This window comes from Cynocephalus volans, chromosome 11, assembly GCF_027409185.1.
Source record: "Cynocephalus volans isolate mCynVol1 chromosome 11, mCynVol1.pri, whole genome shotgun sequence".
Classification (NCBI taxonomy): Eukaryota; Metazoa; Chordata; class Mammalia; order Dermoptera; family Cynocephalidae; genus Cynocephalus; species Cynocephalus volans.
In genome coordinates this window covers 34,102,456-34,390,813 of record NC_084470.1, presented here as the reverse complement: position 1 = coordinate 34,390,813, position 288,358 = coordinate 34,102,456, and the positions used below count along the sequence as shown (strand labels likewise).

The 288,358-nt window shown below is 36.3% G+C and overlaps 1 protein-coding gene and 1 pseudogene across 2 annotated transcripts; both read left to right on the top strand.

Annotated features, from left to right (window-relative positions):
• The first annotated feature begins 56,916 nt into the window (after positions 1-56,916).
• Positions 56,917-240,879, top strand: ZNF385D (zinc finger protein 385D). 2 transcript variants are annotated; one of them, XM_063113817.1, is made up of 7 exons: positions 56,917-57,006; positions 111,942-112,052; positions 152,258-152,420; positions 226,721-226,954; positions 237,171-237,349; positions 238,458-238,559; positions 240,498-240,879. In XM_063113817.1, exons 2-7 carry the CDS (start codon positions 111,942-111,944, stop codon positions 240,729-240,731), a joined length of 1,023 nt encoding a protein of 340 aa, XP_062969887.1. In that variant the 5' UTR covers positions 56,917-57,006; the 3' UTR covers positions 240,732-240,879. The 2 variants fall into 2 exon arrangements, with proteins under 2 accessions (XP_062969887.1, XP_062969886.1); XM_063113816.1 differs by lacking the exon at positions 56,917-57,006 and adding an exon at positions 65,996-66,501.
• A 26,270-nt stretch (positions 240,880-267,149) lies between these two features.
• LOC134390051 (tigger transposable element-derived protein 1-like) lies at positions 267,150-268,888 on the top strand (annotated as a pseudogene).
• Positions 268,889-288,358: the final 19,470 nt, after the last annotated feature.

Here is a 288,358-nt window from a genome sequence, read left to right as displayed (position 1 = left end):
TGAATTAGAAAGAGAGTGGTATCGTGGATTCTGATCCTTGACTTATGGGAACAATGGAGAGATTTTTGTATGATTTTTACAAAGGGCAGGAGTATTGAAATCAGACAACCTGTGTTTGCATCCATACTTTTAATTAGCTGCTACAAAGTTCTTAATCTCATAGATCCTCAGTTTCCATAATTAAAAAATAATGAAATTATTAAGAGCTAACAGAATTGTTGTGAAAATTAAAATTGTGTGTATATGTGTGTATCAAAAATTGACAGTGGTTATTATTATTACTTTACTGGTTATCATTATTATTTGAAATTGGGGCTTCTTTGAATAATTCAGTCTATATGGTTCACCACACAGGAGCAGAGTGCAATTTAATTACTGGAGTATTTTACTCTCATTGCTAAATTAAGTATATCTCTTGGAAATTTATTTAGGTCTGTGCTGTTCTGGACATCCAAATTCTAAGATCATGAGCTTCTAATAAATTTGCTGTTGAAGAAGAATCAGAGGCAGTTTCTGTGGCATCCTATATCAGTCAGTTAATTCTGGCTTAGTCTGAGCTGAATAAAACGGATAGGAATTAGATGTACAAGTCAAGATGTGTCTATGCCTCATGCCAAGTCAATGATCTGTGTGTTTTAGGCTGCAATTCACAAGAGGGTGAGAACATGATGATGTCAACCAGAAAAACCTGTGTTCTCTCATTAACCTTGGCCTCTGATCTTGGACTTCTGCTCAGTGTTGGGATTCTCAGAGCTCAGGGCCTCTTCAAAAGGCCTTCTCTGATTTAGCCTTTAATGCCCATCATCTCCACTGTCATGGCTTCCAGCAACTACAGTTCCCTCTGATCATTCTCTTCCTTTTCATTTAGTTTAGCTTTAATCTTTGTATTTAACTGAATTCTTTTATAATGTCTTTTATTTTATCACAGTATAGACATCCATTTGCATTATTTGTTGCATTTTGGTGATGGTTCCATAACCTCGGTATGAAGACTTTTTCTCTTTGCAATTATAAAAATTTTCTCTTTTTCTCTGCATTTATAAACCCTTGTTTATATGTAAATGTAAATATAAATTTAAACCCTTGTTTAAATGTATCTGCTGCCTTCTGGCTATTTGAATGTCAAAATTTAGGTCTTTTCCCCAGACACAATTTCTGCCCCCATCAGTTGCTCTCAATTTGGTGAGAATCAGAACTTGGTAGGCATTTGAGAGAGAGAGAGAGAGAGAGAGAGAGAGAGAGGTGTAATATAGGCAAAAAAAATATGGACTTTAAAATCAGACCTGTCTGGTTTCTAATTCTTCTTGGCTCTGTCATTTAACAAGGTTGTTTATCTTGAGTGAAATAATCTCCACTAAGTCTCCGTTTCTTCACCTGTAAAATGAGAACAGGGATATTTTTATTGTTTACATAAATAATGTATGTAAAGCAATGGAGCACAGAGGCTAGACTATAATTGGGGCTCATAATGACAGGACTTCTTATGAAAATAAAATGTGGTTATGTGTATCTTCTTCCTTGCAATCACTTAATAAGCATTTTATTTCTCTTCCACTTAAAGTAAATCATTTTCAGGATTCTACAATTAATATAATTCCATTAGTAACTGACTTTACATCTTTTCCGAGGACTAAATGTTTCAGAATTAAAAGAAAATATAAAGTGAGGGTTGTTTTAAGCAAGATCTGCCAGAAGAAACAATCACATTTAGGCCGAGACTAAACAGAGCACATGTCAGCTCCACAGGGAATGTTCCAGAGAAAATTGAAATCAGAATTTCTTTTTTCTGTTACAGAGTTGTAAGAATGTTGACCAAAGCATTAGAAACCAGAGTTCACAGTTCCTAAACCTTGGAAGCTAATGAACACTACAAATGCTAGGGGTGTGCTAAGTATAGGTCCCTTTGCATAGCAGGAATGTGGTCTTTATGGTTCTTAATATGTTTCATTTAATTTGCTGATGGTAATAGTGACATAGTCTCTTCTTCCATGGTTATTTCTAAATGTCTCCTAATGCCAACAGTGGGATTTCCTAGGAAATTTGTGCCATGATTATTATGAAAGAAAAGTCAATTTGAAATGTGAAAAAAAAAAAATCACAATGAAACATTGAATGAAAACATTCACAATCATGTGAATGATCTGGGAGGTATTACTATTAATTTCAATAGAATTAATTATGATGGCTGTAAATTCAGTTTCCACTTTGCTTTTCTGGACTATGCAGACAAAGCAAAAGGGAGACCTGAACTAATAACAAGTTAATTCAAATAGAATAAAAATCTGATATTTTGGGTGCATGCATGGTATCTGGTAGACTCAATATATACATAATCTAAAATACACTGGATTTTAAAATCAAGTGAAGGCAAGAAACATGTGAAATTACTTCTTGAATAATCCAGTGCCTAACAAAGAGTGCCTTTTAGTATACATTGATTTGATTTGCTTTGGCAAAGTTTAACTGAAACCAGCTTTTTGTTTATTCAATATTTTTATTTACCTCCGTTCATCAAAAAAAGTCAATCTCTGAATAAAATATATATATATATATATATATGAGGTTAGACTCTGGAAGCAGCATGTTTGGTGTCAAATCCTGGCTCTACCGCTTACTAACTACATGAACTTAAGCAATTGTTTTAACTTCGGTATTGCTCCATTTCTTTATTCATGAGTCTATTAAAGGATCAAACTAGCTATCCTACATAGAATACCTAACACAGTGCCCAGTGCACAGGAGTAGAAATGTTATTGTTTTTATGCCTGTGAAAGCTTTTATTCCTGTTTTATTTATGAGACAGAATAAATTCACACCTAAAAGTGCAATCCATGTTTAAGAAACTTATATAGAGGAAAAAAAGGTTAATAAAAATATAATATAAAAAGACTAGGACTTTTTATGTTTGAACCATTTGTTAACTTTTTAAAAGAAAAAACAATAATAGAAGCTTAATAGAATTAAAAATCTGTGATAAAATGTTTCTCACCTTTTGTCAGTGCACTCCAGTAAACTCTCTGATTATTTAGTCCCCTTTTCTTTTCTAGTTCTTCAAGTAAGTTGCTGGTTTGGAAACAAATACCACTGTTAATGTGAGCACAATAGAACAGGGGCACAACTTCTCAGCAGGCTGCGATTCAATTTAATCATTCATTGGTTTGTTTATCCATCTGTCCATCCATACATCTATTCCTAAAACAGAAATACAAATCACCAAATAGGTATCAGGAACTCCCTAATACACAGAAGACAAGGAAGAACAAAATAGACATTCTTCTTAAGAACCAGCATCCTCATATGTGGAGGCAGTCACAGAAGCAAGTCGGTCTAGTAACGTATGCTCGACGGAAGTCCGTGCAGGGTGGAGCAGGGCACCAGGGAGTGATCTTTCTACAGAGATGTCCAGGAAATGCTTAATAGAGGAAGTCATACTTGAGCTGCATTCTGAACCAGGAACAAATGATTGGTTGTTTGCCATACGTTGATGCAAGTTTCGAGGGTATGTGGGGTGGGATCTAACCCAGATAAACACAAATTAAATGCTTAATATGCTGTCGTGGGTTATGACTCACATTTTCTGGGCTGAACTGCTAGTTGAACTGTGACATTCCAGAAGTGAGATATATCAGATATATTCTATATCAAATCAGTTTTTTTCTATACCTATAAAACCAAGCTTTTCAAAATAATTGTCTCCTCTAGTTTCTATTATGAGACCTTCGTTCATCCCTTACCCTCCTTGAAAGTGACTTCTCTTTGATGTGACCCACATAAATGACTGCCCTGAAATGACTCAGAAAGGTCACCAAAAATCTGCATGACATTAATCTCCATATGACATTGTGATCTTACTTGATCCCTCCACAGCCCTAGACAATGTTGATTATTCCTTCTTTTTCTAAACAGTCTCCCTTTTGCCCAGATCCATTGGCAAAAAGATGTTCATGCAGACACATCCTAATTAAGAGGTACAAATTGTGGAAAAACAAGACCATGTAACAAGATTTTAGCATCATTTTTTTCTTTTTAAAGAGTGAGACAAACAAAGCATAGATATCAGGACTGAAATTAATCTGAGAGACAGATGTAGTAAAGCAGGTTTAACCACCTACATTAGCTTGTTTTAAACACTTGACTGGCTAGATTTTGACACAGTTTGTTGGGTGAAATAAAACCTTTGTGATAGCACTCTCAAGAGTTATCAGATATTCATAAACATCCATCTTCCCCAGGACAGGTGCCTTTTTACATCTTTGGTTTGAAGATATGGTATCACTTTTATCCAACACACTCATTATTCATTCATATTTATTTCAGCATAATTTTTTTTTTTAAATTTAGGTTGCCCTTTGAGTATTATCATCATTGATCACACATGAATATTCATAGATTGCCTTTGTCATCTCTAGGAATGAATGACTAATCCTTCTTGGCATGATTCCAACAGTTGTCTGGCTTCTGACTCTGGCCATGTTGGGCTCTGAAAAAGCTCCCCTTCTCAGTCCCTGAAGGAAAATGACCCAGGAGAAATCAAGAGTTCCTCCCCTCTCAGCAATGCTTTCTGAAACAGACTGCATAAGGCACTTATCTGTAAATTGTTCATTGCTTGAGAATGTTGGTTTTTGTACTATAGCTTCAATGTTTAATAGAATCTTCTGTGATGATGATAAATGTTTTTTATCTGAAATGCATAATATGGCAGCCTCTGGTGACATGTGGCTATTGAACATTCAAAATGTGGCTAGTGTGACTGAGTAGCTGCATTTTTAATTTTGTTTAATTTAACTTAAATTTAAAATAGCCACATGTGTCTAATGGCTACCATATTGGATATCTCAGCACTAGAGTACCTCTTTTATTATTATAATTGATTTGTAAAATTCAATCTTGGGAAATTCCTCTTGAGGAAAATTTTACATTTTAATTCTCTATATCACTAGCTTCTGACTTGAGAGGAATTTTCCAGGCAAAAGCTTTTGATTTCCTATGAGGCAGGTACCTGTCCAGAGTTATGCACTATCTGACAGAGGGGCTGAAGTAAAGAGGGATATTGGGTTAAATATTTAAAACTCCTCTCCCTGGCACAGAATCTTTCCTAGTGTTTCCCAGGCACCAGAAATTGTTGTGAAAGTTAGTTAAATAAGGGAGAGATTACATTTTTCTTCTAGTGAAAACATGACTCAGGCTATTGGCAACTGGATGATATCAGTACTTTGATTTTGGTCATAGCATTCAATGACAGTGACCGACAAAAGTTAGTGCTTCTTTCCTAGTTTCCTTCCAAAATGAGTTGTGAGGTGACATGCTGGAATTTTTAAATACTGCAACTTAAAATGAATAGGTAAAAAATTTGGGCAAGGGGAAAATGCAGATCTCTCACATATGTTTTCTTTCATGAGTGAAGATGGAATCACTGACCATTGAACTGGGCACATGTTTTTGAATCAATGTTTCCAGAATGGGGCTCCAGTTGCCCTGACTCATACTTTCGTTCTCACATTTCTTTCTGTGATAAGACCAGGATGCGCAAGACAGCACTCACCTTCCTGGGTGAGTTAGTGCTGCCAGCATGACCTCCTGGGATCAGACTTTCTTCTATTGTTTGAATTGACCTGCCAAGGGCAGCTTGCTTTATGCCAATGAGGAGCTTCATCCTGAGGTGGAAATTGCTGGATCAGCTTTCCAGAGCCTGGTAGGTGAATCAACTATCCAAAACAGAGGGAAACAATTAAAGCGATAGAAGAAAAATGATGACGAAATCACATGGAATTCAAATTTTATCTCAAAATCAGTTTCCAGTTGTATCATTTAGTTGGGAACAATGTGTACACAAAGATAGAAATTGGATTTTCCTAGGCAAGGAGTAAAAAGTAATCTCAACAACAAAATTGCCCATTGTAATGTTACAGCACGGTCTCGACAGAGAAGTGGTCAGCACTCAGATGGTTGGAGAGTCAGGTATTTTTATTACACCGGAGGGCCCAGAAGAGCTAGCGCTCCAAGACCTGAGCCCGAAGTTTAGGTCTTACAGGGCTTATATAGGCAGACTCTTCCAGGTTCAAGTTTCGTTTTCTCAGCATTCGTGTGGCTAGTGCAGTAGCTATTGCAACGTGTTTACAAAAGCGGGAGTGCAAGCAGTTGATTAACAGTAAGGCTGATGCAATAAGTAGGTACTATTTTAAAGGCAAAGCAAGCTACTGAAAGAATTAATTTTGAATTTTTCCAACAGTAATCCCTAACCAACAACCTTGAGTATTTGAGAAGCACCCACACAAGGGAAGATGACAAACACATATTTATTTTTCTGATTTGTGAAGTAGATGTTAAAGACTGTAAACTTGAGGGCTTTTGAAACACACTTGATAGGATATGCACATCTTTCTTCATTCTTCAAGTATAGGACAGTGCCAGCATGTTCCCATGGTAGATAAATAGCAGTGATAAATAGTGAAGATTCCTGTCTCATCTCCTTTTCAGGAAATGTATCTATTCTTTCTTTCTTTCTTTTTTTTTTTTTTTTTTTTTTTGAGCATTAATGAAAACCTCTCATAAGATTGCTGGTTTTAACATGTTATGTTCTAGCTGCAAGGGAACTGGCTTGCCTCATTTGACTGACCGACTAAAACTGACTTCATAGCATGTTCTTTTTGTAGGTATTTAGTTTTGTTGTTGTTATTGTTGTTTTAACTCAAATGCTATTTACATCAGTGCATTGAAAATTGTTAAGGTTGCTCAGGTTCTTTTGAGTAAGATACTTTGCTTTTTAGAACGTTGGGTTTTGAATTTGTAAACTGGATGTTGTAATAGATACCTAGAAGAATTGTGTGCTTTAGAAGAATTAAGGGGATAGTAGGCTAATCCATGCTAATTACTCAATGGGTTTATCAAATTTAACTACATTCTCTACCTTCACTTTCACCCTGGCCCGCCAGTTCCACAAACTGCAACACACACTCCATAGCCAATGTTTTGGCCAAATCGAGTTTTGCCTTTATGCCTTAAATCCATTATTCCTTTTCTGCTTCCTATGAGTAGTATCACATCTAAATTTTTTATGCCCACTGTAACATAGACCTTTGAATTCTGTAGTGATCCCCTCTCTCCCAGTAGACATGGCAAATTCTAATTAAAATATTTAGAAATGGATATGAATAGTTTTCGATATGTATCAAATTAGTTGCTTATTAAGTAACTGATTAGGATCCAATACTGTATTATACAAAATGCTCTAGATATTTGCCTGCTATATGTGAATAGCCTAAGCAGTTTAGTAGTTTAATCATAGCTTGCTATTGAAATATATAAATATATATATATAAGTATACATATTTATATACTGATGAGTATGGTTATGTGCCAATAACAATGTTTTGGTCAATGATGGCCCACATATGTGACTGTGGTCCCATAAGATTTCAATGGAGCTGGAGGTGTGTAGCAGGCTATACCATCTAGGTTGGTGTAAGTACATCAGTAGGTGATGCATGACTTTATATATTTCAATGTGGATAAGTACATATATATATATTAATATAAATAAATATATATATTCCAGTATAGACAAATTGATGGTGAAAAAAAAAGATATTAAAGATACTATAGAAATTATTTCTCCCATCAGGAAAGCAGGGATTTCTGCTGCTTTCTATAAATAAAATTTAAATATACATGTACACACACACACACACACACACACACACACACACACACACACACACATATTAATGATTCACAGTTTCAAATCATACGCGGGCATGAATATTCAACAGGGGCATCCCCTGATCATTTTGAATTTCTGTTTTGTCATCTGGGGAAATGAAGGATTAAGTAGTAGATTAAGGTTAAGATTATGATTAAGGATAAATTGTCAGACAGGATGTCTGTGACTGTTTGATGAATGCTGAATGGATCAAGTGTAGAAGTTCAAGGTTAAAAGTGTCATGTTTTGGAAAGAATAGCACTGGCAAGGAGTATTTCAAAACATTGATTTACACGGTAACCTCTTAGTGTGACCACTCTGTGAGAGTCTAAACAAACAAATGGAAGAACACGAAGGTCCCTTTAAAATTATCTGGACTGATTGCTTTCAGAAGGCCTGAACATCTGCTTTGAAATTTACCACATTTATTGAAAGATATATGCTTCTTGTAGTGAGGACCATTTGGCCAGGCACAGTGCTAGGCACTTAATATGCATTTTCTCTAATACAATAAGCTTCAACTGACAACCACTGATTTAGAATTCCCATTTATCTGTATAAATTATTAAAGCAAACAATTTTAAATTTATATTTTAATTTTCTTTTTGAAAATGCATATTTCTGGATTTAAGGTGTCATACTTTCTCAGTCTTTATTAACAGATACTTAGGAATTGGTTACTCCAGTATTTTTTTCAAATTCACAGATTAGTACTTTTGTGAATACACAGCCGCCTTGTGAATAGACCAAAGAAATATTTAATACCTTTGCTCTATAGTTCATTATTTGCAGCTTCTGTTCTAAATTTAATTGATTCAAACTGTGTGTAAATTAAAGGTGCATACACAATGAAATATGTGGTACTAGATATAGACAGAATTGCAAATACAAAGGACATGAATTCATATCTTTTTCAGTCTCCGACTCCATAGAGGCTTTAAAATGCCTTCCTCAAAATAAGAATATTAATATTTCCAGAAGTGTGACATTCCAATGAATGGTGACACACTGTAGATAAACATTAACAACAAAATAATTCTTTCGCCTATAGAAATTTCTACAAATTTATTATATATTTTTATGTTTATTATTGTCAAGATAATTTTATACAATAAAAATAATAATGAGCACATACTCATGTTTTAGATGCATTCGTTTCTATTTTAAAAAATGAAGAAATTAAATAGCTGTTTTCTCAAGGAAAATATTTTAATTTGCTTAACAAATGAAACATATTATATTTGCCAGTTTTGATTTTTGCACTATTTGCAAATAGTACTCTTGTTGCTGAGCATGTACAGATTGCTACAAGTAAAATATTTCAGGACTAATCCAGATTTTAAAAGCAGAAATATTAGTCACAGATACTTTTTAAGAGGTAGCTTCAATTTTGTGTCTCAATGTCAGTGCTAGATTTGGAGGCAAGCATCTATTTTAAAATAAAGCAATTCAGCATTTCACTTAGACTCATGAATTGTTATACCCTTGTGTCATGGATCAAGTTCTTCTGGAAGTGAACTCTGAGACATTATTGGGGGGTGGTTCTTGGGAACATCACTTGTGAGGAGTGAAGGATTCAGGATTGGGAAGAAGAAGTTGGACTGCGACGTAGCCATAACAGATGCCTCAGTCTCTCCTAGATCCTACGAGGAGCTTTAGAGGTGAAATAGAGCTTCAGAGTTTTCCTGCCTTGAGGCAAGGGGGTGAAGCCATAAAACCCCTGCATTAATCAGTCACTGCATGGGGCTACCAACCCCTCAGCTGGGGAGTGTCACCTTAAGTGAGGAAGCTCCCTTTGACCGAGGGAAATTTGTAATGAGGATCTCAGGTGACAGGGGCTGTCAGCCACCAGTACTCCAAGTAGCTGAAAGAATGAGTGCTTCAGTCCTGAAGGGGACTCTGAGAATTGCACCACAGTGTACACCACACCGTATTTGCATAGCAAGTGGGCAAGGAATATGTCTTCTTCTTTTCTATAATCTTTAGGTTTCTTTCTTCAAACAGGTGAAAATGGATGAGCTCAAATATTTTCCACAACTTTTGAAAGTTTTACGAATCTTCTTTGATTTATTTTTATTTTTTAATTTCTTTTTTTATTACTTTTATTTTTTTTCTTTTTTAACCCCTAAGAAGGAAATTTCAGTTGCTGTATTGAGAGAGGGCCTGGAATTGTATGTATACATATAAATGAAATTCATATCCTGGAGGAGAAAAAGGGGGAATTAAATTTATCTAGCATTCAAAGCAACATATTTTAATTCTTTGTGCCTCCCATTGTGGTAGGTAAAAAAAATAAGCTTGAGCTATTCCTTAGCTTCTTTGGATATCCTGAACCAGAGGAGGGCTTAAATAATTACAGAATACATTCCTGCTAAATTGCATTCTTATAATTATAAGCATAGAATGTTTCTGTGGAAGTGACATAAACAGCTAGAGTTTATCAATTTATTTTTTCTCTACATGATGTCATACTAGCCCTTACCTATCTTCTGAGATCTGAAGATCAAAAGGTAATGAATGTATATGAATATCCTTTGTGAAGGACGACATGTGACACAAGTGAAAATAATTTAAAATTATTTATTGAAGCTCACTACTTTTTGTGGACGTGTTAAACCACAATACTGATTTCAACCAAAATTTATTTTACTTCTGAGTTTTCTAAAGAGGCACCAACCAAAAATTTATTTTAGTTCTTTAAGTTTTTATTAAAAGAGAAACTTTTAACAGTCCTAAAATCACGACAGGTTTATCACCAAAGTTTTATGGATGCCCTTTTGAGAAATGGTTACACACCCATACTCAACACACTACCAGCTGGACAATAAAATAAGTTTATGGTGTGCTCTGGTGAACATAGACTTGTTATATTTTGCTTTTATCTCTATTAGTTTAAACATCTGCCCTCTAGTTTCTGCCTTGTACTGTTTTTTTTAGTAGGTTTGCTGATTCAAACTTCACTTGGCCTTTTTCAAGAAGGAAGTTAAAACAGTGGGAAAAGTACTGTTTTTGTTAATTTGGCTCCAGCTGATTTTATAACTGGAAGCAGGAGAGCTGATGATTCTTGTGTATGGTTAATTAAATCCTGTGCTGATGGTTTCTGTTGCAGGTATTAAGTCATCTACCTTGTTAGATCCTCTGGCCCAAAAGGATTGGATTTATCATTGGGGAGTTATTTGCAGAATGTTTAATTTGTGCTCAGGTAACTGATTGAGGCAGGATGAAGGTCTGTGTGATGCTGGCCAGAAATTTGTAATGTAATTCATATGTGGCCACTCCGCTTTGTTTTAAAAACAAGATGGCGGGCACGTAAGTGGAATAGACATGAACCTCTCCTTCCTTCCATCTCCTAGAAATCTTTTCTGTGAGAAAGGAGAAATCCTGCTGCATTTTGTTTTCCTAATGCTTCTTGGATTCTCACCAGCAGGTTTTTACAGTCTGCTGCTTGCCTCTCAGATTAGAAGAATGCTGGCATATTTTAACAGTTTCCTAGGATTCAAACAGCCTTTAATTAACAGCAAATTGATGCTTTGGGATATGATCAAAATATGGGAGACTGAACTCTGAGGATGGGCATCCATCCTTTCAGCTTCTGAGCGGAGTGGAGTCCTGTGACGGGCGTGAAAGTGTGTGCTCCTTTGCAAATGCAAAGGGGGTGTCTTTGTTGGCTACTGTTCCCACAACCTGCTCATCGGTGGTGTCTAAATTCCACATACTCATGACTGGAAAGAGTCAGGTAGTTGTTGAATACTCACAGCTCCAGGGGAGCTGAACAGTTCAGGGATTGTAGCACTGGATTTGCTGGTTCTTAATCCCCCAGTTGCCAGGGCAGTAAGGTACGGCTGCTTGTGTTTGCAGTTAAGTTTCTTTTCTATGCCAGGTTTGTGTCATCTTGTTGCCAGAGTTTTGAATGTGGTGGAAAAGAGCAGTTCTGTAAAAGAATCACTCAGACTTGATGCATATTCCGAGCAGGTTAATTTTCAACGAGGGATAGGCAAGCAGTGATGAGGTTTTCCTTTTGAATCCGGAAATCTTGGTTACAGATTTGTTGCTGACCCAGTGTAGAGCTCCAGGCAGGAAAAGAAAGACAGGTTGGGAGGTGTGAAAGGTTAACTATTACATAACCAGATAGTTGTAATCCAAGGATAAGGGGATGCTCAACTAGCTGTCTCTGCTTAATGGCATATCTTCTCATTGGCCAGTTCCCAGTTGAGGTCAGTAGACTCCATGTCTTGTTTTTTCCAGTGATCCACAAAGCTGGCCTTTTTGTCTCAAAAGAGAACTTGCTGTTTTTTCCATGCATGGTGTCCCTGATTGCTTCCTTTGCTCTTGTCTCTGCAGGTGGTACATGCCAGAGTCCTGCTCTCCCAGCCCTGGTCCGGCCACCAGCCCCTCCTTTGCAACCATCGCTAGATATTAAACCATTTCTTCCCTTTCCTCTGGACACTGCGGCCGCAGTCAACCTCTTCCCCAATTTTAATGCGGTAAGTGCCACAGCCAAATTTGTGTCTTCCAGAGTGGTAGTTATTGGAAAACCTCAAATACCAGGGGTGATTGGGTCACTGCCTCCATTTTGCTGTACTGGTTTTCCCATGGCTTGTCTGAAAGCCACAATAAAGTTAGTTGTCTATCTGCCTATGTAAAGTCCCCAGAGCTAGGCTCCTTTGAGGGAGAATGAAAAGAGATTTGATCAGATCATGAGTTGATGTCTCTCCAGTGTTTTCTGGATAACACCAGTAATTCTGTTATTTTGCTGGAATACATCTAAATTGAAATTGAATGTATTTGTTAGAACATCAGAATTCAAGCAGATTTGTAAAAAAGTTAAAGGTGTATTTCTTCTTTCTGGGCCTTATACTTTAATTTTCAAATCTGTTACTTCTTTTCTAATTTAATAAAGAAGACTCTGATAGTGACAATGGTGATATGTCTCATGTATACAGCCCTTTTTTCCTCCTTAACTTAAAACAATTCAGGGCTCTTGTAGCAAGAGTTTTAGTAGTTTTTTTCTTCCTTACCAGACATAGTTGCTCGAATGAAGTCTTTCTTAAATCAGTTTGTTTTTTTGGGATTTGTCAACAGACTTCTTAGCACAGGTTCAATTACTTTTATGTCTCTATTTTCACTTTTAAGATGTCTTTATAAATTGGCAGTCTTATCATGTTCATAGTCATCTTTTTTTGTGTGCAAGCGATGGAAATTGCAATAAGGGTTGAAACGGTTACAAATAAATAAGTGACATTTTTTCTGAATATCATTTGATGCCGCTTTCAGCAGTTATAGTGGAGATCTGAGCTTATCAATGACAGGGCATGTCAACACCAGGAAAGCAAAGAGGATTAAGATGAGAGGTCTCTGAATGCCCAGTGATCTAAATAATACAGCTTTCTTGTTGCAAAATCTTGCCCCCATGATGGATTTTTTTAAAAAAAATTCTACTACATTAAGTCATTCTCCTTCAGAAGAAAGAAGTGGGTCTTATTCTCCTTAATAGTACTTTGTCACAGGAGCTTTATACATGCCAGTGACATGGTACAGTTATGTGCCATTCCTCACTAAAAGGCAAGGGAGAATCAAATGACTCCTTTGTGTTTTTTAGGGGGGAGAGGAATTTTCCATAGGAAACTTGTTTTGAAATTGATAGAGCATAATTAAAGCAGCATAAAGATCACATTCATAAGATATAGATTTCTAATCCTAGGTGTTTCAATAAGAGCAGAGAAAAACTTGCTTAGCATCAAATTCCCTTCTTCTTAAATGACTGTACTAAAGTCCCCCAGGTTCTCTTTCCCCAAGCTCCTTGTCTGCTCTTCTGTTCTGTTAAGTTGCTTCCTGGCACAGCCTTGCTTCCCAGACACCTGGAAAATGATCCATCAACGTGCTTTACCTGGCTTCTGAGACCACGTGGCATCGTGCCACGTAGGTCCCATGTTAGCTTTAGAAAGTTTAGGTAAAATTCCTGGAAGGTTGTAAAAGGCTGGGTTTAAAACTTTTGATTTTTTCCTTTGGGAAACATTAAAAGCAAAATGATTAATTTGATTGACAATGAGTATTGTTTGTTATAGAACAGAGATGAGTGATGTGCTGAGCGATGTGACACTGAGCAAATCTCTTTATCTTCTTTGTTGCTGTTTCTTCCTCTTTAGAAAAAAAGGAGTAGACCTGATTATCTCTTCCTTTGGGGTGTTATACCATTTAAAGATTTAAACTTTTTTGGTTTTTTCTGGGCACAGGCAGCATTGTGTGGTGGTCAAGCTGGACTCTGTAGCTAGACTGACTAAGTAAATCCCAGAATGGCCTCTTATCACTGATTCGGCCTTCAGTGGGTCACATAACCCCATGTACCTCAATATCTTTATCTGTACAATGGGAGTAATAATCTAACCTACTACATAGGCCTGTGATAATGATTATATACGTTAAATAATTTAGAACAGGGCCTGGCATATAACAAGCACTATATGAGTGATAGGTATCATGTTCAGAAATAGCTTATAAACCCTTCTGATTTTGGATGTGGCAGTTGATTGGCTAACTGCTAAAGTTTGACTTGGTTCTTTTTCATCTATAATGGATTTTGACTTGTGTTGATATTTGTTCCACTTGAACCAAGAAGCGTTCTGTTGCTACACCCAGCCAGCCAAGAATTAAGTCATTCTTTGCTTCCAACTGAGGGGAATCATTGGAAAGCTCATAATCAGGTGACTTTAGACTCAGAAATAGGGCATAACAAATCTTTCTGTGTAACAGCCTGTGTTTTTGATTTTACAGCAGGTGTAAATCAAAATCCACATATTCTGGATGTATGAAATGTATTTTTTATTGCTTTAAATTGATTTTATTTCTGTTTCAGGAGAGCCCATTCCATCAGGCTGGAGGGAAATACAATCTAATTTTGTTTCAGGGTGTGCTAAGTTTCTGTGCTCGAACATATTATCCATTCAGCTTTTGGTGGAAGACTTCCTCTGGTCAACAAGTTATTTATCCACACAGGCATTCATGAGATGGTCTGCACCTGGTTAGCATGGCCCTGTAGGCTCCTGGCTGTCAGCTTTTTCTGTGCCATGCTTAGGACACAGAAACTTAGCAAGGCTGTCAGTGTGGTCCCTCCTGTCTAGATTACTTAATTGCCAAGAAAACGGTGAATTGTTTGTTTGTTCACACAGCATTTATTTATTTGCCAAGAAAGTGATGAACCACTCTGCTACCAACAGCTTTCACCCATCTGACCTTTTTGAAACAATATCCATGATGATAGACACTGTCTGCCTGTTACATTTCTCTTTTTAGGATATGAATATGGAATCATCTATATATTTGCTGCAGGATGTGGCAGAAGGTGAAGGAATATTTTAAAAATATATACTTGTTAGATAAAATACATAAAAAATGTAAGTGGATATGTCTGATTATTATCCTTCCACAAGAGCATAAACCATTCAACTTTGGTGTGCATCAGAAAAAATAAGGAAAGGTCTGTGAAAATAAGCACAGTTAGGAGAGAAAGGAAACAGATGTAGAATCAAAGTCAAGGTATAAATATAAAAGAAGACATTAATGACACTCTCAGGATCCCTAATTAGTCTCCTCAAAGCCAACTTTTAAGGGCTGGCAACAGAAGCTGCTCCCTTGACCTAGGAATGCTGTATCCCTGGATATTCCAGTAGTTTTCAGACAAGGGAAAGCTTTCCTTAAACTCTGCATACATCCCATAACCGGCAGCTTCCTAATACATTAGCATTTCAATGCTTAAAAACCTTCTGATCCCAGCGATCCATTCTGAGTCTGCATTTCTTGAATGGAACCAATGCTGGTAGTAGGTAAATGACGTTTAAGATGTTTAAGAAAAGAAATATGGGAAGTGGCATGAACTTAGTCCATTCAGTCAGTTTCTACTTATTAAGCATCTACTATGTTCCAAGAATAGTGATAACAAAGATTATATTATGACCCCTGCCCTGAAAATGATTTTGCTTCTAAAGGGGAAGTTGACAAAGAAAGAAATATTTGTACATATGGGAGTTTTTATAGAGAGAGATATACAGGATAGGATGTCAGCTTGGGGACAGGAGTGGATGACTGTATGGTTGTCTTAATGAAGATTTGATGAGAAAAATAGAAACTTCTAGGCATTCAGACAGGAAAGAATTTAATATAAGAATTTAAGTGTTTACAAAACCATTGGGGGTACTAGACAAATAAAGATCAGAGAAGCCTATTGCTGGCTCTTGGTTTTTCTGCTTGCTTTTATTGAGTCAGTGAGTTGTAGAAAAAATATTTATTGAGGAACTACTATATGCTGGGCCGTGAGGATTCAGTAGTAAAACTAACAGGCTGAGTTCCTGTTACTTTCTGGTGTTTGTGTGGTGGGGTGTTGGGAAGAGAACAAATGGGGAAATTTTAAGTATTTGGGGGTGCAGCTGAACCTCAAGCATGTCCTTTCTGTGATTGTATTTTAGTTTCTGGACATACTATGAGCCTCACTTGTAGGGTGACATTGTTTGGGACTTTGATAACAGCTGCCATTTATTGAATGCTTACTACATGGCAGGTATCTGGCATTATCACTTGCATTCCAACTGGTTAAAGGCCAAAATTTTTCTATGATATTTTAAAAAGTTTTTATGCATGTCATGATATCATAAGTTTGGCTGAGAAAAATACATGAATGAGTTTTTCATTTATTTATTCAATAATTTCTTTGTTCTACAAAATTTTAAGTCCCACTGAATAATTCTATATATTGAAAAACATGCCTACTGAAAATAACTCCATTCAAAAGCAGTTGTAAGCATAGCATTAATAAATATAATGGAGAGTATGTGAAGGGAAGTGAGGTAATTCATCTCTTACTGATTTATTTACTGAGCATTTGTTAAGGACCACCTATATAACTATAGTAGAAACTAAAGTTAAAACAATACTAATAGCAAAAAGAAGGAAGAGAAGGAGGAAGAGGACAAGGAGGTGGAGGAAGAGGAGGAAAAAGAGGAAGTAAAGCAGAAAAAGGAGGAAGATGAATGGTCCTTTTGTCTGTGGAGCTGACATGATTGAATAGTCACTCCTTAAGACACTCTGTTCTATCAGGTACTGGAAAAACATCTAGATGTTAATATACTAGATTAGACAGTAAACTCTATGCAAGCAGAAACCCTCTGTAAATAGTTTGCTTATTTGCTGAAAAAATGTGGTGGAATAGTTTAATCATTCTATAAAGAACTATAAGTAAGTGCTTAAATAAAGTCCTTTGAAAGTAAGTGCTACCTGAGTTCATTTGGAGACCAAGAGAAGCTATATGGTAAAGGTGAAGGTTTGATTTGAGATCTGAGATCAGTTCCATATTTACCTTGTTTGTTAAGGTAATCATAGTACAGAACCTGGAATGCAGCAAATACTCAGCACACATTTCTTGAATGGATGATGGATAGATAGATATAGGTAAATAGACAGACAGGAAAATTGCATGACAGATAATTAACAGAAGAGCAATAGCTATAACAGCTGTACCATAAGAAACATAATTGATGGAAGTGTCTCAGTAAGAAAAAAATTCTAAGCCCTCTCTTTTTCATGCATTAGGTTACTTCCATTTAACTGAAATTATTAATTTTAGCAATTATTAGGAAACATGAGCAAGCATAGCATCAAGCTATTCCCTTAATTTGCAGCCATAATTTTATGTTGGCTCATGTGTTTGTTTAGTCTGGGTTTATAAAAGGGCAGTGATGTAAAAATCCCCATGGTTGCCCATAGATAGTACTCTAAAATCTGTCCATTCTAGTATTCCTCACCTATTTCACACCAGTCCTGAAGGACTGTCATAATGATAAAATATTAGTGAGTCACTTTAGGACTCTGAAAGAACAGCATTAAATGTGCTTAACATTATAGAGATTAGTCTAGAGCTGTAGCTTAAATGTACATTTATAATATTATAGATAAAAATACAGAACCCCAAATAGGAAATGTCAAATTCAAATTTTCATTATCCTTGTGTATATAGGATCCCTTTAGGATCTCTGTTTTCTCTATTTTAAAAATGGAACTACTACCATATTTTTTGGCATGGTTTGCTTCTTAAAAATTAGCTTTATTCTTGAGTATTGTTCTCCCCTGTGGCTCTGCATTTTGTTACCTGTCCCAGCTATGGTGACACCTCCCATCCCTCAGCCAGTGACTGGAGTTATATAGAACAGTGGTTAAGCACACCTCCATTTGTTTTGTTCAAAGAGATATTAATTAAACTCAGTTTACACATTAATAACTGCTCTTACCAAGTTTTTACAACTGCTTCTGTCACTAAAATAGGTATGCAGCAAGGGTGAAATTATGAGTAGAAAAATTAAGCCTGTCTAAGTCACAACTGGTAGAAGGGTGGAAACTTTTCAGGTGAAAAATTCCATAGTAAATACAGTATTGATTGCTAAGTTTCTTAGCCTTTGAAGACAGATGTAGCAGATTGCTACTTAGTTCTGTGCATTAACTTTGTCATATTTGTATAACAGAAGCCTCTTAGGAAACATCTGCTTATGAAATCGTCTTTCATTATACATTTCACACTGACACAGATATCTAAGCATGTTTGTTGAGCCCTGAAGCTTCCTGTGAAAGCAAAAGTTAGTAAACATCAAGCGTACTTATTACAATGACCCCCAGAGCACAAAATGACTTAAATGTGGAATACCCAGACTTGGAAATGAAAGCCTAAACAAACATATGATATGTGAATATTTTTCTTTTTTAATACTTGTTTACACTTTAAATAGGTAACACATTTTCCTGTGATTCAATATTTAAAGAGAACAAAAATTTCCTTACTGCTCTTATCCTGCCACTCAGTTCTCCTCTCTTAAGTGGTAATCATTGTGGTAAACTGCTTGTGTATATATCCTTCCAGAGACATTTTGATGTATGAACGTATTAATTGTTCTTCCTTCTAAAGATTGAGGCATACTACACATTATCTCTCTCTCTCTCTCTCTCTCTATATATATATATATATATTTCCTTTATGTGATTAATCTAATCATAATGAGATGAAGCTTTGCAAAGAATATATTTGACCTATTTCCTCCCTGACTTTCTTACTAACTGGTTCTGGGAAAATAAGGGGACTCAAATGAGAGAATATCTAAGCTCACACATGATTTTGTGATCCACCAGCTCTTCTGGAAATCCTTACTTCACACTTAGATATAGACGTTTTAGAAATAAAAGAACCTCTTAATTTGTTTCTACTCCAACAAACTTATTTTACAGATAAGTCTAGATTGACTGAGCGATTTCTAGTTTCCTGGCTAGGAAGTGACAAGGCTAAGAGAAAACTCCTACTTCCCATGAGGATACTAGTCATTGAATCATAGTGCTATGGGTTGAATTGTGTCCCTCAAAAATTTGTATGTTGAAGTCCCAACTCCCAGCGAATTAGAATGTGACCTTATTTGGAAATAGGGTCATTGAAGACGTAATTAGTTAAGATGAGGTCATTGGGGTGAGCCCTAATCTGTAATGACTGGTGTCCTTATGAAAAGGAAAAATTCAGATGGAGAGACATGCATAAAGGGAAGACAATATGAGGAAACACGGGGAGAGCACCACCTACAAGATGAGAGGAGAGGTCTGGAGCCGATCCTGCCCTCACAGCCTCAGAAGGAACCAACCTGCTGACACCTTGATTTGGGACTTCCAGTCTCCAGAAGTGCGAGACAATACATTTCTGTTGTTTAAGCCACCCCATTTGTGGTATTGTTATAATACTAATAAGAAAAGAATTTTTAGAGTCTGATCTACATATCCACATTTGCTGGAATCTCTTCTACAATATTGCTGACAACTGGTAATCCAGCTTTTTACCTGACTCTATCCAGTGATAGTAAATAAGCCTCCTCCTAGGGGTGAGAGACTGTGCATCATTGGTCACCTGCACTGTAAGGAAGTTAATCTATTTGGAGCTAGTTCAGGCCCCCTGTAACTCCTATAAACCAAAGAATTTAATACACAATATATTGCCTTTTAATGAAAAATATTTATTGATCACCAATTAAGGGACACGAGCTGAAAGGAAAATAGTTTTACACCCATTATTTTTTGAAACTAATTTCACAGGAGCCTTGCATGGTATAAGCATTATGTGAATGATACAGGTAAGGAAACTGCATTCTAAGAGATAATATGATTTGCCCAAAATCCCACACATAGTGACTCACCAAATCATGGTTAGGTTTCAGTTTTGGTGATCCCTGTTCAGTTCAATTTTGTTTGCAACATAGGTAATGACTGCTCGCCTGCAAACAGTTGTGCTTTCTTTAATCAGCTGTCCGAGCCTTGGTACACTATAATAGCTAATTAATTAAATCATCTATAATGCCTTAGAAGACTTAACTCTGGAAGGCAAGCTATTTTCTGAAAAAGATCCCGGCTGTGATTGGACAATTGTGAAAAAATCATCTAGTGCATCAGTGGACTGTGTGTTATATCACCTGCACGAGCATTTCTATTGTATTTGGGCCATCGTCATCAGGGGAATAAATAACTTGAAGTGGTAATAAATAAAAAATGCGTTCCTGTTCCAGTAACAGTTTAGGCTTTTTAAGACTTAAGACCCATTTGCACTAGAACACATAAGGAAATAAAAACAAAAAAAATACTAAACTTAGAATCTAAAAGATTTGAGTTCTGTGTTTAATGCTTTATCTATGGCCTAAGGCAAAACTCTGAATCTGCATTTTCTCATCTGTGAAACTGGAATAATTATACTGACTGTGCAGGAGTATCTAAAGGTGTGAAAGACTGACAGTGCTACAGAAATAATAGGCAGTGAGGAAGTCTATTGAATAAGAGTTTCTGAAGGAGACCCTAATAAGCATTTTTTGTAATCTCCCCAAGGTGATTTATTTGCCCTTTAAATGTTGATAGTTGCTGTGTTGCTCTCTGTGGTCAAAATTGGTGGGAAAATCCATTTTCTTTTCTTTTTTTTTTTTTCCCTATACAAGTCTTTTTTTTAAACTTAGTTTTATAAATAAAATTGAAACCCCATTGTTACACTATGTACTTATGGCAAGGGATTAATATCTGGTAAACCATATATCAGTTAAAATTATAGTATCATTCTATGCCCTCTCAACCAGAGTGACCTTCCTAATGAACCATACATTCCAAGTGCCTGGGGTGGTGACATGAGGTTGTTGTTCAATACTTATAATCCAGTCTGTTATGCGGACATAACCATATCTCAGATATCTATCACAGTACCAGTTTTTACGAACATTAGCCTTCAGATGTCCTTAGGTACTATTGTCCACCTACACTCCAGAGGGTTCAAACAGTGTTGGTTTTTTATTTGCACCATGACAAAGACAGCTCTTCCCCACTTTTAATCCTTTTTTATTCCTAGAATATTAGAGAACAATTAGATTCCCACTCTCCAATGAGATTGTCATAATTTAAGCTTATTATAGTTTTCCCCAAAATGCACCCTAACCCAACCTCTGACCTTTAAAGACATTAGATTTCAGAGTGATTAGAATATCCAGTAATCCTTTCAGAGGAGGAAGAATGTTCTCCTCCAGAGTGAAGTTGGTTCTAGTTTTCCATTAGAGTAATTATCTGATTGGTCTGCTCATTTATAAGTTTCATTTTCCTCCAAGACTGGAAATCCATTTTCACAGCTAAGTACAGATGAAAGAATAACCTTCTCAGATGATCATTTGAAGAAAGTTGTCTCTTCCGCACCCCCTCTCTTGTCAACACAAATGAGAACAATGTAAATGCTATTTCTCATTACTCTTAGCCAAAGGAATGAGAACATTTTGCCAGCAAGAATATTTGTTTCATGACTCAGTGCTTCTCAAAGTGTGGTCCACAGGCCCTTACTGGTTTGAGGACTGTTTACAGGTCTGTGATGACATAAGTACAGAAGTGGAAGGTGAGCATTTAGAAGTTTTTATAGCAGCTTAAGAGAGAAAATTTTTATGGCTACATTTTGTGTGTCACTTGCATTTTTTTTTTTTTTTGGCAATTCATTTTTATTGTATTTTATAAAAGTATTGGTCTATGACTGATGGGGGGTGGTGCTGGTCCTTCAGCAGAGACAATAGACAATAGTTAAGAGGGGCCACTCTGTTATATATAGGTTAAGGATCTCAGGGTTTCATCTATATGTAGACAGTGAAGGGTGTTTGAGTAGGATGGGCTCTATGAGGAAACTGGCCTATTTACCCCCAAATAATCCTTTTATTTTTATGTAAAAAAGTCTCATAAAACACTAATTTGATTTTCAAAATCAACTTAATTAGCTCCTATACAATCTGTAAGGTTCTACTGACATATTCTGGTTTTAAGATCCTTGTTTGGAATGAGGCAGAGGAATAAATAATGATTATAAGCTTAGAGTTTGTTTTTATTCTACATACCTAAAATTGTGGTAAACATTTTAGAATTTTGAAGGGAGAAAAATATATATATACATACACATGTATGTGGATACATGTGTATGTATTTATGCATGTTTCTTACTATGGATCATGGTCTAAAATACTGAACCCAAGTATGGAGAAAAAAATCTTGCATATGAATATTAAGAGACTTGATTAAAAAAATGCTCATTTTTGGATAAGGAAAATGTGGTATATCTACACAATGGAATACTACTCAGCCATAAAAAAGAATGGAATACTTCATCCACAGCAACATGGATGAATTTAGAGAAAATGATGTTAAGTGAAATAAGCCAGGCACAGAAAGAGAAATACCACATGTTCTCACTTATACATGGGAGCTAATATAACTAAATAAATAACTAAATAACTAACTAAACAAACAAACAAACAAACAAACAAGCAAGCAAATAGGACAAAAAAGGTTCATTTTTCTATTAGCCAAAAAAAAAAAAGTAAAAATAACAAACAGTATAACTATCAATGAAAAATGCATATGCTATGTGTGTATACATATGCGGGTAATTCAAAAAGTTTATGGAATAATGGAATTAAAAGATAATATGAGTCTTTCCATGAACTTTTTGAAGATCCCTTTTACACACACACACACACACACACACACACACATACACACACACATCTTACAATTTAATTATAAAATGGACGTTAAGAGACATTTGAAATAAAATAATTGTTTTTATATGCAGATATCACAAAAGCATAATGTTGAATGGGGAAGAAAACACAAGTTGCAAAATGTGTAAGGAATTACAGACTATATGTGTATTTTTCAATCACATGGCAATAAGACAGAGGGAGAGAAATGGGGGAGAGAGAGAGAGATTGAAATTGATTCACAATATATAACAATATGAACTGGAAGACCACCCATCAAGTCCTTGTCTGCAGGTGGTTCCAAAGCATGAGTGAGAGACAGTGGGGTGGTTAGGAGAAAAAAAGGAACTTAAACATTTCTACAATGTTTGTTTTGTCATTTTAAGAGAGAAATACCTGAAACAAAATGAAGAGATGTTAATATGTAGGTGATCAGTATATTCTATATATTTTTTTGTATGAAAAAAGCTTTTCAAATTTTATTTTGCAAATATCTTCAGCAAAATACTTAGTCGCAACATTTGCCACCAATAATATATTATTAGTTAGAGACTCACCTGATATACTTAGATGTCACAGACACTAGTTTGTGTTTTTTGATCAGCATGCCCCAGCTCTGAGGTGTCTTTGTCGCAGTTATGATTTGGCTTGCTCAAAGGCTTTATAGTAGAACTTTATAGATTAATATCCTCGTGGGAAGATTAATGCACTGATTCTTATAACCTTCTACTATTTAGAAGTGATTGAAAAGTCAGAAAATGTGTTGACCAAGCTTGGCAATGTACTCCTAAAATCCAATTTAAATTTACTCAATAAAGACATTACCATTTACTTTAAACACTTGTACATTCAGCGAATATAAAAAAGGTTAGTAAAATTTCTGTTTTTTATTAATTTCTGATTATATTAATATCAATTTAAGTGGAACCTGATTGAGATGGTACTCTAGCTTGCATTGTTTCATAATATAGTAGGGATGGTATTGTATTGTATTACTCTGCTATATTATTAGTTCTTTTTTAAAACTTTAGCATATACTTGTACATATTTGTGGGGTACATTGTATTGTTTCAATATATGCTTATATTGCACAATGATTCACTTAGGGTAGATTGCATAGTTTTGACATATTAATCCACCACTTCTCCTCCCCATATTCCCCTTCCCCTCCCAGCCTCTAGTAACCATTATTCTACTCTATACTTCTATGAGAATCACTTTAAAAATTTTTTTTAGATTCTACATATGAGTGAGATTATGCAGTATTTGTCTTCTGAGCATGACTTTCTTCACTTAACATAATGGTATCCAGTTCCATTCATGTTGCTGCAAATGATAGGTTATTATTTTTTAATAGCTGAATAGCCATTGTGTATGTATACCACAGTTTTTTAATCCATTCATCCACTGACAGGCATTTAGGTAGATTCCATCTCTTAGCTATTTTGAATGGTGTTGTAATGAACATGCGAGTGCAGGTGTCTTTCTAATGTATTGATTTCATTTCCTTTGAGTGTGTACCCAATAGTGGGGTAGCTGGACAGTAAGATACGTCTATTTTTAATTCTCTTAGGAACCTCCATACTGTTTTCTACAGTGGCTATACAAACTTACATTCCCACCAACAATTTAGGAGAGACCCTTTTCTCTGCATCTTTGCTAGCATTTTTTATTTTCTGTCTTGTTAATAGCCATTCTAGCTGGAGTGAAGTGATATCTCAATATGGTTTTAATTAGCATTTCTTTGATGATTATTATTTTTCCTGGTAATTAGTGTTGTTGGGCATCTTTTCATGTGCCTCTTGGCCATTTGTATGTCTTCTTTTGAAAATGTCTGCTCAGGTTCTTTGCCCATTTTTAAATTGGGCTATTTGTGCTTTTGCCGTTGAGTTGTTTGAGTTTCTTATATATTCTGTATATCAGCCCCTTGTCTGATGTGTAATTTGCAAACACCTTCTCCCATTCTGTAGGTTGTCTCTTCACTTTGCTGGTAGTGTCCCTTGCTGCGCAGAAGATTTTTAGTTTGATGTAGTCCCATTTGTGTATTTCTGCTTTAGTTTCCTGTGCCTTTGTAGTCTCACTCAAAAAAGTGCTGCCCATTCTCATTTTGTGTAGCATTTCCCCTAGGCGTTATTTTAGTAGTTTCATAGTTTCAGGTCTTAAATTTAGATCTTTAATCAGTTTTGTGTATGGTGAAAATAGAGGTCTAGTCTCACTCTTCTCTATGTGGAATATAGAGTTTTCCCAGCACCATTTATTGAAAAGGCTATCATTTCCCCACTGTATGTTCTTGCACCTTTGTCAAAAATTAGTTGACTGAAGGTGCATGGATTATTATTTATTTCTGGGCTCTCTATTCTGTTCTGTTGGTCTGTCTATTTTTATGCCAGTACTATGCTGTTTGGGTTACTATAGTTTGTACAATATTATGAAGTCAGGTAGTGTGATGCCCCCAACTTGGTTATTTTTGTTCAAGATTGCTTCAGCTCTACAGGGTCTATTGTGGCTCCATACAAATTTTAAGATCCTTTAAAAAAATTTTTGGGAAGAATGTCATTAATATTTTGATAGAGATTACATTGAATGTGTATTGGGTAATATGGACATTTTGATGATGTTAATTCTTCCAGCCCATAAACATGAGATATCTTTCCATTTATTTGTGTGCTCTTCAGTTTTTTTCCACCAATGTTTTATAGTTTTTATTGTAGTGGTCTTTCACCTCTTTGGTTAAATTTATTCCTAGATATTTTATTTTTTGGTAGTCATTGTGAACGTGAATACTTTCCTGATTTCTTCTTCAGCTGTTTTGTTATTGGTGTATGGAAAGGCTATTTAATTTTGTGTATTGATTTTGTATCCTGCCACTATATGGAATTCACTTATTTAGTTCTAGTAATTTTTTGGTGGAGTCATTAGAGTTTTCTATCTACATGATCATGTCATCTGCAAATAGGGATAGTCTGACTTCCTCCTTTTCAATTTGGAAGTCCTTTATTTCTTTCTCTTGCTTTATTGTGCTAGCTAGAACTTCTAGTACTATGTTGAACAAGAGTGAAGAAAGAGGACATCCTTGACTTGTTCCAAATATTAGAGGAAAAGCCTCCAATTTTTGTCCATTCAGTATGATATTAGCTGTGAGTTTGTCATATATGGCCTCTACTGTGTTGAGATACATTCCTTCTATATCTAATCTGTTGACTTTTTAATCATGAAATGATGTTGGATTTTTTTCTGCCTCTATTGATGGGATCATATTTTTCCCCCTTCATTCTGTTGATGTGATGTATCATGTTTATTTGATTTGCATATGTTGAGCCATCCTTACATCCCTAGCATGAATCCCACTTGATCCTTCTGGATGATCTTTTCAATGTATTGTTGGATTCTGTTTGCTAGTATTTTGTTGAGGATCTTCATTCACATCTGTGTTCATTAGGGATATTGGTCTGTAGTTTTCTTTTTTATTGTGATTTTTTCCGGTTTTGGTATGAAGGTAATGATGGTCTCATAGAAAGAGTTTGGAAGTATTTCTTCCTCTTCAGTTTTTTGTAGGAATTTGAGAAGAATTGGTACTCTTCTTTAAATGTTTGGTAGAATTCAGCAGTAAAGCCATGTGGTCCTGGGGTTTTCTTTGTTGGGAGGCTTTTTATTACTGCTTCAATTTCATTATTCGTTATTGGTCTGTTTAGGTTTTCTAGTTCTTCATGATTCAAGCTTGGTAAATTTTATGTGTCCAGGAATTTATCCATTTTTTTCTAGGTTTTCTAGTTCATCTGCATGTAGTTGTTCTAATAATCTCTTAACAATCCTTTGTATTTCTGTGGTATCAGTTGTAATGTCTCCTTTTTTATTTTTGATTTTATTTATTTGAGTCTTCTCTTTTTTCTTTGTTAGTCTAGCTAAAGGTTTATTGATTTTGTTATCTTTTGAAAAAACCAACTCTATTTCATTGATCTTTTGTATTAGTTTTTAATCTCTAATTCATTTATTTCTGCTCTGAACTTTGTTATCTGTCTCCTTCTACTGATTTTGGGTTTGGTTTGTTCTTGTTATTCTAGTTCCTTGAGGTATAACATTAGGTTGTTTATTGGAAGTCTTTCTCTTTTTTGATGTAGGCATTTATAGCTATAAACATCCCTCTTAGAACTGCTTTCACTATATCCCATAGGCTCTGGTATATTATGTTTTCATTTTCATTTGTCTCTAGGAATTTTGTAATTTCCTTTTTGATTTCTTCTTTGACCCATTCATTGTTTAGAAGTGTATTGTTTAATTTCTATGTGTTTGCATGGTTTCTAATGTTCCTTTTGTGTTGATTTTGTTTTATTGCATCTTGTTGGGACAAGGTAGTTGATATGATTTCAATTTTTTAAAATTTGTTGAGACTTATTTTGTGACTCAAGATGTTTTAGTCCATTTCTGTTTCTTATAACAGAAATACCTGAATCTGGGTAATTTGTAAAGAAACAATATTTATTGCTTATAGTTTCAGAGGCTGGGAAGCCCAAAGTCCAGGAACACAACTGGTGGTATCCTTGTTAATGGGTAGTGACACTTTACAGCAAAGTGGAGTGTCACATGATGGATGGCAGAAACAGAGAGATATATAATTCCTCACTCCTCCTTTCAAAGCCCTCGGAACCACACCCATGGCTAGCATAAACCATCAGTGGATTTATCCATTTACTTGGGCATGATCCTCACAATGTAATTACCTCTTCCAGACCTCACCTTTTAATTTCTGTAATAGGATTTCCCACCGTCTTAACACTGGGGATTAAGTTTTGGGAAGACAGTCAGTCCACAGTATAAGTATGGTTTATTCTATAGAATGTTTCATATGCTGTGGAGGAGAATGTATGTTCCACAGCTGGTGGATGGAATGTTCTATAAAAGTCTCTTAGATCCAATAGGCTTAGAGATTAATTCAGATATTTCTTGGTTAATTTTCTTTCTGGATGATCTGTCTTTTGCTGAAAGTGGTGTGTTAAAGTCCCTGATTATTATAGTGATGGAGCTTATCTCTCCCATTAGGTCTAATTATAATTCCTTTGTGTATCTGGGTGCTCTGGAGCTGGGTGTGTATATGTTTAGAATTGTTATATCATCTTTGTTGAATTGATCCCTCCATCATTGTATAATGACCATCCTTATCTATTTTTCTTTCCTTGGCTTGAAATCTATTTTATATAAGTATAGGTACTCCCGTTCTTTTTTATTTCCATGTGCATGAAATAACTTTTCCCATCCCTTTATTTTCAATTGATGTGTGTCTTTATAGGTGAAGTGAGATTCTTATAGGCAGCATATTATTGGCTTTTGTTTTATAATCCATTCAGCCATTCTGTTTCTTTTAATTGGGGCATTTAATCCATTTATATTTAGAGTTATTATTGATATATTATATCAACATATAAGGGACTTGTTCCTGTCATATTATTTTTTTTTTCTGTTTTTAGTTTTTATTTTTTCCCAATCTTATTATTTTCCTTTGTGCCTTTGTGGTTGAGTGGTTTTTCTCTAGCAGTATATATTTTGATTTTTTTTTTTTTTTTGCTATTTCTTTCTGTATTTCTTTTATAAGATTTTTTCTTTTTTTTTGGTGTTATGGTTACCATTTTATAATTATAACAGATCATTTTAAACTAATAACAACTTAACTTTGATATCTAAGAGAGAGAGAAAAAAAAAAAAAAAGAAAAGAAACCAGAGCCAATTCTACACTTTGGCATCATTCCCACCCACTTTTTGATATTTTGTTGTTTCAAGGTGTGTCTTTTAATATTGCCTATCTCTAATGCAGTTGTTGCATTTGTTTTTGTCTTGTTAGGTTTATCCTTTAGTCTTCATACAAAGGATGTAAGTGGTTAATTCACCACCCTTGCAACACTGTTGCATTTTGAGGTTGTCTGCATACTTACTTTACTAGTGAGTTAGGTACCTTCAAGTATTGTCTTGTTCTTCTTTGACATTGTCTTCTTTCAGATTGAAGAACTCCCTTCAGCATTTCTTGTAAGGCAGGTCTAGTATTGATGAATTCTGTTAACTTTTGTTTGTCTGAGAAAGACTGTTTCTCCTTCATATTTGAAACATAATTATACTAGATACAAAATTTTGAACATATCATCCCATTCTCTTCTGGCCTTATTGTTTCTACTGAGAAATCTGCTGAGAGATATATTGGGGGTTCTGTTGAATGTTATGTGTTTCTTCTCTTTTGCTGCTTTCAGTATTCTTTCTTTGACTTTGGTTTTTAATTATTTGATTATATTTGAGCCTTGGGGTGTTCCTCTTTGGATTGAATTTGATTGGTGACCTCTGATCTTCCTGTACTAGGATGCTGTCATCTTTCTTTGTACTTGGGAAACTTTCAGTCATTATTTCCTTGAAAATGCTTTCTAGGTCTCTTCCTTTTTCCTCTCCTTTGGATATGCCAATTATGCAGAGGTTATTTTGCTTGAGGGAGTCCCATGATTGCTGTATTTTTATTTCATTTTTTTCTTATGCTCCTCTGATTGGATAATTTTATATGCTGTGTCTTTGAGCTCACTGTTTCTCTCCTCTGTTTGATCATGTCTGTTGTTGTAGCTTTTTATTTTTTCATTTCAGATAATGTATTCTTTATTTCTAGAATTTCTATTTGTTTTTTTTTAATTGATTCTATTCCTTTGTCAAGTTTCTTGTTCTGCTCCTGAATTTTCAGATACAATTTAATTTTTTATCTTTTCTTGTGACTCCCTGATCATCTTTAAGAGGGTTATTCTGAATTCTCTGTCAGATATTTCATAAATTCTCTATTCTTCTGGTTCCATTGGTGATGCTTTGTTTGTTTCCTTTGGTGGTGGTGTATTTGTCTATTCTTTCCTTTCCTGATCTTTGTGTCTTTGTGTCGAAGCCTGGGCATTTGAGGAGACTGCTACCTCTTCCAGGTTTTATTGGTTTTCTTTGGTGGTGTTAGACCTTTACTGGTTACTATCAGAGTTTTGTCTCTGGTCTGTGTGGTGTGTGTGTGTGTGTGTGTGTGTGTGTGTGTGTGTGTGTGTGTGTGTGTGTGTGTGTGTGTGTGTGTGTGTGTGTGTGTGTGTGTGTGTGTGTGTGTGTGTGTGTGTGTGTGTGTTCTGTGGTGGATTATTAGCTACCACCACCACTTAAACTCTGCACTGGAACTAATTGCTATCCTGGGGTTAATTGCTGAATTAGGGGAACTTTCTGTGGGGACCAGAACTTGAGCTCTATGCTTATGCTAAATTTCTCTTTTGATGCTGATTCTCAAACTGGAAAAGGATTTTTGTGTCGATCAAATTTTTATGCTTTTTAGTCATTTCCCTGTCTTGTGAGGTCACCACAGACACAGCTGGGCTGTGTGGAAATTTGAGCCCGGGACTGAGTCCTTCCTGCAAAGTGTTTCCCCTGCAGTTCTGTCACTCTGACAGGTCTCTACTAAGTAGCTCTTCTGCCAATTTGCTGGGAGATCAGCTGTCCATACTGCACCCCAGTGTCCCCCCAGTGGGCCGTCCTCACCTCTCTCCACTGCAGTCCAGAGTTCGGTTTCCCACGTGGTAAGCCCTGCACTAGTCTTTCACAAAGACTCACCCACTTCTGGGTGGCTACTTCCTTCGGTTGGCTGTGGCCCCTTGCTCCTATGCGGGTGTTGGGGAACCTTTCTAGTGGCTTTGCCAGCCGAAGATGGAATGGTGCACTCCGAAACCCTCTTCTCCCCTGCAGACTCCAAGCAGCTTCACGCAAAGGGTGCTGTCATGGCTTTGCCATCTCCAGGAAGCTGCTCTGTGTGCTGGCAGCTGCCGCCTGCCCTGTTCCACGCTGGCCCAGAATCAGCCGGCACTTCAAATGGTCAGAGCAGTCCTGCCTCCCTTTTGCTGCAGCCTTCCACACCTTCACAAACTACAGGTCTCTCTTCCTCTTCTCTGGAGCTCCACGGATCCCAGGAAGACAGCTTTTGCTTTTTAATAGTTGTAAATTGATTGTGGGGGAGAATTATGCCAGGGATTATCTATTCTGCCATCTTGATGATATCACTCTAGGGATGGTATTTTAAAGTCTTGAGCAAATTAATATAACCATTCAAGCACTGCCCTTTGATGATTTCTCAGAAGTGGTCAACTTTATTTACATTTCCTTAAAAGAAGTTGATCCAGCCAGCAAATTTAAAATGTCAAGTTGATACTTAATTTTTTATTAAAAGGTCTGTATTTTTAAGAAATTGCTGTAATTTTTTAGATAAGTACTGGGCATTGAGTATTAGGAAGATTTTACTTTTAGCAGTAAGGATCATTGAGTCCACTGTAATATATCTGTTATTGAACTCCTGAATGAGGTTAAAAAGTCCAATTTAAATTTAAAGTTGGTTGACTGGATTTGTCTGTACCTTCAACTTGCTATATACTCATAAATGCCATTACTGTACGTAGTTTTAGCAATAACTTGGAGGAACAATTCCCCACCACCATCACCGAAAAATAAAAAAAATTCAGACTGCTGTGCATACTAGTCCAAACAGAACCAATCTGTTCAAACAATAGAATTTAGTGATCACAGATGTACTATGTGGTAGGTCTGATGAATATATTCAGTTTTAGCTGAATAAAAATAGTGAAAATAACCGGAGTCAGATCATATATGCAATAATATTTTATATGTCCTTAGCTCCAAAATTTTTCTTCACTTCTGTCTTCTTTTTAAGGCTTCCAATTGTTATAATTGTAAGAGCATGAAAAATATATTTCTGGCAAAAATAAAAATGTAAATGCTGACATACTCCTTTTTAAAAGGAAAACAATACACAACAACAACCACAACAAACTTTTAATTAACTCCTCCTTTAGGTATTGCATGATGGCTTTCACTCTGTTTAAAGCCAAATGCAGTCTTCTCAGAAACTTTAGTAAATATAAAATGAGGAGGAGAATGTTAATGCCTTGTGTTATCATGGTTGATTTCTAACTTCATTGGAAAGTGTTGGCAATCTGAGAGACGAGCAAGTGAAATTGGAAAGCCCATTTTATTCTCAGAATTCCTTTGGAAAGCATGACACATCCTATACATTATCCTAAATTGCATATCGATTGCTGATGCTACAAGCTGTTTGGAGTATTTTTTAAAAAATTCATGTTTAAAAAATGTTTCTGGCTTAATAAAGAAAAGTAAATGAATGTAGACATTTCTTTCTCATCTATGTGTTGTGCTGTTTTGAACTGGTTTAGAAGGCTCTTACAGTAATTGGCAGGGATAGGGGATATTAGCTTTATTCTGAGTAAAGCCAAGTAAACGTAAAAGAACAACCTGAAGAAAAATACCACACAGGAACAAAGGAAAATATTCCAAATTGATTTTTGGCTCTTGAAATCATTCTGGGAATTTAAAGTTGACAAAACATAAACTTTGTTTATACTTAATATGCAATTTCATAGATGCCTGGAGATGTTGATTTCATATGTAATTACTTACAGTCTGCTTTTTTGTGTGTCACCTTTCCCATATCTTCAGTGTTTGAAATACTAGGACTCCAGGATACCTCCCTTCTCTTCACATCTTTGATCTTCTTGCCATCTTTAATGTTTGACTGTAAATATAATAATTCATTCTGTAATCACTGTTGGATTCCATATTTAGAATGTTGGTTTGCTTTCGTATGTTGGAAGCTGTTTTCTTTATATGTATGTATGAGTATTGGGTGGTTGGTAGTCATGTTGAACTGATATCGGCAGTGTGTATTTTTGAACAGATGAAGTTGAAGAATAAATGGCTGTAGATTTCTCTCATGTCCTGAGTCATCATCTCTGCATTATTTTCTTCTTTTCCTATTTTTATAAAAAAATAATATAAACAAAAATATTTGGATATGGAATGCTCTAAAAAGCACCCAGTTATATTAAAAACCTATATTTGGCAATACCCCTTTTAAAAATGGTCTTTCTATGGAACGCTGATGTTCAAGGACCTGACCTAAGGAGTTCTGCTACTAAAATCTTTAATATGTTTTATAATTGTGAGCTTTGCTCTCATAAACTTTGGCTCTTGATAATGTGGGTATTAAGTGGCACTTAACTTTGGGAAATAAAAGAAACATTTGTCAACATATAAATGTGTGTATCAGCTTGTTTGGTAACAAATAATATTGAACTGCGAACAATGTGAACTAGTAGAAAAGAATATAAATTGGAAATCTTGACAAGAGAAAGTCTTGTTTAATTGAACTTACAGGTGTTTAGGAACTAATGATTTGTTTGTTAATTTATAATTCAAAATATAAAATATTATATTCATACCACTGCCATCAAAATGTACACTATTAATTTGTTGGAATTAACATATTTCATGATATCCTTCAAGAGCAGGTAAGTTCCTACTTCTCTGCAATCTTCTATTCACTCGTTAATTCAATAAATACTCTGTTACTGGCAATGTTCTAGTCATGGGCAATACAGCAATGACCAAGACCCAGTCCTTTCCTTTAAGAAACTTAGAGTCTTGATCCAGGAAAACTGAACAAGTTTTATTCCTACTCATAGAGCAATAAGCATTTACTTATTGTGTGATTAATATAGTTCCATACCATGTTAGATACTCTCAGACATGCAAATAACAGACGACTTATAGATGTTTGTAGAACACTGTAGACTATAGTCCAATAAAGAAGAATAAAACTCATAATTTAGCTGAGGAAGCAGGATCAAGAAAGCAACACATTTAAAATAATCTAAGTGGTAAATTCAGTACTACTCATTTGACAGATTGATTCTCTTTAATGAATTGGCCCTTATTTGGACAAAGTTGAAGAACTGGAAAAAATAAATTCTAGCCTATTCTGTTGGTTTTTTTTTAGCTGACTTGAATTTATGATAAAAGAGCTATATCCAGTTTTACATTCAATATAAATGATCTAAATTTGGTGCATTGAGCTATTTAAAACTTTCAATAAAAGAAGCTGAAGCTTTCACCATCTTCTGGTTCTGAAGAGTTGCTTTGCCAGGATTTCTCCTTGTAAATTGAAAATTCTCATGAAATAGCTTTCTTTCATTATATCCTCAGAAAGGACAGTGTCCCTTTTGGTAAGATGGCTTTTTGATGTGTTTAGACAACATTTCCCAGGCAAGTTCAGCAGCTTTCCATGTTAGTACACTAGGTAGTTCCGGGGAACACGAATCCATGACCACTTCCTTCTTAATTCTGTAAGAGTACAGTGTGTCCGTGTTATCTCATAACCTTCAGTGTGGACTCTTTTTCTTGTAGAACATTGTTATTTGCCTGACAAGCTTTGTCTTGCCACAGTTGAGTAGTATATATACACATAATAAGTTATAAATAAATATATAGTGTCATATATACTGTTATTCATATTGTTATTATACTATAGAACAGTGCTCCCAAATGTTAGTATGCAATTAAGTCAGATTATACACTTCTAACAAAGTCATAGGTAAGACTGATTACACCTTTCCACTGACCACACATTAAGTAGCAAGGCTGTAGAGCTTATGATGGGTTTTGGAATCTGAGAGTCTTAGGTTTGTATTCTTGCTTTACTACTTACTAGAAATATAATGTTGGGAAAGTGACTTCGTTACCCTATGCCTCAGTTTCTTCATCCGTAAAATGGATATAATACTACTAACTGCCCCATGGGTTACATGTGGATGAAATGAGTTATCACACCTATAGCTTGTTTCCTGGAACATGTGTAACCTCAATTTACTGTGCTTGCTTTGGGTAGTTGTGAGGAAGGCAATGAGGATTGTTCCTTTGTTATTTCTTGATAGTTTTTTTCCCCCAATTCTTTTGTTACATTCTAATATCCTTCAGAAATGTTGAATTCCTGTTATGGGATATTTTAATCAAGTAATCATAAGAGATTCTTACAGAGTCACATAGATTTTACCTAGCAATTTTTCCTTTCTCCAGTAGTTATCAATGTGTATAGAAAACTAAAACTACAGACAAGATTGTGATTCCCCTCTCTGTCTTCCCACCTTGGTTTGTGCACGGAGCAATTTACACAGCAGATCTGCGAGAAATGACTGCCTGCAGGTCCCAGCACTCTAGACCGCCTGAGTCCCAGCTTGCTGGAATCTCACAGTCCCTGAGGTTCTTCTTTGCATGCAAAGCATCCTCATAAAGGAGATTAAATGAAGTGCTCTCCAGATTTGTCAAATCTTAATGAGAAAAACTGCTTTAAAATAAATTTTAATAAAGCATCTTAAGTAATATTTTAATCAGCTGAAGTTTACACCGTTTTTCTTAATAGCATTCATATGAAAAACATCAATGACTATTTTATTCTGCTAAGCCTATAAAATTGGTAATGGATGACATATAATATTCTAGCACATAAAATCTACAGTTAAATGTAGGCAGTTGTTAACCTGTTTTTTAAAGCTGCATTTAAAATGAAAAGTGATGTGCTTCAGGAAATTATTTGATTAAACTAGTCAGGAATATAATGGGAGAAACATTTTACCATCACAATTAATTCTGTGGGTAAAAGAAACAGAATTGTAGATAATGAAAGTGAAAGAAAATCATTATTTTAGGGGTTGTGTGAAATGGTATTACATAATAAACTATATTATCTCATATTCTTTAGACCTAAAATGCTCTTGAAAAATAAGCATGGATTTGTTGTGTTCATGGTGGTAAGTAAATGAAAGGAAGGAGGGAAGAAGAGATGGAAAGAAACAAGGAAGGAAAAAAGGGGAGAAAAAAGGTGAAAAGAAAAAGGAAAGGAGGGAGGAAAGAAGGAAGGATTTATCACTGCTATTTTAGAATATTCTACTGAAGAAATGTAGATCTGGAAATAATTTACCGTAAGACAATAAGGAAACTCTCACATTGTGGTTTTGTGGTGTTTGTTTTTATTACACGTTATTCAGGCAATCCCTTTAAAATACTAGTACTTAGAAAACAACTATAATTTATTTAAAAACCATATCAGAATTTGGCTAATGAGAATTGTTCTGGACATTTGGATTGTCTGTAAATATAGTATGGAAAATCTTAAGTATGTCTATATGCCTGCTGTTTTCCTTGGTATTCTGTTTTGCTTAGAAATGAGAAATTACATATGTCATTAAGTAATTGATTTACTAGTTAAAAAGATCACTGGTGGCATAGTGTTAATGACAGATTACAGAAGTGCTGTGGACTGGCCCTCAATTCAGTGTAGCTTTGATTTCAGTGAACCATAGAATCAGAAAGGGGGCTGGATAGGGCTGCCATTCTGGGTAACCACCTGCTACTTTCCATTGCTTTCTGTTTGTGATTCAATATACCAAAGCTGTTGGCTCCGAATGCAGGTTTAATACATTCCTAGATGATGAAAGGAAAAAAAGTAAATGGAAGGGTCTCTATAGGGCTCTGATGGTGGAGAAAAAAAGAAAGTCTTTTTTTTTTTTTTTTTTATAAGTGCCTTTGAAGTAGATAGAGACTGAAGAGAAGACTGAAGAGGTGTCAAAATTATCAGACTCTCTCTAGGTCTGACATGTTTCCAAAATTCACAATTTGTCAATTACCCACAGAGGTGGTCCAGCACATAATAGACATTCATTTAATATTTGTTGAATGAATTAGTCTCAGTTACTACTGAAAATAGTCTGTGGTCTGTGAGTCCTCTTTCAAATTTGTAGCTTATCTTTGAAGATAAAGATCTGTGTTCAGCTCCAAGCACTGCTACTTACTAGCTGTGGCCGTTGATCCATTTAGTTTACCTTCCTCAGAATCTCATTCTTCATCTATAAAATAAAAGTATGTAACATAGCAGGAAGCTCTGTGTAGATGAACATGAGATGTTTATACAGTACTAAGCACAGTCCCATTCCTACATCCTTCCTTTTCTTAAACATAATTAAGTTCATGACTGTATTTATTTACATGGCCTGTTTCTACACCCGAAAAATAATATATCCCTCTTCTTCAATTATTGAAAAGAAAAATAAATTTTAAAAATTCTGAAAATTTTCTTCTCTAAAGAAGCTTTTTGACACTGTGGAGTTAGCAGCCATTCTCCTTGTAGGTATTTTCTTAGTCCCTGTAAGTGAGTACTGAGCTATGAATGAGCTCTTTACACAATTGCTCATTTAAACTCAGTTCTTGGCATCTGCTGCCTTTTGAGGTAGAAGATAAACCTGAGTTTCACCTGCATTGAATTCTAAACTAAACAAATACAAAAACTAAAACCCTTACTGGTGAAAGAAATATTTCTTAAGTTTTATTAATGTATAGTTTTTCTCTGTATATAAAGCTGAATATGGACCTAGAAAAGCCAAACTTAAAAACAAGACCTAGTAGCTGTGACTTACGAATGAGGGAGAAAAAACCAGCCAGTAAGAATGAAGTCATTTTACCTTTTTCCAGTTGCTCTCTTTGTATCTTTCCTTCCCCTACACAGGGACTGTCGACATGAAACTTGGCTGACAGTGAACTCTGGTCACTGCCTCTGAAGTAGGTGGGGACTGCACGGAAATTCAGCTTTTCCAGAAACTCGTAGCCCACACATAGCATTTCAGAAGTTGTACCAACTGGCTAATTTAACAGATTTATTTTTCTCAAATTCCAAGCCTAGCTTTACACTCCCCAATTCAGTCTGCCAGTGAATTCGGAGGTTTATTTCTAAGCCTTGCTCTCACCCTCAAAATGGAGACTGTACATTAGAAGTAATACCCCTGAGGCTTATCTGTTCATTTGCCTTTTCTTTCTCCGCCAATTCCAAATGCAGTTAAGATCCCCCACCACTGGATTAGTTCGAGACAAAAAGGTCACTAGGTTAGTTAAACTAGTGTCTGCAGATGTGTGGGTTGCAGAGATCTCAACTGGCCTCTTCCTGTGCCTCTCACACCCCAAGTCCCAGCTGCTAGTGTGATCTCACTGGCTTACACCCCCGCACCCACCCCCCAACAACTGTTTATTTTGTAAGTGACTCTAGCAACCTTGGCAGCAGTTGGATTTGGAAGACTTGACTGATGAGTGTGAATTTGACAGAACACCTGTTGCCAGTTCCAGTACTGCCAGTGTGGGCAAGAACCTGGTACCGTCTACGACATGGAATTCACAAAACTTTCTCAGGGACCATTGCATCAGACATGTACTGAGTTTTCTGACATAGAAGACTTCAAGGTCATTTGGCTCTTATTGACGGGTTATTCTCAAAGTTAGCTTTGTTGTTTTAAGATATGGGAGTTTCACTTCTTGTCAGGTAAGTACTTTAATTTTGCGTGTTTATAACAAAATGGATTTAGGGAGTAATAATTAGAAAAGCTGCCGGTTATGAGTGCCATATATAAACAAAGCCAGTAAAGTAGGCACTGCACTGGGCATTTCATATAGATGGTGATGAGAACACAATTTTACTTTTAAAAGGTTCTGCAGTCACTTTTATACAATAGTGTGGCCTGTTTCATCTCAGGGAAGTGTGATTTACGTGTAATGTGTTTTATAAAGTTTAATTCGTAAGTCTATGTATGCAAGCAAACTTATTTTTTTTTTTCCTAAAACCAAACTTAGATTTACCTCCATTGTATGTGTGATTAACAATAAAATTTTAGTTAATTCAGAGCCTTTCTCTTTACTTTCCTGGAATATATCTACGTTTCGGCTGCTTTAGAAATGTCAGGAGACAGGAGTCATCTAGTCCTTTGTCCTTTTCTGTCCATGGTGGCAAGAGCTGGGATGCATTCTGGTCTGTTCCATTATTCCATATGCTTCTTGGTTTTTCAGCCACATAACTTGCTATTGTAGCCCTTTCTTCTAAACCAGCACTGTCCAATAGAACTTTCTTCAATTTTGGAAATGTTCTATATCTGCACTGTTCAATTGGGTAACCACTAGCCACATGTGGCTGTTGGGCACTTGAAATGTAGCTAATGCAACTGAGTACCCGAACTTTTAATTTCATTTCATTTTGCTCATACTTAAATAGCCACATGTGACTAGTTGGCTACTGTACTGGACAGCACAGTTCTAAATCACAGAGTCTATGCAGGTCACCTTGCTTTCAGCCATTTCTGCACACCATTCAGGGTCTTGCAATATATTCAGTCATTTCTCCCGTGATACTCTAGATCCTTGGAAATGAAGGAGCTCTTTAAAGCAATAGCAGCCTCAATGCTAGTCTGAGGTGCACAAGAAGTCATTCTGTTAAACTTCATGTCACTAGAACATTCTGGAATTCTGCGAAACTGACCCAGACTCATTTGCTTAGATTCCCTTTACCCCCCACGCAGACATATATTTTTCTCTTGAACTATGGTGGGTACGAGGAAACTCTGGAATCTTTCTGTTATGCTGGCCCTTCCTGGTGTCAGGGGTGTGGGTGGCGTTGGAGGATATAGTCAGAGCAGGTTTCCTTTTCTCTACTTTCCCCCGCAAAAGCACAAGATGATCCTGTCATCCTGTTACTCACCTTGACTCTTCTTATTTTCCATCCGATGCTAACTTTTTGTTTTCTCCTCTGACTTTCTGTTCTTTTCCCCACCCCAAGGGTTGGTGGTTTTCTTTGAACCAAGAAAAATGGCTGTTACATGAGCATGCATTTTTCTCAATCTGTCTTTTTATGGTGGAGACTTCATACACTGTGGCACAAAAACACAGTTCTTACAATTCAAAACGTTGACTTTTGAAAATCAAATGCAATTTCTCTGCTTTCTCTCTTTTTTTATTGTGGCAAAATATACATGATGTAAAATTTCCTACTTTAACCATTTTAAGTGTACATTTCAGTGGCATTTACCACAACCTGTGTCCAGAACTTTTTTACCTTCCCAAACTGAAACTCTGAACCCACTGAAACTCTGAACCCATCAAACAACTTCCCATTCACACAAAATTCTGTTATAGTTATTTAGTTGGTAGCTCCCAATCATAGGAGACACTATCACCTTCAAAAAGCATTGTACCTCTTAGTGCCTAGAAAAAATACTATAGATTTGGAAAACAGTAAGTATTAGTCAGCTCTGGCTGCTTTAATAAAATACCATAGATTGGTTTGCTTAAACAACAGGCATCTACTTTCATAGTTCTGGAGGCTGGGAAGTCTAAGATCAAAGTGCAGACAGATTCTGTGTCTGGGGATGGCCCTCTTCCTGGCTTGTAGATGACCATCTTCTCATTGTGTTTCACATGACAGAGAGAGGAATCTCTGGTGTCTCAGTCCTTATAACGGCACTGATCCCACTCTGGGGGCTCCACTCTCATGATCTCATCTAAACCTAGTCACCTCCCAAAGGCCCCATCTCCAAATACCATCAGGTTGGGAGTTAGGGCTTCAACATGTAAATTTGGGGGGATGCAAACATTCGGTCCATAACAGGAAGCATCTGAGTTTCAAGAGTGGTGAATCTGAGACATTTCCTTACTGGGAAATAGACATTAGGAGTGTGGTCTGTGTGGAAATAAGATATTCTTTCACACTTATATGTAGCCCCTACCATGGCTGAGTCAGAAAGAGAAAAAAAGCTGGGGAGACAAGACTATGAGAGTAAATTGCTGTGATAATTAGAATAAGTGTATGTGAGTATGTATGTGTTTCAAGTGGGAGGCCCACTTTCTGCCATGTTAATGGCAGTGTAATGTGTGCATTAGAAAGATTCGGAGGGCCAGTGCAAGATCTGAAAAGCTCTCACAGCACAGAGTGGACTCCCAGCTTCTTTCTTTCTCAAAGACTTGGAAAAAGAAAATAATTTAAAACTTTAAATAAAGGAAGAAAGAACTCCAGTGTTAAAATCCAAGATAATTTCAAGCTAACAGTGTAAATTTGTAATTGCTTAAACTGCTGGGAAAGAGGAATAATATAGAAAGATCATTTGAAAGTCTTAAAATATGTTTAGATTATCTGTTATATAATAGAACTATGTCTGAAATGTTGGGTCTCAGTTTTCTTTTTTCTAAACTACAATTGTATGGTGAAGGAATTCTTCTTCAGTAGACTCACATGATGCACATTTTTAAAATAAGAAATTTCTCACTAGTATAATCAACTACACTCTATTCAAAATTTCTTAAAGCAGGGCAGGTCTATAGCACAATTGGTTTTCATATAAAAATTTTATATACAGGAGTTCCTTGAAGTCAGAATATCCTGCATAGGCAGTGTGAGGATAGCCAAAGATTAACATTCATGAAAGTACAAGGCAGAATCATTTATAATATCAAAGTACTGGACAAAAGCCAAGTGTCTACCAATGAGGGAATCTTTAAATTACGGTAGATTGGTAAAATGAAATTTTATATTGTCATAAAAAAAATAGTTTGAAAGAATATTTAATGACACAGGGAAAGGCTCACAATATTTTAATTTATAAAGCAGTAAAGAAAACTGTTTTTTCCCAGTAGTTTTCCAATTTTATTAAAAATTCAATTAGCACATTTGTTAATTAATTCATTTAATGTGTTTTTCAGTTCATTCAACAAACATTTACTGGGTATGCTGTCATGGGTCTAAGGATCTAGAAAAGATAAAAATCTCTGCCTTTATGCTGCTTGCATTTTAGGGGGGGGAAGACAGATATTAAATAAGTCACTCATAAAGTATGTCAGAAGGTGCTAAGTGCTCTGGAAAAAAATAAAGCAGACAAGAGATGTAGGGAATATGGAAATGATTGGTGTATATTTCTAGATACTTATGATCTTACTTGTTCTTAAGAAATTCTAAAAATTATAATTCGTTGCTCTCCAGATTCTGAAATTCTAATTAAGTCACAGATTGGTAGTTGGATTGGATGGAGTACGAGGTCTGCTCTTTTTGAAGTTTGAATGTGTGTATGTGTGTGTATGTGCATGCACATGTGTTTCTGTGTGTGCATGTGAGAAACTGCCTTTTGTACTGTGTATGAGAATTGCCATTTCTTTGTGGCTTCATACCAATGAACATGCGTATATGCTTCAGCTACTGAAAAAATTTTGCTAGATAAAAGGTTTATATGTGATTGTCATTGAGTCATTCCTTGTCAAGTTCAAGTACAAGATTATTTTTTCATTATGGGTTCTTCAAGATATCTGAGGATTACAAGAGGTAGAAAAAAATTTAAATAAAGCATAACTAAAGTAGCTTTTCATATACAAAACCAGTGTACGTCTTAATTGGAATAGATCAAGAATAACACAGGATCTGAGACTTTGTACTACTTGCAAGCTAACAATTTTGTCTACTACAGTTTTATAGATGCTGGCAGAAGACATGAGACTCTTGGTCAGAGACAAATGACTTTATTACAGACTAATGTTATATCAGGCACCACAAGCTTTGGGGTTTACACAGGTTGCCTTTATTTCTGAAGTCCCACGGGGCAATGCAGAGGTGGGTTTAGGTGGAGGCTGCACAAATAGTGAGTTTGTGAGGAACACTTAGCTTAGAAAAACCACAGTCTTTAAAGGAGGCTTCTAGCACATCTTCCCAATCTTTGCCTTGGAGAAAGACGTTATCTATATTATACAGGTCAGAAAACAAATCTGTCCTCTGCCCAGAGGGGAACATGATCTAATTTCCAAGGCTGTTTGCTATATAAACATCTTCGAAATGATAGTCCAGAACAAAGCTGTCAAAGCTCTTTGCTCAGAAGTGCAGAAACATAAGACCCATAGGGAATTGTCTCCCAATTCAATACTGCATACTAAATTTTTTGTGAGTTATTTGTATTTTCTTGAATTTTGTCTTTTTGCTTGAGTTTGTTCATATTTGTTGATATGTTTAAGAAAAATGCTGGCTAAATCTTCTCTGTTAATATGTTTACAGTATAATGTAATGTCCAATATTATTTTAATCTTAACTGCTAAATTTCTTTTAATTTTCTCTGATAATTACTTGGAATTTTTATGGTTGATATGTTCAATAACAGATTAGAATAGGAAAGTACAGGGCAAATGCATTAGCACTAAATTTTAGATTCAGTTTAGATCCAGAGTCAGTGGCAGAGATTTTGTATTTGTGGAAATAATTAGGAGTTTCTTAAAGCTGTATTTCCTTTTTTAACAAAAAAGCAATTTCCACTGAGTGTCACCCGTTGAAGTTTGTTTAAAGTTTAGAATCTAGGTTTTGTGGGGAGAAAGTTGAAAAGGAAAAGCAGAAGGATGGAAAGAGATAACTGAGCCACTGCATTCTTTAAGCTCTACTTTGAAATTTACTTGGCAAACATTGATTGGTGTTGGTGCTGTCATAGGCTGAGTTACTGAAGAAGCTCTTGCAGTGTTTAATACCAGGGGCTGTGGAACTAGACTCCCTGAGCTGGAATCACATGTTGGCCCCTCTACTAGCTATGTAGTTGGGGCAAGTCACTTAAATTCATTGTGCCTCAATTTCCTCATCTACCTAAAGGGGACAATAATGAAACCTAATTTGTAGGATTGTTATGATGATTAAATTAGTTAATATGTGACTATAGTTAATATGTGACTTTGAACAGAGCCGGGAGTATGGTGGACACATACATTTCAGCTCTTAGAGATCATTTAATTGTTCATGGTGTTCTTTTTTATTTTTTAGAAAACAATGACATTTTCTTAATCCATTTCATTTTGCAAGAATAGAAACCGAGTCTAGCTTGTTTACCATTATATTTTTAGGCAATCACAATACTTCATACAAAGTAGACACTTGAAAACATTTACTAAATAGGTAAATAAAATAAATCTTTCTTTCTGTGATATTGTTCTCTACCTATTTGTACCTGTCTCTAGGTTTCTATTTGCATAAAGATCAGCTTTGACTTTTAAGGAAGTGCCTCTTGATAGCACAATTAGACTTGAAGCATAAAACCATAGTTTGCTCCCATCAAAATCACAAGCTAATTGACACAAGTTACTCTGGTATGTATGAATAAATTCATATTCTTGACTCACATTTTAAATTACACTTCTTCTAAGTGACAGTTTTTGTCTCTTCATAAAAAGAAAATATTTCTTTCTTTCTAAAAGAAAAATATTGCAATCCAAAAAAGAGTGAACCTTAAATCATAGAACTTTCTGAAGTAAAATATCAGATTTAAGAACATTGACTTATTTACATGTAATTTGATTAGCCAGATGTTTGTGTACTTAACAAAATATCAGAACAGCATAAGAACATGCAGTTTGCCTGAAATATCATTATGATGTAGTTGGAAAAACTAAAAGGACATTACTTAGCATTTGTGTCCTTCTAAACTAAGTGTCTCATATATTCACCTTTTCATTGAATGAAAAAAATGAGAACTAGATCTTGATAAGTATTTCTCAAATTTAATGCTAAAAATATATTAAATGTTTTTTAAAAAAATAACAGAGATGTGTAGCCTGCCATGCTCTTTAGAGCCTGGGCATCATGGATTTCCTTTATGGTAGATTTTATGATTTATTTTATTATGAAAAAGAAAAGCCATCTTTTTCTCTCATTTGCTTTATTTGGTCACCAATACCACTGGTTTGAAACATTACCAAAGACAGTATTGAAGTTATACTTCATAGATTCATTAGGTTTATCAATAGATTATGAATAATGCAGCATACACATTATGGATGTTGGAGTTGGAATAAATATGCAGTTTATACTTGATTACAATTTTCCTGTTTACTAGTATTGTTAAAAAATACAAGGCTAAAACCTCTACCTTTCAGAATCTTAATGAATTTATTGATTATCTATGTAACTTAAGACATAATTTGAAGTTTCCTCAGTGAAGCCAGGAGAGTCCAGAACTAATATTCAGAACATCCAGGAAATAGTTATTTGGCTAGAAGTCACTGTAATTTTGTGATGAAGAAGAACCTATTCATGATTTTTCCAGGTGCAATAGCTGAATACAGGAAATGAACTGAAGTTGTTTTTTTTTTTTTTCTGTCCCACCACTTTACCCTTTGTTTTTTGTTAATTTATATTGTTTTTACACATTTGTGTACATGCTCCAATTTAATGATCCATCATTTTGACATACACTCATTTGGCTTTGTATGATTCAAGTGCTATAGCCAGCTATTATTCAAGGTAGTTGAAAAGTCATGAATAGTAGAGTAAAATGAAAACTATTCCAATGATTTAATTTCACTCTTGTATTATAAAGGACCCAAATGAGTGAGAATTCTATTCCTTTTCTTTATCTGCCTTTAACTACCAGATTATGGTAGCAAAAGAATTGACAGCTTTCCTGTAAAATCTCTAGAATATACTGAATTTTAAATTGTGTGTGTTTTGATTTCAACTAGCTTAAAAAAATTCCATTCTAATAACATCACAGATTTGTTCAAAGTAAATGTATTGGAGTAAATGTATAATATTAACTTTCCTATAAATGAATTCATCAAATAAATAAAATAGATATAATGCAAATGCCTTAGTTATGCATATTATGATATTTGACTAAGATACATGAAAAAAATAATTTCTCAGGACTTCAAATTGCTTGATGACGATGTCACTTGATTCCAATTTTTACACAGAACAATGGTTTCTGTTTTGTTTTCCCAAATTTTGTCGCATCCAATCTAACAGAGATGATGTATGCTCTGCCACAAATTAGGGAAAAGTAGCAGTCTGTGCCAACTGCATCTGAAAATAGATTTGTCATGTCTCCTTTCTCTGGTTTCCTTCATTAAAGAATACGTTCCGTGGGTCCGATTCATATCGCGCATTATTGTTCAATCTCCCAGAGCAAAATGCTATTTTATTGCTTTTTTCCCCCCTTAACTACATTCTTTTGGAAATTAACTTAATGCATTTCACGCAGAATTGTTTTGAATTGACAAAAATCATCATGAGAAGTAAGTAAAAATTTAATATATTTCACAAGGGTTTAAACTAATGGTATAAACTCAGTAAATGAACAACTTAAGCCAGTTTTAAATTGGTCATTTTTAATTAAAACTTATCAGCTTTCTTTACCTCACCAGTATGCCCTGCCTCCTTTCAGTATTATTTTTCCACATGATGCTTACAAAAATCCAACATTAGTTTACATATTTTTTTTGTTTTGTATCCATCTCTCTACCATTATATTATAAGCTCTTTGAGGGTAGGAATGTTATAACTTTACCCCCATTTTCAATTAACTGTCTTTCTTATCACTAGAGTGTAATCTTTGTGACAATGGAGATTTTTGTGTTTTATTCACTACCATGTCACCAGTGCCTAGAATAGTGATGTGGCACATATTTGGAATTCTATAAATATTGGTTAAATGAGGGAAATCTGTATTGGACATTGTTACATAGACATATACACATGTCATATCAATACACATATAAATTTGGATTTTATGTAAATTTCAAATAAATAAGGATTCATCTCTGGGAATCTGAAGGTTTAAGGAAAAGTCTTTTGTATCCAGGAACATGATAAGACTAACCTTAAAAACTTTGCTAGGCTTATTAGGAAAATCTGCTTATTTTATAACCAAGTTTGATATCAGGAAGCTTCCCCTCTCCATCTCAAATACAGACTTAATTTTAAAAAGAAAGCCACAAATTCAAAGTTTTGGGAGCTAGAAATGCCTTTCGATGTCCATCTTTAAACTGAAGAAACTGAGGTTCAAAAAGGCTGTTAGATCACCCAAGTCACTATGGATATTTTGGAAAATATACACAATTACACACCTTTTTTTTTTTAATGGGGAGAAGGACAGATGACGGGAAGCAAAGAGAAGAATGGCGTATCTATGGTGATCTCCTTGGTATTAAAGATGGTATTTCCTCCAATGAATTTAACTGATTTGTCCCAAATGCATAGCTAGTAGAGGGGCCAGGATGGGATCCCAGCTCAGGGAGTCTAGCTCCACAGCCCCTGCTATTAAACACTGCAAGAGCTTCTTCAGTAACTCAGCCTATGGCAGCACCAACACCAATCAATGTTTGCTGAGTAAATTTCAAAGTAGAGTTTAAAGAATGCAGTGGCTCAGTTATCTCTTTCCATCTTTCTGCTTTTCCTTTTCAACTTTCTCCCCAGGAAACCTAGATTCTCAACTTTAAATAAACTTCAATGGGTGATACTCAGTGGAAATTGCTTTTTTGTTAAAAAAGGAAATACGACTTTCTTTGCTTGGTTCCAAGCACATCAACTCCCCATCTGAAGTGGTGCTAGGGTGAGGAGAAAAGGTGATAAGAGGTGGGTCTGCTGTTGTACTCATATCAAATATAGGAAGTTCCAGGGATGTGTCTAGAAATACTGATTGCCATAAGGTAGGTTAGAGTTGACCTGTCTTCGATGAGTAGAAGAGAACTCTGGATCTATGTGACCACATCTGCAAGGAGGTAGGGGACGAGCCCGATGCTCTTGCTGCCCAGCCTTCCACTGGAGTCTAGCGTGCAAAAGGAAATTGTCACTGAAAATTCCTGTCTGCTGTTTTCATGAGAGTGTGTATGTGTCACACTGATATACCTCAACCTCCCACAACCCCAACACACACTCATACATGGTAAGTTTGCACATCCTTGGTACAAACCATTAAAGATAAATATCATTTAGAACTTTTCTTTATATGAGTTGAAAGGTTGTTCCCTGATATCTATTTATGAAACTTGATAGACTCGCTGAATTTTTACCTTCTCTTCACCACCTACTAATTATGTGAACTTGGGCAATTACTTTATCTCTAATTCTCTCTTACCTCATCTTTAAAATAGAGACATCAATAGCACCTATCTTCCAGGATGTGTTAGAGAAGTAAAACCTTTCACACGGTTATTAACACATAATGTGTTAGACATTCTGTATTAGGTATTCGTGATGGAGATTATGTTGCTGCTGATGATGACAGTAAGGAAGAACTTGCATTCCACATTTCTGATGAGAACAATGATTAAAAAACCACCATGACATCCAGTCTCTAAGATATTTTTTAGTTTGTTTATCCCTGTGTCCCTATGTTACAGGTGAGCAGTGAGGCTCGACAAGGTGAAGCGACTTGCCCACGTGTACATAGTGTGTTAGTGACACTGAGATATGGGTGATGTTTCAGAAGTGCAACTATACTTTTACAAATAAGGGTTGTGGACTTGGACAACCCTGATTTTGAATGCTGACTCCACTATTCACTAGTTAAATAACCATGAGAAAAATTCATAAATTTTATAATCCCCACTTTCCTCCGTGTCAAATGGTTATGATGCTGATAAAGCTTACTTCATAGGATGACTGGGAGGATGAAGTAGGGGAAAATATACAGAGGGACACTTTCTTCATGGGTACTCCCAGAGAAAATACCATCAATATGATGAATATTTAATCACATCCTTGCAGCAAATATTGTGATGGATTTCTTCACCCTTATTTGGCGGAGACCCATGAAATGATGTCAGAATACAATTCCATCAAAGCAATTCTAGGATAACTCAGTACAGAGTGTTCCAGTTTTGAATCTTCCTTCTTACACCATGACTGGACATTCAGAAGCTAGATGAGTTTGCAATATGCATTGCATCTTAGCTTCCCCTTTCTGGTAAAGAGTGGAAACCAGCTGCATACTGAGTGAGTGGGGAAAAAACACACAAACTGCTCAGTTTTTCCCACTCTACCCTCACAACACACTTCTGACACCACTTCTGTGGAATTTTTCCCCACACATCCAAGCAAGCCACTAGTTCTGGAGTGGACACCAGCTGGGTGTCCTCTAATTCAATTCCAACGTGAGATCCGCCCCCAACAGCTGATGCCAACTGCGAGCTACAGATTGTTTTACCTTCACTTCTAACCAACTGGTTATAACTTCCTCCTTGGGTTCAGTTAATTTGCTGAGCAGCTCACAGAACTCAAGGAAACATATCTACTTACATGTACCTGTTTATTACAAAGGATATTTTTAAAAATACAAATAAATAGCCAGATGAAGAGAAATGTAGGGTGAGATCTGAAAGAGTCTCAAGTACAGTGCCCTCTGTCCCCATGGAGTTGGGGGTATGCCACCATCCCAGCAAGCAGAGGCAAAACCCCCACGTGTTTGCTATCCAGAATCTCTCTGAACCCTGTGCTCTTGGGTTTTTATGGATGCTTAATTACATAGACATGAGTGACTAAGTCATTGGCCACTGATGATCAAATTAACCTTCAGCCCATCTCCCCTCCCTAGAATTTGGGGGGTGGGAGTGAAAGTCCCATCCCTCTAACCCTGCCTTGGTTTTTCTGGTGACCGGCTCCCATCTTGAGCTACCTAGGGGCTGCCAGCCATCAGCCAACTCATTAGCATATAAAAAGACACCTTGAAGAGTCTAAAAATTTTAAGAGTGTGTGCCCCGGAGACAGGGAAGAAGACCAAATATATTTTCAAATCACCACATATACAGAGCTTACAAGGGTAGTCCACAGGGGATGACCCCCATCTTTTGGTGGAGTTCGAGGCCACCATTCCTAGAATGAAGCCTGAGAAAATGCTGGGCTGGGGAAAGAAAGGAAGGGAGGAAGGGGAAAAGAAAAGATGAAAGGAAGGAAGGCAGGGAGACAGGCAGACAGACAGAAAGAGAAAGAACGAAACTGCACATGAGCAGACAGAAGTATGTGCTTGATTAAGTAGTCATCGGCAGCAGCTCCCATTACTTGGGGAAGTGGTCATTTCTCATGTCTTTATTCCGTTCATTCTCAAATGAACACAGGAACATGAAATACAGACAGTGTGTATGTTTTTATTTTATTTTATTTCTGTTTTTAAGAATGAACTTTCTTACCTGGTAATAGACAAATAGGCCTGGAGAAAAACAGATGGAATTCATAAGTAGATTTTCACTGGGTGTTGAGGGAGACCACATGCTCCTCCGGGAGTTCTAGGCAGGTGTGGCCAGAGACCCAATGAAGAGCATCACACTGTTTTGGGCTCTCCTGCCTACACAGGTGACTTTAACATGCCACAATTTTTAGTAAGTCTCCAGGAAAAGAAGAGTGTGCAATTTCCCCAAATGGCAGGCTCATTCACCCCAGAGTTAGCTGCGAACAGAGCACATGAAAAAAGACTTTAGTCTGATCCTCTGCATTTCAGCCAACCCCCCCCCCCAAAAAAACCGTGCTAAGTATCTCTACATTGTAATGTACAGTGCTGATTGCCAGCAGGTTTTCTTTTTTTAAAAAAATTATTAGTCCCACCCTTAGTAGACATTTCCCAAGCAAAATGTGAGTGTGAAGGTTTATGGAGTCATAAAATCACAGAGTTGGAAAAGATATGATAGATGATATTTGAGGAGACATATGTATATATTACTCTCTGGCACAGGGTAAGTGCTGTGGATTTAGCTGTTAATATTTTTATTAGAATAACTACTCTCACTTTGTTTATGTGTTAGAACCACCTGGGATGCTGATAACAATTCAGATTCCATAGCTCCTTCCCCCAGATTTACTAAATTATGATTTTACAGGCTCCAGGGAATCTATGTTACGAAGATCCCAGGTTTTTCCATTGTTGGCAACCAGGCACTAAGATATGGAATGGAATTTAGCAACCACTTACACACTCACCTGCTTTTTTTTAGAACGCAGAAAATCAAGAATTGGAGAAGTTAAGCAACTACCTTTTTTCTTCTTATTTTATTGACTTTTTCTTTTATCTAGGTTTTTCATATAACCTACCTCAAATCCTTTCTCTCTGAGAGTGCCCTTTAGGAAATAAGTAAAAATGACTTGCCTAAGGTGACACAGCCAGTTAGTGGCAAACAGGACTAAATCCTTTTTTCCTCTGCCAGTTAATGTTCTCTCTTTTGAATCCCACAGCCTTCCTCAGTTAGGGCCACTTGCTCTAAAAGCAGGATTGTTGCTCTTGAGCAATTAGGCTGAATCCCATCTAACAATGAAATGCCACCTTCAGGCCCACAGTGTCAGAGTGAAGACATTTGCAAACAGCCTTTCACTCAGTTCCAGCTTCAGGTTTCCTAAATGCATTGCCACCTTGCATGCTTTTCAAACTTCTAAAAACCAGCAACCAACCATTCAGCAGGCCTTTGTTCATAGTGTTAATGCTCATGGGAAAAGCATCAGATGATGGTCACAGTAAAATCATTCAGGTATTGTCCAATTTTGTGTTGCAAATCTCAGACAAAAGGATTATTTATATATTTGCAAAAAAAGAACGTGCCATTTTTTTTGTCTGCTGTGCTTGTTGTCTGCACAACAAAATTTAAAATATGCTTTAGATCCGATTATATTTGTGGTATAAATCAAAATCTATCAATATTGTTGCTTGATTCAAAGGCACTTAGATGACCAGCAGACCTCTTTCCTCATAAGTGACTGGGATAATGATTCTTTAATAGAAAATTTCCTTCAGCTGCAGAACAGTGAGTGATTTGTGGGTGATGCTTACTCCAGCTCTATACATTTTGATGTGTCATTTCGTGGGAAAACCACGTCTGCCTAGTACTGTTGTGCCCAGCCTAAGGCAACCGTTTTTAACCTTTCTTTGCATTTCCATTTTCTTTTATTTCTATTCTGTTCTTTGTGGTTACAGATTTACACAGCTTAGAAGCCTTGATAAACAACAAAAAAAAGGAGTGTATGATTTCCAGAATGAGATTGGGGTGAATGGTGGTGAATAGACACCTGATCTGATTTTTAGACCTGATTTTCACATCATCTTTTTTGTCTTGTAAACATTTAGCTTCCCTCATCAAAAATGAAGTACTGATTAAAAAGTCATTCTTAAAAAGATTCAGGACCCAGTATAAATTGGAATATGTAAGGGACCTTGGAGTACAGAGGCTGAGCTGAGCTTCCTTACTGGTAGCCCCATAGCACATGGTTCCTAGACTTGGCCTTCACAAACCAGTGGTAATTCACACACACGCGCACACGCACGCACACGCACGCACACACACACGCACACACACACACACGCACGCACCTTTTTGATCTAATGTAAGGTTGGCAGTATTTAATTTTGCCAAGTAAGGACATTAAAACGAACAGCCTAACATATACTATTAATGTCATTTCATTTAAAAAAGATATTTTAACACCAAAACACATAAGCTTAGGTGGGGAGAAAGATAACCTTGCAATTGTAGTTTTTAGTTTTAAGGGAAAAACAAATTCTCCCTAAATTGTTCTAATTTTTTTTTTTTTTTTTTTTTTTACTGTGGATCAATGAAAATATCATCATTGATAGACACCAGATTCCTAATCCCTAAGCCCCTCAACACCCAAGTTCTTTCTACAGGCCTGTCAGGACCATCTATGTGCATTGAAACAGTAAACAGTAAACAACCCACTAGTCTTTACTCCTGGCTCTGCGATCCCTTCAGATCACTGCCTGTTTATAAATTTTGACACTTGTCTGCTTCTCTTTCTCCCTGGTTCACTTTCCCCATTTTGTCTCCATTTATTAGTCTTAAGTTTTCTAGCATTGGCTCTCATTTTGGACTCATTTTTCAGGTTCCATCTTGGTGCTTTCCATCACGATCAGGCACCTCTCCCAAAAATGACAGTCCTTTGGGGGGAAGGACTATCTGCAGCAGCCAAGGTCATCACAAGGTAGTGGTGGTGAAAAAATAGTAAAGTTCCTCAGTCCTTTATCTTGCCATAGCCACTGGGGGTCTCTGCCTTAAATCGTGTAGGAGAATCCCACAAGGAGCAAAAGAGAGTGTCACAGATCAGAACCAGATCTTACCTCAAGAGATGACATTTCATCCACTACAATAAATAAGCTATTTTGTTATAACTTGAACTCAGTGACCATTACTTTCACTATCTGTGTTCTGTGTTTACATTATATGGATGTTTTATGAAGATTGTGATAACGTATGTGACATAATTCCTGGCATGGTGGCAGCTCTCTGTCCATGTCGATTCCTGTTTTCCTCCTGTCCTGTTTTTACCCAAAGGACACCTATGTGGGTCATTTGAGTGGGCTTGTTCTGTAGTCTCTGCCTCTGAATTATCTTGGACTGTGGGGTATCAACTCCAGACGCTTCATAGCACTGTGCATCGAGCAAGAGCTTTGAACTAGGCAGACCTGGGGTTGAATCCTGGGTGTGTAACCATGGGCAATTTGCTAAACTTCCCTCAACTTTAGTTGCTCATCTGTAAAATGAGAATTGTATCATTTGTCTCACAAGGCAGTTCTGAGAATTAAATGGAAATAAAATGTCAAAAATACTTGACCACTAGTAAGAGTTAAACAAAATGGTAGCTTTAAGAAATCTGAAAGCAGAGAAAGCTTGAACGATAACCTCATATTGCTTTGACTACCTTGGCAACTCCTCCTAATAGGACTTTTTGTGATGATGAAAGTGTTCTATTTCTGTCCAAGGTGGAAGCTACTCACTGTGTGCTTCTACTGAGCACACGGATGTGGAACTGAATTTTTAGTTTAATTTAAATTTAAACAGTCACATTTAACTAATGTCCTTGGTCTTGGACAGCACAGGAGCAGAAGTGATGTGACTTTTTTGTGTCTCACTTAGTCATCAAAATGAGCAAAAATGACTACTTAACATTTGTCGATTTGCTGAGGACTATGTCTGGGGCCAAGTCAAGGCTCTTTCTCCTAATGTAGTCAAGTAACATTGTTCTCTCAGATCATTCAAATTTCTTAAAGAATGTGTTTGTGTTTCTATAGTCACCAGTGAAGGAATAGAAACATGTTGATAAGTATTCTTGTTTAAGAGACTGTGTTCACTCAAAGATACGGTGGATGATTTTGTCACTAAAGGCTTGAAAGCTCTCACACAGTTGGTTTAGAAACTTTCCATTAGAGTGGGCCTTCCAGAATTCTCATGTAGTTCTTCCTGGTTGCTCCTCATTTGAATCATTTCCTATACTGACTGTCAATGCGAAGGGTAAAAGCGTGTAAAATGTCAGCATCTGAAAGAATATGAACCTTGAGAAGACTTAGAAAGTCACTTGCCCTAAATTTGGAATCATTAAAAAATGTTTGCTTCTTATTTATAAAGCTAATTAATTAATGGTATCTTTAGTACTTTATTTGACTATTGGGGTCTGTCATCAAACTATTTTTAAGTATTTTCTAAAAATCAATTTTGATCTATCTTGTTACATTTAACTTTATTTACCCTGAAAACTGGGTCAAAGAAAGTATTTGAGAGATAGCCAGGAGGTATGTTATGAAAATAGTCATATGCAGAGGGGATGCTTACAAAATTCAATTTTTATGGAATCTTTATCCTTCCTTTCAAAGATATATTTGGGGACCGGTATAAGGTGAGTTTGGCAGGTCACGCTAAGAAGGAAATATCTACCTCTACTCTTTAACAGATTCAAGCTTGGCTTCAACTCAGAAATAGGAAAGAGTTTGGCAGCTGCAGTGCGACTTCAGTTGAAATAAGATGCTCTCTCCTCACCTTCCAGGATTCAGATTGCAAATGGCTCATGGTTTTCCTGGAATACTCAGCACTAAGTCTGCATAATTCTTGAGTTGGGTCTTCTGAGATTGGTGGTTGAGAGCTGAGGAGTGATGGTTTTCTTCCTGAGTCCTGGGTAGGGACTCATGGTTTTTCTGTGAAGTGACAAGCCAGCAGTTTCCCAGCTGCCTGGATTTCCACCAATCTGGTTCTTGCCAGTAGTCATTATAAGGCCTCAGAGAATGATTATTTTCCATATACCCATTATTTCAAGAGAAACGAAATCTTTTCCAATTCAGGTAACATATTTTTCATCTTTTATATGTATCTGTGTAGCTGGAAACAGCATTGTTGTTTTCATTGCAGTGTTTTTTGAAAAGAAAAGAATTATTTAATGCCAATACTTGCTATTGGACTAATTTTGTTGGTCACCCTGAAAAGCAGACATATGACAGGATGATCCTCCATGCAGCAGAAAGCTGGGCTTTATTCTAAGCTTTGCAGCCAACTCGGGAAGCTCCAAGGGCAGACGAAACTGTCCTTTCCAAAACTGTGTTTGAAGGCTATCGTGACCACTTTTATGAATAGAGGCATCTCTTAAAATAGTGCTGTTGGCTTCCATAAATTAAATAATGTTGATTGGTTGCATGTGATGTAGGAATAAGAAGCTGGATTGAGTAGTTTTTACATTTTATTCCCTGTATCTTGTTCCACTTTGACTAGATATAGGGATTAATCCATTTATGTCTCTGAAAAAGCAAACAAACAAACAAACAAAACTACCATAAGTCACCTTAAAGCATCCCTTTCTTTTCTCAATACAACCTGATTATTTTAACATGTTTCTGTTTTTCACTTCGAACCCAGTGACGTGTAATTCTGTACTAATTTTTGTCAAAGTTTTATTTCTTTACTTTAGCAAGAAAGGTAATCTTCAACTCAGTCATGATATAATGGGAAAAAACGATTTAAAATCAGTATTATCAGGCCATGCGTTATAAAAAGAAGTAAAGCAAAACTGCTTGGTACCTGCACCCATACCATATACTATAGTGATATTTTAAGGATTATGTGTAAAGTAATGGATGTTTTCCCCTGAGATTTGTTATTCATGTGTAATAGAACTGTTATTGATGCAAAATATCATTTTATGATTAGTGATAATATAATAGGAACACATTCTAAAATTTTATTTGTTTAACACATGAGTGTTTTACCTACATTATCTCTTTGGATCCATAGAACAACCCAGTGGGGTAGGTACTGTGTTGTCTTTATATACAGATGAGGAAACTGAGAGCCAAAATCACACAGCCAGTAAAGATCTCTGATGTGAATGAGGGCAGTATAAAATCCGAGCCCCTGTTCTCAAACACAAGTTATATTGCCTCCAACTATATGAAATGGTAGTTCTTCTAGTTGAGAAAATCATTTTATCATCATTTTATCTTAGTGACAAGTTGGGAAAGAAAGGCTAATAAACATTTTCTTTTTCATTTGGGGGCACGCTTTTTAAATTGTGATTCCCCTTTACCATTACATTTTACCTGCAGCATTCACATACATTATTTTGAAAGAACATATGAATTAGTTTAGAGACATGAATCTTACTTAAAATGAGCTTAGGCTATAGAAGTATTACAGCAGTGATCAAGCAAAGCAAGGATTGAGAGAACTACACCATTTATGTTAGATTAAAAATCTACATAATAATCATGTCCAACAGAAATTAAAAATAAGACTCCTTGAACTATATAGATGGACTGAGCTCAACACAAAGAGTTGATTTACGTGTATGAACACTTTCCTCTCTGTAATCTCACGTGAAGCCTTTAACATTTTAATACCTCTGTAGGAGGAAAGAAGGTCATGTATTATTATCTCCTTTTAATGGAGGAAAATCTAACTTTCAGGATTCTTCTCCTAAAAGTGGCAAAGCTACAATTTCAACCTTGATCTTTTCACTCAAAATTTAGGCCTTAATTTATTCCATTGCTTGACTTCTCAAAGCATTTGCCTTTCCTCTGCTTTGTGTGCTTCAGTATGCATCTAACTGAAAAAAGAAAGACCTGAAAATTCGGAAAGTTTACAAACAAATGATCTCTTTGGACTAAGTGTTAACTCTTTCTGTCAAGGCAAATTTGGTATACTGAAATTTTGAGGGCAATTGTTATTTTTTAAAATGTATTATTTCTCAATGCCTTCCTCCTCAAGCACTTTTTTATCCCTATTAAAATAGATTCATCTTTTATCTATGATAAGACCTAAGGGAGATTTTTATGACATCAGAGTCTTAATTTGTGAGTAATAAAAAATGAGTGGAAGCTCATAGTGCCTCCTGTAAAAAACAACTGTATCCTTTATTAGCAAATTGAGTCTCTTCTAGACTGTAAAGCTACAAAGCACATGTTCCTCCTAAAGAAATAAAAGCGAAACAAAAATATAAAAAAAATTAAAATCCAGAAGAGTAATACATTTCATCTTCTGTACTAAGTTCCAAAGGACACACACACACACACCACACACACACACACACACACACACACACACAATGGTAAAGGGTTGGGAGGGATACTTGAAATTAATACAGATTCAGAAGACATAAAATTAATAATCAAACTGGGAGCTTTTTGTGATGAGAGCAGCAAATGTGCTTGAATATCTCAAAAGATAATGCATTCCATTCATTTTTTCTCCATAGCTGATTTAACTCTCCTGTTTTACAGCTGGCATGCCTCTGTCCTTGCATTAATAGCTGAAGTCGACATTTCCCACGGAAGGTCGTCCTTAGTGGTGATCATTTGTTGCTGCATAAAACAAACAACATCACACACACACACACACACACACACACACACGGAGATTTTTTTTTAACTGATGACACAGCGAAATGGCAGTTTCTTGCTTACTGTGTTGTCAACACCCTGCATTGTCATCCCTAGTAGCCACTGCCGGGCCTGCCTATAATGACTCTGCTTAGGCTTTCCCATAGCTGCTACTACTAAGGTATGTTTTATTTTTTCCCCACCACAAACTATTCTTTACAGGAGAATGTTAATTGGTAACTGATAGATATAAAGATTGCCAGTGACAGCCCATTAATTCCATTTACTTTAATAGGACTTAGAACTTAGCTTGCAGTACAGCTGTATTCAGACTAGATTATAAATGTAATTTTTTGCATCATTAACTTCCCTGATTAATCTTAGACAGCAAATGCATAATTATCAGGGGAAAAAGCCACCCAGTATTTGCAGCAAGGAGTCCAGCTTTAAAAGTTGTGCTTTTGCAGGCTTCTTATTAACATTATTGTTAAGAAGCACAGGTTTTTATAAAGAAACAATTGCTTTCCATTGTTTAATGGTTAACCCATGCCAGGTATTTACTGCTTCAAGGAATAAATAACGTGGGTGTTTGTGCGTGTTTGTGTGTGCATAGCACACACACATACAGTCACACAGCCTTGTTTACCTATTAGCCTGTTTACTTGTTTGATTTATGATGAGTTCATTTACAATGGATTTGCATAGTAGTAACACACAGTTAGCAGTTTGCATATATATGTAGCCTTCTAGTTTTGGGCTCAGAGCCACTTGCCAATTCTGCCTCTTGAGCCGTTTGTGGAAAACTGCCTCTTTCTATTTCGGGGGTGAGGTGTACTGGGAAGCATTAAGTCACAGCCACCCATGTTCCTGTAGAGTGTATGACTCAGGATTCACCATGCTGGGCAAAACTGAAACACAGAATCAAACAGGCTCAGGGCATTCAAATAAGAACACCAGTGGGCTAAGATTAAAATACTTTGCTTGCCATTCAGTGGTACCTGATGTTAAAGGAACAGACCTAGATGCTACAAGAAAAATCCCTGGCATAGGAATAACCTGAATCCAAGGCTGCTTTGAAAGAGACTAAATCATTGGCTTGTTAGTTATAAAATGACACTTCATTAGCATAAAGCTTCCTGCTAAGGAAGATAGAAAAAGTCTGACCCCAATCTCATGCCTATTCACCCAAAAAGAGCCACTAAGAGGGGACTCAGGATATGGGGGCAGAGGAGGAGAAGGTTTTAAAAAATTGCAAAACAGGACGATTTAGGATAATTGATTTAAACATCAATCAGCCCCATTTTAGCCATTCTTCCTCTGTTTTGAACACAAGAGGTGGGAGACCAGTGCTTAGATCCTTTCTGGCCTCAATTTAAAATACAAAGTAGCCAGAGATCTCTGACTGCTTTTGTTTTCAAACATAAACTTATTCATACTGTATTCTGGTGTATTCTTAATTGCTTTTTAAAATAACTTTTCCTTTTACTGAAATATGTGCAACTGTTTTGCTAACAGGCCTCTGAATACTTACAGTGCTAATTCTGATGGGCTTTAGTCAAGTTACACAACCCTTTGCATTATATTTGTTAGTATGCACTGAAGAGAGACGCATGGCTGGTACCCAGAGCAGGGTGCTGTGCCCGTACACATGAAGTGGCCACCTCCCCGTGTTTTTTCTCAGACACAACATGGATGAATTACGAGTGATTACAATTGCTAGACTTCTAGTAATCTTTTTCTCTGATGCAGTTCCCAGAATCACCTTATCAATTAGGTCTAGATATAATGGGATCTTTCCCATCAATATAGTTTCTCGGCAGGTTGGGCTGGGAACACGAAACCTGCTGCAGATTTTTCAATCCTTATTGCCATTCCCCAGACAGAAGACTTGTTCTCTTCAAGGAGTTTTTAATGGAATAGAATCTCCCTTTCACAACATTGTTAATGTTAAACTGGAGAATAATGCGATTGTCACATTTGTGTTTCATCAGTGCTGTTTTGGTTGGATCTAAGTATATGCCTACTTGTACTGATGTACGTGGACACTCACACATACATAAAGGATGTAGCCTAAGAAAAATAGGTTAAATTTCAAGTCTTCTCAACTATCTAGCCTTATGTTAGGTAGACTTTTGTTCTTTAACTGATAGACTTTTTCCTTATTTAAGATTCCCATCCTACCAGCGTTTCCCAGTTTATTCTTAAAGAACCTAAAGCCTGTTGATTTCTGTGATGTGATTTTATATTTTAATAAATGTATCTGTTAATCATTTTCTTTGCAATCACTGGGATATAAAGAGGATTCAGACACCACTCTTAGAAAATTCTTTCTGAATAAGGTACTGTATTAGTTTTCTAGGATTGCTATATAACAAATTACCACACAATGGGTAGGTTAAAGAGCAGAAACTTATTCTGTCACAGTTCTGGAGGATAGAAGTTAAAAATTGGGTATCAGCAGGATTGGTATTTTTCTGAAGGCTTTAGAGAAGAATCCTTCCTTGCCTCTTCCTAGGTTCTGCTGGTTCCTGGAACTCCATGGCATTCCTTGGCTAGTAGCCATATCCCTCTAGTATCTGCCTTCATTTTCACATAGCCTTTTTCTCTGGGTGTCCCTGTGTGAAATCCCCCTCTGCCTCTGTTTCATAAATACACTTGTGACGGCCATTAGAACCCACCAGGATAATCTAGAATAATCTCTTCATCTGGAGGTCCTTAACTTAATTATATCACAAAGACCCTTTTTCCAAATAAGGTAACATTAACTCTCTTGCTATATAAGGTAATATTTATAGGTTCCAAAGACTAAGACATGGACATATCTTTTTCTTGGGAGAAGGGCACATTCAATCCACTGTATAGGAGGAAAGAACTCACTTGCTGTTTTGACCCTGGGCAAGATTCTTAACTTCATTATGCCTTGGGTTTCTACAACTGTAGAGCAAAGATTATAAAAGTGCCTTTCTCTTAGGGTTTTTTGAGGATGAAGAGAACTAATGTATGTCAAGCACTGGGAAGTATCTGGGGCAAAGGAGCACTCTGTAACACTAGCTATCATTAGCTACTATCTAGTCCAACACCTTGTTTTACAAATGCACACAGGAAGGCCTGAGCATTGTGACTCCTTCAAGGTCATGTAGCTGAGTTAATAGCAGAGCTAGGACTCAAATCTAGCTCTCTTGAACCTAGTCCAGTTCTTTGTACCCAACACCCATATTACACCCTGAATTCTTGCCAGGAAGACTTTGGCACAAAGAACTTAGATTATTGTTATGAGCATATGAGAGTTTAATCACCTTGCTATCAATTTTATTAAATCTAAACTTAGAAATGAAAATTTGGTATCCTTAGTGGCTAGAGAAGCCAGAATTCTCTATTACTTAACATAGTAAGGTCTGTAAACATAGAAATTGTTACTGATGTCACAGGTTTCAAGGACAGAGAGAAGACTGCTGAAATTTGGTCTCTTGCAAAGAAGCAAAATATCAGGTTCATAATGCAGTAGTAGCAAAATCAATATGTTCTTGTGATTCAGGCAGATGTGGTAACTTCTGACTTCTTTGAGGCCTTTCAAAACATTATCAGGGAACAAGAAGTTATAATTTGGATATTTGCTGCTATAAAGAGCTCTATTGCAAGTTCATGAGTGATGACAATGTACACATTTCTTTTTATAATGCCTTGAAGTCCCAGCTTCAAAATGACCTGTATTAGCAATTTTCATCTTATTTATTAAAAGCATACAACTATTATGAAAGCTATTTTTTCCTGTGCATTTAGACACCATATACTGTGTTAAGGAGTGCTATTTCCAGAGCTGTTCACTATTTACACTTTAACAAACCACATAAAGTATAACAAGCAATATGAAATAAATGGGGTAAAATATGAGTTGTTTTTTAATTTATTTTATGGTAAACCTAGTTAAATTTAAAGGCTAGAGAAAAATTTGTGGTTTGCAAGACTACATATGCCCTGTTTGGTAGAGGTCATTTTAGGAATGAAAGTGTGTTTTGCTGTGAATACTTATTTAGCATAATAGTAGAAGGTCCCCTAGTCTCCTTCAAAAACTCTCCTGCAAGGAAATTGATTTTCTGATGGAAGGTACTGAAGGGTATCTTTAGCATCAGTGGAGAAGCAACTAATTTAGTATCATCAGTGAGTCAGATGTCTGTATATTCCCAGCAGTAAACAAGAATTAAGCCATCCCTTGCCCTGTTTCTATTACCCAGATTCCCTTGCAAAGAAACAGGGTGAATTGTGGCCACCTTGGATTCTCAAATCACCCATATTGTGTGTTCTCATCACTTCGGTTGACCTTTATTTTCATCACATCATGAACTTTATATGATTATTATTAGATTTGATTTTCTTTTTAAAGTCTTTTATTTTATTCATTTTTTTTAAAACTTAAGGGGGATGATAGTCTTTAGGTGGTTTTATTTTTAAAATTTGAATAGATTTCACCTTATTTAAATAGAGCAAGCTTGATGCTTGATTACAATTTTTTTCCTGTTTTCCATGAATTAATTCTATTTCTTAAGTTTTATATTCATTAATTCTGATTAGCCTTTCAGAAAGTTATCTGTTCCTATCCTAGGTAAACAAAACTGCTCAGATTCCTGAAGCTATGTTTAGATTAGCTCGTTATGCTTTTCCCCCCTTTCACGGAAAAATGAGGTCTTGTAAAATTGATTTTTATTTTATTTTCTTACTACTCTCCCAACACACACATTTTCCCCTTTCTATGCAGTTATTCTCTCCAGGGGTTAGATAGAAGAGGCCTTATCTAGGTTGGTTTGATGTTTTGACCACCTGAAACCCTAACCATCGAAAGGTTTTTAAATAGAAAATGAAAAATAAAGCAAAAGGACAACTGCAACAACAAAACTCTAGTGTTTTGAAGTTGCAAAAAATGGCTAAAGGAAATGGCTAGAGGGCAAGATCAAGAGTATCAGGGGTGAGAGTAAGAGACAGACAGAAGTTATGTGAAGTAAAATCATATTTTTTTAGTTCTTGCCCTGTGAGTCTGTGCTATATTTCAACAAGGAGCCTACAGATTTACATATGATGCTGTGGCAGAGACACCTACCTGTCCACTAAAAATCTGTTCTGCTTTGTATTGTGTGAGCTTTTCCTGGGAGATGGCTACCTAGGGTACTATGTTTCCCTGCTTTCCTTTGAGTACAGCCTCGTGTCTGAGTTCTAGCTAGTGGAATGTGACTGAAAGTGATAATACTGTACTTCAGAACTGGCTGGGGGGAAAAAATCACTCTATGTCCTGTTTCTCCATGCTCCTGTCCACTTCTGTGCGATTGGAATCAAGAGAACCCCCAGGTTGACTGTTACGGACTGAATTATGTCCCTCCAAAATTTGTACCTTAGAATGTGACTGTATTTAGAGATAGGGCCTCTAAAGAGGTGGTTAAGTGAAGATGAGGCTGTTAGGGTGGGTCCTAAACCAATCTGACTCACCAGTGTCCTTATAAGAAGAAGCTAAGACATACAAAAAGAGACACTGGAGACCTGCACACACAGAGGAAAGGCCATATGAGAATATAGCAAGAAGGCAGCTGTCTCTAAGCTAAGGAGAAAGGCATCAAGGAAAACCAAACCTACCTCCACCTTGTTATTGGACTTATAGCATCCAGATCTGTGAGAAATAAATTTCTGCTGTTTAAACCATGAAATCTGATAATTTGTTATGGCAGCCCTAGCAAACGAATACAGTGACCTTGGAAACCACCTATTAAAGGTGGTAGAACCTTTGTCATCTAGGGTCCTTGCAGGACCACATGGATGAGAACCTCACTTCAGACCTGCTTCCCACCAGTATGATCTTGTGCACAAGAATTAAACCTTCCCTGTGTTTGAATCATTCTTATATTCGAGGTCTAATTGTCATAGAAGTTTGTCTTTCCCAACTAGTAGAGGTTGTTTCTGCACACAACAACCTTAAGACATAGGGGCAGGGATGGCTTGCTCAAATAAACATGGATGTGACATGCATGGAAACAAACCAGGACCACAAGTGGTCTGTTCCTTTACTAAGCAGTGTTTCTGTGATCCATTCACATGCTTAGCTTTAACTTTCAACACCAGTATTCTCACTCTGTCCTAGTCTGATAATACAAGTCTGTGTATTTATTGCTGTAAGCATTCAAAGGATCATTCAACGCATAAAGAAACAGAAGTTTATATAATTAAAACACTGGAAAGTTCATTAAGGGTCTTCTTGACCAAGTGCCATTTAATGTTGGGTCTTCTTCTGTGTTATCACTAACACACAAAGGAGGATTTCCTGTGAAAGTGATGATGCTTATTTCAGGACCCCTCACTTGCACAAGTCGCTTCTCAGGACCCAGGAAGGACCCTATCAATGTGTTCACATAGCCACATATTATTTTTAAATGACAAAAACCCCCACAAAAAATGGACTTTTAAAACACAATCAGTTAAGACTGGTGTTTCTTTATCTTCTTACTTCTTCCTTCATCTGTCTTCTTGTGTTAAGTGGTCTTGAGGTAGCCCCAAACATTTTTAGAATTGAGCTAATGGGGAATTGAGTTGGGAATACATTCAGTTTAAGTTTAATAATGTGTATTCATTGTAGTTTACAGGCACCTTCTTGTATAGTGAGATTGATACTACCCATCTCTTATAAAAATGGTTCCCCGGAATATCCTTCCCACTCGTGTTCCAATTCACCTTGCAATGTAACAGATATGTTCAAGGTCGGAGTTTAGATCTCATATGAGCCTACTGTATAAAAAGCCTAGCACTAAAGGTATGTGTGTGGTGGAAGAGAAATGAGGTTTGAAATACATGGAGCTAGAAACTATTGTGTGGAAAATACCTCTAGATCTTATAGCTCATATATAAAAGAAACTTAATAGCAGTGTCCCTGATTTGACAACAATTCTGAAAATTTACATTACATTGCCAGTCGTGAGTTGTTTTGAAACTGAAGAAAAAACTGTTCTAAAATTATTATTATAAAAAATCAGTCAATCACAGCAGAAGACAGACTGATTTTGTTTCTTTATTCTCTTCATTGAAAATTATAATACAAAATTATTGTCCTATGAAGAGGCAATCAAGGAGTATGCTGTCAAAAGATGTAGGAGAAAATAGTATTATCAAAGTGGGTTAATAAAAATTGTTATTTAGCTGCATTTTATAATGTTTGTCAGGTTTTTTATAAAAACATCTGGTTTGTAATATGTTTCATTAGTATAAATAATTATGTCTTTGCATCCTAATTTTGTATTAATGTGTATTTTTTATAAAAAAAAAAAGACTCACCAAAATTGTATAAACTTCAACTCTATGCCCCACAAAACCTAAATCTACCAGTAATGCCTTTTTTGAACTCTTCTAGTGACAAGAGACTCCCACCCTTACCCCAGGTCTTTCCTGTCAGTGTGGGCAGTCCTAATCATGAAAATGTTTGTGTTGTGTTGTTACTGTTGTTTTTGTTTTCTTGTTTGTTTTGAATCAGTTGCACTGAAATCAGTTTTGACCAATAGTCCTGGGTTTGCTAGAGACATGGAGAGAAAATTCCAGCCTTCCTCCATGTACTCACTGATACCAACCACACATTACAGGGAAGCAGATGCATAAAATTTAGTATGTTTTCTAGACTGTTTTTTATGAAAAGTTATTAGGTTTTAAAATAATATTTAGGGGGAAATATGTGTCTGTAAATAGGATGACTGTATAGCTTCATAGCTCATAGAATTGTGTCACTTCCCAAAGTAAGTCCACTTGTGGGTATGTAATGATTAGAAGCCAGAGCTTTTTAATTTAGTTCTTTCTTTTACCCAGTTGACATTTTCTTTTAAATTGAGGAGGCTTCAAAATTGTCTATCTTGAACTCAGAGTGTGTTATTAAGTATCCAAGTAAAAAAAAAAAAAAAAGATGTTGCATGAAGATTTTTTTTTTTTGACCATTACTCAAGGCTAAATGGGTCCAAGATTGAGTCTTTTTACCTAGGACTGTGATAATTTCTTACAATGAGCTCATTGTTTCATTTTTATAGATATGTTAACTAATTTGATCTGCTTTGGGACAAAAAGATAGACCAGAGGGAAGTGTCACCATTTTTGCAGAGGAAAAATCGAGGCTTAGACTATAGAATCTAATAAATCAGTTGACTTGGACACATAGCTTGTTAGAAGTAGAGCCAATGCTTTCTCATTCCAAATGCTGTGGCAATTCATCTGACTTCTCATTGCTTGTATGTATCTGTAACTCACATGAGAGCTCAGTTACTCCTCAGTGATTTGATAACTGAGCCAATGAATGAATTCCACCATGATGTAGTATATTTAAATATATATTTCCTCTATTTGTCCAACTTGAAGAAGTTTTGGGTTTGAGTTCTTCATTAAAGAAGTTATATGACCTCCCTGATTCTTAGTTTCTTAATCTGAAAATAGTTAATAGTGACTACTTCACAGAACTTCCTGAAGGTTAAGCAAAATAACGTCTGTGAACTGCCTAGAATGATGGTAATTTTTAGTAGATGCTCAGTAGATGTGAATTTACTTCACTTTTCCATCCATTTTTATCAAAGACATAGCTGTAGGTCTAGACTTTATAGAAGCATTGTGGGGCATGACAAGCAAAAAGAATGTGGGTGAGGTTGTGCAAACCCATCCATCCTTCTGACAAGGTGCTCAGGTCTTGTGTCTTGGTAATGGTAAAACATCATGAGGTCCTCTGGTACTTTTATCTTCATTTCCCTCTGTTTAACAAGACTGAACTTGGTGTCGTTGTTGCAGAAAGGAATGAATGATTCATTGGCTCTTTACAATGTGGATGCATAAAATTGTAACAACTTACAGTAAATATAGTACCTAATTATTTGGGGAAAATAAATGTGGAGCAGTTTAGTTTACAACATATTCTTCATTCTGTATCATGAGGACATAGGGTAATAGTTTTAACATAATATGCTTATACTTTTGAAGTATGTTCATATGCACTATGTCTTTTGGCCATCACAAAAACCATTTATTATTTCTTCTTTATAGAAGAAAAATAAAGTGAAGATCAGTAACGTTAAGATTTTTGTCCCAGCTAACACAGTTAGTAAACATCAGGTCTTAGATTGGTGTTGAACTTGCCACATTTAGTTTGTTTTTCTTTTTTCCCATAATAAGTAGCATAGTGGAAACAGACTGCCTGGATTTGAAGCACAGCTCTGCACCTTAACTTCTCTGTGCCTCAGCATCTGCATCTGTAAAATGGGAAATAACAATGCATACCTCTGTAGCCCACAGGCCCTAGAGTGGTTTCTGTGAACCCCACTGCTTGGTATTCTGTCTTACGTAACTCCTCAACTTCAATGTGGGAAGGACCTGTGATGTGCTTCTTACCAATAGAATATGGCAAAGGTGATGGGATGAATGTGATCAACATGTAAGTGATTGTTACATAAGACTGTAACACCAGTCTTGCAACGAGATTCTCTTCCTTACTGACTTTGAAGAAGCAGGTTGTCATGCTGTTAATCGCTTGTAGTAGAGGGCCACTGGACAGGAAACTTGGAACAGCTTCAGACCAACAGCCAGTAAGAACGTGAGACCCAGTTCAACAGCCCACAGGAAACTGAATGTTGCCAACAACCAAGTGAGAGAAGAAGCTGATCCTTCCTCAACTTTGTCTTAGGTGAGACCACATTCCATGCTGACACCTTCAGTGCAGACTTACAGAGGACTCAGTTAAGTGGTGTCTAGGCTCTTGGTCCACAGAAACTGTGGGATAATAAATGCACATTGGTTTAAGCCAACAAATGTGTAGTAATTTGTTATACATTAATAGATAACTAATATACCCTAATAGAGCTATGGTGGGATCAAATCCATTCATAGAGGTAAAGTGTTTGTATCTGTTCCAGGCACATTATGAAAACTCAATAAAAGTTAGTATCATTATCATTATCTTGCTCTATTCCTTAATCTAGGAATGTAACAAGAGTTTTAGAGTTATATCCTGGTATTTGTGTCTTTATGTGGTTGTCTCCATGACAACTGTCCATTGTTGTAATACAGTGTTGTAAAAGCTCACTAATTACAAAGATATATCCCCATGTTTATGCAGCAATTTAGTAAATGTGATGGCTGCCTAAAATGACCCTACAATTCTAGGGTCTTTGAAATGAAGCAAGCCTCGACAATATTTAAAGTAAGTAATTCCAGTATAGTGGCTTAGTAGTCAAAACTTTTTGATTGAAAGTAACATAAACCCAAGTTGGGTTAGTTTAAGGAAAATGGGGAATTTAGTTGCCTGTATAATTGGGAATCGTGAGAGTAAAGTTAAGGACAGATAAAGCAAGGGATTAAATGCCATTAGGCTTCTCTTTTCTTTTTTGCATACATCTTGTTTCTTTCTCCATGTAAGTTTCATTTGTCTTTGTGTGGCTTTGGAAATAATTACAAGCCAATGTAGTTGTATATTAAGAGTTCCAAGACCAGAGTATCGAGGAACACTTGCTCTCTTAGCATCTTTTTGATTCTTTTTTGAAAAGAATCTCAGAGACGAATATTGTTGCCTCTCATTAATTTCTGTACCCACCCTTGGACCAGTGACTATTACCACCATGGGTCAAGACACTCTAAGAGGTTCAGCATAATTCATAAGCCCACCCTTATTTCTAGTGGGAAGAGTGGACCTATTTTCGGAAAGATGGTGGGAAGACATGTTAACTAGACAAAACAGTGGTGTCTAGAATTTATTTGGCAGAGTTTTTCTCCAAGTGCCTGGAATTTAAATATTTACTACTGGAAAACGTGATTTGGATAGCATTCTCCATAAACAAGCCATTTGGCTTGCTAATAAATGATTATGAAGCATAAATTGACTCTATACTTCTGAGCACTTTTTTCATTTTATTTTAATTAGTGATTCTGGAATGAAAGGCCCAGAGACTGAAATCTGAAAACAATTAATAGTAATTCTATCTATAGCTGACCCTAATTATTTAGCTCAATTGGCTAGAGCTGTGTGTTAATGAGGCTGATGTGGTGGGTAAATCCCTATGTGTACCAGTAGGTTTTACTTTGTTCTGGAATATAGACAGTACTCTTACTCTAACCTTCTTCTGAATATACCTGCTTTTGGATGTGAGGCAAAGCAAGTGAGCTTATTTAGCACAATTCTATCAAGCATAGCTGGGGAAGCAACTCCCAGGTAACTCCTCAGGAAAATGGTTGATAGTCATTTCCATTTATGAAAGACGGCACAATTATCTTCATATTAGGTACTTAATTATAATTCAAGGTTGTCTGACTTATTATTGACAGGATGTTTTAAATGAATTTTCCTCCCTGTCTAAGTGAAGTCTCATCGGCCAACCCATTCTTGTAAGAATGAATGAAACTTATTGGAAAGTTAAACAAAGATAAAGGAAGAACAGTAAATATTAATACTAATGACTGTGTCAGGCCTTCCATTTATTTCACGACTGGATTTGCAACTACTTTCATTTATATATGGAATTTTGATTCTTCTACACGAAACCAAAAATGAAGCTTATCTAGAGAGTAAGACATGGGATAAGTCACTGTGAAGATGATCAGTAAAAATAAAAACAAAAACAACTGATATTTCTCAAGCTCTTCCTTGGGTCAGGAATGTGGTAACTGCTTTCTATATATAAATTTATTTTTACAGCAGCCTTTCCAGGTAAATTATTTTATTTTTCGTATTCTCCAGCAGAGGTGGTAGAAGCGAAATAGGTAAAAATAACTTGTTTTGTGTCACACTGGTGCAAAGATTTGATCCCAGGTAATCTGAATCCAGACTCCACACTTTTAACAGCTGTCTGATAATTCTATATTTTCAGTTATCTGACATTACATTATTGCTTATGGTTTAATACCCAACAAGACTTAGAATTTATGTTTTAAATGGCATTCCTGAAAAAGGCATATAATTATTCAGAAAAAAAAAATTTTGCAATATGGTTACTTGGTTACAGGTGACACAATACTATTCAAACTTGCTTACATAACTTAAAGGAGGAGATAATTCACTGGAAGAATAAAGAGGCATCCCATGGAACTCAGAGATAGGAATGACGATTAGCCCTCTTAAAGCGACGTGATCAGAAAGCCATCAGGGACCTGGCTTATTCTCTCCTCCCAAGAATGGTCTCGTATCTGGCTTCTGTGTGGAGATGTGCGTTTGTTCTCCCCTGTCTCTATACTAGTTCTCCCTGCTCCAACATGCACTATGGCCTCTAGCGTAGGCTTCCATAGGATGTTTCCATCCAAGCACCAGAAGAACATAAACCAGTATCTCTAAGACCCAATTCTTAATTCCAGGAGAGAGAATGGGTGCTCTCTTCAAAGACTATATGATAGAAGGGTTTCCCAAGAAGATTTGGGGATTTGAAATAAATGATTGGCAGAGGACATTGTTTGGCCTCATCAATACCATTATACTCTGTGGGTCAACTTGATAATGGTATCAATTATAGAACACCAGGAAAATGGAAAGAGGACCTAGACCTTCTTATACAGGAAGGTCTAGGTTCAAATTGACACCTCTTCACTCAGTAACTGTGCTAGCTTAAGCTGATTTTATTAATTTCAATATGCATCAATTTTGTCATTTATTAAAAAAGACAATAATAATAAATGCTACCAACAGTTTGAGGATGACGTAAAGCCATTAATGCAGTAGTTTTCCCAACCAAACTTTAAATTAAAGTCCATCATTCTTTATTGTAGATTAAACTAATTCATTTCATATTAGTTTTTCTCTCTTGATGTATATACTTGTGTGTATATGTCTATGTATTTGTGTGTATGTCTCTGTGTGTATATATGTCTGTGTGTATGTGTATATATTTGTGTATATATATATATTTGTGTGTATGTATATTGCAAATGTCAATAATTATTGTGCATACCATCAATTTTAAAAATAATTTTGAGGAGAGCAAACTACAGCTAGGAGGTTAATTTTATTTATTTATTTTTTATTGAAATGTAGTTGATTGTACGTATCTGTTGGGTACAGAGTTGAATATCAATACATGTGTGGAATATGTGATGCCCAAATCAGGTTGATTAGTATATTCAACATTATACAATGTAATCATTTTTCATGGCCCTTTAATTTTGATTAACATAAGTAAATTCTCTTCTTTGTAAGTGCAAGGGAATTAAGGAATTGTTTCAAAGATCACATTCCTCAACTTTGTCTGATAGTACATTATTTGCTGAGAGCATACAAGAGAGAGGAAGAACGAGATACCCCCCAACCCTAAAACAAGAAGTAGGTGTAAGAATTTCATCCATCTAATGCAGAATTGATCAGAAGAAAATAGTTTTGACCCTTAAGTAGCACTTCTTTCTGAAAGCTAGCAGCTTTCTGCCTCTAACATGAGAGGTTAAATCCTAATTATCTCCACAGAGAGTGATGGGAGGGCTGTTCTGACAATGGGGTGGAAAGGTCTGACAATGGAATTTATTTAATAGAAACCTTAGTCACTGTCTTCTAGAACCTTCCTATAATTAAAACCTTTTGTTTTTGAGTTCAGGCGCTCTTGTGAGAAAGACTGCATGAAGGGGTACCGACCCTCTGTCCTGGGAGCCAGAAGACCTGGCTTTTCTGCACTCTGCTCTGACTAGCTTTGCAGCTTTGGAGGCAATTTAATTTCTAAAACTCAGTTTCTTCATCTACTTCAAATGTAGCCTAAAGTCACCTATGGATCTAAAATTTATTAATGATGCTCCATTTTGTACATAAAATGATGGTATTTCATATACACTCTGTGGATCAGTCAGGGTCCTGATAGGAAGAAAAAAGTCTACTCAAAGCTTTTAGTAGAAGAGAATTAATTAGTAAAGGGCCTATGCTCAGAGGTGAGGGTAGGGTTAAAAGAACCAATAAGTCATGCAGAGGCACCTAGCGGTGGCATCATTACTCTGCGTGGGACTGAAGGGACAAAGAGAGGAGTGAATGCTGCTGGGGATGTGCGGGAGGGGCCGCATAGCTTGAGCTGTGGTCTTTAAAAAAGCAGCCCAAGGTCCAGGGTTTGATCCCTATACCGGCCAGCCGCCAACAACAACAACAACAAAACACAAAAAGCAAACAAAAAGCAACTCCTCTCAGAGGGTTATGAACATTTAGAGAAGATGTACTCTGACCTCTCTCACCTCTGTGTCTCAGTTCTATTTGTGCCTCCATTGGCCAAACACAACCAGAAGTTAGGTGGAAAGGATGCAGATGATAGAGTCCATAGAGTGAGCCCACAAGGAACAGAGAAAGAGAACGTGGGAGAGTGGGTGGAGGTGGCAGAAAGACAATACCAGCGCAGTCTGCACAGTTTATGATGTACATGTGTGGTTTTCCGATATGTAATACAGAGGAATCATTTTGCATTTGATTAATCAATTATTGGATAGTGTTGAGTAGAGGTTGGCTGTTTTATGAAATGTCGTATGTTCACATGTTTTAATAAATCATTAAAGATCAGGGTAGGAATCTTTCAATTTCTTCATCTATGAGTAGAACCTTAAAATTAATGGTAACCTAATGCACCAAATTGTAGTGATGATCAAATGAGATAATAATAACAACTGATCATCACATTGACCTTATTGTAGTTGCTATTATTGTCACCATTTTGCACAACTGAAGTATGGAGGGCTTATAAATGCCAGGGGAGTAGTTCACACCAAAATGCTGAACGTATCCTGCAGAGAGGGAAAGATGCCTTTTAGTTAGTGCCATCAGAAAAAGGTTCGTTGACTAGCTCATGTCCACAGCTCCCTTCCTACTCTCCCCTCTGTTTGCTTGGCTTCTCACCAGGGGTAGCACACACTTAATTTCCACCCTGGCTCACAACTGTGGCCAGACACTTAGGAAATTAATCGATAGGAATATGAATCACAGCTTTGCCTTGCTCCTCTCACCCCTACTCTCTGCTTTCTCCGTTCTGTTCCCAGGAGGCTGCGCCTTACTGGAGAGAGTTACCATACATTTGTATTGGGGCCACAACAAATCCTTCCCCTGTGTATCTGAACTCTCAGTGGGGCTCAGATATCCTTGTGTTTCTTCCTTCCTGACTCCCTCTCTGTTCCTAGGAATTCAATGCCCCCACCTCCCCCACTGCCTTCCTTCAATGATCTCACATCCAACCCCCCTTGCAGCCTCCGTACTCTGATGAGAAGGGGATGCCTTTTGTTTCTCTTACTGAGATGAGTTGGGACTAAGTTTAGTTTCTTTTTAGTTCTGTCTTCTTCACTTCAGGATCTTCCAGTGGTTTTGCCCATTTTCTCGTGCCTCTCTCTTGTGTTAGAGTATGCTCAGGGCTACTCTCTTTACCTGTGTATTTGAATTTATCATTTGGTAACATGTGCTGGCAATGATATGTCATTAATCACCACCCTCCAGCGTCCTTCCTATCCTCTTAACCTGGCTCCTCTTTGTCCACAAATATTTCACTATCTTTCCTGTGTAAACAAACAGCCAAATATATAAACAAACTACTAATCTTTCTTTAACTTTAAACAGTTTTTTTTCCAAGCTGTTCCCATTTCACTCCTTTTCTTCTCTTTGCATATTTCTCTGGAGAGTTTCCTATGCTGTGACCCCATTTCCTTACCACTAACTCACTGCTCAAACTTTTACAACCTAGTTTCTATCCACCTTTCTCTACTAATTACTTTCTCTGAGTTTATCTGTTAATCACCAGGCCTCACCTCATTTCACCTCCTTGAATTTTACATTGGAAACCACCCATTCCTTCCTCATATAGCCTTTGTCTATGGATTCTGGAAGACAAAATACTCCTACTTTTACTCTTTTCTGTCCTTGTTGCTGATTGCTCCTCTTCCGTTGCCAAGACTAGACCTCCCCTTTATCATAGCAATGCCAGGCTAATCTTCCTAAGTAATTGGAATTTCCAAACTTCTGTCCCATCACTTCCCAGCTTAAAAAACAAGAACAAAACACCAAGCAAACAAGAAACTTTCAGCATCTTGTTAATGCAAATGAAGTGAGTGTAACTTTTCACTTTGACAGTCAATTTTGTTTATCTTTGAACTCCAGCTGCTTTCTAAGCATCTTCTCCATCTTCACCTCTGTGTGTGTAGCAGACATCCACTATGATAAACAAAGATCTCCATTTTAAAAGCCTTTCCCTACAATGTTATTCCCTATACTGATATTATCTTTATTAAGCTGCATTTTTCTATAGTAACAAACACCCCCAAGTTTTAGTGACTTTAAATACTGAGTTTATTTTTCATTCTTGAAGAGTCATGTGACACACCAGGTTGGCCACTCTCCTGCAGTCACTCAGCAATCTGGCCTGTTTTCATCTTGTTTCACTAGTTCAACACATGTCTTTCTCTGTGACTGAGTCAAATTATACCAGTGCTTTTCATTGCCTCGACCTAAAGTTAAGTCACTTCTGTTATTTCACTGGCTGGAACTAATCACATGGCCAGGCCTAGCTACCATGTTCTGAGAAGTGTAGTCTGCTCTGTGGCCAGAATCCTTCTACTGTCTCTGTCTACCAAAAAAAGTACCTACCCTTCAAGGCCACACTTCTCATTTAATCCCAGCACCACCACGACCACCTTCTCATCAACTAGGTAAATATCTATAGGCTTTAAAAAAATCTTACTTATTTTAATAGGTAAGTAATTATGAATCTGATAGTTGTGTATGGTTAAAAAATCCAAATATTGAAGAATAAAAAATGAAAAGTAAACACCTATTCCTAATCCTACTTCCTAGAGATGATTGATCACTACTTATACTTTCTCAACTATGCTTTAATAATTTTAATGTATGTAAAGGCATATACATGTACTTTTAAACAAATGGAATCATATTTGACATATCATTCTTCAGTGGGCTGTTTTACTTCTGTTTGAGTTTTTCTATGTTAGCTGATGGAGAACTAGCTCATTCTTTTTCACAAATAAAATATTATCTGTATAGATATAACATAATTTATGTAATCAGTATCCTATGGATGGACACTTATTTTACCAGTTTTGGACTCTTACAGAAACTGCAGCAGTTATCGTTGATGTACCACAGGATAGGAGAATATCTTTATGATGTTACCAGAAGCTGAATGGCCAGTTCGGAAGGGTCATTTGGAAGTGTCCCTTCCAAATCCTCTACCTCCAAAACAAAACAAAACTGTGGCCTTGATTTCCATTTCTACCAGCTTTGCATAAGGGTGGCTCTTTTCTCACCTTCTGTTCAACACTAGATATGATCGACCTTTTAATAGCCAAGTTAAATTGCATGCTTAAGAGAGGCCATTTATTATTCATCTTCTTGTCTTTTATATTGCTTGGTACACAGAACGTGTTTAGTGGTTTTATTTAATTTCATTTTATTTTGGTAATTGAATGGGATGGAATTTAAGCTGGGCCCTGAATGACAGTAGGTTTGGGGTAGCTACAAAGATAAAGGTGGGGAATTCCTGATATGAACAGAGGCATCAAAGACAGGAGCAGGAGAGGGTAGGCTCAGTTTGTCTAAATAGTAAGCAGATCTTTTTGTCTGGTGGTGTGAAGAGTAGTGGAGGAGGAAGTTTTAAAAGTAGCTTATAATCATATGTTAGTGGCTCTTGAACATGGGCTAATGTGTTCTGTAATAATACTTTAGAAAAGTAATAAGCAGGGATGCAGGAGACCTAAATTTTACTCCTGGTTTTGGTAAGTACTCCTTGGGATAGTACTTGGGTCTCTAGTACTGCATTTCTTCCTCTGCAAAATGAAGAGTCCCATTTATTTATTCTTTCCATCGATATTTGCACGCCTGCCAAAGCATGCTAGATGGTCTGTCGGTATCTTTGGAAAGAACAATGAGCAGGATACAGTGGTTCTTACTTCTCTCTGAACGTAAATTACATGAAGAATAGAGACCAAATGAAGAGATGGTGACTGCGTGTGGTTAAGTACTCCAAATGGAGACTTGTGAAGAAGTGTGGGTACTATTAGTTGGAGCACCTCACCACCACAGAACTGATCTGCCCAGGCTTCCAGAGGAGGGACTGCTATTCTCATCTCAGGGCCGAAGGTGTCTTCAGGATCACTAACGAAATGCAGTCACCCGGCTTGGCAGAGAGCATGGTATCTTTGAGTGCTTGGCATCCAGAGAAGTGATGTGATCATTTGTTTATAAAATAATGGTAATGTTTTACAAATAATTAGCATTCAAATCTGCTTTCCTTAACTGTTTTCACGTTTAGCAGCCTTATAAAAGTGAAGCAATTGCTCTAATCCACTTTCATAAATGCTGTTAGTTGGTAGCTGTTTCTTTTTAGAAGAATTCCATTTGCAAAGGAAGCCAGATGCTTTTCTTAACTCCCCAGCGCCTAATCCCTAGGAGTTTTCCTTCATCTTGGGAGAGCAGCCTCCAATCTTAAATGTTAGGTTTTACTCTTGAGGTTTCCTTGTAACACTTTGTGCTAATCAATTGGAAGCATTCATGCTGATGAATTTGCAAAAATGGCCTCATTAGTTGGAGTTTTTATCTTTCTTGTGGTTTTGAATGTTTTACTTCATTTATGCAAATGAGCCAGCAGGAAGAATTCAGATCTGTCTTAGTCTATGGTTTATCCTCTGCTTTATAAAGGAAAACATCTTCTGGGTTCACCCTAAGGAACTGAGCACAAATATGCACTTTCTAAATAACTTGAACCGTTCAGTGAAGTATATGGATTAAACTTCATTTTGTAAAATTGTGAGTTTTCAAATAATTTTTATTTTTCAATTTTTATCAGTAAGATTCATATATATGGTAAAAGTAATTAACGATAAAAAGTTCCTTAAAAATAAGAACAGCAAAGAAAATAATACGTGTTCCATAGGTTTCTACTACAACTTTTTATATAAACTTTCTTGGGATATTTTTTTCTTGAACTCCTGTTAGTCAGGTGTGTGCTCTCTAAGATTAATCTTTAATTTTTTCTTATCTTTTCTTCTGTTGTTCATCCCATTGGCTTATTTTTTGTTTTTTAATTTTGAGGATATTTTCTCAAATTTATCTTTAAAACTGTTTACTGTTTTTTGTGTCTATGCTCTCATGTTTTTATTTTATCAGAGCTTTATTTCCCTTTTGAATATTCATTTTTAATAGCCTCCTCTTCTAGTTTCATGCATGAATATATTCTGTTATCTGTCATGGAAACTTTTCTGTTTCCTTCACTGTTCTTATTTCCTCTGCATATCGTGTGTGTGTGTGTGTGTGTGTGTGTGTGTGTGTGTGTGTTTTGTTTTGTTTTTTATTAGGTCTCTGTCTTCCATGTTGGAAGCTTTTCTCAAATGTCTCATGATACCAGCTTTTATTTCATATTCAAGACTAAATCAGAAATAGGCTAATTTGATGGTCTAGGCAAATGGTGGTAGGATTAGCAATGTACGGTGATAAGGCTTTAAACTGTTTTTTGTCAGAAGAGTAACATTAATGAGTACAGGTCTTATTACTCTGGGGCTTTTTGATGTTATTGAGAGGCATCATTCAACCTTTCTGGTGGCTATACCACAAATTGTTCATTTCTTTAGTTGTCCAGTAGAACTATCTGCAATGATGGGGGTGTCCTACACTTTTATACCCACCCCAGTAAAGTAACAACAGCCACATGTGGCTATTGAGCACTTGGAAAGTGGCCAAGCAATTGAGGAGCTGGCTTTTTATTTTATTTAATTTTAATTTCGATAGCCACATCTGACTAAGTGGCTACCATATTGGACAGCACAGTTCTAAATATTGGGAGGAAGAACGAGGCTGGGAAATTTTGTTAGTTATTTTATTGCTTTTTCCTACACCTCCATTTAGTCAATTACCCCTTTAGTGGCAAAGGGAAAAAACTTCTGTTTGCCCTCTGGAGGTTCACTGAAAAATTCACTGACAAATGCAGATTAATAGGAAGAAAAGGTATAACATCTTATTTTAACATGCTGGGGAGGGGCAATGCACAGAGAAATTGCAAGAGAATGATTTCCCAATAACCCCTGGGGTTCAGAAGCTTATATATCAGTCTCCATAGGGAAGAGGTGAGGGGTATTGGTCCAAAGAACAATGGCCCTGGGACAAAGTTTCTCCGAGCTCTGGGAGAAGTGATCATAGGTGAAAGGAAGGCAAAAGCTAAGCAGTAACTGTCTTGTTATGTGGCTGCCCTCAGAGGGAATAGACAGTAGGCAAAGGAGGTGCTTCACAAGAAGTCTGATGCAGCTTTCTTCCACAAAAGCAGCCCTCTAGCTGTTCCTATTTTTCCAGCTTGAAATCTGTCAAGTTAGCCATATTGAAATATGTCAAAGCAGTATATTTTGAGCTGAAATATTTTGCATTCCTATACCCCTCCCCACATCATTACTGTGTTTGATATCTCCTAGTCTTCAACATGTCTAAGAATATACCTCTTGCTTCCCTTGGGAGTGGTTCAAGAGTAAACATGAAATAGAAAAGGAGGTAGGACCTGTTGTTGTGAGGCTGCTGCATGGAAAAGGAACCAGAATACCCAACTGAGAATTTAAAAGGCGGGTTTTATTGACTGGCTGGTGACTATCTCTCCAAGAAAGTCTTGGAAAAGAACAACCCTGACTTGAAGTTTAGGGTTTTTTTTAAAAGGCACATTTTTATATCAGTTACACAGTTAAAATTATCAAATAGTCACACACTTATAGTTATCATATAGTCACACACATACACACATACCCTCCTGGTGTGAGGAGAGGGTTTGGGGAGGCCTAGTGCAAGCTGATAACAGAAGCTGAAACAAGCCAGTTAATCGCTCAGGGGCAGCTTGGGTGGGGAACAGCAAACAAAATTCAAACTTCTCTAAGTGCAGGCTAATATTTAGCTTTTAACTTCTATCAAGGGAGCTGAAGAGCTGAGGGGGTTTTGAAACAACAACATTTTTTTAAGCAATTCAAACACTATTTAAACTTAATCAATCTGCCTTGTCACACATCAAGCAGTTTCACAGAAATGAATTGTGTATGTTATGAAAGTGGGGGTCACCCTGTCTCACTGTGAGTCTAACCGCTCCATGTACCTACCTACCACTTTTAAAGTCATATGTATTATCCCCATATTGCTTGGTGTCCCCAATTCCTGATGCTCACTATGATTCTAAGAGGCAAATCAGATTGCTTGTCTTTGTTCTCTCTTTCTCTGCCAGTCTCTTTCTTGCCATGCAAACCTCATAATTTTTCACTTGGTTCCATATTTATGGGACAGGGTTATAAACATCTCCCACTATCATCCCCTGTAGAAATTTTGATTTTGTTTTTTAAAAATTTTTTTTCATTAATTTTTTTCAGTTGATAAATCAAAGGGAGCAGAAATTTATTTAGCCCACATCTTATGATAGCATTGCTTCAGCTACCATTTGAACTTGTGATTTCATAAAATAAAGCATTCTTCCTTGACTTTCTTCAAATATTCAATTTAAAATTATGCCAACTACCTTAGAAATTCAAATTTTAAAATAATTTAATATCTCTCTTTTTAAAAACTTGATCACTTTACAATGTTTTTCATAAGGAATTCAAGTTGTTAGCCCACACCTGTCCAAAATAATAGTTCATAATTGGTTGGAAAACTGTATTTGATTACCACATTTAAAATTTTTTTTTAAAAAAGGCATAAAGGAAACAACTGTTGCATCTTCATAGAATATTTTATGAGTAAAAATAATTTAGCTTACTATAAACTTGATATTTTAAAACGTTACATTAGAAATAGGAATAAAGCATACTGGATCCAGTGATTTGCCCTTTTAAAAATTGGTGTATTATATTAAGATTTATTTTATATTAATTGTTTTTATATAATCAATTAACTGATACAATTGATTATAGCATCTTAATAAAAAAAGCAAAATCAGTTTAGAAGGCCTTACTCGGAAATTTAAAAAATGGAAAAAGTCATGGATATTTATCAAAATGAAAGTACTCCTTGTTGGAAATTTTCAAATCTTTAGACTACTGTACTATTTTTGTTGAACTAAAGCATTTTCTGGTCAGCCTTATTTATCTTACATACCCTGTAACTTTAAGGAAATAACCTCTTTCAGCATCATTTTCCTTATCTGTGGAACAGGAATAATAATACCAATCTTCAAGTTTGTCCAGTGGATCAGAATTACAATTAGCAAAAGGCTTAGCAGGTGACAGATTCTCAGTAAATTGTAGCTATTCTAGTTCACCTGGAGAAATTGTCTCCTATGCAAACCTTGGAGGAAATACTTAGGCAACTTAGGAAAAATTTTGGTTTTAAAAGTGTAAAATGCAAATTTTTCGTGTTCAATATTTTTATTTCTCGATACCCCACATAACTCATCCACTCAATCTGTTCATATTTGGCATTTGCTAAGCACTATGCCATATCCCTCAAAGTATCTTGACAGAATTTTTTCTCAACTCTGTCATCCTCACATACATAATATTCAACCCAATTGATCAAATCAAATGGCTTGCCCTCTGCTGTGAGTAGGCTGGCTGTTTGTCTATAAACAGTAGAGCTGTCTGCAATGGGAACCAGCATTTACATTTCAGTGGCATCCTGTAGAAGAGATTTTTGGTTTGGTTTGGTTGGTGGCTGGCCTGTAGCGGGGATCTGAACCTTTGACCTTGGTATGATAATAGTGCACATCTAACCAACTGAGCTAATTGGCCAGCCTTGTAGAAAACATGTGACACCAGATTAATATTAAAAAATAGCTGATTTGAAGTTCATTTGGAAGTTACTACTTTTTTAGTGGAATTCTCTTCAGCTGTTTTTAGAAATACAATGTTTGAAGCAGTTTTGAATGTGCATAGCAGGTAGACTTAAGGACACCTTGTTGTTCCGGTCAGCTCAGGCATGTAGATGATCTCTAATTAATATTTTTCTGATCACGAGGGAAACTAGTACACTTCTCTGAAATCATTAAAGAAATTGAGTAAATAAGAAGTAATTTTAAAATTGAGTAGATCTGTGTTTGCCTGAGAGGCCATGAGAAATTGTGGTGAGAAACTGAGTGTTTTGTGTGAGAAATTAGCATTCATTTTTCATGTTCTGAAATGTTTATCTACTTTACTTGAGTCATAGTACCTAATTTGTGCTTTAGACTAACTCCTTCAGACATAAATTCATGTTTCAGATCTTGAGGGTTTTTTTTTGTTTTTTTTTTTTTTTTTCTCCAGGATTCAATTCCACAGAAATTGAGTATCTAGTCTTTGGTCTATTGGGCAGAAATCTCACTTTCTTCAGTTTTGAGCAATGATATTGTTTCACTGTCATTTAATCCAATTATAGTATTTGGACCAGTAACATTGTTTATTCACAGAGAAATGTTCCAATTGGGAATATGTTATATAGTGCTTGCCAGCTTTTCCTCCTAAATTTCTTTCTTAATTACCAAGTTTTAAAATGTCTCCGTATTTTCTAAAATTATTATTGTGGGTTTTTCTATTAGGCTAAAAACTGCACATACGTGGTTCTCTGCTATTGTCTATCTTTCCCTTTTGAAAACACTATTTTCAATCTGGAGCTTTTAAAAAATAATTTAGAAATGTGATGCGTAAGTATAAATTTTTTCGATATGTATTAAGCTAAATAGATCCTTATAGATATTAAGTTTGAAAAGGATGAAGAAAGTCAGCATTTATTTGCAGGACTGTTTTCTCTAAGACTGTCATGGTTATCTTCTATCCTAAATGATTCAGCCCCTTATAAATTATTAGAAAAGTGTTTGCTCATGAGTATTCTATAAAGTAGTATGTTTTCTTTTAAGGTGGCATGTGAATGAGTAGATATCTTGCTAATTCCATTTAGTTCTTCCTCTTGTGATCTCAGTCATCCTTCCAGTTCACGTTTTGCTTTTTGTCATTTATTAGGTGTTCTCTGGGTCGTAGTCATATTAAACAGGTATCTGTGTCTTCTCCCTTCTTCCCTATTCAGCCATGTTGTATTGAATCTTCTAAATACTGTCTATTATGCCATTTTCCTACCTATTCAGAAACAAAAACACATTCAAATCTTTGGTGAGCTTAAAACAACCTTCTCAGGTTTATCACCCACTCCTACCCAATATTCCAAATAATCAAAAAAACCTTGGTTGGTTGGGGCTTCCAGTCAAGATGGTGGAATAGACAGTCCCCAGCATCACTCCCTCCCCCCAAATCAACCAATGTACAACTATTCACCATTTCAAGCCCCAGCCCCTTCAAGGCTGGAGCTGCTTAGTGCATGGAGCAGGAGCTGGCAAAAGCTGCAGCTGTGCCCTACAGATGGAATTGCTTGGAGGCAGCAGAGGTGAAGAGGGCCTTGATGGTCCCCTGGCCAGTGAGACCACTAACAGAGTCACCGTGGACCCACATGTGAGCCATAGACAACTGAAAAAAGGAGCCATGTAGAGGCTGGTGAGTCATTGCAAGGGACCCATCCCATGGGAAGTGTTTGAAGTGTGGGCAGCGGGGGAGATGGCCACTGGGGGAACACTGGGGCACATCAAGGACAGCTACTCATTGGAGACTGATCAGGAATATAGAACTGCAGGGGGTGCAGTTTTCTGAAAAGACTCAGGCCCAGACCAGATTTTCCACACAACCCAGGTGCACCAGTCCTTACAAGACCTGGAAGTGCTTATAAGGCCAACAGTTTAAAACCTGAGCTGCACAAAAAGCCTTCCACAGGGAGTCAGCAGAAAAGCAGCAATTTAGCTCAATCACAGGGTTCAAGTACTGGTTCCTACAGGAAGTTCCTCCATTTTAGAAGTAATCAAAAGGCAACAAATTAGTTCCAGTGCAGAATTTAGGTGGTTGGAACAGCAAATAATCCAACACAGATCTTAAAGAAAAAACAAATTACCAGCAGATCAGAGAAAAGTTCTGTTATTAACCTGTAAAGGTCCAACACCAACAGAGAACACCTATAAACCTTAGAAAGACTGCAAGCTCCCTGGATTCTCAAGCCAGGGAGGGGGAAGGACCATGGGCTTCAGCCACACCACCCAACATCATCAACCAGTCCAGTGACAACCACCGAGCCACCACAGGAAGTACGCTGGGCTCCTGAGTTGGGGTGGTGGGAGACCCAGGGCCTTGGCCACGCTCCCACGACACCTGCAACCTGCCCAGCACTGACCATCGAGCTGCTACCAGAAACACCCTGGGCTCCCAAGGCAGGGTGGTGGGAGCCACCCTGACGTATGCACCCAACCCAGCAATGACTGAGCTGCCGCTAGAAGCACCCTGGTTTCCCCTACTGAAATGAGGGGGGTGCCATGGGCCTCAACCACTCCCTCCTTCCTTCCTCCTCCTCCTCCCACTCTATTTCACTCTCCCTTTCCCCCTCCCCCTCTCCCCCAACTACTTTGCAATATCTTAGAATGTAAAAAAATAATAATAAATAAATTAATTAAAACAATAATAAAAAATAAAACCATTTTGTCACACACACACAAAATACCTTGGTTGGTTTAAAATGCTTTTGTACTGCTATGTCTTTTCCATTCTGTCCATTTTCATATGTAATGTGAGCATATGTATTGCCTCTCACTGCTCTTTCCATTTTTTATGGTCCTGCCCAACTCTCAGGATTGAGATTTAAAGCTGTTTTCTACTGAGGTCTTTATTCTTTACTCCAGTCAGAAAATCACTCATTTTCTCTGTTACCCCCCATGAACATCTGTGCCATCCCACTTGTATGTTATTTGTTATTCTGTGTGCATTCTGTTTAAAAGTTTTGTTGGAGTAGAGATAATATCTCCTTTTTCTTTGGATCCTTTCATTTTTCTTTTTTCCAATAATAGTTCTAGCTCACATAAGTTGAATACAGTTGCAGAAATGTTGCTTATTCCATTTCGTCAATATCAATTCAGTGTGCATTGTAGGACTTATCAAATCACATGGATAACACTACTTGAAAATAATTGCTATGAGTATTCCTGCTAGGGAAGAAAATGAAACCACTAATTAATTAGGTTATAGATTATAACTAGTTGTTTAAACTTTAAATTAAAACATAGCTTCATTTTTAGAGCAAACCCTATTTAAATAAAATGCTTTGTTTTTAGGTCAGTATTTTTTCAGATCTACAACTATTGGCTATAGCATGATGTAGTATTAAGATTGCTGATATAATTTGAAACCCAGAAAAATACTAGGAAAACTAGTATAACTTATAAAAGTAAAACTTGCAACTCCTCAGAGCACATTAGCGGAGAGATACATTTTTAGGCTGAATTAGTTGTTTTCAGGTCTGGTAGTGAGGGGAGAAATCTATGTCATAAAACTATACCCTCCTTTTCTCTCCATCATTAACCATGATGGTGTTTCCTACCTATGAAGAGAAGAAAGGAGAAAAGGTGGGCATGGCAATGACCCAAATCCTTGGGAGCGTGGAGGGACGTTGAGACTACTTGCAGAAGCAGCGCTGATTGTGTTGTACCCCAGGCTTCCATTTCCTCATAGCATCATCTCAAAAAGTGAGTCGATATTTGACAGATGAAAAATGTGTCTTCTGACTGGGTCGTACGGCTTGTAGAGTATTTGAAAATGAGACTAGGAATTTGAAGAATAGTAAGTTCTCCCTCTTATAAGGCTCCCCAGCTCTGTAATCGGAATAGTGTGGTTTGTGACTTTCTAATCTTGTCTTTACTTTGTAATTTGATTTATCCTTTTAATTTCGTTACAGAATTACTAAAAATTGTTCAGCAGTAAAAGCTTCCAACTCAAATTCCCTTCTTCCCTTCTTGCAGCTACTAAAACTGAAATTTGGAGACATTTTGGGTAACTTCCTTTCCTGTGTCATCTTTTTTCTTTTTAATTAAAAGGTGATAGAGAATGCAGGTTTGGAGACTGATGTACGATACACGATGCTATTCAGAAACGATCACTCTAAGACTTTCCTGCCTATCTTCTTTACTTTGTCTTTCTTGCTCTAAAAGGTTTATATCTAAAGACAGTTTTTGTTTGCCTCACTAAGAGAGCTTTATCATTAGTTCTGCTGCTCAAAGCAGTTCTTGGTGCAAAGAACTGAATTAAGGTGCAAAGTCTCCATGGTATGAGGGAGCAATGATTGACCACTGCAGGTATTTATAGGGCCTGCTACAACAAAGAACCAAGCTTGTGGATGTGCTGTGTTTTTGTCACTTGGAGAAATACTGGGTGGAGTCCGAGTATATGACTTTCTCATGAAACTCACAGCAGCATCTTGGTGTGTGTGAGCACTGATAAGCATGCTTACCAAGTTCCTTCTTCCAGTTTAAGTTCTATTAAGAAAAGTGTATCTTTTGCAGTCTAGGCTGGAAAATGTCACAGCTATTTAACTATTTAATACTAGTTATGAAAAGTTAGAATATTTAATTAACTATTAGTTTTACCTATGGTAGCAAATGAGCAGTTTAATTTTGCACTTATTGATTGACTGTGTGATATATTGCTTTGTATCTATGTCCATGTGTTTTTAAAAATGTGTAGGTAATTATCATTATGGTTCAATAGCTACTTATAAAGGGCAGTTACATCCTAGGTCGTGGTTTTATTTTGCATCTTCTTATGGGTCATAGCTAGAAGATCTGAATGACATTATGAATGAACATTGGATTAAACTGATTGAAAAGTTCAAAAATAATTTGTTGGGCACAAGATGGAGAGAATTCTACAATTTATGCTTGGCTTATATTTTCCCCCATTTCTTATTTCTTATTCATTTCAGACTGATCTAAGCTTAAATAATTCTCAGTTGCTATATCATGGCTGCTTAAAGAGTCTGCAGTGGGTGGACACTGTCAGTGATCTACCCAGGTCTCCTCATTCCCCTTTACTGTGTCTGAGTGCCCTTTCTGGATTCGATGTGCTTTTGTTTCCAACACCCTACACCTTTGACTCTTCATAATGCAGCTGTTGGGCTACTGGAGCCACTTTTTCAACCCAGGCAGAGAGCCAGAAGTCTCTGGAAGTTTAAAATGCCCCTAAGAGATCCTTAGCAGTAAATGTCAGATATGGGAATGTGCCAGCCTAGCTGCTTTACCTCAGGTCAGGACAAACAATGGGGTAACCTGTAATCTAGACACCCCTGGGGACCAGACTGAAGCCATTATCCACAGGCTGGGCCTCAAATCACAACATCGATTCGCCTCTTCCCTCTCTCTGTCCTGCTCCCCTACAAGTGGACAGGCCTATCTTAGGAACATGTCATTAAAAATCACTTGTACAGTGTAATCTTTGTCTCAGAGTCTGCTTCTGGGCAGCCAGATCTAAGATATGGCTGTTTTAGAGTAAGAGCACAGACTTTATCCGTTAGCTAGCTTTGTTCCTGTTTGACATTCTACACTTTCACGAAGATGCTACAATTATGGGAAGTCCAGAGGACAAATGCACACTGCAGAATAACCGTGAATGATCTTGGTTCTGGTGTGAAATATCGCACAGAAACCCCTATGGTTTTACTAGATGAAAGAACAACTTTCGAGCATTGTGTGATGAACCTGCCCCATCATGCAGAAGCCCTGTCTGCTGCAGTTGCTCCTTGTCTCCCTTCCCAGTGTTCTTGTGTGTCAGCAACTCCAGTGAAAAGCTGTCTGCTGTCTACTTGGAGTTATACTGCCTGAACCACTCATGTCCATTCCCCTGCAGGTTTAACTCTTCTCTGGGAAGCCAGGAGTTAGACAGAAAGCAGCAGCGGAGTTAGGCCTTCATGGTAGGATAAACCCATCAAAAAGCTTCTTGGCCCTGGCCAGTGCTCTGGCACTTTCTTTTTGTTTTTTTCCTTTTAAGAATCTCTCTTTTCCTATTTTTCTCCAGTTTCCTGGGACTAGCTTATCTTTTGGCCTCTCCCTTCTCATTCCAGTGGTTTCAGATCACATTTTCTTCCCTGTTGTCTATTATGATTTTAAACAAAGTCTATAGTATATATACCTAGGTATCCAGAAACAAAACTAAGCTCTTGTCAAGTTTCAAATACATTGTGTGTACCTATGTGCATGTGTGTGCGTGCACACATGTATATTTGAAGTAGGGTGGGAGTTGTGTTTAGAAAGTGATTTACTGCTAATAATAAATTCAAGAGATGCCAAAAGGCTCTGCTTTCCTTATGTGCCCCTTCCCCATCCTTCTTTTTTTCAGTTAAACTCATAGAGAAAAGGAGCTAATCATGGAACTTTGTTCACAAAGGGTGGGCATACAAGTCATTTACATTTTAGGAGTTGTTTTGGATGTTTTGTCCCAGAATTGAACCTGCTCCAAGGGTGAAGAGAGAAAGAAAAAAACTTTGTCTAAGAAATAAGGCAATGGAATGAGAGCTGGAATCATTATAAGGAACACCTGCATTAGAGCCAGGAGAGGTAGGCGAAGATGGAGAAAAGCCAGATCCTTGGTCTCCACACCCCACTACTAGTCTACTAGTTCTTCCTTTAAAGACAGATAACTAGAGGCTCGTGGTGTTAGACCGTGGTGTTATAACACCAAGGTCAAAGTTTTGGATCCCCATATCTGGCAGCTACAACAAAAACAAAGACAGATAACCAGAGTTCCCACTGCAAGATAAGAAGTGAATGAGGTTGAGAGATCTCAAGCAGGACTAGTTGGGAGTGACCAGAAAGAAGGACAAGCAGAAGCATGCTACACAGCAGCAGGGAAAAAGGCATTTGGTGACCATGGTTGTTATTCTCCGGTGGTTGTAGGTGTGCAGGGGACACTCTGAGGTCATGCAAGGATCTGCCACACACTGCATCATTTCACAGTTGGTCAGGAGCTTGCTGTGAAGGCCATATTTCAGCCCTTATTGTGCCTTAGCCAGAGTAGGGAATAGAGCACATTAAGAAAAGGGCCTGCCTAAGAGATCCACCTTTTCATTTGATTTAGATCAATGAGGGGCTTTATGTTCTAGAATGCTTTTCCCTTGTGGAAGTTTTGTACTTTGATTGACGGATTCTAACTGCTTTCTACTTAGAAGAAAATGGAATAGGTTTTATTCTTGAAAGGTGCCTGTTTCTGGGATTTGAAATCTTAAAATAGAAGTTGCCATTCCTTTCACATCTAAAAGATGTGATTTGAAAAGAGGAGTTTCAGCAAACCGAAGCTTTAGTTCAGATAGATTTTTTTTTTAAATTTTCTTTTTTAAAGAGCACAAAATTACACATAATGCAGTAATTGTTTTTTGCCATGAAGACAAAGTTACTAAGGAGGGAAAGCTCTATGCAAAAATATAAATCCTATTATAGAGAACACGAGTAGAAGAGAGTAATGCAAGATATATCAATATATTGCCATCTGTGGCAATCATTAACTTGTTTCTCTTGATGTTTGTTTATAATTTAAAAGTACTATCCTTTTACAAGGACACTAAATCATAGTAGATAAATAAGTCATCACATGGAATACTGGAGAATAGTATCATATAAGGGATGAGCAGGAAAACAGAATCTTGTAAAGGAGTTTACAAAGAAGCAGCAAGAATGTAGAAACCAAACAGGAAATCTACATGTGGTTTTGTTTGCTTTGGTAAGTCAAGAAAACAACTAATAATCATAAGCAATAATTATGAGAATATTTATATGCCAGAAACTATAGTGATTAAGTCCTTTGCAAATAAAATCTCACTTAATTCTCACAACATACCTATATGTCTCATGTTATTATCTTATTTACAAATAATCAGGCTTAAAGAGGTTAACTAGCTTGTCTGATATCTCACTGACAGTAACAGGAGTTGATACTTGAAGGAGTATCAGGCTTGAGCAGCTGGTAAAGACAAACAGTAATAATCAGAAGAGCTAAAATTCAGACATTTGGTTGATCTATGATGGGAACTTTTAAGGAAAAAAATGTGATGGAAGTATAGTGGGGCAACTGAGGCATAAAAGACATTGGTATGAAAGACAAAGTTTTCTAAGGCTAGATATTGGAGAAGGAATTACAATTGGAAAGAGCTGTTCTGAATGAGGTTAAAAACAGGATACAGTGAGAAAAAACATGGAGTGGAACTCATAAAAGCTTGTGGACAGGGTGAATTGATGCATTTAGAATGTCAGAGGAAAGACAGTTCATGGTAAATCAAGGTTCAGGGTGTGACCCTAAGAGTAAGTTAATACATATTAAGTTAATGTGTGTGTTTTCTCTGTTTGAAGACAAGGTAGCATTTATGAGTACCTGGTAAGTTAATTTATGGTCATTTTGGACTTAATATAGTTGGCTTTGAAAAGTAAACATTAATTATTACAGTATTTGATCATGTAATCAAGTCATTAAAGGTAAGTCTTGGTGAATAATGATTTTTGAAATCTATTGATTTTTTTTCCCCTTGGTTCCACTTTGCTAACCATTCAGTGATTTTTCCTTCCCAAGAGGTATTTAAGTAATAGAAGAACAAATAGACTCATTTCCTTTCAGTTAGGTAAAAAAGAATGTCGTAAAGTAGTTTTGCTTATTGAGGAGGCAGAGGCTCACTTGTGAAAAAAGAGAGATTTAGAACTTGGAATGTCAGTTTATTACGATTTAATTCAAAGAGGATGTGAGGGAACTTCTTGAAACATTTTTTATACTCATTTTTCTGAGTTGCCATGTTCATCATATGATTTTAAGATGCTGTATACATATTTAAAATTTTAATTTACTTTCTTAAATTTCTGATGAAGTTGAGATTAATTTGAATATTTCTTTTGTGTTTTCTCCTGGCTTAGATAGAGGTAGATAGCCATTATGGACTTATTATAGATTTTGGCAGGGGCAGGGGTGGGGTCTAGCACACCATTGCTGCTGCATGTCTTCTACTCCCTGCTCCTGTCCCACCACTAAATGAAAAAGGAAGAGAAAAAGGAAGAAATAATCACTGCCTCCACGTAAATAATTTTAACTGTATTAAATTATTGATAGTCTGAGACATTTTTCAATGATTCCCCAGGACAGACATTTGATAAGCGAAAGTAATGAAATTAATTTTTTTCATGGTGCATTTTTTAAAGATTCATTCTAAACTTAAATTATTTCATAGACTCTCTTTCGGTTTTTCTTAAATACAATATTTGGTGTCTACAAATATATACACTATATATGTAAATTACAAAGCATAATACATAATGTAAACCTCCTGTCCAGCATAAGGGAATTGAACACTATCTTTAACTTGTTTTAAAATAATTGGTGGTTCTCCCTGTTGATCATCTCCCTTTGCCTCCCTGCCAGACGTAATCATGATCCAAAGTGTTTTATTCATCATTCTTATGTTTTTCTTTATTGTTTTAAAAAGTCCCTAGAAAAAAAATAAAATAAAATAAAAAATAAAAAAAATAAATAAAAAGTCCCTAGAGAAATACCCTTAAATAAAGGATTATTTAGTTCTGCTTTTTTTTAAGGCGTCACAGAAATATCGTAATATGTACATATGCACAGTAACCTTCTGTTACTTATTTTCCAGTCAGTATTATGTATCTGAGATTCATCTCTGTTGACACATTTACCTGTACTTCCTTTCTTATTATGCTGCAAGGCTAATCTATGACTAGACCATAGGGTGTAGGTCTGTTGTACTACAGGTGGAGATCTAGATCCATGCTTTTGCTGTTACAAAGGCTGCTATAGTTAATGCTCTTGCACGTGCCTATTCGTGCACAGCTGCATGAGTTTCTCTAGAGTCTATTACCTAGGAATGAAATTTCTGGGTCTTACAGTACTAGTATCTTGACTTCAGTACAGGTTACCAAAAAGTAGTACTAATTTCTGCTCCTACCTGGATGTATGAGTTCTTTTTGTTCTACATCATCATCAATGATTGTCACTTTTGTACATTTTTTAAAATTTATGCCTATCTGTTGGATGAAAAGTAGAATCCGAAAGTAATTTTGATTTGTTAATAATTATCCTGATTACTTACAAGGTTAGTCCATTTTTCTAATACTTACTGGCATAAACTTTTCCCTTTCTGTGAAACGTCCATTTTTCTATTAGGCTCTTACTTTTTCTTATTGAATTATTGGAGTTCTTCATATAGGAAAGATATTAATCCTTTTTGAGATTTATGACTTGTCTTTTTGCTCTCTTTACAGAGACCTTGAAGAACAAATGTTCTTTTTTTTTTTTGGATTTTTAATTAATTAATTTATTTATTTATTTTAATGATTTATTTTATTTATTGAATCAAAATCGATTATATATATTTTGGGGGTTGAACATTGAGATATGTTGATTAAATCAGTATTACTAGCATATATATTGTTACAAATTATAATTATTCTTTATGCCCCTTGACCAATCTCTCCCCTTCGCCCATTCCCTCCCCCTCCCCCCTCTAATTGCCCTAGATTTCTTCTCTCCTTATGAAAGAATAATGGTTACTCTGTTAACTTCTTGTCTAGATGATCTGTCCAATGCTGAGAGATGTGATCGGGTCCCCTAATATTATCATAGAGCAGATGCTTCCTCTGTCACTCTGAAATGGGTTTTGTGGAAAGAGACATCCTCTTCTTTTCTTTTTTTTTAATTATTTATTTATTTATTTATTTTTTTATTAAGTTTTATTTTGTCGATATACATTGTGGCTGATTATTGCTCCCCATCACCAAAACCTCCCTCCCTTCTCCCTCCCCCCCTCCCCCCAACAATGTCTTTTCTGTTTGCTTGTCGTATCAACTTCAAGTAGTTGTGGTTGTTATATCTTCTTCCCCCCCCCGTTTGTGTGTGTGTGTGTGTGTGTGTGTGTGTGTGTGTGTGTGTGTGAATTTATATATTAATTTTTAGCTCCCACCAATAAGTGAGAACATGTGGTATTTCTCTTTCTGTGCCTGACTTGTTTCACTTAATATAATTCTCTCAAGGTCCATCCATGTTGTTGCAAATGGCAGTATTTCATTCGTTTTTATAGCTGAGTAGTATTCCATTGTGTAGATGTACCACATTTTCCATATCCACTCATCTGATGATGGACATTTGGGCTGGTTCCAACTCTTGGCTATTGTAAAGAGTGCAGCGATGAACATTGGGGAACAGGTATACCTTTGACCTGATGATTTCCATTCCTCTGGGTATATTCCCAACAGTGGGATAGCTGGGTCGTATGGTAGATCTATCTGCAATTGTTTGAGGAACCTCCATACCATTTTCCATAGAGGCTGCACCATTTTGCAGTCCCACCAACAATTTATGAGAGTTCCTTTTTCTCCACAAATGTTCTTAATTTCAAAGTTGTTTGTAACTTTATATAAAAATGTTTTTCTACCTGAAGGCCATTAAAATATTTTCCCTGTCTTCTAAAAGGTAGAGTGTTGCCTTTCATATTTAAGTCTATAACTACTGAGAATTAATTTTTGTGGATGGTATGAGGTATAAATCCCATTTTATTTTGTCTATAAAGGTAAACCATTATCCCAACCCATTCACTGATTTGTCATTTCTGTCTCCACTGTATGACAATGACGTGTCTCCTGCAGGTGCACTCTGATGTCAGGGTTTCTGCACTTGCTTTGCCCTCTGCGTGACGTGGTCTTCCCTCAGGTAGTGACATGCTCCCTTCCTCCGTTTTTCATCTCCTTCAGGCTTTTTCTCTAAAGTGATTTTTTCAGTGAGGGCACATAATGGTCATTTATATTTAAAATTTAGCGCTTGCCCAAACATCTTCAGTCCCTCTTCTCTGCTTTATTTTTTTCCATTGCTCTTCTGACTTTTTGAATTTGTGTATATTTGTCTTACTTATCTTACTGTGTATCCCCCCACTATGGCATAAGCACAATGAGGAAAAGGATTTTTGTTTGTTTACTGCTGGAACCCAAGCACTGAGAAAAATGCTTAGTGCATAATCAGTGCTCAGTAATACATATTGAGTGGGTGGATGAATGAGCCTATTACATTTTGAAAATGGATCTACTTATGGGCCTCAGGTCTGTTTCATCAGTCTGTTTCTTTATCTCTGGGTGAGAGCCACTATCTTAATCTATGTCGTTATATTAAAACTGGATGTTTGATAGGGCATGGCCTCTTCTTGTTCTCATTTTTTAAGGGTGGTTTGTCTATTCTTGGTAATTTCCTCTCTCATGTAAATTTTAGAATTATTCTGTCAAGCCCCATGAAGAAACTAATTGTGGTTTGATTCACATTTCATTGACTCTATACTTTAATATGGAGAGAACAAAGAGACTTTTTTTTATTATTTTTAATCATTCTATCCATAAATATATCACTCATTCATCTGGCTCTTTCTTTAATGTCTTTAAATACTTTTTACAAATTATCTCTACAAGGTTGTGCACTGTTTGATACATGCTCATTATTCTTGCAGACGTAGTTATTCATAGATTCTTCAATTAAATCGGGAGGTCCTTATCTTTAACTGAACATTCACACTATACATTCTAAAAATTAAATCATAAAATATCATGAATTTTAAATAAAGGTAAAATTTTGAAAGAAGCTAGTAATTGTAATTCATCAGAAATTTTCCATTTAGCTATGAGATGAAAATCTTAAAAGATGAACTTAATTAAAACTACTGAGAAGGCTTGAGGACAAAAACACTTAACTTGCAACTTTTCTCCCACTTTAAAGCCTTATATGACCCATCTCCAACCGAATGTATTAGTCTCTCCCTTGTGTTTCTTACTATGAACCTGTTCTATAGCAATTATCATAATATTGTGTTGTGTGGTTATTACCTCTACATACATTTTTCTTTCCCACTAGATTGCACACTCACTGAGAGCAGGGACTTTATCTTGTCTTTGTAACCCCAGACTCAGTCAGTCCCTGCCATCTAGAACATGGGCACTATAAACTGATAGGTGTTAAAATTGGGCATCCAAAGGGGATAATAAAATCCACTTTCAATAAACCTTTCAAAAATTGCACAGAAATTGGCCTGTATGATAATCCCTTTCTTTCAAATCCTCTTTCTCCTTAGATACTAGTGTCCCATTCTCTCCTATTTCTCCTCCAACCCTCATCTCTCCAGGCTCCTTTACTGGATCTGTTTCCTCTGCCATCCCCAGAGACATCAGATCCCCAGGAAACTCTTTACAGCCTTCTCTTTTCTAAGTTTTCTCAACATTATATTACATATTTTTCACTTCTATGTCTTCAATACACCAAGAATTCTTAAATTTGTAATTTCAACACTGAACAAACTTTTAAACTCCTGATCCTTATTTCCAATTTCCTACATATTTATTATGTAACTCATAAACCTGCTATTAGCACATAAAATATAATGTTTCCCACATGAACTCATTGGTTTCTTAACTCACAGACCTTTCTAAAATTTGCTGTTCATCACGCTGTCATGTGATGGTCAATGTTGTCACTACCCATTCTGTTACCCAAATGAGAAGAATCAGCCTTCCTCGGGTTTTATTTCAAATAAATAATGCTAACTTAAAAACCTGTCCTCTAAAAATCTCCCCAGTCTCTTTTTCAACTTCCAAGTTGCTACTGGCTGAACCATGACCTGGATTTTTCAGCCGGACTATTACAACAGCCTCCTCATATGTCCTCTTCATTCCAGATTGACTTTCCTCATTCAAGTTCTTGTCCAAATTATTTTTCTAAAATACAAATATCTTTATACGTACTTTTGAGGTAAATGTTTTCTTTTAATATTGCTCAAAGGACAAAAGTCCAAATTCATTAGCATAGCACGCAGGACTCTTCATGTGCATGTCCTGATCTACCTTGCCACGTTCATCTCTTCCACACAATTTTCCATTCATACTTAAATTTTAAATGTTTACTGACAGCATCTCATTTTTTCACACCTGTACATGAGCTGTTTTTGTTATAACTGTCATTTTCCTTTTTTCTATCTAAATAATTTCTACTTACCCAGTTCAAATATCATCATTCATTTGAGGTCTTCTAGGACACCCTCAAACTGAGTAACTGACTCCTTTCTCCTCTCATGGCACTTTGCTTATATCTTTATTTTAACACTTGCTAATTTGAATTAGAATTTATTTATATGTTTGTCTACCTTTCATTATTCTGGGTTCCTTCCTGGAGATTAAAACCATTTGTTTTGTATTATTATACTTGCCAGAGCAATTAGATTCCATACTCATCCTCTAACAAAGCTCCACAGAGATTCAGGAAACACCTTCTGTCCATGTAGACAGCATCCTTCCCCTCTCGCCAGCCCTGGTTGAGTGCCACCCTTCTTGCAAGTCTACAGGTTCAGCCTCTTCCTTAAAACCTTATCAAATTGCTCAATCCTTCCAATTTGTCTTCCATTCATTATTTTCAGTTCTTTATCATATTAACTAATCTCTCAACAATTGATACAGAATCTTTTTAATGGTTCTGTATTTCATCGTGATCTTAAGCTTTGGAGATACAGTCTTGGAGTCTCATTATTTCTCCTACTTATTTGGCTCTCAGTATCTGGAAGATGACGGTGTCTAAAAATCGCAATGCTATTCTGGATCCTGGCCGTGCCTGGCTCTTTTTCAAGTATTTTGCATATATTCTTATTTAATTTTCTCAGTACTCTTTTGCAAGGTCAAAGACATAGTAGATGACCTTTCTGGAAGGTCAGTCTAGGTCTATCCACATCAATATTTGTATTCCATGATACCTTATTTTTCTCTAGAACCAATTTCATCTCTCTATTTTCCATGTTCCTCTTTACCACCTATTTGAATCCTGTGTTGTCTTTACTTCATTCTTTTGTGGATTTATATAATAAAGTGCTAGGAGTTGTAGGAACTCTTGCCAAGCTTTACCATTCAGTGCACAGTCTTTTCCTGTTGAATGTTTTGGATTTATTTGAAATTTGGCTTAGCAGCCTGACACTTGATCCTTGATGGGCTTTTCTCTCTTAAGCTAACATCCTCATTCTGCAAGTGCATAAGCAGCCAGGTTATTTTGCCAGGTAATTAATTATCAGAAGTCTTTAGTACTTGTACATTTTCTTCATTGTGATTGCCTTTTTTTGTTTGCTTTTTTTTTTTTTTTTTTTTAAGCCAAGAGTCCTTTCCAAAATGCAAGTTGTTATTCAGAAAGATCTGGAGAACTGATGTAGAAAGCTGACTTAAAATACAAAGTGAATTCAGCAACAGAGGAAGGATGAAAATGTAGTTTTAGCTGTCATGTATTGTTTTCATGATGGAAGGAATTCCATATTCCAAGAAAGGGGAAAGCAACTTTCGCTAAGAGTTCCCAGAAGATTTCAGAGGAAGTGACATGATCCGAAATCATGTTCTTGATGTTAAAATACTATTTAGAAGGCCAATTATCTAAAGGGAATAGTTTTTATGTTCAAATATCAGAAACCATAGTCCTTTACCTGCAAATGTTAGTTTAATGATGTCAGATACTCAGGTATTTTAGATGAGTATACATTTTTTAAGAGCCAAGATTACTTTTTCTTTAGATGTATTTAAAACACATTTAGAAATAATTCTAGTTTTATTTCAGAATGGCACAAAGATCATATGTATACAATTTTTTTCCCCTGAGGTATCCTTGAAATAAGTTTAAACAAATATGAAAATGAGATAGAGCTGCTAAAAAGCAGAGAGGTGTTTTGGGTTGCCAATTGACAAAAGCTTTTAAACATTTTTGGAAGACAGAGGATGGATGAGAGTGCATGGAAAAGGAAAATAGAGAAGAGTATAAGGTCAGAACCTTGGAAAAGTTCTGGAATTAGGGTCTTCAGGTGGAATGGTGGCTAAATAAAGCAGAAAGCATGAGACAGGGCTGAAAAGATGAGGATTGACTGAGAAGAGGAAATTTTGTTTTATATTAAGATTAAAACACCCATCTATGGAAAAATAAAGGCAAAAATAGAATAAAAAATTATGGTTTATATATGTAGGAGTCAAAAATAAGAGAAAATGTTAAGCAATTAATGGATAATAAGAAAACAGAAGCTACTTTGCTTGAAGCTAAAATATCGTCTTTTGAATGAGCCAAGATTTGTAGTATTGAAACCACAGAAAAAGAAATCTAATCCTATCAAATTACCCAGGCAACAGACAAATATATTGATAAGACCAAAACAATGGTAATGTTGTTTATTAGCTTTCAAAGTTTAGACTCACCCATGAACAAAGTCTAGAAAAATAGGTTGTAGTTGAAAGAGACTATTTCACTTAGAAAACTTTGAACATTTAAAATTGTAAGTGTAGTTGAGAGACTTTGGGAACAGAAAATTGAGGTAGGAAAGATGTAAGAAAATAAATAACTTCAGGCACGGAATTTGAGATCCTGACTGAGATTAATGGAGCCAAACATAAAAGTGGAAACATATTATGTATAGGTTCAAAGTAATCATAGAATATTCAAAACAATAAGACTTTGAAAGTTTATGTGGAGGAGTACGGAAAGAAAGACAAAATGTGTGATAGTGTATACATGTTAAATTCCGATCTTTCTTACTATCTAGAGATTTAAATATGTTAGCATATTATTTAGAGTTATGATGTCCACTGGCAGAAAATTCCTAATAATAATAATAATAATAGGAATTATAAACTTTTCAAGCATTTACTTCTGGATTTGGAACATGAGAGTGGACAGTTTTGCTTTTCATTTGAAGCTGTTTTGTCCTATTTGATTTGTTACCATGTGTCCATTATTTGGTAAAAATAAATAAATAAATAATAGAAAAGAAATTATAGCACAGTGTATTATGAGAGTCCCTGTGGAAGAAGACTTGAAGTGCCTGGGAAATACAAAATGTACTAGGTAGTGTTCCAGCTAGCAAAACAACCTCTTAAGTCAGTAGTTCTCAGTGTGCTTGTTCATGGAAACCATCTGGGATTTGCAAACCTCTTTGGGCCATGTGAGTAGTGGCTTAAATGGTTACAGTTTATATTTTAGTTTATACCATAGTTTATATTATAGTTTGTATAGTAAGCTATGTGTTTCTAGATGGTAGATACAAAAAGTGTTAAAAACACAACCAAAAGGTGACTGTACCTTCATGGTGAAGAGCAGTTCTCAGGTTTTGGTTACCTTCACTGGGAGTTCAAGTGGACCTGATCTTTAGGATTTCTGGGAGTAGCAGCTACCCTTGACTTCATCCTTCCTTGAACTCGACAATTGAGAACATCCTGCTGACTACTGGCCTTCTTTATATCTGATTCAAGCTTCTGACTCAGTTCAACTGTACATTAGTTCCTCTAACTTATGTCCTTAAGAAAGATCAGTAAGTGAAAAACAGTGAAGAAAAATATGGAGAGTGAAACAGTGCTTTAGCAACTCTTTAGGAATTAAAAATAGCCTAAAATGTAATAAAAGTAAGGCAGTTATTGGAGATACTTTATAACAGCCCTTGTTTATTTCAAGTTGTTCTGGTCTAGTTTTCTCTATCAGTTTTCCTTTTTGTTTTGTTAATGTGTATGTTTTTCTGCCTTGTGGTTTGCTAACCAAGGAACCCAGATTCAGACCCAGTCTTTAGATTGAGTTCAGAAGTTTGTTTACCCACTGCACAGGTTTGAGAGTCAATATGATGCGTAGAAAGAAGACTGGATTTTAATAAACCTGGATTTAAATCTTGGAGCGTCCTGGTAATACTCTTATATAGGAGACCATGGCAAATCATTTATCCTGGCTGTTCCTCAGCTTTTATTTCTGCAAAATGAGGATAATGCCGTACCCTTTATAGGATTATTTGGCTAAAAAATTATTTATTGGTGGAAAGGAAGATATTGGTTTCTTGAAAACATCTGGTGAAAACAATTTAATCAAAGGAATGAGAGTCTATTACTAGGGATTTGACCAGTGCTTCTTAGCCGTCCCCAAGGAGTGTTTTAAACATTGCATTGAATCCACATTGGGTTGGGGCTCTGGCTCTGTACCTTTAACAGGCTCCCCAGGTGATTTCTTGTGTACAACCAGGATTGAGAATGATCGGCTTAAATAAGTGGTAAGCATTTTAAGAGCTAGATGATTAGTTTTACTTTTTAAACATGCAGTTTATTTTGAATATTTACGTCAAGGCTCCAAAACACACTCACCCCCGGATGTCAATGCAGTTCTTCTGCAACGTTGAACAGCATGGCTTTAACCAGGAATTATATGTTGGACCAGCCTTTTCTCCTTAAAATGACTGACAGTCAACTGGGGTGGCTGTTTTTGAATATCTTAATACTTTCTTTCAATGAGAAACCTTTATTGAGCACTTTCTGTGGCCAAGCACTTGTTTTTCAAAGATAAATAAAACATACTACATCTTTTGCAAGTTGGGGTGGGAGGGAAAAACTCCAAGCATATTATTTGAGTAGTAGGTGGTAAATGACATGTTAGAATTTACAGGGTATTGTGATAACTTAGAGAAGGAGTATTTACCTAACCTACTAAGGGACTAGAAGGAGGTTCTCTTAGAAAAAAAAAATGCATTTGGAGGGATAGATAGGAATTATACATATAATATACAAGTAATAAACACTGAAGAAAAGAAAGAGCTTGCATTGCTGGCAGGTCTGTATGACTAGAGTAAAATGTTTGGGGCAAGAAGGAATGGAAAATAAGTAAAAGATGTGGGCCTATGCTAGTTCACAGAAGCCAGTATTTGCCAAAAAAAAAAAAAAAAAATGCCCCTTGTGGCTTTAATTCTGCATCACTGGGTAAGAGAAATAGGTATATGGGCCACCTATGGGGAGAGGGGAGATGTAAATTTGTGAATGTATACTTCAGTGCAAAGAGAAGTAGGATATTTTAAGAAAACATCAAGCCTAGCTCAAACAGAACAAAATAAACTAACTGATGCCAAATTACAAGCAGTGAGAGACTTTCTGTAGGGAATTGGGGGATAAATATTGGTACTCATATTGGTGAATAAATAATATGTATGTATATGTTTATGTATACACACATACAAACGTATATATACAGATATATGTATATTTGCATTTTTGAACAAAACATAAAAACAAGCAAGGATATTTTTGTGTGCTGAATTTCATATATGTGTGTTATCCTGGAATTTTCATGCTGGAAGAAATCATATAGATTGCCTACAGAGAAGGAATTTGTATGAGAAGAGCCATTCCACACATCATTACACTTTCTCAGAGGCATTAAATTGTGACTTAGGCAAAGAAAAAAATATGTGAAGAAGCAAGAGAAAAATGTACAGTTTAAAATATATAGCCCCAAATTTTTGTCTTTTATAGTCTAACCAAACAATTAAAATGACAATAATTATTTATGCCGCTCATGCCAATGTGTCATTGTTTAATTTTTCTGTAGACTTTATAACTTCCATTTTATGACATGTCAAAAATACTTCACTGAAGTTGTTTGCAGGCTGTTTAATAAAGATCTGCCATCAAGTGGTATGCTACTTCTTTAGATTCTGTTCTCCTCATCTCTAATATTTCAATTCCTTGAGCTTGTTCCTTCTTCCTAGACCCTTGGGGATCACAAAATTCTTTGTGGCTAAAATTAATTTTGGGGAAAGGGGCAGGCAAGGAATTATGTCAGTGATACATTGCTTGTTCAAACTTGCCCTTTTAGCCATTTGGGCAGGAAAACTGATTTTAATTCTTATCTTTCCTTTGACCAAGACATCCTAGAATTAGTGCCTGAGTAAAATCTCATAGTTGTTCCCAGCTTTTTGTATTGTCCATTCCATTTGTTGTGAGTTGAATTGTTTCCCCAGTACATCAGAATGTGACCTTATTTTGAAATAGGGTCTTTACAGAGGTAATCAACTTAAAATGAGGTGATTGGGGAGGCCCTAGTCCAATATGACTGGTATCCTTATAAAAAGGGGAAATTTGGACACAGGGACAGATATGCAAGGTGGAGGATTGGAGTGATGCATCCACAAGCCAAGGACACCAAAGATTGCTGGCAAAACACCAGCAGCTAGGAAGAGGCGAGGAATAGTTCTCTCCTGCAGGTTTCAGAGGAAGCATGGATTTGCCAACATCTTGATTTCAAACCTTTGTCCTCCAGAACTGTGAAATAATAAATTTCCGTTGTTTTAAGCCACCAAGATTGCAATGTTTTTTTTATGGCAACCCTAGGAAACTAACACATGGTTAAAATATTTAAAAAATAAACATTAGAAAGGTAACTAATATAGGACTTCTATATTTTAATTTTTTCAAGCCAGGACATAATACATACATAAATATATACGTAAGTAAATAAACGAATAAATAAATAAATCCCTCCATCTAATAGCACCATGATTCTATAAAAGAAAGAATTTAAACAACAGAAAAGTAGGAAGGACATATTTCAGAATAAGAGAAAATCTTTGAAATTTAGCCATCAGTAATTTACATACAAAAGTATATTTTCCACCTTTATTCTTACTTCAGAGTACAGCAGATTTTAACACCTGACCCACATTTCAGTGACCTGGCCAGAACCAGATGCATTTGTGGACTTCTGATACAGCTGGTTATAAAGTGGATTTCTGGAATATGTTCTCTTGTTTAATCAATAATGCCATGTTCTCTGGAGCATTCCATGTAAATAGAATCCCAACTCTGGAGATGTTGGGTTTAGTTACCATAGGCTGTATTCAGAGACCAGTACTGAAGTCCATTGAGAAACCTGACTTCTTGTGCAGGCAGGCACCGTAGGCATTCATTGCCTTTGAAAGAGATTTTTCTATGTAAGTCCATCAGAAACAGGATTCCGAGCAAAATATTTGAGTCAAATCAAAACCTACTATATGCTGATGACAAGGTTCCTAAAGTGTCAGAAGTAAACACTGAAGTCCTCTCCACAGGTGTTATTAGGACAATCAGGCAGCGCTCATTGTTTGTTAAAAACATAATATTCCTTTAGCTAGAAAAAAAAAATCTTGTTACCAAAAAGGAAAGCCCATTAATGGAATAAAATTACCTTTTTTCCTAGACTTTTTTCTTTCTCAGAATGCAGCTTTTCTAACTTATAGAGTAAGAAGTTTCAATATGTATTGAGTTCTCACTGGGTTCCAGGGAAAGTAATGGGAACCATGAGGGACATGAACATCGGTGAAACATAGACCCTACATACTAGACATACCACACACGGATAATTTCTAATGTTGTGTCCAGGGTTAAACTGACATATTTTGTTGGTAACGATTCCAAATTTCTGTATAAAAATCTCTGAGTGCAGTATCTGTGGTCATTCCATGACAGGGCCAAAATACATTGATTTGAGCACATAAATGATTCTAAGAAAAATGAATGTCTTAAGATTCCCTCAAGCTCATTCATCTTTTATTTTGAACTTTCTGTGTTTCACTTTATTAATTTATTCATAGAACATTAGGGAAAATAGCCATGGCAGAAAGCTACTGACAATGAAATGTTCTATACATTTGGACATGTCCTTATACTTGGGGAACATCCAAATGCCTTTGCTCACTGAAGTTCAAGTGTTGATTTTCTGAACAAAATCAGCCCCTCTTTATCCGATCAAGGGACCACTATGGGTATTAACCTTTGTCCAAGAAGATGCCTGGTAGAAAATGGTCTGATGTTGGCACATAAAGTGTACATGAGAGAATCTGACTGTAGAGTATATGCAAATTATGCTCAGTGATTTGCAGTTGTAGATTCTGCTCTCAGAGTTGATACCTGGTGTCCCATATTGTATCGTGAAATCATTCTCCCACATGCCTTTACTTCTAATAAGCTCTCGCCACCCCCTTAGCCTAAGAGTTTCTTGTAAGTACAGGTATTCCCAGTGCTATTGTTAATACTATTCCAAGGCTGACAGTGTTTTGATATCGGGCTTCAGGGTTCCATTTATTTAGCAACTCAACAGATAGGTATTGAGCCCCAGTGTGAGCCACTCTGCTAATTGCCAGGTACAAAGAACAGTCGGATCTAATCCTGCCTTGCCTTTACTGTGTTGAGAGAGACAAACAAGTCAAGAGACATCTTCAGATGGTGTGATAGAGGGTTGTGCAGAATGAGTGGGAGGACCTAGCCCAGCTGAAAGAGGTTAGGTAGAGTTCTGCAAGAAGAGATGTCCAATTTGTGTCTTGAAAGCTGGGAAGGTGTTAGCCAGGGGAAGATGGACTAGAAAGCGTGGGGAAGGATTTTTCAAGTTAGAGGAAGTGGAATGTGCAAAAGGCTTGAAGATGAAAAAGAGCTTGGGGTATTGAAAAATCAGCTGTTTCCTTAATGAATTTCTTAGACTTATACATATTATACTTCCTACTGAAATTTATCAAATCAGTAGATTTAGGGCTTGACCTGGTTAATGAGATTGATGGGACCAAGCCTTGCCCCATAGAATGAATTTATTGAATAAACTCTTGCATGCACCTTGCTATTTGGCAAAAGGGAAAAAAAACAAAAACAAAAACATGAGACTTCATGCGTAGTTCCAGTAAACACCTCCCTGCAACCCCCACCCTGTGTAAAGCTGTGTCTTGTTCCTGGGTGATTGGCAGTTCTATTCAATTCCCTACCAACCCAAATTCTATAGAAAGGAGAATAAAGGCATCATCCCCACAAATTAAGTTGCCTCCTGTATGATACTAAATGATTGGCACTTTCACTTTCAGATTTTTAAAAAAGAAATCAAAAGAAAAGTATGACAAATATTACAGCAAAGACCCATATTCATGCCACTCAGAATTTTACAACTGTTAATATTTTGTCACTTTTTCTCCCAGTTGTTTTATATATTTTAAAAATAAAACATTGTGGATGTTGCAATAGTCCTCTTTAGCTACTGTCCTAGTCCCATCTGAACCCCAAAAGGAAATGACAATTGGAATTTGGTATGTGCTCTTCCTTGCATTCTAGTTCTCATACTTAGATAAACATATATATATATATATATATATATAAATGGAATGTTTGTATGTGTGATTATTGTAAACTTTTTATCATGGAGTATTTCAAACATGTGCAAGAATAGAATAGTATCATGAATATCTAAATTCCTGTCACTTAGCTTCAGCAATTATCAGCTCAGGACTAATCTTGTTTCATCTATATCCCTATCCACTTACTTTCTAAATCCTCTCCATTATTTTGAAGCAAATCCCAGTTATTAATATTATTCCCTTGGTATATATTTCACTATGTATTTGTAAATGATAATGACTATTAAAAACACATACTCATGCTACAATTATCACAACTAAAAATTAAAAAATAAGTCTTATTATTATCAAAACTCCGGTTTTACTTTCCTTCAGTTGTCTCCTAATATTTATTGTACAGTTTTTTCGAATCAGGATCCATGTGAAGCCTATGTTTAGAATTGGTTCCCATGTCTAAATGTCTTTAAAGCTCAAGGTCTTCCTTCAATTATTTTCTAGCTATTTTTATGTACAAAAAATCATGTCATTTGTTCTATAGTTTTGCACAGCTGGGAATTTGCTGATTTTATCCATGCAGAGACTTTTAACTTGTCTTTCTGTCCCTCTATTTCCTGTAAACAGATAATTACATATAGAGTCTTGATCACATCTCGATGTGATATTTTTGGCAAGACTTTCTCGTAGGTGGTATTGTACCTCTTCAGGAGATAACTGATATCTGGTTGTCTCTTTCTGTTCATTAGCAGTAATAGATGGTCACTGCCTAGACATGTTATTTCTTCAAGAGTTGTAAAATAGTACTATCCTAATTTCCTACTTTACTGACGACACGTGTGATTTTTTTTAGTGTCTGATGTCTTATTGTTGGTATTCTTTTGCATTTTGTTTTGTTTTTCTCCCTATGCTAATAAAGAAATATTTAACAAGTTTCTTGTAACTTCTGTATGGCTTTTCATCTTATAGCTTTCTGACCATTTATCATTTATCCTATTGTTGGCTATTCAGGTTGTTTCAGAATTTTTGCTAATACAAACAAAACTGCAGGGAACATCCTTGTAATGATCTCTTGGTGCACATGAGCCAGAGCTTCTCCAGAAGTGGAATATTTAGTTCTTATATTAGGTTCATTTTCAACACTGCTGGGTGCTGCCAAATTCTTCTACACTTTTCCTATATCCTTGTTAATACCTAATGTTGTCAGATTTACTTTTGTCAACCATCTGTGTGAAAACTATATTGTTATTTTAAATTTCATTTTCCCATAGCCAGTAAATGTGATATTTTTACTGGCTGCTTAGTTATTCTCCTCTACAAATTGACTTTTAATATGCGTTTACCATTTTCCCACTTATATTTTATCTTTTATATAGTGAATTCCAGAGCTCTTCTGTATATCAGGACTACATAATCTTTGATTGATTTAGATGTTGCATACATTTTCTTTCCACTTCTTTTTTTTTGTTCAAACACTTTTGCTGATAAAAGAAAATATAGCATGGTGGTTGCAGAGTACAAGTGGTAGAGATAGACATCATGGATTTGAATCACAATTCTATAAGTGCCCAACTGTGAAACCCTGATCCAGTTAGGGTTTAACTTCATGTCTTTGTGCTTAAAAATTCTCATATGTAAAATGAGTAGTAAAAAAATGTATCTACCTGCCAGGGATATTGCAAAGATCTAATGAGATGTGACATGTAAGTCCTTAGGAACGATGACTCACACATGTAAGTGCCCACTGTAAGTTAGCTATTACTGTTTTCTTCAAATACAATTTAAAGTTTAATGTAGTGGAATTTACTTATCTTTTCCTGGAAGTCTCTGGATGGCATGGACCCTTTGAGCCATCTTTCTACTCTTTCTAGGTTTCTGTTGCCCAGGGGTGGAAAGGTGTGATACCTTTCCTCACTCATCATGAACATCACAGTTGACGTTCCTGTAACAAAAGACAGGATAACAGGAGAAAAGCATGAGAAAATTATTTAATCTAAGTTTTATGTAACACAGGAGCCTTCAGAAATGAAGACCAAAGGACTCAGGGAAAACTGTCCTTTTTTGTGCTTAGATTCAATGAAGGATGGACAGCTGTATGGAAATGTGATTGAACAAAAGTGTATGATCTAATGGTAATAGATTGAGGGGGAAACCCAGCAAGGCCTGTCTGTTCACATTCTTCTTGGCCTCGCTGTGTCATATTTCTTCCCCCTGCTGCCCCCAGATATAGGGCAGACCCATCTGGAATGAGGGTCTTCAAGGGAGAAGGGAGAGAGTGACCTTTTCAGGTTTTATAGCTTTCTTTTGGGGAAAGGGATTCTATGATGTCTTGGGGAAGAGGAGTTCTGGCTTCTATGACTTGCTATAGGGGAGAATAGGAGTGAGAGACAGGAAGGCAGGAGATCATAGAGAGACTTTGCTTCCGAGGCCATTTAATGTCCTTTAGTTCAAAGTACTCAGAAGCATGCCAAGGTGCCATAGTTTGGGGTATCATGTTCAGAGCCCCAATAGTACCATCATTCAGGGAAATTGTATGCCACCATTTAGTTGGTAAATATGCAAACTGAAGTTAAATGAAAGCTTTTTTGATAGATTGTTAAGTGAAAAGAAAAAGAAATATTCCTTCTGTTATGCTTTCAACTATGTGATTAAAAAAACAGAGATCTGCAAGTGTTATATAATACAAAATTTGGCTCATCTTTGTCCTTAGTTCATGAGAAGTAACCTCTGAAACCCTGTAATTTCCCAAGTGATAGCAAGCAGTGTCTGAGCGCTTTGGATCATACCTGAGTTTATGCTAACTAGATGACTCAGGATGAGGCCTAGTCACCTGAAAGACTAACCAGATAATTGGAGGATTGGGGATCGGAGGCAGGTAATATCAGCCTGACCTCTGGGGAGTGGAAGGAGGCTGGAGATTGAGTTAAACCGATGAGTCAATCAATCAAGTCTACATAACAAAAACCCAATAAAAGCACTGGACAACAAGGCTTGAGTGAATTTCCTGTTTGGGAGAGTGTGGGGAGGGTTATGTATTCTGATTCCATGGAGAGAGGATATGGAAGCTCTGCATTTGGAATCCTCCTGGTTCTCATCCTATGAGTCTCTTCACGTAGCTGGTCCCGATTTCTATCATAAGTTAGTGCTTTCTTTGGTTCTGTAAGTTGTTCTCGCAAGTTATCAAACCTGTAGGAGTTATGGGAGCCCCCAAATTTGTAGCCATTTAGTCAGAAGTGCAGATGGCTTGCAGACCCCTAAACTTGCGGCTGGCATCTGAAATAAGGACAGTCTTGTTGGGGACTATGCCCTTAGTCTGGAGTCTACACTAATTCTAGGTAGTTAGTGCCAGATTTGCATTGCAGTATTGCAACAACCATTCTAAAATACTTCTTGGTGGTATTTACTAAACCTTATCCTATGCATATTCTACAACCTAAGAATTTAATTCCTAGGTTTATACCTCAGAGAAATAACTGCTATAGCCACTGAAATACATGCTCAGAAATGTTTATAGTAGCTTGTTCATAATAGCTTTAAACAGAAAGCAACCTAAATACCCATCAATTGGCAGACACTGTGGTATGGTCATAAATGGAATAGTATGTACAGCAATGAGAAATTTAACAAAATACTCACAGAATGTTGAACGAAAGAACACAGACACAAAAGAATGTATAGTGCATACTTACATTTTTACGAAGTGTAAAAGCAGGCAAAAATAATCTATAGTGACATCTCATAATGGTATTTACCACTGGATGGTAGTGACTGGGCAAGAGCAGGACTGGGAACCTTCTAGAATGATGAAAATGTTCTATCTCTTCATTGAGATGATGGTAACATGGGAGTATCCATATGTTTAAAAAAATCTACAAATGATACACTTAAAATTTATGCATTTATTTATATGTAAGTTATATATCCATTTAAAAAAAAGAAAAAGGACAAAAATTACAGATTGCTCAAATGGGCAAATTAGTGTGGGAGTGGGATTTTTAGGAATTTTTATTAGCATTTTCTAAAGTATGAATATGAGTAATATAAACACAAATTTTATTAATTCAGAGTTGATTTAATAAACACACCAGGGTCTTCACTCAGTGTCACTTAATATGATTACTAGAGGGTCATAAATATCCACAGATATACACATTTGCGTATGATATAAACTACAAAGCTTGATTACAGCACCTGAGAGAGTCAGGCTGGGAGGCTTGTGGGTATTAGCTGGTCTCCCACTTACCAGTTGTGTGATATTGGACAAGGGACAATAAGAGCTCCTCAGTAAGTCAGGATAGAAATAATGCTTATAAATATCAAACACGTATGAAATGCCCATAAGTGTAACCTTTAGAGGTATTGTTACTGGCCATTATTATGTAGAAATACCAGCTGGAAAAGACAACCTTTATATTTCTGGACTTCTAAACTTGCTGGCATTTAAGTTCTTATTCTTTGATTTAAAAACTGAAAGCCAAAATAATAATAGGAACACTGAGAGAGAAGGAGGTTTCTGAGAGCAGGAAATGTAAACTCAGGGTTTAGCTCCATCCTCTCTGACAATGCACTGGCATCCTAAGGAAGGGAACCTTGATCTGTGGCTGTATACTTGAGGCAGGTCCCTTGTATGCTCATTTACAAATCAATTTAGCAGAATGTCCAGAGGGGAGGTGAGGGAAAACCCAGGCCTTTGATGGGAATTCAAAGATCCTTAAACCTGAAATGAAGAAAAACATATTCATTTGGCTTTAAATAAGGCCATAGGCTGAGTTTGAAATTAAATTTAGTCTAGAGTTCGGGTACGTATAGCAATAGGCAATGTGTCATTCTTCACTTTGCTTGCTTGTTTTGGGGGATTGAATAATGGATTTAGAAAACTCCGGCTTTCAAAACATACCAATTTAAAAAGAGGATAAATATGTTATAAAATACATTGTAAATTTTACCATTTCTTTTAGTTTTTAATTCAGTGTTAAGTAAAACATATCTGAAGTTTCTGTGTATTAGTTTAGTGTCTTCACTATTGTACTGAAGTCTTTACGTTTTATTCATATTTTTATAATAATTTTCTTTCTCAGATCACTGTTTTCTAAACTGTATGCCCTGAAAAATGATGCTAAATTTAAAAGCAAGCAAAACAACAAAAGCTTTGGTTATATTATTTTAGAAATTGTTGTGGGGGAGATTGCACAGAGGAATCCAAGACCCGTGTCAGTGTTGCAGTTTTACAGCTCTTTATTTGGTGTTACAGCTCTTTGTTTCGTGTTACAGCGCTTTTTTGCTTGCAAGCAAGGAGAGCACTGGGGAGTGAAGACTCCCTAGACCAGTGTCTCCCCAAAGGAAAGAGGCAGTCTTAAATAGCCGAAATTCCTGCCCTAACTTCCCGCCCAAGTTCCCATTTAGGTCCTCTTATGTAAATGAGGGATGTAGTCCTGCTAATTTGTATTGGCTGATTATGGGACACAGTGCATTGGTCAGCTCTGGAGCCTAATTTGCATCCAGACCTTAGGGCAATGTGAAACTGTTGTTGTCTCCTATTAGCACATGGATACAGGCGGGTGCAGGAAGCAAGCTAGCTAAGCTGCAGGAGCCAGAGCTTGCCACCAAGACAGTCAAGCATAAAATCTCTAAAGTGGTTTCTCGAACGGAAAAAAGGGAAAGGTTTAACAATTAGAAAATGCTCAGGGTTCCCTGCAACAAAATCATGTATTCAAAACATATTTTTATTGTATTTTTATGTAGGACTTCTCAGAGATTTTAATATTGTTGTGTACTGTGAATGTCTAGACTGTAGTACCTAGATTTTCTATAGCTCATCTGACATAGGAACACTTTTTTTCTTGCCTGCCACACATATTAACATCTCTTGAGGCTGATTTTGTAGAAAAATTCCTGATGATAATATGCACACACAATAAGACGTTATTGTTTTGACAGATCAGAACTATTGGTTCATAGGGAGAAAACCAACATATATGATTTCTTTTTGTACAAAGTGTTTGATTATAATGTCAAGTAATGGTAAGTTTAGGTAAAATGATCAGTGGCTATGTGTGTCTCCTGATTTGATAGTAGAAGCTACTTTTAGTTACATGGCATGTGGTATCATTTAATTAACTATTTAACAGTAGAACTGGTTATTATTTAAATTTTGTCCTTTCATAATTCCTCACTGTAAATAGTCATATATCTATATGTATTTTAGAGTGGTGAATCTAATATATATATATGAAAGGTGGGTATGATTTCTTCTTATTAATAAAGGTGTTAAACATTTATCATTTTGTTATACTAGATTCCTAAAATGTTAAAAGATAATTACTCTTGGTGGTGTACCTATACTTTGTGAAAACAATCTTTAAAATATAATTCAGTTGTGTGTATTTTTTTTTTTTTAAGTATACAGGAAAATAAAATTGTCTCTGAAGAAGAATACACCACTTTGCATTTTAAAAATCTGATTTTGTAGCCACAGTGATCAGAATATCATTCAATTTAACAAAAGAATTTCATCTAGAGAATATGTCACATTTGCATGAAGTGTCTCGTTCCAAAATACCTCCTACACAAATTTGGATTGAATGTGACCACTGCTTTCCCACTGTTACTGAAAGACCAAAATAATACCCTGTTCACCCGTATGTGATAAAAACCTAGCACTATGTATTTTCAGAGAGCATCTTTGATATAAATATGCAGTTCATTTTTATTGCAAAGTGTTATTATGAGAGGACTTCAATATTCCTTAATGGGTTATAGTCATAATTCACCTTATCCTTTGATAGAAAGGGGCCCCATTTATGCACAGAAGACACACCCAGACTATGAGAAGACAACTGACTCTAAGTCAGTGACCTCTTTCTGCCTTTAATTTTTCTCTCAGCTGAAGACTAAAATGGAAATTATCCCCCAGTGTTCCCTGTGGTTGTATAGAAGCTTTGCGATGGCATTTTGAAAGTGGTGTAAGAATAATCCTGCAGAGCAGAATAAGGGCCTTTGTAGCAGCCCAGATCACATAATTGTGTGACTATTGGCTTTCTCAAGATTGGTGCATTGTTAATTTTTATTCTAAGGAAATAAGGGTAAGCTGCAGTTGCAGAAAGGCTGGAAGCTTAGCTGGGGTGGGGGCCTTGGCAGTACCTAAAGAGAGTATTCCGTACCATGCCCTGTGCCCTGTCACGCTACCATCCTAGGTCCAAGCTAAGGAAAAGAGACATTACAGTTTTAAATTATTTTTTAATGTTTGGATTTAAGACACTAAACTTAATTTAGGAATGAAATTAGGTTGTGTATTAGGACTCCAAAAGACCATAAAATTTACTGCAAACAATTCAAATGTTCATCAAGAGCAAATGGATAAACACATTGTGGTGTATCTGTACAAAGGAATACTACTCAGCAATAAAAAGGAACAAACTACGGATACATGCAACAGCATGAATCTTAAAAGCATTATGTTGAATGAAAGATGCCAGACACAAAATACCACTTACTGGATTATACCATTTAAATAAACTTAGAGAAAAGGCGTAAACACAGAAATCAGGCCAGTAATTTCAGAGGCTGAAGGTGGGAGGCAGAGATTAACCACAGAGGGGCAGGAGGGAAGTTCTTCAGGTAACGGAAATATTCTGTGTGATAATTATTGTGACCATTTGCATTTGGCAGATCTCGTCAACTTGTACACTCAACGCTGGTGAGTTTTATCATCTATAAATTACACCTAAATAAAACTGATCAAAAAGAAAGTGTGGTAGAATTCACTAGTAAGGGAGGAGGGGATTCCATACTTTATTAATACCTAAAAGTGATTAGAAATTCATGGGGATACCCCGAGTTTCATTCATTATCTGGGCAAGAATTTACGTCAGATAATAAATTTGAAGGGAAGGTGAAAGATAAAAATGATTACGTCCATGAGTTCTTCTTGATCATTGTAACTGTAATATGTAAACCCCCTAGCTCAGTGCTCAGCACACAGAAGGTGCTTAATAAATAAATGCTGGCTGCTATTATTTTTATTGTTATTATTCAGGACAATACATTAAGAGTGCCTAGAAAACCTAATAGAAATTATGAATACAGAAGAGACAGAAACTTTCTCCTATCTTCCAGTGGATAGAGCTTATAAGTTAATTGGTTCTGATGGTTTGAAATACACAAAAGGAGGTGGAATTTATCAATGGCTTGTTTAGGGGAAATAATAAACTATAATGTGTCACAGAAGCTGAATATTAGAGCGTATTTCTCAGACACATTCTTAGCTGTTGTGTGTGTCAAATCATTTCTGAGCTGTCTTAATTCATTGTGAGGACTCTCATAAAATCTTTGTATCTGTTAAGAGTTGAGTTCCTAAGTTTGCAGGCAGTCAACAGAAGTCATGGCTGTACATATAACATTGAAATCATGTTGAAATGTTTTTGACCACGTGAGAAATGGGTAGTGTGTCAACTATACCCATTATACAACTACGACTATAGGAGAGTGAAGCTCGTGTTGACCTTGATCTTCACATGTGCTGTAATAGAGAAAATGTAATAGCTTACATCTGTTCTTTTCTTACTGTACCCAGACTGCACTAAGTAAATTCCAAATTATCACACTTAAATCTCACAACTTTAAGAGATAGATACAGATAGTCAAAAAGGTTGCACAAGAATTAAGAAGCAGATCAAAATTTTGATCTGACTCTAACCATTGAGAATCACTTATGTGAACCATAAGACAAAGCTTGATGAGGGGACATTAAGTTTTATCAGAGCTGGATTGCTGACATTATGTGTTTGTTGTTGCCTGTCCTGTCCTGGGGATGGGATGGGGTGAGATAACTGACATCCCAAACTCTCTGAACCCCCCCCCAAATAAGCCCATGAGATAGCAGTATATATTAGGTGGTCAATAAATGATTCCTGAATGACTTAATTAACAGCTTCATATGTTTCAATTCGTGGAAAGCAAGATTTGTATACTGTATTCTTAGCATTTAAAAGATACCAAACAGCATAAGGTTGATGTTAGATAATAGCACATAATTTATTTTTATGGCTGCCCAGTTGACAAGTCTATTTTGAAGTTCATTTGGGGGCAATGCTATAGACACCCTTCTGTGTCAAATTGCTGGCATTAGCAATAACTTGAGTTTTTAAGAATTATTAAGTGAGACAATTGTTGATTCTAAATGAGAAGAGAAGAGTCAGAATGCAGAATATAAATGGGTACATTTATAATCTCCTTATCGTACTGAGTTTTGGGTTTATTGTTATCTATTTTCCAAGAAAGTAAAAATGCCATTTCTTAGAATAAAAATATTCTTTATAATGTGAGCAGTAGATTGGAGCTGTACAGATTGGTTCTCTAATGAAATAGGCGACATTCCAATGGAACTGACAAGCATTATTTCTATTTGTTGTATTTTTTTCTCATTACAGATGGACCCAATTCAAAAAGCTGTAATAAATCATACATTTGGTGTTCCTCTTCCTCATCGAAGAAAGCAAATCATATCATGCAACATTTGCCAGTTAAGATTTAATTCTGATGTAAGTTTATCATTTAGTATTCACTAAAGAAATGTGTTACGCTATTTATTCTAATCTTGTAGGAAAAATATTTCTTAAACAGTTTTCTTTAATAACTGAGCATGTCAAAATTCAAAGATAGCATTTTAACTCTGCTTGTGCTTTAATTTTGGAGCTGATTATATTATGTTTGATTGTTTGCTACAGAAAATCACACATATACAATCTTTTATACTTGCAGTTTAATAGTATTTTTTAGACTCTTGGGAATGCTGAATGTAGGTAATATACTTTGCCTTTTGGGAAATAGTCAAATTTAGGACCAATGAAACATTCAACAGATTACATCTCTGTAAATAGGTACCAAATCATCTTTCAAGGCCAGGATTTTATCTTCATAAACTCTGTTTGCCTGCCATGGCCACCCAAATTCCAGATCACCCCTTGTGCCTTAATTATATTTGTGTTAGAGGTGTCAAGTTACTGTCCTAGAAGTATTAGCATTTTAACAAGGGGTTCTAGAGACTTCAAGTCACTCAGACCCCTAAAGAATAGAATTTAAGTGGAGAACATGGCAGAAGCAAAACATTTGTGGACCTGAACAGTGTTTTACAAGTTATGTAGGGAATTTTTCACACCTTTTATACCTTTCCTAAGGGTCAGATGGACTCTAGATCCATCATGGTGATACTAATTTTGCTTTGTGGCCAATATGAACAATTTATGTTCCCCCCTCACCCCCCTCAAACCTGCTTTGCTGTGGAGTTGGTCCTGACTGATACAGAAGAGAGAGGGAAAGTTGGTTTAGAAGGAATTTGAATTGCACGCTATTCACACTCTAGGCAAACAGAGGGCCCCATTCTATTGAGATGGACTCCAAGGTGCCATTATCTTGTTGTGAGTTGCAGGCAGTGTGGAGATGACCAAACAGATCCAGATTCTGGAGAAAGTAAAGCCTTCCTGTATTTAACCTCCCCAGTCAAGTAGTTTCATTAAAAGCTCTGGTGATGAGGATAGGATGTGAGATAATCAGGTACAGGAAATTGATGTGTCATAAATAAAGTGGCTTGTTTCCTCTGTGAGGAGAACATTTCATTTTGTATAAGGATTTGCTATTGTCTTATGAGCTCATACCTAATAGAACAATCATCAGATTATTTTATAGCATTCCTTCTGTTGACTTAAAAGAAGGAAGAATAAATTTCCTGCATAGCACCTGTCTTAGTCCATTTTGGCTGCTATAACAAAATACCATAAACTGTGTAGCTTATAAACAATAGAGATTTATTTCTCGTGGTTCTGGAGGCTGGGAAGTTCAAGACAAAGTTGCTGGCAAATTCGGTGTCTGGTAAGGGCCTGCTTTCTGGTCATACATGGAGCATTTTTACTGTGTTCTTCTTTGGTGAAAGGGGCTAAGGAGCTCCCCTTGGCCTTTTTTTTTTATAAAGGTACCGATGTCATTTATTAGAGCAGAGCACTCATGACCTAATCACTTCCCAAATGGCCCCAACTCCTAATACAGTCACTGTGGGGATTAGGATTTTGACATATGAATTTGACAGGAATACAAACATTCAGACCATAGCAGCACTTGAATGGCATTTGCTACTTAAAAAAAAAAAAAAAAAAAAAGAATAAACAAAACATACAACATTTTATTTGAAAGGATATTTTTTGGTTTTTTGTTTATTGGTTTTTTTGTTTTTTTAGTGCTGATTTGATTTGATTTAAGTTTTAAGAAATTTACCATAGAGTTGTTTAATTTACTACTAATAAAGTATTTTCAAGTGAAGATTGTTACATAATAACTTCTTCTAGCTCTTGTAAAAAAGAGTCCTCCTAACATGTACATAAGAGTTCTGAATGCACTTTGATCTTTTCTAAATAGTCAGCAAACAATCATATAGTTCCGTAATTATTATTTTAATTGGCTCTTTCTTAGTTGCTTTTCTCCTTAAGTTTTATTGATGTTTCTCTTCGGAACTGATCAGATAATGATGCAAAGTCTCCCAGGAGCCATGTTGCTAGCTTCTTACATCTAATGGGGCTATTTCAAATATCTCCTTCTGCCAATGAGTTCACTGTCAATATTTTCCTCTGTATGGAGAAAACTTCCTGTAAATTTAGTAGTCAGAAATATACGTCAAGAACACTGAACCCAATTTCCCACTGAATGCAAGAATTCCATCTGTCACATCCAGGGCAGGTCTTTTGGTTGATTATTCCCAGTGATGTGTCACTTAGCACTGCCAGACAGTAGTTTCAGTTTTTGGAGTGTTTCTAATCTTATAGATTGATATGAAAATCTTATTTGGAAACTTTAGAAATATTGTTGGATATCCTTTTGGAAACATATACATTTTATATGTATGATTATTAACATAAACATAAAGAGTGTAACATAGCAATAACTATTAACATACGTCTTTTCTAAAATGTAATTTTATTTTATTTCCTTGGTGAGAAAGAGTAGCAGTTTATCTTGCTAATAAAGTTTCAAGGTGATATAGGAATTAATATGTTTTTATTTGAGACAATTGGCTTCTCATTCTCACAACTTTGTTTTCAGGTCTGTCCCCCATATGGTAAAAGGAAAATAGCCAAGGTATTGGGGAGACTGAACTAATCAGTCGGGGTCATAATTAAATAATTGTAGGTTTTACTGTTCACTAGATGGTTACTGCATTAGTCTTCTGCTGCTGTAACAAATGACCACAAACTCAGTGGCTTGAAATAACACAAATATATTATCTTATAGTTATGGAGGTGAGATGTCTGAAATGGATCCCACTGGGATAAAATCAGGGTTTTGGCAGGGTTGTATTCCTTCCAGAGGCTCTAGGGGAGAATCCAATTCTTTGCCTTTTCCAACTTCTAGAGGCTGCCTGCATTCCTTGGCTTGTGACCCTCTTCTATGTTTAAAGACAGCAATGGCTGGTTCAGTCCTCACCTGTAATCATTCTGTCAATTTTCTGCTTCCCTTTTCCACATTTACAGACCTTTGTGATCAATGAGCCCACCTGGGTAATCCAGGATAATTCCCCTATTTTAAGCTCAGATGATTAGTAACCTTAATTTCATCCACTAATTTAATCCCCCTTTGTCATGTATTATAATATAATCATAGTTTACAGGGATTAGGACTTAAAAATTTTGGGGAGTCCATTATTCCAACTACCACAGATACTTTATTTGGATGTTTGATTTAGGTTTGAACTGAACTTCATTACCACCTGAATTTGTCATATAATTACTTAGTCCAGTTTCTTTGGTCTAGATAAGCTGGGAACATATTCATTCATTGCCCTTATATTTTCTCTTACCATGAAACTTGGATATATATTCACTATGCAGTGCTGATTTTTAAAATAACAGTTGTATTTATTTATTTATTTATAAATAGAAAGATCCAATGTTGAGTTTATAAATGACATAGCAACATTTTAACTATGATTTACGAACAAGACATAGTCAATGCAGAATTGAAATACAGGAGTGGAAACTCTCTTAGAAACTTAAAAAACGTCTTTGTATTATTATTACTTGTCAATAAAAGGAACCAACATACTGGAGATGGTAGATTTGTTTACTTATTGACCAGTCATGTCCATAAGTTCTAATTTTATAAAATATTTAGATACTGAATGCCAATTATCAATTGATACACATATAAGAAGATAATCCCTACATAAAGAAAAAACAAAATCAAAATACAAATATATTCAATCATTTTATTGCCAAGAAAAGACATTCTAATCCTACTACATTTACCCTTTTGGTCTTTCCGAGTAAATCTGGAATTTGTCTTCCTGTTTCCATTTTTAAATGTAAAATCTTTCTGGAAAAATAACACTGTAATTTAGTTGTATTCCTGGTTGAATCGTCTATCACATATGAAAGTATTTTTGCCTTATGAACCTTTTTACATTTCAAAGCTTCTTCCCCTCCCAATGAAAATAATGACTTGTAGTGCTTTTCATTTCTGGGTCATAAAAATTCAATTTTCCTTTCTCTCTAAGCTTTTATTTTTTTTTTAACCCCTCATATAATGAACTGTGTAGTTTGGTGTTTGCCACACCTGTTTCCTGTATGGTAAAGTTTCCATTTTGGGCTCTGCAGATACCTTTTAAAAATATCATAAATTATATTGTATGCATTTTAAATCTGATTACCTTCTCCTGGTATAGGCTTTTTCTTGAAAAGAAAAAAAAAAACCAAAAAAAAAAAAAACTCTTCTTGACATTTGTATGAAATATACATGGGGTAATGCAGAAAGCTTCCAATTAAAGACTGAAATGTTGTAATTTGTGCAATTATTTTATCAGCATCTTAAAATAAGCATAAACTACCATGGAACCTGGGCAAGTTAGTAAACGTGCCTTTGAAAGTAAACTTATAGCAGGACCAACATGATGTAAGATTATTGTCAGGTAGAGAATGAATACTCAATGATGGTTTATAAAGTGGGAAATAAAATCTCAGGCTCCAAACTAAGGAATAATAAAATTGTACATCTAAGTATTATTATAGTTAGCCTTCTAACAATAGAATTTTATAATATATTAGAGACAGATGAAACATTTTGCTAATTTCACATGCAGAAGCTGATGTGCAGAGAGCATAGATCTGCACAAGCTGGCTGGGTGGGGACAATGTTCACTTCTCTACTGTTTTTGTCTCATCTGGTTCAAGGTTGGGCAGCAAGTCCATCCTGAAGTTCCAGCAAGTGAGACAACAATGGCGTGGAGAGAGATCTGTGTGTTTTTTGCCAGTCAGGCTGTCCTAGAGAGAGGGCTTGAAGATCCCTTCCCTCATGGAACTAACTGGTTGGAGTCAGAGCTGTTAGGGCAAGTCATTCAGTGGCATGGCCTCACCCGTAAATACTCATGAGTCTTTTCAAATGACATCACTCATATTCAGTCCCACTCACGTTTCAAGCATAAACATGTTGGAAGTCTAAATAGAAATTCAGATTACTGATCTATAATACAGTATCAACATGTCCTTTATGACTCAGGACTGTCAGGCATTAATTACTTCAGGGAACTGTTTGATAAAACACGAGGGGAAAAAAACCTCATTGGAAGATAACATTGTTTGGAGGCCTCAGACCTCTCCTAAAGAGGATCCGTGGGATCTTTACCAATATAATTGATAAATTTTCCAATGGTGTTATAAAATAAAAATTATTATTTTTCTGCATTTTAGAACCCAGAAATATAGTAAAACTAATCAATGTATCTGAATTGATTGATATCTCATAGTTATAATATTCATAACCAAGTGTGCCAATATAATGATGAAGATACCAATAGGAGTATTTTTTATCCTACCAGATGACCAAATTAGATAGTTAAACTTTCTTAACATCATGTCTTAATACATCTTTTTAATATTTAAACTAATATTATTTGTGGGGCTGATGCTTAAAGGAAATACTGCTTAGACGAGGGAAAAAGAAAAACTAATGGTGGTTGTATTGGGGTCAAAGAGCTATTCTTTTATGTCTTTCTACTTTTCTTTATTTTCCAAATTTCCTCATAAGCATGCTTGAATTTTGTAAAGGAAAGAAGAATTGTCACATCTATTATCTTGTTACGGTTTTTAGTCTGCATGTTTTGTCTCAAATTATAAATTTCTTTTCGAAGGGCTCAGTTGCAATTTTCTAAATATTTCTTGCCCATTTCTGGCAGTGTCCACAGTCTAAAAACATGCCCACAAGAGTACGTAGACACCCATCACTCTTAAACTTAGATTTCAGCATTTTATTACATATCCTAGGAGAAAGGTTAATAAATATCTGTGCATGTGGGATGTGCATCTAATCCCAAACCTGAAGCAGTATCCAAGGAAGCAGAATGAAATAATAGGAAAATCATCGGGTCAGGAATTAGACAACCTGTTTTCTAGGCTGTCTTCTCTTAATTGGTCGCATGTCTTTGTGTTCTTCAGTGAACTTACAGGTTCCACAATCATCTAATTTAAAATGACTAGCTCTGCCTTACAGTGATGTTGTGAGAATTACATAAAATGCAACACGTAGGCAGTTGGATTATAAACTATGCAGTGAATAAAATTAAAAGGTCATTTTTATTCCATAGGATAAATAATGCAGTTATGTTTTTTCTTTGATGTTAAATTACTTCTAAAGAAATATCAAAGTTTGAAAATATCTTTGCTATTTTTTTTAAAAAAAGTATTTAAAAGGATCTGCTTTAAAGTGTGTGTATTTAGTGTGTTTATCTATTAAGGTATGAAGTATTCACTCCTGGTAAATCTTTACCTTTTTAAAAATGTGGGGACAACTTGTCCTCAGCAGAGATGCATCTGTTAAAAAACTTAGCACCCCTTTAAGTCTGTTGCTGCTGCTACTATGTCCCTAAAGATCTTCTGAGTGACCCAGTTACAAATTAAATTTTCGGGAAGCTTTGAAACATTTCTTTCATTAGAGAGTATTCTCTGTTAATCTACAGGACCAACAGTTATTCAGAACTTTGGCCTGTACACTTCTCATTGGGTGTTTTTTCAAAAGCAGTTCTTTGTTGGGGCTACTCAGCTTGTGCAAAAGAGAGGACACATCTGAGAACGGGCTGTTGGGTGACCCGTGTGTGAGGAGTGAGCTCTGGAAAGTGTGGTGATGGACTGTAGATCGTGGCTGTGTTTGAAACAAGTGATTGGAAAGTCTCTTTGAAAGGTCTTATACTCTGAGTGTGCATCTGGGACACATTTCATCCCTCTACCTTGCTAACTTCTGGATCTTCAGTGGAACATACTGCTTTGTCAGGAATTCTCAGAAAACAACTTTGAACAGAAGGACCAAGCAAGAAATATTGGGTCTAGCTGTTCAAGATTTCAAGAGAAAATGAGCCAGCCAAGAGCATAGGAATCTATTTAAGCAGTGTGCTTCTTTGGTGGAATTTTAAAAATAAAACCCCAACTATTGGGGCATTTCAGGATTCTCCGAATCAGGCTTTGATATATTCAGAGTTTCATCTAGGGATGGAATGAAGGAGAAGAGACTGAGAAAAGAGAAATCTTTATCTGTATTCCTCTGGATTTTGTTTCTTTATAAACAAAGAAAAAAATAATAAAATTCATTTTTCTATCAGCTTCTTCTACCTTGAATGTCTAGAAAAAGAAAGTTGATTTTAGATATGACTGGTAGATGCTTACATAACCTCCAGTAAGCAAAGTGGTATCTGCATTTCTATGGAGTACTGCGAACAACTAATAGGGTTGCTTTATATTAGTGTGTATAGATGTCTAAGAAATCATTCTGTCTATTTGTAGATTGTGTAGATAGAGAAAACAAAGGTCAGAATATTTATTTGACTTTTACAAGGTCACTGGGCTGTTGAAGCAGCTAGGTAAACAAGAAACAGGACTCTTAAGTCCCAGGATAGTTCTTTTATTTATCATATCAGGTGACATGCCCTAGAGTAAATTTATTTAGAGACTTGCATTAGTATCAGCTTATAGTGTTCAACTAAGACAATTTGCCACTTAAATTCTACACACAATACAGAAGTTAATCAAGGGTGGATATCAGTAGTATACTCCTTCATTGCTGGAATACAGAAAGACATTTCAAAATTGAGAGCCACTTAAAGGGCATTAATATTGTAGTAAGTAAGCATGAAGGGAGCAGGAGAGAAACTGTGCTGAGAGTCTGTTTCACTGAATGCAGTTTCAGAAGAGGGTTCAGTGTGGGCAGAGCATGGAAGGACACGTGTTGGGGATGGTAGATGGAGTAGTGAAGCAATGGGAGTGTTTCCAATTAAATGAACTAAATATTGTCCACAGGTCCCATAAAATGAAGCAAGAATCCATTAGTACTAGGAAGGTTCTACAAGTCTTAGATATCAATCAATAAATGTTGAATAAATAAATGTAGTGCTGAAAACCAGAAACTTTTTTTTATTGCCATGACAAGAAAATAAAGGTAGAAACAGAAATCTCTAAGATGGTCTAAGTTTCCACTTCACTAAGGAGCATTTAGAATAATTGCTACATTTTGATTAAAATGAATTTTAAGTCCTCTTCCCCAGTGCCTAATCTCTTTGCAATGCAGGATTCATATTCTAAGCAACTGATTCCCTGAAATGTAAACATGAAAATGTACATGTCTTGAGAGGCAAATGAGTAAATGGAATTAGAGTGGAGCATGGCCTAGAAACTGGTTCTTCTGATTCTGAAAGCTTGCCTTCTAGCAGCCTCTGAATATTAGGTTATTTGCAAAACAAACAAACAAACAAAAAAACCCACAAAAAACAAAAAGCAAAAAACACAAAATCACTATAGTTAAAAATCACCAAATTTTAACATTGTGATCATACATAAAGATTTCAGAAGATTTCGGAGTACAACAGCAATGTCATCACCACTTGACTGATGCAGTCTTATTCAGCCATGGAATAAAATCCTTGATGTAATCCAGTTGCTCAGAATTTTTTTGCTACACATATCTAACAAAAATTTAATAAATTTTGTATCTCATTTTAAAATTCTACACATTTATCAAAGTATTACTAGGGACTAACAAAACTTGTGGAAATTGATTCAGGGTCACCAATAATTGGAAGTGTCAATGCTCATCCATTTCCGTTCATCCATTCATTGTAGTCACTGTTTTTCAGGATCCTTGCCCTTTTTTGCTATGTTTCCTTACAGTTTATTTTAGCATTTTTATAAATCATCAGTCTCACCATAGCCCTGAAACTAGAACAAATCTTAGATTTGTTCCTGGTCAGAGGAGCAAAGGAACTTGTGAAAAAGGTAACGCATGTTAGTATCTGTTCTTGTATCATTTGGGGTTTTGTGGCCATCTGTATCCTTCCCTTTCTAACAGTTGCTGTTTGCTATTGTCTCTTTTCTACTGTGTCCTATTCTCTGTATTAATTAACTAGGGTGATTGAGATGAAATACACTTACCATTCCCAAGTGTCCACATGATGGAAAATCTCTGTACAAATGAAATGAACCTACACATTCATTTTACCTTCTTTACATTAAAAGTTTCTTATGGTGATTAGTTTAGTAGTGGCTATTTAGTTTGATCCTGAGCTTAAGGAGAGTGGAACTGAACAAGGCATGCTATAAATTGCACACTGCTTTTGGATTACATTGCTGGAATTTCTCAAATGGCTTTAGAAACAGAATTTGAAAAGACAGATGTGTTCCTTCATATTCTATGCATCTCTACACAATCTAGATACTGTTATAGAACACTGTACTTAACCCAATATTCTGACCCAGATTCACCTTTTTCAAGCCTGCCAAATCTCATTTTAAATGCCAAATACTTCCCCCGGGGTCTATTGTCTCAGTCCAAATCTATGTTTTGGTATAAATTGAATCTGACGGTGGTAAAGGTTGCAGTCATTTAGGAAATTCATTCTTTGTGAGGAGGGCCAGTGGAGGCATGGTATGCTGTGAAAGTTAATTTTCTGTTTCCACATGTGATTTCCAGTGATACTTTGAGAAGCAAAGAGATCTTTTGGTAATCAGACACAAATAACATTTAACATAAGTGGTTACTCTTTATTGGGCATAAATGAGCTTTTAAATTACTTATACAGGATATCTGTGGAGATTGATGTATGGCAAATTTATTCTTATCAGGTTTATAGGGACATCAGGTCCTTCTGCACAACTTTTAACCTTCTCTTAGATCTTTATAAATAATGTTTCAGAAGGTAGTCTCTGAACAGGTTTTATCCATTTCCCAAGCAGAGCTTATTTTCTCTGCATCAGCGAACTTGTCATGATAATCAACTTTTTTGTCTCAGCCATCAATCACTCTTGATTACAGCTGGATAGAAGTTCTGTTCTGTTGATCAGCTCATCAGTGCACATAATATTACACCTGGAGGCCAGTACAAATCATCCCTCCATGAGAAAAGCGTTTTCCTTCAAGGCTTTTGTCGATGGTTTTATCATTTACATTTGGGTCTCATTGAGTTGTCATGTCTATCTTTGATTCTGTCTTCTCTTTCATATAAAATATTCTCCCAAAATAGCTCTCAAAGTTTGCTTGATTATTTGTATTTACTGTTATTATTCTGCTTCTGCCTTTTTAATTCGAAAGAGTAGCATATAATCTATTGTATCCTTATTATCATATTAACTTTTTCCAATTCTTAATGCAGATATTTTAGAAATTAAAACCTTATGAATTATAATTCAATGAATATTCAGTCCTTCCGTAAAAAACAGTTTAGCATATGTTTTACTAGAGTGTTTGTTTGCAAGTCTAATTTTGTTGGTTTTTAGTGGTTTCCTAAGTTAGGGTTTTGTTTTATCTTTTGACTTGGGCTAGGGAATATTTACCTTTAATTTTCATCTTTTAAAAGGAATACTAACTGGCTATCTGCACAGTTGAAAGGACATTGAGAAGGGAATGTTTTTAAATCAATTGCTCAAAGACAACATTACTGTTGTGCTGTGTCTGTAATACGTGTTATGTTTAGCAAAAGTATTTCTTATTTCTCTGAGCCAACTCATATTTCTTAAAACAGTAGCATTTTCAGACCAGTTACTAGAGCAATAATAAAACATTATTATGGTAAAACATTTATTGGTTTCATAAAGTATTTAAAATAAATATTTTATTTAAAACATTTAATTTGTGTATTTCATAAAGATACTTTTTCTTTTTTGTTGTGCTTTCATTACTTTATTAAATCTGAAACAATAATTTAGAGAGTCACGAAAGATATTTTGACATTTAGAGCACAAAGTATAAAGAAAACAGAGTAGAATATGAAATTACAGAGTAACCTGGGTTTGATTAGAAATCATGTCTTTCGATTTAAAGTCTTAATGAGAAAAACCTAAATTCCTTTGTGGCTGGATTTCTTATGACAGTGATATATTTCTAATTTTGAGTAAAGTAGGCCAACAAGGAAAATTCTGTGTTTTCATTCAATTTCTGCATTTACTCGTTCTTACTTTAATCTGTAAAACAAAACCAGGGCAAATGGCATCACTTAATGAGAAAGTGATCTACATAGAAATGTATAAACCACATAACACTGAAGGAGATTTCAGTGTTTTGAGAAGCTGAGCTAAATACTTAAACTGGTTCACCAATATCTCTGTGGTCTTGAGTCTTCCCGGGGTGCGAGTTGATCGGTTTTGTCAAGGGGTACTTGTCACTATGCAGGTTTGAAAATTAACTTGAGTGTTTTGATACACTCACTCCTGTGGTTCCTTAGTAAGTCGCAGTCAGCAGGCTGGATCTTCTCACCAAGAGTAAGTCAAACTAATTCATCTCTTCTCAGGCCAATCAAATGATTTGCCACAAGAAACTTGTCACCTTAGCCTACGGTATGATCTTTATACTTGAAACAGTCCTTTTAAACAGTAGCCACAGCCACATGACCTAATGAAAATCAGCCCAACATAAGTGGCAATGTTTATATGTTTATAAAACACCCAGATTAGCTGAAAAATTTATTACAACTTATTGTAGAAATTTTGATATGAAATGACAGATCTTTATTTTTAATAAATACGCAGGAAAGAGTTGTTTTTTCTCTCTCTTTCCCTCTTTTTCCCAGCTTTTCCCCTCTGGAGATGTTTAGTTCACATTGTAATTCTATTAGCACATTACATGTTGGCCAAAAATTTGAAGCAGATTTTGGGAAGTAACACATTTGTGGTAGGATCCAGTTTCTAAAATTTTTTCCCTGACATCTCTAACTTGAAACAAGTTGCCAATCTTAAAACCTCAGTGGAAGAATCGACTCTACCAAAGGTATTTCAGGTACAGAACTAAGTTTCTTTCGTTTCTAAACAAATTCCTAGGCCATTAAATAGTGTCAAAGAGTAAAAGTTAACATATCACACCAAGTATCCTATCTTATGAAGAGATGTATTCTCTAAAAAAGGGTTGATAACCTCCATATTTGTATCTCCAGCTGAAATCTCTGCTTCAGTGCCATACTCAGGTATGTGCCTACTCACTCAATATCCTCAGTTGGTTAGCTAATAGAAACCTCATTCCTAAAGTGTTCAAAACTAAAGGTCATGTCTCAGTCCTCCAAAACCTGCTCCGCAGACAGCATTACTCTGATAATGGCAACTTCATCTTTCTGGTTCCTCTAGTAAAAATAATGGAGTCATCATTTACTCCTATCTCACACCCTATATCCAGTCCTACACAGACCCTGTTAGATGTAGCTCCAAAATATATCCAGAATCTGACCACTTCTCACCATTTTCATGTTACTCCTCGGGTCCAAGCCACTGTCAACTCTCATCTGTATTTTTATAAGCATCTTCTTAATCATTCTCCCTGCTTCTGTACCTCCTGCTCATCATTTAAATAATGTAAGAGAGGATCAGGTAGCTTTTCTGTTAAAAAACTCTCCACTGGTGCAGAATTTCACTTGGCTTAAAAGGCAGATTCTTAGAATGGCCGTACAACCCTATGAAACATGGCCTCCGGGAGCCTTCTTGAGCTCAGCTCCTCCCCCTGCCCCTCACTCACTCTCTCCTCTCCAGCCACACTAGCCTCCTGAACAGGGCTGGGATGAGGAAAGGCCAGGGAGGCACTTGTCTTGTATGCAGAATTTAAGAGGTTGCTAAAAATCCCTCAGTAATCTAAACAAATAATATTTGAATGCCACATTAAAAAGATAAAATTAGCAAGCTGTGGCCCATGGGCTGGCTGCCTGTTTTTGGAAATAACATTTTATTGGAACCAGGTGAGTGAGGCGGGGTTGTGCAAGTGTAGGGTCAGATCCTGTCTGTACTTGAAATTCTGATATTTTGTTCAGCATGAATTTTTTAAAATTGATTTTCATTTTAAAAATATTGCATTAAAATATTACTCATCTTGATGACTGAGTGGTTTAGTGTCTCCTGAAATTTTGCTTCCTAAACAAATGCTTCCCTTCTACACCTCACCCAAGTCCTGTCCCTGCCCTCACCATACCTGGAGCGCACCAAGCTCCCTCCTCCTCTAGGCCTTTGAACTGACTCTTCTCTCTGCTTGGAATACACCGTCCTCGAATTTCTGTGTGGTTTGCTTCTTCAAGCTTTGCTCAAGTGTCACTGTGTCTTGATGCTGATTGTCACCACTATATTTAAGATTTCAACCCCCATCATCCTCACTCTCCTTACCTGATGGTTTTTGTCCTAAGTACTAATTACCTTCCAATATGCTACATAAATTACTTATTTACTATGTTTATTGATCACCTTCAATTAGACTGTAAGCTCTATCAGGGTAAAGATTTTTGCCTGTTTGGTTCACTGTTTTATCCAAATAGTAAAGCATTGCTTGGCATGTAGTACTTTATGAATAGTTACTGAATGCATAAATCAATGACTGATTGAATATCATGATGCTTATCAGTTACATAGATCCGAGCTTTCTTTCATCCAAGTGCTATAATATTTCAATCCTCTCCATTTTTGTCTTCCTCCTCTTTCCTACTCAAACATAAAAGCCTACACTTCATGACAAGAAATGGAGACAGTCTTAGGAGAGATGGGAGAAGCTACCTTTGTCCCTGTTCATCCTTGCTGAAAGAACACTGTCTTCTTCCTGCGAACTTACACCATTATCTGACCTCATAGTATTTGGTCTGTCCTTAGATATTAGATGGTTTCACAGTGGATCCAGGATTTTCTTGGTATCTTAGAACCAAGCACATTGTTAGGGTCCTCCATAAGATGAATACCTAATAACATAAATTTCCAGTTGTCAGCTAGAGCAATAGTAAAGTGAAAGAGAAGTGTACTTCATTTTCAGGTAAGTTGTTATTATGTAATCATCGAGAAAAGTTTGGATTATTAAGGGCTTTAGCACTGCCTAATCTTGGAGAACATAGGGGGATATTTGTTAATCATTAATAGATTCACCTCCGGTGTCCTGTTGTGATGGTCGGTAATCCATGATATTTTTCTTATTCCAATTGAAGCCTTGCTGTCTCTATCACAGACTCATGCAGGTTGGTGATATAGAAAGCTGTGTGTTTAAGAAACCTAGGAGTGACTAGTGATGGGATAGGGTCAGAGAAAAGCTGGACCTGGAAATAAGCATGGTTAGTGGCACCATTTCATTTTCTCCTTTGTGAACGTTGGCTCATGTAGAACAGTGAGCACATGTGAAAATGACTAGTTAGAGGCACATCATGGGTTAAGAGAGCTTCTAGACTAATATTCAAAATTAAATTATTTAGACTACAGGTGTTCCTCTGCTGTATACAAAGCCAAATTGAAAGAAGAAAAAAAAAATTCCCAAGTGGGTATATCTTCCCTTTTCTAATACTTTACTCATGAGAGCAATTTTCTTTTATTATTCTTATTCTAATTCTAATAATGCTTTGAATTGATTTGAAGTAACACAATAATCATTCTCCATGCCTAACGAAACAGGCACAGATAGAGATGTACATTTTTCTATTGCCTTAACTCTGGCAGTTGTCAAGAGATGAGATCTTTGTAGGTATTGCTCAAAGCCCAGGTTTCTTCAGGAAGCAATTTCCTAATAACCAGGACTGAGTAATTTCTAAGGTTTTGTTCAGTTGAAGAGAGGAGGATCAAAGGTGTTGAATGATTCAATGAATTCTTTGTGTGTAAGGCATTCTAGAAGGTTACTGTTAGCTGCAGATAAATAAAAAGAAAAAAAAAAGACATTGTCAACTTTAATTGATAGTTTATACCTAAAGTAACAATTATTTAGAGGCAGAATTAATGATAGATGCTGATGTTGTTACTTTGTTGGCATCTCAAAGAAGTCTAGGCAAATTGTTACATCCCTGTTGCCATGACCTTAAGATGATTTAGCTTAGAGTTAGTGCAGTGCCAGTTACTAAGAACACGTTATCTGAAACTTAGTCTACACGTCTGTCTTGTGGTCTCAGTTTTACTTATGTAGAAAAGAGCGTTGAGGCAGATTTTAAACACATGGACTTTCTTTCCCTGGGACTGTGATACCCCCTTATAAGGGCAATTGCCCAAAGTAAAACAAATAAATATAAATGGCAGTTAAATATTTCTTCCTCCATAATACTAGAGGGCATCAGGGGTGTCTTTCATGAACTATTGTTTTAAAAGCCATCCATCACTGCAAGAGTTTTCCCATAGATTAAGGACTAGATTTGCATTCTAAATGATTTCTTCCAACAGCTGCTGTAAGATAACTTGGCTGTAAGTTAAGAGTTTGCATTTGATCATCTGCCAGTGAAGATCATAAAATTCAGCTTGGCAAGAGAATTTAGGAAAAGAGGTCTCTCGGTCCAGCTGTGCTTATTGGAGTTAGTGGCATGCGATAAAGCACTACTCCAGCTCTCTACTTCTTTGGTCAGCCTGGGAGTGATTTGTTACTAATGAAAGTAGAGTTTAGTTGGGGTTTCTTTGTGTCAGAAGAACCATCTTTGGTTGGGTATTTGGGTGGAGGGATTATATTAAGCCTATTATAGTAGACATTTTAGTGTTGATGGAATAATCTATTCCAATCTTTGGGTGATACACCTTGATAAATCACCAAGACGAATATTTCAGTTTTGCCCCCAGTCTACAATGCAAGTTCAGATGAGATAAATGTTATTTTCTGGGTTACTATTTGCTCCAGCTTCATGAAATGGAAGGACTAAGGGACTTGAGTCAAGCTGATTCCAGTCTCAGTGCTTATTAGTTGTGTGATTTTGAGAAAGGTTTTTTTTTTTTTAAAACTTCTATGATCTCATATTCTCATTTGTAAAATGAAGATGATAATACTACCATATAAAATGGCTCTGAGAATTAACGTAGCACGTTCACAGTAGGTATTGTGTTAAATTTCTTTCTTCCTTACATATTGATGTTGGCATAAAGATAGGAAATCTTTTCATACTACGAATCTTTCCAAAATCACTAATTAGGTGACTGTGGCAAAGATTTCTAGATGTCCCATTGTGTTTCTATCTTTTTTCTTCAATAATATATTTAAGTGGTAATTGGACTCTGCCAGTGTAGTCTACCCTTTTGGCCAATTCTTCTTCCAGAAGAGCTTTAAACATACATATTCATTAAGGTATTTAAAAAAGTATAGATAGATGATATAAATTAATTCTGGGAGTAATTTATAGCTTTCCTTGGTGACTGACAGGTTGATTCTGGGTTTTCTCTCTTTTCCTTTCTAATTCTGCACCACATGATCTTGTGTAATAAATGCAGGCCTGACCTAACATTTTTCAAAAATGGTATCCAGTGAATTGCTGTTCAGGTATCAGACAGTTGGCATTTTGAGTCATATAGGTGGATAATAAATTCACAACTATAGTTATAAATAAATTTATATGCTGTTGACAGATCTGCCAAAGGTTTGCTTCTATAGGATTAGTGGAAAATGACTACCATTCAAGCGCTGAGGGCACCAGAAGTTTCTCAAAGAGAACCGGCCTTTATTTTCAAATAAGACAGCATGGGCAAAGAACAGCCATTTTCCATCTGTTAAGCAATCGCTTGATACTTGTGGTTTTCCAAGTGGAGAAAAGTTTCTTGTATCAGCAGTTCATTTGACAGGCCAATGATGAAGTGACTTCCTCTGCTCGTGTTGAATGGTGAAGTGCTTATTTCCCAGTCCATTGGGAAGATTTAGAGCTGCAGCCTACAGGGCGAGGGTCACCTGCTCTTTCACTCACTGTTGGTTTGGTAGTACATCAGTAATTTCAGGAAACTGTGATGGCTTGTGGCCTTGTTTGTCACTGTAGCTTTATGCATAACTCGTCAATTTATGGCAGTGATTATACCCATCTTCACGGAATACAAACCCAGGATTTGAATCACAAGATCTTTAACCCTCAGATTTCTGGACCTGTGTGAGATAGTTGCACAAACTGTTCAAAATCAGAGGCAAATGATATTTTGGAGTGCCAGATAAAAGGCTGTTTGCCTTTGAAAAATGCTTTAACTCACCACCTTATGTGTTTCTTGAATACAACAGTACCTAGAATAGTGTCTGATCATCGTAGGTACTCAGTACTGATTGAACACAGCATATACTGAAATAATTTGGTGAGGGATAAACAGAAATGTGAAAAAGGAAACGACCCTGGACATTGCTGGATATATTTTTATTTGGAATATTTACTCAGCATATTATTTTATGCACAACTACATATACAAACTTTTGTACAAGAGCAGTATGCATTAATTTCAGGTATGGGGTATAGATGATATCATTCTAATATTTTGCATTAGGCTTTCAGAGTTCACATTGGAGCTATGGCCAGAGGAAAGCCAGAATGTTCCATTTATTAAGAATATCTTAAAATCTAATCAGAAATCTATATTTGGTTAAATATGATGTTGAATGGACCAACGTGTTTGCAATCTGTATTACTCATCACTATAGTCTCCTGCCCACATTCATCTTTTCATGTTTCCTCCCCTTCTACCACTGATATGATATGATGGGCATATAAGATTTCTGTGTTTTATTTTTGCATAGACAAAAAAGGTTTATTATATAACAATAGAGAAGTCCAATTGAAGCATGGTTCCAGGGATAATTCACCAGATCATGATCTCACTAAGGGCCCAAATGCTTCCCATGTTTCTGCTTTGCCACCTGCAATTTTTAAAAATTTTTTTATTTTATTTCATTTTTTATCGAAACATAGTTGATTATACATATCTGTGGGGCACAGAGTTGAATATTAATACCTGTGTGAAAATCAGGATAATTAGTATCTTCAACATTATACAATGTAATTGTTTTCCATGGACCTTTACCTATTTGCTACCCCCAGTTCTAAACCTCCCCTCCGGAGTGAAATGTGGTTGCAGCAGTTGTAGGTATCACAGATAGACATAAGCACACCTAGAGAAGGTGGTGCATTCTCTTCCATGACTCTCTCTCTCTCTCTGTCTCTCTCTTTCTCACTACCTCTTTTTTAAATAGACTTTATTTTTTAGAGTAGTTTGAGGTTTACAACAATATTGAGCAGAAGGTACAGATATTTTCCATATACCCCCTGCCCGCAAACCTGTGTAGCTTCCCCCATTATCAACATCCCCCACCAGAGAGGTACATTTGTTGCAGCTGATGAACCTACATTGACACATCATTATATCAAAGTCCATCATTTACATTAGAGTTTACTCTTGGCATTGTACATTCTATGGGTTTGGACAAATTTATAACATGTAGCCACCACTGCAGTATTTGTGTACAGAGTAGTTTCACTCCCCTAACAATCCTCTGTACTCTACCTTTTCATCCTTCCCTCTTCTCTAACCCTCAGCAACCTCTAATCTTTTTACTGTCAACATAGTTTTGCCTTTTCCAGAATGTCATATAGTTGGAATCATAGTATGTAGCCTTTTCAGATTGGCTTCTACCACTTAGTAATATGCATTTAAGGTTCCTTCATGTCTTTTCATGATTTGATAGTCATTTCTTTTTAGCATTGAATAATATCCCATTGCCTGAAGGTACCCCAGTTTATTTATCCATTCACCGACAACTTTTGTTGCTTCCAAGTTTTGGCAATTATGAATAAAGTGACTATAAACATCTGTGTACAGGTTTTTGTGTGGACGCAAGCTTTCACCTCCTTTGGGTAAATACCAAGGAGTTTGATTACTGGGCCATACGGCAAGGATATGTTTAGTTTTGTAAGAAATTGCCAAACTGTCTTCCAAAGTGGCTGTACGATTTTGCATTCCCACCAGCAATGAATGAGGCAGTTCCTGCTGCTCCATGTTCTCGCCATCATTTGGTGTGGTCAGTTTTCTGGATTTTGACCATTCTGATGGGCACACAGTAGTATCTCATTGTTGTTTTAGTTTGCATTTCCCTGATGACATGTGATGTGGAGCATTTTTTCATATACTATTTTCCATCTGCATATATTCTTTGGTGAAATGTCGGTTGAGGTCTGTGGCCCCCTTTTTAATTAGGTTGTTTGTTTTCTTATTGTCGAGTTGTAGAATTCTTTGTATATTTTGGATAATAGTCCTTTATCAAATATGTCTTTTGCAAATATTTTCTCTCAGTCTGTGACTTGCCTTATTATTCTTTCAACAGTAATTTTTTCAGAGTAGCAAATTTTGATTTTGATAAAAAGTCCAGCTTATCAATTCTTTCTTTCATGGATCATGACTTTGGTATGTAAAAAGTCATTGCCAGACATAAAGACATCTATATTTTCTCCTATGTTATCTTCTAGGAGTTTTACAGTTTTATAGTTTTGCATTTTACATTTAGATCTGTCATTCATTTTGAGTTAATTTTTGAAGGGTGTAAGGTCTCTGTCTAGATTCATTTATTTGCATGTGGATGTCCAGTTGTTCCAGCACCATTTGTTGAAAAGACTGTATTTTCTCCATTGCCTTTGTTTTATTGTCAAAGACCATTTGACTATATTCATGTAGATCTGTTTATGGGCTCTATCTTGTTTCATTGATCTATTTGTCTATTCTCTCATTAATAACATAGTCTTGATTACTGTACCTTTATAGTAAGTCTTAAACTTGGGTATTGTGAGTCCTCCAACTTTGTTCTACTCCTTCAATATTGTCTTGACTATTCTGAGTCTTTTGCCTCTCTATATAAACTTTAGAATCAGTTTGTCGATATCCACAATATAACTTACTGGGATTTTTACAGAGATTGCATTGAATATATAAAGTAATTTGGGGGAACTGAATTTTTACAATATTGAGTCTTCCTATCTATTAACATGGAATGTCTCTCCAATTATTTAACTCTTCTTTGATTTTTTTCATTAGAGTTTTGTAGCTTTTCTCAGAGACCTAGAACATAATATTTCATTAGATTTTTGCCTAAGTATTCCATTTTGAGGGGTGCTAATATAAGTGGTATTACATTTTTAATTTCAAGTTATTATGTTCATTGCTAGTATATAGGAAAACCATTGTCTTCTGTATATTAATCTGTATCCTACAACTGTGCTATATTTGCTTATTAGTTCTAGGACAGGTTTTTGTTTGTTTGTTTGTTTGTTTTTGTTTTTGTTTTTGTCTTTTTTCAGATTTTCTGAATAGATATTCAGGTAATATGTGAACAAAAACAGTTTTATTTCTTCCTTCCTGATCTAAATACCTTTTATTTCCTCTTTTTTGTCATATGATAGTTCTGTAGGTCAAAAATGGTGAATGCTGGCAACTTAATATGGCTCTCACATATGTGCATACGAATACTTTTCGGTTGTTCTAATGGCAATTCAGTGTGGGAGAAACACACTTTATCTGAAAACAAATTGCCCTTTTTAAAAATGGGAATCTAGAAATTCCCTAAAGGTATGATAACTTGCACCAAGATTGGTCTGTGTATCATAATAATAGCAATAACATTCTGGGCATTAACAGCTATAGCTATCATGTATTGTGACCTCAGTGTTTTTAAACTTACTGTTTCCTTTAATCCTTATGATGCCAAGCTCTCTAAGGATAAGAATTGGGAATTGGGTGGGTCTGGGTTTTTTTTTTCTTTTTCTTTTTCTTTTTCTTTCATTTTTGTTACTTGTTCTTTAACCGCTACAGCCAGCCCTAGTACAGTGTTTAGTAGATAGTATTCACACAACATTTGATGCAAGAATGAATGAACAAATAAACATGGATTGTTTCTTCTACTTTGTCAATGGGAATCTTGAGATTTTTGAAAAGACTATGTAATTTCCCCACATCAGCAAGTAGTGGAGCTAGAATTGGAGCCTGGGTCTTCTAACTGCAAAGTCCATGCATTTCATTAAATGTAATGTCTCCCTATAACCACCACAAAAGGAAAGATACATCTTTCATCTTTTGGCCGTTTGAACTGTGATTTTCTTTTTTGAAAGGCCTGAGAAAATGTGACAAGAATCTGAATTATAGAGAAAATGAAGAAGTGGGAGTTGAAATTAAGTGTGTTGACAGTCAAGACAATGTTTTGTTTAAAAAACAAAAACAATGTGAGCTCTGAAAAAAAGTAAAGAAAAACAAAAAACATTATATTCGCACAACAATATAGATCATGTACATATTTTGAAAAAAAATCTACAGTACATCTTTGCAAGTAAATTTAATAAGAATTAAAATGTTCAAGAAAAAAGAAAAAGGAACATTTCTGAAACACTACATATCTTGCTCCCTATTTCTTTAAAATGTATTATGATAATGACATGTATGTTTTAACTGAAAAGAACCTCTGGGAGTATCCCCTTTCTCTCATCTTCCCCTAGAGTCCTGAGCATCTCAAAGAAAAGTCCTCAGTAATCTTCTGAAGAGGGACCAACTAGTATATGTGAGGAGGAGGACCAAGAAGTTGAAGTGCATTTTCATCTTTGCAAAACTTTAAAAAATATAACTATGCCAGTAATATTAGGTTGGAAAGGTCTAGCCCCTTGCTGGGAAGTAAATCATGTTCGATGACTAGACACGTTTGCAAATTTACTATCTCTGCCATCTAGTCATCTAGTCATCTATCAGTCCCTTTGGATGGGAATCAGGCAATCTCTCTTTTGTGATTTCCTGTTCGGTTGTTCTCTTGGTCTATTAACACCCCAGCAAATTGATCCCTCGCACCTCTCCCAGAGCTGGCTCTTCCTCATCTCCTTCCATCTTCTTTCCCGTTAGATGGAACCGAAGCAAGAATAGACAACTTAAGATCTTACATTCTCTAGGCTCTGGAGAGAGAACTTGGAATTCTCAAGCTCAGAAATATCCACAAAACAAACTTGTCTTGATCGAGTTGAAGGTCTCTTTTAGCCTGACTCTTGCAAGTTACTATGCAGACACTCTTAGTATCTTTTTACCTACCTTACAAAGACTACTACAATTTCCTCCTCCCATTAGCTTGGCTTAGAGCTGATTGGGGGTGAGGAGTTGCAGTTTCCTAAAGGGTGTAAGTCTGGGAGTTGAGTAGAGAAAAAAGTATTCCTTTCATAGAAGAGTTCTAGCGGGATAAAGAGTAAGTAAACCGAAGACCTGGGATGGAGACTTCAGGACTTTTCACTCAAATTTAGTCTTTGTTCAAGGTACTGAAATTTTGCTTCTCTGGTTTGATCCTCATGAAATAAAGAATAGACTTTCCTGTAATAATTTTGCAAACGAAGAAATTGAGTCCACGTTCACAAAGTCCATGAGTAGAAAGCTTAACCTTAAACTCAGAACCATTAAATCCAAACCTAGTTTCATTCATTGTACTTAGAATAGGATTTAACAGCTAATTCTCAGCTCATAGACCTGGGGTTGTGATCTTCCCGGGTTGTGTTAAGATTTTTATGAGGATTTATGCTTTCTTTGCATTTACACACCTATTCCAAGGCAATATTCCTTATCTTCTCCACTTGAAGACAGTAGACAATGAATATTTACCAAAAGCACTTGAGATCTATAGATAAAATTAATGTAATATTTAAAAAAATCACAAGATCTTCTTTGTGCCTCTTGAAAATATTTTTTAAAACTAGTCAAGTGCTGCAGTGAGAAGCAGGGAAAGAGTAGAACAAGCAGTTCAATCCATAACTGACTGTGAACAATTGAGATAACTTGCTACCTTCGGACCAGCCTCCTGAAAAGATTTTTTAAAAGCAACTGGGTGAATTCTTTTTTTTAAGCTTTCTAAATGTGTGAGGAGAAAAGACAGCTGGGAAAGACGAAGAAGTATAAGAAAGCTGTAACTTTGAAGGTTTCTGAAATAAAAGTAGTACTTATTTTTGACATGCATTATATTAAGATCTTGGGGAGTTTTCATCAATCATTTGCAGGTCTCTTTAAGAAGTAGCTGGGCCTTTTGGTTTATTCTGTCAAAGTCAAATAGGATATCAGAAACCAAAATCTATTGCACTATGGCAAGAAGACATCACCTGGCTTTCATACAATGCTGAGAAGACTCTATAGCCATGTTCTACCTCTGGTTTCAGGTAGAGCATTTGAGAAACTAGTTATGCAACCACACCAGGAAAATATTGACTTAGTAAGAATTAACAAGGAATTATACAGAAAAAGTGATTTGAATCTGTTAGATCTGATGTTCAGCACCTCTTCTAGGTATGACCTTACTGAAGGCTGTTCAAAGAAATACTTAGAGAGGCCCAAAGAAAGATATGTTGTGTTTTTTTTTTTTTTTAAGCCAAGGGGCTTATAGATTTTCAGAACATTTCGATGCTTCATTTAGGCGAAGATTAGTTAAAATTAAATTTCACAGACTTGATTGTGCCTGTCTGCTCATTCACTCTCTCTTCTTTACCTCGGCTGGGAACTCTATATTCGTCTAGATTTAGAGCATAATAGTAGGTAGATGTATTTGTTAGTTTAATGTAACTCTGGCTGCTGTACAATCAATCAAAAGATACATAATGGCTTCGACAAACTAGATATTTAAATTTTGTTCATGTAAAATGTTACAAAGTAAGTGTGATTGATCCACTGGCACATTTCTTCCATGTGGTGATTCAAGGATCCAGGCCCTTCCATCTTGTGGTTCTAATATCTTTAATGTGTTAGCTTCCAAGCTTCCTATGCTTCTCTGCATCAAACAGGCAGAAAGACCCCAGGAAAACTATGCTTGGGAATTTTGCATGAATGAGGGCTGGACATGTTGCACATCACTTCCACTGACACTCACTTTCTGTCACTCAGTCACATAACCACTTCACTATAAGAGAAGTGTAGTCTGGCTGTGTGCCAAGGAAGGAGAGGAAATGAGTTTCTTCTGTCTGCCCCTGGCCTCGTGCTCCAGGGCAGAATATTACAAAATGCTTCTCCTCAGTTTCTGGGGTAAAAGAAGAAAGTGAGAAATATGCTTTTCAGAAAGGCACTTTTTATCTTCTCCCACTTTCTGGATCTGTTTTTCACTGTGCTGAATATTTTCACTGAAGACAGAAATATTTGGAAAATTCTTCATGATGTGATGAGCTTTAGAGACAGAGAAATCTGGCTTTAAATCTTGCCTCTGTGGCTTATTCCTTGTGGACCTTGTAACTTAAACATTGTGAACCTCAGTTTCCTCGTCTTTAAAATGGGCATAATAAAATCCAATTTTTGAGGGAAACTATGAATCTTACATAAAGCCCCTCCAATAGTACATGAAATATATTAGTTGGCAAATATCTGGAAGCCATTATTACCATTGTTAGGGAAGCTTTATATTCTTTCATCATTACCTGAAAATCCGCAAAAAGGATTTGTATTATGCTAACACTAAGCTGCTGTAACAAATAGACCCTAAACTACTACAGAGGCTTAAAGAACATAGAAGTTTATTTCTCTTTTACGTAGTCTTTCTGCAGTGAACTTTTTGGATGTCAGGCAGTTCTGCTTCATTTGGTTTTGGTGCTTTAGTAAGTCATGGCCATTACAGACCCTGGGGATATTGAAGATCAGAGGGGAGTCATTCTTAAAATACTAATCTATGGAAGAAAGCCTACACTTATTCATAGTTCTATAAATGATTAAGATTCGACTCTTACTTAGTCTTTATGTAACAATTTATTTTTTAAAGTGACTAATAAATCATTCTACTCAGTAACCTGTTAACCTTTTCCATAACCGTTTCACTTCAGAAATTGGGAAAATTTCATATTGTTGGTGAAATGATTTATGTATATAACAAAGTTAGGGGGCTGGTTGGGAGAAGCACCTTCATGTTTATAGCTTGTTGCTAACTTTACCAAGGTACGTCACCTCTCCCAAACAGTGACAACCATCATGAGGATATGTACCAAAAAATCTTGTTAAATGGGGAAATGTTGAAGGCATATTAATAAGTAGATACAGTAGTTTATGTAACAGTATAAATGGTATGACCTCATTTTTTGTATAATAAGATATAATTATTATTCAACAAATAGATACTAAACACCTGCTCATAGAAAAAAATCCCAGAAAGTCTGAAAGGATTAATACTGATTGATTCATTTATAAGTTATTTTATATTATTTCCTTTCATTATTTGAGTTTTTAAGATATTCTACACCATGGATTTGTAAAAAGATTGAAAGTATTTAAGATAATTCATTAATCTTATCAAAAATATTAACTCATCTTTGTGCTTTTATAAATGATAAAATCAAATGCAGGTCTGTTTTCAGATACTCACTTATAATGTGGAAGTACATATTAGTAGAACTAAATAAGATAATAGTGCTCAGTTCAGAACAATAGTGTCAGATGGCTGGAGTTTTCTTCTGGAGGTCACTCCAGTTAGCAACTCCATGACCACGCATTCAGATCCTTCATTTATTTCAGACCTTTCTAAAATCTATTGTTCCAATGAATGGATTAGCATTGAATCATCCTGTCTTGTACCACAGTCACCAACAGTATTTATGTTGTAAAATCGAATGAATGCTCTTCTGTGCTCTCCTTTTACCTGACATAGCAGGGGAGGTCAATAGTGATAGTGATGAGCATTCCCTTCCAGAAGCTCTTAGGTCTCTTGGCTTCCGTGATACCAGTTTTTTCAGGTTTTTATCCTGTCTCCGTGGCTGCATTTTGTTCATTCTCTTTTCTTGCTCCACTTCTGCAACAAGCTATCTATATACTGGAATGCCCCAGGGCAGAAACGTTTGTTGAATATATAAACATTTGAATAAACAGAAATATAAATAAATATATAAATTTAGTCTTTGACATAAAGGAGTGTGACACTAATAATTCAAGTTTCAGGAAATGGGAGAGAAAAGAACAGAGGAACTTGTGGAGCTCTTCCTCTTGGAAGTTTGTTTGCAGGACTAGCCCTGCAAAGGTGAAAACACAACTATAAATAAACAACTTCAATAGGGGCTCTGTAGTTCCTTACTGAGAACCAAATTTTGGAGTAATTTTACAAATTTCTTGCTTGATTTTTCTCTTAGTTTCCATGCAGCTTGAATCACTGAATCATTCTTGAAGTTCTTTTGTTGTTTTAACACATTAAATTAGCTCATTACAGCTGAATATGTAGTGGAAAATAGCATCTGTTTACACTGTAATAATATAAAAATTACTTACCAGTAACAGAATAAAAAACAATTTGCAAAAGCTAATCATATTTGTGCACTTGTCTGCAAAAAGTAAATTGTTAATATACGCCCAAGGGGGAAAATCTCTTGCTGGTTTAAGCAGTGGAAGCAGAGATATTAATAAGCATCACTCAGACAACTCCCGTATTTAAGATTGGAATGTCTCAATTTATCATGAAAACATAGATGTTTATTAATTTTGTTAAATTACTTTGATCCTGGTAAGTTCAAACAACTTAGAGATTCAGATGATATAATAGAAAATCAGATGGTCTATAAATTTCTTAATATTTGCAAAGTCAGAATTTTAATAATTCTCATTTAGGGAAAACTTTCTTTTTGTCTTGCTTTTTACAGTGCTAATCACAAATTCTATTTGAAAACCACATGTCAAATGTAGTCTGTTTTGATTAACCTGCCCCAAAGCATTAAGTACACCTTTAGTAGGCCAATTTAAGGGGCTGTCTGGTTAGCTCAGTTGGTTAAAAAATGGTGTTATAACACCATGGACAAGGGTTCAGATCCCCGTACAACCAGCTACCCCCCAAAAAGTCAATTAATTTAGAAATTAAAAATTAACGTTTGAAAATATTTAAAAAAATATAGACCAGAATCTTAGTTTTAGTCATCTTATCGAGTTGCAGCTTTTGGTTTGTTTCTTTACATGTGGAAGCCAGAGGGTGCATAAATTTTATAATTATTGAGATTTTTAAACGTTATATTTAAAAAATTTTTAAGAACATGATTTACACAATAAACCATTTCTCCTTTGGTCATAATTGACAGAGACAGATAGCACATTTGAAAGTAATATCAGGTAGGGGTATGTTTTTTTCTCCTATATCCATGAGAGGGAGAGAAAGAATTCTATATGAAGTTTAATTGTTAAATTCCCTTTTTCTAGATGCCAGGATGAAACTAGTATTCAACTAGCACAGTCTTACTTCAGACATGCTAATAATATTCATTAAGACACAGCACCCTTTTGCATTTAGTCAGCCTTTGATTAGTACTCCCATCGTGCCTTCCTGCTTTTGACCTGCCCTTTAATAAAGGTTCTCATAAATGGCTAGTTTCATTTGCTACAATTTTAATTTAGAGAGAACAACCTTACTGCCAGGTTTGGAGGACACCTCATTGTAGCCTTCTATAGTTGGACTTTACCAATCCCCGTTTTGCTGTTCTAATGATAGAGCATTTATTCTTATGCGTTTAGTCTCTAGAGACCAAATGCTATGATATTCTATAGACCAGAGAGGATTGTGTTCTTTCTTTCTAGTTAACTTGCTTTGGTGTGATGATGAAAAGAGAATGAATCACTCTGTGCCTGAAACTTGAAGATCTTAAGCACTTTAAGAAAAGACTGTTTAAAAAGCTAAATGATGAAGTATACTCAATGAAGAATTTGGAAATATGTTATCCCATACACTGTCAATTGGAGTCTTAGTTCATTCATTCAAATGTTGCAGCTGATTGAGAATTGTGTTTCAATGGTTAAAGAGGAAAATATCTTTTATTTCTCTTTCAAATGACATTTCCCCATGGCTTCAGTTACCATCTGTTACTGATTAATTCCCCAATTTAGCTATAGCCTAGATATCATCTCTAATCTCCAGAACACATAGCTTCAGAGCCCACATTTTACTTAGGTGTTTGAAAGGCTTCTCAAACTTTACATACCATAGCCCAACTCATACTGTGCCCCAAACCTCTGGACCTCTTTGAATATCAACCATTCTAGGAAATGAAATCTCTAATCATGCATTTGCGAGAGGCAGAAACTTGCTAGTCGTCTTTGAGACCACCTCTCAAAAGTCACCACCAGTTCTTGAAATTTTTAACTTACATATGAATCAAATGTTTGTACTCTTTTCTGCTTTCATTGTCATCACCAGATTCTTGGTTGTGACTGTGTCTTACTTGTACCACTGTTATGATAATAATCTAACCCTCCACTCCTTCCCCACTCTTGCTCGCCTTCTCCCATCCAGACTTCTTGCTTCTGCCAGTGATCTCATGAAAATGCAAACATGTTTATATGTCAGTTTTTCTTAAAACTTTTATAAAGACTTCCATTTGATTAGAAAGTAAAGAAAATAATCTTTAAATAATCTACAAGCCCTGCCCAAGAGTTGACTCTCACCCCTTTCTCCTGCTTCACATCCCCAGTGATAGTTCCTGACGCCTAGAGGCATACACAACACAAAACATCACGTAATTTTAACACATATAAACAAAACATTACATAGTTTCCCACACTTTGTTTAGTACATTAACATTAATTTATTGGAGCTGGTATTGAAAAAATTGACGTAGGCCCTCAGATAGACTGATGCTCTTAATAGTATCTAAAGCATGGTCCTGAGAGAGACTGAGTGTAATAATGTGAATCAATAACCACAGAAAGCAGTAATAATTCTTTATTAATGAGTCTAATACCTATGCACTATTTAGTCTTACTTATGTCCTCTGCAAGGTGAGCCGCTGTGAAGTCACGTAATAGGGTGTTTTTCCATTGCTCACTCCCTTTGGATTGAGAAGAGGGTTGTGAGTGTGGTCTCTGGAGTCAGGCAGACTGAGTATAAGCCCTGTTCTGCCCTTGCTGTGTGGCTGAGCTGCCCTAGCTTGCGCAGTCTCAGTCTATTCATCTGTAAAATTCCCATAACAATTGTCATTCCCTACAGGTCTTTATAAGAAATAAGTGAGAATATTCATATAAAGCCTTTAGCATGAGTGTTCCACAAATGCCTCATTAATATTCACTGTGCATAGGAATAGCAAGTTCATCTTAATGCATTTATGACACACTGAGCTCTTCCTCAAAGCACTAGGGAAAAAGTCCTCTGGCCAAAATTCTACTGAGGACAACTAAATACTGTTGGGGGATAGGGTGCTGTTAGCACCTGACTGTTTGTGAGGATTTACCCTAAACCCTAAACTCTTCAGATTAGAACTCTCTTGCTGACACAACTCACCTACATTATGGTCAGTGAGAAAACAAACAACATTTTTTGTATGTAATAGAAAGAACTTTTGGCATAAAAAGAAGTCAGGTATTTATACATGTGCAGATAACTCACACTTTTAGCGGCTTTGTCACTGTCCCCTCCCAGTTCACCCTTCCTTCAAGAATTAATCCAAGGCTAAAGCCATTTCTTTCTGCAACTTTGGTTATATAAAAGTTAAAACAAAAACAACACTTTCTATGGCTCACCAATTTTCCTAAGCCTGGGAGGAGACCATTATTTGAGAAGTTGGGTGATTTCACCAGATTTTCCCCATAAAATGTCTCACTTCAGATCTCTTTGGTCACAGGGGTATGTGCTAAGGTAGTGTCAGGTTTCCCAAGCTTCTTTTATTTAAAAACATTTTCTTTTCCTTTTTTCCCCTAAACTCACAATTTCCATGAAAGTACAGTTTATTCACAATTTTCGTTCATTTCCAGAGTTTTAACCCAGGCACCAAATTGATTTATTCAGAAGAACACTACTTTTCATTTATTTGACTAGAAATGAGTATTCATTCTTATTGTTGGGCTTCTATTTTGTCCCAAGAAGCCTTAGATACCATGACATAATTGATCTCATTGATTTGGCTGAAAGTTTTGCTGATTTTTTTAACGGTTGGTTCCTTATCCTCCTGATTTTCTAGGTATTCTGTATGTAGCTGGTAGATTAACTCCTTGCAATAGGAGTTACAAATTTTTTTTGTGCTTTTTCAAATCTTTTTTCTTCTCCCATGGTAATTTTTTTAGAGAAGGTTTATAAATGTAGCTTAATTTTTCAGTCTGACTTATTTTCCCCTGTAACTCCTTGATAAGTGCAGCAGTGTCTGGCCCATACTATTCATTGAATCCTTTGCAGTGAATGAACAGCTAAAGGAATTGAATATGATGGACTCTTACACATACAGTCCAAACTCTTGAGGTTATTTGTAATCTCCTCATTTTTTTCTAGTTTACTCAAAGTGCTTCAGAGGACTGTTAATGGTGTTAACACTGACAGAACATCTGGCTCAAATATGAAACACTTTTTTGTGAACCCAATGGATCTTATTAATAATTACATATTTTAGAGGTGATCTTGAGGACAAGTTCATTGAAAGAACAATTGGAACAATTCTCAGATTTGTGAATTAGAGATTAGGAATTTTACAAATCAATGGAGAGAAGCCCTTACTTGATTTATGGAGAAGTAGGAAACTTAATCTTTTTCCCTAAAATGTCCTTTCTTAGCAAATATAGGATATATGTTATTATGTGGATTTGTGGGGAGGAAAATGGGTTAATGATATCAATTAATTTTTCTGTATTGTTTTAGAGCACAAGGTATTTCATTTAGAAAGCTGAAAAATGGCATTAACAGAGAAGTAGCATTTCCCGAGTACTGAAAATTTCAATGTGCATATTTAAAAGAATTTGGTCTTTTAGATAACCCTTAAAGTGCAGAGTCATCATTGGAATTATTCATTGCATTTCTTGGATAAAAAGAAACAACAACAAAAAACAATAACAAAAAAAAACACTTGTTAGTTACTCATTAAACTTTTTAAAAAGTAAATTGTTTTAAAGTAAAACAATTTTCAGATTATTTCTTTGCTATATCCCATGCAAAAAGAGCTCCCATAATGAGCACAATTTGTGGTTGATGATAAGCTTCAACCTAGGGAAAAAAATAATAGTTAGTGTTTGTGCCAGATGCTTTTCCAGCATTAAGTGCCATAAAAATCCCCTGAAGTGTATTCAACAGATAAGGCAAAGTGCCAAGGAATGGCAGAGGATTAAGTTAAACCTTGTTCACATACAAAATCCATTGAGACTCCATATGCATATTTCCATTTTAAAATCAAAATGTGAAATTAATTCAGTGTGCATTTATTAGGCAACTGTTTAGAGATGTATAGTAGATCATACAGAGAGAACGATGAGTAATATAAGGCCTTCCTCTCTCTGTTGTGGGATGCACTCTTGGTAGGAGAAACAGACACTTAACCCTTCTTACGGCAGAGCCATAAGTGCTATAATGCAGGCATACCCAAGACCACATGGGGGGTGACATGTAGACATCTATTAGGCAAGAAAAGTTGCTCCAGGTGGAGGGAACTTCAGGCAAGGGCTAGAAAATGACTTCTTCTTGTGATATTTTTCTTACGAGAATAAAAAGGAGGGCTATCACTCTTGTCTCTACACTGCAAGTGGTTGTTCTTGCTAGGAGCAGACATTGTGACTCTGTGGGGGATGGGGTGTTGGCTGGAGGACAAAATGGGGATTAGTTAGAGGAAGTGTACATGTCATGCCAGGAAATGAAACAAGTTTTTCTCTGCTACTGATACTAACAACTATGACATTTGACCCTTGGACATAATTAGATTCAACATTTCTAATTCCTCTCCACACTTTTCAAATGGTATGTGACAGTCACACACTGAGCAAAGTGTTAAGCTGTGGACACTGGGAAGGGATTTTGTATACTGGTTGAGTAGTTGAACAGAGTGGTTTCTCTTATTTTTCTCTATACAAACCTGAAATTTTCATGATTATATCACTAGAGTTAAAACTCATTTGAGGTCTCTGGCTTATGAAAAGTTACAAAAAAGATTGAGCAAATATAGCCAACATCAGTACTCCTCTTAACTAGATTAGACCTTGTGTGCCAGCTTCCAAAGCCCCCCTTATCCTGTGTCCCCCAATTGGGGCTCCACCATTTGAGTTCAAGGAGGCAGCTGTTTGGATTTCAGATAGGGAAAAGCAGTGGTTTCTTTCACAAAACAGGATCCAGGCAAAAACTTTCAAATTAGCTTCTCTCACTCAAGTAAAATATTCTCACCTTTATCATTCACATTAGACACTTGAAAACATTAAATACTTAGTGTTTAGGAATCATGAAGTTTATAGATGAATTGAGAACCTTTGAAAAGGTAAGTGATCTCATCTACACTATTTTTTCACAACCATTTTAAGTACTTAGTGATAAAGTATTTTATTTGCTTTAAAAAAAAGTGAGAGTGACCTAATTTATCTGAGAACATGTGGCGTGCCTCTCTTCTTTTTCTTTATGTTTATTTATATTTTTTACCCCCGGTGAATATTGGTAGTATATGACAATCTCTCTATTCGCTTGGTATTTTCTTTTCTTTCCTTTTTTCTTTTCCTGTGGCTGTTACTGTTTATTTCTGTATTGAAGTGTACAGAGGACAAGAACATATTTAAAGTAAAGCATCAATCATTTGAGCTCAGAAAGAATACCCTTAATTGAATCACATTTTTCACTTTGAAACACAATACGAATGAATTTTTATTTTACTCTTAATGTATTCTTCTACTTACATATTAACTAAACAATCACAAGTTAAAATAAATTATTAAATATTGTATAAGGGGCATGTAATTAAAGAATTAAGATATCTGTATCATGTCTTTTTTCCCATTGCATAAGAGAATTTTCACTCACGGAAATTTTATAACAATGAATTATTCTGTCTTTAAATTTCTTCTTCAAGTATCTTATTAAATGGAGTAGCAGAGAAAGCACTCTCTTAGCTTACCAGGATTGTTTTTGTTTGTCTACTGACTAGAGGTTTCCCTCAGTAAATGTTCTCTAAGTTTATAAAGAAAGAACTTAAACATGGTTAACACTAAATCACTTTAATGCAAATAAAACAGTGGATTAGATACTTTTTTGTTATAGTGAGGTTTTAAGAGTTGGACATAGGGCTTGATTTTTATTTATTATGCATATTATTATTTTCCCAGATCCTGCAAATCTGATGATAGCAAATCATTCAATATAGAGGTAAAAGTAATGGGGTCAGTGTTCATGCTACAACAATAATTACCTTGAAGAGAAAAGGCAAAATCTGGAAAGAGAAAATCACAAGGACTTGGAAAGCGTTTATATATAGTGTAGGGCTCTTTTACCTGCCTGTAATCCTGATGACTAGACCAATTGTCAAGCTAGGGCTGGGTCTGGATCTCACAGACCCCTCAAGCCCATTGACAGACTGGGTCACAAACCCTTCAAATGCCAGGCTGGGTCCCCAGACCCCTCACATGCCAGGCTGGGTCACCAGACCCTTCACATGCAGGTCTATGAGCCAGGTAACTAGCAAACAGGGAAGCCATAGGTTGGAAAGCATGGTCGCGCGGAGCGGAGGCCTGAGGCTGTCAGTGCCAGCCAAGTTGGCAGCACCATGCATGTGCACTAACTCCACCCAAACACAACTTATTTACAAACAATGCACTGCCCCACCCGCAACTAGACCAAAGGCGATGGGGGCCTGATTAAATTATTCTATTTTCTCAACATGTGGTTTTAGAATTGTAAGATTTCTAAGGTTAGTTTGTAATTTTGAGTTCATTCCTCTTGGATAAAAGTTCCCAAATTACACATATATGTGACTTATTTTTGACTTGTTTTTATAACTTGTTTTTAAAGAAAGAAACTTTTGACAGTTTATCTTGGGTAATACACATTGCTTGCACTTAGACATGTAATGTTCAATCTTCAAATGATTATACATTAATCTTGAAAAACCTGGACTTTAACTACTTATAAAAAGAAGTGTCCAGTTTTGAAGAAAATGCACTTAAGATGAGTAGTTCTGAAACATGAGCATGCATCAGAATCTCCTGGAAGCTCCTCCTTTGCTGAGTCTCACCCCTATACTTTCTAATTCAGTAGGTCAGGGATGGAGATTGGAAACTTGTATTTTTAACATTCTCCCAAGCCAATGCTGAGATGCTAATTCTGCTGATCTGGGGACCACACTTTGAGAACCAGTGCTTTATGTAAATGTTAAATGAAGTTTGGAATTGATAATGAAGGAGTTAAGAGAGAGTAAGGACTTGGAAATCTTCCATTGAACTGGTGTATATAAAAGTGTGATATTAAAAATATTTAACAAGCCAGTCACTGATCAATTAGAATGTATGCTGGTCTTTGGCCATATGGTTGCACCTGTGCACACTGCTTTACTATTAGGCTTGAGTGGGTACATGCAACATAAGAAAACAACAGCTTTACACAGATAAATCAAACTTTTTTTTTTTTCCTGGAGCCATATTTTGATATTTCTCAACGTATAAATCTAAAGTAAGTATTTTAGAGTTTAGGGTACTATATCATGTTTTATCGGTTAATTTTTCTTCTCTAAAACAACAATCTAAGCTAAAATTTAAAAGATCAGATACTTTTCTTTAAAAAAAAAAGAAAAAAGGAAAAAAAAATTTGCCTTGGCTCAAGTGTAATCTCTTGTCTGCCCAGAGAGGTTAGTAACTTCTTTAATAACTTCTTTTTCCTTTTTCCGGTGTTATATTTTAATATTGTATGGGAGGAAAATATAATCTTTTCTTTACTCTTCATAGTTCTTAGTCAAGACTATCCCTTTAACAAAAGACAGATTTATAAGAGAACAACAGACAGAAGTTTATTTACATGTATACCTCATATATACAGGGGAGATAACCCAGAGAAATATGTAAATTTCCAGAGTAGACCTCAAAAGAGGTGGCTTTGACTTCAGGTTTAAATACCATCCTTTGCTTAATCAAAGGAAAAAGGGTGTGGAGAAAGACCTGTCATAGGGAGGTGGCCGGGAGAAGTAGTGTAAATAAGAATGAGGTTTGCTGTGCAGATTTAGGTCCATGACTTCTCCATTGATTAAAGGCTGTAGTAATTTAGAGTCATCCTTCTCTTTCTAGTAAGGAGAGGGAGACACCCTAATAAATGGAGATTTCCTTTATCGGTAGATGTAAATTTCCCCTTAAATAGGGTAAATTCTACTCTGTTTTCAGAGCTTCACCTATATCTTGTTTCCTAGAATAATCAGCTTAAAATGTTTCTTATGTGGCATATTCTGATCTCCTAAAGTCATGTTGTGGGGTGGTATGTCCTGAATCCCATCAATATGATAGTGTTCATTTTATTTAAATAAAAATTTAAAATGTGATAAAATTACATAATATCATACACTAACAAAGACTACCTTGTTCACTTTGAAATCACATGGGTTCATGAAAATCAATTGATTATGGTAGCCAGATATGGATGCTTACAATACATTTTCTGGTTATTAAAAGTATATTAAAACATGTTGTACATGAGAGATGTAGAATAAAAGTGTATAAGATATTGGTGCTAATGGAATAAAATGATATCTGAATATTAAATTTCCAGTGGATTTTCTAGGATGATAGTAATTTATAGAGAAGCTTCTTACTTAGACAAGTGAAATAAACGTGTGTGTCTCATAACGAAACCCCTCTCTCAAATGTTGGCCATTTAAGAATTATTTTTCTTTAAAAGAGGAGTTATTTTAATCTACTTTGAAATTTTAGTTGCTTTTAAACTGGAAGCCATTTTAAAGTATTGAAGATAAAATTTGAAAATTGAAAGGTCTTACTGGCTACTGGTGAGTAGGATGTGGCAGTGACATCTAAAGTGGCATCATTCTGTTCTACAGGAAAGTCTGTGCATGTCTTTAATATCGGTACTTGCCTCTGGGATGACACTTGTCAGATTTCATGTCACGTGCTATTTCAAAATTAGTATAGTGATTTTTATTATGTAATTACAATATTCAACTTATTATTTTAAAGTAAGTTGTTAAAGTCTCGTTCTTACTGTTTTGCTGACTTCCATGGGTACTGAGATCACCTGATTCTGTTTTAGTTTTAAAATATAGAATTCCGGAACATGGTGTGGTGAAGTAGTGCAGCTGCTTATTTGACCTTGAAATGACTCCTGTGAAAAGTACCTGTTTGCTTGTGTCTTGATGAGAATGGGAACTTGCTTGTTCCCAGGTGTTTGGGAATGACTTGACTCAGAGACTAGCTAATAAATAATAGGAAACAACCTTGGAGGTTCTATGATGCTAGTATAAGGTGTAACCATCTTCCAGCTCTCTGCCCCAAAGGAGAAGCAGATGAGTCCCAAAGAGATATCTCTGGCCAACTGCTCCTTTTAAAAAATCTCCCAGCAGGATTTCTATTTAAGCTGCAGTTTTGTTTACAGTCATGGAAAGATTAGATGTAGGAGAATAACCTATTCTGTCCAATCAAGTGGGCTAAAGGTGTAAGGAGAGCCGGCTGGGTTTTCTGCCCTCACAGAAGGAACACACATTTATACAACTGTAGAGGCCAAGGAAAAACTTCCCCTTTACCCCTGAAGTTTCTCTGAGAATCAACTGAGAAAACACAGGTTAATAGAAGAAATGGCATTACAAGTTTATAGGATCATAGTTTTACTTGACCCTAAGCCTTCAGAATGAAGACCCAAAGTTACGGGAGAAACTGTCCATTTTTGTGTTTATATTCTACGAAGTAGAGACAGCCATGTAGAAATGTGATTGAAAAAAAAAAAAGTATAATCTAATGCAATAGACTTTGTGACTCTCTGTGTAGAATTCCTCTCTCCAGGCAGTACCCTTTCTGGCACAGGGGTCTTATGACCTATAATCAGATATGGTTACGTCAGATAATTTCTTTGTGGACAGCTACAAAACAGAAAAGCGAGGGAAGGATTGGAGTATATTTTTAGTCTTACTTATGGCTGGCTTTGGGGAGAGGACGGTCTGGTTTTGTTTTCTAGGACCCCTAAGACTCGCCTTGGGGAAGAGGGTTTCTAGTTTCTATGGCTTGCTTCAGGGGAGAATGAGACTGAGAGACAGGATGGTCAGAGAAAAACATTGCTTTTGAGGCTGCTTCTGAGGTCTGCTTTAGGAAATTGCTTTCTGAGCAATTCCAAACAGCACATCTGAATCAAGGTAGACCTAGAATTATGGGGTCAATATACATAGATTAGAAAAATTTATGCTAGGATAACCGAAGAGCTGTCCAATAAATGATAAAGAAAATTTAAAATATCTAGAAAGTTATCCGTCTACATTAGGTTTCCAACCTGTATGGCCACCTTGACCTCCAGCACACACCCTGCACAACTACAGTCACATTGACCTCCTCTGCTGCTCTCATCCCTCTATGCTCCTTTTCCTCTAAATTCTACATGGCTTGGTCTCTCTATAGCACTTTGGACCTTCAAATCATTTAATTTTTTTTTTTTTTTCAAATTTGGAGGAGGCTTAGTTGCATTTTCTAAAAATCAGATAATTTGTAATTAAAATAATTATTATGGGGGTGCTTTGGGATTGTCATTGAATGAATAAGTGAGTATGTCTTTTGTTTTGTTTTGCATTTTAAGATATCAGGTGTCTCAACTGGGAGCCCACCAACTATTGGACATTTTGTCATCCCCTTCTTCCCACAACTCCCTGAGCTATTTCTCTTGCTGGAGACATGGCTTAGCTGTACCAGTGCAGAGAGGTTTATTTATTTATTTGTTTGTTTGTTTGTTTGTTTGTTTGTTTAATTTATTTTGTGTGTGTGTGTAAGTACTCTCTCAAGTTGTGGGGTTCTCTTGCCTTCATTATTATTTATATATTTATTTATTTTATTGGTTATGAGTATTCATGAGATATAAAACTGATTGTCACCCCTCGTGCCCATGACATGAGGGCCAGATTCATACTGGCAGCATGCACATTACCACAAATTGCGTTTATACCCCGTGTCCCCCACCCAATTATCCACAACCTCCCTCTCCCTCCCCATTTCCCCCCCTACTCCACTTTGTAGCCCAAGGAATGTTCTCTCCCTCTGCAAGTCCAGTGCACTACTGTGGTCTTTCTTTCCTTCCTTCTTTCTCTCTTAGCTTCCTCTTATGTGTGAGCACATGTGGTATTTGTCCCTCTGTCCTTTGCTTATTTCACCCAACGTGTTTCTCCAGACTCATCCATGTTGTTGCAAAAGGGAGTATTTCATTCTATTTTTATGGCAGAGTAGTATTCCATGGTGTATATATACTACAGTTTCCTTATCCAATCATCCGTCGATGGACATTTAAGTTGGTTCTATGTCTTGGCTATTGTAAACAGATCTGCGATGAACATGCGAGTGCAGGTATCCCTTTGACGTGATGATTTCCATTCCTCTGGGTATATACCCAGAAGTGAGATCGCTGGATCATATGGAAGATCTGTCTGTAGTTGTTTGAGAAACTTCTTTACTGTTTTCCATAGTGGTTGTACTAATTTGCGGTACCACCAACAGTGTAGGAGTGTTCATTTCTCTCCACACCCTCGCCAGCATTTGTTATTCACCGTCTTTTTGATCATAGCCAGTCTAACTGGGGTGAGGTGGTATCTCAATGTAGTTTAAATTTGCATTTCCCTGATGACTCGTGATGTTGAGCATTTTTTTATGTACCTGTTGGCCATTTGTATGTCTTCTTTTGAAAAATTGTGGGGTTGGGCCGAGCCCGTGGCGCACTCGGTAGCGTGCTGCGCTGGCAGCGCGGCGACGCTCCCACCGCGGGTTCGGATCCTATATAGGAATGGCCAGTGCACTCACTGGCTGAGTGCCGGTCACGAAAAAGACAAAAAAAAAAAAAAATTGTGGGGTTATTTTGGAGTAAGTTTATCAGTTTCAAAATAGTGATATTCACCTGGTCCTATGATATGTTAAAACCAAGTCTTATCTAATTTGAAATTCCACTGAGAAATGTAGATTTGCTAGGAACCTTTAAAATGTATATTTTGGAGGTATAAGTGGAAATAGTACTGTTAATCTAAACCCAGTCTTTTAATATATATTATATATAACACATTTACTTCTATCACCAGGGGAAAGGGTGCTGGCAGAGAGAAGAGAGGAACTCTGCTTTAAGGAAAACTCTGTAGCCAGTTGCCTAGAGAAGAAGACTAACTATCTTGTGGATTTAATTAAATATAGCATTTTACTCTCAAAAGATGTGGCCCAAAGGGCTTGATTTATTAATAAGGAGAACCACACGGGAAAAAAAGACAAGCGTGTTGGACAACGTGGCATTCTCCACATAGAATCAAACGAATCCAGTCTATCCCAGGTTCCTCAATTAAGTTCACATTTTGGTTCACACTGTCTCTTAATGTTATGTGTTGTTGGAAAACTTATAACTGATGCATGAGTGTGCTCTCTCTGTTCAAACTGTTTCTAATATATAATTTCCTTGTCCAGTGTTCTTTCAATAAGGGTACCTACACCTTTGAGGATATTTTGTCAGAATGATGCAAATGAAGGTGTGGACTATTTATTTATTAAATGATATTACACTGCAATGCCTACCTACCACATTTACTGTAATAAGGACAATGTGATTATTATTTTTCTGGCAAAATGGAACATTAAGTTTAAGTAAGCGGTAGTAAGTAAGGAGTGATGTAATAGGAATAGTCCTCCACTGAGATATGTTTTTTGTGAGGTTACATTTTTAAAGGTTTTGACCTGGAAAATTTCCTGATCTAAGAATTTCCCTGCCCACCCTCCCTCATTCCCCCCCTACCCCCTGTTAAAGGCTTCCCTCAAACACACAATAAATAAACATTAATAAATATACACCTCTTTAAAGATGATTTTCTATCTCAATGTGTCTCTCCAGTACCCCCTTATTCCCCCAAAATAGTACTAGGAAAATATAAACTTGGGAAAATATATATCACTGCTTAAAAAAAAAAAATCTCAAAAGGCACAGGTAAAAGAATCCATTAGGGAGTAAAACACACTGGAGCCTCCTAACAAAGGATCGGGGCATGAAAGATCCATGTGTTGAAAGAATGGCACTACCTCGAATTTCTCAGACTACCTTCTGTAGGAAGTGAGGAGAAAGAAAGAATCAGACAATTGCCCAGCATCCGTGTACTCCATTTGGACTTGAGCAGTGCACCTGCTTTTGAACTCTCAAGCTTCAATCTCAGTCTCCAGGGTTCCCACTTCCCTTGTTATGTGCGAACCTTTCCTTGTAGATACCTGGTGGGGACTGTGTTAATAAGACACACTGTAGAAAGAGAAAACACATTTTCCCAGCCAAGAAGGCGAGAGCTACTCTTTTCTAAGGCCCTTGTTAATCTTTAGGAGCCCAGCTTACTCTGTGGCAGAACAAAAGCAATAGAGGTGTCAACTCTTATTTTTTCCCTCCACTCCACAAAGAAAATGTTAGTGATGTGTTAGCGTTCAGCTACATTTCTCTTAAGAGAAGCAACAGAATATTTCCTCCTTCTGTCCCGAGGTTTTAGAACTTTATTCCCCTTGCTTTTTAGCATCATTCTAAATAGAATTCCACTGTTTGGCCACGACCAGAATTAGTTTGAATGGTACCTGTTATTGAAAGGGAGTCTGTATTTGCAGTAATACAGAGAATACCAGTTTAGAAATGAGCCTGATTGCATGGTTCATTTTGTTCTCCTTTGTAGAGCCAGGCTGCGGCCCACTACAAAGGCACGAAACATGCCAAGAAGCTCAAAGCACTGGAAGCCATGAAAAATAAGCAGAAATCTGTAACTGCCAAGGACAGCGCAAAGACTGCCTTCACCTCCATCACTACCAATACCATGAATACCAGCTCTGACAAAACAGGTTAAGCGATGATCTTTGTTGTTGTTGTCGTCGTCATTGTTTGGGGGTTCCCTGCCTTGTCTAACCCCGTGTCTGTTTACTTATGTGCCTGCCACATTGATTCACGCTGGAACCATCTGTCTGTATAATGGTAATTGTTTCCCTTCATTTGTCCAATACCCTTAAGAGATCAAGATTAGCGCAAGTTATAATCCAGATTTTGCATTTTGCAATAGTCCTGTGGCCATTTTAGAACTCAATAGTCGTAAAAGGCTTTTGAAGCCATGTGCCCCTAACCCTTTTTGAGAGGCGAACCTCTTCAGTGTGTATCGTTTGCATCTTGTGTGCAGCACCTTAGCTTATAACTGCACGGCAGATTTGATTTAACTGAGAGTGCGCTGCAAAGTACACAGAATGAATTGAGAAGGCCCCAATAAGGGCATTACTGCTGACAAGCTTGATTCTCATAAATTCCAAACATCGCATTGTTCTAAGTGGTGAGTGTGTGCTTCTGAGCTTGTTATGGCTGGGTAACCTTCCCTCTGCATACACAGGTAAGTGTTATTGATACCAATTATTCTCTTTAACGGAGTCTTCACAGTGAAATAATGGCCTCTGAATGGCCCCTTGGGAAAGCTGCTGTAAACAACCAGCTTATTCACTGCAGGGGAAGACAATGGGGTTTCCCTAAGCTGGCATTTTAAAATTTAAGACCACTAGTCCTCAAAATTTATGTAAAAGGAAGCCATGTGTGATTCATGGATGTACCTCTAGTAAACCACTTTCTAGAACACAAGGGCTAGTACATGTCAATTGTTTTCCAGTTCGTACAAATGGCAATGTGAGAAAATGTTCATATCATCACCTATGGCAATGTTTTAACTAGGAGAGAATATTCTTGCCATGACTGATGAAAATACAAAGTGCTAAACAGTGAACAAATTGAACAGATTTAAACAATGTTGTTATACATGTTAGCATCCACTGGACACATATAAGTTCCTCCAAGGATCTGGGGTGATGCTTACTCCTGTGTAAATCTGTAAGGGACAATGATATTTTCTCTGAGTTCCTATGGCATGCTGTGTGACCTATATCCTGGTATTATTGATAGAGGCATCATGCCCCCCTCCCTGAGAACCCCGGGTACTCCCTGAGGCTGAGTGCACCTGTCATCTTTGTACCCTGGCATGTGGTTGGGCATGGTATAGGTGCTGAGTAAAAGGCCTATTGAATGACTAAATCTTCTTTCACCACTTTGGTTCTCTGACATATCCAAGTTTGTGCCACTACATACTAATGGGGGAAAAAAAAGTAAATGCTTGTCATATTCGCCTCTTTGGTACCCAGAGCAAGCGCTGCACCATACCATTTTATTAATTTAGATGTAAAATCTTACAGGAAAAGCATTCATGTTTTCTCCAATAATTGAAGACTCACTGCTTCATTTTGGGGGGCTGTAGGAGAATTGAGTGCTAATGAAGCAGGTGATTACAATTTCTGCTCCCAGATATTGGGGCACAGATAGGGATTCCCAAAGCCACACTTGACATAGAGAAATGCAGATATTTTTTTAATGCAAAGAAGATACTAGGTAGTAAAAACAAAGAGATGAGTTTGATAGAAAGAGTTAGAATAACATTTTTCCTTGCCCCCAATCTTTCTACTCCTAGACATTTTTAGCAAAAACAGCTGTTCGGGTTATCTTGACTCCTCTTTAAAATGCAAAAATCTTTGTTACATTAAGGATGTATGTCATTTAAAAATACATATGTGCATGGTGGGGAGAGCTGCTGACTTGGATGAGGAAAGGCCCCCAGGTGTGTTGTCTTTGCTAAGTGAATGAGTTGTGAACACAAAACTCCATCCTTCAACTTAGACACTAGAATGTAAAACATCCCCCTGAGTCTGAGTCTCAGTGGATCCTTTGTTACAAGAGAAACAGGCTTCTTCAGAATCCCTGTGGCATATTCCTCTGTCTGCCTAACCATCAAGGTTGTATGTTTTTAGAAGTTGAGTGGGAACAAATTTTGAATTGGGCTATGGAAGAGAACCTACATAACATAAACATGCCAGAACTTACCTACCAGGGAAATGGTGATGAAATGGTGAAACACACTTCCTTGCTGGAGCTAGAAAAGATTCCAAAAGGGCAGACAGGATGGGAAAATAAGATTAGTGCAGATATACTAAAACCAGATGAAGAAAGTAACGGGCATTGGGAAGGACATTGTTTTCCTATTCCATGGAGACCTATACCCAGGAAAAAACCAATTCATATGAGTTCAGAGACTAAGGATTCCAGCACACTCACCAGAAGTTTTAAGCTGAATTCTATCTTTAACTGGAATTTTCACAAAACTATGAGAAGGAGACCAAGAAAGCTCCATCCTTTTCATAGACCCTTGTCCTGTTTGTATTGCAATGTAAACCAGAAGCACCGAGGCTGACAAATTTGAGTTTTCTTAAAACAATTATTTGTCCTTTTTATTACTGCCTGCTTCCCCATACTGATTAGGAGTACAACCCTGAAAACAAAATGAGTTTCTGAGCTAGTTTTCTACAACAATTAAATACTTAGCAGAAGGAGACAAGAATCTTAATCAAATATTGTGTATTTTTTAATAATTAAAAATTGTAACCCTTCTGCTTAATTCACAAGGATGTTTTATGATTTGTGGACATATCCATAGAGCTGCATTAAATCACGTTTTACTGATTTTACCAAATCATTTAAATAAAAATGAGCCAGTTATATATAATGTGTATATAAACTAATTCAATTATATGAAAAAAAATAAAACACACTAATTGCTTTGAAAAATGCTAAGCCTGCAATGCTTTGGTAGATGTGAATCTTCAGAGAGGGTTGGGGCAACAGTTGTAAAAAGGGCATGAAATGTTGTCAACTTGAATTAAAAAATGTGATTTAAGGGTTTTCTCTAAAATACAAGAAATAGATTACTTGAAAAAACAAATTTTTATTGCAAAATTACTTGATAAAAAAAGAATTTTGACAATTTCTCTTGAATTCCTAAATCATACATTATTAATATAAATAATAAGGTTTTAATTGCTGCCTTGGAGTAACAAAGATGTCTAAATGACCTATGTGATTAGCTCCTATTTATGAACTTTGTAATCTTGAGTGTTTTTTTTCCCCTAACTACTTGTGTCAGTCTGCATGCTGGAGCAGAAGGTGAACTATTACCAACTGCTCATAGAAAGCCTACTTCAAGTGTCTCTAGGCAAGAAGGCATTCCCTAACATTAAAGCATAGTTTTAATTCTTGTGATCTAATGGGGAGTGTTAGGTTGGTGAATTTACCCTAAGAAAAATTTATAGGGAAAATAATATTTTTAAAAGTATACTGAACACTCAAATTGTTTGTAGATAAGGGTGGTAGCTGTTCATTACTGAATATTTCATACAGCAAGCATTAACAAAGATGGCTAGAATAACTTTGATCTAGCAAGTTGTTTTTTTCTTTAATGCAAGTTTTTTTATATACAGAAAAGGTAATGGCAAAAATTAAGGAATGATACTCAAAGTAACTTGGCAAACATAATTAAGTTGTTTTGTTTTCTTCTCAAATAAATTCAGAATTGTCTGATTGAGTTCTGTGCAAGGCTATTGCTGATCTTCCTTTACTTTTCATTTTTTGGAATCTTATTCATTCCCATGGTTTATCAGTCTAGTTAGTCTAAGTTATATTGCAACAATAAACAACCTCTAAATCCTAGTAGCTTTTGCAAAAACTAATTATTTCTCACTCACACTACATATTGGCTGTGGTTTTTCTTTCCATGTTATTTTAACTACAGGGCTGGGTTGATGAAGCAGCCACTAGCTGGACATTACCAATTCTATGCCAAAGTTCTTAAAACTTCTTAGCGAAAATGACACTTAATGTTCTTTTCACTTTTCATTGGCAAGTCATAGGGCCAAGCCTGGTTATAATAGGGCAGGGGAGAATAATTCTCCCCAAGTTAGGGGAAGCAGATATTGATGAACAATATACAACATTCCACCATGGCTTCAGCTATCACATGTGCTTAGATGTATCAATATTCTCTAGCCCTGTCCTTCTCCTAAATCCAAGCCTGCTTTTCCATGGCCTATTGGTTACTTATTTGAATGATTTGCCAGCATCAATATTTAACAGGTTCTAAAAAATGTATTCCTCCACTTGACCATCACCCCCAACTTTCTCTCCATTCTGTCTTTACTAATTTTATTTTTAGTCCTGCAGTTCACAGATTAACTAGAAAGCTTCTAGTTGTCTTCACCACTTCTCTCTGAATCAGTCCACACATCTATTCAGTTGTAGGAATCCACTTCCCTCTAATTCCTGGAAGACATCTTCCATACTTTCACAGAATGTTCCTACCCATATCCTGGCCTTGTAGGTCTGTTTCTTGCCCGTACAATTGCCTTCACCTCCATGCAGGTCCACTGCCTCCACTCTTGTGCCTTGACAACAGTATCCTTCGTTCTGCTATTCAATTATACTGCACAGTGTATATATCACATCACTTACCTGTTCAGAGACCATCATGGATGTCCATGTGGGATCACAACCTGTCTTTCCATATTGCTTTCTCTGCTCACCTGCAATCTTCCCCACTAGGGGCACATCTTGTTTTTCCATCTTTGCTTCTTATACTATTCTTCTACATCTCTCTCTTCAAAGCATGACTATCACTTTTCTCTTCTTCTTTCTGCCTATGAAGTCCCATAAAAAACAATTTCTTTGTAGCTACTCTATCATATTTTTGTGAAAATGTAATTTTTATGTCTTTACCTTCTCCCATTGCTATATGGAATATCCCTTAAGAGTGCATACTTGATTAAATCCTTTTATCTATTTTTTTCTTTACAGAGCACTTTTTATATAAAAAATAAGTAAACAGTTTTAAAACTCATAGCAGTCAGTTTTGTGTTTTTATTCTTGAACCAAAGCATGGTAAAGCTTTAGACATTTTGTATTTATGTATGATGGTTCTATGAAAGAACAGTGGTCTCACTCATCCAAGGGATTTGGTGATATGGTTCTTCAAATTTCAGAGCTGCAAGTTTTAATAAAGTTCATCAAGTCTAACTCCTAAAGAAGTTTTCTTTATTTTGTTTTCTGTTTCTTGAGATTCTCTAGTTGTACAAGTAAAGAACACTTGACATTTCTAATGGCTCTTCAATAACTATCAATCAGGAGTTAATTAGCCTACTGAGTATATGAATTTACCTTAGTCATCTAATTGGTAAGGGCTGAGAACATTTCTCTCTGGTTCTATTACATAATTCTCTTTATCAAGTCTCAGTGAATTGCAAATATATTCATTAGATAAATCTACTAAATTACAACTTAAATATGCACTTTTCACTCTTATGACTCAGTCTTCTTTGTATCCATTTTTCCCACTCTTTTTTTTTTTTTTTTTTTGGTTTTTTGGTTGAAAATTGAAATCCTGGAATCATCAGACTCAAAGGTGCCAAGATTGAAATACGTTTGAATCTGTTGAAAAGGTCTGTGAATGCAAAGGAACATTTTATTTGTTCTGGGTTTATAATTAACTCAAAATGTTTATTGGAATTTACATTATTTGTTCAGGGACTTAGAGTGACAAAGAGATCAGATAGATGTAAAATGATGGCCAGTGACTGAAAACAGATGCAATGGGAAACAAACCCTCATGGGAAAGTCAGTCAATTATTAGGTGACAAGTCTGGGTTCTTTTCTTTCCTGCACCTGACCCTCTTGAGCCAGCTGTTCATATCAGGCCCAGTGCCAAAGCTAGGTACGCACATTTTTTTCCCTATCAATTTAGGTAGAAGCCAAACCATGACAATGGTGAACTGGTGATAAACATGGTAGAAAAATAGTTTGTAAGGAAAAACCAATCTCAATGGCATTTAGAAAACAAACAGGCAAATAGTTTTCTGTGAAGGACAAGTGTGAATTAGCTTTGTTTCTGTTTTCATAAGGAGGGTGGAAAGAGTTTGCTTTTCTTGACATAGGCTTCAAGCAAATGTCCCAAATGTTGAAAATTATAACAATGTACAAGCTGGGCTGGAATTCACAAAACCAAGTATCTCTTATATATGTGGTATATATCTGTATACATGATACAGTATGGTATATATGATATAGAAATATAAATATTATACACAAATATTTGTTTGTAAGCTAGATTCTGTATTTAATTTTAATTTAAATGCAAATTCTGTCCCTGAAGTATTCCACTACACCAAGTCTTCATAATCAGCATAGTACATTTTCTTTAAGAAGAAAAACAAATGCTTTTGTGGGTTATGAATCTATAGCTCTGTTGAAGCTTAAGAGGCAATATAAAGTCACTTGAAAAGGGACACATTTCCATCAGCTCTTATAGATCTGGTGCAGTGGTGTATAAATACCCCTCTTAGCATGGTGGAAATCGTGTCAGCTCCTGGTGTCTTTCTTTCTGACTCATTCTTTCAAATAAATTCTCCCTGGGACAATCACTCCCATAAAAAAGGACCATACTGTATGCATCTTGGCGCAGGAGTTGAAGCACCGTTGTGAGACCATTTGTGACTAAAGTGCTTTTTCTTTTCTTAGCATTGGCTCATGACATGCTTCAGACTGGTCAAAGAAAGAGATTTTATCAAGTGTTCCCTTCTCAAGAAGTATGATAAGTGCCAGCAGAGTGTGTTGGTAGTAGATTTTCAGAGAGATTGAAAAAGAGAAGGGAAATTTAGGAGAAAAAGAGGGAAAAAAGCTAAAACTTATTTGAATATTTTTGTTCCAGGATCTTTGCATGTGAACCAGTGATGGCAAATTGTACATTAGGGGTGATATGGAAACGACAGAGAATATTGTATCCTGTTCTTTTTTTGTGCATGAGGAAATCAAGATGGATGATATTTTGCTGGTTCTATTAGGCTGATAAAAGTTTTGACCCAGATACATTATGCTTTTTGAACCACAGAATTTCACAATGAATTCTTCTTGACAAGAACATGTTGTCTTCCTCAACACAATGAATGAGTGAAACTGTAAAGATCTAAACCTCCTAAAGGATCTGTCATCTAGCTTTGGTCAGGAGTTGGTGTATGGTGTGCACAATAAGAAGGGAATTAAGACAAAATTGATAAGCCAGTGCATAATTTTATGTTATAGTCTAAAAACAACTGGGTTCCTTACCTGTGTGTGTACTGGTGTATATTCTACAAGGAAGGGAAAACTTGCCCTCTACCCTCTGAAGTATGGAAAACTGAGTCTATGAAATAAACTGACAGCAGGCAGATTAATAGGAGAAAAGGCGTACACATTTATTATGTGCACAAGGGCATCACAAGAAAGAAAGGTAAAAATGTGAAAATTCAATGAGATCTAGAAACTTATATAACCTCTTTAGAAGAAAGAGGATTGAGGGAATGTAGTCACCTAAGGGGAGATTAAATGATTTGGGGAAGATGAATGGGCCCTTAGAAGAATAGGTGGTAGTCTGTGACAAAGTCTGTCTGGATGTGGCACTGATTTCCAGTTTCTTCTCCTGTGATATGAGATAATCTACTCTGGTTGATGATATTTCTATCGAGGGGATCTGTCAATTGAGTTCCATTTGGAGGATCTGTCCCTAGTCAGATAAATGAGTTTTGAGAAAGCCCCCCCACCCCCGCATTTGTTTCTCCCCTATTGCCCTCAGCTTGAAGTAGTCAGCATAACAAGGAGCATATTTTGAGATGGCATTTCCTGAGTTCCTTCAGTGCACATGTATGTGTGTGTATATACACACCTTATGTATATGTGACTATCTGTCTTTACCAGGAATATCAAATCTATAAAACAAATGATAAGCTGAATATCCAACCAGTATCTATTATATACGAGACATCTAGATGAAATTTAAAAATTAAATTAGAACTCCCGATGGCTTGTCTACAGAGGCCACGCTTCTGGAAACATCTGTGTGTGCGTGTGCGTGTGTGTGTGTGTGTGAGTTTTAGTGAGTGTTCATGGAGGGTTTTTTCCTCCATTTTTATGCCACTCTTAGGAATTGAGGGGACTTAAGATTATATAACAGGGAAATAGTTCAGCTGCAAAATAATGATTCATAAAGGTAGAAATCTTAAATATAACAAAAGAGTTGAACAATAATTAAATATGACAGAATGTCAAATAAGCACCTGTAAAGACACATGGACAATTGGAGGATAACTTTGTCTCCAGTGCAGAAAAGTGAAGGGGTTGACGTCTAATAGTAATAGATATGAAATGCAAAGCAGAGCATGTTAAGAGCATATTCCTTTTTTTGTTTTGTTTTGTTTTGTTTTGTGACGAGTAAGGGGATCGCAACCCTTGGCTTGATGTCGTCCACACCACGCTCAGCCAGTGAGCGCACCGGCCATCCCTATATAGGATCCGAACCCGCGGCCTCGGCAATCCCAGCGCCGCACTCTCCTGAGTGAGCCAGGGTGTCGGCCCAAGACCATATTTTTTGAGGTCAGGAGACATAAAGTTTCTACTGAGTTCTCAGTAAAAACAATACCCAAACTAAAACAGATATTTGAATTAAGAATTATACTTTCATGTATCTTCTATGAATCCCAGACTCCTGAACATGTCGTCAGAACTTTTTTGCGGTGTAGCCCTTCCTTGCCCATTGTTTCTGCCACTGCTCCACATCTCTTCTCAACTCCAGCCCAACAGAATCACTTGAGGATTAAAACAAGGTGTATACATTGTTTTGCCTACAACAGTCTTCCCTTATCCTTCACCCCATCCCATGCATCACATATTGATGCATGGCAGAGTGCACACATTGTGTGTGAGTGCCGATGTGCAGGTGCACACAAACATGTCCAAATCCATCACACTCTCGGCTGGCTGATTTCTACTTCCAAGCTCAGTCCTAGGTCCTGTTGAAATTGTACATCTTCCTGCTTGTCAACCCCATGAAATTTTTAGCTCTTTGATGGAGCATTCGTCTTTATTCCATACATCTTTTTTTTTTTTTTTTGCAGCTGGCCAGTGTGGGGATCCAAACGCTTGACCTTGGTGTTATAAACCATGCTCTAATCAACTGAGCAAACCAGCCAGCCCCATACATCTTTATCCTAGTGACTAGCACAGTTTTATATTTAAAAAAATCGATAAATAGTACTGTATTTGTTTTCAGAAAGATCATCCCAAGAATTCTTTTAAAAGTAAAAACTAACACACTCCAAAATATATAGTAATAATTTGAATGCGTATAGTCAATAAATTTTACTAATTGAACTTTATTACATTTAACTACTTTATTATACTAATCAAAGGTATTAACCACTGTAAGTTAGAATTTGAATGTTCAACCATTGGGCTGAGCACTTCCCAGAGACAGCATAAAATTAAGTTGCTATTTTAATGATGATAATTGCATTCAGATTCATCATTAAATTACTCTGCTACTTCAGTTTCTAAAGAGAATTAAGAACATTTTCAAAAGCTCTATTGAGTCAGATTGACTGTGTATCCAATTTTAAGTTGTGACATTGGTATTGGGTTAAATTTGAGGGCAGAGAGCATATTAACTTTGTGGGTTAGTCTGTTCCACTATGCAAGTGCACAACCAGTCTCTAGTTTGCTTTGCTTTTGTTATAACTGAGTTTTGGGACATCCTTGACAGTATTTTACACTTACATGATTATTCAAATCAGTCACCCTCAGACTAACACTTGGAGCCTGGCCAAACTCGAAGGTGAAGGTCAAGATGCTGAATGTGTAGCAGTAATGATAAGGTCAGTAATGACCTTATTTTTTTACCCAGCCTTCTATTACCCTGCCAGCTCTCTGATAGAATTAAGTAAAATTAGAAAAAAATATATAATAATGTTGTTCTTCCACGCCTGCCTATGAAGTAGAAGAGCTTATAGAGAAAAAACATTTGTCTACCCTTCACTGAAATGATCAGAGATTTGAGAGTCTGACTCATAAATTCCAGGTTGATTTGTCCTTTCTTTCATTCATTCATTCATACTCACTCATACGAGTATTTTTGCAAAACATAAGATACTGCAGCAATGAAAACTAAGATGTAGAATAGGAGTTCTACCCCAAGGTATCTTCAGTATGGTTGGAAAAATAAGATATCAACACAAAATATAATCCAGAGCAAGAAGTGATTTGTTGGGAGAAAGTAGCAGATACAATGCCATGAAAGTCCAGACCAACTGAAGTGACCCTTTCAGATGAGGGAGGTAGAAGGAGACAGATATGCTGTTACCCAGCGTGTGTTAAACTTAATGTTCAGGGTACATAATCGGTAAAATAACTCCTTTGATGAAATGTTTCATTTAATCAACATGGAGCGAGTACTTAGTATTTGCTAGTCATTCTATGTAGTTCCTACTCTCTAGTGACTCACTTTAATAAAGGAGACAGAGAACAAAAAGCTGTGATAAAGTGGTTTTATGTAGAGGCTAGGGAAGGTAATGGGAATACCTAACTCTTAGAAGCAGACATTCTTAAATTTGCAAATAAAGAAACCAGGTTCTCAGTTAGAAAAACCTAACTGAAGTCAACAAATTTTTAAGAGACCAAGATAGGATTTGAACCAGTTCTAAATCCTCCCAGGGCCTTTAGCCTAGCTGTTTCCTGTTATGCCGCAAAATACTTACTCCTCCCATAACTCTCATTAGCACTAACCCCAATTTTGGTTGCTAACTGATATCTACATGTCTCTTAGGTTACTTCAGGATGTTTGTTAAATTTAGCTAAACCCTCAAACACCCCCAAGGATGTTTCTGTAAATACTTGGCTTTGTATATCAGACCTTGGACCTGTTAAAAGATTCTAATGTTTTTGTCTGCCCATAATTTATGTTCTTCACATCTTTATTGTGGTTTTTACCTGCATGGAAGCTGATAAGAGAAGATAAAGTCAGGGGTCAAAGCTTTCTGTTGGTACACATTTTGTTAATGGAAATCATGCTATTGTTTTTATTATTTTGCCATACAGAAAAGCTTTGTGTGCTATTGGAAAGTAGCAAGTTTTGATCTTTTTGTATAAAATTTATAGTAGGTAATTTAGGATTTGTACATGAAGCCATTATAAGCTCAGTTTTTATGTTTATGTTTGATTTTGTAATGCCACTTAGATAATGACAGAATTCTCTGGAAGAACAAAACTCAAGTCTTAAATACAAAAGAAAAAATATGCAAAATTATCAAATAAAGATCCAAAATTACCTACATTGGAAGGGATTAGAATCACGCAGGGTATGAATTATCTCCTAAGAATTGTCCCTTTGGAACAGTGCTTTAATTCTTTTAGGCAGCTAGGTGATATTTAGTGAAGTATTTTTATTGATTAAAACATAATTGATTTTATATATTTGTGGGGTAAAAGTTGAATATCAATACCTTTTTATAATGTGTGATGATCAAATCAGAATAATTAGTATATTCATCATTCAAAACTTATTAGTGCATTAATTTTGGTAATTAAAAATCTAACCTAAAAATAATTGGCTCATGGCCCATAAATGCATGCTTCCTCCTATGTTACTAAGACATTTTAGATCAGTATATAGCAATATTTAAAAAATAAGGTAATGTGAATTCAAAGGTCATAGTTTTTACTACAAAGTCGTCAATTTTGAAACAGAAAAAAGTGTAGTTTATGTTTATATAGTTTTTCAAAAATGTCAGTGTGTCACCATATAAAATACTGCATTTTATTCTCATACAAAAAATAAATTAAAATGCATGTAAAGAATTATTTCTAAGTTATTGACATCCCCATTATAAGGAGTTTGTTTTGCAGAAGACCGTGAGTATCAGAAATGGGACAGAAATCAGTTATCTGTGAGGAGAAACATACCTCATTTGCCATATAGTATGAAAAACTATGTAGTGTCGTAGTATCTGTTGTCTAGTTATTTTCAGGTACTAGTATGTATCAACTTTTGTGTCCTAGTCACGGGGAAGAACTCAGCATTCTGAAGGATGAATGGATCTTTAAAAAGTTTTTGATACGAAGTGCCTTGTTCTAGCAGTAGTAGGTGAAAACCAGTTTCTTACTTCAATGTAATCCAAGATTCTAAGCAGATTATGTGCCTTTCTGTTAAAAAACTGATCTAATAGCTATGGTTGGAACAATGATAGAATAATAATTCACTTGTCATGGCTGTCAAATCCATTGAGTACTTTTGTCCACTCTTATTCCCTTTATTCAAAAGAATAAAGGTCTCATCTTCCATCAAACTTGCAATTAGTGTGGGAGGGTCAGATAGTTTTTCTAAATTGTATCCTGCAGAAATTTAATTTTGTATAACGCACAGAGTAATGAAAGAAAGAAATCAGATGGGATTTAACTGACAAAGTTATTTTTTCACAAAGAGCCCATTTAGAATCCATGAAACAAACCTGTTCAATTTGTGGTCACTTTGTCATTGGGTTGTTTCAGTTTAGCTGTTGTTTTTAAGAATATTTGTCTTTACTTAAAAACCTGAGAAAGCCTTTGCTTTATCTTCATCAAAATCATACTCAGTGTAAGCTTCTGCACCAACAGGAGTTTCCGATTTTATCAGCCATCTTCTTATTCTAGAAAGAAAAAATAAAATATTTATTATGATGTGTCATGCTCCCTGATTTGGTCAATAAACATATTTGCTTTTGGTACCTCAGCTCGTAGTCAGTTCAACATTAGCGTTATAAAAATCATATATATGGCTGTTTAGACTTTCTGTGGTGTATTTTAGTTTAATGAAAGCTTTAACCAAACGCATGTGCGTATGTGTGTAGCTTTACCATTAGTGTGCAAATTAAAAGTAACATTTTACATATCTGAGTAGTATATGAGTATATTAAGTTATGAAATAGTAAATATCCACTGTCACAAGTAAAAAGGAAAAGAAAGATCATCCATTTGTCTATTCAGGGTTCAGCAAATTTTTTTCTGTGAGGGGCCAGGTAGTAAATATTTTAGCCTCTGTCACAGCTACTCAATTCTGACACAGTTACATAAAGCAGCCATTGGCAATATGTAAATGAATGAGTGTGGCTGCGTTCCAGTAAAACTTTTATTTACTAAAACAGGCAGCAGGCCTGATTTGTCCCATGGGCCATGCTTTGTGAATCCCTGGTCTGGATGCCTCCAGATATTCAGCTGTTTACTGGTTGTTCCAATTATGTGTATGCAAAACAAACCAATCCAAACTTGGTAGTGAAAAAAACCCAACGATCATTTATTATTTGTATCTCTCTCTCTCGTGATTCTGAAAGTGGCTGACTGAGATTAAGTAGGCACTTCTTCCTTAGGCGGGGAGGGGTGTGCATCTTCTGTGTTACAGTCAAACGGCAGTTTGCAAGGAGTCATCTAGAAGCCTTCTCCACATACTAAAGCTGTATCTCCTTTTATGACCCAGCCTCTAAAGTCATAACGTATTTTCACCAAACTCTGTAGGTTGAGATACTCACAAGGGGAGAGGGGAAAAGAATCCACCCAATGACGATAGTGATGATAGAGATGATAAAGTCACATTGTAAGAAGAGCATGTGAGGTGGGAGCTTTTGCTATGGCTGTCTTTGGAAAATAAAATTTGCCACAGGGATATGTAATTACTTTGGATTAGAACAGTAGTAATAGAAATGGCAGGATAACAAGATGTGGAAAGCAAGGGAGAAATAGGGACAATAGAAAAGACACATTGATACTGGTGGCTGAGGCAAGTAGGAGCTGAAATGGGATTTGTTTAAGATCCAAAACACCACAACCATCTGTTTGAAGCAGAAGAATTTTAGGAGTATATATAAAGGATGAATGAGCCTCAAGTGGGTAGAAGAAGGCTGTGAGTTCATATCCAAACAAACAGGGAAGGAAGTCAGAAAGAAGTCTCCATAACAGAAAAGTGGGATGGCCCTGACTCCGAGGCCACATTCTGGTCCCACTACACGCTTCACAATGATCTGGAGATCTGGATCCCACTGCACATCAACAACAACTTGTAGCATAGGACGGGGCAGATAGGTGGATGTTTCTAGCTGGAAAAGCACTACTGTTGACTAGTGAAGCTGAATCCTGACAGGTGTCACAAGAGCAAAAATGTCACTGAAATGACTGCACCAATTGATTGGTCTGACATCAGGAATCCAAAAATAGATGGAAATAGCCCATCTGGGAAGTTAAAGAATGAGGAAAGTCTTTAAAACTCCATCCCCTAACTTCTCATTTCTGTGCTCAGTAAGCCATTCTCTGCATTAGAGCCCTCAGAAGAGCCCTTCAGAGCAGGCACCTTGATATGAGAGCCCTGAGACATCTGTTGTGCCATTTTAATCCTCTCTTCACTGTACCCCGGACTTCTCTGTCTGTGGACCAAATGTGCCTATTTTTTGCTCCACTGATTTAATAGCCCTAGGAAAGTTGACAATGTAATCACAGAAGTTCTGTCTGAGTGGTACGTCTCGAGTTTTATCTCCAGCCTTCCTGTGGGGCTCCCTGGACCCTGTAGACACTACGTTTTCTACATTCCAGCTGCTTTTGATGCAGAGCCCCTTGGAACCAATCTTTCCATTGTGTGTGCATGAGTGTGTGTATGTGTGTTCCTGTTCCTCTGTCAACTGCAAGAAAAATTTGCCATATTATTTAGCGGTGTTTTAACAGGTTTCAGTCCATTAAAAGCAAAAGAGAGCATTAAGTGGCATTCTTCAGCTTTTAGCTGGTAAGCTTTCATCAGCTTATTAATAGACTCTAACTGCAAATGTGTTTGTTATATGCTTAGGGCTTTAGGCCGACTCTAGCAGCAACAGTAGTGTCCTCTGGGACTAGAAATCCAATTCTAAGTTGTACCTTCAGGTAGTGCTTTTGGACTGATTTGGAGAGATTAAACAAATAAATGCTGAAACTTTCCTTCCAGAGAGCTGAAACTGACTGGATTTATTCATGCTCTAAAAACCCTGGCCTAAGAAAACAACCAAGACTAAGGTAACAAACTGCCCAGTGGACCCAAGTCTATTCCAATTGCAATCTCCTTAATGTCATTTCTGTCCTGTTTCTACAGAGCTGGGACATTGGATGGACAGGAAGATGAGAACCAGGATAATTGGAGGGATACATTTGAATTCCTATACAGAGAGACAAATGCATTATAACAAGATTAGGGGTTTTTCCTTCATGGTAGGATGGTAGAAGACTGTTCTAGATATGTGGATACATGTGGGTACCAGAAAAGCTCAGTTAATATTAGCTCCCTGAGGAACTGGCAGGCTCCCTTCTTTCTCATAATGAGACTTGTGTTTCCATTTTTGCCTTGACTGCCAGTAAGAGTAGAACAAATGTTATGAACAATTGTAATCCTCCTTGAAGTAAATGGAAGGAAATAGAAGTAGATCATACACAAGAAAAGAAAGAGATATATAATCTTATCTGTATTCCATACAGCCAAAAAAAAAAAAAAAAAAACCAAAAAGATTGTTCAACTGGAGAGATTGTGATGATGTAAATATCTAAGTTCAGTGATAAAGTACATCCTCCCATCCTCTTCCAATGTAGCATGGTGAGAGCTCTTAAGAAAGACTGGCTTGATTTTTGCAAATAAAGTAATTGTATTTTTATTGCATATCTAAGTGTAATAATAACAATAGCTAACCCATTTGTAACACTATGAGTTGGGCACTCTAATATTTCACGTGGATTCATTTAATTAACATCTTGACAAAGATTTTGATCTTATTCTCATTTTGTGAATGAAGATAATAAAGAACAGAGAGGTTAAGTACTTGCCCAAAGTTACACAGCTGGTAATGATTTAGTTGGAACCAGGATTTGAATCTAGCAAATACAACTCCAGAGCACTGATCTTGAGCACTAAGCATGTTGCCTCTGTCATACATGGTTGTGATATAGTATATGTGCTGTATTTTCAGTAAAGATAATTCATTCTCTTTCCTCAGTCAAATTTTCTCCATTCTATACTATATTAATGTTGTTATGTAAGTGCATATTGTATGGGGTGTGTCTGTGTATGTGCACATGTGTGTGATTACATTTGCAAGCATCAGTAAATATATAGGACTGACAATGAGGAAGATCGTAGTGTTATCAGATTTACTGTCATAATATTAGATGAGATTTCAAATTAATGGTGGAGACAGTGCTCACCAAATATCCATTATTCCCCTCCATTTCCAAACCCTTCTTGCATTTACATTGAGGCCATATAATTTCTGCAATTCTAACAAATGTGATTATGAGCAAAAGCGGAGAGTTGTGAACCACTGCATTTACAAAGAAAAAAACTAGTATGCAGGTCCAGAGTGGTGAAGGAAAGGCCACAACACTTTGTCAAATGTGAAAGAATTAAAAAAATACTGGAGGCATTTGTCCTGGAGAAATTTAAGGATAACGTGCAAGGTGTCCTCAAATATCTGGTGTGTCACCATGTAGAAGAAGGGAAAGCCTTGTCTTATATGGCATGAATGCATGCAGCAAAGCTAACTGGGAAAAAATACAGAAGAACTCATTAGGACCAATAAAAATAAGAACTTATTTTTGATACCACACTTCAGATCCTCCATCAGATTTGTAAATAATTTATTTCTTGTTTAGTTTTTTCTATTGCCTGTCACTTCCAGTAGAATCGAAGTTTCCTAAGATCAGGGATATGTCTGTCTTGTTTATGGCTATTTTCCTAGTGCTTTGCATAGTTGTAGTTCATAAAAAAAAACATGATTTAAACAGTCATCAAAGAAATATATGGATGGATGAATGAATGAATGAATGAATGAATGAATGAATGAATGAATAAATAAAAGAACTTTGTATCAAGTAGAGCATTCCAGATATTTTCCTGACTTTAGAGGGATTCTAGTACAGGCTGTGTGACTGGTTGCTAGGAACGTTTTGGAACAAATTCCAGCTCTGGATTCTGATTATACCAGATGTGATGAAATGCACATCCCAATGCCCAGATCCTCTGATTTTTAACTCATTACATTTGAGCTTTCCTCATGGTTAAAGCCTTTTACTTTTTACTCCAACACATAGGAAATCCAGTCAAAATGTTTATTGTTGCAAAACCACAGAGAAATATTGCAAGCATTTTTTTCAGCCCTACCTGTTTGCGAGAGCATTTATCATCTTTTGAGAACATGTCACCATTTCAGAGAAATGGACAACAAGTACTTTGTAATCAGGATGGGAGGCTGTGGCATGATTGATGTGAGCCTTTATAGGGTATCATCATCAAATATGAGTCTCTGAAATATGTGTGTTTGAAAGGCTTGTACTTGCATTTCTGACACGTGGCTCTATTTCTTTATATGTAGGTATGAATTAATGCATGAGTGACACCTCGTTTCATATTGGGTGCTCTTATGTATGCATGGCCAAAACTCGATCATCAGTCAGAGTAGCCTCATTATTCACTGAGCTTACCTTCCACTCAGCTGGTCATTGGCTGGATTTGTGACTCTCTAGATAAATTCTTTCAATCTCTCTGCTAAAACAGTTTCCAGAGAGGGACAGCCTCTAAATTGGTGGCTATGAAAATCAGCAGCTAGCACTCAACATCTCACACAGGACTCTGTGTCAGGTAGGGTGTTTTAAGATAATTCACTACCATCAAGGAGCTAACAGTCTTGCTTAGTACTCCAAAATGGTGCAGCCTTTATGGAAAGTGGTTTGAAAGTTCCTCAAATAATTACAGATAGATTTACCCTATGACACAGCTATTCCACTGCTAGGAATATACCCAAAGGAATGGAAATCATCATGCCAAAGGGATACCTGTACTCCGGGGTTTATTGCAGCACTATTTACAATAGCCAAATGTTGGAACCAGCCCAATTATCCATCATCAGATGAGTGGATAAGTAAACTGTGGTATATCTACACAGTGAAATTCAACTCTGCTATAGAAAAGAATGAAATACTGCTGTTCACAACAACATGGATGGACTTGGAGAAAATTATATTAAGTGAAACAAGTCAGGCACAGAAAGAGAAATACCACATGTTCTCACTTATTTGTGGGAGCTAAAAATAAATAAATACACAAACAAATAAGGGGGGAAGAAGATACAACAATCTCCACAATTCCTTGAACTTGTTAAGACAAGTGAATGATGTGATTCACTTGTCTTAACATAATATTAGATGAGATTTCAAATATTAGATTTCAAATCTCATAATATTAGATGAGATTTCAAATTAATGGTGGAGACAGTGCTCACCAAATATCCATTATTTGGGGGGGAGAGGAGAGAGGGAGGGGGGAAAGAAGAATGGGTAAAGGGACATGAAAATCATCTGCAATGTATATTGAGAAGTTAAAATAAAAATGAAAGAAAAAAAGGAGGGTGGGAGGGAGGGAGAGAGAGAGAGAGAAAGAAAAAACCAAAATGTAAACACTATGATGTATGCCTAAAGATACAGGCTAAAAGGATGGTATAGACATGGTGGTGGTGGTGAGGTGTTGGTTTGGGAGAAGATGAGATTTCAAATCTGACTCTAGATTTCTAATCTCTGCTGTACCATTTCGTTTTCTTCATCTGTCAAATAATAAATTATAGGGACGATGATCCATAACACAGTTAAGGCACCTAATGTCATGTCTGGCACCTCGTAGGAACTCTGGAATGGTAGAAAGTTACTGTTACTATTTATTGTGATCATTATTATTATTATGTATTGAAATTTTGAGATAGAAGTGAGATATCCCACTTCTTTATGAACCCTCACAAATGGGAAAAAAACCGATTGTGTGTGTGTGGGTGGGGGGAGATTTAAAATATGCCATTTATATGAATGGAACCCCACAGAGGAAGCCAACAGCTAGCTAGCAAGGGTGGAAATGGTGGTACATTCAAAGAGTGCCAAGGCATTTCAGGACCTTTGTTATGTCGGAAAGGTGAGAATTAATGATGCCAAATGAGCTTTTGCTGTCACCAGCTGGCAGTTTAGGACAGTTCACGTCCTTTCCTCTGGCCAGCTCCACATTTAGTAGAGCTTGTTCTTCATAATGCTCATCTCCAGCTTTAGCAAGTAAGCAAGCCCTGTCGATCAGGACAAGCACTTTTTTAAAAGAAGGAATCTACCTTAGCCAGCTGATCATGGGAATACCATGGCTCAGAAACATGTGGAATGAGCTTTGGTCTAAGCAAATAAATCAATTTAAATATAAGCAATGGAGTGTTTCTGGTTCCAGAGTAGGTGGAGTAAGCTCATTCCACCCTATTCCTCCTGCTAATTATGACTCTAAAGCCTGGGCAGAATACATAAAGCAACTATCAGAAGACTTTGAATAGAGACAGAACTGAGAGAGAAATAGGACTGAATAGGGACCTCAAGTCTTGAGGGGTGACCTAGTGGTAAGCTCCCCATTTTTTTTGTTTTGTTTTTGTTTGTTTTGTTTTGTTTGCCTCCTGTATATGCAAGCCTGGGCACTAGGGCACCCTGCAGCCTGGAACTGCCAATGGGTGCAGACAAAACAGTCCCAAGACAAGCCTGCTCTTTCTAATCCTCTTCTAGGCCTGGAAAGGCAGCCCTGTAGGATGGGACCTTTTGTCTATACCTACTCTACTCAAGGCAAACATCACAAACAAGCCATGCTTCTCCCTCTCCCCCTAAACACTTCAGAAACTGGAGGAGAGAGTCCTACTGACCATCTGTGTTCAGCACTATTGTAAGCGGATAGAATGCCCCCTCCAAAAGGGCCTGGGAAAATTGCAGGGCAGAGCACTGCTGACCAGCCTCACGCTGTAAAAATGGATCTGGACCCTTTGAATATCCTTCTTTTACAAGCTGACATGATGCTAATCTTTGTCAATAGAGGGCACTGGAGAGACATTGTGAGAGGAAGGGGGTCTTTCTTCTTGGTCTTGGGTGCTCACTGGCCAGACTTCTGCAGTGTAGACAACTTCTCCCAGAGATTTCCAACTCCTGCAGTGCATGGTGGCCGTGTTTCATTCACAGGTCAGTAACTCCTCCTGATATACCTCTAAAGCAGTTTCATAGCATTGTGCCTCTGGTGAGATACTTGTCCATGAATTTCTTTCCCCGGTATGTAGAGGACAGATTTCTAGCAAGTTCCAACAAGGAAGTCCCACGGCAACCTTTCTACCATTCAGTGAGCCATGGCCGCACCCTGTCCAACAAGGTCTGGAGCTCAGCCACGGGAGGGATAGGCTCTTCCTTGAGCAAATGATCTCAGCCCTAGGAAAGCCTGACTGCTCCTTATATCTGCTATTTCTATATAATTTAGCGATCTCTTTACTTCTTACTAACCAATTGTCATTAAGCAATCCCCTGTTACTATTAAACTCCTTATTGTTTAAATTACTGTGTAGTTTCTCTCTCTTGATTGGACACTGACTGATAAAGAATGATGCCAAAAGCATGATTCATTAAAGAAAAAAAATAATAAATTGGACTTCATCAAAATTAAAAACTTTTGCCGTGTTAAAGACAAGCCTCATCTGGGAGAAGATATTTTCAAATCACATATTTGACAAAGATACTGTATCCAGAATTTATGAAGAAAACTTTAAACTCAACAGTAAGAAAGCAAACAATCCAGTTAGAAAATAAGAAAAAAGCTTGAATAGACATTTCACTGAAAAAATGCACAGATGATAGATAAGTACATGAAAAGATAGTCACATCATCAGCTATTAGGGAAATGCAAATTAAGTGATGAGATCACATTACACACTTGTTAAAATGGCTAAAATAAAATAAATAGCAAATACTGACAATACCAAGTGCTGATGAGGATGCAAAGCAACTGGGACTTATATACATTGCTGGTGGGAACACAAATTTATACTGTGTAGCTACTGAGAAAAATAGTTGGGTAGTCTCTTGTAAACGTAAACCTATACTTGCCCCGTGACCTGGAAATCTTACTCCTAGGTATTCATCCAAGAAAAACGAAAATTTATGTTCACACAAAAACCTGAATACAAAAGTTTATATCAACTCTGTTAATCCTCACCAAATATTGTAAAAAAAAAATCCAAATGTCTTTCATTGGTCAAATAGATTAACAAATCATGATACAGCATTACAATGGAATACTACCCAGCAATAAAGAGGAATAGCTATTGACCTGTGTAACAACATGGGAAGCTCTAAAGGGTATTATGGTGAGTGAAGAAAACCAATATCAAAAGGATCTATTCTACATTATTCTATTTATGTGGCATTCTTCAAACTACACTGATGGAGAAGTTTGCAGGGTTTTGGGTTGGAGAGGAGCTGTTACTATAATGAAGTAGCATGAGAAAGTTTCTTAGGAGTGATATAACACTCTGTTCCTGTTCATGGTAGTAATTACAAGAAACTTCATGTGATAAAATTTCATAGAAATATATATTTTAAAAGATTACATATTAAGGGCCGAGCCAGTGGCGCACTCGGGAGAGTGCAGCCCTGGGAGCACAGTGACGCTCTCGCTGCGGGTTCGGATCCTATATAGGAATGGCTGGTGCACTCACTGGCTGAGTGACGGTCATGAAAAAGACAAAAAAAAAAAAGATTACATATTAAAACTGGTAAAGTCTGATTAAGATCTATAGTTAGCAAAAATGCCCAATGTCCATTTTCTGGTTTTGAGAATTTTGCTGTGGTTATATATGATGTTATCATTGCAGGAATCTACATGTGAACTCTCTCTATACTACTTTTGCTACTTCTTTGTGAGTCTACAATTATTTCAAAGTAAAAATTAAGCAAGAGAATAACCACAGCAATAACCAAAACAACAGAGATCAACAGAAGGAAGCCATGGTAAAAGATAGGACTAAGACATTCTACATGCTGATGCTATGAATTATTTATATCCATATTCTTGAGTTAGTTGACCTAGTTTGAGGCACAGGAATTGGTATTTAAAGAAAAAAAAATACAGATAATTCTACTTGATTACAGAAGTTGGGGAAACACTGATTTAAAAGAATTCTAGGGCAAAAGTCAGCTTTGCCGACAGCAGGTAGTATTTTCCTAGGTTTTGGGGTTTGTGACGTTTGGAAGTGCTGCTTATCTTGGTCAGAACTTTGATCCTTGACAAGGATGACCTAAAGCAGGGTTGGCAAACTTTCTCTGTAAAGGGCCAGATGGAAACATTTTAGCTTTTGCAGGCCATACATTCCCTGTCATAGCTACTTAATTCCTCCATTATAGTGCAAAAGCAGCCATAGATAATACATGAATGAATAGATATGGCTGCATTACAATAAAACTTTATTAAAAAACCAACAGTGGGGCAGATTCAGCCTACAGGCCACAATTTGCTGACCCCTGATTTGGAGAATTGAGTGGACCACACACTTAATATGGAGTTACGTGATGGCCATAGCCCATGTGCTTTTGCAGCCCTACTACTCAGAATTAATAAATGAGTCCAGACTGATAGAACCAATGAGTTAGGGTTAAGGTTAGGGTCTGTTTACTCACTATAGACAAACCACTTATAGTCAGCGAACTTAGTTCCGGTCTTTTCACATCAGAGAAAGTTTACAAAATTATTTCAGGCCAGAACAAATCAACGAGGATGGTAAAGAATCTGGAAACCACACCCTCAGAAAAGAACAAGAAAGAACTGTAACACTGAACCTGAAGAAAATGTTGAGAACAGTGTTCACATATTTAGTTTATTATTTGGAAAAGGGATTAGGAAGTTTATGACTTCAACACAAACAAAAAAAGGGCTAGTTTTATTTATCCATTCATTTGTTCAATGAATAGATCTTGAGCAACTACTACATTCACATGCTCTTTTAGGCCCCAGAGATAAGTACACCAGCTACCTAGAGAGTGAAAGGAAGTTTCAGAGATGTGGATTTCTAGTCAGTAAGAAAGGCATCTTTAGTAGAGAGTAGAATTGTGCTTGCTAGAGGCTGGGAAGGGGAGAGGCATAGAGGGATAGGGAGAGGTTGGTTAATGGATACAAAATTACAGCTAGATAGGAAAAATAAGTTCTAGTGGTGTACAGTAGTGCTAGGCATCTATAATTAACAATTATTTATTGTATGTTCTCAGATGACTAGAAGAGAGATCAAATGTTCACATTATAAAGAAATGATAAACTTTTATGATGTTTAATATGCAAATCACCTTGATTGAATCATCACACATTGTATACATTTATTGAAATATAACTCTGTACCCCATAAATATGTACAATCAATACGTGTCAATTAAAAAAATAAATAATTTCCTTTAAGAAAAGGCTTCCTTAAAAATTAAAAGCTGTATGAAAGTGGACTGGTCTACGTTGTGAGGCAGTGAATTGTAAGACTGGAGTTTTGCAAAACAGTCCAGCAGACAGGCTGGCCTGGGGCATTTTGGAGGTGAGTGTTTATGGGGAACAGTTTACAATCTTCTCCGCGGACTCTAGAGCTCTCATAGAGCTCCATAAGGACCGCAGAGTGCAGTTCAGAACTCGGGATTCCTCAACCCAGTTTCAGTATCTGTGTTTATTTATTAAGAATTGGACTTCTGCATAATCTTTTTCTGAAGGAGTCCCTTGGCTAAAATATATTTTAAACCACTGAGATAGTGACTTAGATCAAATTTCCTATGAGATATATCCCTTCTAAACTTGAGATTCTATTTTTTTTTTCACCTAAGTAGGCAATAGCAAGTGGAGCACTTCTAAATTATAATATAGGATGAGAAATCTGCAAATTTGGAGAGACAATTTATAGGAACCTCAAAGGTTATATTCTCTATAGGAAATAATACCTATTTTTGGAGTTTTGATAGCATCTCATTTTTATTTTTATTTTTATTTTTATTTTGGGGACATGGCCTTTTATTTCTATATAAGTGGCTTATCTCATTTATTGCACCACATCCTTTTTTGCATTCAAATTATCATCACAGTCTGTATATTTTGATATATAATACATTACTTATTTTACTGAAATTAAGCAAAATTCTTTCTAGATCTGCATTATTACGATAGTAGAAATCTTACTCATGTTCCTTCCAGGTGATCTCAGTCACCATCAGTGATTTCTCAGCCAATGTCTTAAACAGCTTTGTGTTTTTTCCACCTCTCACTCTACGTAGGATCGAGAAAGCCTCAGTAAACCAACTCACAAACCTGGAAAATCTTGAAAATAAAATAAACATTTAAGTATTATGTGATATGTAGACTTGAAATGTGCTCTCTGAAAATCAAATTAAAGGATTTATGTAACCGATGAAATGACACTTAATGATGCTATCATTTGGTCAAAATTATTGAGAACACCATATCCAGATATAAATCTAAATATATTTGAATTATAGGATAGCTTTAAATTATTTACTACTTTGAAATGATCCGTATCCTCTGAATTAAAATGAATTATTGGAAGATGACTATATTCATGGACTGAACTTACAAAATTGAACAAGTAAATATCAAATATTGTCGGTAAGATAATGTACTAGTAAATCAGGCTATATATGTTATTCTTCTTAGGGATCATTAAAGTAAAAAAGTTCCTCTTTATGGTCTGGATCCTTCCTTATTGGAAGGAGCTGGTGGTCTGGTTGTGTGTTGAGGGTAGGGGAGCAGTTAAGAAAAGGGAATGTCTGGAGCATGGTAGGATATTGAGTGACAAGAGACCTGACTCTCACAGTTAGACCAAGCAACTCATCCTCCTGAGCTCCCTTTTTTCCTCATAGGAGTGAAAAGCTTATTCTGTTTAATTTTCTTTTCTCTGTATAAATATATGATTCTATCATGTTTATTATGTGCCACGATTTATGTATATGGCTGTTTTAACATGGGGAAATGATATTAATATACAGTTCTAATCTCTGATGGCTGTAGATTTTATTTCCATTTTTAAAAAGCAGACCAAAAGGAATAATCTGTGTGTTTAAATAGCAGTAATTACCATAGCTTCTTCTTGCATTAGTACTGTCTGAGTACATTATGAAGCATTTGTCATAGCTAATGCATTTCTGTCAAATCAAGTAATATTAGAAAGGGGCTTTTATAATGAATATTAATGTAAGAGGCAGCCTTAAGTGAAGCAAATTGTAAAGGCAGGTAAATGTAGAATAACAAAGTAGGCTTTCATTACAAATTAAGTTCTTCTCAAGATAATAAAAATTTAAGGCTGTAGGTAGTCATCAGGAGCCTACTGAACACTGATAGTTGCACAGTATTTTTCTTGTACTCTGATAGAATTTGGATGTATTGTCTCCACAAAACTCATGTGGAAATCTGATCCCCAACGTGGCAGTGTTGGGAGCTGTTTGAGTCATGGGTGCAGATCCCTCAAGAATGGATTAATGCTCTCCCTGGGGGGTGGGGGTAGTGAGTGAGTTCTCACTTTATTAGTCCCCAGGAGAGCTGGTTGTATAAAGGACCCTGGCACCTCCTCTCTCTCTCTCTTGCTTCCTGTTGCCATGTGACCTTCTTGTACCCCTCAGCTGCCTGCCACTTTCCGCCATGAGAAGAAGCAGCCTGAGGCCCACGACAGATGCAGTTGTCCCAGAATCATAAGCCAAATAAATCTCTATTCTTTATACATTACCCAGTCTCAGGTATTCTGTTATAGCAACACAAAATGGACTAATACATACTCTAATTATAAAACAAAAGCCTTAAATCAGTTTGTCATACAAAGAAATATTTTCATGTCTTAATTTTTTTATTCTTGTCCTTAAATAAATCTTCTTTTAAAGAAAACTAGTTCTTGGTGGAGTTAATTTAAGTCCAAAGATAGTTCCATATGCATATGTTTAGAGAATAAATTAAGTAGAGTACTTTGTGTTCATTGAAACTAGATGCTGTATAAATAAGAGATCATTAACACATGATTACATGTGTTAATTACACATGCTAAATTATGGATCATATCTGAGAAGGAAAATTTCCACAAAAGTTACATAAAGCAAAGATAAATTTCTCAAGTGGTAAGCTAGATGAAATTATGCAAGAGAGATATGCATTTCCTGCCTGAATATCGAACTAAACTAATTTACAGCTCTAGAATCTTCCAAAGCTTCCAGTAAAGAAAATAACATCAATTCTTCTAGTTTAAAATATTAACTTGATAATTTATGGTTTGATCTGAAATAGTTAATATGTTTACAAAAATGTTTCTACTCAATATTTATAAGTAACTTATGATTGTCACTTTATCCTGTCCTATAATTTATTTCTTATTATTACTATTTTATTGATAAATAATACAAACTCATTATACACATTTTAAAAGATTTATATGACCTAAAAATTTAAACATTTCCTGTAATCCCCTTTTCCTCAAAATTCTTCTGCTACTAAATTTGAACAAAGGTAAAGAGAAAAAATAAGTTCTTGTCTCTCTGTTCCTTTGGTCAGTCTGTTTTCTGTGTTACTGGGGATGGTATTTTTGTATTGAGGATGTTCATAAACTTGAATAAAAGGGACTGCCCCTTTTTGCTTTCAGAGTCTATAGCTAGACTAGGAGAGAATAATCCTACTTCATATACTTGATTCTCTCTGTATAAGATAGCTTGAGCTAAGGTATGCTATAGTAATAGATCACCACCAATCTTAGTGGCTTATGAAAACAAACTGTACTTTCCTGTGTATCTGTTGAATATGTCTTTATTTCTGGACAGTGTATCTGGACATTGTTTGTTTTAAAGTTCTGGGAAAAAAAAATATTAGGGCACATCTTATCTGTTGTCTCCTTCTGCTAGGAGGTGGCATGTTTCACTCTTCACTAGTGTCTTTTGTTTTTGTTTCTGTTTGCAAAGTCCTCTTCACTAGTGTTTTTTGTTTTTGTTTCTGTTTGCAAAGTTGGTTTTATGGTGAGGTCTAATATCAAAGGGATGCAGGCATATATGGTCTTCTGCTAGGCAATGGCACTGTAGAGAAAGGGCTTAAATATTTTGAACATGGATGCTATCAACCAAACAGTAAATATTTCTTTGTATCATACATATTTTGGAATATCTAATATGTGCTAAGATTTGTGCTGGTGTTTAGCCTTAGAGTGATGAATGACATAGATATACTTTCATCTTTCATGGCTATTGCATTGATTGAAATTTTATACTACCCTCACAGAGGCTGCAAATACTCCTTCCTGAAAGAAATCCTCATTAGGGATGAGGGAGTAAAGAGCCAAAGCCATTTTCATGCACGTTATTAAAGATTCTGATCAACTCTGGAAGGATGCCTCCTCCCACTCCGTTGTGATAGTAGAAAAAGTCATGGTCACAGAAGGATTTGTGTCTTTTAGGAATGTAGGTAATGGCATATAGGGCAGAAAATTGGTGGCTATGCACATATGTTATCTGGTTTTAGTTCCTGCAGGTGAGGCTCCATGAGAGATGTGAAATAATATAAAGATTGTACTTGCTTTGGCACAGCTTTTTTTGGATGTCAAAGAAAACTCAAACCTGGTAGAAGAAACTATGAACAGAAACAGTGAGGCTGGAATGAAGATTATGTTGCTTGTTGAAGGAGTTAGAATGCCAGGGTTGCACAGGGAGGATGAAACTTCAGGAAACAAGGACAGACATGGTAGATTAAGAACTCAGGGCTTGACATCAGAGAGACAAATCTGACAGTCGGTGGGATATTTAGGAGCCAGCAGTGACTTGAAGAAGAAAGTATGTTAGGGTGATCTTTGCTAAACTGTTCATTGTAGATACTGTGCAGTCTCTACCCAGAGCTCGGAAATGTTAATAGGCCGGGAAAGGAAGGGGTGCACTGGAGTGCCATTGCAGTCAGGTGGATTTGGTCTATTAGACCCAGTAAAGGAAGACGTAACAATATCTAAAAGACTGTGAGTTGGAGGATCTTAGAAGAACTGTGGGGCACTTATAAAAATGGGCAAGGTCATCAGTGACCTTGTGGTTCAGACAGTGCCATAGACTCTTCAAATGATGGGAAACAGAGACAGGGTTATGGATATGGATGAGACTCTGCATCCAGGAATACATTCACCCCCAAATTTCTTCCACGAATGGGAAAGAATGAGAGCTTCTTGGAACTAGCTTTTGGGGAAGAATTAGGTTTGAAAGGAAGTAAAAGTAGATTTGGAGTAAGGAAACTTTTTGTTCAACAGAAGAGAAAGATTCCATTTTAATTCTGATATGAGTTTGGATTCTGTAATCAGAAAAGAGTAGCCACTCTCACCTGAAACAGTTATATTTTATGTTACAAATACGAAATAAGAAGGATATAGGTCTCCTTCCATTACACACGTGCTCATACACCCCTCCCACCCTGAACATAAGTATCTTGAAGACATAATTCAAGCAAATATGTGTAGTACCTTCTAGTATAAAGAGAAAATTGAGCTCAACATTGTTAAAAAATATTCTGATTTATATATGAGGGTCAGGTCAGGTCTAATTTTTAGAATTATTAGGTAAATGATAAATTTGGTAATTATCTCTTAGAATAATAATTGATTCAAAGGATAATCTCTTTGAATTATCCCCTTTCATGATTATGTTGCCAGATCTGTTTTGAGGGCTAAGTGAACAATTATATAAGAGTAGCCTTCCCTCATTGTGACAATGCTTAAGTCCAGTCAGAGATCACAACTAAAATGAATTTAATTCTATATTTAAATTCTCTATTTCAATAGAATGAAGCTGCCACACACTTTATCATAGCTTGCAGCTTCTCTGTCAAAGCAAATTTTAATTGTTTAAAAGTCTAACTCTTCAGTTCAGACTTGAGGAATGTTTACAGAGTTATGTTCAAATGATCAGGATTATTTAACTGTGCTCTCTCTCTCAATACATATGCCCAGCAATTGCTGAGAGAGCAACGTGCTTATGTATGTGATGATGATTTACTGGGCATGCAAAATGCATAGAAAAACGCACAAGCTGTATCTAAAAAAAATGAGTAATACCCTGGAAATGATTTTACAGCAAGCCGTAAAAACCAAGAGAAAAGAAATAGATTTTCCTAAGTGTGCCAGTGTAGTCTGCTTTAAACTCAAAATGTAAGTATCTGTATAATGTAGTCTTTTTGCTGGCCTTACATTTGATTTGCACTAATCTAGGTATGCATCAGTTGTTTTGGGGATGCACTGAAAGAGTTAATGGGCCTGACGTTTTAAATGTGTGTGCCTTTAACTTTGAGCAGAATGGAGCTCTTTGGCACATAAGAAAAATTAAGATGTCTTGAAATTCCATACAATTTTATAATGTTGGAATTGGGAAGATCTTTCTTCTTGGATCTTTTTAATATTAGAGAAGTCAGTCTAAATAATGGCTTTAGATCTTAGAAAAAGAGAAACCTTCTGTTTTTGTAACCATGAAAATTTTTAAAGTGTGTTAAATCTCTAATGTCCTGAAAACAAACGTCAAATAAAAGGGCCATTAGGTATTTGAAAATGCGGGCATATTCTAATTTTATACGTGAAATTATTTACGTAAACATCAAAAACGGGAGTCTACTGCTTCAGATTTGAAACAGATGGCTTCAGACATATTGTTATAGAATACATATCTATTTTAATGTAAAATTTTCAGTCTAATCACGTTGTCTAATGTAAATACCAGTCCAAAAAATGGCTATGGTAAATGGGATAAAACAAAAGAATTATTGTTCCTCCAATCCTATTTCTTGTGATATTTTGTGTAAACCTTATGAAAAAATAAATAACATGTCAGGGATTTAGCTGTCAAACAAAACAAAACAAATTTTCTTAACTTATTCTGTATTTTCTATATAAACAGCTAGAGAAAGGGGTCTTTATTAATTACACCAAATATATCTTAGTCATAATTAAAACATAAAACTATATTTTCAAGAAAACATGCCATGAGGAATATAATCATTAATATGAGGAATTTATCACTCACATGTAATTTTGTTCACAATGCTAGAGCTGGGTTTTAAGCATTACAAAATGATTTTGGATTTCGAGAACAGCAAGACGTGTGAGACAGTTTTGATTGGAAGATATTCTATACATTCTAAGGTTTAAGGATCCAAAATGTTTATTCAATTTTCTCTTTCAGAATTTAAAATAAATGACATACAGAATTCTAATCTCAAAAGTAAAATGCGAGAAATTTCAGAGATAATGGCAGCTTGAACTAAAAGCAAATGTAGGGAAAAGAGAAATTTCTGTTTCTGGTGATACTGGATCTAGAGTCATCTCCAAACAATATATTTGACCTTGTGGAGTGATTTTTGCCTCCCTCATAGTTCTTTCAGATAAAACGATAGAATGAGATCACTTCATTTGTCAAACATTTATTTCTTGTGCACCAGAGACCATATTAGGTGCATAGGAAGATAGAAGAGTACAGACACACAGTCTTTGTGGACCTTTGTGATCCTCACAGTTTCTGACAGGTGTACAGTTCTATGGTTTGCCTTGAGTCTGGGGGAACTTCCCTATCCACTGTGGATAGAGATCTCCCTGTAGGGTTTTCTAGCTAAGACATAGCTGATGAAAAGCAATGAAAGAAGAATGAGCTGGTTGAAAAGTTGGACAACTTCTAGAAGCAACGCAGATTTAATTAAAAGATATTTGCACCAGGCATTCTCCAAGGTAGTAGGTGTACATTGCTGAGCAAGTAGCAGACCTTACAATTTAGTGGGCAAACTTATGGTAAACACGGTATGTGTGTGTTCATATATATGCTATAAAATATTTGATATTTTAATTTGATATTTTATGATACAATTATATGCTTGCATATTATAGCTCATGTTAATTACAATTAAATTAAGAAGCAGAGAGTTTAATGAGAGAAAATGGGGCAGTATCTAAATTGGGTTGACTAACCAGGGAAAGAATCTCTGAGGAACTAACATTTTCATAAGAAACTGAGATATGAGAAAGAACTCAAAGAAGGCCCACCCAGTCAAGGGAGAAAGTATTTGCAAAGACTTTGAGACAAGAAGAAATTTGACATATTACAGGAACTGAAAATAAATATATCATTTGGGGTTGAACAGCAGGATTTATAATCCACCTTACGTTCTTTTTGTAAACAGATTATAATTGATTATAAGTTCATAGGAAAGCTAAAGGAAGAAACAATCCTGAGAGCCAAACTGTAGAACTGGACCAGCAAGGTGCCACTTCCTGTACTGGGGAGGCATGCCACAATCAGCAAATAGTCACATACAGGAATCTTCTCCAGAAAAACCAGATCCTTCCTTCACACTATTTGCCAGAAAAAGGGGGAAATAAAAGGCACAAATGTCTTAAATCCCGTCTTCCAATCACATGTAATTTAATTGATAGAAACTAAACGATAGCCAGGACCTATGTGCGAGTGAATCTGGGAAATAGAGTTTTTAGCTATCGATCCTCTCTGTCATGGTTGCTGAGCTAGGCTACCTCATCCTCTGCAAAAGAGGCAATGATGACATGCAAGCAGGACAAAACCAAATCATACCAGGGTTTTGCAATCTATGACAGGCAGTAGGACTCTTAAGAGCAATAGGAAGCCATCAGAAAGTTTTAAATAAAAGTCATCTTTCTCTTGTTTCAAAATGTCTACTGTTGTTGTGGTACCGGGGTGATTAGAAATTAGGATTGTAATCAGGGAGACTGACTGAAGGTGATTACACAGTCTAGGCAAGAGGTGATGGTGGCTTGAAACAGTGTGGGGATAGAAGTAGTGGGTAGATTCAAAGTATATTTTGATATTGTTAAAAGAAAAACTTTAGACAAATTAAATTCAGCAGAGTTTATTTAAGCAAAGAATGATCCATGAATTGGATAGCACACAGTTCAGAGAGCTCCACGAGCAGTATAGGTGGGAAATATTTATAGTTGGAAAAAGGAAATGACATACAGAAATAGCTTGATTGGTTACAGCTGGGCATTTGCCTTATCTGGGTGTAGTATGATGAGGCATTTGCCTTATATGGACCTGGTATGATCAGTGGCAGCCTGTGATTGGCTGAAGCTTGGCTGCTATTATTGGCTGATAATTCCTCTACTTGTTATAAGAATATATTCTTATGGTTAGGTTGCAGTTGGTGTACATAGGAGGTGAGATTGCAACTTTAGGCCAAATTTAATTTAGTTTAACAAGGTAGAAACAAGAAGACTTGTTGATGGATTGGAGGAGAGAGGTAAGAGGTAAGAGAACAATGACAACCAGATTTAGACATAAGCAATTGGCTGCAAAATGGTGCCATTATGGATGAGGATCATATTTTCTAAGTTCGAGTTAATCTCTTTCTTTTTGGGGATAACATACAAAATACGATTATTTTCTGCTTTTTTATAGCCCTCCTCTTTTCATTGCCATTGGGTGCAGTTCTTGTCTGTTTCCTTCTCTTAGTTTTAGGCACTTCAAGAGTATTTATTTCTTGTCATGCTTTCTGACTTATTTTTATATCACTCTAAAGTGCCTAACAGTTCCTTATGTCTACAAATATTAAAATATAATTAAATGTTTCTTCCTAGGTCACCTTCTAACCTTTGGCAACATAGTTTTATTTTAAACATAAAAAATCATCGCTTTAAAAGCTTTTGGAAAACACTCAGTTTGAGAATTTATTGAGGAGTGTCACAGAAGAGAACATTTAAATACTCAGGTCACACTGTGTTGAACGTATTTCAAGATGACAATAGTACTAACCAGTCTTCACATAAACATGAAATTTTTCTGTAAGTCAAGCAAAGTAACTTAGCAAACAACATTTTGGTTCTGAACCTACATGTGTAATGAAATGAGAAGAAGTAATCAGTATATTTTCCTCCAGTGGGGAGAAAAACAGAACCAGCAAGCAATAATAATTGATTTCCTTTGTCTCGATGAGATTTTCAAGCTCGAAGATATTTAGAAAGACCCTGTAAATATACTCGGAAAGAAATCATTTTTCCAATTGTATCAAAACTAAAGAGTCTTACGGGAAATGTTACCCTACATACTGCAGTCTATTTTGAAAAAGACAAAACTGATTATAATAAAAATATTTTGATATTTTAACTTGAGGGGTGAGAAGTGTTTCTCTGTTCTCCATCCTCAGGGAATTTTTGATCATTAGAAGATCGCATATAATAGATTAATTAATAGAGAGCTATTTCCACCATAAAGACAGCAAGCTGACATTTTGATGAAGAGAAATGAGTTGCTTATGTGTTCTGGGCTCTTTAGTGAGAATATCAGAGCTCCTTTAAGAGTAACGTATTAGTGGAACCCTTGTAGTGTTAGCAGACTATGACTTTGAACTTTGTCCATGAAAATAATGTCCTTATAAGCATAGATCCCAACAAGTAATGGTAAGAAAACAACATAGGGTGTATGTGAGAGAAAGAATCTGGTTCAGTGAAAGGAGCCCTAACTGAGAACTCAGGAGAAGTTGCAGGTATCCTGGCTATGATGTGAAGTATGTATGTTATCTTGGGGAAGTCATTTGTACTATTCTGGACCCCTATTTTTTTCACATTTAGATTGAGAGAGTTAACCTGAGACCCACCATCCTACTCTAAAATGCAATGATTTTTATGAATTAACACTTATTATCCTGTATTGTTTTTAACTAAGAATTTGATATGGAATATGAATTTGGAGTCCCACTACTTGCTTTAGTCTATTGTCAAACTCTGATGGCCCTGTCGTGTTGAAGTGTAGTCACCCAGTGGTGGCTAAAGTTGGGAATGATCATGCAATGACAATTGTACTACAAAGGGGTAGGATTTTGCCTTTGTCCTTTATAATTTTTACTTCCATACACAATCCTAGAGGGCCCCTCTGTCTGAAAGAACAGTTTTCAAGCTGCGAATCTGGTTCAGTTAGGATCAGTGATATGAGAATAAAGAGCATACCCTAGCTAAATGCTGGGAAAATCATTTGGTTTTGCTTTTTAAGAAAAATTGAAGTTACAAACCATTTTAGGTACATATCACACTTAATTTGGCCTTTATTATTTTCATGTCTCCAATTTATTTTGAATGAAGATTTTTGATACTAATTCTATGAAATAATATCTTAAAGTTTTAGAAATGTTTATTTGTAAGTTTATATAGTGTTTTCTTAGCCATTTTTTACTCTGTCAGCTTTATATAAATTTGGGGAAAATGAAAGCACAAAGTACCCACCCCATCATATTTTAGAACAATACCAGTGAATTTGGGCTGAAAATTCTTAAAGCCGGGCAACTGCCACTTTCCTGAAGCTACCTAGGTAATTACTCAGATCCAGTTCATTTTTAATATAAAGGCTATTCATAATGTGTTCTTAATTCTTTCAGCCCATGTTTGTTGAAGATTTAGTCTGTGAAGCACTACACAAGGCAAAGCAAGAAAATAGAAAACAAGTACATGATGTGTTCCCTTACCATAATGATGCAATGAGGTTGTACTTTGAAGAGGGAAAAAGTGTTATAAGTGCCTGATGTGATGCACAGCAAGCAAAGTGCAGAGAGAAAAGCACTTATACTTAGTTGATATGACTTCCATTTTATCCAACTTTCAAATCAACACATTCCATTAGAAGCTGTATTCATAGTCCTCTTGACTGTCAATTTTTTCTTAATGCACCTGCTTTGTGGAGTACCTTGGAAGAAATGAGATATTGCTTTGGATCTCCGGTATTCAACTTCTAGACCACAAAACAATTACTGGCCTTTTTTTCCCCACTCTCTTTAGGTGTTTTTGGTAGGGTTGTTTAAATACCTTGAGTTCCATTTTAATAATTCTTTCTTGAGCTTTAAGTGTTCATGCTCATGCCCAATTATTTGTTACACTAACATAAGGAAAAGAAACCTTAACTAATTGAGCTTCCATCAGTCTGGGTAGTTTTTTATATATATATATATATATACACACACACACACACACACATATATATCTACGTATATATGTATATATGTGTATATATATACATATATACACACACACACACACACACACACACACACACACACACACACACACAGAGAATGGAGATTGAGCATTAGTGGAACAACTTATAATAAAAACAAACTAAAAAGTTCTCCCAGAATGTAAACCTAAATCTATTCCTTTGTCTGATATATGTTTAATGTACAGTTAAAAAGACATTCCACTTGTTTTGACACTCCCTACACTTCTTAAATTTCCTTTGAAAAAAGTTGTTAAAAAGAAGGACTAATACAATGTGCTTATTTTTTGACCCCAAAAAGAAAGTAGCATCTACTAAAACGCATTCTGTGAAGCATGGGGTCAGCTGGAGGAGAACTCAAAGTTACAGCAGGTTGTGGAAGGGCTCAGAGTGGCATTGACTTGGGTGAAATCACAGTGCAAGCAGGAGTTTTTCCAAGTTCATGTGACAAAAGTCTGTGGCCTCCTCCCGTGTTCCATTTACAGCATAAGAATCAGTATGAGTAAAAAAATTTCAATTGCTTTACTGTTTTATTGAGGTATAATTTACATACAATAAAATGTAGAGATTTTAAATGGATAGATCAATGAGTGTAGACAAATCTGTTCACCAGTATAAACATCACCTTAGTCAAGATAACCATCACCTCAATTTACCATCACCCTAGAAAATTCACTCATGCCTCAGTCCAGTCAATCCCCTCCCTACTCAGTGGCAATCACGGATCTGCTTTCTGTCACAGTAACTTAGTTTTGCTTTTTCTATAATATAAATGGAATCATACTGTGAATTCTTTTATGCCTAGTGTTTTTAGCTCAACATTGGGTTTTTGAGGTTCATCCATGTTATTTTTGTGTTAGTTAATTTCTTTTAATTGCAAAATAGTATTCCATTTTTTGAATGTGCCACAATTTATTCATTTGCCTGGTAGATAAATATTTGGGTTACTTTCCATTGGTGCTTTTATTTATTTATTTATTTATTTAAATTTTTTTTTTAAATTTTATTTTGTCCATATACATTGTGGCTGATTACTGCTCCCCATCACCAAAACCTCCCTCCCTCCTCCCTCTCCCCTCCCCCCCCAATAATGTCCTTTCTGTTTGCTTGTCGTATCACCTTCAAGTAATTGTGGTTGTTATATCTTCTTCCCCTCCACCCCGGTTTTGTGTGTGTGTGTGTGTGTGTGTGTGTGTGTGTGTGTGTGTGTGTGTGTGTGAATTTATATATTAATCTTTAGCTCCCACCAATAAGTGAGAACATGTGGTATTTCCCTTTCTGTGCCTAACTTGTTTCACTTAATATAATTCTCTCAAGGTCCATCCATGTTGTTGCAAATGGCAGCATTTCATTCGTTTTTATAGCTGAGTAGTATTCCATTGTGTAGATGTACCACATTTTCCGTATCCACTCATCTGATGATGGGCATTTGGGCTGGTTCCAACTCTTGGCTATTGTAAAGAGTGCTGCGATGAACACTGGGGAACAGGTATACCTTCGACTTGATGATTTCCATTCCTCTGGGTATATTCCCAACAGTGGGATAGCTGGGTCGTATGGTAGATCTATCTGCAATTGTTTGAGGAACCTCCATACCATTTTCCATAGAGGCTGCACCATTTTGCAGTCCAACCAACAATGTATGAGAGTTCCTTTTTCTCCGCAACCTCGCCAGCATTTATCGTTCATAGTCTTTTGGATTTTAGCCATCCTAACTGTGGTGAGATGGTATCTCAGTGTGGTTTTGATTTGCATTTCCCGGATGCTGAGTGATGTTGAGCATTTTTTCATATGTCTGTTGGCCATTTGTATATCTTCCTTAGAGAAATGCCTACTTAGCTCTTTTGCCCATTTTTTAATTGGGTTGCTTGTTTTCTTCTTGTAAAGTTGTTTGAGTTCCTTATATATTCTGGATATTAATCCTTTGTCAGATGTATATTTTGCAAATATTTTCTCCCACTCTGTTGGCTGTCTTTTAACTCTGTTAATTGTTTCTTTTGCTGTGCAGAAGCTTTTTAGTTTGATATAATCCCATTTGTTTATTTTTCCTTTGGTTGCCCGTGCTTTTGGGGTCGTATTCATGAAGTCTGTGCCCAGTCCTATTTCCTGAAGTGTTTCTCCTATGTTTTCTTTAAGAAGTTTTATTGTTTCAGGGTGTACATTTAAATCCTTAATCCATTTTGAGGTGATTTTAGTATACGGTGAGAGGTATGGATCTAGTTTCATTCCCCTGCATATGGATATCCAGTTATCCCAACACCATTTCCTGAAGAGGCAGTCCCTTCCCCAGTGAAAAGGCTTGGTGCCTTTGTCAAAGATCAGATGGAAATAAGTGTGTGGGTTGATTTCTGGATTCTCTATTCTATTCCATTGGTCAGTGTGTCTGTTTTTATCCCAGTACCATACTGTTTTGGTTATTATAGCTTTGTAGTATAGCTTAAAGTCAGGTAGTGTTATGCCTCCAGCTTTATTTTTTTTGCTCAGCATTGCTTTGGCTATGCGTGGTCTTTTATTTTTCCATACAAATGTCTGGATAGTTTTTTCCATTTCTGAGAAAAATGTCTTTGGAATTGTGATGCGGATTGCATTGAATTTTTATATCACTTTGGGTAGTATGCACATTTTCACTATGTTGATTCTTCCAATCCAAGAGCATGGGATATCTTTCCATCTTCTTGTATCCTCTCTAATTTCTCTCAGCAGTGGTTTGTAGTTCTCATTATCGAGATTTTTCACCTCCTTGGTTAACTCAATTTCTAAGTATTTTATTTTTCTGGTGGCTATTGTAAATGGGCAGGCTTTCTTGATTTCTCTTTCTGCATGTTCACTATTGGAGAAAAGAAATGCTACTGATTTTTGTGTGTTGATTTTGTATCCTGCTACTGTGCTGAAATCATTTATCAATTCCAAGAGTTTTTTTGTAGAGGTTTTAGGCTGTTCGATATATAGGATCATGTCATCTGCAAACAGGGACAGTTTGACTTCATCTTTTCCAATCTGGATGCCCTTTATTTCCTTCTCTTCTCTGATTGCTCTGGCTAGTACTTCCAACACTATGTTGAATAGGAGTGGTGAGAGTGGGCATCCTTGTCTAGTTCCTGTTCTTAAAGGAAAAGCTTTCAGCTTTTCCCCATTCAGGATGATATTAGCAGTGGGTTTGTCATATATGGCTTTAATTATGTTGAGATACTTTCCCTCTATACCTAACTTATAGAGGGTCTTTGTCATGAATGAGTGCTGAACTTTATCAAATGCTTTTTCAGCATCTATAGAGGTGATCATATATGGTCCTTGTGTTTGAGTTTATTAATATGGTGTATCACATTTATTGATTTGTGTATGTTGAACCAACCTTGCATCCCTGGGATGAATCCCAGTTGATCGTGGTGAATAATTTTACATATGTGCTGCTGTATTCTCTTTGCTAGTATTTTAGTGAGGATTTTTGCATCTATATTCATCAAGGATATCGGCCTGTAGTTTTCATTTTTGGTTTTATCTTTACCTGGTTTTGGTATCAGGATGATGTTTGCTTCATAGAATGAGTTTGGGAGATTTGCGTCCGTTTCAATCTTTTGGAATAGTTTGTAAAGAATCGGTGTCAATTCCTCTTTGAATGTTTGGTAAAATTCTGCTGTGAATCCATCTGGTCCTGGGCTTTTCTTTGTTGGGAGCCTTCTGATAACAGCTTCAATCTCCTTCATTGTTATTGGTCTGTTCAAATTTTCTACGTCTTCATGGTTCAGTTTTGGGAGCTTGTGTGTGTCCAGAAATTTATCCATTTCCTCCAGATTTTCAAATTTGTTGGCGTACAGTTGTTTATAGTAGTCTCAAATTATTCCTTGTATTTCAGATGAATCAGTTGTAATATCGCCTTTTTCATTTCTAATTTTGGTTATTTAAGTCTTCTCTCTTCTTTTTTTTGTTAGCCATGCTAATGGTTTGTCAATTTTATTTATCTTTTTAGAAAACCAACTTTTTGATTCATTGATCTTTTGAATTGTTTTTCGGTTTTCAATTTCATTCAGTTCTGCTCTGATCTTAGTGATTTCTTTCTGTCTGCTAAATTTAGGTTTGGATTTTTCTTGTTTTTCTAGTTCTTTAAGGTGAAGTGTTAGGTTGTTCACTTGCCATCTTTCCATTCTTCTGAAGTGAGCATTTAATGCAATAAATTTCCCCCTTAATACTGCTTTTGCAGTATCCCACAGGTTTTGGTATGATGTATCATTGTTTTCATTAGTTTCAATAATTTTTTTGATTTCCTGCTTGATTTCTTCTTGGACCCATATGTCATTAAGTAGAATGCTGTTTAGTTTCCATGTGTTTGTATAGTTTCCAGAGTTTCGTTTGTTATTAATTTCTAGTTTTAATCCATTGTGGTCTGAGAAGATACATGGGATAATTCCAATTTTTTTGAATTTGTTGAGTCTTGATTTGTGACCTAATATGTGATCTATCCTGGAGAATGATCCATTTGCTGATGAGAAGAATGAATATTCTGAGGTTGTTGGATGGAATGTTCTGTAAATATCTGCCAATTCCAATTGGTCTAGAGTCTTGTTTAGATCTTGTGTTTCTCTACTGATTCTTTGCGTAGATGATCTGTCTAATATTGACAGTGGGGTGTTCAGGTCACCTGCTATTACGGTATTAGTGTCTATTTCCTTCTTTAGGTCTAATAGAGTTTCTTTTATAAATCTGGCTGCTCCAACATTGGGTGCGTACATATTTCTGATCGTTATGTCTTCTTGATGGATCAGTCCTTTTATCATTAAGTAGTGTCCCTCATTATCTCTTTTTATGGTTTTTAGTTTAAAGTCTATTTTGTCAGATATAAGAATAGCTAATGCAGCTCTTTTTGCTTTTCTGTTTGCATGGTAAATCTTTTTCCATCCTTTCACTCTTAGTCTATGTGAATCTTTATGGGTGAGGTGGGTCTCTTGTAGGCAGCATATAGTTGGGTCCTCCTTTTTGATCCAGTCAGCCAGTCTGTGTCTGTTGATTGGGTAATTTAAGCCTTTTACATTAAGAGTTGTTATTGAAAGGTGTTGATTTATTGCTAGCATTTTATTGGTTGTTTGGTTGTCTTAGGTGTCTTTTGTTCCTTGCTTTCTGATTTACTGTTTGGTTTCTGTGTTTGTTGGTTCCTTAGGTTGTAGATAGCGTTTTTCTTTGCTTGTTTTCTCTTCATGAATGCCATTTTTATTATACTAGTGGGTATTGTATTTTCTTGGGCTTTTATGCTAGTGGTAGTTATTTTTCAGGAACCAAACCCAGTACTTCCTTTCGGATTTCTTGTAAGGGTGGTCGTGTGATAGTGAACTCCCGCAATTTTTGTTTGTCTGAGAAATATACTATTTGCCCTTCATTTCAGAAGGATAGCCTTGCAGGGTAGAGTATACTTGGCTGGCAATCTTTGTCTTTTAGTATTTTGAATATATCATCCCATTCCTTTCTTGCTTTTAGGGTTTGTGATGAAAAGTCTAATGTTAGCCTGATTGGGGCTCCCTTATAGGTGATTTGACGCTTCTTCCTTGCAGCTTTTAAGATTCTCTCTTTGTCTCTGAGTTTTGCCAATTTGACTATAACATGTCTTGGAGAAGGATTTTTTGGGTTGAATACGTTTGGAGATCGTTTAGCTTCCTGGATCAGAAGATCTGTGATTTTTCCTATACCTGGGAAGTTTTCTGCCACTATTTTGTTGAATATGTTTTCAATGGAATCTCCATTTTCCTCCCCTTCTGGAATACCCATGACTCGGATATTTGAGCGCTTAAGGTTGTCTGATATCTCTCTCAGATTTTCTTCAATGTCTTTGATTCTTTTTTCTTTCTTTTTGTCTGCTTGTGTTATTTCAAACAGCCCATCTTCAAGTTCAGAGGTTCTCTCTTCAACTTCGACAAGCCTGCTGGTTAAACTCTCCGTTGTGTTTTTATTTCGCTGAATAACTTCTTCAGTTCAGCAAGTTCTGCTACATTTTTTTTCAGGACATTGATTTCCTCGTACATTTCCTCTTTCAGATCCTGTATACTTTTCCTCATTTCATCATGATGTCTAGCTGAGTTTTCTTGTATCTCATTCAGTTTCCTTAGAATTATCATTCGAAATTCCTTGTCAGTCATTTCAATGGCTTCTTGTTCTATAGGATCTAGAGTTTGAGATTTATTAACTTTTGGTGGTGTACTTTCTTGATTTTTTGTATTTCTGGTATCTTTTTTTTTATGTTTATTCATTGTGGCAGGGGGTTTCACAGTCCACCAGTTTGAGACTATTGACTAACTAGGATGTTGCTGTGGTTGCCAGTTTGGTATGGCTACCTCTGTGACTGTTCAGTTGGCCTCTAGTGCCTTGTGTGTATGGTTGCCTTGGGTCTTGGGCCTCTCCGGGGAGCCACCTTTCTGGTCAGCTTGGACTCTGCTGGGCTGCTGGATCACGTACCACAGGGTGTGTGATCTCTGTTGAGCTTTCACTTCCCGTGCAGGACTTCTCCCTGTTCCGTGTGCTCTGGCCCAAGCTGTTGAATCGTGCAGTGGTGACCCCACAGGGTGTGTGGTTTCTGTCGAGTCTCCGCCTCCCTGGCCGCACGTCTCCCCACTCTGCGCGCACTGTGCTGGGCTGGGACGTGTCTTCTGCAACCCTCGTCTATCAGCTGGGCCTTCAAGACCCTGCTCGGCACCACCTCACCCAGGAAGTCTACCAGGTTTCTGGTAGGCACAGATGACCGGTCACTCTGGATGCCTTTGTAGCACTGTGTAGATCTTTCTCGGGACTTGTTCACCTTTGTATCCCCCGGCATGGACTGAGTCTAGCGCCCGCCTGCAGCCAGTTCTCCGGCAGGTTCAAGCGGACTTGGGAACTCTCCAGCCACACTATTCCCAACCAGAAATTGGTTAGGCGTTTTTCCGAACTGGTGGCTGCAGAGATGGTATCTGCCTCCCAGTAACAGGAAGTTTACCCGGGGCCGGAGTCCAAGGTGTGGTGGAGTGACAGTCGGCCCCGCCCATACTTCCTTGCCCTCCCAACACTGGCCGGGGACGCCCCACGCCACCAGCCCCACCAGAGAACCGCTGGAGGGAGTGGGAGGGAAGGCCGGCCTGCAGGCCCCGGGAAGCCCTGTGCCGGGGCAAGCAAGTGGGAAGGCTCAGTGAGGAGCCGAGCCAAGCTGGGCCGGAGCTGCCAGCACCTGGGAAAATGGAAGCAGCCCCGGGGTGGTGAGTGACCCGTTGATGCAGGCGGAAGCCGGGTGGGCGTCAGCCCCCTGAGCAGGGCTGGGCCAGGGGTCACTCACAGGGCTGTGCCTGGTCGGGCGCTCACTCTCTACCTCTGGTTTGTCGCCTTCTCCGTTCTTGGCCGCTGCCACCTCAGGCTGTTCAGTCAGTCCCTCGGCGTGGCTCGGGCACTCCCAGGAATCTTCTTTTATGCCAGCCTGCAACCTCGAATCCTGAATAGGGCAGCTGTCCGCCTTCAGCGCGGCCCTGGCCTCCAGGATCCTGTCTGCATCCACAGCAGCCCTGGCGCCGTGTTCCCTGTTTAGAGACTCGCTTTTGCAGCTAAGAAACAGTTCTTTTCCTGCTCCATACTTCAAAGCTGTTGCCTGTAAATGAGGCAGCCTGTCCTGCCGGGGGCAAAGTGGTGGTCAGCCCCCACGACCAGCCACCAGCAGCGGTCCTCCCTTAAGAGATGGCAAGAGGAAGGTCCACAAATTTCCCGGCTGCCTGAGGCCCAGTGGCCGCCTTTTCCACCTCAGCTACTCCGCGCCAACCGCCGCAGCCACTGCCATCTTGAAACCGCCGGTGCTTTTATTTATAAAGCTGCTCTGAACATTTGTGTATACTTCCTTCTCTGGACATATTTTTCATTTTTTTTGGAAAATACCTAGAAATAGAATTGCTGTGTTCTAGTTCAGGAGTATGTTTCATTTATAAGAAACTACCAAACTTTATTCAAAGACACTGTACCATTTTACATTCCAATAGGCAACATGTCAGTCTTGTTTGCCCCTATCCTTGCCAACAAATGGAATTGTCAGTTTTCCACATTTTGGCCTCTCTAGCATGTTTGATGTGGCATCTCACTGTCGTTAATATTCCCATTCTATAGATGCAGAAACTGTAGTTTAGAAATGCTCCTTGTTCAAATTCCCACCACACACAGTGGCAGAACCAGCATTTTGAATGTGTTCTTAACTACAATACCTAGTCTTACAAATAGAATTTCTTGAGTCCTGAAATATGTGGCACCCAGATGAACCTCAAATGGTAACTGAGGGGAAGCATGAGTTTACTGGAACAGAATTGGGATATTGAGTTAACCAGTTAAATCCCACCAAATGATGCCACTGACACCAGGTAAGTAAGACCAAGATGAAGCTCTAGTGGTGGAAGTGAACTGAAATCAGTATGTTTGCTAGCTTTGCCCTTTCTTCTATTCCCAGGTTAGAATAAATGGGAGATGCTTAAGATGAACAAAAATGCCCTATGTTATTTTTGTAAATGATTTTGTTCCCCCCCAAAACTATAAAATCTACATGCATCGGTAATAATGTATCAGAGAAACAATCTTACTTTGTCTTCCAACTTATTGCACTTATAATCTTAATACCGTTTTGGCAAAATAATTCTTAATATCCAAGATATTTTGTAAGCCCCTAATAACAAGAACAGCAACTACAGCAAAACAAAAATGAAAGAGTCTGTAGGAAATTAAGTCAAGTCCAAGCACTAGGAAAGTGTATAATGTATTCAAGTTTTGACAGAGAATTTTAATGACTTAAGTTTCCTTTTTAATTTTGCTTTTACATGCTATTGTATGAGCACATTGATGAAGAGACATTAATGAAATAAACTACCTATCACTTCAGTATTTGGCTAGTGGCACAAAAACCTTGTTCAAGGCAGTTTTTGAGAAATTCTGATTATTGGTAAGCAGCTTGGTGGAGTGGAGAGAGCATTAGACCAGGAATCTAGAAGATTTGGGTTTAGAAGCAGAGCCTGCTTCTTTCCAGCTCAATGTCCTGGGGCAAGTTGTCTCATTTCTTTTGGCCAATGTACTCTCATTTATCAAAAAGTAGGGCAGTAATAAATACTCTCCCAAGTTCTCAATCCTCTGAGTTTCGCTGTAATTGCCTATCAAGGCCAATAGCTCATGGAGACCTAAGATAGTGGGGTGAGGACATTGAGTTAAAAGAGATGGAACCAGATTTTTATTTGTTTAATGTTTTTTTGTGTGTGTGTGTGCCTAATGAATGCCTTAAGCAGTAATCACAAGACATAATGGAGAACAAGATGAACATTACCATTTCTTATAGAGCTTTCAGGCTAGAAAGGAACACAACTAGTAGGTAGGAAATTGAGATGCTGATGTTGAATGCCATGCTTGTGGTTAGAAGGATGTAAGATTTAGTAACTGCAGGGGTTGCCAATCTGTTTTAGGGGATCCTTGAAGGCTTTCTGGAAAAAGAAATCTCTTAGCTGAGAGATAAATAGGCATTAACCAAATGATGAGGAAGAACTATTTAAAGACAAAGGTGGCATAATGTTTGAAGACTTGAGGCAAAAAAGATTTTCAGGGAAATGAAGCAAGTTCAGCATGACTAGTGCAAAGTAGGTATATGGATGGATGGGCAAGGTGAATGATGAATCTAAAAAGTTAAGTAAGGACCATACCCTTAAGGACCTTAAAGCCATGTTAAGGTCATTAGATTTTGTTCCCCAAAATATTGAGCAAAGAAACATATTATAAGGTAAAGATTGATAATACATTTGCCTTAAATGAACATATTATAAGGTAAAGATTGATAACACATTTGCATTTTAGAGTGAATCAGGGTGGCATAGTAGAAGATGTGAAGACATCATTTACAAGGCTATTGCAGTGTCCAGGTAAGACATAATAGTACTCTCAATTCTTCTATTAGAAATGGAGGAGACCCACCCTACTTTCTAAGATTCTTGCAAATCCTAGTGGCAATGCCGTCACCCATTCATGCAGAAGAAGAGCATCTCTCTGTTTACTCACAGCAGTCTCTGTGGCCTGAAGTGTGATGGAGAGTGAATGTTATATAGCTTGAGAGAGCGGGTTGGCCAGCAGACAGTGTATCTTGGTTATGTGCCAAATCCTACCACCCTGCACCTGGCTTAGGTCTACTGTGGGATTAATCACAACATAAAATGGGTGATAAAAAAGCAAATTAGAGAAATGTTGTAAAATTGACACAGGTGGATTTTTCACAGTAAAAGAAGAAGCAGGGAAAGAAAATAAGGCACACTCAGACACACAGATGTTGAGACAAGAGTGCTAAAAAATGTGGGTAACTAGTATATTCTTGGAGGAATTATTTGAAAATGTAGGCTTATACCCGGGTGATAATTACAGGTTTGGCTTCTGATTCATTCTTTCTTTTAGGGCTTTTCCTGGACTCTAAAATGTTTTGTTTTGTGTTATCTACCCTTGTCAGATGATAAAAGGCTGTGGCCCTCTTGGGGGCGTTGAGGAGGGAAAAAGGACTTGCAAAAGTATGGATAGGAAGAGAGAGGCCCATTAGATCTAAGCACTGCATAAAATATTTTGATACATTATTCTTCCCATTAAAAAAAGAGAAAGCACTCCAAGTTGACTGAGATTATATACAGCTTTGTTAGACCAAGAACATTCAGTGAACTGTCCTTAAAAATTATTGTGTTTGGGATATTTTGTTTTGGGATACTTAAAATTGTAGTCTAAAAGGCAAAGAAATTGGGAAGACTCTTGAAAATGCAATTTAAGTTTTCTAGGTGGTCAAGGGGACAGTGAAAATGTAAGTGCAAAGAAATATTTAACAGAACATATTCCATAGAGAGAGATGGCTTTGGAATTCTGTCAAACACAAGACAAGAAGTAGTGTACTTGGATATAAGACCTTTCTGTGAAGATGAGTAAGTATTTATAAGAAAGAAATTTATAGCTTCTTATTTTGTAGCAGTCTTTGGCTGTCAGTGGGGTCACATGACAACCTCATAAACTTGCTTGGATTCTGGTGCCTGCACCCCCACTGAGAAGGCAGAGAGTAGGCTGTGTCATGTATGGTAAGCAAGGGTATTATCTCATTTTCACATGAGTTATATTCCTGCAAACACTTTAATATGCTACACATCTGCTGTGATTGTTTTTCTCTTATCCAGAAATTATTGCAGGAATGGTGTTCTTGAGTTGTGTGAGTGTGTGTGTGTGTGTGTGTGTGTGTGTGTGTGTGTGTGTTTGTGCATGCATGTGTGTGTCTGTTTTATTTTCCGGCAGCTGTAAATAATTTATGTGTGTCTATGCTTTTCACGAAAAGGGATCTTTGGAGACTATGAGTTGAAAACACGGCATAAACATATTAACTTTGGACTGCAGCTTCTAACAGCTGTGATTTAAAAACTGCAATTCTAGAGCCTACTCAATTTGGAGAGTTGACTGTTGATTCTGAAGCTAATATAATGTTCCAGAGGAAAAAAAGCAATAGCTATTCTGAGTGTTTGAGGTTCTGTGTGTGTATGTGTGTGTGTGTGTGCCTGCACCTGTGAGAGGAAGACAGACAGTGTGAGGTTATATCTTAGTTTTTGTGTTTTTAATATAAAATATGCATGCATGAGCAGTAAGGTTTATTTGCTTCAAATTAGTAGAACCATTCTGAGATAACCATTTAAAAAAAGGCTTTTTGTTTTCTATTGAGTGAATATAAGGTTATGTAGTTAATAAAAAATAGTGTATGTGTATGATGTGCTACTCTACATTACATTTCCAGTCAGTGATTATAAAATCATTATGAGATCTCTAAAATTACTTTCTCAAAAGTCTGTCTTGTATGGTGGAAGCATTGCTTTATCAAATACCCTGAGAATATTGTCATCAGTAAAATATTTGCTTTGGAGAGTTATTTAAATGAATTTAAGGCTTATTGTAATCTTTGCTCCCTCAGGCTATGGCAAGAATTCTATGTCACATTTACCTCAGCTGAACTCACTTCACTTAGTTGCTTTGTCACACTTGTTTCATTTATATGTGTGCCGCAGCCTGCTGGAAATAAGAATATATGGGACATATACTCTAATTTCCGTTGCCTGTGAGGAAACTGAGGCTAAGTGGCTCTCGTAAGAGTACACTGTACATTAGTAACAATCTGGAAAGAAAAATGTAGCTCTAGAACTGCACACATTTAATCCTACCCATACTTTTGGATTTCACCTAGCAACTTCTGTCATTGAAAAATGAAGGGCCTCAAATCTCAAGAGGTTTCTTCTGATTCCCAGATATTTGGGCTGTAGTGTAATAACCACCTGGAAACGGGTGTCTTTTCATATGTGGAGACATCCGTGGAGAAGGCTTGGCAGCTTGGAGTCAGGGGTGAGAGAAGGCTAGCCAGCGTTAGAGCCACAACTTCAAGCCAGCTAGGAAGGGGCTTCTTGGCCCCTCCTGCGCCCTGGACTTTGGCTCCGGGGACACCCCCAGGACAGCGCAGGGTCCTGAGACGGCCTGGCAGTGCCGCTGCTCGTGCTTCCGTCTTTTCATCAGTTCAGTAATTAGAATTTTCCTAGTTGCAAAAGCAATAATTAATCGTAAGTGTATTTGAACATAGAAACAAAAAGTGTCAATCCCACAGACTTCCTTCTAGTCTCCCTTTAAAAATCTATTTGATGGATTTTTGTATAAAAGTGGGCTCACATTGCATGAAATGTTTTTTTCATGTTATTGAATATTTTCTGCTCTACTTTTATTTTTCCTCAACGTATTTTGAGGGTTTTCGTATATTTACTATTTTTAATTACCTCATCTAATAAAATGATATGTAATACCCTTAAAATCATTTTAGCTTAGTCTATCTTTTAAAAATCTTTCAGTCTGTTTTTTGGTCTTCGTTTTTAGTTTTTAAATTAAACAGTATTTTAAAGGTTGTTTTCCTTGGTGTTGCCTCTTTAGCTTTTTAGCTTCCTTGGGTAACCATTTTATTGTAGCCTTATATAACTTGAACTTTATAGTTTTTAAAATTTGTTTTAATTTATTTTGTCTCTTACTGGCATTGTTTTTATCTTTAGACTCCTAAAAATTGCTATTACTCCTAGTATTATGCTAAAGATATTTTAATGTGTATTTTTAACCTTAAAGTATTTTCTAGGTACTTACCTACCTATGTACCTACCTACCTTGTTCTCTTCTCATAAATTACATTTCTTCTCTTGACTGACTTGATTGCAAGCAGACATCATTGATGCCAGGGTCTGCTCTGAAGTGAATCTCTCTTTCTTCTGGTTAATTCCATGATGAATGCCCGAGACACTCATTTCATACTTCTTAAGGTCCTCTGGAGACTAAATCCTGACTCAAAAACAAAACAACAACAACAACAACAAAACACCAAAAAAACCATAGCCTGAAAAATCCTAAACACCAGAAAATTCTGAGTGCCCTATCTCTGGGGGAAAAGGTAGAAAGGATATTAAGTTAAAATGAGAAAAGATAGTGTTCTGGTTTGAATATAACATCTCCAGCCACCAAGCCGTTATGGGGAGCTCTGGAGTTTGTAGTCTAAGGGATTGTTTGTGTATTGCACATTGTGATAATGTGCCAGTCTGACAAATTTCAGCCATGAAAATGGAAGCAACCAAAACAATTAAGTCATGCACAAAATTTTATTTTATTAGGTAACTACTGTATACTAGGTACCCACTTTTAGCTATTACTCTAATAACTGGAAAGTCACAGGAAGGCTCTAAGCAAGATTCTTTAGTGCTTAGAGCTTAAAAATAATATTAACATGGCTGCAGATGTGTCCTTGTCCCCGTTTGCACCCGCAAACAGCTTTACTGGACATTTGTAGCTATCCAGTGAGCAGACTCTCAGAAGAGCATCCACCTGCTTTCCATGAGCATTTGAAATGTACAGCTATAAACTGACAGTGTGTGATTTCAACTGGCTAGAGGCCTAATTAGTTGCTGTGCAAATTTGAAGGCAATTAAGTTACTATTTAACATTTGGCCCAACACGAATAATTTGAATTTATAAAATCTTTACTAGAATTGCTTTCTTAAATAGTCTGCTTCAAAATTAAAACTTAATTTCAAAGAGGAGTTTTAAATAGGAAAAAAAATTCACATATTTTAAATATGAAGATGAATGAGGAAAAAAAAAACTCTACAATGATTTTAAAGATGAAAGGCAGAAAATCTTTTTTCATTTCACCTCAATTCCCTTCCTCCCCTCAATTCCCCAAGGTACCAGACATAGTGGGAGATGCACATCGTGGTCTTGGTGCTGCAGTGTTGAGCTCGTGTCTCTAGGTGAGCTCATTCAAGTCGCTGAACTTTTGTTTCCACATTTTAAAAGAGGCAAAAATAGTTTCTGGTTTGATTTTAAAGAATTTTGTGAGAATGAATGAGCATAAAAGTATTTAGTATATTGTACTGTGCTAAACAAACCCTAAATATTATCAAGGCAATCTATTTAATATTATTAAGGCAATCGATTTAATTTTTTTTGTTATAGAAAGATGAGTCTTGAGTCTTCCAAGGACTAAATCACAAATCCAAAAGACCTGACTAATTGCTCTTTTGGTTAGAAAGTTCTACATTATGACTCTAAATAAAATTAGAAAACTATAAATTTTAGGTTTTACAACTGCTCTAAGTAACTGTGTTTTATCTCCTTTTCTTAAAATCAAAATTTGTAGTGTATAGAAAATGATATAAAATATATTTTCTTCTTATGTACACATCACAAAGACCACACATGTAAACACTTGAGTGCTCATTAAAGGATCTATTTATTATAATTTCATCACAAGATTATATAGAAAGACTTAATTCTAAGCTGCCTGCAATAAAATATTTTTTAAAAATTAATTGCTTTACTCCTTTTGTTCCTATTGATGTACATAATTTAAAAGCATATTGTTAAAGCTTTATACTGAATATAATGTGATATACAGAAAAGTTAAATGATAATACCAGATATCCACCAACTGATTTATGTCTCTCTACACTTTTTCTCAAATGATCTCATGTCTATGAAATAGTTAAACATGCAAAGCATTAGAGTAGGTCATCTGAATTTCAGGAAGATATAGAAATCAAAAGCAGTTTTCTCCATATTTATGTCAGTCTTTCATGTAAGCCAGAGCTATGACATTAATCAATACTGTATTTGGATTTTATTTTTTTCTAGCACTGGAAAAAAAATTGTGTTACTATGTGTTATGTGTTACTAGAAGAGCATCTGAGCATGAAACTGAGGTCATGCCTGAGTCTCTGGAGAGTCTTATGTAAACAGAGTCAACAGAAACATGGACACAAAAGAGCAAGCTTAACATTCACAGTAAATAGACTGAAAATTCAGAAAATTTGACAGGTGATTTAGCAACAGCCATTGATAATACTGCTGTGGGCTGATGTTTGTGGCACCCTAGGTCATACAGGCAACATCGTGGGAGGTAGTTAGTGGTTGGTTTGGGACCTGGAACAGAATTTCATACCCACAAACTTAGAGAGTGAAGTCCCACTTACATGGGACCAGGCTTCTTAAGTCTTCACGTAAGGTGAAAACTGGGATTGTCTTACTTATCTTGGAACATGTCTTAGAAAGGTAGCAATTTGGAGCAAACATTCCATCTCCCTTGAATGCCCAACCTGGTCAGTTCTTCATCAAACAACACAATAGATGATGGTACATTGGGTGAGCACCAGGTGAGGTAGTTGGCTCTACTGTGCTCTCTCAACCATGCTGAGTATACTTTAGTTTTAAACAATAGCCTGTCTATGAGTTGATAGGCTATGTTGTTTAAAACTAAGGTGTACTCAGCACAGTTGAGTGTTCTCTTGATGGGGATTGAGAACTCACTGAGGGTAGAGCATGTCTTAACTGGTGTCTTATGCTTATACCACACCATTTAATTTGTGATTTTCTACTACATTGAAATTATTTTTAACTTACGTTGCATTTATAAAGTATTATTTCACTTCACTCTTCCCCTCCTTCCCTGTAGATCAGAGATGTGAAGCGGAGATAGTTAAATACAACATGGATTCAATGCTTCATCCATTCAGCCAAATAATAAGTACTTTATTTAAGCACTGTCCATGTGTGAGACATTATCCTTTCACAATTCAAAATATGAGGAAAAGATGATTAATTCAAAAAATAATTATAGTCACATGATTTGTACCAAAGTTGGAATATGAGCAAGCTTATGAGTGTATGGAAAATAAATCATGGAGCTTCTACGATGACATTTGGGCTGAGCCTTGGCCACAGAGTGCACACAAAGCTAGAGAAGAGGGTCGCATTTGGGGCATCTAGGATAGCGTGACAGGATTAAAATGCAGTGTGTGGGTGAGGATCTGGAACCATGGCTAGAGCAATTTCAGGGGCCAGACTGATATATCATTCGGATTTTAGATTTTGTTCTGCAAGGTTTTTAGCAGAGGAGTGATTATACTTGTCTTTTAGGAGGATCATTTTGTTTTTTTTTTTTTTTTTTTTTTTTTTGCCTTTTTTGTGACCGGCACTTAGCCAGTGAGTGCACCGGCCATTCCTATATAGGATCCGAACCCGCGGTGGGAGCGTCGCCACGCTCCCAGCGCCGCACTCTCCCAAGTGCGCCACGGGCTCGGCCCTAGGAGGATCATTTTGGCTTGGGACCATGATGACTACTATCCCATTTGCATGTATTGGTGTATGAGTCTCCCTACAGAGCAGCCTCAAGGCATAAACAGCACCGGGGTTCTGCCCCTCTAGACACTTTTGAAATCCACCACTGTGCCAACATAAGAGTTAATGTAACCTGTGTTCCCCTCTTATCTTCCCAGAAGACAGAAATCAGCACTTGGTCCTGCTCCCTCATAGTAAAGAAGAAATAAAGGAGCTAGAACTTAGGAATTTTCATAGCTCATTAATTTTTTTATAACAGCTTTAGTGAGATACAGTTTACTTATCATACAATTCACCCATGTAAAGTGTACGATTCACTGGTTTTTAGTATATTCACAGAACTGTGCAGCCATCACCACACTCAATTTTAGAACACTAAAAAGAAACCCATACCCATTAGCAGTCACTCTCTATTACCCATGAATTCTCTCTCCCCTAGAAAATGCTGATTTACTTTCTTTCTCTGTAGATTTGCCTACGCTGGTATTTTGTGGCTGATTTCTTTTACTTAGCATAATGTTTTCCAAGTTCATTTATGATGTGGCTTTTATCATGACTTTATTCCTTTTTAGGGCAGAATAGTATTCCATTATAGGGATAGAAACAGATAAAGAGGTTCTCACTTTAAAAACATAGGTAAAAATATGGGAAAAAAATCACATTTTATTTATCCTTTCATCCATTAATGGACATTTGGTTGTTTCTACTTTTTGCTTATTATGAACAATGCTGCTATGAACATTTATGTACAAGTTTTTGTATAGACATATGTTTTTATTTCATTTGGGTAGGTGTGAAATTGAGTAGGAGCAGAATTTCTGTATTTAATCTTTTGAGGAACTGTCAGACTGTTTTCCCAAGTGGCTGCACCAATTTATTGGCTATTATGTTTGAAACTATTTATCCTCAGCTACAAGGTTAAAAATTGCTTCTGAAGTCTCCCTGGTTGATACTCTCAGCAGGTAAGTTCCTCAGAGGATTAACTTAAAAAAAAATTTAACATGTGTTCTTACTCAATGATGGTATTTCTATAAAAATAAAATTATAATGGATAAATATGAAGTATATAACTAGTCCTAGTAATATCTGTAAAATACATTTAGGTTTGGAACAAGATTTAAAGAACCATGATATTTAGTGAATATAGTTTTTTTTTCCATGTTTTTACCTATGCTTTTAAAATGAGAACCTCTTTATCTGTTTCTTAACTTCGAGTCACATTTTCTAGGTATTCCACAGTTACTTGATGCTTGGGAGTTCAAATTTTCTTACAGTCTTTTTTCTGCACAGTACTGGTTTTGTATTAATCATTTTTTAATGTGCTTAAAGTTTTGTTGTTATTTTTCAATTAAGATACTCAGCAACTTTCTTACCCACTTCTTTCTGACCAAGCAGAGTGAAAAAGAGAAAAAAAAGTCTTGGCAATAATAATTTCTGGCACAATCTTCCAAATGCAGGAAGTAATTTTCCACATTCACTCTATCTAATTTAACTATTGGCCTTTGGAAATGGAAGGGCTAGTGAAGAATTACTTGTGTGTAATTCTTAAATTAACTTATTAATCACTTTAGAAACTCTGTAGGTCTAACAGATGAAGTTTTTTAAGCATCCTGTTTTTCAAAGCATCATATTAGCTTTAAAAAATCATAACCACTTTCCTTAAATCACCTAATTAAATTGCACTTCAATAAAAGAAAGCAAAAATTTTAGAGATAAAAAATGATTTCCACACAAATGCAATCACACACTGGTGTTGGGTCTTTTTCTGCCTCCCCCTACTATCTATTTTTCTCCCCAAGCATCACTTTATTTCATGGTTTGTTTTGTTCCTTCATTCAAGAAATATTTATTGGGAATCCATTATGTTTCGGGAACCATTCTAGATGCAAAGGATCAGCAAAGAGCAAAACAACTAAAAAGCCTGCACTTCTAGAGTTTACATTCCACTGGGGGGAGACTGATAATAAACACCCCTTAGATGTTATGTATATTACATAGCATATCTGCCTGTGATAAATCCTATGGAGAGAAAGAAAGCAGGGAAGAGAAGGAGGAATTGCAGAGATGCATGGAGGAAACAATTTTATCCAGGGTGGCAAGACACAACCTCACCGAGAAGGGATACAGACTTGGAGATGGTGGGGGATGAGTAATCTGACTATCTGGGGAAGAGCATTCCAGACAGATGGACAGCAAACTCAAAGTTTCTAAGGTGGGAACATGCTTGGAATGGTTTAAGAAGAGTAGGAGGGACAGTAGGGCAGTGTGGTGGTTACAGAAGGAGTGAAAGAGAGGACAGAAAGAGATAAAGTCAGATAACGGAGGACCAGATCACACTGGGCCTTTGGCCATTGCAAGGAAATTGGCTTTTAAAAATTGTTATAGATATAAAATGCACATAATATAAAATTCACTGTTTTAATCATTTTAAAGTGTACAGTCAAGAGGATTTTAATCACTGTGTTGTGTAATCATTGTGACTATCTAATTCCAGAACATTTCCAGAACCATCAAAAGAAACGCTGTACCTCCTATTTCCCCTTTCCTCTTTTCTCCCACTCCCTAGAAACCACTAATCCACTTTCTGTCTCTATGGATTTTCTCTTCTGGACATTTCATATAACTGGAATCATACAAGATGTGTGGTCTTTTATATATGATTTATTTTGCTTAGCATAATGCTTTCAAGGTTTATTTATGTTATAACATGTATTAGTACTTAATTTTTATATGGCTTATTAGTATTCCACTTATGGATATACCACATTTATATATTCATCAGTTGATGGACTTTAGGGTTTTTACCACCTTTTGGCCATTATAAATAGTGGTGCTGTGAACATTCATGCATGTATGAACATATATTTTCAGTTATCTTGAGTATATACTTAGTAGTAGAATTTCTCTGTCATATAGCAACACTGTATTTAACTTTTGGAGGAACTTCCAAACTTTCTCCTCAGTGGATGCACCATTTTGTATTTCCACCAGCAACATATGAGGATTTTGATTTCTCCACATCCTTGCCAATATGTTTTATTTTCTCTTTTGTTTTTAATTTAAATTATTTTATTATTATAGCAGTTCTAATGATATAAAATGGTATCTCCTTGTGGTTTGGGTTTGCATTTCTCTGATGACTAATGGTGAGCATTTTTTCATGTGTTTATTGGTTATTTGTATATCTTATTTGAAGAAATGTCTATTGAAATCTTTTGCCTGCTTATTAATTAGGTTGTTTCTTTATTGTTGAATTGTAAGTGTTCTTTATATATTCTGGACAGTAAAACCTTATCAGATATATGATTTGTAAAAATTTTCTTCCATTCCCTGGGTTGTTTCCCCACTTTTTTCATAGTGTCTTTTTTCTTTTTTTTTGTGTGACCAGTAAGGGGATCGCAACCCTTGGCTTGGTGTCATCCGCACCGCGCTCAGCCAGTGAGCGCACCCGCCATCCCTATATAGGATTCGAACCCGCGGCGGGAGCGCCGCTGCGCTCCCAGCACCGCACTCTCCTGAGTACACCATGGGGTTGGCCCTTCATAGTGTCTTTTGACACACAGAAGTTTTTTTTTTTTTTTTTTTTTTAAAGAATATGCACATTTGTTTGTTCAAATAACAAATACATAAAGTGAATAACATGAAAAACAAAATACTCTGTAGAAAGTAGGGCTTCAAATTTTCACAAAAACTGGAGATGTTAAACTTACTAAAATTTACATATATTTCATCTTATCTCTGCAATTATTTGAGACAGCTCTCAAGTCTTCCAAAGGCATGCAAATACCAAATTAATTTCAACAGGGGAAGATGAATAAACTTGTCAAAGGCAAGTTAATTTCTAAGCAAATCAATAAGTCCACTTAATTAAAAGGAATCAAAACAAATTAAATATCTAAGTTTAGTAACAAAAGTTTCATAAAAATTCAATAAAACAAAATAAACAAAAGGGCACTTCAAAAATTTCATGGAAAAATAGAATTGAAAGATAATGCAAATCTTTCCATAAACATTTATGTTTGTTTGTTTAATGTTTTCCTCTTTTTTGGGCCGACCCCATGGTGCACTCGGGAGAGTGCATTGCTGGGAGCGCAGCAGCCCTCCCTCCGCGGGTTCAGATCCTATATGGGGATGGCCGGTGTGCTCACTGGCTGAGCGCGGTGTGGCTGGTCACAAAAAAGACAAAAAAAAAAAAGAAAATTTTCCCTCTTTTTTTTAATAAACAAAAAAAGTTTGTGGAAAGATTAAAAAAAAAAAAAGACGAAGATCATAGAAAATATGTTCTCTGACCACAATAACAGAAGGAAATTTAGAAAACTCACAAATGTGTGGAAATTAAACACTCTCCTAAATAAACAATGGGTGAAAAGAAAAATCACAGAGAAATTAGAGAGTACTTTGATATAAAAATCAAAGTGCAATATATCAAATTTATAGGATGCAGGGCTCATGCAGTGCTTGGAGGAAAATTTATATTTGTAAAGACCTATATTAAAAATAAGAAAAATCTCAAATCAGTAATGTAAACATCTACTTTAAGAAAATAGAAAAAGTAGAGCTAACTGAACCAAAAGCAGATATAAGTAGAAAATAACAAAGATTACAACAGAAATATATGAAATAGAGAAGTAGAAAACAATAGAGAAAATCAACAAAACCAAAAGTTGATTTTTTAAAAAAATCAACAAAATTTGCAAACCTTTGACTAGACTGATCAAGAAAAAAGAGAGAAGTCTGAAATGACTAAAGTCAGAAATAAAGTAGGGACATTATTACTTTGTCACTATGGTTTTTTGTGGTGGTAAGATTTAGTTTCTTTCTCTTTCTTGTTTGGATTTTTGTTCTACCAGTGTGTTTTGCTTTTTCTTGTGTATTCATGGTAGTGATAATCGTTTTTCAGATTCCAGATTCAGGACTTCCTTGAGGATTTCTTATAGGACTGGTCGTGTGGTGGTGAACTCCCACAGCTTTTGTTTGTCCGGAAGATACACTATTTTTCCCTCATTTCTGAATGATAGACTCATTGAGTACAGTATTCTTGGCTGACAGTTTTTTTCTTTTAGTATTTTGAATACATCATCCCATTTTCTTCTGGCCTGCAGAGTTTCAGTTGACAAATGTAGTGTACTGTATGTCCCCCCAAACTCATTGAAGCTTAAATTGTGTCCCCCAAGTTTTATGTATTAGAAACTTGGCCCTCACTGTGACCATTAAGAGGGCAGGAAATCCTATTATGGTATTTGAAGGGTGGAGCCTTGAAGTGGTTATTAGATTGTGGGACCATGTAGTAGTGAATGGATTAAAAATGGTGGTCATGGGTGTGGTTCTGAGGGCTTTAAAAGGAGAGTGCATGAGGAGGTTGCTCTCTCTGCTCTCTCTGCTTCCACCATCTTGCAATGTGAATGGTCACTGTTGCCACCACTAGATGTGTTCCTTGGATTTTGCATTTCCCAGCCTCAGAAACGGTAAGCAATAAATTTCATTTTCTTATAAATTACCCAGTTCTGAATATTTTGTTATAGGCAACAGAATTGGACTAATACAAGAAGCCTGCTGTTAGTCTGATAGGGGCTCACTTACAGGTGTCTTGATGTTTTTCTCTTGCTTCTTTTAAGGTACTCTGTTTTTGAGCTTTGCCAGTTCGACTATAGTGTATCTTGGAGAGGATTTTTTGGGTTGAATCTGTTTGGAGATCTTTGAGCCTCCTGGATCTGAAGGTCCATGTCTCTTCCTACACCTGGGAAGTTTTCCATTATTATTTTGTTGAATAGGTTTTCTGTGTCTTTTCCTTTCTCCTCCCCTTCTGGAATACCCATGATTTGAATGTTTGTGTGCTTAAGGTTGTCTGCTAACTCTCTTAGATTTTCTTTGTTTTTTAATATTCTTTTTTCCTTTTTTTGTGTGCCTGGGTTACTTCGAAAAGACCATGTTAAGGATAAGAAATTCTGCTTGTTCTAGACTGCTGCTTAAGCTATCAGTTGTGTTTTTATTTTGTTGAGTGAATCTTTCAGTTCCATGAGTTCTGCTACATTCTTTTTTAAGGTATTAATATCTGTAAATTTTCTCCTCCATATCTTGAATTTTTCCCATCATTTCATTATGTTGTCTAACATAGTCTTCTTGTTTCTCTGTGAGTTTCCTTTAAATTGTTGCTTGGAATTCCTTTACAGTCTTTTCAAGGGTTTCCTGCTCTATAGGGTCGGGTATTTGAGAATTACTGTATTCTTTTGGGTTTTCACATTTCTAGCATTCTACATTGATGTCTAGTCATCTTGTATAGCTATTGCTTGTTCTATTACTCTGGAGTGGGCTTTGAGGAGAGAGATGTCCTTTACTTTTTCTGGTCTCCACTGATGACGCTCCTTGTGTCAATGCAGTTGAGCATCTGGCAGGCCACCTGCACAGTGAGTGTGGCTACTATTATGGCACTGAGCCATTTTTTCAGCAGCCATGGCTATGACAGTGGCAGTGGTGGGCCGCCCTTGCAGAAGTCGTGTTTTCGATATGCTCTCTTGTCTGCTTTTGGGTGGGCGGGGCTGCAACCCTCACCTCCTTGCCTAGAACCCCGGCTATGCTTACTTGCCTGCTTCTGGGTGGAGGGGCTGCAGAATTGGTTATTTAAATCATGTTTGGTTGAGATACAAAACAAAGAGGGTTTATTTCTGAACTAGTTCAGACTGTAGCCCAGAAAACAGATGCTAGAGGCTTTGAAAACGTGGTCCCAACACACAAAAGGTTTTAGTTTTGATGAAGTTCAACTTATCTATTATTTCTTTTTTTTCCCTGTGCTTTTATGATATTTTTTTTTTTTTTGTCTTTTTCGTGACCAGTACTCAGCCAGTGAGTGCACCGGCCATTCCTATATAGGATCCGATAGGATCCGAACCCGCAGCGGGAGCGATGCTGCCCTCCCAGCACTGCACTCTCCAAGTGCGCCACGGGCTCGGCCCTTTTATGATAATTTTTAAGAAAACATTGCCTCAGCCAAGGTTACAAATCTTTACACATATGTTTCCTTCTAAGAGTATTATAGTTTTAGCTTTTAAATTTAGGTCTTTGATCTATTTTGAGTGGCACATGGTGTGCAGTGGTGGTTCAATTTCATTCTTTTGCATGTGGATATCCATTTGTCTCAACTCACCCTTGTTGAACAGACTATTTTTTCTCCATTGAAAAGTCTTGTCATCCTTTTCAAAAATCAACTAACCATAGATGTATCAGTTTATTTCTCGACACTCAATCCTATTCCATTGATCTATATATCTATTTTTATGCTACACTATTTTGATTACTATAACTTTTTAGTAAATTTTGAAATCAGGAAGTGTGAATCCTCCAACTTTATTCTTCTTTTTCAATATTATTTTGGCTATTTCACATCCCTGTATTTATATATGATTTTTAAGTCAGCTTCTCCATTTCTACAAACAATGCAGTTGGAATTTTGATAGGGATTGCATTGAATATGTTGACCAATTAGAGAAGTATTTCCATCTTAACAGTATGAAGTCTTCAAACCCATGACCATAAATGTCTTTCCATTTATTTAGTTATTTTTTGATTTGTTTCAACATTGTTTTGTAGGTTTCAGTGTACAAGTCTTGTATTTTATTAGTTAAATTTATTCCTAAGTAGTTAATGATTTTTTATGTTATTGTAAATGGAATTGTTTTTCTACATTTATTTTTAGATTGTTTATTGCGAGTGTATAGAAATACAACTGATTTTTGTGTATAAATCTTGTATTCTGCAACTTTGCTGAGCTTATTAGCTCTTTTGTGGGTTTTTTTGTTTGTTTGTTTTGTTTTTTTGTAGATTCTTTAGCGTTTTCTGTGTTAAAAGATCATGCCTTCTATGAACAGAGATAGTTTTACTTCTTCCTCTCTAATCTGGGTATCTTTTAATTCTTTTCTTTGTTTAATGGTCCTGGCTAGAACTTTCAGTACAATGATGAATAGCAGTGACAAGGGTGGACATCTTTTTCTTGTTCCTGATATAAGGAGGAAAGCTTTCAGCTGGACACGGTTTTCTACATGGGGCAAAATAGGGAGCCATAGTGGTAGTTTGAGGAGAAGAGTGATATGATCTAAACTTTGCTTTAAAAGCATATCTCTTCCTTTTTCACCTTTTAAATGATTACTCTTTCTAAATGGAAGGCTAGACAGGTAAACCTAAATAATTACAAAATCAGACAAATGTGTGATAAAATTTTAAAGACACAGTATAATAGTAGTGCCCTGCATTTGTTTAGTCCTTTGATAAATATAAGTAGGTATTAGAAATCTGATGTGCTACATTAAATTTAAATAATATATTATTATGCAAAATGTTTAATAGATATTTTTCTAAGTACTATAAAAGTAGTTTAAAATTAAATATATAATGTTTGCTAGTCATACACATTGTCTTAGCAATATTTTTGTAAAAATAAAGATAATTTATGTACAATTGCTGCAGTGTCCTAATAATACTATGCAATTTTTTATACTTAGTTCTTTATGATCAAAGATAATATTTTCTACCCAGTGGCAACAATAAACCTTAAACAATCTTGGTACTGATAATGGTTTTGCTAATTAATAGCTGTATGACTATATCAATGAACCAGTTTTCTCTTCTATAAAATAAGATCTCTAATTTTTATTTCACAGTCTTTTTACTGAGGAAAAAACAGAGAAGTTTATATAAAATTCATTTGAAAACTGAAAAGGACTGAAGAAATGTAGGGCACTACTATTATAGTGCACATTTTAAATTTTCCTTATCATACATTTGTTTAATTTCATAATTACTTAGGTTTACTTTGAGAGAACACACTGTTATCCCTGATAGGTGATTCATGTAACAGTAATGATGTTTAGAATAGGACTATAAAAGTAGACAGCTAGGTTTGGGAATAGTTAGATGAGCCTCTCTATATAAAATTTTTAAAAAGCAAAAAATGATACAGAAAAGTAGCTGAAAATACAGTCTTTATGTCATTTTGAGTGATGCACAATCTATCAATTTGAGTATATTTTCTAACATGTATCTTGCAAACTCAGCTGTAGACTTCTTTGGAATTTATTATTGATTTATGTGTTTCAGTGATATTCACATCAGAATTCATAAATCATCATATCTGGTCTCACCATTTCCATTAGCATCTCAGAAATCTTAACAGGATATATCCTTCAGTAGAAAGAGAGCATCTGTGATGATGGGAACTTCAAAGATTGAAAGAGAAGAATTTCATCCAAGTTCTATGGATCGGTTCATCGTATAGATCCATCTGGACTGAATGATAAAAATATCCTCTAAGAGGAGATGCTCACAGAAGTTCTCTCCCTATAAATCTGTAATTTAGAGGGCAAATAAGACTTAGGTCTCTCTTGATTTTCTCTTTCCTTTCTATTTCTGCCTTATCTTACAAAAAAAAAGCCAGTTAATAAGCAAATACAAATAATTTCTATCTCTTTCAGATCTATTCAACTTAATTAAGCTTCCAGTCTGAGGAAACATTTATTAACCTATACTGACTGAAAGTTAGGCAGAAAGAAAACTGTTACTGGCTTTGGAATTGTATTCTGAAGGTCAGGTCACAGTGGAATGTTTCTGAAGTGTTAAATAAAAGCAAATGACTACTGAAATTAAGGCATTGCAATGCTAAAAATAAATATGTCAAGCATTGTATGAAAAGAAAGCTGTGTGAAAACAAAATACATTAGTTTTTCAATGTCTAAGCATTCTTCAAGAATTCCTCTACACTTAGAATTGCCTGTGTGCTTAAATTATCTATGTGAATTTATTTTGGCTTTAATTTTGGTGAAAAGCATTATATTTTTACAAAACTGAGCCCTAAGCCGTGACGTGATGTTCTCTGAATGACCTTCTGAGAAAAGATGATTTCACTGAAGCAGATCGTGCAGCTCAGCTTTATTAGCTGGCCTGCCCCATCCTTGGTCACTTTCCTTTTTCTTTTCCCCAGAAAATTGAAGTTTTTAATTTGCTTTTCTCTAGAAATGTCCTCAATGAGGGGTGACGTAGGAGAAAACTGAAATCTCAAAAACAGAAATACATACGTGTTTTATTTTTTTTATTCTCTTATTTGTACTGTTATTTCATTTTTGTTGGGGTAGGGAGTAGGAGAGCTGAGCAGAAGAGTAGGAAATAAAGGAGCTTGCACCCTAGCTGCCTGGTCATCACAGTTTCCTAACATGCGGCTGCGCTGAGGGACATGGAGCACAAAGTCTCCAGACCCTCAGCCACTATCCATTGCTTTGCCTCTTCTCCTTTGCTCTGGGAGGTGCAGGTAGTGACCATGAATACTCTCCTCAATAAAACCATGACAGGGATGTCCAAGAGGTAATGCCTTCACACTAAAAATAACCTGACAATGTCACCACATTGTCTGCCTGCCACGGTCTTAAGCCATGTCCTCAAATACCCCAAGACCTGTTTCTTCTCACCCAGCTTGCCTTCTGGCTCCGACTTCTCTCCTCAGCCCTGTGAATTGGCTGTTGTGGCCTGGCTGTCATCTTGACTGCTTGGCAACAACCTTCCAACTACCAGGCGTGGATGTAGTCTCTGCCTCACACACTCCCTGTCCACTAAGACTTTCTACTCAACATATCCAGTCCTGCAGTGCTAGCATTCGTGGCTTGGCTTCCTCCCTGAGCAAGAGGAGCCTGCCAGTACAGACGTGACAGATCTAGTCCTACATCCGGGGTCAGGCTTTCCCATTGCTAGAGAAACATCTCCAAAAGAAACTACTTTTTCTTTAAACCAGGTTTACAGAAAACAGGATGCATGAAAAAGAATGTCTTTTATACCACAAAAATTAATCTGTCTTTAAAAAGTGATCTATGAAACAAAGCGATTTACCCAGTCAAGGTACTGACTTTTAATTTTCAGTTTGGGTTTGTTAATAGTAATAGAAATAGCAGTAGTTAAAAACAGCTGTACAAATATGTATCCTAAGTAAAATAATGACTCTTCTCTGAAGTTTGGTTAAGAATTAACCAAACATCATTGATCTAAATTAATGGCGAAATTTCAGAACTTCTATTCATATCAAATGTGCTCCAATATGATGTTCTGATTTGACTCATGAAGCAAGATCCCAGTGGGTGAAATGGAATGAAAATGCCAGAATCTTCTGAGAGGTCAGATCAGAGGGGACTAGATTTTTATCCTTTTGTAGCTATAAAAATACTTAGCATTCTACAGGATCAGAATGGCCGGTACTGACAGTTTCAGAGATAATAAAATTTTATTTTGAAACTAATTCTCAGACAATATATCCTTTATTAACACAGCTCTACCTTAAAAATATACTTATTTTAAATTATTAAATTAAGTATTGGTTGATAGAGCTAACCAATCTGTCCCGTTTTCCTAAATATATACCCAGAATGATTAGATTTGAAGATGTTTAATGCCAAAATAAAGTCTTTTAAATGAGGCCTAAAGAAAATGAAACCAGTTATTCTGCATCATTTAGGAACAAAAAGAGAGATTGACTATTATTCCTGTTTCAATTAGCATTTTGGTGAAATGGTGATATAGTTACAATGAATTTATTATCAAAAGTGAAAAAATTACATGGTGTAATAAATTCTTGTGCAAGGGGCATTCTTCTGTAGCTTGCAGTTTCTGGAACCACGTGATAGTCTACAGGAATGACAGAAGAGATAATTTTATATCTGGAATTTCATGAACATCTGGTTTATATAGTTTCTGTAGATAAAAAGGAATCTTACCATCTTATAAACAGATTCGTTGACTTTGCTGAAAAAGAGGGCATTTGTTCCACAACTTTATTATTTTCCAAGCAGTTCTATCAATCTCAGAAGCCAACCTTTTAGTAAACAATGAGTAAAATTCAGATTTCTCCTGTTCTATTTTGATTTGCACATTTTCTCTATTTTTTATGTGTCTTCCAACTCTTAAAAAAATTTTTCTTGGCTGAAATATATTAACACAACATGGAAACAATTGCTTTGAAGAGAGAAATTCTATCAAGAGGTAATTTATTATATTGTAAACTTCCTCTTTCTTCCCTCTCTACAAGGGGAAAAAAATAATAATAAATTACTATTTTGAATGAAATGACTCGTAGTTTGAGTCTTGAGACAACTGAGCTAACAGTTGAATTAGAATTCAGCACTAGTTGAAAAATTGTCAATAAAAAAATAAATGTTTTCTCAATTTTTGTAAAGGCCCTTTCTATTTCTATGTTTTTCTCGTCTTTGCCAACCATTTCCCATACTTTGTCCAGTGGAATTTACTCCCTAAAACTCCTTTCGAAATGCCTTGAAATATTTAAAAAGCCCTATAATCTAGATAGCTAAGTAATGGATTGTGGCAAGTACATATCAGTTACATCATGGTATCTTTCTGGTGATTAACATGCTTTCTGCACAGTTAATCTATGAAACACTAACATTATAATGAAAAATGCTAAGTAACTATTGCACATACAATAAAATGCCTGAGACCAGATGGGATAATGTTCTAAATTATAGCAATCCTAAATGTTTTATCATTGTGCCCTCCATTATGAGAGCTTGTTTTCTAATCTTCAAGACAGCTCTATGGTACAAAAAATTGAAGAGTTAACCATTATTATTTCATTTTTATTATATGGGCCACCTAACAGGATTCCAGACTGAGGATTTGCATCCTGAATGATTTGGTGTGACTGTCTCCACATTCTAAATTCTCTACGCATTCTAAATTCACCACTCCAAAGGCAAGCTCTCCCTCACTTTGTATTCAATTTTAATTAGTAAAAATTTCAAGATTTGTGATTTGTCATATACTAATTATTACTAGTTAGATATTATACAGGTTAAGGACATAAGACAAATCCTTAATTTTAACCTAGAATACGTGGCCAAAAGAAAGAAAGCTACTAATATATATATATATATATATATATATATATATATATATAATTGTATTTATTTATATATATTTATATTTATTATAATTATTTATTATATTTATTTATATATATTTATTTATTTATATATATTTACTTGTTATATATATATAACAAGTAAACTACCAAGGAAGATGCTGAAAAAAGCATGCCTTGACTTTTTTGCCAGATTTCAAATCTACTCTTTCAATATACTGGTCTTCTTATTAATGAAATGGGAACTGTTACTGCAGCGTGCAGTACTTTTTCCCTCTGAAAGCTCATGTAATGGAGGAACTAACATTCATAGATTTTGAAAGATTTTTTTCTGCCTTACTGAGAGGGAAAAAAATCTCTATTAGAAGCCTGAAAAAGCAGCTTTCTAAACTAGTGGCATCCAAGTCACTTAAAATAGCTTTGAAATAAATTGGTTTTCTTTTTGTCCGCCCCTTTCTTTCCCTTTTGTAGTATTTTTTTTTAAATTTAATTTTGTTTGGTCAATATACAATGTGGTAGATTATTGAGGCCCATTACCGAAACCTCCCTCCCTCCTCCTCTCCCCCCTCTCTCCCAACAACCTCATATCTGTTCGCTTGTCCTGTCAACTTCAAGGAATTGTAATTGTTGTGTCTTCTTCCCTCCCCCACCCCCCGGGGGTTATTTGTGTATTTATTTATTTATTTTTCACTTCCACAAATAAGTGAGAACGTGATATTTCTCTTTCTTTCCCTGACTGGTTTCACTTAATATAATTATCTCTAGGTCCATCCATGTTATTGCAAATGGCAGTATTTCATTCTTTTTTATAGCAGAGCAGTATTCCATTGCCTTCTGTAGTATTTATCAGAAAGATCACAAATTCTGACAAAACTCACCAGTTCTTTTGGTAATTGGTATGCATGTACAGTGGCCAGATCCCACCCAATTAACTAGACCAAGGCCTAAGAATCTTTTAACTAACTTTGGATTAATTTATGTTTGAAGATGATGAACTGTGCTTTGTATTAAATGTCTACAAGCAAAGTAAAGAATAAATCTCTTAGAAACATACAGACCCTAAGTTAGGGAGAGAAGACTCTCTTCTTACAAAAGAAATCTGTGTTTAAACTGCCAAATGCAAGGTTAATTAGGCTTCTTGCCTAGTTATTTTTCTCTGCTTTGAAGATCTGAATATGTTTCCATCCTTCCTCATTTATTATCACATATATCTCAAAAGTGCATCTGTCAATAATGTTTGTCATTTGCTTAGGTAGCATCTAAAATATATTTTTTAAAGTTGTTTTCTAATTTTTTCTAAATTCCCCTCTTAGGGTGATCAACTTGTTCTGGCTTACTGGGATGTTTCTCTTTTAGCACTGAAAGTTTTAGCATTGAATATCCCAGGAGCTCCCTCAGTCATAGGCAATCAAAAACATTGGTCAATCAATCTCTCATTTTCCTTTTCTTACTTTCCTGGCTTGCTATTTAATTGACATTTATCTTTACAGCTGAAACCAGTTCATCTAAACTGGAAAATGATTGGCAGATTGTCAGTAGTGATTCTTGAAGTGTGGTTCTCAGCCCAGCAGCTACAGGGATATTTAGGAACTCGTTAGAAATGCTCATATTCAGATCCTACCCTATATCTACTGAATCAGAACCTCTGGTGGTTGGACTAGCAATCTGTGTTTTGTCAAACCCTTCAGGTGATTCTTATACATACTAAAGTTGCCAAATTACTAGTTACAGTAATAAGATTATTTTCCATTCATGAAAGTTCCCAAATTGTCTCCATCACAGTTGGATGTTGTGAGAGCCAAAAGGGCATAAAGAAAAGAGTGAAAGAAGCAATCTTTTAAAAGGTATAAGGGGAAAATGATTAAGGATAAAAACTTAGTTTAGGACGTCAAAGATATGCTATTTATATCGCTCTGCCAATTTTCAATCTAGCACTTTACAGGGACATGACCCCAAGTTTTGAAAGAAAGGCAAATGCCTAAGAGACCAAATTTGATGACAGCAGTTCTATATTTATCAATTACTGGTTACCTAGCAGGTGCTATTCTGTGGAGTAAATTTATATACTACAGGAGTAAGGGAGTATAATCCCCATCAACTTTTAGAAACTGAGGCTCTGACATGATAGTGCATTGATATAGATTGCTGAGGTTAATGTTATCAACCAAGGACACCACTGGGATGGTTAAGTTAGGTTGGAAAGACATGCCAAGGCTTCTAGCTTAGAATGAATTCCTTCTTTATAGATTCTAAAAGGAGAGAGGGCAAATTACCTGGTAGAGAAAAAAAAAGTACTAACTAATCGGTTTATTTCTTTTTAAAATAGCGACCTTGTGTTCTGAGGGAGAGCTTAAGTAAAGCCATATGACCAGTCTCTTAACCACTGTGGAACTGAGCAGCATTTGGAGAACAGGCACATGTCCCCAGAGTACCTTTTAAAGATGGCACCCCACACCCCACATAGAGCACACAGAGGACTTTGGCCCATGCAGGATTTTAAACACACACATACACACACACACACAAACACACACACACACACACGTGCACAAACATACAGGTGCTAACATTTAAACATAAAACTTATATTTTAAGCTTTTACCAAAGTAATCATCAAAGCATCTGGTAAAACTGGACTTACCCCTAACACGATCATTGTCAGTTGGCCTGCTTTACTCATTTAGCTTTTTGGGGGGGATGGAGGAACAGGTGGAACCATTGCCTAGAGAGAGCAAGCCTGCTTTTACTTGCAAAATCCCAGTTCAAACTAGAGAGGTCCATTTCAAGGTCATGGACATTTTAGAGATGTAGGGTTTGGAGATATAAAGTAGATCTCAGTTTTGGTTGGCCAGCTATTGAATCCTGCTTAACTCCCTGGGGAACTGGACAATTCTGGCTGAGATCTCTGTGCAGCAGGAGCCTCAGCTTCTCCCTCCGGCTGGGCCTGATTCTCCTGCCCCTCCTGCTTCTCATTAGCTCCACCCTCTGTTGTCTGACCCATGTCAAGCCTTCTTTGACCTGGTCCTGATCACCACCCCCTTCCTAGTGTTTCTGCAACCATGGCAACCTGATTCACAGTTTTAGTGAGTGATAGGAGTAGCCTAAATTTGGGATAAATTATCCTGTGAAATGAATGTTATCTCACATTGCCCTCTCAAATCACATAATCTATCTTGAAAATGGCCAGTGCCTGTGAAACTAATTGGTCCCTGGCCTCAAGAAGGAAATCCAAAAGTCGAAAATTTTTAATAGGCTCTGTTTCAAATACTTTTTCATCAGAATAATTTATATTCTAATCTGCATATGATATACGTGGCACAAAGTGAGTTCAACAGCTAACCATATCTCGATGCATGAATCTACTCTTGATATAATTACCTCAAACATACCATAGATTGGGCAGCTTTGAAAAGCATCTCAAAAGCTACAGTTTAATATTTTTGTTTTTTGTAAGTTTTTAAAATCTCTTATCTTTCTACAATTTTTAACAAGATACGGGAAATCTAGTTCAAATGATGTAAAGGTAAAATTACTCACCTGATGCCTTAGTACGTTAAGAGTTTCACACAGATCACTATGGGAGAGTACTTGTCACTTGATTAAAAGTACATGGAATCACTTTTTTTATGGCACTTCCAAGTCACAGACCATTAGAGATGTAATAAAATCAGAGTTCAATTTACAACTCATTCTTAATCTTTTCTACTAACACCTCCTCCTTATCCTCCTCAAAGAGAGTGAATCTGTTGTTCCTCCACTCTTATTGTGCTAGAGCTCTGTTAGTCTTTCATATACAAGTTATTCTGCATTTATTTCTTTAACCTCAATGACACAGGCTCTGACACATGGGAGGGGTTCAATCAGACGCACCTCCAGAACTTTCTGGGCCAGGGCAAGTTTATCAATGGAGACTGTATGCCATATATCTAAATATTTTATCAAGCTTCACCCAGCAGCCCCCACAGCCTGTCCCTCAGGGATTTCCCTGTAACCTGGAGTCAGCCCCAAGCCCTACCAAGTGGTAAAACAGATCTATGCGAACAGAGCAGAAGCTATACCCAAAGCCAGGATTTCTGGGTGGGGACTGGATCCACTCAAATCAGCTAGCACACAGATGGAGGCAAATGCTCCATTTCTTCCTGTTCTCATTTTGTGGACTCAGGATTTCCGGGCAGTGTGAAGCACTTCCTATAACTATACCACCCTAGCAGATGGGAGGGACAGAATGTTTATTGGGGTCTTTGTCTGCTTAGACATACATTTTGGTGATTTGGGGTGGCCACATTTTTACAAAAGCAGCCACTCTTTCTCTGGTTTCCAGGTACAAGCTGTGATTTCCTCCAACGTGTACACACACACACACACACACACACACACACACACACACACGTGAATTCTCAGCCTCTCTATTCTGGCCTTTGGGGCACCCTGTTCAGGTCTCATTTCCCTTTCCTGTAATTCCAATTTACTCAACTGGTTACTTAACCCCATAAAAAGTTGTTTACAAGATCAAAATCTACAAAAATAGAAGGACTTCTGTTTCAGTGTCTTATGATATGTGGAGCCCTCAAGACTGCAAAGCAAAGCCCAGTTCAGGGGCTGTTCCTCCCTGGGTCTAAGAGTGTAGCACTGTCCTCAGTAAATGTTGGTTAACATAAATAAAATTGATAGGAAAGAAAGCAGCCAGTAATAATTTCTAAAGACCATGATATTTTTTGTTGTGAAGCACCTTTCCATACTTCAGAATGTCAGGGTATTTAAGACGAAGCAGATGTTTTACTCACTTGCTAGCAAGTCTGAGTGAGACTTAAATTCATACAGGACAGAAGAAAGTGAATTGGATGTAATTCTGAGTCTTCAATCTACAGGAAAATGTGATGAGCATCTTTGGGTCATAACATTAATCCCTGTTACCTGGGAGGAAACGTACATAACTCACCTGTGGTTTTCCCACTTGGGTTATGAAGTCTATTACTAGAGGAATAAATTTCTTAACCAGACCATGTAACTTGGCTGCTGTGTTTTATTATCCAGAATTCAAGTTGTTAATATTTTCTGCAATCCTTTCTTACGCTTTGTGGATTTTTTTTAAAGAAAAGTATTTTTAGTGTTTTTATACAAGAAGAGGGTCACAAGTGGACCACTCTGAATACTGACATGTCTCGTTTCATTCTCAAAAATCCCCATTGCACAAAGTATTAGCAATCTGTTTTAATGTCAAAGCCAAATAGCGACAGTTGCAATAATGAATATTTGCTACAGGGTGCTGGCAGAAAAATGGCACAGCAATGCAAGCCCAAACCATGTCAAATCTTTCTCTTCCCACTGCATCCCACCCATTATTTTCAACTCCCTGTCACATATATTGTTCCTGGAGTCATTGTTGAATAGTAAAAAGAAATCTGAATCAGCCTTTGGAAAATACTAAAAAAAGTGAATCACTATCCTACTTTCTCATCTTTTGGGGAAAATAGGGGTGCAGTGAAGAAGGCCTCTGGTTTATTTTTACATTCTGCACAAGAGCTTATTTGAGAGCTGTACGTTTTCCTTTTCTTCCCACCTTCTAAATGGATTTGAGAAAATTAATACGTTAGCATAAATGGATGATTGGATATACATGATTGACTCTAGCTCAGACCTTGTTTAGCTTCTTTTAAAGTCAAATATTTAAGATGTTACCTTTCAGCATGCATAATAAATTATGACTAATTCAAATTCTTTTACCAAAAGAAGCCTCTAAATTTTAGCAATAAAAAATAAATGAAGAGCATTTGCAACTAAGCCAGACTAAGTTCAAATCATTGTGCTACCTGATGGCAGTTCTGGTGTTAGGCAAGTTCCCATATTTCTCCAAATCCCAGTTTCTTCTCTAAAATGGAGATAAAAATGATACGTGCCTCTAGGATTTTTATGAGGATTGAATGAGTTAATAGCTGTGATTGCTTTAAAAGTGCTTGCACAATGATGAGCTAATATTGTTGTACATTCATTCATTCATCTGTTCATTCATTTTTTCTTTCAATAAATATTTATCAAGTGCTATTTCATGTCAAGTTTAAGTGCAAGGATATAGCAATGAACAAAACAGATTAAGGTCTATTAAGTTTATAACAGTTATTATTACATTTTGAGTCATTGTGGATATCTCATAAACTATTTGCCACTAAGTACATGATCTTGTTAATTGGCTTTCTTACCTCCAGTTGCTTAGCATAGAACTTAGCGCAAAATAGCTGCTTAGTAATTGTTGATGGAATGAAGTTTGAGTGCATGAGTCATTGCAGGGTAGGATAACATGCACTAAGCTTGCAATTGGGAGATGCAGCAGTAAATCCTAGTTTCTGCCTTAGAGCCCTATATGACCTTGAGAAATTTACTGAAACTTCCTTATCTAAAAGTCAAGAAGGCTATGCTATAAAACTATGAGTGTCTCTTCTGACTATGATTCTTCAAAGTAACTGGAATTATGCACTATTTGTTGACTGGTTATAATTCTATTTTTCTTAAATTTAATAAACTTTAATTTTAGAATATTTTTAGATTTACAGAAATGGTGCAAGAATATAACAGAGTTCCCATATACCTTACTTCCCCTTATTGTTAACATCTCACGTTACTATGGTACATTTGTTACAACTAATGAGGAATATTTATACATTATTATTGGCTAAAGCCTATACTTTATTCAGAGTTTCTAAGTTTTTACTTAATGTCCTTTTTTTGTCCCCAGAATCCCATCCAGGATCTAACATTACATTTAGTTGTCATGTCTCCCTCCTTAGGCTCCTCTAGACTGTGACAGTTTCTCGACTTTCCTTATTTTGATGACCTTGATAGTTTTGAGGAATACTGGTCAGGACTTTAGTACAGTGTCCTTAATTTAGATTTGTTTTATGTTTTTTTCATGGTTAGACAAGGGTTATGGATTTGGGGGAGGAAGATCACAGAGGTAATACTGATTACATCATATCAAGTGTATACGCAGTTAACACGATCATCCATTTAAGATTCTTTTGAATGGATAAGAATTATAATTGGTAATTTAATGTTTAAAGAAAATCTGCTATATGTATGCAATGTACATTTATATGCAATATATGGAATAGTTGATTTATTTTGAATAAGGCATAATCTTAAAATATACTTTCTTAATTTTACAAAAGGCCCCTTTATCACTGATAAAATAAAGGTAAGTGAAAATCCACATCTTGTTATAAATTAATAGTAATTCTATCTTTATGGAATCAAGATCTATATATTAAATTTAAAATAAAAATATAATTTTGTATTCATTTCCAATTAACTGCAAGCTTAGAAAATAACAGATCTGTGCTCCGCTATGTGGTCAAAAATATGCCACACAGTAGAAGCGCTGAAAGTTAAGCATTTTGATATTAATTCCTCTAAGCCTGTCTCATGAAAGGAACTTGTTGCCTTAAGAAATGTTAATACTTTACTAAACCCTAGGCATAGAGAATCTGGTGTCTCTGATCTTATGCCATCTTTGGTATAAATGTACATTATTATCCTCTGGGGTCAGGAGAGACACTAATATAGCTGTCACAGGGATTGGAAAATCCATGGCTTTGTTTATTCTACACTTTTGTTAGCAAAATTTACTGTAAATAGGAAAGTTAGCTTAGGATTACCATGATCTATGCTATGTGCCATTTTCAGATCAAGACATAAAATAAACGTGACAATCCAGAGGAAAAGTTGTTAGAAATAGGGTATTACTAGGGAAATCTTTACCAGGATAGATTGTAATGAAATAAATACCAACACTATCACACTCTGGCTTTAGTGTGTGGCCACACCAAGTTTAAATATAATATCTGTATTTGCGGTTGTCACTCCCCATATTGCTGATCATAAGAACAATTCCGTAGTTTTAGCTCACTGCTTCTAGTGACCTTACTATGGAGAATCACCACACGCCACCTGTATGACCTTGGGAAATTTCCTTAACTTCTGGAATTTTCTCACTTTCAGAACTTCAGGTGAAGGCTAAATCAAAGTATCTTATAAGGATATAAAGTTATTTTTAAGTATATAAAACACTTAGCAAATTGACTGGCATTTGTAATTTATTCACGGGAACATATACACATGCTTTCAAACAGTCATTTCTGGTTTATCGGAGGCAATGAACAACTATAGGATCCTCTTAAAATTGTGGTTTTATGCCATCTCTAGGTCCTCAGAGATATTTTCTGGTTGTTACCTGATATTTTAATGATGGAATGTTAGCAGTCAAGTAAAAACTAATTATGAAGTGGACCTTTCAGTGTTCAAGGGAACAAATGTATTCTAGAGTGAAAACTTTGTTTTAAAGTAGTTTTTTTTTTTAACTTTTATTTATTTATTTATTTTATTTTATTTTGTCGATATACAATGTGGTTGATTGTTTTAAAGTAGTTTTATTTATTTTTCTTTAACCATGAGATACTGATTTGCAGTATTTTTTAAAACATGGTAGTGGATGTTCTTCATGACACTAAAGAAACTTACTTTATCTTAGCAGTTAAATAAGTGATTAAAAATTTAATAAGCGATTAAAAGTGTCAGGCAAAGGAAGCAAGATCCAGATGAATCCTTTTATACAACAGTCTTTAACGAGAGCCCATTTCTCTTCTTATTGAATAGTGTTTCTGAAGCCATATTTAGGAAAGTAGCAATAAACAACCTCAACCATATTCCCACCCCTATGCCTGGATCAAACGGGATATTCAACTTAAAAGGCATCCTGTAGCTGCAATCAACTCTCCTTAGTAAGTGTTTATGCATTCAGCACTTCATTGCAGGCAGACCACTGCCCTTTATACCCACTGTCCAATCCATTTATCATGAACTTTTTAGTGTGGCATTAAATAGTGACTATAGCAGCATATGGAATGAGAGACAATTTCAAGAGCAGCTGGAGCTGGAGAGCCAGCCTGGGAATATTTTGGGTAGGAGGTTAAGAATCAGCTGGGAGGCAGAAAAAAGGAATATAAGACTAGATAGGATATGAGTGTAGAGCTCATTTGTAATTCATTATCGGGTATGGCAAACATTGCTATTCATGGTGACTGGCATATTTAGGAGGAGATCTGTATGTACCCAAGTCAGGTTAGGATGGTATAGTTTCATTTTGATGATTGGTCTCTCCAGATTTAGAATCAGACTTAAGAGCCAGAAGGGTTGTAAGGTTACAGTGCATCAACACTTTCATGGTCATCAAATTCTTGAATGTGATAATAACACGGTATGGCCAGTCTGTGAATTCCTTGTGAATAGTGGCTATTGATGTTTGAACACTTGTGCTGCAAACTCTACACATAACAGCCTGGTACAGAGCATGCATTTAATAAATATGCTGGACAAAAATTCCTCTTATTTTGATATTGATGATTTTTGTACCTGGTGCTGAATTTTAACTCTTTGTAAATAAGGCAATGATTTTCTGAACTGCTGATCTGGAGAAAGCAATTATGGCATCAGGGTTCTATATTCTTTTGCATATGCATATGCAAAAGGATCTGTACCTATTTTTAAATTAAAGAAAAATATAGAAGGAAAATAGAGAGAGAGAGAAGTGTTAAAGAAGAAAAATATCTTAAAAGCATTTATCTTTTATTTTTAAAAAAATCCATCTGTCTGGAAATATGTGTATACTGAGTAGAATATATTGTAAATATTATTTTACTAAGGCCATATGTTAACAGGAGAAGTTTGTGGGTATGTTTATTGACTCCATAGAATGTTTTAAAATTGTATTTGTGTGTATTTTTAAGAGTCATCTGGATGTTTTATTTCAACATATGAAATTAAATGCGGTCATCTATGTAAATTTCTTCATGAGATGATGAATGATGCATAATTGACAACCAGCGACTTCTAGTTGCTTTCATCATTATTAGCAGAAATAATATTAGTGATACATTTCCAAATAGGGAAAGATAATGCCACTGTTCCCCCCCCCTTTTTTTTCCTGTGCTATTTTGAATGCAGACAGTACAGCAGGGACACCAGCAATATCAACGACGACAGCTGTGGAAATCCGCAAAAGCAGTGTTATGACAACTGACATCACCTCTAAAGTGGAAAAAAGCCCCACGACAGCCACTGGCAATAGCTCATGTCCTTCCACAGAGACTGAGGAAGAAAAAGCAAAACGGCTCCTTTACTGTTCTCTATGCAAGGTTGCTGTCAACTCCGCCTCACAGCTGGAGGCGCACAACAGTGGTGAGATGCAGCCATTTCTTTTCTGTCTCAACAGCTCTGCAATTATCTTCCTCTGAATAGATTAGATCTTTTGCAGCAGGGGACAAAGGGGTGGCAGAAAACTGGCAATTATCATGTGGAATTCATTAACCATTAAAAAACCAAAAATGACAAGCAAAGTACCATTTATATGGGGTCAAGGGAGGGTTTCTAGGGCTTGCAGGCCACGGTGTGTGTGTGTATGTTTATGTTTTATTTATCATTAGGAGAGAAAATATAATTCTAAGATACTTTTTGCATTTATGTGATTTCTACATTATATGTACCTCTATGCTTTTGCTTCTAAATGAAGTTTTCTAAAACTGTACCCATAATATTTTTGCAAAATGTGGTTGCACAACTCCTTCTTTTGGTTAAAACCTCTCTATTAAGATTTTAATGGCAAATAATGCTATTTGGTCTTAGTCTGTGTGACCTCGACAATTAAACTTTAAAAAGTGTTTATTATGTGTAGCCACTGAAGTATGATCTCTACATGTAATATTTTATTTACTCTTCCCAACAACTTAAATGTGTTATTTTTCCATTTGATTGAAGCTCAGAAAAGGCACATGACCAGTTAAGTGACAGAACCATGATTCAAACCTAGGTCTCTCTGATGACTTTAATAGCAGAGAGGGAAATACTGGGATGCTGACAAGCCAGGACAAAATGCTCTTCCAGTGTATTTTGGTTCCAACCAGCTGTTCTGTGTGCATATGTATAATGTATATATACACACATCCCTCTCTCAATGTATACATATACTTGTGTGTATATACACAGACACATGCACACCCACAAATATCAGCCTTTCTCTCTAGACTGGGTTCATTGCCAAGATCAACTTTTCTCTAAAAGACTGGGTTCATTGCCAGGACTCTGTCAGCAACTATAATAGAAGAAGAATCATTTATGAATCATATCCTGAGTTAATATTGCAGCTGTATGTTGAGTCATTGACCAATTGTTCTGCTGCACTGGTAAGATTCAAGTATTGACTTCAAGACTCTGAGGAGTAATTGCAGATGAAGAACAATTCCTTCAGCACATATCTTCCTCCTGCACACAACATTAGTTGTAGTCAGGCAGAGTTCATGAGTTCAGGGGCTGAGAAGCACAGAAAAGCATCTGGCCCTAAGTCAGAATCTAAACTATGCAGATTTGCTGTGTGTTTCTTCATGCTAATACATGTCTTCTTGAATGTGATAAGTTTCTTCAGAAAGTATAAACATCATTGAATGTCCATTGATTTCTCAAGAATTCTTGATCATTCCACATAGTGACAGAGAAACATTCTTTTTTGGTGGCGGAGGGGGAACAATTTTGACAGATAAACAAACCATGCCATTTGAAGCTGGAGCTTATTTATCAAGAATTTGGGAGTCCTTCTTCAATTCTTATTAGAAACATCTGATTAAGAAAGCAAAGGAGGCACTTATTGGATTATATCACATCAGGTCAATATTTTTAATATTCCAATTCTGTGGTCCTCATCTTTGCTTAGTGTGTCAAAATTACCCATGGAACATTAAAAATATATTTACCCAGACATCTGATTGCTTATATCCAGGGCCTGGGAAGCTGTAGTTTTTGGGAAAAGAAAAAGCACCTTCCCAGTGTTTAGCAGGCAGAGCTGAGAACTACTATCACAATTTCATCTGAGAGTTTAAGGAGGTGAATGTGGCTGTCAGCCTTTACTTGAGCCACTTGAAGCTTCAGGCTCGTCTGGAGACTGCCACTCCCCTTCTTTCCAAGCTGTTCCTTGGGTGTCCTTGCCCCTGCATTTCCCTTCCTGCATCAGAGATCTTTTTTTTTCTGTTTGGGAAGCACCCACCACAGAATCTAGGCCTACTGCTCACTTAAGACCTCACCCTAGACTTGCAGTAGTGTGGAGTGTGAGAACTGGAGGTGACAAAGGAAGAAGAAAAAAATATGCAGTTAGATACTCTTTGACCCCCTTTGTCCCCTATTTTTGATTTTCAGATTCAGCTCTGTTATTTGTAACCGGAACAGTGTTGGGAGGCTCATGATGTCTGGGACTTCCTCTAGATGTAGATGAATGTGAATGCAGTCTTACCTGTATCCAAACCACTGCTGCTTGTACATGGGCTTCCTCTATATCTTTCCTGTAGGATCGGATGTGGGGAAACCATGTGGCAAGTGTAAATAAGAAAGGCTGTATATACACCCACTCTCCTGCCAGGAATAGGAGCAGTAGGATTCATCGTAGGATTATTGTGATGTGTTTTAGTTTGGATTCCCTCAGAAGCAGACTCTAGGAGAAGGATTTGAGAGAAAATAGTTTTCTTTAGGGAGGTGAAGGAAACATTTTAGGGGAGTGGGAGAAAGAAGAGGGAGGGGAAAGCAGCCAGTACAGAATGCATCATTTAGCCAGTTGCGAACTTGGGTGACTGGAGCTTACCAAAGAAAACTGCTACACCTCACACCTCACCCCTCACACTCTGTTTCACTGCTTGAAACATATAATTTTAAAAATCTCCGCTTTCTTCTAAAAGTCAGGTGTCAGAAAACCACCCTTAAGACTGGGTTGTGTTTTCCAGGGTTGAAGGCCATTCCTGATCAGAAGCAGCCGGGCTGAATGGTGAGAAGATGTTCCCTTTGCATCCAAATAATAATTCCAAAATTGTTTTCCCACCTTGGAAACACATTATATACAGAAGATAGGGTCTGCAGTACTGAGTGTGGAATTATGCATCTTTGAGCTGTTTGTGGGAAGCCAAAGACCTTTCAAAATAGGTTTTTCTTTTAACCTTGGAAAATGCATTCTCAATCCTAAACAACTGATTACAAGCAAATTTTGGGAATACGGTTTCTATCACATGCTATCACACCTGTGGTGTGGTCCAGTAGAATGGACTAGAAATGATCAGACTTAATTTTTACCCTTAGATATGGAGATAACTTTTCTATGTGAACCTGGGCAATGCAGTTGTCCTCTCTGAACTTACATCTCTCTCTCTCTCTCTTCAATTGAGTTAAGAGGCCATATGGCACCTTTTAAGGATCAAATATTATGGCACAATTATTGGTATGACCACAGCTGCTGCCAGCATTATTCAGGGGTCAATTTCATTTGCTTTCTCTTTTTTTCCCCACTAATGTGTAACCACTGAAGTCACAGTTCCTTGATTTGTATTCCGTAACACTGGAATATAGGACTTGAACAGAAGCATTCCTCTTTTAAATATTTTAGAATTTGGGAAGAGAAATAGCTCTTCTGAGCTGAGTAGCAGAGTTTACAAAACAGTCTAAGAATGCCAAAAATACATTAAGAGGACATAGTCTTTTCAAGAGATCTGGAAGCCCCCTCTATATTTTTGCTAGGGATCTCCAAAAAGTTTATAAAAGGATTTGTATTATCTTTTAATTCTGTTTTTCCACAAACTTTTTGAAGCATGTGCTTTTGTTAGAAACAGATATTACAAAGACATATTTTGTACTTTTCTCTAAAGAAATTTCCCCGAAACATCCTACTAGGTAATGTTTTGTTTAACTAATTTTGACGGGGTTTTTTTCAATATAGTTACAGAAAACTTATGAAATGTTTTACAGTTTAAGCCCATTACTAATTTGGGCAGATATTTCTGGTAATGACTTGAAGTAGTAACATTTGATAATTTGCACTAAACTCATTCCAGTTTCTCTAATTGTGGACAGAGCTTCTTCTATCCCTCACTAAGTTTTAATATACAGAAAAGATACTTATCAAAGGACAGACTTTACTAAATTTTAAAATGCTTATAGGCTTCTAAACTTTTGCCTTAACATAACCAATAATATTAAGAAGGAGAAAGAAAAGAAGATGGACTATATAATTTACTGAGCACTTAGAAGCGCCAAGAATAATCCTTAAAACAATAAATGCATTTAATATAACACTTAAATAGAGCAGATAATTTTATTTTTTATAACTGAGGACATTGGGGCACAAAGAAACTACGTTCACACAGCTAGTGGAGGCAAATTCTGGCCTGCACAGTTTCAGAGCTTGAGCTCATGATTCTTTATACAATTGGAGGGGGGTGGGGGGAGGAAAGTTCAGTGTTTGTTTACCAATCTTTATTTATCTCAGATACTTCAGCTCATTTTTATTGATCATCTACTATGTATTAGGCACTGAGAATATAACTGTGAGCAAGACCCAGTCATTGCCTTCAAGAAGCCCAGATCTAGCGTGTGTATCTGTGTTCAGAAATAGAACACATGGAGTCTTGTTTCATGTGAAAATCACACCCAAGCCAGTCAGCCATGGCCAGTGTTCATGGCCGCATTATTATTAAGGCCCAAAGATTATCTGCCCCTCCTAATCAGCAGCTTCTAGGGTAATGATAGGCATCAATTCAGCTGAAAATAAAAGTAGAGACTCTCCTGTCACAATTTGCTGTTGTGCCTTCTTTAAGAAGCTTTCTACAAATGATTTTAAAAAGACCCAACGATTCAGCCTCATACCTCCTCCATGTTCCACCTGCCCATCCAGGGCATACTTGAGCACTAGAGCTGCACTATCTAATATGGCAACCATCAGCCTCAGGTGGCTATTGATGTAAATTGATTAACAGTTCACTTTCTCACTTGCAGTGGGCTCGTTTTAAATGCTGATGAGTCTCAAAAGGCTACCGTATTAGCCATGTACCTGTGTAGATATAGAATAATTTCATCATCATAGAAGTTTCTATTGGATCATAAAGTGGAGTTATAATTAATAAATAATGTCTTTGGGGGATTGTGATAGTGAATGATTTGGGGTATATTACCTAATAAAATGAATTTTTTACATTCCTATGAGCATTCAGGGTTAAATTATTTCACATCTGGGGAACTGTCACAGATTAATAACCAAAATAAGTGAGTTCAGAGATGTGTCAGTATGCACTTTCTGGCTGTATGGTTTTACACAACTGTTCTTGTTAAAAGAAGTTATGTGTCCAAACCAGTGGAATGTTCAGCCTATATCATTTTTCCTGCCCATGCCTCATAGAAAGTCATTGATGTTTATAACATCAAAAACACTGCTTTTATAAATAACCAAGACAGCATGTATCTCAATTTTACTATGGAAGTGTAACTAATTTGTCCATTGATTGATTATTGAGTGGGAATTATGTGGAGAACCTTTTTGCTAGGCTCTCTTGGGGAATCTATATAAAAGCAATGTGGCATTTTCCGTGCTCTTAAGGGCTTTGTTTTTAAGGAGGTGAGATGGGTGCACATAGAGATTGTTCAATGCTGTCTACAGCAGCGTGGAAAAGCCTCAGTGTTCCCTGCAGTCAGTGTCAGGGTACTATGGATAAAAGAAGCATTCTGGATGCCTGATACTTTGCCTCACATGCTGGGATTTGAAGGGTTACTGCTACATCAATTCCATACATTTTTCTCCCCCATCAAAACCAGCCCTGCACTCTGTCCACTGAGTCCCTCAGCCTGCAGAGCTCTTCCCTGGGCTATCTTTGATCACTGGGTCCATCATGTGGCTTGTCTCCCATCTCAACCCGACCTCATAGCTTCTCCTGTGGGGTCTTTTCTGACGCTAAAAGCAAAGTCTTCCTTTCCCCTGTTTTAGACCTATTGTTTTCCTTGTCTATACTTTCACCTCTGCAAATTGAACTTTAGATACATTACTGGTGAATTAGTAAATTACTTTCAATCAGGGAGCTAACAGAAATAACACTTTTTTTTTTTTTTTTTTTTTTTTTTTTTTTTTGCTCATTTGGACCATTACTAGGTCACCCAATACCATGGATTCTGGTGATTAATGTTTGTTGATGTGCTGATAAAATACAGCAAAGTTTTCTTCTCTAAGACAAAATGCAAATACAGTTAACATGGAAAATATGTACTATATAGATATAGGAGGTCAGGAAAATAAAAGACTAATTTGCAATTTGGACTTTGAAAAAGGAGCACACAGAAGCTTTTGATGCCAATTACACATTTCAGGTATATAGATTCAAGAGAACTGTTCTTTCTCAGGACATTCGAGAATTGGAATATAATGCTATCATATTCAATAACAAATAAACACATCAAAAAACATTTGCTCTTTGCTATTTATATGGAAACTGACTACTTTTCTACTCATTTATCTGCAAGCTGAATCACTGAACTTATCAGTGAGAAGGTGACTAAATTATTGCTGGAAGTTTCATGGGTTTATTGGGGACCTGGTCAAACACTGTTAAATACCATTTAATGAATGAGCATTCAGGAAAATTAAACTTTAAGGCACGGAAATTTATTTTATAGAGAGGCAAATTTTGCAGACTCTACCAAGATAGATTTTTTTATAAAATAAGTCCCTCTGAAACTTCCTTTGTAATGTTTAGAAAGTAATTTGGCAGCTTGAATCAAGAGACTTAAAAATAGTCATATTCTTTGTCCCTATAATACCACTTATGAAAATCTATCCTAAGGAAACAGTCAAATTTGTAATAAAAGATTTAACCAGTAGGATGCTCATTACAACCTAATTATATAGGAGAAAAAAGAAAATAATACAAATGTCTAATATTAGATAAGTGGCTAAATATATCACACCCATGCATTGCAAGTCTATGTTGTTATTAAAAACCATGTGCATTTCTAAACGTGTATATAATTCCACAGGAATTTTTATGTAAAACCACTTGAGCTCAGTCATCCCAACTTTTTAAAATGTAGGTATGCAAATAGAAACAAAAGCCTAGTATATGATAATCATTATTAATATTTTGATAGATTTCTAGTTGGTAGAGTTATGTTTTTTGTTTTCTTTCAAAAAAAATTTTCCTAATTTTCCTAATGAGTTATTCCTAGATGAATGAGTTATTTAATTTTTAAAAAGAATTTTACAATTTTCTTACTTACTTACCTTTCCTCTATGCCAGTGACCTAACTTGTGAGCCAGCTAAAATAAGGAAGTCATAAAGATGATGGAGAATGAAAGGGAAAGCTAGTCCCTTCCCCCCACACTACTTTGATTCTCACAGATATAAGAGCAATAAGTATCTTGTCCCTAACATACTCAAAACTAAACAAACAAGCAAAAGCAAACAAATACAGGATTTCTTGGAGCCTTATGCCTTGCTGAATTTAAACTGTGGTTGGAGTATGGTTTCACCTTTCAGAAATCATGAAGATCATTGTCAGTGTCAGCCTTTTAAAAGTGATGGGAGGAAAATAGTCCACTTAGCTTGGTGCAGATTCTCTGCTCAGAGGAAGAAAGAGAAAGGTGTGGAAGCAGACTTGTGACTGCCCTGCTGAGCCACCGCAGAAGAAGGCAGGAGTCTCACAAGATTTTTACATGATGTTGAAACCAGAGGTGATATCACCAGCCATCAGAGAGCCAAAGCCTTTCAAAGCATCATGATTCATGGAACCCTACTAAGCAGAAAAGAACATTATGAGAAAAAAAATAGGGGAGGAGAATTTGAAAGACTCATTAGAATCCAACTTTAGAAAGACTATATTAACAAAATAGAAAATTAAAGGAGCTATGAGAGACATGTGTGTAACTGAATCTGGATGGCTTAGAAATTCTTATCAGATTTTTAGGGACTTAGCTAGAAATCCACTTTCTACCTTCCAGGGACTTCAAGTAGTGCTTGCTTTGTGACCACAGACAAGTAACTTAACTTTTCTGAGTGTCAATTTGTTATCTCTAAAATGAGGAAAATAATAGCACCTAATGCACAGGGCAGCTGTGATCAGGTTAAAAGTTTCACACAGTATTTGCGATGTATTAAAGATTCAATAAATATGAGTTCTTCTGATAATCACTATGTTTGCATAATTAACACTTTATCTCACAAAAATGTAAATGCTTTAAAATTGAATGCATTTTTACTGAGTTTTATATTCTATTCAAGCTTTAAGATCTCATAAAACTATCTAATAGCTATTTATGACTGACAATCTGTTCCCAAATGCATGAAGTTATATTGCACAAAAGCTGTACTTTTTTGATGATGAATAGTAACCCCAGAGTCAAAGCTATTTGTTGAAGTTCCCCCTGAGTCTTGCCACAATTTTATGAAATGTGTGTGTGTGTGTGTGTGTGTGTGTGTGTGTGTGTGTGTGTGTGTGTGTGTAAGGCGTGAGTGGGTGGTATATTTAACTTTCCTATCTTTTCTAGCTTCTGAGGAGAGAATACACTTAAATAATAATTCTAGGAACCTAATGATTTTCTGAGAAGATGAGTATTTCTCAAACGTTTACATATGTCCCATTTCAACTTTTCCTGTAGGGACATGACATAGGTGGAGCTTAGCTTGCAAAGATATTCTGCGAAGCACTTTGTTTTCTGGATCTTTGCCTGCTGTTGCTAAGCCTTACTACTAGGGATAAATCTTTTAAATTTCTTCTCATCTCCCTAACTCACCTGACACGCAGTGCTGAGGCAAGCCACCTATGTTTGGCTTTTGTCTCTTCCCAGTCAAGATAAATGACTCAAATATTGCTGAATAGGTTAAAACAGCGTTCTAATAGATTCAGGTTCCACTCACCAAACACCAACTCCCAAGCACAAGAGATATTAACCAAAAGTAAACCAGGAGTCCACAAGAATGTCAAGATGAGAATTCATCTCCTATTGACTTCTTAGGCATTTTCGTAAATGAAACTGGCCCCACAAAAGCTCCTCAGGTTGACTGAAGAAGGTACATCTCGGGATAAAGAAGTTTGGACAACCGTTTACATCTATATTTCTTGCTCTCTGGGACTTTTTTTTTGTTCCATTCTCACTAATGCCATCTTCAGATGAGGTGGAAAGCATTTGTACTTACTCGTTTGCAAGGGAAATGGGCAAAAGCAAACCCCAGTAAGGCAGGGAGCAGTTCTGCAACTCCATGTTTCATTTCCTCCAATCTTCCTGCAAAACGTTGACTTTTTTCTCTTTCCTTAATCTGTTGAGATACAAACATTTTAATAGCTATGTATAAAATATGGATATTCAAAGTGGGCAGTCTAAGTTGTAAGAATGTACATTTTTATACTAGACTTAGTAAAGTTACAATAATTTTGAACGACGGAAACATGTGGCTCTAAACCTGTTTTATATATTTACTGTCTCTTATCTAATATGGTGTGATCTGCACTGACTTAGATTGTCTCTCCCCCACCCCTCTACATGTTTTCCTCATTAATATCCAATAGCTATGGGAGGCTGGCCCATGATTAGAAGTTAAGAATCTTTTCTTATGCTTACAAAACTGCCCAATAATCAATAAATATAATTAAGAAGAGAAACTACTAAAAAAGTCCTAAAATATCAGAATGGCAGAAAGGACACAAATCATAATACAAGAAAATTTCATAGCAAAAACACATGTCTAAGTGAGAAAAATAATGAATATTTATCAACCCTAAGAAAAAGGAAATTTTGAGTAAAATTTTGAGAGAAAATTGCTATCCTAAACTGTTTGTAACTGCAATGATCTCAAAAAAAAAAACCCAAAAAAACTATAATATTGTTAATACTTGATAAGTAGAGTTACATAAATTATGTGTGAATGCCCAAAGATACTATTGGTTTATTAAGAAGAAGCATTGATTTATAGTGTATCTACTTAGTCTATGAATCCACCCTTCATCTTCTCAGTCATTTGTTTACATTTGAAATTACATAACCAATCACTATGTGCTTTACTATCCTAATATGGCATGTTTTCAGGATCATTAAAATTTTTATACTATTACTCTCCCTTCTTTAATCTAAAACACAGAGCCAAGACAGCTTGTTTGTATTCTGTTTGGAAAGTGGGTATTTAATTAGAGCCACTTCTGTAAACACACCATGCTTAAACTGATTACATTTGTTACCCATCACCTCCAACTATACCTTTAGCAAGTAAATCACTCTTCATCAGCTATCGTTTATGTCTTATTAGCATCAAGAGGAAATGAAACAAAGTTACACCCATTTAATTTCACCTCAGGACTTTGAAGTTTAGTTACTATATTGATGGTGCTTGTTTTTAATGTGGAGCATTAGAAAAAAGGAATAATTTAATAATGCTATATAAGGTGATGAGAGCACATTGTCACGGTCTACACTGTCATGAGCCTACTTCAACCATGGTCCCTGGAAGAACTGCACTAAAATGAGGCATCAAATTTTATTATTGTATTGTTTCTCGAAGATACATTATACTAGCTAAGATTTTTTTCCTTTTTCATTATTTCTGCATATTGCCGGCAGGTACTAAGCACAAAACCATGCTAGAAGCCCGGAATGGAAGCGGGACAATCAAAGCCTTTCCTAGGGCAGGAGTGAAAGGCAAAGGACCAGTTAATAAGGGAAACACGGGCCTTCAAAACAAAACATTTCACTGTGAGATCTGTGATGTGCATGTCAACTCGGAAACACAACTTAAACAGGTAGGCAGCACACATTCTAGGAATGAAAACTGATTTGAACACCCTTATGAGAGGATGTGTGTGCTTCCTCTCTCCCTGTCTTTCTGTCCCATCCATCCATCTCCCCTTCCATGCATCCATCTCCCCTTCCATGCATCCATCTCCCCTTCCATCCATCCATCCATCCATCCATCCATCCATCCATCCATCCATCCACCCACCCACCCACCCATTTATCTTCTGTTCTCTATTCTTATTTATTCATGCTTATTTTAGTTGGTTGAAGGAATACTACAATGTAATGGCTTCTAGGACCTTTCAGAAATTATTAGTAGTGAGTTTGTACTGTCTTTGTATTTGGAGACTAGTAGAAGAAAGGATATCAAATCTTTTTTCTACCAGATTTCCCACTCAAAAGTATAGCTTTCCTTTAAAGGTCATCTAGTAATGTTCCATTTTTACTTGTTTAGATATTTACATGCTACAGCTAATTTTATACCATGCTATTTTATTTTATGTACTTTTTACATGGTGTTGAACTGTATTTCTAAATCCTGCACCCACCTGCTAAAGGGATGACTAATCACATTACATTCATACTCTGAATAGCCTTCCAAAAAGACCAGCTATATACATTGCCAACTGCAGACTCAGCCCTCAGATTGTGGTGTGTTTTCAATGTATACCAACACTCTTTTGCTGATTTTTGTGCATGTTTGTTATTTGTCGTTAGAATTTAAGGGGTTGACATTTGGCTGTACAAATGTGAGGATAAATATTAGTATAAATTCATGCCTGTCTGGGCATCTTTGATCATTTGCACAAAAAATTTTTCAGACATTCCTTTTCTTTGTAAACGCTCTTCTACAAAACGAGATGTGTGCAGTGATAAGGGAAACAGCTGGGGAAAAAAAAGATCTTGTATTTGTTAAAAGTATCCTAAAATGGATACCATAAAAAAATATGTATCATCAAAGCATCAGAATCTGAGGACAAAAGTGTGTGCCCTTTTATTTTTGTCTTTCTGAAACTTGCATGGCATAATTAATATTCTTCCCCAGGTTAAAGCGATATTTGTGAGAGTTTTTTGATGACTTAAAAAGCTGTCATTTTTAATTGCTTTTAATAGCACATTAGCAGTAGAAGGCACAAAGACAGAGCTGCTGGGAAGCCCCCGAAACCTAAATACAGTCCTTACAACAAACTACAGAAGGCGGCACATCCATTGGGGGTGAGTGTCATTTCTGCTTCCAAAAAGATAATATGCTGTTTTTAATGTCCCACAGTCTGCTGAACTTGGAGTTTGGATTATTAAATGGAATAAATGGAATGTATCTAAGAAATGACAATTGATTTAAGAGTCCAGCCTATACTCCACCAATGAAAGTATTAGTTCCCTGATTTGTTTCAGTGTTCTGTCACCTTTAGTCACAGCCCAGCATCTTGAGTTGAGTTCAGGTTTATCACAGAATATAGGGAAGGGAGAAAAGCCAGACTCTTTCAAGTGGGATAAGTAATCTCACGAAATCTAGTCTCGATGTTAGTGATACTTTTAGGAAAGAAAGTCAATGAAAAACAAGTTCTTGCATCTCCTTATGAAATGTTTAAGAGGCAAGGAATTGGTGTTACTTATACTCTCAACAAGTTTGGATTTTTGATAACACAGTCTCAAGGATATGACTTATTTCATTATTCATCCAAGGACAATATAGAAAGCCTGGGGAAATGTATCCTGGGAAACTCTTTCTCCCTATCACTCCAGAATACTTTGTAGTTTAGTAAGCATTCCAGTATAGTGTCCTGACCTGGATTTTTTGGTAGGGCTTTGGAGGAAATCTATGAAGCCTATCAACTTTATAAGGTAATATTGATGAACATGTGCTTTTTTCTGGTTGAGGTGGCCACAGCTTTCATCAGAGACTCAGGGCTCAGTGAAAAGTTAAGAATAATTGATCTATAGTATGTGCTGAAATGTGCATTTTGAAATCTGTTATCTCCAAAATAGGTCTTATCAGTAATTAGTGCTATTGTGTGCTGCTGACACATGAAAATCTAGTTAAAGGAGACTGCAGTCATCTATTATGAGATCCCAACATGGGTGGACTCAAATAATTTAGTAGTATTGCCCATTTTATGCAAATGAAGTCACTTTACGCTTTTGTAAAGATGCGATTTTAGCTTCTTTGAGAGGCTGTGAATTCGGTGCAGAGCTGATATCTCAGCACCAGTAGTCACAACGTTGAGTGTTATCTCTGGCCAGCATAGATGCAACTTTATGCAGTTGAGTGAATGGTTCTTTTTTTTTTTTTTTTTTTTTTTTTTTTGTCTTTTTCATGACCGGCACTCAGCCAGTGAGTGCACCGGCCATTCCTATATAGGATCCGAACTGGCGGCGGGAGTGTCACCGTGCTCCCAGTGCCGCACTCTCCCGAGTGCGCCACGGGCTCGGCCCAGAGTGAATGGTTCTTAAATAAACAGAGCAGTCAACGTGGTTGCTATTAGTATCTAAACCCTCCTCCATAACTATTACTATGTAACCATTTTCACAAATGGGAACATTCTGTCCATGAGAACAGGTATCATACTGATGTTACTAGCCAGAAAATTAACTGGTTTTGTAAAATAGGATTGAGAGAATGTCAAATTGGGGGAAGACAGTTTTCTTTACTTCTTTATTGAAGGTGAAATTTTATTTTTATTTCTCTTGAATAGTACCTCACACAATTAGAAACAGCATTCTCTATGCCACCCAGTTTATACTCTTGGATAGCCTAATAGCAGCTGACAACATTAATGAATCTCTCTTCAAAAATGTCTGCTCCTTGATAGTTAGTGTGTATGTAAAGGGTGGCATAAAAATTTCTCTGTTTTTCCTCTGAAAGTACAATTTTCAACAAAAATAAAATAGAGCAAGGTTGCTGAGTACTTTCCTGGAGGACTTTCAACATCCTTGATCTGTCATTTTCAGATACCTGCCACCTTTTCCAAAGGGAAAATGCTCTACACTTTCCATTTTCTTTTTTGTCAACTCACAAGTGTGAGTTTATTTTTGTAGTTGTTTACTGCTATATTTTATAAGCTGCCTACTATTTTGGATTTCTAAGTACAGACTCCAAAACTTGTTTTTTTGTTTTTTTTTTAAACTCTTTTTCCCCTCTCTCCCTTGCAGGTAAAATTAGTGTTTTCAAAAGAACCTTCAAAGCCATTGGCTCCACGAATTCTACCAAACCCACTGGCAGCTGCGGCAGCAGCTGCTGCTGTAGCAGTGAGTTCCCCCTTCAGTCTTCGAACTGCTCCAGCAGCAACACTGTTCCAGACTTCTGCGCTTCCTCCAGCACTCCTGCGGCCAGCTCCTGGACCCATTCGGACCGCCCACACTCCTGTGCTGTTTGCTCCTTACTGAATTCCAGATGGGAGTAATTGTACTGCAATAATTTTTCAAAAAACAAAAAAAACAAAACAAACAAAAGAGAACTATGCAGTGTTTATTTATAGTTTAAAGTCTATCTGAAGAGCCAGGACTTTTGATAGTGAATTGAAAAGATTATTAAAAGGGGAGAGGGGTTTTTGGGGGGGAGGGAGGGAGTGGTATTTTCTCAAAATTAAAGCATTCCTCTTGAACATTGATTGTTTTAGAAGTGATCTCCAGCATTGACTTGTAGTGGTATCTAGAACTTCTGAAGCCTTTGTGACTGTGCTTTTGGGCACCTATTTCCCTCTGCGTTGTCTTTCCTGCTTTATGAAACAAGTATACATTGTCTAAGGGCATTAACTGGTTCCAATGTATATGTAATAATTTACTCTGTAGATTAAAATAATATGAAAAAAGAAAAAAAAAAAAAAACAACAAAAGCAACACTGTGAATAGTAGTACCCGTGCTGGTCCTCTTGCTATGGCAGCAATTACTGGGTATTTATCCCAACAAAAGTAGATACAGTAGATGTCTTGTAAAACAATAGTGCTGTGTCTCAATCTATGCCACTAGGATTTAAAGAATTGCAAAGGTAGAACGAACAACTGTTTTATACCAGTAAGCACTCAAAAAATAAACACCAGATGGGTCATGGAGGTCTCCCTGGTCAACATTCCCCTCTCCTATCTAGCTTGAGATAGAACAAGGCTGAGCTTAGAGGTGGGGAAGGCATCAATGAAGGTGATTTCTTACAAAATGTTAATTTCCCTACCTGAATAATTATTGCTAGAAACAGGGAAGTGTTTGTAATGACCCTATATCTGAAAACAGATAAGCCCATGCATCATGGGTGTTTAGAGAGAAATCAGTGCAGCTATTGTTTCAAGGATGAAAGATGATCATAATGTGGGATGATAATGCAAAGTTAAGATCTTTTGTGTTAGTGCATATTGCATCTTTGCAATGTCGCCTTTATATCATACCAGTAGGGTTGTCTCGTAGGCAAAGGTTTCTGCTTTAAGTATGATGGTAGAATTAAGCATTTGCTATTGTTGTGGGGTTTTTGTTGTTTTTTAGATTTCCTACTGACATGATATAAACAATTAATATATATTTAAATGTTAGTAACAGCCAGAAAAATGAATCTGAATTAATTGCACACCTTTGAAATAGTGTTTAAAAAAAATACTGGTAAGGTCCACTGAACCATCGTTTCTCCAGTGGAGTTGTGAAATTCTAACAGCCTTTAATATTCACCGTAAGGCTGAAAGGAGTTTATGTTTTTCCTTTAAAACAAAATTTATCAGGGGTATATATAAATATATGTATATTGTATATATGTTAGAAAGATTAAGAGAATAACTTATAAAAAGAAAATCTATATAAAATGATTATATAACCATCCAGTGTTACATGTTATCATTAAATTGGTAACAAATGGCATAAAAATAGCTGTGCCTTTAATTTGTGATAAAGGCTACTTGCTTTTTTTCCCATAGAAAGCTAACATGTACCTATCGATATGGTGGGGTTTGATGCAGCCAGTCTGTTGCATTAATAAGAACACTCAAACTTAGAACAATGACAAAACATTTGCAAATCAACTCTATGTGACTTAGGTTTAGTGAAAAAAAATATTTTTGAAAAGGTTTTGTAAGGTCTATTTAAAAATATCAGGAAGGGCTGGATGTGGCCTTCCTGAAACTGCTCTTATCTAAACTATGGTAAACTTTGGAAAGGTGTAAAGAATCAAGATGAAACCATATGAGAGATAGATATTTAGCATTTGTCATTTTATATTTAAGAAACACCCATAGCGTGCTTGGTGCTCAACATTAAACACGGTCTTTGGAGTTCTTCTCTACCATCTAGCTATAGAAATCTGTCATATAAACATATATTTAAAGCAGTGGCTTTATATATATTTTGTTAAACAAACAACCAAAACAACATAAAATGAAAAAGGAAAGGAGGAAGGAAGGAGGGAAGGTATGAAGGAAGGAAGGAAGGAAGGAAGGAAGGAAGGAAGGAAGGAAGGAAGGAAGGAAGGAAGGAAGGAAGGAAAAAGAAAATGTATTCCATAATTGTTCTGTTTAAAAGAATTACCTACCATGCCTCTCTGGTTAAACATATTGGTTAGCATTAAAATTTGTTTTTGAAAGAATCTGACATTTCCCAGTATCTCTACTCTGTGGTTTTTAGCAAGTTTCCTTTTTTCACCTATGGACCTTGCTAGTTTGACCAGGTGGACAGTTTCCCATAAGTTTGTTGTTTTGGTCTCTGTCTCTATCCCATGTGACCAGCTTGTAAGCATTTTGAACTTTAGTTTCCCTTTTCTATTCTGTCAAATTTTTTGATCTATTGTGGTAATCCTGAATCTCTGTCCAACAAACTTTACACCTGATAAAGCCTCTCTTTCTGTTGGTAATTTAGTGTTGATGGATGTGATCTCACTACAATGTGCTGTTACTCTTTTTCCCCTTTGTCACCAAAGTGAATGAGCCAGTCCGCCAGAAGTCAGGGCCTGTGAGGTACACAGAGTCCTGGGTCACAATGTGTCACTAACTTTAACGATTTGCTGGGAACAAACAAATCAGCCATATTTTCCTCATCAGCCATATAAGGAAACTCAGAAATACCTGGATCCCTTCTGCCTCACTTCGCTATGGAACCATTTTTGTTTAAATGGTCTCTTAAATTGGAGTTGTAAGCATCAGCTGTCTTTTACTCACTACCTAATAAAGGATGAAGCCTAACCATCGAACTTAGAGTGCATTCTCTGTGAATTGTTGCCCCCAACTCCATGTATTTATCAACAACAGATAACATCTATTATAGTTCAGACTGCTATAAAGCTATATCCTTTCCCTTAGGAAACTCTTTTCATGAATAAAGATCAACAATTCAGATTGGTCAGCTGTGGTGCTGTGAAAATCCCTAAGGGTGCCGTGACTTTGTGGAGTACATCCCTTCCCATGCACCACACCCACAGCAAGGAAAGTGATAGAGAAAGCATCTCTGATTTCATTTGAAACAAATATAAATGCATTGCAAGAGCCAAATGCCTCTGGAAAAGGCACTTTTGCACCTCATCCGGATCATCCAAACAAATTGGGATCTGTTGTTGGGGAGGTACTGTATTTCTCTCCTGAGAAAACAGGTGATTACACATGACAAATTGCTCCTCTCGCTACTCCTACACTTTGAAGACTGGTTGTTTTATTCACATAAGAAAACACGGTTGGCTTTTGGCAATTTATATCACCACTGCCTCATCTGAAATGATCACTATCTTTAGGTGCTATTGGGTTTCCCCTCATCTATTGCAATAATTTACTGCCATTATCATCAGAAATATAACTTGGTTTTTTGAAAGGTGCTGCATATTTTGCTGCCAAGGAATATTTATCAAAGAAGTGTTTATATTCATTTGGAAGTTAAAAGAACAGAAAATAATAAAACAAAGGATTAAGAATTAAAAGACAATGAAATGTTAAAAACAAGATCAAAGTATATTGTGGATGTGCCCATGTGAGCTTCTAAGGCATAAGACCAATACATAGTAGATATGGGCATTAAATTTCACCTACAATTAAAATTTAAATTAATATCTTTGTCTCTGTGCCCATGTAATGTTTCAACTTTTCTGAAGAAATCAGATCACAAAGCTAAAAGATGACTGAAGTGGTCTAGGGACCTCTTCCTTTAAATCTGAATTGATGTACCTTTCTGTGCCTAAGTGTGGATGGCACTGTATCAACTATTTGTACACTAGAAAGCAGCAAGCAGCATGAACTGGTGGGGAAAACAACAAGACTGACAGTACTCAGAGTCTGCCGTATACATTGTCTCTGACCAGCAGAGTAACTTTACATTGTCACCTAATGCCTTGCCTTTATTTCCTTATTAGTAAAATGGGTGACCGTGACTAAAGGCTGAGCTGGCTTAATATTTCAGCACTAAAGGACTACTTCTCTCATCTTCTCAGGAATGAAACTGCTTTTTTATAGTGAAGAAAACACCTACTCAAATATTTGCATGTGTCTAGAAACATGTTCTGTATTCCTTTCCATTTTAAGTATTTACCACATAGTAGGTCATTGATCTACTCAGTCAAAATGTAGACTTCAACTAATATCAAATACATTGCTAATTCACTTATTATTATTATATAATTTATGCCAAAGTCATGAACGATATGCTGCCTCTTTTTTTTTTTTTTTTCCCAGTCTAGAGCATAACATATTCTGAACAAAACCAATCTTGATAAGAGCAGCAGAAAGCTGGCAGTGTGGGTGTGGAAGACGATAACATATTTAAATGCACATCCTTATTCTTTTTGTTGTGCTTTCTGCCTTCAGTTGAAAAGGGCCCCATCTGAGCCATTGCTAATTCTGCCCTGAGTTTGCATGTGTTTTAGCTAATGGCCACCTTATTAAGATCATTTCTCCTACAGCTGAGGATATTATCAGCTGTATGGTTTTGTCATTGTTACAAGAATTTTTGAACTGAGTTCTGACAGTGATTCTTTTATCTAGAAATTGCTGTTGGCTTTTGTTAAGTGGGGAGATTTTTTTTCTTGGGTATCTCTTCTGGTCTTTATATGATATGCTTCAATAACTAGAAAGGCTACTTTCAGGAAGTGAAGTGAATCATTTATATGGCAGGTCTCCATTGCCTTCTTACTAGCTCTGAGAGTGGTATCAGGGCTTCCAGTGAAAGATGGATATGTTGATATATCATCCTCATGTGGCCTACAAAGATTCTTACTTCCAGGAATGGATTTATAGCTTACCAGAATGAGGAACGATGTTGGAAAGCAGGTTTTACACTGGGAAAACCTCACAGTGCTACTTGATCATAAGTCCATGCAAGTTGTGAAGGGTCACAGAGTTTAAAGAATTCCCTGGTTGGGTCATCAGTGCAGAAAGACTGAAAATAACCTTCAATTTGAGGGTCTTCTTTTCCCCCTTCACAGTGATGGAAATTCATTCATCCTAGATGGCTATGTTGTCTCTAGAAACTACCAAAATGTGTTTGGAGTCAAATTTGATGATTAATACATATGACCAAGTTGAGTATCTTGGAGTTTGGTCAAGTTTACTAAGACCATAGAGAATGGGGTTATGTTCTTTTCATGGCAGATAGTTCAACTTTAAAGGCAATTTCCAAAGAGTAGAGCTAAAATTATTTGTGAGCAAAGAACTATAACTAAAAATAAGTAATTATACAGTGACCAGTTCTATGGCTAATGCATGTGTGTGTGTGTGAGTGTGTGTGTGTGTGTGTGTGTGTGTGTGTGCGCATGCAGGATTTTTAAAAATATGAGCACGCCTCAATCCCTTTTACACCTGTCATCCTTTTTCAAAGCCATAGTAAATTATTTTATTTTCAATGATTAGGTTGGTTTTACTTTAAGAAGAGGAACTCTAATTTCACTTCTGGGAATCTTAATCACTTTAGGACTGTGGGGGGTGGACAAGTAGATATGACATTAAGGCACTAAACCATCTAGCAGGATTATTATCCTAGCAGTTTGATTGGGTGATTCAGTTGTATCATTTCATCCAAGCTACAGAGTTTGAGGATAAAATTTAAACCTTTATCAAATCTTCAAATCCAGGTAGTGTGGAAGACATGGTAAAACCAGACTAAAGAAAATTAGCAAAGAGAAACCTTTATTAGAGACCTAGATTGCATAAATCCATTGAGAAATGATGTCATTATGGGATTTTGAAGCCATAGTGAGGGTGTATGGAGTTTTATTAATGAAAAATAACAATGTGGGTTTTATTGTACATTTGCCAATACAACTTGAAATACATTATTGCGTAATTTCATTATAGGACACTAGGGTGAGGGAAGGCTACTACTGGATAAAGACCCTTCATGAAATGCTTTGTTGTCACTATAAGCTAATATTTTTAGAGATGAAAAAGAAATTAAGTTCCTGAGATTATGGAAAGTTTCACTTTTATCAAATAGTCAAGAAGAATTGCTTTCTATGGCATCTGGTTTTTAAAGGGATTACAGAAAAATATGCAAGTGTTGGATAGTGGGGAATAGCCCTGTGGCCAAGGGATCTGGGCACAAGATTGAACATCACAGAACAGTAAACACAGTTGCTGGCTTCCCCACAAATTATCTGTGAGGAAACTGGGCCACCTCACTTGATACATGGATGATAGTCTTCTGTAAAAAGTAGGGATAATAATTGATTACTGTACAGAGATGTGGGAAAAAAAGAGCTGAATTTAGTAAAAGCACGTCATTTGCCACCCAGATTGGTTCCAAAATCTATCTTCCTATAAATTTTAAAAGGAAACTTACATTTACAGTGTTCATATTTCTATATATTTGAAATGGAACTAATCTGATGCCAAAGCTATGTCTTATGTAGCTATATTAGATACTCTGTTTGTTCTGAAAAAAACTTGATGGGTGTCCTGAAAAGAACTTCATATGTTTTAAAAATATTTCTTTGATGCACATGGAGCTATACACTAAGAACATTGTTTTTCTTGGGAAATTTATTGGTCATTTTTATTTGTTTCTTTCATCAGTTGAGATCATATTGCAATTTTAACTAAGGTCTTCTTAATTTTAGTCAATTATTTCTGCTAGTAGTATTTAATTTATTGGAACTTAACAGTAAATTTTAAATTGACTCTTAGGAGTGGTCAGAGGAAAGTTAAGTGTTAGCCAATGTATGCAGAAATAGCTCTCACAAAAACTAGATGCTTAGCTATTTTAATATGGTTATTCTTAACAATAGAACCGCAGACAGACCCTATCAAATGAATGGGGTGATAACTAAGCCTGTCACTCATATAAGCCCATTTGGACTTTAGTCTTATGATGTAAAAATAGCTTAATCCACATACATTTAGTGACTACAATTAAGGCAGTCTTTTTTTTTTTTTTTTTTTTTTTTTACAACCAAGCTTCTTATTGGAAACTTTGGCACTAACATTCAAAAAACTGAATAATATTTTGAAATGAAAAAATAAACTGTGGCTTATTCTATAAGTTTGTAACCCAGCAAAAAACAACTTAAGGAGAAAATATTCATGTGATTTTCCTTCCCTTATATTCTTATGGCTTGCAAAACACAATCAGAGCTTTCTCCAATATCAGCCTCTTGGCAAAAGGTTTTACAAGGTTTTGTCTGATAACAATAATACAGCATATTTGAAAGAGCATTACCACAAACATTGGAGAGAGGGACAGCAGACACAGCTATCTTGATTTTATGAAAACTAACAAACAAAGCTAAAGATCAAAGAAATTGACTTGCCTATAGTTACTAGTCCCACAGATGTGGGATTCTGATTCATCAGTCAGCCATAATGATGCCACTATGGTGTGAAACTTCAACTTTCCATCCTCAACTACAGAAATATTTGGGAGCTTGATTTGAGAACCAGAAGCCACAGTACTCAGGATGCATGTTTGTGCCACGTTATCAACCTATGTGTTCAGTAAATGATTTTGCTCTTTACATCTTGCCAAATTCTACTGAAAAACCTTTCATCAGAGATGGGCTTGGACACTTAAGGTGAGATTTTTTTTGTTTGTTTTACATTATGATAGTTGAATGATGATTGTGGAGTAATTGTTACATTTATTTTAATTACAACCCAGAGAATTGCCCCTTGTATGCCAGTAAAGTACTAAATTTTTTAAAAAGTAATAATAATAATCAGGGTAACTCACAAAACCTGTTCATCCAATCTTCTGTTTTAAGTCATGTAATAAAATCTCCCCATATGTCGTGCAATAAAATTCCCCATATGTTGATAATTTCCCCAGTATGAAATGGAGCTGCTACAAATTCTATCGATTCAGAAATGTATAATATAGCACACTGTATCTTGTCTGTGGTCCTGTACTAAGCTAAACTTGCAGCTGTAAACAAATTGATCTTTATTTTTATCAGGAATTCTTTAAGAAAAACTTCTCAGTTTCAATAAGAGAAAGACACTAGTGATATTTTTCTGTGATGAAGCTCCCTTGTTCTTTCAGCTCTACTCTAGAAACACCCTCAGCCATTATCTCCTCTCTCTTTGGCAATATCAAAATTGTCCAGGTAAATGCAACATTGCCAGTGGTTTCAGAAAATTGGTACATTTATGTCCTTATTTCTTCACTTAGTTCATGAAATAAAGATGGTTACTTATTTTCCTCTCATCCGTAGATAATCCATAGGCAGTGTATCCAATTTGGGAAATATTTTTCCTTCCTGGTTTAAGTTTTAAGGCTTTTCAGAAGAGGAATATTAGAACAAATGATGTATTCTACATGTTCTAGTCCACTTATTTCTGATATTCTCCCATTCTGAGAAGTGCAGCTAACCTGCATAATACACTTGTTCCAAGTGCCATGTAAGACTTTTAGTGACTCACACAACATGTGTCTCATGACTGTTTCTTAAAAGAAATGTGTTATTTGAAGGAAAAAAAAGTAAAATATTTTGTTTCTATTCTGCTCTGAATGATGCCTGTTCCATTGTCCCTTCTTTGTCTCTTTATAGAAAGACAAGTGTTCTCATCTTTAAACTGACCATTTAGTACGTTTTAATTAAGCGTAAGGCAGAACAATCATTTTACTTATAACTTTGTGGTTGGCTTTTGTTGAAATAAAATTTCAGTAAAAATAAGAGGTTGCAAGATGATAGTCTACGTTTCCATGGGGCTGAAAAAAATTTAAAAATTCTTATTAGCTCTCAAATATCTAAAAAAAAGAAGCATTTTTAACAAGTGTGAATTTCTGATTTCTTTTGAAAAATTTGAGAGCCCTCGTACTGCATTCCCAGTATGTAATTATTAGCTGCAGTTGAATTGTGACTGCCCCCTTTTGGACACAGCAGAGTTTTCTACAATCTGCATTCAGAGGTCCCTCTCCTTGTTTCTTCACAAGCCCCTGGAATCATTTGTTTTGCAACCCCCAGCATGGCTCACTGGTTCTCATCCAGCACATACTATTTGCCAGCTAATTTTCAGGGTCCTCTCCATCCCTCTGCCCTCTTTCCCAATTTATTATTGCTGGTTTCATCTTGTAATACTTTTGATTCTCATTTTGGAGAGGCAGTTTCAATAAGGGGAGGTGTTTTGCAAACATCAACTTCAGTAAAGTTTTCCTCCACCAGAATATGACCTGTGACAAATTAATGACTTGCGTGTGTGTGGGGTTACTTGGACTTGACACCCAGAAAATATTTGGTTCAGGCAGTGGGTGACTATATTCAAGAAAGGGATTCAACTATGTTCTTTGGGTTTCCCTACGAGAAGGTTTGGCTTCTGCTCATAGTAGAGACTGGATTTAAGGAAGAAACACCGAGCATATTTCATATGAAAACAAGTGCTTATCAACTATGAAGAAAAATTCAGAAATAAGAATGTTTCTGAACATACATTTGCTGAATACATTTTGATTCTTCAGAGGGCCACTGACACTCTCCCCCAAATAACCTACCATATGAGCAGTTTGAAAAAAAATTCACATGAAAGTATTTTATCAACTTTTGAAATAACATCCATTCTTCCCCAAATTTAGAAATGGCATTTAAAATATAGAATTATCCATAGCATGCTAAATATCCTTTTCATCTGCCTGGGCAATAATCTGACCCAGTTGACATTAATATTAACACCCATGGTTTTGAAATTTCTAATTATTTAATAACAAAGGTCTCTTTCACATTGTTTTGCTTAGAAATAAAAAAAAAGAAAAGAAAAAACAAAACAAAACAGCGCTGTTCATCAGTTTCTGCTGAGTAGTGCAAGCCAGGAGCACTTGCCAAAGCTAGATTTGGAATCTTGAATAGCGTACAACTTCACATTTTTCAAAGTGTGTAATCCAGACGTTGTGAATAATTTCTGGCCAAGTCCTAGGAAATTGTTCATGGTCTGTCTAAACTTAGCCTGGGAATTGTTATGCTGAAGCTAAAACCAAATGTCAGTTAAGGTCTGATGCTGGGGAAAACAATTAGAACGTTACTGAGTTACCCTCCTGTTAAAATGTTCACCTTCAAAAGCTAATCATCAGTTTATCATGTTTTATTCATTAATTAGAACTATTTTCAAGGGTATTGGAGCATTTCAGGTAGGTTGGGTTATGATGGGAAAGACTACATAAACATACACTCTGCAAGTTTGTGATTTATTTAACCACAGATGCAGAACTTAGTGGAAGCAAAATTCTATACAGTGTAGGAGAAAATGAAGCTGATTCTGGCCACTGTTTGCTTTCATCTGGATTCCCTGTAGGTGAGAAGTAGGAGAGGCAGGGGCACTTGGTACAGATATGGTTCTAGCAGATTTATGAAGAAAAGCCCATACATATTATGCTAACTCGCTGCTATTGTATACTCAGGTATATTAGTATCCTTGGGCTGCTGAAACAAATTACCATAAACTTAGGTGGTTGAAAACAACAGAAATTCATTTTCTCACAGTTCTGGAGGACAGAGGTCCATAAAAAAGGTATTGGCAGGATTGGTTCTATTTTAGGGGCTGGAGGGGCACTCTGTTCCGTGCTTCTCTCCTAGCTTCTGGTGGTTGCTGGCAGTCTTTGGAATTCTGTGGATTGTACATGAAAACTCCAATCTCTGCCTTTGTCTCCACATTGGGTTTCTTTTACATGTCTTCACATCATCTTCCCTCTGCATGTCATTCTCTTCTCCTCTTTTTATAAGGACACTAATCATATAAGACTTAGGATCCATCCTACTCCAGTATGACCTCATCTCATTGTAACTAATTACAGCGTTACAAAGACCCTATTTCTAAATAAGGTCACATTCGCAGGTTCTGGAGGTAGGGTGTCAACATATCCATTTAAGTGAAACAAATCAACATTAGGTTTACCTCACCTTTCCCAGAAAACTTATAGTTTGTACCCTTCCCTTTAAGGAGATGTTTATGGTCTTAGGACTTTGCTATTTCTCGAGTCAAACCCGTACCACCAAGGTCACCACTTTTATCATTGAAGTGTGGAGTGACAGGCAAGCAAAGCAGGGTGATGAGAACTGTCTTTGTTCCATTTTTTCTATTTCTCAAAAATTCTGTCCCTTGCTGTCCACACCAAATTCTGTTGTCTTAGGTTTCATCCCCTAGAAGCAGAGCCTGAAGGCAGTTCTCTTGGAAATTCTTGGCTGCTGAGGGAGTGCAAGACATAAAGGGAGCATAACAGAGCCAGAGAAGAAAGCTGAGGTCTAGTTTCAGACTGGTCGCATGTGAAGCTCTGAATATATGTATTAATTATCTGAAATAGTATATGATCATTAATATAATCAAAGGATAAGTTATCAAAAGAGGTGCAGTTAGGAAAAAAAGAGATGAACAATATCAATTCATGGGACCATTGTGTCATGGGTCATCTTTACATGAGCTGATTAGTCATCCTTATTTGCCTGGAATAGTTCCAATTTATACCTGTTGCACTGGTGTAATCACTAACAGGGCTCCATTTCAAGCTCAAAAATGTCCTGGATTGGTTGATAAATTGTATATTCACCTTATTTTTGACTCTCCTTTTTCCCAATTTATAAAATGAGGGGGTTGAAATAAAAGATATATAAGGATGCTTCTAATAGTAAAATTTCCTGTATAGTATTTTGTATTTAATAAAACATGTTGCTTTTTGAGGGAATCCAGCTGGGGAAGACACAGTGTTTACCCTGGAATAGTAGTTGATATTTTAAATTACAAAAAAAAGTTATCGAATTTTTTATTTGTCCATCCATCTATCCCTCACCCACTCATTCATGAATTCTTTATTAGTATGCAGCTATAATGCACTCTATCCTGTGAGTTATGATCTATAAGTGAGGGGAAGTTAACTAAAACGTATTCAGTGACAAGTTCTATAAATGCATGTTTTATTTCAACTTTTCAGTGATCCCAGGAACAGAATATTACTATCCCCTATTACAACTGTAAAATCAATAATGTCACAAAGGTTGAGTAGCTGCCCCAAGACAAACAGTAAGTGAGCTTTGGAGACAGTATTTAAATTAACAGCATAAATGCCTAATTTTTAATCTGGCCATTTCATAGAGAAAGAAACAAAATTTCATTGAATCTAGCTAAAAGAACAGATAGCCAGAAATCACTTGTAGTACAGGTTGAAGGGAAAAGCATTTAATTAAATTTGTTGAGAAATAATAATGATGACAATGATCACAATGATAAAGATGATGATGGTGATGATGACACTGAGCCCTTTCAGGTTCAGAGCACTTCACTGTTTATTTTCCATTTTCCCCTTCACAGTAAAGTGATCTAAGATCTTCAGATTAATGTGCAAAATCTATGCCCAGTCATAAACCTTTTCACTTCTCTTGTCAATACCTGTTGCATTCAAATCTCAATCCCTTTTATTTAGTCTTCAGTGGGTTGTTGTTTCCTAAATACAATGATGAGATTGATATTAGAAGGATCATCAATTACTCACCAACAAGGAGAGGTCCTGCTGGATATGAGTTATTTCACAAGTCATAAATCACAGAACCAGGTGTCTTGCCTACCCTGTCTACGAGCAAGGTGTCCAATCAATGCAGGTGAAATGAAGGATAGAAAATAAAATTTTTAAAACAGTAGAAAAAATTACAAGGATAAATTGTTCTTCCTAATAGCATCTTAAAAGCTTTGAGAACTAAAATGTCTCTATCATTTAATGGAGGATCTTGTCATAAACTATGATTTATTTGAGACTAATGGCCTTCCAATTTCTGGTATAAGAAGGTCTGCTTATCTTAGGATCTAGGTTAATGTCAGAAGGGTCAAACGATAATTTCTATAATTCTTTACAGTTTTTTAAGTGTTTAAAACAAATGATAACTATCAAGCAACAAAAGGTCTTCTGGAGCAGTGTTTGTTCAAATACGGCACCTAGACTACCGCCATCAGAATCATTAGGAGAGCTCGCTATGCAGATTACTGGATTCCACCTGACAGAGTCAGAATCTTTAAAGGGGATGCCCAGGAACCTCTCTGTTTCCAAGTCTTGGTGATTCTTACGTACAGTAAAGCACTGTCTGAAAGATCTATCGTTCTGACACCTTTTAACAGCCTTCCTTCATGATTTGGCATGATACCCAGCACCAGAATCCTGTCACTACGGTGACGGGGACTGTTCCACAAAAGGAATTTTTCTGCTTTGGTATAAATCTTCTGTAATGGGTAGATACTTTATTTAGTGGGTATTTACTTTATTATTTTTGAATTTGATATTCATTTATACCATTCCTCTCCATAGATGGAATAAACAACTTGGAATGTACATTTATTTTATTTATGTTGATGACTCCATAAGTCTCTGTAATAAAGGACCAGAATACAGTATGGCATTTTGTAGATATAAGCACTATGCAGACAAACCAAAATTTAAAACGTATGGTTTAAATATTAACTTATAAGATTACATAGCCAAGGTAGCCTAGAGAGTTTACATGCCCAGAAATCCCTCGATTCCACTTCAGGGACAAACCACACACAAGGTATTGCCAGGCTAAACCCATACGGCACTCAGGCCCCTGCCTGCTATCCATCATGTTGGAAGTCTTGCAACTTTGTAAACCAGTAGATCCAAACAATAAAAGGACACCTTTCACTTGTGTGGAAATTTGAACACTCTGTTCCAACCACAAATATCTTGGACTAGCAGAGTATGATTTCCGTAAGTGAGACTTCCTTCCTATGATGTTTAGCTTACAAGGTTAGGTATATTCTGTTCTGCAAATGGTGAATAGCTCCTGTCCAGCCACCTGTTTCACAATGTGGTAACTTCATCATTGTTATCTGAATGAACTTGCCTAACTTGTATGCTGTTTACTAACTGAGGTTGGGCCAGATTTTTAATTACTTTGTGCTCAAGTTTTCTCATCTGTTAAATGGGGATACTAAAAGTACAACTACAACGTAACATTCTTGTGTCAATTTATCAGCTTAATGTATATAAAATGCTTAAAACAGCACCTGGCATATACTAAATGCTGTATACTATTACCATTATTCTTCTGTAGGCCTTATATAAAAAAATCGAGAGTTGCTAGGCAAAAACTGTTATTTTCAAGTAGCAACAAACTTTATACTTGTGATTATGTGTATGTGTTTGCGTGTGTGTGTGCATGTGCATTTGTGATAAATGATCTATTGGTTTGAAAGTTAGTGTTCAGGTGGAAATGTCTATGTGTGTATTTGTGTGTGCTGGGACATCTTTATTAATTTTCCTTTTTAATTTTTTTTTTTTTTTTTTTAGCTACACCAGCTGGAATCAGACTCCATTAATTTTTATTTAGAAAAGAGAGAGTATTTTTAAAAGTAGAGAAGGTCTTAGTTATGTCTAAAAATAATAATAACTGCCATCTATTGAGATTTTATAATTGACCAGACCCTTTACATACATAATTTTATTTAACTTTTATAAAACTTATTACACCCAATTTATGAAAGAGACAACTAAAGATCTAAAATGTTAAGCAATCAGAGCAAGACCAAATGGCAAGTACAGTAGGATTTAAACCCAAGTTTTCTTGCTTCGAAGCCAATTGCTCTTTACGCTCTATTTAAGCATCTCCTTAATTAATGGATATTTAATTACTAAGCCTTAAAGGTAGTGATGCCAAGATTTCTACTATTAGGCCTAATCATTTAACTCATTCATCCAGACATCCACCCACTTAGCAAACATTTCTTGAAACAGCATTTTGCTAGGCAATTGGGATTTAAAAAAAAAAAAAGCCTAAGACATAGCAACTATCTTAAGCAGTTCACCCTTTGGAAGGTAAATGGATTTGCAAACAAATAAACGTGGATTACGCTAGGGGGATACACAAAATTTTATGAGAACTATAAGAGAGAGTACCTAATTTCTAGGTGAAAAGGGAGAAAAGAGGGCAGGGAAGGCTTTCCATATGAGAGAGCATTTCGGAAAGTGAAAGATGGTCTGGATTTTGTCTTGAGCCACACAAAAAGCGATGCCATGATCTTCCTCAAGAATGAAGTGCTGACTTACAGAGGCTGGGCAAGTATTTTCTGAGCAGATAGAGACATATGCAAAGGAGGGGTCTGCCTGATGTTTGATCCACTCATCATAGACCATGAAGAACAGAAGTGGGCTAGGATGAGGTGTGCGTGAAAATAGAGATATCTGGCATTCCAGTAGACGGTACTTGGAACTTAGATGATTTCATTGGTTCAGCTGCACAATTCCTCACATAATTATGCATGAAAAATAATTTAACGATCTATCTTGTTTCAAATATTTCCTATTACTCCTCTCCGCCATCTCCAGTCTCCCATTAAACTGCTAGATTCTTGAGAGGAACACTCAAATGAAGCCAATTCAGTGTCCCAGCAGGGGATTCAGAAATGATATCTGACAGACATTCATCCTTTTAAGTCAAACTTTCATCCTTGACATTGTTTCTGTAATAACTCTGGAGATCTTTGAAAAACAATATTTCACCATCCCAGGGGGAAAAAAAGCATTTTCCACTTGTGAAAATAATTTACAGAGGGGGAATAAAGTTTATGCAGTTTTTTAGCTTCAACACAGGAAGAACAAAACATCAAATGCTCTTCTGACTGAGAGACAAGAAACTGAAATCTCTCCTCAGTGAATAAAGTTATTTGGAGAACATTTCTTTATTTAAAATGTGTGTGGTGTGTTGCTATGATACACATTTACAGCAGGCACATGACTTTTCTAATGTTGCTGATCTCTGGAAGACAGTCTCAGGGTTGTGACTGCATGGCAACCTGGCTTGTCAAGCCAGAGCTTTCATCCTCTCTGGGGCAGAGTGAAATCTGGACATGTATGTCTCTTCTCCTGGCAGGAAAGAAGAATACAGAACAGACTTCTCTCAGAGCATTAGCTGAGAAATTCCCAGGTTTGATGTGTTGCTTCTGGCTTATTATTTTTCATCATAAGAAAAACATTGATCCCTAAGTAGATTTGTATTTGTTAAATTTAACACACACTCGTTTGGCCAAACACATTATGAAATGTCTATTTTTTTTCTTTTTTCTTTTTTGCTTTGGGTTATATATATTTGCTTTGTATATTTTCCCTAAATATCTTTAACAAGTTATTTGTGATGAAAAGGTAGTGAAGTATGACTATTGGAGTGGGGATGGATGAGAGATCTGGAACATCAGATGGGAGGAAAGGACCATGGTGACTTCTGCATTTGCCTTTGTGACAGAGCTGTGATTCCCAATCAGTGAGCAAAGTGAACACCCTAATGCAGATTAATGACCTTGACTGAAATAAATGAAGGTGAATTCCCCAATATGCAACATATTTAGATAAACACATTGGGTTCAAATTGCACATTTAACTCTTTAAGGATGACCCTAAAGTCCCATTTTTAATGAAATTGTTTACCTGGAGTCAGACAAATTTAACATCTTTTCATACAGAAGGAGAACAAGAAGTTTTTAACAAGTTTATTTTTATTTTGAAGGGTTTCGATCCCTTTACACATTTCAGGCTATGCAAAAGGGGAGGGAAGGGAGCATTCTAGGGAGAACCGAGAACTGAGTATCACAAAGAGAATGAAATGGAAGCAGAAAATTCAGGCTCCATGTGTTTCTCACACTATAGTTAGGCTGTCACTAATGTGGCTATTAACTTTTCATGTTCAGATTTATTACGCTGTCATTATAGCACTTTTCTTTGCTGATGTATCAAACCACTATTACATATTTGTTGGCATCTCATCTATTTAAGGGAAACAAGTGATTACCTGTTACCAAGGAGACTAATAAGGAGTGTGCAAGCGAGGACTGCAGAGTTCTCCTTAGGAGATAACATGTCACCGGTATTTTATTTTCGATTGAATTATAAACTACCTCATTGAAAACAACAAAAACAACAACAAAAAACAACTTTTTCCTCCCTAAAAAAAAAAAAAACATAAACCCCAGGACACTTGTGGGGATAAACCTACAGACTTTTTAAAAAATAGAATAGATACACATGATAGACCAAAAATATTTTGGAAAAAAATAATAAGGCTTTCCTAGAAAGAAAAATTACTGCTGAGATTTTTGAAAGATTTGACCAGAAAACCAGGGAGTCAAAATATGGCCCGACTGTTTCTGAAAAGGACAAGACACAAGGTGGTGGACATGAATTGCAGATTCCCACAGACTCTGTGACACATGTTTGAAGATAGTAATGTGGGCTTTAGAGTTAGGCAGATCTGGTAAACTAGGCAGAGCTAGTACTCGATATGTTGGCTGTCGACCTTGCCTAAATTACTTGCCTTCTTAATATTTTTTCCCTTGCTTATAAAATAAAGAAAATGGTACATACCACAAGGATTCTTGTGATAATTGAGAAAACATATGTAAATCGCCCAAAATATGTTAGTTTCATAAATGTGTCATCCAGTACTTCAGGTCACCATTCATTGAATTCAAGCATTCATTGAATACCTGTGTTCACTTAGAGATACAAATATGAATCAGAAATATCACAGTCTTTAGACTCAAGATTGTTATAGTAGTCTAGTAAGAAATACAGATACATAAAAATATAATTTCAATATAATGTTTTCAGCATGATCTTGGAGTGTGTTTTTTAGAGGCAATGTCAATGCTGTAACATGTAAATCTCCAAATTTCAGTGGTTTAATGTTTTTTTCCCATGATTTCAACATATGTTTTTCTAACGGGGAGGTCGATAGCCTCCCTCATGTTCATTTGGTACCCAGTATCTTTTCATCTTATGATTCTTCCCTTATCTGAAAATGTGCTTAATCTGCAGTGTAGCAGACAGACAGGATGGAATATTATACTAGAGAGGTTCTCCAAGGCCAGAACTGGAGAAGTCACATGACACCTCTGCTTACCTTCCATTGGCTAGAACTCAAGTACAGAGCCACACCCAACTGCAAGGGACACTCAGGGTTACTCTGGTGGTTGGGGGAGGTGGATTAGAGCACTGGTTCTCAAACCTGAGTATGCACTGGAATAACCTAGGGGATTTATTAAAACACAAACTGCTGTGATGTACTACCAAAGTTTCTGGTTTTGCTGCCCTGGAGTAGGGTCCAAGATGTGCATTTCTAACAAGTTCCTAGAGATTCTGAGCCCATACTTTGAGATTTACTGGATTATTAAAAAGTAAGATTAAAGTATGATTATTTGGGCCAGTAGTAGTTGATACTTTGAGTACTATACAGTAGGTGTGTAATATCATGTTCTCTGCGCCATTGTCAGAATACCAACATTTTCCCCTCATTTTCTGAATTTTAAGACGTCTATGAGACCTTTGCTGATTGTTAGTAACTGACAATTTTTGATCGGAACAATGGTCAGCTTCTCCCAGACTTAAGTACTTACTACGTGGTAAATCCACTATATTAGTTTTCTAGGTCTGTCATAATAACATACAGCAGACTAGGTGGCTTAAACAACAGAAATTAATTTTCCCACAGTTCTGGAGGCTAAAATTTCAAGATCAAGGTATCAGCATGTTTAGTTTCTTCTGACGCCTCTTTCCTTGGCTTGTAGACACTGCTACTTTCCTGCTGTGTTCTCACATGGCCTTTACTCTATGCATGCACATCCTTGACATCTCTTCTGTTCTTATAAGGACACCAATCATAATAGATTAGGGCCCCACCCTGTTTGCCTCATTTTAATTCAATCACCTCTTTGAAGGCCCTACCTACAATTACACTCATATGGGTTAGGGCCCAGCCCATGACCTTATTTAATCTTAATTATCTCTTTAAACACCCTCTCTCCAAATACAGTTGCATTGTGAGGGAGGTACTGGGAGTTGAGACTTCAACATATGAATTTGGGGAGGAACACAATTCAGCCCATAATACCCACCATTTGATAGTTTAAGGCTGCTATGTTAAGTTTTTGGTGTATGACAATAGGAACATGGGGGGTGCTCTACTTTTACTAAGTCACTCAATTATTGCCTAGTGTCTAGTCATATAGCTAAATAGTTAAGATAAAATTTCTCACATTTTAGCAAGGCAAAGATCGAAACTTTGGACAGTACACTCTGTCGGTCAGGCTGTTGGAAAACAGGCACTTCTTAAGTTGATGGTAGAATGGTAAATGGTACAATCCCTGTGAAAGAGAATTTGGCAATCTCTAACAAACTTTCATTGTATTTTCCCTTTTACACAGAAATATCACTGTTAGTAATACGTTTCAAAAATACACTACCAAAAGTATGAAAATAATGATCAAGATGACCTATTGCACCACTCTTCTATGTTATTTTACTAATAGTAAAATACTAAAAATAACTCAAAAATATTAATATAGGATGGTTAAATAAACTGTGGTATATTCACACAATATTGAGTGGCACAATATGCCACTGAAAAAGGAATGAGGAATATATCCATTTATTGTTATGACTCAGGTTATATAATTACGTATAAAATCAAGATGGAGAAAATTGTGTATGGAGTGCTACTACTTATATAAGAAATTATATAAATTACATCAGATTTTAAAACGGTTCTCTATAGAGTGTGAGGAAATAGGGTGGAATAAACAGGGATAAAACTTAGTGTTTGTAAAAATAAATTTTCCTTTTTTTTTTAAAGCTTTATTAAAGTATAATTGGCATCCAACAAACTTCTTATGTTTAAAGTGTTCAATTCACTAAGTTTTGACTATATATACATCTATGAAACCATCATAGCAATCAAGGTAATAAATTTATCTAACTTTAATTTGTACTCTCTCCCTCTTTCCCCTTTCCATATATCCCACACATCTCCACATTACCATCTTTATTATGCCGTCACAATAAATTAATTTGCATTTTGTAGTATTTCATTTAAATGGAATCATACAGTATGTACCTGTGTCTTTCTTCTTTCACTCAGAATAATTATTCTGAGATCAAGCTATGTTTTTGTATGTATCGCTAAGTCATTCCTCTTTATTTCTGAGTCATATTCCATTGTATTGGCATACCACAGTGTATTAGTCCATTTCCGTTGCTTATAACAGAAATACCTGAAACTTGGTAATTTATAAAGAAACAATTTTAATGCTTACAGTTTTGGAGGCTGGAAAGTCGAAAGTCCAGGAAACATTTCTGATGAGAGACTTATTGGTGGGTAGTGACTCTTCACAGAGAAGCAGGATGTCACATGGAAGATGGTAGAAGCTGACAGAGAGCTAACTCCTTACTCCTGTCCTTTCAAAACCCCCAGAACCATGCCCATGAATATCATTAAGCCATCAATGGATTAATCCATTTACTTGGGCATGGTCCTCACAACCTAATCACCTGTTCAAGGCTCCACCTTTCAATCACCGTAATAGGATTTCCCACCCTCTTCACATTGTCACAGTGGGAGTCAAATTTCTAATACATGGACTTTGGGGGACACAATTCAATCTACAGCACACAGTTTGTTTATTCATCTACCTATTGATGGACATTTGGGTTGCTTCCAGTTTGGGGCTATTACAAATAAAGCTAGTATGAAGATTTGCACACAGGTCATTGCACAGAATTATGGTTTCAGTTCTCCTGGTGAATAATCTGGAGTGAAATGGCTGGGTCATATGGTCTACATATATTTTGCTTTTTAAGAAACCGTCAAACTGTTTTCCAGAGTTGTACCACCAGCAGATTATGAGAGTTTTCAGTTGCTTTATATTCTCACCACTTGTATTAGTCCGTTTTGTGTTGCTATAATGGAAGTACCTGAGACTGGGTAATTTATAAAGAAGAGAGGTTTATTTGGCTTACGATTCTGGGACAGCTGCATCTGGCACAAGCCTCAGGCTGCTTTTACTCATGGAGGAGAAGTGGCAGGCTGCCAGTAGGTACAAGCAGATCACATGGCGAGAGAGGAAGCAAGAGAGAGAGAGAAGGTGCCAGGGTCTTTTTAAGCAACCATCTCTCATGGGAACTAATAGAGAGAGAACTCACTCAATCCCTCCTCCCCCAGGGAGAGCATTAATCCATTCATGAGGGATCCACCCCCATGACTCAATCAGTTTCCAACACTTTCATGTTGGAGATGAAATTTTCACATGAGTTTTGGAGGGGACAACACATCCAAACTCCATCACCACTGCTTGATATGATCAGTCCTTTTAAGTTCAGCCATTTTATTTTTATTATTTTTACAATAAAGTATTTATTTATTTTTTCTTTTTTAATTTTTCAATATACAATGTAGTTGATTTTCATGTCCCTTTACCAATTCCTTCTTTCTTCCTTCTTTTTTCCCCCTCCTCCCATCAACATCATATCTGTTAACTTATCATAAAAAGTTCAAGGAATTATTGTGATTGGTGTGTCTTTTTTATTTTTCCCCCATTTGCTTATATATTTATTTATTTATTTATTTAACTCCAACATGTAAGTGAGAACATGTAGTATTTCTCTTTCTGTGCCTGGCTTATTTCACTTAGTATAATTCTCTCTAAGTCCATCCATGTTGCTGTGAATGGTAGTATTTCATTCTTTTTTATAGAAGAGTAGTATTCCATTGTGTAGATATACCACATTTTACTTATCCAGTCATCTGATGATGGACATTTAGTTTAGTTCAAAGTTGGCTGTTGTAAATAGAGCTGCGGGAAACATGGGGATGCAGGTATCTCTTTGACATGAGAATTTCCATTCCTTTGGCTATATGCCCAGCAGTGGAATTGCTGGACTGTACAGCAGTTCTATCTGTAGTTGAGGACTCTCCATACCATTTTCCACAATGGCTGCACCAATTTACAGTACCACCAACAGTGTAGGAAAGTTCTCCTTTTTCTACATCCTTACCAGTATATCTTGTTCTCTGTCTTTTTGATAATAGCTAGTCTAACTGTGGTGAGGGGATATCTTAATTTTTTTTATTTGCATTTCCATGATGCCTAGTGAATTTTATATCCTGCAACTATACTGAATTCATTTATTGGTAATTTTTTGGTATAGTCATTAGGGTTTTCTATGTATATGATCATGTCATCTGTAAACAGGGATAGTTTCACTTCCTCCTTTTCTATCCGGATACTCTTTTTTGCTATCTTTTGCCTTATTAAACTGGCTAGAATTTCCAGTACCATGCTGATAAAAGTGGAGAAAGTGGGCATCCTTGTCTTCTTCCATATCTTAGAGGGAAATCTTCCAATATTTGTCCATTCAATATAGTATTAGCTGGGGGTTGTCATATATGGCCTTCATTGTGTTGAGGTACATTCCTACTATACCTAATTTATTGAGTATTTTTCTCATGAAGTGGTGATGGTTTATATCAAATGATTTTCTGTATCTATTGAAATGATCATATGTTTTTTGCCCTTCATTCTGTTGATATGATCATATTTATTAATTTGCGTACATTGAAACATTCTTGCATCTCTAGGACGAACCCACTTGATCATTGTGAATGATCTTTTTAATGTGTTGTTGGATTCTGTTTGCTAGTATTTTGTTGAGGATCATTGCATCTGTGTTCATTAGGGATATTAGTCTGCAGTTTTCTTTTTCTGTTGTGTGTTTTTCTGGTTTGGGTATAAGGTTACTATTGGCCCCATAGAATGAGTTTGGAAATATTCCATCCTCTTCAATTTTTTGGAAAAGTTTGAGAAGAAATGATATTAGTTCTTTAAATTTTTGGTAGGATTTGGCAATGAAGCCATCTGGTCCTAGGGTTTTCTTTGTTGGGAGACTTTTTATTAATTCTTCAATCTCTTTACTCATTATTGGTCTGCTTTAGTTTTCTAGTTCTTCATGATTCTACCTTGGCAAGTTGTATGTGTCCAGGAATTTACCCATTTCTTTTAGATTTTCCAGTTCATTCACATATAGCTGTTCATAGTTTCTTATGATCCTTTGTCTTTCTGTAGTATCAGTTGTAATGTTTCATTTTTCAGTTCTGATTTTATTTATTTGAGTCTGCTCTCTTTTTTCCTTCATTAGTTTAGCTAAAGGTTTATCAATTTTGTTTATCTTTTTGAAAAACCAACTTGTTTCATCAATCTTTTGTATTTTTTTAAAATCTCTAATTCATTTATTTCTGCTCTGGTATTATTATTTCTCTCCTTCTACTGATTTTGGATTTATTTTGTTCTTATTTTTCTAGTTCTTTGAGGTACAATGTCAGTCTTTCTTCTTTTTTGGTGTCTTCTTTATTGAGGTAGACAGTTATTGCTATAAACTACCCTCTTAAAACTCATTTTGCTGTGTCCCATAGGTTCTGCGATGTTGTGTTTTCATTTTCATTTGTCTCCAGGAATATTTTAATTTCATTTTTGATTTCTTCTTTGACCCATTCATTGTTTAGGACCACATTGTTTAATTTCCATGTATTTGTAGAGTTTCTAGTGTCCCTTTTGTTGTTGATTTCTAGTTTTATACCATTGTGGTTGGACAAGGTAGTTGATAGGATTTCATCTTTTAAAAATTTGTTGAGGCTATTTTGTGACCTAAAATATGGTCTATTCTAGAGAACTTTCAATGTGCTGCTTAGAAGAATGTGTATTCTACAGCTGTGAGATGAAATGTTCTATATATTTCTTTTAACTCCAATCAGCTTAGAGTAGAGATTAATTCTGATTTTTTTGGTTAATTTTCTGTCTGGATGATGTGTCCTTTGCTGCAAGGGTGGTGTTAAAGTCCCCAACTATTATTGTGTTGGAGTTTATTTCTCCACTTAGGTTAATTGTAATCGTTTTATATAACTGGGTGCATATATACTTAGAATTGTTATATCCTCTCATTGAATTGATCTCTTTATCATATAACCTCCCTTATCTTTTTTTTACTTTCCTTGGCTTGAAGTCTATTTTATCTGATATACATTTGGCTACTCTTGCTCCTTTTTGGTTTCCATTTGCATGAAATATCTTTTTCCATGCCTTCAGTTTCAGATGATGTGTCTTTCTAGGTGAAGTGACTTTCTTGTAGGCAGCATATTGTTGGTTCTTGTTTTATAATCCACTGAGCTACTCTGTGCCTTTTAATAGGGGCTTTTATTCCATTTACATTTAGAGCTATTATCTATATATAAGGAATTGTTCCTGCCAGTTTTTTTTTTTACTTTTTTTCAGTTGTTTTGTTGATCCGTTTTTCTCTCATTATACTATCTTCCTTTGTGATTGAGTGGTTTTCTCTAGTAGTGTATTTTGATTTCTCACTATTTTAAGTAAGTCTTTTATGTTATAGTTACCATGGGGCTTACCAAAAACATAGTTTACAACAGATTATTTTAGTATAATAACAACTTAACTTTGATATCTAAGAAAAAAGAAAGAACCAAAGGCAACTCTATGCCTTGGCTTCATTTCTCAATGCTTTTTGATATTTTGTTGTTCAAGTTGCATTTTTTAATATTACCTGTCTCTTATACAGTTGTTGCATTTATTATTGTCTTGTTAGGGTTATCCTTCAGTTTTCTTACTAAGGATGTAAGCAGTTTATTCGCCCCTCTTAAGACATTGCTATGTTCAGAGGTTGTCTGTGAACTTACTTTACTAATGAGTTATATACCTTTCAAACGTTTTCTTTTTGTTTCTTAGTATTGTCTTCTTTCAGATTGAAGAGCTCCCTTTAGTATTTCTTGTAAGCCAGGCATATTAGTCCATTTCTGTTGCTTATAACAAAATAAATGGGACTGGGAATTTTATAAGGAAAACAAAATTTATTGCTTACAGTTTCAGAGACTAGGAATTCCAAAGTCCAACCAGCACATCTGGTCAGAGGTTTTTTTTGGTGGTGGCTTTACAGCAACAAAAGGGTCTCACCTCACAGAAAATGGTGGACCATAGACAGAAATAGACTCTCATGTGCTCTCCTTCTAAAGCCCTCATAACCACACCCCTGACCACCATTATTAATCCATTCACTATGGCATGGTCCTACAATCTAATCACCTCTTCAAAGTCCCACATTTTAATTACTATAATAAGATTTCCTACCCTCTTAACACCCTCAAAGTAGGGGTCAAGTTTTGGGGGACACTTAATCCAAAGCAAAACGTCTAGTGTTAGTGAATTACCTTTGGTTTTTTTTTTTTTTTTTTTTGGTCTGGGAAAGACTTTATCCTTGATATTTGATGGTTAGTTTTGTTGAATAGAGAATTCTTGGTTGACAGAATTTTTTTCCTTCAGCACTCAATATATCATCCTATTCTCTTCTGGCCTGTGGGGTTTCTACTGAGAAATCCACTGAGAGATGTATTGGGGCTCCATTGAATGCTATGTGTTTCGTTTTTCTTGTTGCTTTCAACATCCTTTCTTTCTCTTTGGTTTTGGATAATTTGATTATGATGTGGCTTGGATGTTCCTCCTCGGATTGAATTTAATTGCTGACTTCTGAGACATGGGGACAAACAAAATGAATTCCCATCTCACACTTCCAACCTAATAGTTGTAAAATAACTGCATTAGAGAAAATACGCTTATTGTCTCACTTAACCTAAAATCTACAAATCACAAAAGGGATCTTGAAAACAACATGGCTCATTCATTCTGGTGAGGGGGACAATTTGTAGAAAAACAATCTCTTGATGTATTAAATTTTTTTTTTTTTTTACTGCACTGTATGCTATCTATAAGAAACTCACTTTGACCATAGGTAGATTTTTTTTAAAAATGAAAGAATATGTATCACACAAACATTTGTCAATAGAAAGCAGAGAAAGCGATATTAATATTAGATAAAGTAGTCTTTAGAACAAAGAAAATTTCCTAGAGAGTAGCACATTATATAATGATGAAAACGTCAATCCAATATGAAGCCATAGCAATCCTAAATGCATACCTACCAAACAAGAGATGTGTCAAACATATGAAGCAAAAGCTGATAGAACTGAAAAGAGGAATAGAAAATCCAAAGTTTTAGTTGGAGGTTTTAATACCATTTCTTTCACATCAATTGACAGAGCTACTAAAGAGAAAATCAAGAAGTCATAGAAGACCTCAACACCATCAACCAAAAGCATCTAAATTACATTTATAGAACACTCTACTTGACAACAACAGAATACAAGATTACCTTGTTCTATTGCACTTTTGCTTTATTATGCTTTGAAGATGTTTCATTTTTTACAAATTGGAGGTTTGTGGCAATCCTTTCTGCAAAAGTCTATCAGCACCATTTTCCAACATCATGTCTCTGTGTTACATTTGCTAATTCTCACTATATTTCAAATATTTTCTTTATTACGATATCTGTTATGTTGATTTGTATCTATGATCAGTGATCCTTGATGTTAGTATTGTAATTGTTTGGGGGCACCACAAACCGTGCATATATAAGACAGCAAACTCAATTGATAAATGTTGTGTGTGTTCAGAATGCTCCATTGATCAGTCATTCCCCATCTCTCCCCTCTCCTTGATCCTTCCTATTCCCTGAGACATGGAAATATTGAAATTAGGCTAATTAATAACCTTACAATGGCCTCTAAGTGTTCAAGTGAAAGGAAGGGTCATGAATCTCTCATTTAAATCAAAAGCTAGAAATGATTAAGCTTAGTGAGGAAGACATGTCAAAAGTCAAGATGGGCCAAAAGATAGGCCTCTTGTGCCAAAAACTTAGCCAAGTTGTGAATGCACAGGTAAAGTTTTTGAAGAAAATTAGAAGTGTTACTCCAGTGAACAAACAAACAACAAGAAAGTGAAACTGGCTTATTGCTGATATGGAGAATGTTTTAGTGGTCTGGATAGAAGATCAAACCAGCTCCAATATTCCCCAAAGCCAAAGCCTAATCTGGTGCAAAGGCCTAACCCTCTTCAATTCTATGAAGGCTGTGAGAGGTGAGGAAGCTGCAGAAAAAAAAAAAATTTGATGCTCACAGAGGTTGGTTCATGAGGTTTAAGGAAGGAAGCTGTCTCCATAACATAAAAGGGCAAAGTGAAGCAGCAAGTGCTGATACAGAAGCTGCAGCAAGTGATCCAGAAAATCTTGCTAAGATCATAGATGAAGGTGGCTACACCAAACAACAGATTTTCAATGTAGATGAAACAGCCTTATGTTGGAAGAAGATTCCAGCTAGTACTTTTGAAGTTAGAGAGGAGGTCAATGCCCAGCTTCAAAGCTTCAAAGGACAGGCTGACTCTTTTGTTATGTGCTAATGCAACTCATGACTTTAAGTTGAAGCCAATGGTCATTTACAATTCAAGAAATCTTAGGGTCCTTAAGTACTATGCTACATCTACTGTGCTTCTGCTCTACAAATGGAAAAACAACACATCAATGATAGCACATCTGTTTACAGAATGGTTCACTGAATATTTTAAGACCACTGTTAAGACCTACTGCTCAGAAAAAAAGATTCCTTTGAAAATAGTACTGCTCATTGACAATGCACTTGGTCATTCAAGAGCACGGATAGAGACGTACAAGGGGATTAATGCTGTTTTTAAGCCTCCTAACACAACATCTATTCTGCAGCCCATAAATAAAGGAGTAATTTTGACTTTCAAATCTTATTCTTAAGAAATACATTTCATAGGGCTATAGCTTCCAAAAATAGTGATTTCTCTGATAGATCTGGGCAGAGTAAATTGAAAACCTTCTGGAAAGGATTCACCATTCTAGATGCCATTAAGAACATTTGTGATTCATAAGAAGAGGTCAAAATATCAACATAACAGGAGCTTAAAGACCCACATGGATGACTTTGAGGGGTTCAAGACTTCAGTGGAGAAAATAACTGCAAATGTGGTGGAAATAGCAAGAGAACTATAATTAGAAGTGGAGCCTGAAGATGTGACTGAATTGGGGCAATCTCATGATAAAACTTTAATGCGTGATGAGTTGCTTCTTATGGATGGGTAGAGAAAGTTGTTTCTTGAGATGAAATCTATGCCTGGTGAAGATGCCATGAACATTGTTGAAATGACAAAAAAAAAAAAGATTTAGAATATTACATAAACTTAGTTGATAAAGCAGAAGCAGTGTTTGAGAGGATTGATTCCAATTTTGAAAGCAGTTCTACTGTGGGAAGATGCTATCAAACAGCATCACATCCTACAGAGAAATCTTTCATGAAAGGAAGAGTTAATTGATGTGACAAACATCATTGTCATCATATTTAGAGAAATTGCCACAGCCATCCCAGCCTTCAGCAACCACCACACTGATCAGTCAGCAGCCATCAACATGGAGGCAAGACCCTCAAGCAGAAAAATGATTACATCTTGCTGAAGGCTTAGATGATTGTTAGCATTTTTTAGCAATAAATATTTTAAAATTAAGGTATGTACATTTTTTGGCATAAAATTACTGCACACATAGAAGACTACAGTATAGTGTTAACATATTTTTATATGTACTGGGAAAACAAGTTCATGTGGATTACTTTATTGTGATATTTGCTTTAATGTGGTGGTCTGGAACCAAACCTGCAATATTTCTGAGATATGGCTGTATACATTATTTTCAAGTGCCAATGAAACTTGTACTACAATAAGCCATATCCTGCACTGAAAAACCTCAACAAATTTAGAAGACTCATAAAAGTTTTATCTTTTGAGTGCATTAGAATAAAACAACAGCATATCTGGAAAATCTCCAAACACTTGGAAACTAAACAAGACACTTTTAAATAACTTATGAGTCAAAGAGGAAGTCTTAAGGAAAATAACAAATACATTGAACTTGAATAAAAAATTTTTTAAAAAGTAACAAAACTTGTGGACATAACTATTGCAGTGCTGAAAGGAAAATTTATAGCATTAAATGCATATATTAAAAAAGAGAAGTCTCAATTAGTAACCTAATCTCTGACCTCATAATTCTAAAGTGATCAGAAGGAAAGATATAATAATAGTGAAATCAGTGAAAATGAAAATAGAAAAATTATAAAGATAATCAATAAAACAAAGATTTGTTTTTTTGAAATGACAATAAAATTGTCAACTCCCTAGCATGGCTGGAAAAAAAAAGATAGGAAACATAAATTACCAATATTTAAATGAAATAGGTAATATTGCAACAGACTGTGCAGACATAAAAAGGATAATAGAAGAATACTACAAACAACTCTATACCATGAATTTGACAACTTAAAGAAAATGAACCAATTTCTCAAAAAAAAAAAAAACACCCACAAACCCAAAATAACCCAACAAACTTCTACAAATCACACAATATTAAATAGATAATTTAAAATACCCCATAACAAGGCAAGTCACCACCCCCAAGAGGCCTGAACCACTGACCCCCAGGTCCCAAGGCAGCAACAGGCAGCTAAACAACAGCAAAACTCCCTGCACTGCTGGAGACACCAGGCTGGAACAAGTGAACAGTGAAAGCCCCTGCCACAATAAACACCAACAGAAAGATACTAGAAATTTGAAAATCCTAGAAATTATGACACCACCAAAGGAATATAATAACTCTCAAGTTCTACGTCTTATAGAACAAGAAGTCCTTGAAATGACTGACAAGAAATTTTGAGCAACAATTCTAAGGAAACTAAATGAGATACAAGAAGGCTAGTAAGACAATACAATGAAATGAGAAAAAGTATACAGGACCTGAAAGAGGAAATGTACATAGAATTCAATGCCCTGAAAAAGAATGTAGCAGAGTTTGTGGAGCTGAAGGATTCATTCAACGAAGTGAAAAACACAAGAGAGAACTTAACCAGCAGGCTAGAGCAAGCAGAAGAGAGAATATCTGAACTTGAAGATGGGCTGTTCAAAATAACACAGGTGTACAAAAAAATTGAAGAAAATCTAAGAGATATAACAGACAAACTTAGGTGCTCAAATATCTGAACGATGGGTATTCCAGAAGGGGAGGAAGAGGAAATGGCCTTGAAAACATATTCAACTAACTAATAGCAGAAAACTTCTGAGGTATAGGAAGAGATACACATCTTCAGACTCAGGAGACTCAACGATCCCCAAACATATTCAACCTAAAAATTTCCTCTCTGAGATATTTTATAGTCAAATTGGCAAAACTCAAAGACAAAGAGAGAATCTTAAAATCTGTGAGAGAGAAGTGTCAAGTCATGTTTAAGGGAGCCCCTACCAGATTAACATCAGACCTTTCATCAGAAACCCTAAAAGACCAAGAGGAATGGAAATCATCATATTAAAGGGATATCTGTACTCCCATGTTTATTATACCAATATTTACAATAGACAAGAGTTGGAACCAGACTAAATGCTTATCATCAGATGAGTACCACTCTGTTACGAAAACAAAATGAAATACTGCCATTCATAGCAACATGGATGGACTTAGAGAAAATTATATTTAGTGAAATAAGCCAGGCACAGAAAGAGAAATACCAACATGTTCTCCCTTATTTGTGGAAGCTAATAAAAATAAATAAATGAATATACAAACAAATAAATGGGAGGGGGAGAAGACAAAACAATCACAATTCCTGGAACTTGTTAAGACAAGTGAATAGTATGATGTTGATGGGAGGGAGGAGTGGGAAGGGAGAAAAAGAGGAATTGGTAAAGGGATATGAAAATCAACTACATTGTATATTGATAAATTAAAATAAAATAAATGAAAAAAAAACCCTATAAATACTAAAGAAATTTAATTTATAATTAAATACACTTATAAAATCATTGCCCAGACCTAAATCCTGGAATATTTCCCCTCCATTTTCTTCTAGGAGTTTTAAGGTTTCAGGCCTTATATTTAGGTCTCTAATCCATTTGGAGTTGATTTTGGTATATGCTGAAAAGTATGGATCTAGTTTCATTCTTCTACAAATGTATATCCAGTTTTCCCAGCACCATTTATTGAAGAGGCAGTCTTTTCCCCAATGTATGTTCTTTATGCCTTTGTCAAAATCAGTTGGCCATACATATGTGCATTGATTTCTGAGTTCTCTGTTCTGTTCCACTGGTCCACATGTCTGTTTTTATGCCAGTACCATGCTGTTTTTCTTACTACTGATTTGTAATACAGTTTGAAGTCAGGAAGGGTAATGTCTCCAGCTTTACATTTTTTGCTCAGAATTGCTTTGGCTATTCGGGATATTTTGTTGTTCCATATGAATGTTAGGATTGCTTTTTCTATTTCTTTGAAGAATGTGATAGGTATTTAGATGGGTATCACATTGAATCTGTATATGGCTTTGGGTAGTATGGACATTTTTACTTCATTGATTCTTCCAATACACAAACAAGGAATGTCTTTCCATCTGTTAGTGTCTCCTTTAATTTCTTTCAGAAGTGATTTGTAGTTCTCATTGTAGAGATCTTTCACCTCTTTGGTTAGATTTATTTATAGGTTTTTTTTTTTTTTTTTTTTTTTTTGGAGACTGTTGTGAATGGGCTTGCTTTCCTGATCTCTTTTTCTTCTAGTTTGTCTTTGGAGTATAATAACACTACTGATTTTGTACATTAATTTTGTATCCTGCAAACTTACAGAATTAATTACCAGCTCTAAGAGTTTTTTTGGGTTTTCCATATATAGAATCATGTCATCCATGAACAGGGACAATTTGATTTCCTCTTTACCTACTTGGATGCCCTTTATTTCTTTCTCTTGTCTAATTGTTCTGGCAAGTACTTCCAATACTATGTTAAAAAGGAGTGAAGAGAGTGGGCATCCTTGTCTTGTTCCTGATCTTAAAGGGAAAGCTTTCAGCTTTTCCTGTTCAGTATGATATTGGCAGTGGGTTTATCATATATGGTTTTTATTATGTTGAGAAACCTTCCCTCTATACCTAATTTGTTGGGAGTCTTTATCATGAAGGATTCTTGAATTTTGTTAAATGATTTTCCTGCATCTATTGAGATAGTGATATGGTTTTTATTCTTTAATTTGTTGATGTGGTGTATCACATTTATTGACTTGCATATGTTGAACCATCCTTGCATTCCTGGAATGAATCCCACTTGATCATGATGTATAATCATGATCAGAATACACAAAGAGCTCAGGAAACTTTACAGCAAAAAAAAAAACAACAACAACAACAACAAGTAATCCAATTAAAAATGGTCAAGGAAGCTGAATAGACATTTCTTAAAGGAAGACATACAAATGGCCAACAGATATATGAAAAAATGCTCAACATTACTAGTCATCAGGGAAATGTAAATTAAAACCACTCTGAGATATCACCTTACCCAAAACAGACTGGCTATTATAAAAAAGACAGAATAACAAATGGTGGTAAGGATGTAGAGAGAGAGGAACCCTCCTGCACTGTTGGTGGGACTGTAAATTAGCACAGCCATTATGGAGAACAGTATGGAGGTTCTTTACATAACTACAGATAGAACTTCCATATGATCCAGCAATCCCATTCCTGGGGATACATCCAGAGCAATGGAAAACATCAGGTCAAAGGCATACCTGCACTCCCATATTTATTGCAGCTCTATTTATAATAGCTAGTCAATGGAACCAACCTAAATGTCCATTAGTGGATGACTGGATAAGGAAATTGTGGTAGTTATACACAATAGAATAATATTCAGCCATAAAAAGAATGAAATTCTACCATTTACAACAGCATGGATGAGCCTGGAGAAAATTATCCTAAGTAAAATAACCCAGGTACAGAAACAGAAATACTGCATGTTGTCACTTATAACTGGTAGCTGAATCCATAAGTAAACAAAAGAACAAGAAAAAGAGAGAAGAAAGAAAGAAACAACATCACAGTAATACATTAAACTTTTAGAAAACTAGAGGTGGAAATGGGGGGGAGGGGTAAATGAGGGGGGCTAATTGGTCAATGAACACAAAGAATGACTGCATATTTTAATGATGAATAAGCTAACTGTACTGATCTAACCACTGCACATTCTACACAATTATTGAAAATCAACATTGTACTCCACATGTATGTATAATTAAAAAAAAATTAAAAATAAATACATTTATAATTAATACATTTATAAAAATGAAATCTCCAAGTCCAGATAGTCTCATTGGAGAATTCTACTAAATGTTGAAAGATTAACAACAATTGTTCACAATCTCTTCCTGAAAGTTAAAATTAGTTTTACCCTGATACCAAAGGCAGACAAAGGCAGTACAGATAAAAAAACTTCAGCAAATATCTGTACTGAATATACATACAAAATTCCATTACAAAATATTAGCAAATAGAATTCAGCACTATAAAAAAATAATTTTACTTATTGATAAAGTGGGAAACAGAAAATTGAACAAAATGACAAAAATATGACAGTAAATTGGTCATAAAACAACAGAAAATGGAACAATTGTAATCTATAAACACAAACACAGGCAATCTCAGATCACATTATAAAACAAAATTTAATATATTTTTTATTGAAGCATAATTGACTATACATATTTGTGGGGTACAGAGTTGAATATCAGTACCTGTGTACAATGTGTGATGATCAAATCAGGATAATTAGCATATTCATCACTACAAAATGTAAATCATTTCTTTGTGTTGAGGACATTTGATCTCTCTTCAACTCCATCTTGATCTGTCTGTAAGAGAATTATGAAAAATTGATTTAGCAAGGTTGACATACAAAAAGGATGGGCAAAGATATAACGTTAAAATGCAAAAAAAAAGAATAAAGATTTCGATTAATATTAGAGTTCCAGGTTAAAAAAATTAAAGGACATATACCAAGAAGTTTATATTGACAATATCATTGTCATAAACCTTTAGGCATCTGGCATATAAAGCAAAACCTTTTAGAAACATAACAATAAATTGAAAGACATACAAATATATTGCAAGACTTTATCAGTCCTTGCTTAATTAAAGTAAATATAGAGAGAACTGTGTTACAATCTTATGGATATAAGTGAAAGCTAAATTAGCTAAACTTAAATAAATAGAATATAAAACTTAATTAGATCCAAGTAATAGATCTGTTGATGAAGGTCCAGAAGAAAGATTAAGACTTTTTTTTAAGATTACTTGACCTCTTGGCTTCAAGATGGCAGTGGCTGCGGCAGTCGGTGCAGAGTAGCTGAGGTGGAAAAGGCAGCCACTGGGCCTTAGGCAGCCGGGAAACTTGTGGACCTTCCTCTTGTCGTCTCTTAAGGGAGGACTGCTGCTGGTGGCCGGTCGTGTGGGCTGACCGCCACTTTGCCCTTGGCAGGAGAGGCTGCCCCGTTTACAGGCAACAGCTTTGAAGTACAGAGCAGGAAAAGAACTGTTTCTTAGCTGCAAAAGCGAGTCTCGCCAGGGCTGCTGCTGATGCAGCCAGGATCCCAGAGGCTGGGGCCGTGCTGAAGGCATCCAGCTGCCCTATTTAGGATTCAAGGTTTCAGGCCGGCATAAAAGAAGATTCCTGGGAGTGCCCGAGCCGTGCCGCGGGACCGACTGAGCAGCCCGAGGTGGCGGTGGCCGAGAACGGGACAGAGACAAAGGAGAGGCAGAGAGGGAGCAGCCTGATCCGGCACAGCCCTGTGAGTGACCCCGACCCGGCCCTGCTTGGGGGGCAGAAGCCCGCCCGGCTTCCGCCTACATCACCAGGCCACTCACCGCCCCCAGGGCTGCCTCCATTTTCTCAGGTGGTGGCAGCTCCTGCCTGGCTCAGCCAAGCCTGTCCTCCTCACCTGGCTTGGCTACTCACTGAGACTTCCCACTTGCTTGCCCCAGCGTGGGGCTTCCGGGGCCTGTGGGCCGGCCTCCCCTCAGACTCCCTCCGTGGTTCTCTGGGGGGGTGGTGGTGTGGGGCATCCCCGGCCAATGTCGGGAGGGCAAGGAAGTACGGGCTGGGCTGACTGTCACTCCACCACACCCTGGGCTCCGGCCCCTGGTAAACTTCCTGTTACTGGGAGGCAGATACCATCTCTGTGGCCACCAGTTCGGAAAAATGCCTAACTGATTTTGAGTTAGGAATAGTGTGGTTGGAGAGTTCCCAAGTCCACTTGAACCTGCCAGAGAGTTGACTGCGGGCGGGCACAAGACTCGGTCCATGCCGGGGGGATACAAAGGTGAACTGTGTGCTGCGGGCTCCTCCCCTGAGGAGCTCACGCTCTGGTGTGGGAGATAAGACAAGTACACAAATAACCACGATACCAGGAGGAAGGTGATAAGTCCCAAGAAAGATCTACACAGTGCTACAAAGGCACCCAGAGCGACTGGTAGTCTGCGCCTAGCAGAATCCTGGTAGACTTCCTGGGCGTGGCGGTGCCAAGCAGGGTCTTGAAGGCCCAGCTGATAGACGAGGGTTGCAGAAGACACGTCCCAGCTGAGCCCAGTGCGCACAGAGAGGGAGACATCTGGCTAGGGAGGCAGAGACTCGACAGAAACCACACACCCTGTGGGACCACCACTGCACGATCCAACTGCCCAGGCCAGAGCGCACGGAACAGGGAGAAGTCCTGCACGGGAAGTGAAAGCACAGCAGAGACCACACACCCTGTGGTACCGCCCCGTGATCCAGCAGCCCAGCAGAGTCCAAGCAGACCAGAGATGTGGCTCCCTGGAGAGGCCCAAGACCCAAGGCAACTATACACACAAGGCACTAGAGGCCAACTGAGCAGTCACTGGAGGTAGCCATACCAACTGGCAAGCACAGCAACATCTTAGTTAGTCAATAGTCTCAAACCGGTGGACTGTGAAACCCCCTGCCACAATGAATGAACATAAAAAAAAAGATACCAGAAATACAAAAAATCAAGAAAGTACACCACCAAAAGTTAATAAATCTCAAACTCTAGCCCTTGAAATGACTGACAAGGAATGTCGAGTGATAATTCTAAGGAAACTGAATGAGATACAAGAAAACTCAGCTAGACATCATGATGAAATGAGGAAAAGCATACAGGACCTGAAAGAGGAAATGTACAAGGAAATCAATGTCCTGAAAAAAAATGTATCAGAACTTGCTGAACTGAAGAAGTTATTCAGCGAAATAAAAAACACAATGGAGAGTTTAACCAGCAGGCTTGTCGAAGTTGAAGAGAGAACCTCTGAACTTGAAGATGGGCTGTTTGAAATAACACAAGCAGACAAAAAGAAAGAAAAAAGAATCAAAGACATTGAAGAAAATCTGAGAGAGATATCAGACAACCTTAAGCGCTCAAATAACCAAGTCATGGGTATTCCAGAAGGGGAGGAAAATGGAGATTCCATTGAAAACATATTCAACAAAATAGTGGCAGAAAACTTCCCAGGCATAGGAAAAATCACACATCTTCAGATCCAGGAAGCTTAACGATCTCCAAACGTATTCAACCCAAAAAGGCCTTCTCCAAGACATGTCATAGTCAAATTGGCAAAACTCAGAGACAAAGAGAGAATCTTAAAAGCTGCAAGAGAGAAGTGTCAAATCACCTATAAGGGAGCCCCAATCAGGCTAACATCAGACTTTTCATCACAAACCCTAAAAGCTAGAAAGGAATGGGATGATATTTTCAAAATACTAAAAGACAAAGATTGCCAGCCAAGAATACTCTACCCTGCAAGGCTATCCTTCCGAAATGAAGGGCAAATAGTATATTTCTCAGACAAACAAAAACTGCGGGAGTTCACTACCACACGACCACCCTTACAAGAAATCCTCAAGGGAGTACTGGGTTTGGTTTCTGAAAAATAACTACCACTGCCATAAAAACCCAAGAAAAATCAATACCCACTAGTATAATAAAAATGGCATTCGTGAAGAGAAAACAAGCAAACAAAAACGCTATCTACAACTTAAGGAACCAACAAACACAGAAACCAAACAGTAAATCAGAAAGCAAGGACCAAAAGACACTAAGACAACCAAACAACCAATAAAATGCTAGGAATAAATCAACACCTTTCAATAACAACTCTTAATGTAAAAGGCTTAAATTCCCCAATCAAACTGGCTGACTGGATCAAAAAGGAGGACCCAACTATATGCTGCCTACAAGAGACCCACCTCACCCATAAAGATTCACACAGACTAAGAGTGAAAGGATGGAAAAAGATTTACCATGCAAACAGAAAAGAAAAACGAGCTGGAGTAGCTATTGTTATATCGGTCAAAATAGACTTTAAACTAAAAACCATAAAAAAAGACAATGAGGGACACTACTTAATGATAAAAGGACTGATCCATCAAGAAGACATAACAATCATAAATATGTACGCACCCAATGTTGGAGCAGCCAGATTTATAAAACAAACTCTATTAGACCTAAAGAAGGAAATAGACACTAATACCATAATAGCAGGGGACCTGAACACCCCACTGTCAATATTAGATAGATCGTCTAGGCAAAGAATCAGCAGAGAAACACAAGATCTAAACAAGACTCTAGACCAATTGGAATTGGCAGATATCTACAGAACATTCAACCCAACAACCTCAGAATATTCATTCTTCTCATCAGCACATGGATCATTCTCCAGGATAGATCACATATTAGGTCACAAATCAAGTCTCAATAAATTCAGACATTTATATGGAACAATAAAAGACCATGCATAGCCAAAGCAATGCTGACCCAAAAAAATAAAGCTGGAGGCATAACACTACCTGACTTGAAGCTATACTACAAAGCTTTAATAACCAAAACAGTATGGTACTGGCATAAAAACAGACACACTGATCAATGGAATAGAATAGAGAATCCAGAAATCAACCCACACACTTACTGCCATCTGATTTTTGACAAAGGCACCAAGCCTATTCACTGGGGAAGGGACTGCCTCTTCAGCAAATGGTGCTGGGACAACTGGATATCCTTATGCAGGAGAATGAAACTAGACCCATACCTCTCACCATATACTAAAATCAACTCAAACTGGATTAAGGATTTAAATATACGCCCTGAAACAATAAAACTTCTTAAAGAAAACATAGGAGAAACACTTCAGGAAATAGGACTGGACACAGCCTTCATGAATACGACCCCAAAAGCATGGGCAACCAAAGGAAAAATAAACAAATGGGATTATATCAAACTAAGAGGCTTCCGCACAGCAAAAGAAACAATTAACAGAGTTAAAAGACAACCAACAGAGTGGGAGAAAATATTTGCAAAATATACATCTGACAAAGGATTAATATCCAGAATATATAAGGAACTCAAACAACTTTACAAGAAAAAAACAAGCAACCCAATTAAAAAATGGGCAAAAGAGCTAAGTAGGCATTTCTCTAAGGAAGATACACAAATGGCCAACAGACATATGAAAAAATGCTCAACATCACTCAGCATCCGGGAAATGCAAATCAAACCCCCACTGTGATACCATCTAACCCCAGTTAGGATGGCTAAAATCCAAAAGACTCTGAACGATAAATGCTGGTGAGGTTGCGGAGAAAAAGGAGCTCCCATACATTGTCGGTGGGACTGCAAAATGGTGCAGCCTCTATGGAAAATGGTATGGAGTTTCCTCAAACAATTGCAGATAGATCTACCATACGACCCAGCTATCCCAGTGCTGGGAATATACCCAGAGGAATGGAAATCATCAAGTCGAAGGTATACCTGTTCCCCAATGTTCATTGCAGCACTCTTTACAATAGCCAAGACTTGGAACCAGCCCAAATGTCCATCATCAGATGAGTGGATATGGAAAATGTGGTACATCTACACAATGAAATACTACTCAGGTATAAAAACGAATGAAATACTGCCATTTGCATCAACATGGATGGACCTTGAGAGAATTATGTTAAGTGAAACAAGTCAGGCACAGAAAGAGAAATACCACATGTTCTCATTTATTGGTGGGAGCTAAAAGTTAATATATAAATTCACACACACACACACACACAGACACACACAAATAAAACTGGGGGTGGAGGGGAAGAAGATATAACAACCACAATTACTTGAAGTTGATACAACAAGCAAACAGAGGGGACATTGGGGGGGGAGGGAGGGAGGTTTTGGTGATGGGGAACAATAATCAGCCACAGCGTATATCGACAAAATAAATTTTTTTAAAAAAAGACATTTTTAAAAAATGATTTTATCATAACTAAGACCCTGTCCACTCCTCATCTCTTGCTCTTGCTCTCTCTCTGTTTCTTTCTTCACCCCTGGCTCTGCATTCTTTTATTTTATCTTTCAGTATCTACAAATCGGTTCATGTTTACATCAACCATATAACTTGCGATATAAATATACAGGAGCCTTATCTTTCCTAGCGACTCCAGCAGATACATCTGTCTATATTTGCCTGTTTTGAGTCAAGTGAGCTTCTGTGATTCAATTTCTGTGACAGGATATAGAATATTATCATTGGCTAGTTCCAGGATGCATAATCAACTCTGGGGTTTGGATAGGGTCAGTCTCACCCAAACCACATGGATAGAGTAATTCCATAGGGAAATTAGGTATTAGTTTCCAAAGAGGAAAAGGAAGCTGGGCAGGAACAAGCAGCACATGTCTACCACGAGGATCTGAATAATATAATTAATAATGTTAACCTTATAGATACTGGCACCTAAATGTCACCAAGCTTCACCTTCCTCTACATGCAAATAAGGTCATATGAATATGTATGTCATGTTTTTGTCAACTAGCAGCCCCTAACTTTCTAACAATCTGTTTTCTATTCTTATACCCTCCCCCACTCACACAAGATCTTTAAGCTTTTTTATTCCTTTTGATAGTTCTAGAGATTGTAAAGGTCTCACTTGTTCTGACAGGTCATTTTAAAGGTATTGGCGCTGCTGTCATTTTAGCCTTTGTTCTTGCATCTGTTAGCCTTTGTCCTTCTGGCTGGGGATCTTCTTGACTCCGTGCCTTCCCTATGATTGGCCTCTTGGTCTGCATCAACCTGTCCTTGACAACCTTCCTCATCATTCCCTCTGAGCCTCAGAATTGTCAAATGCCACTGCCTGATTATTATTTTAGGACACTGCTGGTGTGTAGAGTATGTATTCTTCTCTTTACCACTCTTTTCCAAGCATAAACACAACTCCTTCCTTATATTGCCTACATTACTGAAGAAAGCTGATAATATTTAGTAAAATTTTATTATATTTCAGAAAATACATTAAAGAGTGCAATTTTCTTTACATTAAAGTGAAATAGGAGTAACTTATGATATACAGTTTTTGAACCTACATGTGGAATGTAAGAGTGACATGATATATACTTGTATATATAATAAATGACTTATGATATATGCCTTGTGGACATGGATAGGCTTTTAGACTATACTCATGGAGTCTACTACAGGAGGCTTTCTTGACTGGCCCTCAATCAGTTGCCTCTTGTTCACAAGTTGCCTTAAGAAAGCCTTTACTTCTTAGAGTGAAGGTAAAATATGGTGACCAAATTTTAGAAAGCCAGCTCAGGACACAGTAATACCAGATGCAAAGGATCATGATGATATAATATGTATCAAATAATTATCTAGGATATGTTATTACTTTACCACACAAGCATAAAAAATAGGTGCTTGAAATTATATAATATTCTGTTGTTTAATGTTCTGTTACATAAATGCTATTATTTAAGCAAAACAATAAGACTAAGTAACAGTGTCAATTAGCAGTAATTAATTGTAGGAATAATTAAGTAACTATTGTGTGAAAAATATAATATTTTTATGATGTTCCATTCGACTCTCTTATATAGCAATTTAACTTTTAAAAAATTCTATATTGGATATTTAAATTTTGTAGGCTGTATTATTATGTATTCTTAAGATATATAAATTTGAGACCTTTTAAAAGAACATATATATAATAGGACCAATTAACAGATATTACCTATACTTAATATAAATTACCATTTTTTCTGTCTTATAGAATAGGATATTTTTCCTCTTTCTGTTGCTTTTTTCAAGAATACTTCACTGAATGGCTTGTAACATTTGGAACGTTCTTTTTTTTTTTTTTTCTTTTACATAGTAGCAAAATTGAATAGAGTCAAATGTAAAATTTACTTTGACTTGAGCTTTGCTCTTATCAAAGCCAATTACATTAATACCTGGTGCCAGTCCATTATGATAACATCAAACTAAATATCCTGTCAACAAAAGCAATTGGGCATAAAGTACTTAGTATTTTAATTGGTAGCAAGAGCAGTACTTTATTTGTAGGTATTAATTTTCAGCTTTCAATGTCATTTGGAGACTTCCAGTTTCAGGTTCAACATGAAAAGAGCTTGGAAGTTGTGACTTTCATCTTTCCAATGAGAAAATGGCTGAAAAAAAAAAAAAAGAAAATCAGCAACTCTCCCTAGATCCATCGGAGAATTGAGGCCACAAGTCAAGCCACTGCTCAAAACCTGGAGACATGAGGCAATAGAAATTCATAGTTTACCGGGAACAGAAAACCAAGATCAGAAATCTACCACTAAAGCCAGCACCTGCAAGATTAAGAGTTAAAAATCCCAAGGGGCCCAGGCCTAGGGGGAGGGTCCGCACACTTTTACACCTTTGTGAGTTTCACATCCAAGAGTTCCTCCAGGTTTTCAAACTGAGGATCATAAAAAAAAAACTTACACTTCTGAAATGGGAAGGGAGAAAATAGACATTTTGAAATAAGCCCAGAGCATTCTGCTGTCCTTAACAAAAGTTTTCCCTCAAGGGAAACTACTTTGCCAAGGCCTAAGGGAATCAGAGTTTAACTGACCTAGGGGAAGAAAAATACCCAACTCTAGTCCCCTTTAGACCTACCCAACTCTAGTCCCCTTCTTCAGACCTTATTTAAGCATTCTCCAGGAGAATCCAAACACAACAGGGGAGACAAAAGAAGGACACTAGAGGAAATTTTAGCCTCTAAAACCTACAGTGAAAGCAAACAGTTAATAAAACCTACTGATAATATCACAATTAATGGTGAGAAACCTGATGCTTTCTCTGTAAGATCAGGGACAAGGCAAGAATGTTCCCTCTTACCACTCCTGTTCACCATCAACCTGAAAGTCTTAACTAATACAGTAAGACAATAAAAGGAAATACCAAAATATGTCCACAGATTGGGAGGGAAAAAATAAAACTGTCTTTCTTCAAAGATATAATGATTGTCTGATTAGAATATTCCACATGATCAATAAAAAAAAAACCCTCTTGGAACTGATAAGTGATTATAAGAAGATTGCAGAATACAGGTTAAATACAAAATCCAATTCCTTTCCTATATACCAGCAATGAACAAGTGGAAATAGAGATTACAAACACAATGTCACTTACATTAGAATCCCACCTATTGAATAGTTAGGCATAAATCTAACAAAATAGGTACAAGATCTGTATGAAGAAAACACAAAACTCTGATAAAAGAAGTCAAAGGATATCTACATAAAATGAAGATATTTCATATTTATGGATAGGAAGAATCAATATTATTAAAAAGTTAGTTGTTTCCAAATTGATCTATGGACTCAACACAATATCAATCCAAATCCCAGTGAGTTATTTTGTGGACATCAATAACCTTCTTCAAAAGTATATATGGAAACGCAAAAGGCCCAGAATAGCTAACACGATATTGCAGAAGAACAAATTTGGAGGATTGAAACCACCTGACATCACTTACTATAAAGTGACAAGAGTCGAGGAGCTGCCATGGACATCTCCCCATTTGGGAGATGGCAGGAACATGCCAAGGGACCTAAGAAGCTACCATGGGCATCCCAAATCTGGCAGAAGGCAGAAACACACCTGGGGACCTCAGGAGCCACTGTTGGCAGCCCCGATCATGGCCGCAGACACCACATCCATGTGGGTGGTCCACCTCAGCCTTTGCTGCTAGAAGGTCAGCTCACCACCACAGCAGTAGCCACAGTCACTATGAAGGTGATTTGCTAACCACTCAACTGCATTGATGTAGGAGAGTCTACAGTGGAGTCCAGAGAAAGAGGGGAGCAAGTGCAGACCCATGACCCAGTGGCCCAACCCACAGGGGGATTACAGTGCCACATGTGATAGCACACCTGGGATGGGAGTTATGTGTGCAGTCAACATGACTGCCTTGATCTGGGAAGAGACACATGTGGACCTCCCCTGAGAGTTGAGAAGCCCAGGATACCCAAATAGATTAAGAAAGAAAATTACCAATCACCACCAAACTATTCTCCAATTGGGGGAAGCAAGGACCCAGGAAGAGCCTCTGCCTGAAAAAAAGAAGAAAGAGAAAATCTTCACAGGGTCCCCCATTAAAATGGAGGAGTTCCAGCATACCCCAGTGTACCTATGAGGGTCACTAAATGATAGAAGGTGTTCCACCAAGCCTACTCAGGGATACTCACCACAGCTAAAGAGTGACAATGCACCCAGGCACTTCTTCCAAGAATGTAAGAGATCACCTACATCCTCAATGAACCAACAGTGTCAATATCCTCAGCAAGGAATTACTAAGTGCCCCAATGTCTGGACCACAGAGGCACTTCCACGCAATTCCAACACTAAATATGGCAGAACACACATGGAGACTACACTGTTGTATCTACCCAGAACCAATACTAAAACACCCACCTCAACTGCTGATATAAAACACATCTACAGGAGGAAGTCTTTGTCTTCAAATCCCACTCCAGTGTAACAGAAGAAGCAACTGCTCTACCAGATGACCAAACCTCAATGTTGAGATAGTAGAAATATGAAAAAACAAGAAAATATGACACCACCAAATGAATACAGTAATTCTCAAGTACCAGAACCCATAGCAGGAAGCCACTGAAATGACTGAAAGGAATTCGGAGCAACAATCTTAAGGAAACTCAATGGCATATGAGAAGACTCAGTTAGAAAACACAATGAAATGAGAAAAAGTATTCAGGATATAAAGGGAAAAATTTAGAAACAGATTAATACCATAAAAAAGAATGTAGTGGAACCACTAGAATAGAAGGATTCACTCAAAGAAATTAGAAAACAAAAACTGAGAGCTTAAGCAGTAAGTTAGAGCAAGCAGAAGAAAGAACTTCTGATCTTGATGATGGTCTTTTCAAAATAACCAAGGTGGCCAAAAAAAAAAAAAAAAGGAAAAGAAAATGAATTAAAAAGATGAAAGATGAAGAAAACCTAAGAGAACTAGTAAATCAATGGTGTTCTGGAAGAGGAGGAGGAAGGAAAAGGCAGTGAAAACCTATGCAATGAAATAATAATGGAAAACTTCCCAGGGATAGGGAATGACATGGGCCTTAAGATCCAGGAAACGCAAAGTACCCCAAACAAATTCTAAAAGATTCTCTCAAAGACACATGACGGTCCAACTGGCAAAACTGATAAGGAGAGAATCTTAAAAACAGCAAGAGAAAAGTGTCAAGCCACCTATAAGGGAGCCCCTTTCAGACTAACAGCAGACTTCTCAACAGAAATTCTATAGGCCAGAAGAAAATGGGATGATATATTCAAAATACTAAAAGAAAAAACCTGCCAGCCAAGAATACTATACCCAGCAAGGCTCTCCTTCAAAAATGTGGGAGAAATAGTGTATTTGCTGGACTAAAAAAAAAAAAAAAGCCTGCAGGATTTACCACTGCATGACCAGCACTTCAAGAAATCCTCAAGGTAGTCCTGCATTTGGAATCTGAAAAACAATAATCAATAGCATGAATATACAAAAAAGAAGAGAACCCATTGGTTTTCAAAAATGCAAGAGAAAAAGAGAAGCTATATCTCACCAACTCAAAAAATAAACAAACGTCAAAGACAAAAAAATAAAAGGAAAGAAAGAAACAAAAGATATTTAAAACATCCAAACAAAAATCAATAAAATGTTAGAAGTAAGAGAATACCTCTTAATAACAACCCTAAATGTAAATGGATTTAATTCCCCACTCAAAAGACATTGGATATACTGACTGAATATAAAAGCTAGATCCAATTATATGCTGTCTTCAAGAGACTCACTTCACCTGTAAAGAGTCACAAAGACTAATAGTGAAGAGATAGAAGAAGTACACTATGCAAATAGAAACCAAAAACAAGGAGGAATAGCTATTCTTGTATTGTATAAAATAGACTTTAAGCCAAAAACCATGAAAAGAAACAAATAAGGTCATTATATAATGATAAAGTGACCTATCCAGAAAGAAGACATAACAATCACGTGTGTGTGTGTGTATATATATATATACGTGTATATATATACACGTATATATATATATATATACGTATATATATATATACGTATATATATGTATATATGCAACCAACACTTTAGCACCCAGATATATAAAGCAAACACTATTAGACCTAAAGAAAGACATAGACCCCAATGAAAATAATAGTTGGGGACCTGAACATCCCTCTTTCAACATTGGGTGTATCATCTAGGCTTTTCAGACCACAATAGATTAAAACTAAAAATCTATAACAAGTGAAACTTTGGAAGCTATACAAATATATCGAAATTAAACAACATGCTCCTGAATGACCTATGGGTGAAAGAAGAAATTAAATAGGAAATAAAAAAAGTATCTTGAAACTAATGAAAATATAAAAAACATCATACCAAAACCTGCGGGGTCCTCCAAAAACAGTACTAAGAGGGAAGTTTATTGCAATAAATTTTTACATTGAAAGCATAAAAAGATTACAAATAATCAATCTAATGCTCCAACTCAAAGAAACGGAAAAATAAGAACAATTTAACTCCAAAAATTAGTAGACAGAAAGAAATAATTAAGGTCAGTACGGAACTAAATGAAATAGAGACCCCAAAGACAGTATAGAAGACCAGTGAAGCAAAAGGTTTTTTTCCCAGAAGATAAACAACATAGACAAATCATTACCTAGACTAACTAAAAAAAGAAAAGAAAAGATCCAAATAATAAAAATCAGCAATGAAAAAGAAGACATTACAACTGATACCACAAAAACACAAAGAATCATTAGAGACTGCTACAAACAATTATATGCCAACAAATTTGAAAACCTGGAGAAAATGGATAAATCACTGAACATATACAAACTACCAAGACTGAACCAAGAAGAAATAGAAAACCTGAACAGACCAGTAACAAGCAATAAGAGTGAAGCAGTAATCAGCAGTCTCCCAACAAAGAAAAGCCCCTGAACCTGGCTTTAGCACTGAATTATACCAAACTTTTACAGAGGAATAAGTATCAATAATCTTCAAACTAATCCAAAAAATTAAAACAGAGGTCATTCTCTCAATTTCATTCTATGAGGCCAGCATCAACCAGATACTGAAACCAGATGAAGATACAACAAAAAAGAAAACTATAGGCCAATATCTCAGATGAACATAGATGCAAAAATTCTCAACAATATATTAGCAAACAAAATACAGCAAAACATCAAAAAAAAATTATACACCATCATTAGGTGGGATTCATCCTGGGGATGCAAGGATGGTTCAACATACAGAAGTCAAAAATTGTGATACACCACATCAACAAAATCAAGGATAAAAATCATGTGATTATCTAAATACATGCAGAAAAAGCATTTGACAAAATTCAACATTCCTTCATTTTAAAGACTCTTAGCAAATTAGGTGTAGAAGGAAAGTATCTCAGCACAATAAAAGCCATATATGACAAACCCATCACCATTATCATCGTGATTTTGGAAAAGATTTCTTAAGAACAGAAACAAGACAAGAATGCCCACTCTCACCAGTCTTATTTAACATAGTGTTGGAAGTACTGCCCTGAACAATCAGGCAAGAGAAACAAATAAAGGGAATTTAGGTTGAAAAAGATAAAGTCAAACTGTATCTGTTTGCAGATGACAAGATCCCATATAGAGCAAAATGTAAAGACTCTATAAAAAAAACTCTTACAGCTAATGAATAATTTTAGTAAAGTGGAAGGATACAGAATAAACATGCAAAATTCATTAGTGTTTTTATTCTCCAATAACAAACTCCAATAGCAGAAAAAGAAATCAAGAAAGCAAGTGCATTTACAATAGTCAACAAAAAAAATTAAATACCTAAGATTAAATTTAACCAGGGAGGTAAAAGATCTCTACAACAAGAACTACAAATCACTGCTGAAAGAAATTAAAGAGGACACAAAAAAGATGGAAAGATATTCCATGCTGTTGGATTTGAAGAATTAACATTGTGAAAATATACATACTACCCTAACAGATTTATATACTCAATGCAGTCCCCATCAAGATACCAATGAAATTATTCACAGAAATAAAAAAAGCAATCCTAACATTCATATGCAACAACAAAAGGCCCCAAATAGCCAAAGCAATCCTGAGCAAATAAATAAATAAATAAATAAATAAATAAATAAATAAATAAATAAATAAATAAATAAATAAAAGTAAGAGGTATAACACTATCTGATTTCAAATTGTCCTGCAAGCTATAGTAACCAAAACAACATGGTACTGGCATAAAAATAGACATTTGGGCCAATGAAACAGAATAGTGAACTCAGAAATCAATCCACATACTTACAGCCAACTAATTTTTGACAAAGGCAATGAGAACACACATTGGTTAAAAGACAGCCTCTTTAACAAATGGTGCTGGGAAAACAGGACAACCATATATGGAAGGATTAAACCAGACCCACACCTTTCTCCATATACCAAAATCATCTCAACATGGATTAAAGACTTAAACATAAGACCTGAAACTATGAAACTCCTAAAAAAAAAAAAAAAAAACATACGGGAAACACTTCAGAAAATAGCACTGGGCACAGACTTTATGAGTAAAATCCCCAAAGCACAAGCAACAAAAGAAAAATTAAACAAATGGGATTATATCAAACTAAAAAGCTTCTGCACAGCTAAAGAAACAATTAACAGAGCAAAGAGACAACCTATAGTTGGAGAAAATAT

Excerpts from the sequence above, each read along its gene's own strand:
- ZNF385D (XM_063113817.1), top strand. The coding sequence starts at position 111,942 with ATGGACCCAATTCAAAAAGCTGTAATAAATCATACATTTGGTGTTCCT. Across the intron at positions 152,421-226,720 it reads TACCAGCTCTGACAAAACAG|ACAGTACAGCAGGGACACCA; the intron begins GTTAAGCGATGA and ends TTTTGAATGCAG. Across the intron at positions 237,350-238,457 it reads CGGAAACACAACTTAAACAG|CACATTAGCAGTAGAAGGCA; the intron begins GTAGGCAGCACA and ends TGCTTTTAATAG.